This window comes from Drosophila hydei, unplaced genomic scaffold (genome assembly GCF_003285905.1).
Source record: "Drosophila hydei strain 15085-1641.00,03,60 unplaced genomic scaffold, DhydRS2 tig00000172-arrow-pilon, whole genome shotgun sequence".
In the NCBI taxonomy this organism is placed as follows: Eukaryota; Metazoa; Arthropoda; class Insecta; order Diptera; family Drosophilidae; genus Drosophila; species Drosophila hydei.
This window is the reverse complement of record NW_022045682.1, coordinates 4,096,818-4,353,783: the sequence shown is the minus strand read 5'-3', so window position 1 is coordinate 4,353,783 and position 256,966 is coordinate 4,096,818. Positions and strand designations below refer to the sequence as shown.

Sequence of the window (256,966 nt, the reverse complement as noted above, 5' to 3'; positions counted from 1 at the left end):
GACATTGTAATGGCTCCAAGAAGGTGGCAAAGACTGCACTCACTGTGAAACAAGTTTGGTTAGTGGAAGTCATTACGCTTAGTGCTGGCTAGAAAATTTAAGAACTTTGCCACAAGCAGGAAGTCACACATATGCCCGCCCACCACTCAGTGCTTCAGTCTCTCAGTTCATCAGTTTATCAGTTCGTCATTGGATGAAGTTTGGTCAACTGACGTTGCCTTTGTCAATTTTTGTGGCAGCTAAGCCTACCTAACTTGCAGCTTGGGCAGCAGTAGGCAGGCCTTTAAGTTGCTCTCTCTCTATGGCAACGCCCCTCTGTGTAGGCGTGGCTAGCAGAGTTTGTTGCCGCCAGAGTTTAGTTGAACATCAAAGTCGGTGGCAGTCACGTAGGTGGCAGCCAGCAAATAAATGCCAGCTCTATGGGGCAGTAAAGGCAGAGCGAAACATAAGGAAACTGTGGCATTCAAATGGGCGCCCAGATCTACCCCAGAGATTACCTCCATGGGCAACATCTCGCAATCGTTCTCATCGGAGTGGGTGCAAGCTTTTAAAGGAATATTAAAACAGAGGCACACAACTACCTCTACCTACCTACTACCTGATGGCATCGCTCTGTACTATGGGAATATATATACATACATATGTATCTCTGCTGGATTGGGCCTCTTCACATAGCTCAAGGTCAAAATAAATACAAACACACACGCACAACAGACTGAAAACAACTGGCAAAGCCAAATCCGAATCTGAATCCAAATGTGTTGTTGCCAACCCTGTCCGGACAGCTGTGTGTGTGAGTGTGTGTCTGTCTGTGTGTGTGCATGCAAATAAATATACAATTTTTATGAATGAACACGTATGTTGAAAGAGCAATGTGCCAGCACAGCTCCGACTGCAATGGGCCTCAAATATCACAAAAAGAAAAGCGCTTTGGAAATATTTCTTTGAATGAAGAAAAATGTTTTTATGCCAAAAATAGAAACAGAATAAAATTGATTCAGAAACAATTTAAAGAGCAATGAAAAGACAGCTTTGAATTGTCTTTTCGAAAACTCAACAATGTTGTGTCAAGGTGGTTCTCTACAAATCACTCTCTCTCTCTCTTTCCCTCTCATGGTTATTTATGTCTTTTTTAGGTCTCTTCGTCTAACTCTTGCTTCATTTTAATATAGTTATTCCCGTCTCACAGAGTCTTTCGCTATTTGTGTTTCGATCTAACTCATTTTCTTTGATCTCCCTCTCTCTCTCTCTCTCTCTCTCTCTGTCACTGTGCCTCTAATTATCTCTCTCTTGCTGCCACTCACTCTGTCTCTCTTGTTTTCTAGCAGTCTCTCTCTCTCTCTCTCCAGCCTCTCTGTCTCTCCAGCACTCTCTGTCTCCGCCCCTCTCTCTCTTTCCTACTCTTTCTCACTCTTTGTCTCTCACTCTCTCTCTTTCTTTATCTCTCTCATTCTCTCCATCTGACAATCTATCTGTCTCTCCTTTTCTCTCTCATACACTCTCATACGATACCATATCAATTTCAATGTAGCCTTTGAATCTGTCTCTCCATCGCTTACTCTGTCTCCTTTTTACATACTTCTTGCTTTCCTCTGTCTATCTCTCTGGCTCTCTCTCATTCTGTCTCTCTCTCCTTCTCTCTCTTTCTCTCTATGCCTATTTGTTCACTTACTCGCTCAATAAACTAAGTCAGATTTGAAAACATTTACTAAATTCCCCTATCTTTTAAACCATATATATATGGTGTCCCATATATTTATGTTATCTGATATGCCAATTGTGCCCACTGTATTCTACCTGTTACCTGCTGCTGCTTGTTAGCCGCTGTTCTCTGTTGCTGTTGCTGTTGCTGTTGCTTTTGCTGTTGCTGTTGTCCTTGTTGTTATCTTGTTGTTATCGGCCCTCGCCTGACATGGTTTCGTTTAAGTGGCGCAGAGTGAAAAAAAAAATCAGTTAAGGCATTTCTAGTGCTCCTCGCTAACTTGCCACGGTCTGTGGCTGCCACAGCCGCAACGCATTCGAGACTTTTGTGCTGTAAAATGTTGCCATTTTTATCAACATTACGTAGTTGGAGCTGCGCCGCATTTGCATGTGAAACAAGCAGATAAATTCAGACATGCAAACGCCATAAATTTCTGTGTGGGGCAGCATCAGCTGAGCGCCAAAACGCAGCAGCAACTACAGCAGCAACGGCAGTTTAAAATCGAAAATTTCACATATTTTTGCATCAAATTTGCATGCGAATGGCACTGCATGGCTTGCGTGGGGGCGTGGCAGTGTTGGCGTAGTCGAAAGGGTCTACATAGCCGTGTCCACATTGCAATACATTGCCACAGATACATTTCATATGAAGTACCCACATTCCACAGGGAACGAGTCTAATGTGAATGGCTGCATGAATCACACGCGAGGGTCTAATGAGAATTCATACTTTCACTTCAAGTTGCATCGAAATTCTTAAAGAAGCCGGCAACAGCTGACTAAGCACTTGGTACTTGTGCCTAACTAACTAACTACTAACTGCCAAACTAGTTGCCGGAGGATATTTAAATGCAATAAAAAACTCATTTTATTTTATATATTTCTATTTACTTACTTACTTCTCTCTCTTTCTATTTTTCTTTCTCTCATCTTTCATCTTTGGTCTTTCTATTTTATTTTTATGCTTTTCTCCTTTGCTCGTTCTGTCTCATATTCGCACTCCCTATGCTTTCCTCTTTTGATTTCTATCTCTCTCTCGCCTGTCTCTGTCTTACTGTCTTACTCTCACTTCATCTTTCTCAATTTCTGACTCTCTTCTGCTTCTCTCTCTCTCTTTCTATTTCTCTGCTTCTTTATATCTCTATCGCTTTCTATTCATCTCTGTATCTATCTTTCTCTCTTTCTACTTCTCTTTCCACTTCTCTCTCTCTCTCTTCTATTTCTGTTTCTGTCTCTCTCTCTTTCCTTCTGCTTCTCTCTCTATCTCACTCTGTATGTTTTTCTTTCTCTCTGTCTCTGTCTCTATCTCTCTCTCTCTCTCTCTCTCTCTCTCTCTCTCTCTCTCCCTCACTCTCTAATTTTCCTTCTGTTTACATCTTCTTTTGATTGCTATCTGTCTCTGCCTCTCTCGCTATAACTCACTCTCTCACGTTATCTTCCTCAGCTTCTGTCTATCCTTTTCATGCACTCTCTCATTGTCTTCCTCTAGAGAATATCTATCCTCCCATTGTATATTTGTGCTTCCTTATTTCTCTCTTTTTATAGCTTAATATTTTTTTATTGCTTTGCAGTTATAAGTCTCAAGCAGAGCGTAGCTCACGCCCCCAGTAATTTATCTTGATAATAGAAACAGTAAAGGATCAGCTGCTGGCATATGAATAACCATTGCCCACTTTACTCTATGATATAAATTTTCTATTTTAGAAATGTTTTTTACAATTAACCAATAGTTGACCTTGAGTTGCATTAGCTATAAATAAAAGAATGTCAATTTGCTTAAAAAACCCAGGCTCAGTGCTACCTTTTGCCTTATGGCAATGCGGAAGCTGGTCGAGGGAAGTGGCAACTGCTGTGTGTTGTGTGGCAGCCTGTGAGGGGCAGTTGATGCCGGTGATTAGATGGCAGACACGTTTTGCGTTTTGCGTTTTGAGTTTTGCGTTTTGGGCCCGCCAACGTTGACAGCCGGTAACTGGCAACCGGCAACTAGAAACTGATTTATGAGCGCCTCCCGAGTCCAGTTATTAGAAATGGAGCATCGAATATGCAGTTGCAGTTGCAGTTTGTAGTTTGCAGTTGCTGCAGCTTGCAGTTAGCAATTTGCAGTTTGTGCAGTTGCATAAATCAAAATCAAACACATTTGCTGGCAAATTTCGCTTGGGGCCAGCTGCAGCAGCCTTCGCTTCACTTGCACCGCTCACACCGCTGAGCAATGTCAACAGCTGCTTCCCAAATGGAGCAGTCAAGTGATTAGCAATGAAGACATCAGACTCCATCAGTGAAATGGCCAATAGCCAGTTGTCAGTTGTCAGCTGCCTGGCGTCTGTCGTCTGTCGTCTGTCGTCTGTCGTCTGGTTTGGCAAAAGGCGCTTTCGTTTTAGGCCACGTTAAGGCAGCTAGAAATCAGTCAACAGCTGTACGGCTAACACACTGCGCAAACGAGGCCGCAATTAACCATTTGACAGTGTTTGACAATTGCCAAAGTGAAATTACCATAGGTAACTGAATGTGCAAAGAGGAACTCCGTACGAACCTCCTTAGTCAGACGGCATGGCAGTTAGTTACTGTGAAAATGCGTAACGAAGCTAGCTTTTGAAAATCACAAAAAATGAATAAGTTATAGTAATGATAATAATAATGATAATGATAATGATAATGATAATGATAATGATAATGATAATAATAATGATAATGATAATGATAATGATAATGATAATGATAATGATAATGATAATGATAATGATAATGATAATAATAATGATAATGATAATGATAATGATAATGATAATGATAATGATAATGATAATGATAATGATAATGATAATGATAATGATAATGATAATGATAATGATAATGATAATGATAATGATAATGATAATGATAATGATAATGATAATGATAATGATAATGATAATGATAATGATAATGATAATGCTAATGCTAATGCTAATGCTAATGCTAATGCTAATGCTAATGCTAATGCTAATGCTAATGCTAATGCTAATTTTAATGCTACTGATTTCTACTATCAGTAAAAATAACAATGATATAAATAATAATAATGAAAGGAATAATGATATTAATAAAAAGGAATAATAAAATAACAAAGGCAGACTGCCTCATTAAACCAAATGAAATGTAACATTATCAACTTGTTCCAGTGATGGAAGTATGTAAGAATATAAAACACTAAGTAATTCTAAAATTCTATTCTATTGAAGTTTACGTTTCATAAAATAATGTTGATCCTGCTGGAAATGTTCGACAACTGAATGAGTAGCTCTCACAAAGGCTAAAGTTCCCTAACAGATTGAATATTTAACCCCATACTCTTTGAAGCAGTTGCCGCTGTCCATTAACAGCTATTAGAGTGGCGTCTTGTGTTACCAGCCAAGAGCTAAAAGCCATGAGAAATGCTTAGAAAGAATCACAGAAATCATTCAAGAAAAAGCTGAACAAATGCAAAACACAAAACCGAATGTGGTTTGGCACGGCTAAAAGCTGGGGTAAGCTGAACTGTGGCTGGACCGCAACAGACTAGCTCGAGGCATTTGAATAATTGAAGCGTAGGCACAGATAGAGAGTCAGATACAGATACGGCCACGGATACAGATACAGATACAATTGGTGCCTCGTGGGCAACAAATTTCCTTGTTTTTTTTTGCTTTGACAATGCGACGACTTTTCTTCGATTGAGAAAAGCGTGACAAATCGAATCGAATCGAATCGAATCGAATGGAAACGAAACGTTTGGTCAGCTCATAAATCTGGTCTTGAATTTGTTGGGCTTTGGCCAATGCCAATTGAATTAGCCCAAAGCCCAAAACAAATGTCAAATTGAATTCCAGTGGGTAACAAAAAGTGCAGAAGGAGAACTTACGTAACTGCAAAGCCGTAAAAGTTTTAGGGCCCCGTCCCTAAACGGGCTAAGTAAACAACCTGCAGCAACAATCTCAAGACAAGCAAGTGCCAAAGATGCAGCTGCACGTGCTCGCGTATCTTTCAGATACAATTCGGCACTTGAACGTTTCACTTCCTCATTGCAGCGCACTTCATTCAGTTGTTTGCTTGTTTGCTTTTCCAACAGGTAACTTTAAATACCTGCCTGCCCAACAATTAGGTGAGAATTTCTATGACCACAAACACAGTTGGATCGAATTTGTTGCCTCTTGCTTTGTATCTGTCAGTTGCATTTCAGAACTTGTGCGAACTCTGTCGCACTTCAGTCTTTTTTTATTTCTCTCATTTCTGGAACAAATGCAACAGATGAGAATGAATAAAGAGAAAGTGGCTGGGGAGTCAACGAAGTCTTTATACTCTACCAAAATTTGAGTGACATATAAAATGAATAAAAACTAAATATAGAGAATGACTGATTTATTTAATCATAGATGTATTTATGCTCTACAGCCTGAATAACTACAGACAAGAACGGCAACGGATACAAATGCTACATTAAGAAATGTTGTGAAATCCACGTGGATCAGTGAAACATAAGTGGTATATGGAAATTATTTACGACAATAGTCCACTTTAAATCTCATATAATTTATTCATAGTACCCTTGGGACTAGACCCTTAGACGCTATGCCTTTTAACCCCGCATTCGTCACTATAAATATATAATGTAGAAAAAATTCCTTAACTTAATACATACAAATACTTAAAGTTAGTCCGAATACCCAAATATCTGTGCACATATCAACAGCTTGTTCCATGGCACATAAAAAAGCCAGCTAATAAATCAAACAAATATTTGGGTCACGCTTCCGTGGCTCTATTGAATGGTGGGTGGGGGTGGTATTTGGACAAGCGGGGGTGCAACATGGACATCAACAATGCATAGTAAAAAAATATTTGCTCGAAAATTGCCTGTAAATAAGACACGCACACACACACACACACACATAAGACACTCTCGAGGAATTTGGAGTTGATTTATGCCCGCCCAGCGGTCAGCCACACTTGAACCCCACAGAAATGCTCTGAGGAAAACCTGTGAAACATGTTCCAGGCACGATTATGTGTTAAGGCACACACATATTTCATATCAAAACATAATTCAATGAAAGTGTCAATAAAAACAGCCCAACCAACTGACCAACTGACCAGCTCAGACGCAGCGGCAGCTGCTCAACTAACTCAATCAATTCCAGCAGCCTGCACGAGTCCCGGCTCTGACGATAAAAATAATAATAAACAATTTCCCACAAGCAAAACAAGGCGCCGTTGATTCAAATAGCACGACTCAAGCGTATCCAGTAATCAGCTAAGATAAACAAGTAAGAGTCACAGTTAGATACACGAAACGTTTCGTCAAGTTGATTTCTCTGCTTTCCAGCTGCCTTTCTTGACCTTCACTTAATCTGTTCATAGCTATGTTAGCTTTTAATTTGTGCATCATTTTTATTCTAAATAAAATACATCAATTATAGAATTATATATTATTTAAAATAGAATAGAATTGTTGTTTCAAAAGGTTTGTTGATAACATGTCCAAATTTCTAATAAAAATTGTAATTTGACAGTTTAAACTGATGTCAAAGTAAGTAAAATACTTAAATAATAAAATTTTTTCATACATATTTATTTCTTTTTTAATTTCTTAAAAAAGTAGTTTGATATATTTTTTCTTTTTTTTGTGAATACTTCGAATATTTAATTAATTTAATAATTTTATTATATATATTTAAAAATAATTACGTCCATTGAAATTTTTTAAATATTTTGAATAGAAATTTTTTATTTATTTTTTTTATCGAATATTCGTGTCGATTAAGTGTTCATTTTTTTATTAAAATTCACTTTAAAAAAAAAACTTTTTTTAATAAACAAAATTTGTTTAATTATAAAAAGTAATGAATTTTATTTAAATAAATCATGAAACTCCCATTATATATAAGTGAAAATTAAAAAAAAAAAATTTGACCAGAATTATAAAAATGTTTATTTATATACCCTTTTAGCTTACCCTTTTACCTATTCAAATATTAACACATTTGGTCTTTCCACCTGTCGACGTTGATTAATACGTGACCAGCACCGAAGACGGATTGATTGGCCTTCAAGCTTTAAGCTTAGGCTTTAAGGTGGTGTCAATGGCGTCGCTGTGGCGGTTAGTTGCCAGCTGCGTGTGGTATGCTACATGCGGCAAGCTGCATGTTGCATAAGTTGCCATTGGCCATGGAAACGTCAGCTGGAAAGTGCACTTCCTGTCAGCCATTTGTCGAAATGAGCTGCCAGGATTGCGGCAATGTCACGGCGTGGACAACTACAACAACAACGAACGCACAAACAACACGTGCAACACTAGCAGACAAACAACTGTGAAATGCATTTGGACATGTCCAAAAGCCAAGGCACAGTCCACTTGCCAACGGAATGCAATGCCATAAAAGTAAATGGAACTCGCACTCTATCTATATCTCTATCTCACTCGCTCTCCCATGCACTCTCTATCTCTTTCATTTACTGCCAGCTCTGCTGCAGTGGCAACAACTGTCAGCTGCTAACTTTAAAAGCAAAATGTTTATAGAAAACTCGTTACACAAATCGAATTGAAATTTGCCAACGTTTGACATCGCTCCTGCAGGGTAAAACTTCTCACTGGAGGCGTGGCAGCGGCCCACATGCTGTAGCAAAAATCTCATTGACCTAACAACCCTGACAAGTCTGAAACCGACCCTGGCCACTGGCCATTGACCGAAATGGCGCAAACAACAATTTAGAGCTGCCAACAGACGTGCCAAGTGCCTGCAAAACAGCGAACATTAAAATTACTCGACAAAATTTATTATGTTTTTGAAAAAATATATTAATACGTGCGGCTTCGTAATGCTTAGTAAAATTAATAAAATAAAATGTTAAAAAAATTAAGATGTTTTTCACGAATTCGGACATATTTCATAATTTAAATTTAATTTAAATAATTCTAATAAATTAGATATAAGTAAAATATATATTTTTTAATATTTAATTATATAAGCTATTTATAAGCTATTTTATAAAAAAGAACTTTTAAAAGAATAAATTTTTAATTTAAAAAAATTTTTTTGTACTAAAATTTATTTAGATTTTCTTAATTTTTTGTGCTAAATTAAGCTAAATTTTTAGCCCTCAGTGCAAATCTGTTTTTATTTTTCTTTTTAATTTTTTAATTTGCATTATTAACATAATAAATATATGTGTATACATACAGTATACATACATGAAGTATTTTAATAAATAAATGAATTTTTAATGAAATTTCCTTTTCTGTAGCGCAATTTAAAATAACGTACAATTATTGTAAGCATAATCATTTATAAGATAATAACATTAAAAAAAGAAAAAAATAACAATTATTTAGCAATAACAATTCTTTAATTGAATTTTATTATACTATAAGACTGCGCCACATAATTATTTAATTTTCCTTTGTTGTATAAGTTTCCAATAAAAGCTTTCAAAATTCCTTAAAAAAATATTACAAATATAGTTTTACAGTATATATGGCCTTGTGTTAAAAATGTCGCAAATTATTAAATATTCAAATCAACTACTGCCAAAATTTTAATCAATATTAAAATGTCGAGAAAATTTTGCAAATAATAACACGCATACGCAGCGTGAACCGCAAAGTGGAAACCAACTAAAACAATACTTTGTTTCTGAAAATTGTTTTTAAAGCCCCAACTTTGGCCATAACTACAAATGATTAGTTTTTCTATTTTGAGCATTCGCTGCAACAAAAAATAGAACTAAACGCAAAAAACTCTGCTAAAATCAACTAAATGGGTAAAAACTAAAAAAAATTTTTTATAGGGCAACCAGAAAGTTGTTTCCCACACACACACAAAAAGTTGAGGGCCAACGCGGCGTATGCGAAATGTGCTGCCAATTAGAAGTTTATGTAGAGAGCGCACCCGAAATTAATTTGAAGCCAAAAGTTGAGCTTGAATTTGTGTGCGAATGTTAATCAAATAGACAGCATAGCAGTGTGGGCGTGCTACTAAGGCTGTGTGCGTGGGCGTGGTTAATTTAATGGAGTCTATTTGAGGCAACTTAGGCTTGGGTTTTGGTCGTTGCCTTTTGGCTGCCTGGTGATAAGAGCCGCAAAGATTTGTCAGCTTATGATAATTAGCAGGGCAGGCACCATGCCCAAGCATCTCTCTGCTTCGCTTTCTCTCTCTCTCTCTCTCTCTGCCTTCCTTTCTCACACTCTCTAACAATCTTGGGTATGAAAGGATAAACTGTAACACTTATAATAGAATTTTTTTATTTCTTTTAGAGCTGTGTCATATTGTTACGAACAAGTTCATTCTGATGAACATTTTTGTGAAATGAACAAGATTACTTATAATACATACATGTTATACTATATAACTATATAACTGACAATTATAATTCGGTCTTAAACACATACTAAAGTATGTTCCATTCGTCAGCAATCTGAACTGGATCATGAACACCTAAACTAATTGAACTATTTTAATTTGATTTAATTAAATACATTTTGTGGCTAATTCAGCAAGTCTTGTATATTGTTTCTATTTATTCAGAGAATTGAACTAGACTTCGCAACTCTAATGTACATGCTTAACTGTATTAACATTTGTTTATCTGTGCTGCTTGACCACGCCCACAAGCTGTTGCAACAAAGTTGACAGTGAAATATGTGGCCAAACCCGTTGCCAGCCCATTAAATGCCACTTACTAGCCCTAATAGTTGTGCCTGTGCAACAATATGAATGTTCTTGACTAGGAAAGCGCCCCGCACTCAACCCTATTCGCACAGCCTTCGCATGCGCCACCCACAGATAGCGCTCGCTCTCCAGGGCAACAGCAGTCTCGACAGCGTTTACCACATTAACCTCGTGTTTTACGACATGGCAGGCCGCATAAGAAATTTATATACATTTCATGGCACAGGCAACATGTTGCACTGAACGATGCCAAGCTAACATGCCCCACCAATACAATATACAAACATATACATATGTATGTATGTATGTATGTGTGTGCGTGTGCATGGTCTTTTGACACAAGTCCAAGTGGAAAAGCCGCCATAAGGCTGCGATTACTCAAAGTGCAGGCTAACAGCTGCCAGCTGAAGGCTAAAGCTAACGGGCAAGGGGTAATATAAGGGGACGGGCTTTAGGGTTTGGGGTGGAGCAGAAGCAGGCACATCCTGACAGCAGCAGCTGACAATGGCGACAATCGCAGCACAGCGAGAGGAATTCAAATAGTTATCATAATTTAATAGAAAATTTGTAGTTAAAAATCTTAAAGTAAAGCTATCAAAAGACTATTTACTTGAAGGACAATCAAAATATAATGGCACGCTGAAATGAAACGACAAAATTTGATTAAATTCTATATTATATTTATATTCAAATGTTAACTACAATACAGATTTGGCTTTAGCCAAACACATTAATAATTACATATGACATCAGCTTGATAGCTCAAAATTATAATCTACTTTCTCGGAACTTTCGTCAATAACATAATGAAACACTGGAATGAAACATGCTCAAAATAGATTAAATAGAAATAATAATGAATTCAAAATTAAATCTAAGTACCATAAAATTAAGTGTAGATTGTTCAAAAAAATAGTAGCAAGGAATTCATATAGGATAAATTTTAAGTACTCCCCAGTCAAACCCTAAACAAAATAATCCAAGATTAAGATTGCAGCTTCAGCTAACAAGGCAGACTCACTAAAAACAGTCTTAGACTTGGCATTGTCTTGAATTTTCTATTTAATATATATATATAGAGTAACTTCTTGAGCGCCCCTCGCTCAGTTCACATAATCCTTGCACTAAAAAACTTGCACTTTAACGAGTGCCTTTTTGGCATATTGCATCGAAACGAGATTCTGAATCTCTGGGAGGTCACCCCTCTGTCTCACTGCGACTCTCTCTCTCTCTCTCTCTCCCTCTCTCTCTCGCTCTTTCACTCACAGCTTGCCATTTGTCGCTGCGAGCGGAAACGCCATTTAAATTTTCTCACGCCGCTTGGCAATAAATGCGCTGCCATAAATTTTGCATCGATGCGCGAGAGATCGTGTGAGCGCTGCCACGCCCTCAACTGAGGTACGTAGGCGGTAGGGGCGGGTCGCAAATTTTTAATTGCGCCATAAATCAAATCTAGGATAAATGGCCAGCAGTTAAAGGGCTGCTAACCAAATGGCAGCCATAAGCTGATAACAGACTCTGCCCGGTCGAGAGACGTGCAGGCGATAAGGCTCGCCTCGACTCGAGGCCAGGACGCTCAGCTTTAAAAATGTCAAAGTCCTGGCAATGTGCTCTCATCCCACTCATCTTAGTTCTGTCCACAATCTGTGGCCCAGCTAACGTTTAATTTTAATGGCCGGCATTCAGGACGTTAGAGATGAGCGCCATCTAACGTAATCAAGCCTCTAATTAAGTTGATAAACTTTCTCTGACACGCCCACGCTCCGAGTTTGGCAGCCAAGTGGAATGGGATTTCATTTGGCAGACAAAGTCGCCGTCGCCGTCGCCGTCGTCGTCGTCGTCCTCGTTGGCCATTTTACGCCACAGTAAACACTCCAAGCACACTCAACCTCATTCTATCATCGCTAACAGTCACGCACGCCCCCTGACTTACACGACCACCGAAGCAGCTGTCACGCCTCTCGCCTCCACACCGACTGCAAAAGTTTTGGCATTAGTTTTGCTGATTTCCGGCGACATTGACTTCGAGCTCTGCTTTTCAGTATACCCTTTTCAGGCCGGATACAACTAATTATGCAGCTTGTTTGGAGGTAAATATTTATATCTGTAAATATAACTTGAAATTCCAAGAATCACATAGAAAGGGAAATCAGCTTAGAAGAGAGAGCGTCCCATTCCAAGAGAAACTTCAAACTGCATCTTCAGCTGAAATGACCTTTTGAATTAACATGATGGCACTGAGCATGTGCAAGCATAATATAAAATCATGAGAATCACATAGAACGGCAATAGAAAGGCCATTGAAATTGTGCATAAGCAACACATAAAGTAAGAGCATCGGAGAGAGCATTCAAACCGCAACTTAAGCTGCGTTAAACTTATCGCACGGCTTATTATAAGCTTGGTTGACTTTTTTACATTCAGCAGCGACGTTGCCCCACTGTGCACACTGTCCGCTTTCTAATTTAATTAAGTGCGGCGACGCGACGCCTGTTTGTTTGCTTGTACAAAAAACTTTGTAGGAAAAAAAATTTGGGCAAAAAAAAAGAAAATGAAATTGCTAGGAAAAACAAAAAACTTTCTCAACAGTTGGCGCATTTAATTTGCTGGTTTTATACTTTTTTAATTACTAGACAAATAGACAAAAGCTGCGCTCAATGGGCGTCCATACGGGAATGGGGGTATCCGAAGTATAGCACTTAGTCCAAAATTGTATTAATTTGTTTGTTGTTGCTGCCAAATATTTGCGAACGGGCACAAAGCTGCTCAGCTCAGCGGGACGGCAGCTGTCGAGAGCTTGGAAAAATTCTGGAACTTTGTGCGGAAAATTTTTGTGTGAAACTTCCGCAAGCGACGGACTATAAATGGAAAGCAATTGATGAGATTATTTTAATAACATCATTTGAGTTGTAGTTGATGTACAGAAAGTAGGGTTGATGTATGTCAAAACATATCAAATCAGCATGAAATTCACAGTTTTTGCATTTTTTTTTTGTTCTTGGAATCATTTTTGAATACATTTTTAAACATTTACTTCCACAATGACTCTTGTCCCAACTTAGTCTAATTTTCATCCCCCATTTCAGACTTATACATACTCCTATATCTAACCCTTTATCTACCTCAATGTCATATATATGGGCCTATGTCTAGCTCTAAGTCTAGCACCATAGCTGTCATAACTTTTTATATCTCTAGAGATATATCTAGCGATATATTCAGCTCTATAGCTAACCCTACATCAAGTCATATATCTAGCTCTATAACAAATATCTAGCCTCATATCTAACCCTATATCTAGGTGTATGTCTAGTCCAATATCAATATCTATATACACCTCTATAAATTCCTATATGTAATTCTATATCTAGAAGCATATCTAGCTCTGTATCTAGCCTAATTTTTTCATAAATTTCTATATAAATTTATAATATAAATTATAAATTTCTATAAATTCAATATTATAAATATTTTTAATTTTGTTAAATTTCTTTAATATTTTAAATTTATTTTCATCATTTAATTTCAATCTAAAATAAATCCTTCTCGCTTCCTTTCACATTTAGCCCAAAGATTAATTTCCTCATTCAAACCAGCTTAAATAATATTTACTTAAGCTTGATTAATGTGGCAAATATAATTTTCATATTTTAGTCGAAACAGATAAATTGTCCATCTTCAAAGTTGTAAGTACATACATATACCTATGTATATATTGCTTTTTCATCCACTCACTTAGTTTAATCTTTTTGTTTAATGTATTCCACTTTCGTGGAAATTTATTTGAGTACCAAAAGAAAGTCATATTTATGCACCGAGTCGACTTATCGGGCAGGACCAAAAAGCGTTTGCTTAAAAGCTTTTTCCACGCACACAAACAACAAATTTATACGTAATACATATACTTATGTATATATATATACCGAGAGAGAGCAGCAGCATATCCTGTGTGAAAGAAGCAAACTTCTTCTGTCTAGGCCAAAACTTTTTTGGCGTCACGCTGGCTTCTGTTGTGCGTTTATGGTCAGCATTTGGTTCATATATCTTTAATTTTTATGCGACTCCTCTTCCCCTCTCTCCATCTGCTGTCAGCATATTTGCCATAGCATACTTTTCAGCGGCTTTTCCTTCGTCCTTTCAAGCAGCTGCGTAGCTGTCATTAGCGAGCATTTCTCAACATTTCTTCGCATTCCCAGGCGTTTTATTTGTTTTGAGGACTGTTTTGTGGCTCATAACTGGGTCAACAATGGGAGTTGTGCCAGTCTTTGTTGCTATCCTTGTTGGCCCGTGTGCGTGTGTGTGAGCAGCCCATTGCCCATTTACAAGTCAAGTGGCGCGCATAACACCAAAAAATTGTGTAGCGAAAACAATTTATTTTAGCTGTGGAACTTGTTACAGCACGAATGCCCCAACTCCCGACATATCCTGGCTACTCTCCCTCTCTTTCCCGCTATTTCTCACTCTGCTGGCTGTCATTGTCAGTTGGCCAGATTTGACAGCGTCTGCCAATGGTTTTTGGCTTGTGCCTGGACTGGGATTTCCTTGTTGTTGTTCCCCCTGTCAAAGTTTTTGTTTTTGTTTCAGTTGTTACTGTTTTTATGCTAGTTTTATTTACGCATTTAAACATTTCTCTCACAGTTACAATCCGCCCCGCTCCGGCTCCAGCGCCAACTCTCTGTCTGCCTTTCTGATTGTCTGCCTGTTCACTTTTCATGTCTGCCTGCCTGTTTATTCATTTTAGACATTTTTCATTTAATATTTACTCGTTGTTTTATACCCTGTCAGAGTAGTTGATGAAAGGGTATAGCTATTCTAACTATAGTATGTAACAAGCCAGAGAGATTGATTAACTGGACAAGCTAATTGAGTGCGTAAGACTCAACACACACTTGAAAGCTATTTACTCTTTTACATTTGATATATATTTGGAATGCCAGCTCTGCATATGGTTCCGGGTATGTGCTAGTCGGACACTCCCTGCTAAAACATATTTATACAATCACATATCTATAAAAGATCTACCTCCCTTATAGAGTATCCACTTGCCTGGCAACCACAACTATTTTAGTTCTCCCATGTTAACTGTCAGTTACTGTCCAAACCTTTTGACCAGAAGGAACAATTCACTGAACGAATGCCAATTGACATTTATTTTAATCCCATTTATTTACTTTAAAATGTGACGCGAAGCATTTTGTTTTTTTTTTTTTTTTTGTTTTTTATTTTTATTTTGCATGGAATAAAATTTAATTTCTATTTAAAATGCATTTTAATGCAAATTGAAATTTGAATTTATGCGCCACATTTCAACTGCCATTCCGGTTGATTACAATTTTAATGACCATATTTGCATACATAATGTAAAACGCAGAATTATATTTCGCGTGGCATGTGACACGCAATGCGAATGTTGCATGCCACAACAACGAAATATTTTCAAATTTGATATGTACAAAAATATCTGCGAGCTAATGAAAATTGCGCAGCAAGTCGATTAAGTGGGAGAGGTAGGGAGAGTGAGAGAGAGAAAGAGATTAAAATGCAATGCAAATGCTAAAATGACGAGTCCATAGAGGCCTTTCGTAATGCCTTTATATTATGAAAATCTCAGAGAGAAACAAACATTTTGAAGCATAAAGGCAATTGAATGAGAGGATAACAGGTGAGCTGACAAGGGAGAGTGCCAATTTTGCTTAAAATAATTTAAATAATTTATTATATATATATTATTAGATAATTATAATTTAATTTAATTTAAACTTTTAATTTAAAAAATTTTTTTTTGATAAATTATTTATTTTATACTATTTTAAATTTAATATTATTAATAATAATAATAATATTTATTTTTATTATTTAGTCACTTATTAATAATTTATTTAATTTATTTATAATTCATATTTTTTCTTATTATTTATAATTTATTCATTTTTTATTTATTTATTAACTATTTATTATTCATTTATTATTTATCTATTTATTATTTTTGAATTATTTATTTATTTTATATTTGTTTATATTATAATATAATATTTATTGGAACTTAAGTTTAACTTTTGTGTCACTTTTTATTATTTACTTATTATTTATTTAAGTTATTTTTTCATTTCTTTGTATTTTTTATGACATTCTGCTGAATTTACATTCAACTTGTTTGTTGTCACTTAAGCACCTGACCACAGTTGCAACAGCTTCTGCCTATTGGCGATGCACAAAACAAAAAATGTTTCAATTGGGCAAAACAAACGCTAAGGCAGCCAAAGCAAACATTTTGAGTCGCATTCGAGCACTTTGCACATGGTAAGCAGCTGCTCATTTTTTGCCTTTTTTTGCCAGCCGAGGGCTCAGACAGAGTTCGCTTTGCAGCCACTGCAGCGGGAGGGGCAGTCAAGTGGCCCACGAGCATTGGGGCAAATATGCAAAGCAAATAGCAAAAAAAAACGTAGCCGCAAAATCGAAAGACAAGTCAAATACAGTTAACAAAAAAAAGCAGGCGCTGTTCAAACTAAACTGACTAACGATGACATCAGCCACATGCTGCAAGTAGTTGATAAACTGAAGTGCAGGGGGCAGCGGCAAAGTGTGCAGCGGTGAGTGGCAGCTGCAAGTGTCAAGTGGAGCCCACTACAGCTGGCACTGTCCACACTACTTCAATTGTCACATTACATAATCCTCAACAATTGCCAATTGCCAATTGCAATTAAAATCAAATTAACACATTTAATGGAGAGTTGCTCGTGAAGGCGATACCCTAGACTAGACATTGAGCAGTCAAGCATCACAAACAATAATGATAGGGATGCTATAGATAATGAGAAAGACAATAAGAAAAGACCTCTTCATCAATTAGATAAGTTTGCCTATTCATTTAGCTCTATTAAGTCGATAGCCCCTAATGGAGCTCTTTAATGTTTACAGGGTATATTAATCAACAGCGGAAGTGACCGAAAAATGTTAAGGCCTGGTCAAATCTAGCCCGAGGTCTAACCAATGCCAGCTATGCAAAGCAATCGCTGCTGCTGGCGGCCAATATGAAAGGCTGCAAAACGCAAATGCAGTAGATAAAAGCAATGAAGATTGCAATTCCTAATTGTTGTGATTAAAGTTTCTGCACTCGCTGTCAAATGAAAGCAGAGCGAAATTGGCAACAATTAAAGTTTAAATTTGCCAGCCCATGCGATAAGCAGAATTGATAAAAAGCTTTTGAAGTTATTGACCAAATGCAAAGATGCTTAGACAAAATTAAAGCCGTAATTGCTTCAGTGGTTCGAAGCAGCGACCACAAAGTGCACACACAAATTCCTATTGTAAATAGATCGAAAATTGAGCCAATTTAAGGCTTTTAAATAGGCGAAAACTTTCAAAGAATCTGTGAGAGCTTAGAGAAGGATTCCACACGAAAGTTGAGCTCATTAAGAGAATAACTTAATCGCCTGACCTAGATGCCATTGAGAACGTTTGGGTACAGTAAGCTGCATGCTTCCAGAAGAGAAGTTTTTAAATATTTTATTTAATTTTATATAAATTTCTGATGAGCCTTAAAAAATTCTTTATTCATATATACTAATATAAATTTTATATACAACTTTTTTTATGTATATATTGGTTATTTTTTAATTTTTTATATATATTTTAATATTTAATTTAAAATTAAATTAAATTATTTTTAATATATGAACACTTATTCTCTACTAAATATTTTTCAAGTATTTTTTCTAATTTTATAAATATTCTTAAATTTTTCTTTGCTTTAAAATACTTCAAATAGTAATTAATTATATATATAAAAAAAATTATTTGTATATATTTATAAGAGCTCAAAGTTCCCTTAGTTCGACTTCCAAGGGTACATGACTTGAGCCTTGAGTGCACAGCTGAACATTTATCCCATGACTGTACTTATTTTATTATAGTGAGCTAATTTTGTACTCTTTCTCTTCAATCATTAGCAACTGGAAGATAATATTTTGACAACAGCTGACAAAACAGCAAAACTTTAAAACAAAAGACTCAAAATAACAAGACAAAAAGAAGCAGAAGAAGACAAAGACGAATCCGAAGCTGAAGAAGAAGAACTTTAATGACATGCATAAACAAGCAATGCGTAAGGCCCGCATCTTGATAAATTGATAAATTGATAAAGCTTACAAATTACTGAGCGACAGCGACAACACGAGAGCTACCCAATTAAATTTATCGTCATCTTAAGAAAACTTGTTGTGCATCTCATGAATGGGACTCGAGATGGGGCCATGGAACAATCATTTTCAATGTCAACAGAAAAGCGAACAAGAGAAACTGGTTTCGATGGGAATCTGAGAGAGTAGCGGGGGCATAGGTAGGTGTCAATAGGTATCGTAGGACCAATGACTCAGAGACGCGAGCCAGCTGAAGGTCAATTTGCATTTGACAAATTGAGTTAATTTGAATATCTAGAGCAGACTTCGGGCAATCGCTGTAAGCGTGGGTTCATCTGCGAATGCGGAAATAGAGCATAAAAATTATTTGATTGGCAATTGAAATCTACGCATGATTGACCCTTGAGATGGGGCATTGAGGCGGCCCAAAATGGTAATAGAGTCGTCAAGCAAGCGAAGAAGTTTTCGATAAAGTTTAGCTCTTCATATCTGAGGATCTCTTTGAGTTAGTTTGGTAAAACTTGTTGCATGTTTCATTTGATTATAGTCGATAGTAAAAATGCGTAAAATGAGTCTCGGTTCGTAAAATATTTCGAAATAATATAATGATGCCTTCTAGCTTATCCGAATATTTTAAAATAGTAGAAGTGAAGTTCAGCAATTATTTGAACTGGGTAATTAAAGCATATCTTGAGATAACAACATTTTAATGAAGGCATCAATGAGATAATCTATTGAAACTGGATAAACTTATTGTGCATATACTTCCATAAAAGTAGCTAAGGTGCAAATTTGATTGAGTCTGTATTGACTCTCGATTGATATTTGATTGACGGTCGATTGACTTTTGATTGATTCTTGAATGAGTGCAGACTGACTATTGATTGATACTTGATTGACTCTCGATTGACTCCTGCTTGACTATCGATTGACACTTGTTATACTCTCGATTGACTATTGAATAATTCTTGACTAACTCTAGATCGACTCTCGATTGACTCTCGTTTGACTCTTGAGTGAGTGCAGATTGACTATCGGTTGACTCCCGATTGACTATTGATTGACTCTCGATTGATACTTGAATGACTGTCGATTGACTTCTGGTTGACTATCGATTGACACTTGATATACTCTCGATTGACTATTGAATGACTGTTGATTGACTATCGATTGACGCTCGATTGACTCTCGTTTGACTCTTGAATGAGTGCAGATTGACTATCGATTGACTCTCGATTGATACTTGATTGACTGTCAATTGACTCCTGGTTGACTATCGATTGACACTCTCTCTCGATTGACTATCGACTGACTCTCGATCGACTATCGATTGAATCTTGAATGAGTGCAGATTGACTGTTGATTGACTCTCTATTGACTCTATTGACTCTCTTATTGACTCTCTTATTGACTCTCGATTGACTCTTGATTAATGCTCGCTTAACTCTCGATTGGCTCTCGAGATCTGTTTGACGTAAGCAGTTATACGTATAGTTATACAATAAAAGCTATAGTTACATTTATATATACATATATAGCAATAGCTTACTGGGCTTATAATATATGCATATGCATTCTTCCAAAGCGCATAGCTATAATAATACAAATTATCTAATTAAAGGCACTTCAAGTAAATTTTTATCTTTCTATCTGTGCCATTTGAAATTTGATTGTTTTTTATATGCCCATCTATCGACTGCTGCTAAACTAGACATCTGCAGCTATTCACTCAGCTGTACTAACGATCATTGATCTATCTAACCATTTCCGCTGACATAAACTCAACGACTCAGCGACTCAACTCGACTCAGTGTCATTGACAATAGTTAGTTTTTTTATGGCATCAACAATTAAATAAAAACATTAACAATTCACATGACAATGCAAATTATGCACAGCAACAACAACAACAACAAATTTTTTGCAAATATTGACGTAACTTGCTTTGCATTTGCGGCGAAAGGCCAAACAAATTGACGGTTTTGTGTTTTATGCTTCTCACCTGGGACTTTCAAAAACGAAACCGAAACTGAAAGCCGTCATGTGAGTGGACAGATTAAAAGGAGACTCGACTGCAGTGACATTATGTAACCAAAGCCAAGCATATCAATTTGTATTACTACAAGAATTTCACAAAAATATCTATCTATAAATTTCTCTATATATATTCCATGATTTATTCAATCAATGGATTCTGCGACACTAAAAGAAAGTCAAATTTTTTTGGCACTGTCAAGGAAAGTCAACCAGCATATCCTGTAAGATCGAGCAGTTGTGCCGAGGGAGCTTCAAAACGTGAATGAAGGCCACAATTCATTACAGTCAAGTGCCTCAATAACCCATGTTTCGTTGCTTCATGGTCCGGTTTGGTAGCTTTTGCAGCTTATCGCTCCATCAATATAAATCACAACAAAAGGCTTTTGGCCAACTGCCTTTTGACAATGTTGGCTTTCATTATGGCCAGCGGCAACAGCCAAGGCCCAAACGCATCCTTTGTGCCATCCATTGTTCCGCAGGGACTGTTAGCTTTTGATGGATGCGTTCCAACAACAGAAGCAGCAGCAGCAACAGCAGCAGCAGCTGTTTGAGTTTACAAAAAGGAGCTAGAGCCAACGTCTGGTCATGATGCATTCATCATTCATTCTCTTATTTTTAACGGCGTCAACACATGGACACAGAGCCGAGGACCTCTTTGTGGCAGCTGTTTAAACTTTAAAATTTATGCTACTAAGTGTTAATTGTGTAATGTTGGCCAAGTCATAACAAGAAGTTGCCTAAATGAGAGCGAGCGAAAAGTATTTCATAGGGAATTACTAGAAATAAATATCTAAAAGCTCAGCACAAGGATCAAATCTATTTAGTAAATTTAAAGTCTCTTCTTCAAGCATGTACGTGAAACGATATCAAATTATCGATAATTATCGATCATAATAATAATGAGCTGCTGACAAAAAGTATGGCATCTGGCCTCTGCTCGCCATCCTGATCAAGACTATATATAGTTTCTGATTCCTGCCACGCCTTCTTCTGCCTGTTACATACATTTTCCCTAAACCATTATTCCTCCGATTCCCCCTTCACAGTGGCAATGGAATCTTTAGTTATAGCGCTGTCTACCTGAGTCAAATTCCACTTCAGAGCCAATAGCTGAATAAATCATTGTCATAACACAAGAAATCTGTGCTCTTAATATCTATATATCTGCTATGGCTCACATGTGTGCCATTTGGCATAACAACAATTGGTTGCTATGTTGACATTAAACGCTATTCTGATCGCTTATCACAGCTGTCAGATCTCGGCCCGCATATCTCTCACGCGTTTGCATCGCGATAAGCGCGAATTCATTTGGCCACTAATTTGCATTGCAAAACAGCCATTACACGGCTTATCCATGTCCAAATCGACGCTGCAGCACAGTAGCTGGCCAGCTGTTAATAAATCGACTAAGCTCCATTCCATTCGATTCCATTCTCTTTGCCACAGGCGAAGTGCAGCATTTGCCTCGCTTAAAGTGTTGCGAATTACATGCAAATTACTTAATAAATTCTGTTAATTGTTTTAAATGCCAAAACTGACGAGCCACAGATACCATCTAAGCTCATGTTACACAACATTCGAAATTGATACGGCAAAAAGTTGAGCCATGAAGTGTAATGGAGCCTGAACCCTTGTTAACATTAATATTTAATAAGTTAAGTCTTATCTCTAATAAACCCTTACAATGCTCGACTAACTGAAATACCTGCACATATGAGCTTGACACAATATCAAATTCCACAACTCTTTAAAATGTTGCTTATAAAATTAGTATATCAATTTTTCACACAAAAAACCCCAACAAAAAAAATATAAAAGTTTAACTCAAGCGAGCAGGAACAAAAAGTGGTTTAAAAAGTTTGCCAAAAAAAGAAAACTCTGACAGGGCGAAATTTCCACGACTTGCGTACAGCATACATATATACATAAGAGCCCACTTGTTATACCCAGTACTTGAGTGTAAGGTATGAGGTGTAATGAAAGGGAGACATTGGTGGGACTATGAGAAACGATTGCATATATTATCAGCGATATTCCGAATCAGATACTTACATATATTCATAATAATCGATAACTCTTATATCTTCTTCACAGTATCGATAATTATCGATTGCTCACATTATGACTTCAGCTCTTCCATTTGTCCTACAAATTTCTTGCCCATTCAATGTAGTTCACTTCATTTAAATTGTGAAATTACTGTTTCCAGGGCATTTGCTAGTTGAGTACTCTCTAAGAAAATCACTTTTTCCTGTTTTAATTTGAATTTACATGACACAGGAACACCAAATCGCTAAAGAGTTTAAAATTAAACAAAAAAGGGCAAAAATGCAGCAAAATCTCGGCAATGGAAAAGGGTAAAAAACGGGCGTGGCAAGGAAAGCCGGCCTGAAGGTAATGGAAAGGAACAAGCTGAAACGGGTCACATGCGGCATGTGTAAATATTTAGAGTTAATTAGTTCAAGTGACTACAAGAGTGGAAAAGGACTCGAAATGTGCTTAAAAACGCGTAAAAAGCATTTTGGTAAATAAACAAATTAATTTTATTAAAATTGCACGCGTCGAACGAGCCCAGAAAGAAGTTGTAAAGTGTGCCGAACTATTGAAATACCCTGCAAATAAAAATTGAAGAGCATGAAATATAAAACAAAATGAAAACAATTATTATAAAATGTAGAACTAAAAATAATAGATAAAAAATAAATTAATTAATAAATTAATTTTGTATAATATTTAAATTGTAAAAAAAATTAAAATAAATAATTTTTTATTTTCACTATTTGTCACATAATTTAATATAATTTTGCAAAAACACTCACTCCTTATTCTGCGCTCTAATTATTGGCTTTATTGGCTTTAATAGTTTCCTTCAGCCCCTAATCCTTAGGCAATCTAATCTATAACAACTAATTTTTTTTTCCATTTCCCTTATTTTCTTATATTCATACCCATATTCACACAGACACAGTCACCCACATACCACAAAAGCCACAATTTAATTTCTATTTAACCAAACATTCCGCTATGCAGTTTTAACAGAGCAAAATCAATCGCAAATTGAATTTCATTTGAATCGTTATCTTTAATTTTATTTGACTGGTTATGCTTTTAACTGGAATCGATTTGTTTCGTCCTGAATAGCTGAAGGCGCACGGACTACTCCCCTTTTAATGGCCAAACACACAAAAGCAAGAAATCAAAATAGAGAAATGCAATCATGTTGAAAATATTTGCATATGCCGCGCCGCGCTGCGCACCGCCCTCGAACCGGAAGCGGAAGTAAACAATGGACGGCAACAGCTCGACTCGCAGTCAGAGCTGTCGACAAAAGCCCAAAATTCGCATGAAAAGAATCCGCAAAGCGAAAAAGCAAGAAAAAGCGGAAATTTCGATGATGCTGACGATGAAAAATCGAAAATAAATTCGTTATAAAAAAAACTTTAGAGAGCATTGTAGTCAAAGGCAAAGAGTTGCTTATATAAATGGTAAACAGGAAAAATAATAATATAGAATTACACTTTAGAATTTAAATTATGGCATTTTACTTCAAATATACTTTGCCTTTATATGTTGTTATTTAATTTTAATAACAATATATTTAAATGCCAACACAAAAACAATATACATTATTAAATCAATATACCGTTTGTCAGAGAATAAATATACACAGAGCCAAATTTACCTTTTTTGTATTTTCTTCATTATTTCCCACTCACAAAGGCGCTTTCTTTCTCTCCACCTCTCTTTATCACTCAATACGCATGCCATTATTTGGAGCGTCATTTTTTGTTGGCATGAAAATTCAGAAGCCCATCCTTTTCTTCACATCTCTCTAACGGAAGATCAACAGAAGAAGCGCGCACAAACTAAAAATAACTCATTTTGTGCAATTCTCTAATTCTCTGTAATACAACAGCAACTAAGTGCAGTCGGCAACAAAGACACTCAACTATCACAGTTCCTGCACTACACACACCATTCGCAATGTGCTAGCTTTCATACTTAAATACTCAATGGGACCGTCATTCTCTCTTAAGTTAACGGGATCAGCAGCATTTCAACCAATGGCATGCACGCTGTGGACATATTCAATTACCCCACCCGCTTAGCGCATCAGCAAAGCCGAATTATGTAGTGAGATTGGCAGAGATAGAGATAAGGCGAAATATGCAGCTGTTTGTACGGTGTGTGTATTGGTGCGAGCTTAGCGATTTATGTGAAAACAAAAGTATTTTGGCACAAATGTAAAGCTTTAGTACTTTTTTCATCAGAAGTGACTAGAACAAAGGAGAGCTTTAATCAATAAAGGCAGCTCACATTACCCGCATAAGTTCGAAATTTGAAAAAGTGAAAACAACCTTACCAAATCAGTATTTACTGCAGTCAAAAGGCAGCACTAGACAAAGCGCTCAAAAGAAACGAAATAAAGCAAAAAGTATAAAGCAAAACTAAACTGCAAGTGTGTAAAAGGCAACTAGAGAACTGTGTGGAAATTGAGCTGGAATTAGGAGGTGCGGGCAGGAGAAATAGTGAGGGAGACAGAGAGTTAAAGGCTTTGATGGAAAATGAAGGGAGATGCGTAAGGGGCTGGGGGTACGGCTCTCATTGGCAGATGGCATTGGCATATTGAGTGAAGTTTTCAAACGTCAAAGTCGATTGCAGCCTGATTAATTAAAAGTGGTTAGAGTGTGAGGGTCGCTGCAAGGCAAGCTACAAATGGGCAATGCATTCAATGAGCAAGCAAAACAAGCAAAGCCCAAAAGTCCTTTAAGCGAAAGGCCATCGGTGTTTGTATGTGTGGCTTGTGTGAATATGTGTGTCTATATGCATGCTCCACTGATCCTGGTCGAAAAGGCAGTTCAGGCATGCCTCCAGCTAGCAGCAACTGCTGCTGAACTGCTGTTTTGCCTGCAGGAAAAGTGAAATTCGCATAGCTAGGCCACTAAAGGACTACAGTTCAAGGACTCGACATAAGGACAACTGCCAAAAGGCATCGTGCCCACCTGCCCATCTGCTGCTCACCTGGCAATTACATTGTTTTGCACGCAGAAATCGCTGCAAAGCCCATTCCGAGGCCAAATCCCATTAAATGCCCAATTAAAATCCAAATGAGCCAGAGAATACAACAAACAAAAGCGAGAACAACTGAGGGTAAAGCTCGAAATATATACCAGATGGTATTACGATGGATGCGACAGGGAAGGCAAAACATGAATGGCGCTTGGAGATGTTTATGACAACCTATTTAAAACAGCAAATGAACTAGTTCATCTTCTGTAAGTCGAATATGAAATACTCTTAAAGGGCTTTGAAGAACTTAAACTTTTGATAAAGATCTTTGGATAACAACACGACTTCCCAATACCCTTTAACACTATGATTCAAAATGCAAAAGTTACTCCGAAAAGTGTGATTCCGAAATTGGTTACTTCATAACTTCTCTTGAAAATTTCAACTCCGAGGCTTTAACACAAAAACTTCGATTGCCAATAGGTCTATCGATAATTTGTGACTGCTTAGCTTCGACGTCCACCAAGGCTTAAGCAGAAACCCAGTGACTTCGACAACCATTCCGAAACTATGACTCCTAAATCTCAGAGCTCACTAATCCTCGACTTCTTCTTTATGACTCCAAAGCTTTTACTTCTTAATTTTGTCTTCTTAATCTTGACTCCCAAACATCCAGTCTTCATTTTTAACTCCTAATATTGGACTCCTACACTATAATTCCTAAGCTTTGACACTCGACCTGTCATTTATGACTGCTAACCTCTAATGCCTAACTCGACTCCTAAGCATTACGAATAATTTTGCATAATTGAAAAATGTTACAACGGGTGCTTCAGTTAACAGTCTGTCGGAGTTTGTTGAACAGGTTCCACTGATGCTCGGATGGCACAGAAGAAGGAGCCGAGTTGGGAGTGAGGACGGAGCACACTTCCATCTGAGCTGCTTTTATCAGTTGTCGTCGAATTGCCTGCCTGCCTGCCTGCCTCTTGTCTGGCTAGCCGCTTGTCCGTCTGCCAGGCTGTTCAGCCTACAGGGCCTGGTAAATCAATGCAATTAGTGTCACATCCTCTGCATTTAATGTCTATGTTTTGTAATCGACTCTGGCGCCAATGTCATGTCTAAAGCTCACGGGAACCAGTTCGCGTAAATAGAACAAATGAGAGTTGAGCTCACGCATATTAATTTCTTATATCTAAAAAATAAAGACTATATTATATATACATATATAATTCACAATTTTAATATGAGATTTAAAATCCGTAGCCAAGATACAAACCCTACATATTAGGCTATTATATTCTTACCAAAGATACACACCAAACATGTATTTACACCTCTTTAGTAGTCAACCAGCACTTACTAAGCACAGCACAAGCAAAGACACAACACCACAGTGGTGAGCTTAGCAATATTCAACACAAAATGCATAGGTGCTTGTCTTTGACAAGTCTGTTTAGCAAGGCACACAACCAACTGTCGAATAGCAATTGCACAATAAACTTATCTATACCCCGTAAATATACAAAATGCTTAAAGAAATATTAAACAATATATTACAACTAATTAATATATACATATAAACAATAATATTTACAATAAGCAATATTAGGTTTGGAATATATTATTTCAAACGTAATAAAATAGTATATGTAAAATGCATAACAAATGAATTAGTATCTATTTAAGTTAATTTATTACTTTAAGTACAATCATTGTTAATATTGTTTAATTTATTCGTATTTTTATGTATTATGAGACATTTAATTTATTATAATTTTTAATTACATTGCTTATCGATTTTAAATTATTTGTATTAACTTATTTAATATTTTATTTTAGAGTACTAATTTATAATTTATTATTATTATTAGTTTTCCTATTATTTATTTTTTTGTTATGGATAAGAAAAAAATGTTCAAAATTTGAATTTAACTCTGAAGTGTGCTATTCACTTTACGAGTGTCTACTGTACGCTGTCAGCGCAATTCTAACAATTAAATTCTTTAGCTGACGGCAGCACGTTTCGCTCTGCCAGTAATTTCCATATGCAGAGCCAAGCTTCAAATTGCATTTGTCACACATGTCGTATGCGCAATTTCGCAAAGTTATGAATTAATTATGAATTATTTAATTGCAAGTGAGCAGTTGACACGTCGCCGTAAGACTAGTGGTTCAGTGGTTTTAGTGGTTCAACAAAAGGAAACTTGTTGACAAAAAGCGAACAGCGAGCAAAACACGGAAATGTGAATGAGCCGATGAATGAGAGATTAAACGCGTGCGCAGGTGCCAGCTTCCATCCTGGAAGTAAGCCAAGAGTGTGGCAGTGGGGCAGAGTGGTTCGTTCAATATTGAAAGCGTTTGCTGGAAGCCGAAACCACAAAAATGTTTCGACACGACTCGAGTCACGATTCAGTCGCAACGCGAGCCGTGGCCTGACAGCATGTGTACGGTTAACAGTTCAACAAAAGGGTGTCCAGCAGTATAACAGCGCCGTATAACAGTATAACAGCGTGTCGTGTAGTATATTCTAATCATGGGCCTGCTCGGCACGCTGCGTCGACTTAGCCCAAGTCCACGCAGCCCCTCGCGCGGCATCGAGCTGCAGCATCGCAGCAAAACGCAAGTGGATCTGCAGGTTCCAGTTCCGCCGCCAGTTCCGACTACGGTTCAGTCCTCACCTCAGCTCACGGAGCAAACGTTGCAGGTGTGGCGTGCACTGCCAGCGGAGGTACGACATGATCCCAGCATGGCGAGCTTTCAAATGGAAAACGAACGCATTCACGGTGAGTCGAGCAGACCCAACAGCACTGCCACAGCTGCAGGGTATATGTACATACTGAAAATGTATATTAAATATAAATATATTATAAATATGCCAAAAGCTGATAGAACTTAAGGGCTTACCAAATGTGGCTGTCAACTGCGTTGCAACTGACCATGAAATACCCTGTACTCATTATAATTCCCATCGTTTATAACATTCTTTTTTTTTTCTTTTTCTTTTGACTTTTTAGTTCTAAAATAAAATTTAGCTTAGAAGATGTAGAGTTACAGGGTATCTTTCAGTGTTAATATGAAAATTTCATTAACCCTATTAAGATCCCAATTTCAAACACAAAAATAGATCAGCTTCAAAAAAAACAACGGTAAATTAAATATAGGGTATTTTATAGTCGAGCAGAATTATAATTATATTGTTTTTTATAATTTACTCTTAAACTATAAAGTAATATTATGAAAGTTTTTTATGCGATTATAATCCTAAAAGTAACTTATTAGCAAAAAGTTCAGCTACAGGGTATCTTCAAGTCGAGCACTTGTATATTTTACCTTTTCACTATTAAGGAGCTAATAAAATTTCAATGATTGTTCTAAGAGTAGCTTTGTATAAAAGAAATCAAATAACAGGGTATCTTATAGTCGTGCGCCAGTTACTTGACTTTTTACTCTGTTCAGTCCGAAGCTGTATGAAAAAGCAGCCAAAACATTTATCTTCTGTTCTATCGATTATTAAATAACGTCAAACCGATAAATTGAATAGCATTTAACAAGCACTTGACAGGCTCTTGACATGTACTTGACAGGCACTTGAAAAGCACTTGACAGGCAGTTGAGACTTGTCGTAATAAATTTGTTATATTTTATTGACAGGCTCCATGGTCGGAGACAGCGAGGCGGAGGAGCCCGATGTGGAGGTCGAGTTAGATGTGGAGGAGGATAAGCAGGATGAGCGTAAGTCTAGCTATGCAGGCTCCGATTTTCTGGATATCAAAATGAAGCCGAATTATGAGGGTGACAAGAGTACAGATGATGAGGCAACGACAATTCACTCGGACCACGAGTCACATGCAAATGGACCCGGCAGTGCGAAGGCTGTGGCTCGGCGTCTTCATCACAAGTCGAAGCGCTCCAAGGAGCAACAGCAGCGCGACAAACTATTCAAGAGATGCGGCCTACTCGTCATCTGGGTCCTAGCAGCCGGAGTCTTGATCAGCGTGGGCGAGAAGCAGCTGCTGGAGAAGATCGTGCAGGTGCCAAGAGGAGAGCTAGGCAAATGTAGGTCGGCGGTCTGCTCTCGTTTTGCAGTCTAATCGCCTGCTTAGTTTTTCAGCTGGAACAGAAGCCCATGGGCGACTTCTATTTACGGCTGCAGGGAGCCTTCGAGCAGTCCTTCAAGCAGTTGCAGACAGAGCTGGAGGAGAACGAGACAGACAGTCGCAGCTATCTATTCGTACAGCCGCAGTTGTCCTATAATCGCAGTCAGGACTACGAGGTAGAGCTTAAGAGTTGATCACTTCGGCTAGCTAAACACTCGACTCTTTGCAGGACATTTTATCGCCCTGGCAGCTGCCTTTGGTGTCCGATGATCAGCTTTTCCAGTCGCCCGCTGTGCACCGGAATCACACCTTTCACATAACTCCCGAGCTGAGCGACTTGCTCGCCCGTAGGGAAAGCCAGATGCGTTTGCACATCTACAGCAATGCCCAGCAGGATTTGGCTGTGGATCTTAGCTACAATCCGTTGATTGTGAACAATCGCACAGGCAGCATTCTGGCGGGACTTATACTGCTCCTCTTCTATGGCCTGCTCATCTCGGAGCAACTCGATCGTCCCTTTGTAGCTATTATCTGCTCTGTGCTCTCTGTGACGGCCTTGGCCGCGTTTCAAGATCGACCCAACATGGAGGAGATCAAGCAGTGGATGGACATGGAGCTGCTGACTCTACTCTTCTGCATGATGCTGCTCATTCTCATACTCACCGAGACGGGTGTCTTCGACTATCTGGCTGTCGTTTGCTTTGAAGTATCTGGCGGCAAAATCTGGCCCATGATCTATAGCCTCTGCGTGATCACCTGCTTGGTGTCCAGTGTATTGGACAACATGACCACAGTGCTGCTGCTCACACCAGTTGCGATTCGTCTGTGCGAGGTCATGCAGCTAGATCCCATACCCGTTGTCATGGGCATCATTGTCCACGCGAACATCGGCGGTGCTCTGTCGCCCATCGGAGATCCGATTAGCATCATTGTGGGCACTAATCGCTTCATCGTCGAGAATGTGAGTTAACTATTTGACTTTCTATTTTTGGATTTCATTCTCAATGATTCAAGACGTAGTAGAGAGCTGCATATTGTAGAGGAGCTTATAGATAGATGAATATATTAATGCAGACTTAAATTGAAGACTTGAAAGATGAAGCTGGAAGAGCGGATGAATGAATAGATAGATCCATAGACTGATGTATAAATAAGTATATATGTATAAAGTATATATATATATCTAGACAACAATGGATACTTCCATCACTGGATAGACAGAGCTATAGATAGATAAATAGTTTTATCGATATACATATATATCGATAGATTGATTACTTCACCATCTTCCATTGCAGGACATCAACTTTCTGACATTTATCGCGCACATGCTGCCCGGCGTACTCTTGGCCGTGCTGCAGAGCTGCGCCTATTTGCGCCTTTACTATCGCAACATGGATGAGCTGCGTCTCAATGAGCCCAAGGAGCTGGGCGAGTTGCGGCGCGAGATTAAGGTTTGGCAACGCGCTTTAAATGCGATTGGAGCCTGCTCGAAGGATGCGCAGCTGGTGCGCGGCACTCTGCAGGGCAAGGTTAAACAGCTCAAGCGAACGTTGCGGCGCAAAGAACGTGGCGTCGGCTCCACTGAGATCTATACCAGCACGCTAGATGAATTGAAGCAGAAGGTATGACTATGACAGATAAACAAAGGGTGGACTGTGCTTTAAAAAGTTTTCCATTCATTTTCCGCCTTTAAAATGTTTCTCTACCTGTTGCCTGAATAGAATTAGATAGCATCTGTGAATAGTGCATCTTTATAGTTCTCAAAGTTTGCTCTGTGTATTGACCATCAATCAGGCAAGCAGTCAATCCATCAGTTTTATTCTCTAATATTATCAATCACTCTTTCAGTCAAAGAACTATAGCCAGACAACTCTGAAGGATAGGATAGGGAACATCACAGCTTTCTGGCTATAAGCATTAGGCCTCTGAATATATCATCAATCAATCAGACAATCAATCAATAGGTTTAGTACGCAAATGTATTCAGCTTATCAATTGTTCATTGTGACATAAATCCTAGAATACCTTTCAGCAAAATTTCAACTTCCTAGCTCTAACTATTACGCCTCTGCTTAGATCATCAATCAATCAGACCGTCAATCAATAAGTTTAGTGCACATATGTATCAAATTCATCAGCTACTACGGCATATCTAGGCCTGGGCCAGCTACTAGGAACAAATAAACTTTCTAGCGCCAACTGTTTGGATTATATATACATCTTCAATCAATCAATCAATCAATCAATGCATTTTACTTTAAGATACATATACTCACTGGCTAGCACACTTTTAATTTTAGTTGTGTAGTGTTGTCCACTTAGTCAATCATTTCATATATAACAGATCTTCAATCAACCAATCAGTCAATCATGCAGTTCTGCTTACAAATGTATTTAATATACATTTATGCACTGCACAGATTCCCTAGTCAATCGTTTCATATATAACACATTCATATATAACAGATCATCAATCAATCAGTCAATCAATTTTTTCCTCCCTCGCAGTACCCCATCAAGAACAAGAAGCTGCTGCTGCAATCGACTGGTGTCCTGATCTTCGTCATCGTCTGCTTTCTGGTGCAGTCAGTGCCCCGTTGGCGCACCCTACCTCTGGGATGGGTCTCGCTGCTGGGGGTTATCCTGCTGCTGATCGTGGTGAATCGCGAGGATATGGAGCACATGATACAGCGCATCGAGTGGACAACGTTGCTCTTCTTCGGCGCCATGTTCGTGATGATGGAGTGCGTGGAGCGCCTTGGGCTGCTCGTCAGCATTGCCGAGCTCACGGAGCACGTGATTCTCGCTGTGAATATGCAGCATCGACTAACCATGGCTATTTTTATGATATTATGGACGACAGCGCTGGCTTCCTCCATTTTGGATAGCATACCCGTGGCTGCGATGATGGTCAAGTTGGTCACCTCGCTGGTAGCCAAGCAATCGCTGGGTCTGCCGCTGCAGCCACTCGTTTGGGCTCTGACCCTGGGCGCCTCCTTCGGCGGCAATGGCAGCCTCTACGGCGCCTCAGCGAACGTCATTGCAGCCGGGATAGCCGAGCAGCACGGCTACAAGCTGTCCTTCACGCGCTATCTGAAGACCATGCTGCCCCTGATGCTGTGCCAGATTATCCTGATGACCATCTATCTGCTGCTGGCCCACATCGTCTTCGATTGGAACTAAAACCCAGACGCAGGCATATATCAAACATCAATTGGCAATTTTATATTTTTTACTACTTTTAAGAAGATTATTCTATGCTTGACTTATTGGAAATCGTTCTGCATATTATCTATAAATTTAAAATAAAATATATATTATTTAAGTTAGATTTTCTTCTTATTATTCTTATTCTAGTGTTTTCTTAAAAATAAAGTTCATTTTAAATCAATTTCAAAATAAGTTCGAAATTAAAATCAATAAACATCTTTTAAGTGTGAGTATATAACAAATTTTGTACATCACAAATTGACAATTAATGCAAGATATTATCTTTCTTAGATACCCTACGCTTAGGCCATTTATAGATCATCAATCAGTCAATCAATGAGCAAGCCAATCAGACATAGAAATAAATTACATAAAAATATGCTTATATAGGTAAAGCTGTGCATTGAGAAATAATCAAGCAATCTGTAAATCAAGCAATCAATCACTCAATAAATAGGTCAATCAATCAGTGACTTAATCAAACAAACAACTCATAATACATAAAAGTCTTGTATTTTATCTGTCATGCTTAATCATTAAACGATCAATCAATCAATCAGAGCAAACTGCTTGAGATATACAAGCGAAAAACATGTGTATCACAGATTAATTTAATATCCATTGAGGTCTGAGCTTTTTACTGAATAGCAATACTTCAATCAATCAGTCAATGCAAATCAATCAATAACAGTCAGCTAATTAAATTATTTGTCAGCTCAATAGCTTTTAAGGTATAAGCTAAAGACTGAGCATCAGTTAAAAACTGAGCATCAGTCTGTCAAGCAATCCATCAATCAGAAGGTCAGTCAGTCAACACAAACCTCTCTATATATAAGATCGAGTATTAAATGAATGTTAACGAACTATAGACTACAAATTTAAAGCTTGAGCTGAACATGCATCATCAATCACATATCAATCAAACAAGATATACACTTTAATGTGTAAAAGTAAAAGCTCACTCTCTCGTCATATCTGGACTGTCATGCGTTCGGCATGAAATGCAAAGCTAAAACCGATTGGGAATTATAATGCATAGCGCAAGCATCAGGTAATTACTTAAAGAGCGCAGCTCTACAATGTATTTTGCCTGAAATCTATTCACTGCTGACATATTTATTACAATTAATGTGACCGTGGAGGACACTTTGCATAAGACTGTCAAGCGGTTCGTGAAATGCTCGAACTTGTGAGCAATTTGTTACGTCTGGGAAATGGGAAAACAATCAATTTGGCTGTCAAGTGAAAGCAAATAAGGGCACAGATTAACAGAAGCAAAACTGGGCAAGCAAAGCGAAAGGAAAAAACAAAACCAACATTTGTTCCGCTTTCCATGACTTTCCACAACAAATGTCACTTTTCAGTTTTTTTCCAACGAAATCAATTTTCAGTGGACGCAAAACAGAGCTCGCCCGCGGTTCGATGTCAGCCAAAAGGCAAGCCGAGTGCCAACGCATTTTAATTAGCCAAAACGTGAAGAAAATTCAGAAAATTCGGAAAATTCAATAAAAGAATGTATGGAAAATACTAGACAAACAAAATGCTGCACAAGTGAAGCGAGAGAGACGGAGAGGGATAAATAAAGTTATACAAAAAAGATTATAAAATAGAATTTTCCAAGTGAGGCGAAATGTCTTCGTCCTACACCTATACAAAGCCCACCTTTATGATCACAGATCATTCGTATGATCCCTTCCATCTGCAGCCACTGGAAACGGCGGCTGCCAATGAGGAGGACGATGAGAACGATCGTGACGAGGATGCCGATCGCAATACCAAGCTGCAGGATCTCGTACGCTGGCTGCACTTCAATGCCCGACGTCGTCGCAGCTGGTAAGTCCTTGGTGCTTTATCCAAATTAAGTATACGCCGCGTGCGCCCACTTTTATTTTGTCTAAGAGAAAGTTTTTCAATTAAGCAACTCGAGCATTTAATTGGCCCTAATGGCATTAGAAACGTTTCTCCGTCTGTTGATTTGGCCTTAAGTACGTTTTATTGGCCATTCGTGCTTTGGGCCCCTTTACAAGTTTTTTCGCTCTTTTCAGGACCTTAGCGTTGCCTTTCCAGGAAATCAAATTTGTTCCGTTTGAATGCAATTTCAACAAATCGACCAATTATTCATTTGCTTTAGTTTTCCAAGCTCCAGGGTCTTTTTTGCTAGAAGACAAAAGTTTTTATTTACTCCGACCACAAAATTGTACAAAATATGACCCAAATAGCCATTTATATATTTATGATGAGGGCAGACAGTTGGGATAATATATATAAAACAAATAAATAAATAAACAAATAAAATTGTTGCACTAAAAATGTTTGAAAATAAAAAATACTTTAAATATTAAAAACGAGTCTTAAATTTAATTCTAACAAAATTAAATAAATGAATATAAATTATATAATAAAAAATTAATTAATTATATAATAAAAATATAATTAAATAAAAACTGAAAATTGATATAAAACAAATAAAATAAAAATATTTTAAATAAAATATATAAATAAATTCGTAAATAAAAATTCATATACCAAAAAATTATAAAATAAATTCATAACAATTCACTTTAATTTATGAGTTCCACAAAAATAATAAAGATATGCGTTTGCTGTCAATGGCAGTTTGAATAGTGATTGATGACGGCCTATTTAGCATTCACAGTTACAATTCAGCGAACAGTTAATGAGTGCAGCTACCAAAAATGTCAACGCTTGAGCGACGTGCCTAACATCTGAATGCATTGGATTACTTCAAGTGAAATATATTACTGTGCGGGAATATCCGTAAACATAAATCGTAGAATCGTGCTTTTTTGCTGCCCACTCACGAAAATTAATAAACCTATAAATATAGCTCATATTCATAGAATATATGCCGCTGGCAATTTAAATGCCGACTCTTGAGCCACATAAATGCCAATTTAGGCACAAGAGTGCGTTATCTATAGTCCGATTTCAATTAAAAGTTCCGCCAGCAACAAAAACTAACAGCTAGATCTAATTGAACGAGATAATAAAGCTGTCTAAAGCTGAGCTTATAAATGGGACTTAAACGAGAAGAAATATTACAGCTTAAGTATTTTTGGAATGGAATTAAGTTATTTATGAAAAAGTTTTCATATTTTTATTTTGAATAAAATTTGAAATTTTCAAAAATCAATCTACGGATACTATCTTTTCTATTTATTAGAATAAAACTTTCTATGTTACATATATTAAGAACTCGGAAATGTTATAATATGTGAACTAGGCTTAAGTTAATCAATCATCCTAGCAAACAATCCATCACTCAAACATTCACTTATTTACTGTGTAATAAATTAAGTAATTATTATATTAGCTATTAGACTAAAGCTTTAGAAAATGTGTGCTTATTAGTCAATCAGTCAATCAATCAATCAGCACAAACATTTACTATGTAAGCGCATTGATTACAAAACTCTCTAAGTATAAGTATAGGTATTTACCAGTTAATCAATTTATTTCTAAAACAATTAATCAATCAATCAATCGATCAATCAATCAATCAATCTACATATCCTTTGTAGAGTTAAATATTCTAAAAACTAAGAGCAAATCAGTTTCGTACAGCAACTATATATACCTATTGGTGTAGGTCTTTTTAATCAATCAGTTATAGTCATATCAATCAATATATAAAAAGAAACGTTTGGCCCCTATAGGGCTATAAATAAGGCCCTTGAGTAAATCAATTATTGATTCTAATAAAAAAACTGTTTTCTCATTATTAATACATTAAACCAAATTGCTTAGGCTTTATTTAAGCTGCTTGAATGTCATTAGATTCCAAGATATAAGCAGAAGGTTTTTCTTTATTCAATTTGTAGGTCACTATTGTTAGCCTTGGCACTGACAGAGGCTATCTATTTCATACCAGCAAAGTTGTCTAGCAAAAAGAAGAAAACAAACACAGCGAGTGACTAAAAGGGGCAGAGGAAGAGAAAGAGAAGGTTAGAGAAATCTAGCGAGAGGGAAGGCGAAAGAGGGGTATGGAAAAGTGGCAAAAGCAATTACCACGTGATCAATTTTTAATAGAACCAAACAAAAGTAAAGAAAACAAGTCGGTTAGCAAGGTGGCCTGATATGATGTACCAGGTGCCATTACATTGGGTCGAGGGGAGGCTAGAAGGCGTGCCTAGTAGGTGTGGCACATTGACCACATGTGTGTGCGGAAACACGGCTAACACAGTTTCTGTTTCAGCGCCCTTTTCCGGCTGTACATTGTGGGTTTTCCGCAAAGAATTTTCTCTGAAGCGCATTGTTTGCCAGCCTGACGAGGTGTGAATAGGTGTTGGATTACAATACAGGTGTATGCAGACTTCCGTGCAAGTTCCAGGCGTATTGTGTTTTGGAAGCGATTAAAAAGAGATTTAATTAAGTTGGAATACACAAAAAAAGGGAAGTCTGGCATTTACATGACGTGCAGCTATGTAATTTGGGAAATCGACAAAGACTACAATTGTTTACACTTGAGCCTAAATTTGTAAGCCCTCAAGAAGCGTCAAGGTGGATCCCACTCTTCAGCTTGAACAACAGCTGGTTAAAGTAGGCATACGTGGCGAGACCTGTGAGTTTTTCATAAGGCACTCAGTTTTACTTAACTTAAATCTGAAATATGAAGACTCTAAAGATAAGCTCAGATTAATACAGTTTCTAAAAAGCATCAAACACAATCTTGAAGCATTTCAATAAATTCTTTAACTATTTAAATATCGATCCACAGAGCTTATTTCTCAATGACCGCATCCTGCTGCTCTAGCTCTCTCTACAGGTTCTAATTCACATTCGTAGTTCGTTCAGCTACCTGTTGCTAAATGCATTTTCTATTACTTTTCAATATCAAAACACTCAAAGTCAAGTAGGCAGCAGCTGCACCCATTAGGCGTATCACATGTCACATTCGAGACACTAGGTCACAGTGAGAGTGCCTGTTCACAGTGACTGTTCACCTACTGCGCCTTTCATCTTCATTAAATGATTCTGGGTGGGGTGAAAATTGCAAAATAAAGGAGAGTAAATTTCAATTGAATGCGGTTTAAGTGCTAAGCAGCGCGTGGCTCAAGCGACGTATCAAATAAGAGAATAACAAAGACTGAAGGTCACGACTAACTATTACCCTAGAAAGTGAAAGTCGAAAACTTTAGAGTTTTGAGTTTTAAAATCAATAGAAATTATACGAATATTTTTAAAATTATTATTTTAAGCTTTTGAATTTAAAAAAAAGGAAAAGCTGCTACACACTATGGAAAACTATGCAGAAATTATTATTATTATTTCAATAAAATATATATGATGAAATATAATAAATATATACACATTATTATACATCTATGCTAAGTTGTACATGCTCATTTGAAAACTTTATTATTTACAGGGTATATAGGCAACGCAATAATGCGTTATTATAATACGCATACGCCAGGGATGCCAGGAATTGTCTGCTACTCCCTGCTCTGCTAGCTTGCTTTCAGCTCTGTTTATCTATCTAAATATACATATAACATATATAATAGATATAGATATATGTATGTGTGCATGTGTGTCTGCTGCTCATATCTATATAAATCTATGTTTACTTCATTGTCACTGATTTTTTGCGCTTTTTTTTTTGTATTCAATAACACTTGAGCTGAATTGAGTTGCAAATGCGAAGAAATCGAGAGAATTTAGACAAGCACAACAAAAGTCAACACACACACACACACACACACACACACACACACACACACACACACACACACACACACACACACACACACACACACACACACACACATATATACACACATACATACATACACACATATGCACACGCATACTATGATGTAAATTTGTACAAATTTATCTTTTGTCAGTGCAGAGAATTAGAGCATTCGAGATTTAAGGCTTGAGCTTTCGGTTTTGCTTCTGCTTCTGCTTCTCCTTCTGCTTTTGATTGTACTTTTCTGCGTTTTGTCAGTCTATAAATAAATGCGAGAATATATTTCGCTGTCAATTTGAGAACATTTTGGTTGAATATTGCGAATTTTCTACGTAGTTAGGCTGATTTTCTTACGCCTCCCATTGAAGAGTGATGTGTGATTGGCATCGGACTTGAAACTATGTAGACACGAGACTCACGAAAAAGCCTTCAGATTTAATTTATAAACGATTCTCTAAAAATAAACAAATTAGTTTTCCATAATGCATTCCAGTTCCGTGGTCCTTTCATCTGTCCATTTCTTAAAGCTCTTTTTATTCTATGGGCATTTTGTAGTCATCATTTCTAACTAAAAGTGAAGTAAAAATGATATTAAAAAAATAAATGATATCTAATTTATATGAAATTGATATGAAATAAATGTATTGTGATATAAAATGCTTGAAAATTCAATAACAATTTTGTTTATTATTAAATTAAAAAAAAAAATTAATAAACTTAATAAAAACAATTTTTATACAACTTTTATTGCTATGAATTAAGCTAAAAAAATAACTCACACACACAAAAGTTGCTCAGCCTTTGTAGTTTCATCAAAAATAGAAAAAGCGTGTTCATAATTTGTTTATAAATTTTGCGAAATTGTTTTGTCAATTGATAAACTAATAAAGACTTATCCAAAAATTCTATTCTTAGAACTAAATACTTCGAGAAGAATCGTGAATGTGAATATCAATATGAATTTCAATATGAGTATGAATAAGAATAGGCATATGAATATGAATATGAATATGAATATGAATATGAATATGAATATGAATATGCATATGAATATGAATATGAATATGAATATGAGTATGTATATGAATATGAATATGAATATGAATATGAATATGAATATGAATATGAATATGAATATGAATATGAATATGAATATGAATATGAATATGAATATGAATATGAATATGAGTATGAATATGAATATGAATATGAATATGAAGATGAAGATGAAGATGAATATGAATATGAATATGAATATGAATATGAATATGAATATGAATATGAATATGAATATGAATATGAATATGAATATGAATATGAATATGAATATGAATATGAATATGAATATGAATATGAACATGAATATCAATATGAATATGAATATGAATATGAATATGAATACGAATACGAATACGAATACAAATATATATTTAAATATGATTATGATTATGAATATAAATATGAATATGAATATGAATATGAATGTGAATATGAATATGAATATGAATGTGAATATAAATTTGAGTGTGAATGTTCGTATTCATAGGAAGATTAAATAAAAAAGAATCCAATAAATACAAGGCATTACTCACAGCTCAATAGCCAAAGCTAGGGCTATTAACATATATAGGAAAGCGGATAGAAAGAGGGCCATGGAGAGTCCTCCAAGGCGTTCAAGTTCAAGTTGAACACAGGGAAAGAGAGAGAGGGGATAAGAGAGAGTGTAATAGGGAGAGAGCGAACTGGAAAATGAGAGCGCAGCGAGAACATTCAACAGCTTACATTGAAAGCAGAAATTGAAAGCTCTAATGCTTGATTCAACTTGGCAAACTTGTTTCAATGCGACTTTCAATCAATCAGAGAGGCAAAACAGCTGCGTAGGCAGACTTGAAGCGTTATATTGAGCGAGAAGGGGGAGACCACGGAACAGCGCGTAGCATCCGAGATTTATTCGGTGCCCAACTTTTGGCTGAAACGGACGTGCCGCTCCCGTTGTCGTTGTCTGTGCCTCGCTCTCTGCGTCGGTCTTCGGTATTCGTTTTGCGGGTTTGCGAGCTCCGACAATAAGAAAAAAAGCAAAAAAAAAAAGAATTAAATACAAAATAAAAATAAATTAAAAAGTAAAACGAGAACGCGCACAATGAAACATTTATAAAAAACTTATCAAATAAAATAAATTGAAATAATAAAACTTAATTCAGTGAACAGCCAAAAGCTTGGCTAAGTGCGTAAAATAGTTGCCTCTTGGGACAGGTATCTGATTTTTGATAAGCTGCCGGCTTATTATACAGTATATAGTATATCCTGCGCACTTCACGAGTTTATGAGTCTAAGTCCAAGTAGTCTAGACATGCGAATACTAGACTAGTGCGTCGGTGTAGTGATGTCTGGTCTGCTATTCAGTGCTATTTTTAAAAGAGTTCAGCTGTTAGTTCGAATCAATATATAAAAGTCTATATACCATAAAGCTTGGGAACAGCACATAAAATACACTATTTAATTACTGGTTTTATATATATATATATATATATATATATATATATATATGTATATGTATACACAACTGGAAAGATAAACTATTTGCATTACCTCATAAAACTAGAAATTAAATAGCTTCTCCCAAGCTTATATATATATATATATATATATAAATATATATATATATATATATATATATATTTATATATATGTATATATATATATATATCTTTATGTATATATTTATATATTATTGAAAGCTATATCTAGATGCAAATTGCATACATAAAAGTTATGTCAGACCAGTATATAAATATTTAAATGTTAGATCAGAGACTTATCCATATGCAGCTGCGCCTGATTGTATATATAATAACAACTAGAGGAATTTATACATTTTTAATTTTTATACACATAAAAAAGTGTAATTTAATTTGCATATATATGAAAACGTACATATAATTTATGTATACGTTGCTGATCTGATATCTACTCGACCCAATAAAAAATACTATATATGAATAAATTCTTAATATTACATTTTACTATTGTCTAATATTGAGTTGAAATTTTTTTAGACCAATTATATACATAAAAATAATTTTTTTTATAATTTTCCTTTGCATTTTTCACATCAATTTAACAAATTTCATTAATTAGTCTAATTTTGCCACTATCTTAAAGTTAGTTTAACTCATATCAAGTGTTGTCAAGCCGTTTGTGAACAGATATACTTACAAGCCTTTTACTATTATCATAGCAATAAATTAATTTCACAAGAATTATTTAATAGTCTAAAAATAGAATCAACTTGATGCTTATCTAAATATATTTTATGTAAAACAGAGAACTCTAAGCAATGTTAATAAGTGCTAATCACTTGATTGCCTGCTATATACCCTCAGAAAATTTTAAGAATCTAGTAATATTTAGTATGTATATTCATTTGCTTGCATGCAAGAGCATAAAGCAAACTAACTCATATAGAAACGTTATATTCAAGGTATCAGCTAGTCGTGTTCCCCGCAGCTAATTAGATTTCAGTCGTCAAATAATATTTATATATAAGCTGTCTGTCTGCACAGCAACAAATTATCCAGCTACTAAGGCACTTCAGTTATTTCCTTGAAGCTTGTGAAATTTAAAAGTCAAGCGCACCTGCCATACACCTGCCCAAAAGTTACAAAAGCCACAAAAAACTAGGCCACCCAAATTCTTCAACATTCAATTAAGCTCATTGGAAATTTAGCAGAGGCCAAAGTGTGACAGAATCTCACATAAATATTAATCATATTAATCATATATTCGATTGGCCAAAACACACCTTTAATAATTAACTGTATATACAAGGATATATATATATATAAAGTTAACTTTGACCACGCAAATAAGCAATATATCGAAGCAGATAGAAACATTAAGAAATGACGAAAGTAGACAGCCAAATAGAAGAAAATTTCCTAGAGCCAGCTGAACCTGAAAGTAGGCTACACAAAAATTATCACACAAACACATACACACACACTCCATTACACACACACACACACACACCCACTATGACTTAGCATAAACCTATTACAACACATGCAATTTCAATAAAGTTTCGACAAAACTTTTTGGGTAAGAGTATTAAATAGACAAAAAGAATTTTGGGGCCTTTGTAGAAAATATATACTTGACGAAACTACACTTAAAGAAAAAGTCAAGTAGTTATATTTTATAGTAAGAGTTAATTGGAGATACAATTGTATTTTAAATTTAATTTTATGCTGTTTTGTTGACCAAAAACTTCTGTTTTCTAAATATATTTTTGTTATATATATTTTAGGACAGTCTGAATCATTTCTTAATGGGATGATAAGAGTTGTTGAAATGAAAAATTAGCTTATTCACTTAATTGAATATATAATATATATATTGTGCAGTGACAATATTTTCCAGACTTCCTCCTTTTCATGTACTCTCTCTGTGCTAATCTCTCTCTTTCTCTCTCTTTCTCTCTCTCTCTCTCTCTCTCTCTCTATGACTCTCTTTTTTTATTTCTCCTGTTTATCCTCTCTTTCTCTCAAGTTTGGCAACTCTTATCACTCTGTGTGGCACTTTTCCAGTTTCTTATGCGCTCTCCGGCAATTTTTGTCTCTCCTCAACTCTCTCTTTCTCCCCTCTTTCGGTCCTTCTCGCTTTGACACCTTTCTGCCCTCACTCTGTCGTCTATCTTTCATTTTTCTGTCCTCTCTCCTGTCATATATATCTCTCTCTCTATCCTCTCTCTCTCTCTCTTTCTTTTCTTCACGTCGCCCGTCGCCTGTGTCTTCTTCTTTCTCCAACTTTTTCTGTCCATTTTTTTCTCTCTATTTCTCCCTCTCGCTCTTTCTCTGTCTTTCATCCTCACTATGTTCTCTCATATGTCTAATCTCCACTGCCCTCTCTCTCTCTCGATCTTTTCTCTTCACTTTTCTATTTAAAATACCAACAAAATAACCAGGGTATCTCATAGTCAGCACTGTTAGCTTAACTTAACACCAACTTGTTGTTTGTTGTGCGTGGGTTTATGTCTTACTGCCATTCTGTGAGTGTGTCTCTGTGTTGCTTGTTATTGGACTTGCTGACAAAACACATACTTTCATTTCGTTTTCATTTCATTTTCATTTTATTTTCCCAACTTGGCACGAAAACAACACGAAAACTTTTCCCGTCCCTTCTCAGGGTATACTTTTGAGGTTTATTTTTTGTGTTCATTTCGAATTGCATAAATTTTTAACTGATTGCCGAAAGCGGTTACAACAAAAGTATTAATTTGTTACCTATTTTGTGTATCTTTCTATGCAGACTTTTAAATATTCATATCTAATGCTCAGCATTAACAGTTGCGTTGATAAGGGAATGATATTTTGTACTTGCATTTTCCCTTTTATGAAGTTGTTACGAGGAAGATAAGTTGATCAATATATATTCCTCTTTCAATCGAAATCGTGTTAATATATCATAGATAATTATGTTGGAAAGTTCTAACTATATCTCAGTATTTCTTTCAACAAATATATAGGACATATCTTATAGACATTATATTATTTTAATATTGAAAATATATTTGAAAACCTTTACAAAATGCTCTTTAACTATGCTGACAATATCTTCAGAATATCTTATAAAGACTCGTATTCCCATAGCTTATTTATGATTAAAAAATAATCAAAAAAATTATTTCTCATAGGTTACAGGGTACTCGAACTTCGACATAGACTAAATAAATGATTCTTCTTTTTTTGCGGCTAACGTTTTGTCCAAACATCTCTTTTTTTTGGGTAAATGTCAAAACTTTTTTCAAATCGCAAAGTCATTAAAGCTGTTACATAATTAATATGAAAGGAATTCAGGGAAGATTAATTTGCATATGAGGCGCGCACACACGAACACATATATTTATATTTCAATAAACACACATGGGAGTTGGCTTTATATATAGAAATTTATCCCGGGTGTCCTAATTCTGTGTGTGTGCTGGTTATTGGGTCATTCGCTTGCATAAGCGTCCAACCGGAACCCCTTTTAATATTCCTAACACAGTCCAAGCAGGCACCTAATCCCAGGTGAGTGTGTGTATGTGTCTGTGTGTGCAGTCAGTCAGTTATTTTGCATAATTTATTGAGCAACCCCTTTGGCAAATTCCAGCCAAGCCATGCCACATTTTTAATTACTTCATTTATTTCTGGTTCGGCCAGCTGCTAATTAATCGATTAATCGATTAGTTGTTGGTGCACGATTGCATCAGGATTAGTTTTTGGCAAACAACATAATCAAATGTAAATTAATACGCATTACACAAATTGAGTACCAAACAGCAGCCAAAGCTGAGGTGCTACGTGACCGACAACAAGCCCCAATACAAATATCGAGTCGCGCCGTTTGTAACACTAGTCAACAGGGTGCGGAATTTCGGAACATGAAAATATGAAAAAACATTATTATAGATGATAAATGAATGAATGGACAGATTAATGGATAAATAAACGAATAAAAGGATAGATGGATAAATAAATTAATGGATAAATGGATAGTTGGATAGATAGATGGATGAATAGATGTATAGATGGATAGATGGATAGATGGATAGATGGATAGATGGATAGATGGATAGATGTATAGATGGATAGATGTATAGATGGATAGATGTATAGATGGATAGATGGATAAATGGATAGATGTATAGATGGATAGATGTATAGATGGATAAATGGATAAATGCATAAATGGATAAATGGATAGATGGATAGATGGATACATGGATGGATGGATAGATGGATAGATGAATAGTGAATGGATGGATAGACGGATAGATGGATAGATGGATAGATGGATAAATGGATAGATGGATAGATAAATATGGATAGGATAAATGGATAGATGTATAGATAGATAGATTTAAAGATGGATAGATCGATAAAATGCTAGATGGATAGATATATGGATTTATTTATTTATAGATAGATAGCTGGATAGAAGAATAGATGCATATATTAATAGATGGATAGTTGGATATATTTATAAATGGATTGTTGGCTGGAATAGGGAATATATAATAGATGAATACATAGAAATAAATAGGCGGATAAATAAAAAAGTGAACAAATGAGTAGATGAATAAATGGATAAATTAAAAGATATATGATAGATAGCGCATCTGATGAACTGTTTTAAAACTAAAATTTGTTGGCTAGTTTAATACAGCTTAAGTGGGTGGGCTGCTTTAATAAAAACTTTCAGATCAACTGAGACGTGCTTACACCAAGACAGCAGCCCATATTAAAGTGTATGTGTGTGTGTGTGTGTATGAGTGTGGGTGTTTAGCTTGTAAGTATTTGTATGTGTATGATGTGTCTACTGATTTGTCGATTGAAGCTGCAAGTCTGCCCGAGGCGTAAATGAACATTGATTCATTGATTTCTAATCAGTTGAGCAACACGGGTGGTTCATCCATCACAAAGGAATGACACGCTGCGTGCACAGCACCACCTGCTGTGCCAACCACGCCCCCTGACACTAGCCCACTTCTAATTGCTGCTGACCATTTTGTTAATTTGTCAACTGATTATTAAGCCAGGTCTTTTTCTAGCATTTCCCCAAATGGGCTATAATGATTTATTACATAGATACGAAATATCAGATGAAAGATGGAAAGAAAGTATGATATATTATAATTGATTTATTTATTATATATATTTAAAGTTAGGAAATTAATTATTGCAAATTCAGTTTAAGACTTTAATTTTTAGACAAAACTCAAAAACTTTGAGAGCTAAAAATATCATATTTGGTATGTTGCCTCTTGAAAGACGTATTCAAACCTCGAATTTTTGACTTCATAAATAGCAACGAAAAGCAAAATTATAAACTTGAACTTTGTTGGAAAAGTTTTGGGGTATCTCGTAGTCAGCCACTCCACGCTAGCTAGGGTCTATTTATTTTTGGAGTCGATTCATGGAACTGTTTTGTGCGTGCCAACGGATGAACTTCAAGTGACGTACGACAGCATATTTCATTCACTTCAGCAGCTGCAAAGTGAAAGCAACGTGGCGTATGCGTAATGCGCAATGCGAGTGACATTTGAAGTGAGCGAAACGAACGTGCACAAGAGATAAAATATATATAAAAGAGCATAAAAATAAAACAGAACTAAACAAATAAACCTACAGCAAGATGTACAAGAGAAAGGCATAGGGCAAAGCGCAAATTCGATTTGCAGCATATCAAGGCATAAATTGAAAAAATAAAAACAAAATAAATAAATGTGATTTGCGATAATAATTAATAAACAACAACAATTAATAAATAGCTACAACAAATGCCAAGCAACATTTGTGGTTTTAGTTAATTTAAGCAGAGGCGCAAATTAAATTCAATTTCGTGAACAAAAACCGCGCGGCTAATTTAATTAAAGTCAGCAACGACTGTCGAGGCCAGCTACAGTAAATACAATAACTTGAGCAAGCGTCTGGACAACGGCTTCAGCGTGGGTCACAGCCAGCGAGCAATTGGAAGCACATCGGAACGCCGAAGTCAGCGTTTCAGGATGCGCATGAAAGTGGGCAAGTTTTGCCTGCAGCGCCAGGCATCAGGCCTAAGCGAAAAGTTTCCACAGCCCAGGTGAGTTGAAACACCTACATAAGTGAGACAGCCACGACGCAGTTAGCACTTCTATGGCGCTGACAAAGAAGTTTGCTAATATAAAGCAAAGTTCCTGTAATAAAAAGTTAAGCTGTATTTAGTGACAGCTGTCGTCGACATTTCTCCTCAATTATCGATAAACACTCAGAAGAACTACGCAAACTTATCTTAAGTCTTATAACAGTCACAGCTATATCAATCTAAGCAAAAGTATGTATCAGGTATGGTATGATATTCTCTGTCACATTGTTATCAAAAATGTCCAATTGTCAGCATCGATAGCTCTTAATTTATCGATATATCGATAAACCAAGTATCATAATTTCAACTGTAGTTCAATCATAACTTTGAGTCCAATTTCAACTATATGCGAGGTATGTGCTAGTCGTGCAAGCTCCAGCAAACAGCGCACTTATTTGCTATAAATTATTATATCTTCACACACATAAACAAGCATATACTTAGATATATGTATATAGGTATATATATCCGCACAGGCAGGAGGAACGCACGTGCCTTTGACCCAAGTGGAAAGCGTCGCAAAGCTGATTCCCAACACGACAAATAAGAAGAAAAAAGAAAGCATAAGCAGCAGAGGGGCGGGAACGCTAGCGAACAACTAATTTACCTCAAGTAAATGGCAAAGGGACATGTGTCACCCGATGGAAAAGGCACTCAGCTCTACAAATAATGTCAAACATTTAATTTCCGTTCGGCTGACAAATGCTCTCTGCTATATTTAATGGAAAATTATTTAAATAATCATTGAATTTCAAAGAAGAAGGATATTAGAGTGGAATATCAGTGTGCCAGGTGGCCCCGATCCCAACATCCATCAATCAAACACACGACTCAAGCGCGCAATCTGCTGGAGATTTAGCCCCCAGTCACGTTGTCTGGGCAACTCCCTAGGACAAAAAAAAACCAAAAACGTGTTAAGCAAGAAAATCAAGCCAGAGTCAAATTCTAATTAATTTCGTTGCTATTCGGGTTGCCAGACCAACCAAACTACCCACTCCCTGTCTGTCACTTCCATCCTCTCTCTCCCTCTCTCTCTTTCTCTTTATTTCTTGCTCTATCTTTATTTCGTGCTATTTAGCAATTATTTTTCAATTTACTTTTGTGTGCTTAAGCAGCGCAATATTAATACACAAATGGTCGAGGGGCAATGCCCGCAGGCCGCTGTACTCGGCGTATGCGTAATATCTAGCTAGGACTCATCACTCATACGCCCCGCTGCGACTACATAAAGTACAGCTGGCGACTCTTTGTCCATTTCATTTTAAATAAGCCATCAACGTTTGGGCCATCAAAAAACCTAACCGAAATGTGGGTCAGCATCACTAAACGCATCACTAAAACTGACAGCACAACAAAACGAAACCGATTAGTGAGCGTAACTGACTAAGCGATGCTCTGTGAATTAATTTATTAAAGCTTAAGGAAGACTATTTAATTTGAATATTTTTATAATTATATCAATGTTAGTCAGGGCAAAAAAAATGGATTCAAACTATTTTTACGCCAGTTGATAATCGGAAATTAAAGTATACATAAAATATATATAATCGAAAATTAAAGTATGCATAAAATAATATAACTACCATAATGATATAATTTTGTGACTTCTCAAATTATCGATACTACTATCAATATGGCAGTTATCGGTATATGAAACAATAACTGCAATAGGTATATTTTTATGCTCATTATAGGTAAATATATATATTATAGGTAAATATATTATAGGTAAAGATATGATTAAATACATATCAATCCTATCGATATTTTTATCGATAATTTTACCAATCGAAAATGAAGCTTGTATCTAATATATATACCTGCAACTACCTTTGCCCGTATCACACATTTTGAAAACTTCATAATACCCTGTCAACGCATTTGGTGGACTATAGGGTATAACAAAGCTGATGACGACCTCGTCTATGCAACAAGGTCAACAACTAAGTGAGGCAGCAGGCAAACAATTTTACATTGTCGCCCGGCAGCTCGTTGTGAACACATTAAAAATGCGATTATGAATGTGCCAAAGGTTGGCTCTATACGTAAGAGTGTGTAAGTGAGAGAGGGTGTATGTATGTGTGTATTTATCTACGTGTATATGACTGCGCTGCTTTGTGCGTTGCGTGTGAAATGCGTAATGGCAAGTGTCATAAACGTTATGCATAATTAAAACATTTAATGCCAAAATTGGGAATTAGAGAATCGCGCCTGACACATCCAACACAAAGGAAAGGCCAAAGGGCACACAGCAAAGAGCAAAAACCAGAGCTCTTTGCTGGAAGCTGTACATAACGTAAATGTAGCTGACAGCATCTCGTATAGGTAACATTTTGCCAGCAATTTAAATTCTATTTATAAATAATGCATGGATAAAATTATGCAAAAGCACTTAAATTAGTATTTACTGGTTAGGCTAGCCTTCAAGGTCATCAACCCCAAAAGTATGCTATTCAATTTGGTTTACTTAAGCATGTTTTAAACTTGAAATGGGACAATGTGTCTTAAAGCTAGACAACAATATTTATAGCCACTATAATAAATTAATAAATTAAATTATATATAAATTAAATGTTAAGCTTCAAATAGAAATATAATATAATATAATATAATCAAATATAAATATGTTTGATAACTTCTATTATGAAATTTGTTAAACTATAGATATATATATATTTGCTTAAATAAAATTTCCTATTTGTAAGCTATTTTATTTTTAAAAAAATATATTTAATAATTAGCTTACATCGTTAGCAAAATCATTATTGTATAAAATTATTTTATTCAAACAAATTTTTTCTTATTATATTAAATATTATTAATTATGTATTTTTATTATTAATTATTTATATTTTTAATCTCAATTTTATATATGCCTTCAAATGCTTTTCTCTAGCATATTCTTTCTTTCTCTTAGCCCTATGTCCAAATATTTGCAGTTATTTAATTTTATAGTTACACTTTATTACTCGTACATCATCAAATAAAATACAAATTAATTTAAGGCAATTGAGAAATATACAAAAATAATGAGATAATAAAAAATGAATTAAGCTCTGCTCTGCTCTCAACTATAACAACTAATTTAATTTTCATTTTAATTTCTTTTAAATTAATCATAAATTGCTTATATATGAAATTGTATAATTTTATTTACTTAGAATAGAATTGTGTGAATATGCCATTCTCTTTATTAGCTAGAACAACAACATTTCACTTGAGCTCGCCATAATGAGTGGGTATTATACAAATTCCAGATGAGACTTGCAAAGCTCTTCTTTTTTTTAATTATGCCAAGCATTTCAGGCTAACAGAGAAAAATACCCACTCGGTATTTCAATATGAGAGAAGCAATAAAAAATAATGCATTTACATACAATTCCTAGCATAGCATATATATATATATTTATATATAGATAGGTCGATACGTGGGTGTATGAAGTCGTTAGGAACACGTAGATGGAAAGGCAAAAGAGGAACTTTTTGATTGAATTGTTTGTAGAGCGTGCGCGTATTTCAATTAATTAACCAAGCTTCTCTCTCGCTCTCTCATTTCCTCTCTAGCCCACTCTGTCGCTCTCTTTATCTTATTTTTTTTTTTTTTTTGCACTGGAAATTTACGTCTGTCAAGCAATTTAACATGCTTATCAGGTCTCGACCATTGCTACCGGCAGCTAATATAAAAATAACTTTATACGCCTTCACACCTCCTCACCAAACCTGTCCCTACTCGCCCCGCCCTTAAGCTCTCAATGTTTTATTGAATGCACATACACCCACTCATATTTAAACCTCAAAACTCAATTTTCTTTCACACACACAAAAAACGGTAAAAAGTTAATGAAGCGTACCTCAGATTGAAGGCGACCCCAAAAGATGTTCTCGCACCGTAACACCTTGCTAAGAGCCGTTAAAAATCGCTCAAACATCTTTCCCATCTTCTTTTTAATCAAACTTGCGGCACACTAAACCACATTAATTCATTTTTACTGTATATTATATGGATGTATGTCTGACCAGAATTAGGTTCGTTTAGCTAAATATAGGAATTAAGTGTCTCACAGAAGAGACAGAAGAAGTTCTGTCGCCGCCTGAAACAAAAGTCAATTTACTTCAGCGTGAGCGCGATTATTCAATTTGGGAAAGTACTCAAAATTGGGGAACTAAAGAAAGAAATATATTTAAAGAGATATATAAGTGTGTAAAGTTGTTTATAAATTGGGATTGCTGAGAAAAAATGTTTATATTATATGCGAGGTTTGCTCAAAAAGCAGCCCGAACTTTAAATTAAATTTTCGATGTTTTTTTGATATTATGTTGGCTCACATATTCCTCACTTACGCCGACAACTACGGCCATTTTGAATGCTCAATTAACTTCTGACAGCTGTTTTGGATGAACTTGTTTTGGCCCGTCTTCGATTTTTGTTTATTACGGAAAGTGTAGCAACGAATCTGTAACGAATTATTGGCGAAACACCACATCCTAATGATGGCGCAGTCAACATGTTCCCCAGATCTGCTCCCTATGCTAAAATTGAGTAAATAAAGACGAACTCGAAAGACGTGCTGAACAAAATAACACTTTGCATCTGATATTTGAATGTGGATTACTTTGAACGAGACCAAAAAGATATGCTTGAATATATTTAAAACTATAGTTTAAAAAAAAAAACTTATTTATAAATAAATAAATAAAAAATATTATGCATAGTAAAAATAAATATATAATTATTTTAAATATCTTAAAATGTCTATCATAATTGTACAATTATATAATTATTTATTGTGTGACCACATCAAATATTTTATACTAAACTTTTTATGATGTTGACTAAGCTACATCATCGATATGCGCTAATATGTTGATAATCTCATGAGTAGCCCTATTATTCAGCGACATGCGATCAGTTTATGATATATGAGCTTACTATTTATAGACTAATTCATCTATAAATACGTAACTGAACTGAACTGAACTTTTAATTGAAATGGAAGAGCGACAATAGTCGAAAAATTAACGACATTTAATTGGTTTGCATGATAAAGCTGCTGATCTATAGATCTCTCTGTTTATCTCTTCACTGTCTCTCTCTCTCTCTCTTTCTGCTTAGTAAAGCATGCGATCAGCTGTAACAAGTGGAATAATACCAATTCCGTAGCTGAGCAAAAAAACTTTTCCATTTCAAGCTCATGCACTTTGCTTCTGTTATGCAGTGTAATACGAGATTCTCTTTTATATATAGCTATAATATATATTATATAATATATATATATATGTAAATATCTTGACTACGCAGTAGTTGTTTATAGAGCCATGGTCAACCGCAAGGGCTGCACTTGGCTTTTATTAAAATTGTGCTCAGAGTTTATATGAGTATAATCAAAATCTCAGGTGTCTGCTGTCACCCGGTACTTCTTTATTGTTTGGCACGATTTTCAAATAGGGTTTTCAATTACCCATTCAAAGCGTTTATGACGTCACGTAGCGGAACTTAAATTTCAACTGAATTGCAAAAACTTTTTGGCAAGCGAAAAATTGAGTTTGCTTTGCTTGAGTTTGCTACGACACAGAAAATTACTTTGATATGATTTCGAATGTATGCATATACAATTATTTATGCAAATTGTATGAATAATTAAATTAAAATCATATTACATGCAAACAAGCATATAAAAAATAAATATTAATGAACTGAAAATTGATTGAGAACATATTATTAACATTAATCATAGAACTAATTACAACTATATTATATCATTTCTAGATGTTCTGTAACTGAACAATGAGTATCCGGGTTTTTATCTTACATATATATTAACTGAACAAAGAAAATTCGAAATCCAACTTTAGAGAAAATTAACAATCTATACATTACTAATATAACAAACAATATGTTTATTTCATTTTTCTTTTACATTTGAAGTAAAAGAAAAATAGTAAGACAAGAGTAAAATAAAGTATTTAAAAAAAATGTTAATTTAATCTAACTAATACACTCGATTGGTTGAAATGCTAGGGCATGGACAGATCACATGCGTTATCAAAGGCAGCGCAGAATAACTGTCAAATATGATAAATCAAGTGTAATTGAAAGAAGTGCGAATAAGCCAACGCCAGCTATGAAAACGGAGGCGCATGACAGAAGCACAAAAGAAAACCGAAACACAGAGAGAGAGGGAGATAGAGAGAGCCACAAACAATAAAGTAAACACGCAAAGGCAAAATTAAAAGAACAAAAAAATAGTTGGGCTTTTTTGGGCTTGTATTAAGAGAGGCAGAGAGCGCGAGCGAGAGGGCGACAGGGAGTGATAGTGTATGTGTGAACGAGCAACAATCAAGTTTGAGTGACAGTTATGTTGAGCAGATCTCGGATCGGTTAAGCTCAGCTCGTTGAGCTGCATGTGCATCGAGCGGGGAGGGGTGGGAACGCACAAATGCGAATAATGAGCAAAGCGCAGATGTCAAAAACAAGAACAAAACTACAGTAAAATTCAGTTTTTTTCATTTCTTTTTTTACTTTTGTTGGTGTAGCTATTTATTCGACTGGCGATGCCAACAAAATAGGGTAAAAAATTGTGCATGCTAGTTAGTAACGCGAGGGCGACCCATCGATGCAGTGGGGCAGTCGCATTTCGAGCGCAGCCGAAAGTGAATGTGAACTAACCAGAACAGTGAAAAACAATAAATATTAATAATAATAAAAACTATAAAAATTTTTTCAAAACCAAATACTCTTTGCAGAGTAGTAAATATATATAAATATATATATATCATATAATACTTATTAATTTAGTGTCTCATATTTTGGGTGCCCCTAGTGCAAGTCAAACTACGCTTTAAGCATGTCTTACAATTACAGCAATCGCTGTGAGGATAACCCATACGAGGATGAGTATGAGCAACCACTTTCCATCACTCCCGCCAACTTCCTCTCTCACTTTTTCTGCCTCTCTTCTTAACTCTCCTTCGACCCACTCAAGCAGCAAATTCGTTTAGGCCCATTGACCATGTTAACCTGACCAAACGAAAAAATTAAGTGCGTCCTCTTAACAACAAAATCAATGGCTAACAATTTGCTGTGGGTTCCATTTGACGACTAAACAATCAACGTGCCACGATTATTCCGAGAAATGTGACAAGATAGCAAAAAATAAGAGAGAAATATGTGAAAGAATTTTTATTTTATTTCCATCTTTATATCGTTTTAGTCAGAATTGATAAATTATTCATGATAATATGATTACTTATAACTTATCTTGGAATATCCTGAAGTATTCTTTCGCTAGAAACTTTTTACTGAAGTCTAAAAGTCAATGATGCCAGACTCAGCAACTAGTGATACCCTGTACAACGTTTTTAAGATGATAAAATAGTTTTATTTATTTATTTATAAAAAAAATATATTTAAATTTTGTATTATTTTTGAATATTTTTTTCTATCATAGAAGAAATTTTTTATGCAGATATAGCTCTATATATACTATGTATATACATATACTATATATAACAATCAGATTCAAGCAATTCCAGGTATATTATAATTTAACTAGATTTACGACACTCAAAATCAAGCAAATAGGCACGATAATATATAGCTATAGCTATATATATATTTATATATATAATATATATACATATATACACCTATTTGCAGCTATATAACAATTTATTTAGGAAAGTCGGAAAGATCATCTACAGACTTTTTCATACACGAGCAAAGCGAAATTTAGCTGGAATTGACCCATTATACAAGTGGATATATATATTATATAGATCGGACGAAACTTTTGATGGCTTTTGTTTTATCTTTATTCTTGCGTGCAAAGTCATCAGCTAAATTTAACTAAATATAATTTATGACATTTATGTAGATGGCATTTGAGTAGATGAGTATGAAGGTCTTGGTAGGCTTATTCATCCAGCCGATTCTCATTTTTGCAAATTTCAAACATTTGACTCGGAAGTGCCTGACTGGGAGATACGCTGAAGAGGTAATCCATATATATAAATATATATATATATATATATATATATATATATATATATATATATATATATATATATGTATAATATGAGAGATAAGCGAGAGGGATATCGATTTCATTGGATGAAATAAGTTATCGATTATTTAAAACAAACTTAAGTTGAGCATGTTTAGGAAGTTGGTCATGCATACTCATAGACAGGTGGTAGGGCAAGCAGTTGAATGGATAGAGACAGACAGATGAGCAGACAAGTGGGTAGTCAGGCATAAGGATAGACATTCGTACAGACAGACAAGTAAGCATAGATATAGATATAAGACGGATTGACGCACAGATAAGACTCCATTGAATCGTCGTTTGAACCTGAACACGAATGGACTCAACTCCATATGCTTGTTACACAAAACAAAATCCATATACCCGAATTGAGCATTGCCAATGGGTTCAGAACATAAAAACATTTCCAATGATTTATATATTCTTTTCAGAGTCCCAGCTGTGTGTGTTGACAATCTAATTGCTGGGAAAATGTCATTAAACTCGCATTTCAGTTGTAATTGAATACAAAGACGCATTTGCCAGATAGACCAGATAGACGACTTATTAGCTCCACTTCTTGCCTGGTCTTGTCTTCTCGTGGCTTGCCTTGTGCAGCTGCTATTCACAATAAATCCAAAGTCGACCTTAAAGCTTGCCTAATTAAGTCCATTTCAAATTAGTGACTCTCTCGCTCTCTCTCTCTCTCTCTCTCTCTCTTTCTCGTTTTCTCTCCTCTGTGTCTCTTGCTGCCTTTGACTTTGATTGAGCCTCGGCCAACAATTTGCATAAGAATTGAAATATTTTGCAAGACCTTCAATTAGCCATCTTGCTCATTTACATATAAAAACTGTAATTAGCCAAATGCAAATGCAAATCGATTACAAATTTTAATTGCTAAAATTTTACAGCTAATTAAATTTACTAGCAAGGTATTTTTTAAAATTTCATGCAACATTTTTTTCTAAATATATTTAATTTTTCATTTTTGTTATTAATATGTGTAATTTTTTAATTATTCGTATATGAATGTTGCTAAACGACGCAAAACTCAAGAAATATTTCCTAGTTTTTGCTTTAAACAGCTTTAGTTACATTAATTAACATTAACATGCGAGACAAGTTTATCAATTAGATTAATTTAACCTAAAGCCAAGGCCTGGTTCTAAGCACTAAACCATATTTAACATTTTGAATTTTAGTTAGATTGTTGGTAAGAAAATTAAAATAATATAAGGGAATATAACAAAAAGAAAAATGAGATAAACTAACAAAATAAATAATAAAAATCAAAAAAATAAATAAAAATAATATTAAAGAAAAATAATAACAAATAAAACAATAATAATTAAAAAAAATATTAGCCCAATAAATATTAACAATTAATCAAAAAATTCAGCTTGTGACAAAGCTAAAAAGCTTACTTTTTATACTATTTAATTTTAGAAAACAGAAACAAAATAATAAAAATAAAGTGCAAATGATAAAATAAAAAGAATAAATATTTATGTCATATGAAAAATATTTTTCATAATCTTTTTCTTGGCTATAAATTACAATGATTCAGCTGGCATTTGAGATCCTTGTTGCTTGATTACTAAACTCACTTAAGCTGAAATAAGTTCCATTTATGATATGCAATCTGTGATATCTCCAATGTGTAACTTAAGACGTTTCAAATAATAAAAGCACTTCCAACACTTTCGGTTTTCATTTCCATTTTTATTGGATATCATAAGATTTTTTATGTCTGTGTACATTTTCTTGGCAATCACTGAAATCGCATAAATCAAGCTTTTCTATCTTTCTTAGTGACTCGCCTAGCTATAGATTTTATTCCCTACAGTTTTTACATCCTTTAAGCTGCTTACATGAGCTACCCCATTCGATTTCTGCTTTGATTCGAAAACAGTTTTAAGAGATTTTGCTGGAATCGCATCTTTTTAGCCTAATTCCCATTTGGGTCTCTCTATGTCAATCACGTTGACAATCACGCATGCCGAAACCACAATTGAATTGAACAATTTCCCACAGCAAAAAAAATTAAAAGCCCCTTTAAGAACGCATTTTAAGGCAGTTTTGCAAATTGTTGCCCCAAAAAATAAAAAACTGAGAAAAAAATCAATATCAAAGCTCCAGTTTATTGAGCCCACTAGATGAGGCTGAAGGGTAAGGGCACATTTGGCCACGCCCATATACCTGAACAAACAAATTTTTGTATTTATACGCGCGTATTTGTATTAAAGTAATCCTATAACATCTTAACGTCTGTTCCTTTTCTCCTCTTCGTGCTCTTTCTTTTCATGGCTCCCCAACGTGATGCAAACGCACAACTTATGGTCATGACCGCACTCGCCCGGCCGCCCTCTGCCACACCCCCAATTCGCCACACATGCAGCGAAGTAACGGAAGGTGCCTTACAAGTATGGCGCACACTGCCGGAGCGTATACGCCAGGATCCCAGCCTCGCCTCCTTTCAGCAGGAGCATGAGCGTTTACATGGCGGTAAGTCCATCTCTTTTTCTCCCCATTTGAACAAAAGCCATCAGCTTTTTATTTTCTTCTTCTTCTCCTTCTCCATCTACTACTTTTTTATATTTAATGCTAGAAAACATTTATTTCGGCTGTCCCAAATCATATGCTCTATATATTATTCGTGTGCCTAAGTTGAGAGTATTAGGAAAGTATCCCTTAATAAGAGTCTTAGCGGAAATCATATTCAATTTTATACAAATCTCTTGCAGCGATTAGTTATCGATAAATGTTGTGCAGACAAATAATATAGGAAAGATGTGTTCAAGACTGTATTGCATTTTTTATGAAATATATTCACTTAGCTGCAAAATACTTACAAAATACAAAATATATATATTCAACTTATACTGTATTATCGATTATTAATCGAAACGCAATACTTAGTATAAGACAAGCATTATAGCAATCATATATACATACAATTTTATGCTAGCTTCATAAACTACTTAAGACTGTTTTAACCCATATATAATTCGATAAATTATCGATATGAATAAATATAACTTAGCTGGTAGAATAATGTTAGTATATGGGACATCATTAGAAAAGCATTGTATTTGAATAGGTGATTGAATTAAACCCGTAAAAGGCATAAAATAATTTTTATCGATAAATTATCGACAAAAACACAGTTTTCAGCAAAAAGGCAAACTGAATACGTTTCAACTGCTCAAACAAGCGTATTGCAACTTCGACTAGTGAAATAAGTTGTATATACTATTGGGCTTTTATTTTATTTTTATATAGGTACTTGTTTTATTGCTGTAATTATTGTAAAAAATTTTATTACCCACCCGATTCGGCATTGACATTGGCCACAGGCTCAAGTGGTTTTATTTCGTTCATCTTCTTCTTTATCATTTTTTTTGTCGCTGGGTCTCAATTGCGACAATGTTTATCACTTTAAATTGTTTGATGGGCTCTACTATTTTTGGACTTAGCATAATATGCAAATGCCACGGCCTTTATAACTTCCGCGATGCGAAACGACGCGATGCTAATGGAAGCCAAGAATCCAATTGAAACATATTTTCGTGGCGAATTATATTGACGTCGCATATCCTTGTGGTCAATCGGCAAATGGCTTCAGTTCAAGGTCTACTATTACTAAGGACTATTTTTAGACAATTTGTCCATAAACTAATATAATGAAAAAGCCAAAGTCTACTGCTGTCAGTCATCAAAGTCCTGCCGACACGAGCGTAGCCAATGAGCCAAGCGGACCACAAATATTTGCCAATTTCCCTCATGGGTAGATAGAAATTAGATTAGCTAAATTTTGTTGTTAGTCATATTATCAAGTTCATTGCAATTGTCAATGTTATTAAACTTTTGTCATTGTCATTATCATTATCATTATCATTATCATTATCATTATCATTATCATTATCATTATCATTATCATTATCATTATCATTATCATTATCATTATCATTATCATTATCATTATCATTATCTTATCATTATCATTATCATTATCATTATCATTATCATTATCATTATCATTATCATTATCATTATCATTATCATTATCATTATCATTATCATTATCATTATCATTATCATTATCATTATCATTATCATTATCATTATCATTATCATTATCATTATCATTATCATTATCATTATCATTATCATTATCATTATCATTATCATTATCATTATCATTATCATTATCATTATCATTATCATTATCATTATCATTAATCATTATCATTATCATTATCATTATCATTATCATTATCATTATCATTATCATTATCATTATCATTATCATTATCATTATCATTATCATTATCATTATCATTATCATTATCATTATCATTATCATTATCATTATCATTATCATTATCATTATCATTATCATTATCATTATCATTATCATTATCATATCATTATCATTATCATTATCATTATCATTATCATTATCATTATCATTATCATTATCATTATCATTATCATTATCATTATCATTATCATTATCATTATCATTATCATTATCATTATCATTATCATTATCATTATCATTATCATTATCATTATCATTATCATTATCATTATCATTATCATTATCATTATCATTATCATTATCATTATCATTATCATTATCATTATCATTATCATTATCATTATCATTATCATTATCATTATCATTATCATTATCATTATCATTATCATTATCATTATCATTATCATTATCATTATCATTATCATTATCATTATCATTACCATTATCATTATCATTATCATTATCATTATCATTATCCGTGTTATTAGTATTATTATTGTTATTAGTATTATTATTGTTATTAATACAATCGATTTTATTTCTTTATCTTTCGTTACAGATGTGGAGCCTATACCCTCAGAGGACGTCGGACAAGATGAACAGCAGCTACAGCATCGCAATGGCCATGCGGAAGATGCACGTGCGTTCACACAGATCGGCATCAATGTGACCAACGAGGCTGGACAGGTGCAACACGTGCTCGATGGCAGGTTCGTAGTTCTGTTCGACTCGATTGTCAGTTACGTAATTAGTGCAACCAGTTTTCTGTGATACCCCCGCACCTCTAGGGACCTGGAGAACAACAACGAGGATCATCACGATGACAACGAGGCCTACTGCAAGAATAACGTAAGTAGTATTTTCATTGATCGATAAATCGATTGAAATGACATCGATTCATGTTTTATGTTATTAAAAGTAACTGCTTCACTTCTGATAATCCACATAATGCCTTAACACTTGTCCTGTCCTTTGTCTCTTCACAGCTTAAAAAGTATCTAATTTGGTTTAAGATCACGATATTACTTGTGGTCTGGTGCGTCTTTACGGCCTTTCTCATGTCAAACAACGAGCATGTGGATCAGCTAAGTCTGATAAGTGTGCCCAGCAATGGATCAACAAGAGGTGAGCATCAACTTTATTTTAGCATAGTTTTATGAAATGTTCATCGTCTTCAAAATTTGAGCTGATCAAATCTTGGACAGCTTAAGAGTAAGATCCGCTCTCTCCATTGCTCTCTCAGTTACATTATCTCTTGCTCGTCTCTTTCCTTTCCAGTCTTTCCCATCACCACAGCCAGTCTAGAGCGCATTGGCCTAGGTCTACGTGGGCCCTTCCGCTTGCAGGAGAACGAACTGCTGCTGAATGAGAGTGTGCCGCTGCCCGTGCTACGGGTGCAGGTGACACGCAGCTACCTGGATGGCTTGGGCCAAGAGATATACGCTGAGAATGCCAGTCAGACATGGCAACTGGACATTGTGTACTTCGAGATGATCGATGCCACCAAGGATACGAAGAAGTCGCGCACCTTCGAGCTGAAGCCCAGTGACTCAACCTGGCTGGCTCAGTCGAATGGCACGCGACTCAGCTTCGAGTTCAGCAGCAGCATCGAGGGCGAGCTGCCACTGCAGCTAAACGTGGACGAGTCGCCCATCTATAAGGCACACGGCGTGCTCTATGCAGCTGCCGTGCTCTGTGGGCTCTATGTGATGATCATTTGGGAGATCGTGAATCGCACCTTTGCGGCGATCATTGCTTCCACTTTGTCGGTGGGCATTTTGGCGGCCTTGAACTCGCGCCCCTCGATGTCCACAATTATGGGCTGGATTGATGTGGAGACGTTGCTGCTGCTCTTCGGCATGATGATACTCGTTGCCATACTCTCCGAGACGGGTGTCTTCGACTACCTGGCTGTATATGCCTATAAGATTACCAACGGGCACGTTTGGCCATTGATCAACTGCCTGTGTCTCTTTACGGCTGTGCTCTCTTCCTTTCTGGACAATGTGACCACGGTCTTGCTCATGACTCCCGTTACGATACGCCTCTGCGAGGTCATGTCCCTCAATCCGGTGCCGATTCTCATGTGCATGGTCATCTACTCGAATATTGGCGGCGCCTTGACACCTGTGGGCGATCCACCCAATGTTATCATTGCCTCCAATAACTACATATCCAAGAATGTAAGCATACCCAACTATATTTGCAATTCCACTTGTATACCCTGTAAATTGCTTCGGCTTGCAGGGCGTCAACTTTGCTGTCTTCACGCTGCACATGCTGCCAGGCGTTCTGCTGGTCATGGTCCAGACATATTTGCAGCTGCGCTTCAAGTTCCGCAACATCAGCGATCTGCAGTTCAAAGATTCGCCAGAGGTGGAGGAGCTGCGACACGAGATTCATGTGTGGAAACGCGCAGCGGCCAGTTTGTCAGCCTACTCCAAAGACGAGGAGCTGGTGCGTCAGACACTGATGAAGAAGGTGAATCGCTTGAAGCGCAGCCTGAAGAAACGCATGACCGCTGTCATCGAGCCAGCGCCCAACTATCAACAGACTCTGGCCAATCTGCAAGCGAAGGTTAGTTAGTTATACAATATAGTCAGCCCTATCATAATCAACTTATCTTTCTCAATCTATAGTATCCCATTCGCAACAAACAGCTGCTGATCAAATGCACCGCCGCATTGATCTTTGTGATCAGTTTATTCTTCTTGCACTCGGTGCCGGAACTGCAACGGCTGTCCCTCGGCTGGACAGCTCTATTGGGTGCTATATTTTTGATTATACTGGCAGACATTGAGGATCTGGAGGCGATACTAGCACGTGTCGAGTGGTCCACACTACTGTTCTTTGCTGCACTATTCATACTAATGGAAGCTCTGACAGAGCTGGGCCTGATCGAATGGATAGGCAATATGACGGAGGGCATTATTCTGGGCGTGGGCGAGGATCAGCGTCTGATGGTAGCCATATTGATTATACTTTGGGTGAGTAGTATAACTATATGAAAATATATATATATAGTCGTATCTATGTATGTCAAATTATAGGTATCTGCTATTGCCTCCGCCTTCGTGGACAACATTCCGCTGACCACGATGATGGTCAAGATCACAATATCCCTGGCTCAAAATAGCACTCTCAACTTGCCTCTGCAACCTTTGGTCTGGGCTCTAGCTTTGGGCGCCTGCTTGGGCGGTGAGTTTGCGATCTATACAAATATATATAATATGTACTATTGGAACTCTAAACATGAACTTTTTTCCTAGGCAATGGCACTTTGATTGGTGCCTCGGCGAATGTCGTTTGTGCTGGCGTCGCCGAACAACATGGCTATAAATTTACATTCCTTGAGTTTTTCAAGTGAGTTCAACAAATTACTTTAACTTACTATCAAAAATCAAAAAATACAACTATAAGGCTTAAGAATTATATGCATATGAATATATCTGTAGCTTAAATGACTTCTTTAAAGAGAGAGCGATTTAGAGAAACAATGAGAGAAAAAGGGGAAAATATTGACAGAGTGGAAGAAACTATAAGGGAGAGAGAGGGAGAGAAAAAGAGATAGACGGAAAGAAAGAGAGAGAGTAAGAGAGAGAGAGAGAGATAAAGAGAGAGAGAGAGAAAAAGAGAGAGAGAGAGGCAGAGAGTAGACCAGAAAAGACAAGAAGAAACAGTGAGACAAAAGAAAAAAAAAGAGACAAAAAGAAAGAGAAAAAGAGAGAATGAGACAACAAAGACAAAGAAAGAGAGAGAAAGAGAAAGAAAGAATCACTAGTGTGCGAGAAAAGCTGAGCAAAAGGAAAACATATGAGAAGCGCTGAGAGAGCCTGAAAGAGAAAAAAATATATTAATTAATGTCAAAATACCTCATAGCACAACTAAATTTTATTTTTTATAAATATATATTCCACATACATTTTAAAACTTGATATAAATAAAACTCTTACTAAATGTTTTTATATTACACTCTTTTCATCTGCAGAGTTGGTTTCCCCATTATGATTGGCAGCATAATTGTGACAACGGGCTATCTTCTCGTCTCGCATTCGCTATTCGCGTGGCATTGATAAAAGGCCCTCAGCTCCCAGGCCCCCAACCCACCCAACTAAATCAACAACAACATCAAAAAAATCGACAACGATTTCTGAACAAGGCGCACTTTACCTCGTTACCTACTGCAAAATAAACAAATGCAAAATGTTAAACATTTGCGACACTAATGAACAGAAAAACGAGCGAAACAAAAACAAAAAAATGAATTTCTATATAAAAGCATACTCTGAGTATGCTAAAAACTAAAAAAAAAACCAATAACTTTATGAGACAAGAAATAAAATATAAATTTAAATTTAAATCTAAAAAAATCACATTTATTTTTACACATCATTGTTAGTGTAGTGCGTAGTCTAAAAACTAAACGAAAGATCAATTTAATTATAAATGTAATTGTAAAAATCAAAGAAAACAAATACAATTAATAATAATAATAATTATACAAATGTCGCTGAACTGTGAAACAATTGTTAAATGTCTTATGTACGAATAATAATAATAATAATGAAATAATAAGAAATATTTTGCTGCTCGTCTTAATTTAATAACAATTTGAAATTGGTTTCCGACAAAACTGCTATAAATGTTGATTGTAAAATTTAGTTATTTAATTTGTTATACATTTAGCTGTAAACAAAAAAAACCAAAACAAAAAAACACAAAAAACAAAGTCAGAAGAACAATAAAAATTTAAATCAATTATTTTAAATGTTGCAAAATACAATTTTGCTGTTGATTTAATAAAATCGGGATTTTAATTAATAAATAATGCCTTGGCCGTTATGTGTCTGTTTATTTTTAAACAAATCTGCAATTTGTTAATCATTTTTGTTTATTTATTATTTGCGCCTGCTGGTATGCAACGCTTTTTAGCGAGCAAACGCAGCGCTAAGTAATGCTGCCCAGTTTCTTTCATAAACATCACTCACAACAGCTTATACTGTCTGCACACCATGCAGAGTGGGACGCTTGTATTAATAGTGGCGTTGAGCTAAGTTTACCTAACAACAGCTTTTCGCCACTTAACAATGCTGAAGAGCTGTGATAGCTGCTTAAGCCCTGTAAGTAATATATGCAGCTGACTAAAAGTATGCAACACTTTTTATTAAAATTTGAAGAAAAACGTTAGGTTGAAAATTAAGCAAAATTAAAAACAAATACTTATGTAAAATATAAAAATATACATATTAATAAATTTTAAATGTATATATTTTTTAAATATTAATAAGCTCTAAATATATAAAAAAAAAATATATATATATATATATATATTAATGACCAAGCATCGTTCAGTTTCCCACACTTATTTATTGGCTGAGCCTAAATGCACGCAATACTTTTTGGGCTCACTTAGCTTACTTAATATATTAATATACGCCGCAAAGCAAGAAGCATTTTTTGTTCATTTGAAATTTGAAAAAAAGATTTTTTTTTAAATTTCAGACATCTACAAATTCAATTTAGCTACCTAACACTGTCGTACTCAAGTCAAAACTTTCTTCATTTTTAACTGAAGTTTATCATTTGCAGGTGCAGTAAAATTGTCAACGTTTAAGTATCTTCGATGGGCGAGGTGCAAATAAACACCAGCCGGTCATGCGTTGTCAGTTATGGCCCAAAGCTGTTGGCCAATTGTTTGCAATTCATGCATTGACCGCAACGACTGCGTCTGGCTTTGCACTTCACTCCACTTGCTGCGCTTCAATAGGCAAAGCAATATGCTAGCTAAATAGTTGCGAGTATCCATAAATGCATATGTGTGTGTGTACATTACATAACACTTTGTTGAGGGTAATTAAACATTTAGCTATAGCTCTCAAGCATAGTTCAGCTGCGTTAGTACATAGGTGGGCGTCAAAGGTTTCACTGTCTGTCTTTTAGTTCAACTAATTAGTTGGTTATGCAAATTTCTGTGTGTATATCTTGAGCAGCAGTGCGTAGCACAGCGAGCTTCACTGTACTGTAAAGCAATTTTCGTATTGAATGTATATATATATATAGTGTGTGCAAGGGAAACTGCGATCAATGAACTTGAAAAGCGTGATGATAGATAGATATATATCTATACTATATATAGATACTATGATATCTATATATCTATATACCATATCAGACTATTTAATATACATGCATAGATCTCGTTCAGTTTGAAGTATGTAAAGTTAACTTCAGACAAAGATTTCTTTGCTCCTTCCACACAACTTCATTGATTTTTGAAGGATAATTTTCACTTATACCATTTTCTGCATCAGTTTTTGCCTCACATTTTGACAAAAATATTATTTATATAAATTAATTTTAGTGGACTTAACATCACATTTATTTTGCCATTAAGCAACACTCAGCTCAAATTTCAATTAAAAAAAAAACTTTCATCAAAAAACGTTTTTCGGTTACCACTTGATCAATGCCAACCTTAACTCGAATGAATCATTATTGTCCATATAATTGGGCCAACAGTTTTTTTTTTATTTTCAAAATAAATAATTCAAGCTTGAAAATGCGGTCAAATAACAGGCGAAGACAGCGCAGGACAGGCCCAACGAAACCTTTCACAGATGAGAGACAAATGTGTGTATATAAAATATATATATATATATTTATATATATCATATATATTACCATTCACATGAGCCACGCCCCAACGAAGCAGTTCACAGTGTCGGAGTCGCAAGTGCGCCAAATTTTTCGAACCAAGAGCCGGTCTCTGCTCTCTCTCATGAAACCGAAATTGAGCCCGCGGCCTGATGACTTGTGAGAGTGCGCGACTTAAAGACATCCTGTATGAAGCATAGACTTGTGAGATCAGCAAGAAGCTCTCTCTAATCAATGAAACTTGTTTTCTCTTAATCACAGCTCGCCGAAATCTGATCTCTGTCCATTGATATGTGATTACTTATTATTAATCATTGATCTCTGATCATTGTTCTCTGATCTCTGATCATTGATCTTTGATGTCTGATAACTGATCACAGATCTCTGATCATTGATCTCTGTTCACTGATCATTAATCAGTGATTTCTATTCATTGATCCTTCATTACCGAACTCTAATCACTGATCTGCAATCTTTGATCACTGATCTCTGATCTTTGATCCCTTATATCAGATCCATGATCACTGATCGCATATCTCTTGTGTGTGTATGATCATTAGTCTCTGATAGCTAATCTGTGAGCTCTGTGATCTTCTGTGTTCGCTGATCTTCCTTCAGTGAACTCCAATCTCTATTGTATTTGAATTGTATGTACTCTATACAAAACTAATCTACCCACTCTCTCGATCCTCCCCATTTCTACGCTAAGTACGGGGTATAGACGGTTACGTGATGTTTTGCGAGCTTAAGAGATTGAGATTGAGCTCGAGCTGGAACTGGAACTGGAGCTCAGCTTCAAGTCGAGCTTCAGTTTCAGTTTTAGCTTTTGGCGCGTGTTGCAAGTGCGAGCCGCTGTCTCTCCACTCTCCATTTCAGTTGAAACGCAGACGCGCAGCGCGCAGGTTGTCCGACAGCCAAGCCAATCGCATTGCATCCCATCGAAACGAATTGAATACAAAAACAAACATTAAAAATAGAGAAATGTACGAAACATAACGGTAAAACCGAATCCGGCATTAAGAGGCCCATTTGTATGGGCCTAGTGTAAACGGCAATTTATTTAACTTTTTGGCAAACCCAAATCTGAATTGAAGTCCAAATTGAAATCGAAATTGAAATCGAAATTGAAATTGAAATTGGAAACCAATTGAAATTAGAAAAAAACAAAAATTAAATTGAGAAACGCGCGCGCTTTCATTTTTTTACCAAAAATTTGTATTTGCTCTTTCGATTAGCAACAATTTTGAAATAAGTGTAAATCAAATTTACAGCCATAAACATAACAAACAATAATTATGTAGTCAAGTGTAGTGTGTGAATGCCTTTAAGTTTTCTAAATAAGAATTACAAAATTCCAAAACAAAAGCAAGCAGAAATAAACAATGACAACAGAAGAAGAAAAGAAAGAAAAATAAAACAACGTTTCAGACAAGGCCGCATAAAATAGTTAAAATTCAAAATAAGTAACATGACAGACGTCGTGACTTCGAAATACCCTAGACAAAGTAGCTCATAGAAAGAATAATTTTAAAAAATGTTTTGCAACTAAATTCTCTTTTTTTTTTGTATTCTGAGCATAAATAGAAAAATGAGAAAACGAGAAAATTAATAATAAATTTGAATATTATATATATAAATATATATAATATATAATATATATATATATAATATAGGCTATTATAGATATCTAAATATATACATATTTAAAACTAAAAAATATAAAATTAAATTTTGATTTTCTTATAAACTTCAAACTCAATATCTTTGAATTTATGATCTATATAATCTTAGGTAGACAGATAGATATATAGGTATATGATAGCTAAATAATAGAGAAACTAATTACATTATATCACAAGAGAATTCAGATTCCTTTAGGAGTAACTTAATTAACATAGTAAAGCACCTATCTTGAGATAAAAAATAAACCAAGTTTAAAATAAAGCAAATTTAGTAAAGCACCTGTCTTGAGATAAAAAATAAACCAAATTTAAAATAGCTAAGCAGCTTTTGAGCAAATCAAATGGCAATTACAAAAATTGACATATTATTCTAGAATAATTTTCAATTATTATTTTAAATTAATAATAATTAGATAACTGCCAAAAAAATATCTGTTCTTGAAATCTTCAATATTCTACAAAATTTGTTTATAGACAATGCCAGCTCATAACAATCCTTAGTTATAAGCCACATCTCGAGTTACATAGTTGATCTATTGCTATGGAGCTGCAGCTGATTTTTAAATTGCTGGAAAGTAGGAAAACTGCCAGAGATAAAAAAAAAATAAAGTTGATGTCAACACATACTCATAGATTTCTGATAGAAGAAGAACGAATGGGTTTCCGACTATAATTGCAATCTGTGATTTAGGATCATAAAATTCTATTATCTGATCTTCAATATCCGATATTTGCGCATTAAACTCTGACCTCTGATGCTAGAATAGAAATTCTAGAGACAAAATATAAAACTATTTAGCAAACTCATATAATATATATATTAAATAGCGTATTTATAGTATACATAGATTATATATATACAATGCCACAAGAGTCAGCTCCAATGCCCAATACTCTCCGCTAGGGTATCTCGCGTCGCTGGTAAAACCTTTAAAAAACAAGACAACAACAAAAGCCGCATTGAACAAAAGTGAGAGTGATTTCCAAACACATTTTTCGCCGTCGTTTTTTATATTTTCTGTGTGTTTGTTTTTTGTCCTCTTCTTTTGCTTTGGCTTCGTTTTTTGTTGACGCTTTTTATTAAAGCCAAAATAAAAAAAATATATGCAGCTCGAGACATAGTTGAAATACTTTTTCGTATGACGCATGCGAACAGACTCAAAAAGCCAAAAATGATTATTTGCCAAATGTTGTAATCTGTTTCTGTATCTGGCTATCTCTGTGTGTGTGTGTGCGTGTATTTGTATTGTTATTGTATTTTTACAGTTTCTTAACTGAACGCCGCGTTTCTACCACTTGGCTAAATGCAAGCCACAAATTGCTCGATTGTTGATCATGTTTTGGCCAAAACAACTGCCGCTCACTGTTAGCCAACAGCTGCTGCTGCTTCTACTGCTGCTTGGCCTGCTGCAATGTGAGTACACTGCCACAAATTATAAGCTGACTTCTAATTTTATTAAAAAAATTATTATAAACTGAAAGTTGAAGTACAAATTTGTATGCTAAATAATAAAATGTTTTTAAATAGAAAACAAATTTTTAAGCTTTAAAAAGTGTCTAAGAATTTGGATTTTAGAATTTGTTTAGATAAGAAAAAGACTTATAAATTTAATTATCATAGTAAAGCTAAGATACTTTGAGGCAAGTGCACCCATTAAATGCTTCTAGGAAAACCAAATAAATTTGAAAATTTGAACGAATTATTCACATTTTACATAGCTCAGCAATCAGTGAAAAATTTTTGCAGTTTATTCCGATAAAACTGAATTTGTGCCTCCGCAACAACCGGTTTGACTGCCCAAACGAAGCCAAGCGCAGCCAAAACTCTAGACTTTGCTCTGGCCCGCTTCGATTCGATCCGAAACGACGACCTAGCCTGGCCAGAGCCGCGTAAGCCAAAGACCGGGCCACCAAAGCAAAAATTTTCAGTCTAAAGCTGAAGCTGTTGCCGGTCTTTGTGTCAAGGTCGCGCGTCTCTTGTGTTCATTATTTCTCTTCTTCTTGTTGCCCGTCGCTTGTCGAACTACTTGAATCTGTTAACTTGATTTCATTATCTCCATCTGTTTTATAGTCCCTGAGTGCCATTTGAGCATTTGATACTTAAGAACAGATCAAAGTACACTCCTTAATTATGTGTGCGGCACTCAAGCTGTTGGGTGCAAAGCTATCATCAGTGAGGGAGGTCAGTTCGCTGGAAGAGATAAACGAACAATCGTCGACCCTGAGACAGCACTAAGTTTATAAGTTGAGTTTTGTATGAAATTTAGAAAATTATTTAAAAAACTTGCCTAAAAGCCAAGCTTCACAGATCGTTAAGGGACTACAAAATTGAAGAATTTTTAAGATAAAAAAATCGAATCACATTTTTATACATTCTGCAGAGGTTTTAGAACTTTTGATCGAATTAGAATTTAGCATATTGGAGGAAATGGTAATGGACGAAATTTCTGAATATATATAAGCCATAATGAGTAGTTCGTTAGCTAAACGACATTTATTTCAAACGAATCATATATCATAAAGCCAAATTGCTTGGCAAGTTTTGTGTCAAATTTCATATTAAAGCTTTGAATTGAGAGAGCTTAACTCATGGCTAATGCAGTAATAAAATAGTAACAAAATAATTTGAATTATTTATAACAAGTTTTCTTAAGGCGTAAGTAAAAATAGTTTTTCTTTTACTAATACTACTCTGCGCATAAATATGTCAAAGACAAAGCAACTTTAATATATATGCAAGACTTATATATATTTATATATATATATATATATATATATATATATTATTATGTGTCCAAATATAATTGTCTCTATATGCATCAGTCATAGAGTTTGTGACCTTCGTTGGCATAAACTTAAGAGTTAAAAGCCAGCGAGCTGCCAATTTTAATTGTTGTATAACTGCTTAGCCGCAAACCAGGCCTCACTCAAACAGCATACCAAGCCCTAAAACAAAAGCTCAGCCCATAAAAACGTTTTGTTGCGCAACACAAAAGGCGAGCTTCGGACTTCAAAACGTATTGCAAGCTGTCCGATAGAGCTAAGACTAAGAGTTAAGCGTCGATTAATTGGTATTGAAATTAGTTAACAAGATTTAGTGTATAATATATTATTAAATATATTATTCAAATTAAAATTATTATTTTTGAATAAAGACTAAAAACTATAAATTTTTAAAAATTATTTTTTTTTTATAATGAAGCTGACCAAATAAGAGTGATATGAAAAGAAAGTGTAATAAAATAAAGACAGTAAAATAATATTAAATATTCTTAACTGTATTTTACAGCTATTACCATGACATTATATTTAAAATAGCATTTCTTTCTTATAAATATCTTAGTCCTGCTAGCAGTGCTTTGGGCATAAGGCAGTGCAACAAAAGAAATGCAACGTAATTTTGGTTAGATTTTTAAAGAAATTTTTATTCATTGAGATACGAAATAATTTATAATTAAATGGCAAATAGTATTGAATTTTTCAGGTACTATATGTTGTCAATATTTGAAGCCAGTGCTAGGATATAATTATCGAAAGTACTATCACTCTTATTTGGTCAGCCTCAAAAATTCAAATTTGTTAGCAAATATGTATGTATTATGTATATATACATACATATACATATACATACATATACACTAGTTTAATTCATATATAAAAATTAAACATTTGTTTTTGCAGCTGAAAACGTGAATGGATTTATCGTGCCCCAAGAGCTGCAGTCGGCGCTCTCGCTAGTTTACTCCAATATACCGCCCATTAAAAAAGGTGAGTAAGGACCAGCACAAATCAGATATGACTTATTTTCACGATATACATCTGTTTCTATCTCTCTCTTTCTTCATGCAGGCACTGATTCGCGTCTTGGTTTCGGCTTTCGTCTTGGCGAGCATGCGGATTTCCAGGTGCTGCTCGAGCTGGGGCCACAGAAGAACACGCGTCCCTTAGGTGATTCCAGCAAGGATGATCAGTCGTTCAATAAGCGACAGGTGAGCGCCAGCGATCAACGAGCACATCTACGCCAGCAGCAGCTAATGACCAGCACGGAGCGCAATGCAGCCAGCTGGCTGGAGAGTTGGTCGAATGGCATGAAGCCTCAGCAGCAGCCAAAATCCAAGTCGAAGCCCAGTCACAAGCAGGCCACAAAGCAGACACTGCCCACTCGCGCACCTTTACCAGCTGATGCAGTGCAGCAGCTGCAACAGCTCTACAAAATGGCCACAGAAGCAACACTCAGCTCAACTACCACAACGGTAGAGCCCCCAACAAGTGGATCATTAAAGGTCCAAGCTCCAAGTGGTTTCAAATTGCCACCGCCTGCGCTCGAACAAGACACCAACTCCTTGGGCTACAGCATCAAACACACAAAGAGCAGAGACGAAGTCACCAAGGAGCTCATGAATGTCAGTCTAGAGGCTTAGCTTGTATATATATAATAGACATATAAATAAAGGTTTTATATATATTTTTAAAATGTGTAAATATGTGGTTTAACAAGCATTTTTGTTGTAAATATATCCAAATACAATATAATGTATTCTAAATCGAATAAAGGATTACATTAAAATGCCTAATAAAGAAATTAACATTAAAATGTTACTGCAGCTAGAACTGTTACTTGTGCTGTATGTTAACAGGTCGCTTAACACCAACTGCTGTTTCATATTTCTGCATTCTATTTATATCTAAATGCCGTTGCTTCTTTCAGCTCTCCCTTCCGTTTTCATATCTTCACTTTTGATTGTGTCGTGTAAGGGCCCCTTAACATAAAGACATCAATTACCCTCCAACCTTTCGTTTCATACTTCGGCGCTCTGTATCACTCCCATATGTCGTTGCTTATTTCAGTACTCTCTTTGCAAATACTTGCAAGCAGCGGCTCAACATATTGTTAACATCGTGTGTGGGCCCCTTAACAGCGCAGCTGTTAACAGAGTGTGAGGAGAAACCGTTATCAGATGGAACAACAACAAGGCGCCAAACGTATTGCAGTTTCCAGTGCAAAGAAGATCGTTGCAGTTGTCGAACGTTTGTTTTTTGCGCACGAAAAAAACAAGTTAGATTAACCTATATGTAAAAGGGTGTGCGTAAGATCTGATGTGAAGTACATACATATAAGTATTTGTCTGTGTATATATGTATATATATGTCTATTTGTGAACTAAGTAATATAACAATTTAAATACAATGTTGGATGCGGCTGCTGTGTTTTTTACAATAACAATTCCCACGGCCCAAGAGGAGCAGCGCCTGAAGGATGCCTACAGGCGGCAGATCCACATGAATGGCTCCATCGGAGTCATGGGAATCAACAATGCTGGCAGTAGTCCGGGCACAGAAACGGCAATCGATACTGGAACGGGAACGTTGAGCATGTCATTGTCTGCCTTTGACGAGCAGAGCCTCCGTTTGTTTGAGTCACCTAGCGTGGCCGCGACAGGGGGCGGGGCAATGGGTGATTGCAGACGTCGCTTGCCAACGCAGCTGACAAATGTCTCTGAGCGCGCCGAGCTGTTAGACTTACCTCTAGATTCAGCCATGGAGCACGTGCTGCAGCAGCTATTGCGCAAATTTCAAATAACGAATGCGCTTTGGCTGCGCAGCATGGATGGCGCCAGCTATCAGATCACATTTACTCTAGAGCTTAATGAAATCTACGAGAATCTCTACGACGCACTGCAGCTTTGGGGCATCGGAGATCGTGAGGGCTCCGCTGTGTCTGTCATGAATTGCATTGCCTCAAAAACTTATCAAACGAATTCGACAAAAACGGACAAGCAGCCGACGGCGCACAGCGAGTGAGTACAGTGAAGGCAAAATAGTTGCACTGAAAACTCGCACATACAAACTTTTTTATTGCAGTGGCAACAACAATCAAAATGCCCAGAAGCAGGGCACCTGGAATCGATTTATGAACTCTGTGCGTTCCAGACTGAACGTGGCCCAAATTGTACGAGATGTTCGCCTGGATGCGGCCATCACTTTTGACTTTTGCATACTCCTTGTCTCGGCAGCGTAAGTTGATCAAAAGGGAGAGGAGATCCTGAGAAACGATCACTGGACAAATGAATAAAAATTCTCAAATATCGAATCATGTCAAGTTGCACCTCAATTAGCTTGTCTAATCCTCTCAAGAGTCGAGCTTCTACCTGACTCAGATCAGTTTCCTGCATTATATCATTGAATAGAGCAATATTACATTGTATATATAACAGACTCTGTATATATATATATATATATACATATATATGTATAGCTGATCTGATTTGCAATAAGCGAGCAGAAGACATCCAATAGGATCTTATCTTATCTTATTGACTGACTAATCCTCTCAAGGTTTTACCTTGTGCCAATGCAATGTTAGATTAGCTATATGTAAATTTTGGATACTCTCATTGTCTCTACATTGCTCCGCTAGAACATATGCAATCTTGACTTCAACCCCCGCTTCATCTATAAATATCGACCAGTAGTTGTCATCCATATGCCAATCCCCTCGAGCTTTTACTTATTATAAACTCCATACATTCACTTGACACTCCACCAGCAAATCATCTTCAAACATTTCTCTAACCACATCTTTGTCCTCCTCTCTTTCTGCAGCATCTTGGCGTCTTTCGGACTAATAGAGGACAGTACCATATTTTTGGCGTCCAGCATGCTAATCTCTCCTTTGATGGGACCCATTATCGCCGCCATTTTTGGCACTGTGATCAAGGAGCGTTCACTGTGGCGACTGGGCATGCGCAATGAGCTAATTGGCATACTGTTGGCCACCTTAGTGGGATTTCTCTTTGGCCTCGTTGTCTGCACCACGGATAAGAAGTATGGTATAGGCGAGGGATTAACGGAGGAGATGCTCTCCCGCTGTGATCTACATTCGCTGATTGTGGGCCTCTTCACGGCCATACCTTCTGGAGCAGCGGCTGCTATTGGCATACTGGGCGGTAATATTGGTTCGCTGGTGGGCGTGGCCATATCGGCCTCGCTGCTGCCGCCAGCTGTCAATTCTGGTCTCCTCTGGGCTTTGGCCTGCATTTACAAGCTGTATGAAAAGGACGATACGCTCTATGTAGATGTGGTCAAGTCACGCACCTATTCTCAGAACCAGGCCACAGAGCTGGCTATCCTTGGCGGCATTAGCATGTGCTTAACTCTTTCTAATATCCTGTGCATCTACCTTATGGGCATTCTGGTGTTGAAGGTTAAGCAGATTGCTCCAGTGATTGGGCGCAGCAATCGTCAATTCTGGATGCACGACATTAAGGTGTCTAGGGGAGATGCTGCTATTATTGATGAGCTGCTGGCAGATCTGGCTAAAGAGGATAATCACGGCGATATCCTACGGCATCTGGATGAGGCTGCATATCAGCATACCTGGTCGCCGCGTAGCATACGACACAGTTTCTCCATGCAACCGGGCGTAGCCACCATACATCGACTCGAGCAGCTCTATACGCAATCTTTGACAAAGCCGCCTGAGAGGAGGCCACCGACACATCAATCAACAATAGAGAGGCGTCACACGCTGCGCTTGACAACTGATGAAACTCCTGTAAGAAGACGACTCCTCTGCCTAGCATCAAATCATATTCGAAACCTTCTCTTGTCTATTTTCAGCGTGCTCGCATTTCCAGCATGCCCTCATATAGAGCAGCGCAGCCGGAGAGAATTGATACCAGTACTCGCATTACGGTACCTTCTGTTCCACGTTTTACAGTCACACCCGCTTCAGAGGAGCTGCTGAAGCATTAGTTTTAAATATTTAATGTTTAATGTTTAACAAAAGTTGTTGTTTGGCAAATTAGAAACTGAAAATGTGTCTATGTCTGACGATCTTGTTTGGTCTGGCTTCGTGAACGTTTCAGCTGCAGCCGCTGCCTGACCGCCTTCTCCTGACGGCGACGCAGCTTCTCCAGAGTTTCCTCACTGGGTGCCACTGGCTCATCGAGCTCCTGGGCGCGTATTAGCGAGCGCAGCTTCTCCAGCGCATCTGCTAGATTCATTTGCTGGGAGCGAGTCAAATCGCTTTTAATAAAATAGTAGCCTTCTTTGTTGAGCTTGTTCGCCAGCGACTTGAGTAACTTTTCGCGAGTCTTCTCTGGTATCCATTGCGCCTCCGAGAGCTTGAAGCGCACATCGACTTTTGTATTGGAGGTATTCACGTGCTGGCCACCGGGACCGGAGCTGCGACTGTAGCTGATCTCTAGCTTATCCATGGGTATATAGCCATTGAATTTGTCGCCACTACCAGGCTGTAAATATACAGAGATTACCAACTTTTCACAGATTTCCAAAGTAAATAAAAATATTTACAGGTGGAGGCGGCGGAGTGTAAAGCTGTAGACGCGCATTTGGATAGATTTTATCTAGAGACAAATCACTTTTGTAGGACAACTGACGACCAAGCAGGGCAGCACTTCCATATGATTTGTGGCTGTGATGCAGCACGCTTATAAAAGCACAGGTTATTTTATTCATGTTTTCAATCTATATTAAACTAAATGCAGACCGCCTGTTACGACAGAAACAAGCCAGTGTTGCCAACTAAACCAATTAAAACAGTGCTAACGATAAGAAATAGCTGTTTATGGCTAAAATAAAATATGGCTAGAAGTCAGAGCTGCCAACTATTGCACTTGTTAATAGCAACAAATGGTTAAGATACATAGAAGCGTTAATTATTTACAAAAAGTTGAAATTAATTTTTTATTTAATCTTACTTAAAAAGGAGTTTAATAAGTTTAGTGCATAATATGTGATATAAATAAATAGTGAATTTCCCGAAAATCTGACGGAAAATTGCTACGGTAATGTCAGCACTAGGCAAACAGCTGTGTGGCTTGCATTGCCAATTGTCTTACATAAAATCGTTTTCTTTATCGATTGGCCGCCACAAGCTATTGTCGATTGCTCATCGCTATTATAAAAACGTGTTGACAACGCAAGCAATGGAAGTAGAAGAGGTGCAGCAGGAGCCGCCACTTGCGAATCCCAACGCAAATATCGTTACGGAACGTAATGCGAACATTATATCCGGCGGCAATGTCTTCTATAATCCCGTGCAAGAGTTCAATCGTGATCTAAGCATTGCCGCCCTCAACGTTTATTTTCAGCGCTTGGTCAAAGAGCGCGCTGAGAAGGCGAAAAAGCAGCAGCAGCGCAAACAGAAGCAACAAGTGGACGACAATGGGCAGCAGGAGACGCCTGTGACGCCTAGCTACACCGCAGGCACAAAGTATGAGGATGGTATGCGTATACTGGAGGCCTTGGCGGCCACTGGATTACGTAGCATTCGCTATGCCCAGGAAATTGCTGGAGTACGTCAAATTGTGGCAAATGATTTGTCCAAACAGGCAGTGGAATCCATTAAGACCAATGTAAAACACAACGGCGTGGAGCATCTCATAGAGACCAGCCATGCAGATGCCATGTAAGATGCCCTATCCCAATCAACATTTAATTTATATGTAATATATGTAAACCCTTGCAGGACACTCATGTATTTGTCAACTGCTCCACAGCAACGTTTCGACGCCGTCGATCTAGATCCATATGGCTGTCCAAATCGTTTTCTAGATGGCGCTCTACAGTGCATAGTAGATGGCGGCCTGCTCTTGGTAACCGCCACGGACATGGCTGTCCTTGCTGGCAATGCACCCGAATCCTGCTATGTGAAATATGGGTCTGTGCCATTGCGGATGAAATGCTGCCACGAGATGGCTCTGCGCATTCTGCTTCACTGCATCGAAACGCATGCAAATCGACATGGCAAATACATTGAACCTCTACTCAGCATCTCCGCTGATTTCTACGTACGGATCTTTGTGCGAGTCTACTCCAGCCAGGCTCTGTGTAAGTATAGCATGAGCAAGCAATCCTGGTTATTCCAATGCACCGGCTGTGAAACGTTCACGCTGCAGCCGTTGGGCACAGTGCGAAGTAAATCCGCCGAGCAGCCGCAACTAGTTAAATTTGGCATTCCCACCGGACCTGCTGTAAATAGTCAATGCGAGCATTGCAGCCATCGGCATCACCTGGGCGGTCCCATCTGGTCGGCACCCATACATAATATGGAGTTCGTTGAAGATCTGCTGCAGGCGGTGCAGACGACGCCTCTCTCTGAATTGGGCACGCAGCGTCGCATCGTGGGTGTCCTGTCCATGGTCAAGGAGGAACTGCCAGATGTACCACTTTACTACACGCCCGACAAGCTCTGCTGCGTGCTAAAGCTGGAGATTGTGCCCATGTTGAAGATGCGCTCTGCCCTGCTGCATGCCGGCTATCGTGTCTCCTATTCGCATGCCAGCAAGAATTCCTTAAAGACAGACGCACCTCCCTCGGTGCTGTGGGATCTTTTACGCTGCTGGAGCAAGCGGCATCCGGTGCGAGAGAATCGCTTGATACCAGGCACTGCCCTGCAAGCTATACTCTCGCAGCCTTGTCTACGAGATTATGAATTCGATGAGCTGCATCCTTTGGCGAATCCCAGCAGTCGCAAGCAGGCGCTCTCGCGCTTCCAGGAGAATCCGGCACCTCACTGGGGGCCAGGCACAAGAGCCACGATCATGTAAGTTGGCACCTGCCTTTGTTTAATTATATTTAATGTGCCCCAATCACCTCTAGGATTGGCGACAATAAACTGCCCAAGAGTTATCGCAACCAAAACAAAAAACAACGTCACAAAGCGATCCAGCAGACGACGAAGAATGAGGAGCAGGAAGATGCGCACCCGCTACACGAGGAACAAGAAAAGGAGGAGGAACAGCCGTTTCACGACGATGAGGAGCAACAGCCAGCAAAACAGTTGAAACTCTCGCCGACTGCATAAGCCGCTTTAATGATTGGTTGCTCTGTCAATTTTTATTGTATTTTCGTTGTTTTGCCAATTGCTTAAAAACAGAATTTAAAAACTAGCAAACTTTTGACTACGCCGAAAAGTCTGAAAACGTCTTTCTGTTTTCTCTACCTCTGTCTAATAGCGGAAGAAGTTACCATCGGAAGTCTGTCGCGAGAATCCATTGTTGACCAACTGCGTATGCACACCACTGCATATAAGCTTAACACTCGATGGATGCACCTTTTCCTTAATGCCGCCTGTGAAAAAAGGACGAAAGAAAAGCATTTTTATGGTTAAAATAATGAAAATGAAAGCAAGCTTCCAGCCGAATTTTCGTTAAATTTGACGCAAGAGCTCAGTCGTTCGCGTTCCAATCGAGGAATCTAGCTAGTTCATTTTAACGAATGCTTTATGATTCACTTTTCCGAAATTAATTGGCTCGACGTTGCGAGCTATTCAATTACTGAACTAGTGACCGATACATTTCATGACTCCAAAGTGAGAATCGTTTGCTTGATCACTGCAAAAGCTCACGACTAATCGAACGACATTTCTTTAATGAACAACCGGTGCTCATTCAAACTGGAACTGCCTTACCTATGACCAATGGATGGCCGAGTGCGTCTTCCATTTTCTGTGCCACAACACGCGTATTACGCAACACGCGAAACACATTGACTCGGGATATTGAGCCCACCTCTTTCTGGCCATGGTGAGCAGCCCAGCTGGTCAGTGCTGGACACGTATCACGTTGTAACACAACGTCAATATTCTCTGGGAACGTTTCACGGCCATGGTCGTAGCGTGATTGCAGTTGAAAGTCCAGCGAATCTTTTGGAACATTGGGATTAGCGCGAAAGCGTTTGCTATAGCGCACCGAGCTCATCGTCTGGTGATAGAAGAGACGCTCGTACGGCGCTAGATGGCTGTGCCATTCGTCGAAGACACTTGACGTTGCCGGTGGCCGAGGAAAAGGGCAAATGTATGTCCCCTCCTTTCGCAGATCCGGCTCGTACGAGTTGTTCTTTACCATTTTGTCCATATACATTGTGAATAATTTTTGTTAACCGGTTTGCAGCAGATAGGAAAACTCTTTCCTCTCGGATTAGAGCGAATTTTTTTTTTTTTTGAAAAATATAAATCAAATATTTTTTTAAAATTAAATTCGTAGCCGTGCTTAAAACGTGTTGTCAACAAACATGCCTTCCAACTAAAACTGAAACAGTACAAAAGCTAGCTTTGTGCCTCGTTGCTTATTCGAATCCAATTGGCATTTGCTTCGTTGTGCTGGAAACGCTTTGTCAATAAGCGCATGGGTGTTCGTGTAGAGAAAAATGTTTACAAAACTAGCTTGAAATATGCATTACTTCATTCACATTTTAACAATTTTTGCATCTCTATTGAAGATTACTTGCAATTTATCTCCAAATTTTAAATAAACATTCTCAGGCTTTAATAATAAACAGAAGTTTTTGTTTAGAATTATATCAATTAATTTTTATTTGTAATATATTCTTTCAATTTACTTAATTTTTGTCATCTATAAGTTAGTTTAATTTTCGCTGTAATAGAATCCGAAATGTTAGCTGCATATGTTAATGTGTTACTTACCTGTTGAATTCCAATTGGATCAATCAAAGTGTGCTCACACGTATTGTAGGACGCTCAGTGGTAGGAGTGGGTGGGGATGTCATACGGTGGAGTCCGCTACAAATTTCGCTAAAGTCAAAAGTAGGCCCCACCAATCGCTAGACAGAGCAGGAAACAGCAGGAAACAACGCCAACAACGCCGGCAACAGCAACAGCAGCAACAAGTGCGAATAAGAAGTGAAGCAGCGAAACGCCAACGGCAAACTAAACAGCGAAACAGTTGAGGGCAGACAAGGACGCCGGCATCTGCAGCAGAACAGCAGCAACAGCACCATTTCGGCAGACGCAACGGCAACGGCAACGGCAACAATGTGAGTATGTGTGTGTGCGCGTGTATGTGGGTGTGTGGGGAAGATCGAAGTAACAGCAGCAGCGGCATCAGCAGCGCAGCGAAGTTTTGCAGACAACAGCAACAGCAATAGTAGCAGCAGCAGCAGCAGCACCAGTAGCAGCGACGCGACGTTTTCCGCTCTCCGCTCTCGTTGTGTGTCTGCTGCTCAGTTTATAATGTATATAAAAAGAAATAAACACACGCTGCTTTGCTTCCGCGCTCTCTTTCGCTTTACCTCTCTCGCTCACCGACTGACCGACTCTCTCCCTTGCCCACGCACGACTCGCCCGCCAGCCAGCCATAACATAACATATACATTAACAGCAACGTCTGCAACAAACGCCGCGCACACTTGCCTGCGTATATATAAATGTGTAAAATGGTTGGAAAGCTTGTTAATAAATTTTTGTTTATCGTAATCGTAATTGGGTTACAGTTAGAAACGAAAAGAAACGAGCAACACAAAAGGTAACTTCAAAAATGTAACGGACAATAATCAATATCAGCTAGTTGACTGTGTTGTTTCCCGCATTAGTTGTTATTGATATACATGTTATTTAATTTCGTTTTTTTTTTGTTTTTTGTTTTTTTTTTAGTTTATTTTGTAGTGTGTGCTACAGAAATCATCGGTAATGGCGCCCAAGTTAAAAGCTACATACATCCCTAGATGCCCTAGCAAGCACTATTAGCTGCTGACCCTTTTGAGCAGACAATTAAATTATATTAAAAAAAAGGAAAAGAACAACAAACCAAAATAACTGAAACCAAAGTAAAAACTAGATCTCAAAACCTTAGTGGGGGCTGGACTATGCTCTGTTTTATGTAATCTTTTTAGTTTGCTCTCTTTTGTTGATTTCTTGTTTGTTTTCTTCAACTTAAAATAGTGTACTATAAATATTCTGTATATGTGTGTATAACTGTTTTCATTTTTGTTTTTGTATACCTGCTGTTCTGGTACACAGCATGAGAAGTTGTTACAGTAGCCCAGTTAAGCAGTTCGCTGGATACACCGTTGTCTACGATTCAATTAAGGCTGAAATTCGAGCATAAAATCTCAAATTAGCATATTCATAAAAAAATGTATGTTGTTTCGTTTACCTTTATCGTACATAAAAGTATGGAACGTCTGAAGCGAGCCGGCACTTAGGAACGACTGCGACTGCGTGAGCCGCTGGCTAAGCCGGCGCTGCTGATGCCATTGCGACTATCGCCGCGTACGGGACTACGTGAGAATTTGCTGCGACGACCGGGCGAACGGCTGCCCGCCGAACGCGAGCGTGAACGCGGCGAATACGAGGAACGACGTCGCGGACTGCGCGAACGACGACGCATCGGCGAACGTGAACGCGAGCGACGACGTCCCCCAGCACCGCCGCCAGCGCCGGCGCCTAGGCCAGCGCCACGACGACTACTACTGCTGTTGCGGCGCGTAGGCGACGAAGGACGGCCATAGCGTGCCATTTGAACGCGCAGCTCCCTTCCATCCAACATACGTCCATCCATGGCCTCCAGTGCATCCTCAGCGTCGCGCTTATCATAGAACCTAAGGTGAGAAAAAGGATGTTATTTGAATTTGTCACATAACTGAATATACTTTCGATCGGTTTAAAAAGAGAAAACTGGGAACAGTCTAGATGAATATCAAATAGAGATGCAGACCCAATAGATGCCCTCACTTAACAAGATAAGTGATTTTTTAATTTATAATTTATTACATAAGCTTTGGCGTCTTTGTTCATATACTTATAGCAATTCTATCCTTGCATACTCAAACTTAGCTTAGCTTAAATTAGAATGGGTTTGAATTTGTAGTAGTCGCAGTATGTTGGCTAGCAAAGGGTTGGGTAGGCAACAGTTGCAATTGAACACATTTTATCTGGCATCTTTGCTTTGAGCATGATCAATCGACACTTTATCATGCTTAAACAGAGCAATAATGCAGGGTATTTATAATAGGTATACGCATTGATTAATATTAATGGATTCATCTGTAGTATTCGCAGTATGTTGGCTAGCAAGGATTTGGGTAGGCAACAGTTGCAATTGAACACATTTTATCTGGCATTTCTGCTTAGATCATGTTTAATTATAAATCTAAACATGTTAGGCTAGTGAAAAAATGCAAACAATTTCAATTGAACAATGGAAAAATTTAATAATAAATAAACATTAATATTCATCGTATTTCTTGACACTGCTAATACGAAAATATGGGAATTTGTAGCCATAAAGCACGTCGTGCCTAACCTCAAAATAAAAAAGTATACCCTGAAATTATATATAAGCTAACAGTCAAATTCCATTCATTATGCACCCAACTTATTTGCAAACTAAACAAATTTTCCCATAATTATTTACTTACCGCACAAAGGCAAATCCTCGACTTTCACGTGTGTAGCGATCGCGTGGTATGTAAATGTCGCCTACTTCGCCACAGCGCTCGAAGACACGACGCAAATCCTCGGGTGTGGTGCGATATGTGAGATTGTCGACCTGCATCCGAAAATACATGTAAATTAAGTGTCGAATGAAAAAAGGTTATCTAACCCACACAGACAGTAAATCAATTGCCGGCCGCCATTTTGTCTGGGTGCTTGCCTGCGTTGCTGTACTTTCTATTTAATTTAGGTACTTGCCTTTAGCGAAACCATGCCATCGATTCTGGGTGGTGGGCGTGCACCGCCTCCAACACCGCCTCCGGTGCCGCCAGTACTCATTTGACTTTTTATGCACTGTTTTAAAAATTATAATTTTTTTATTTGCAAAATTTACTGCTTTTGCCGCCGCTGTTTAGCTGTGCCTGCTCTGCTTTGCTCTATCGATGGCTGAAATATGAATATTGTGATTCGATATTTTTAATGTTGACTTCTACGAAATATCGATATTTTGCTAAAACAAGATGACAACTCTATTATGAGGCCTATCGTTTCATATAACGATGTCATATATAAATATCATTCTGTTTTAAAGTTTTATCAATCAATTATTGTTCACCTATTTTACACATACAATTACAATAATAGAAAATTCCTGAGTTTTTTTGTATAATTTGTTAAATATATTTAATTATTGCTAACGATATTGAAAACCTATCGATACTTTCCATCCCTGGCTTTGCAACGCGTGGCGGTGAAACGTGTAAAATTTTGTTACAAATTTTGCAACAAATTCGCTAAATTAACCGCAAAAAGAAGTTGTTTTTGTTAGAAGGTCAGTTGACAGCTGTATATGTGCTGGCACAGGTGTTGAACAGGACTGGAAAAGGTGTCAAAGCGAGTGAGAAGAGATTGTTCACACAAAACTCTCACACAAACACACACACGCACGCACATACACGTAGAATTCTGTGTTGTGCTGCCAGACAGTAGTAAAGTGCAGGAGAAAAGCAAAAGCAGCAACGACGTCTAAGTTGGCTTAGACGTTGAAACAACAACAGCAAATTAATCACAAATTGAAAGACTGGGTTATCTCCTATACCCCTATCTATTCCTTTCATATTCCGCCTATTGTACTACTCAGTGGCAAACGACGACGAAAGTCAAACGCGTGTTTGTGTGAGTGCAACAGAAGCAGGGCGAAAGTGTGTCGTCGTCGTCGTCGACGTCGCAGTTAGTGTGTGTGATTGTGTGTGCTTAGCAGCACAGCGCAGCGCAGAGGCGAAAAGTGAAAATTTCCACTCGAAAAGCGATTTGTACGAAACACCTCGAAAAGCAGCAACAATGGCCGCGCAGGAAAACACGGAAATTTCAACGAAATTCTCAACACTCAATGTGAATGCCGTGGAATTTGTGCCCAGCTTTAATTACAGCAGCGCTGCCAGCGCAGCGGCTGTTGCAGCGGCTGCAGCGCAAGCGCCGCCGACTACACAACAACAACAGCAGACAACGCCAGTGGATAATGCTGTTGCGCCTGGAACTGGTTCAGTGCCGGCATCTGGTAGTGCCACACCTGCAACAACGCCGGATTCCACAGGCAGTGCTGGTTCCACAAATGCACTAAACGCCGGTGGAGGCGGAGCAGGAACGGGTACGGCAGCGCCGTCCTCGGCTGCCGCCTCAAATTCGGCATCGCCAGCGCAAGGCTCGCCCGTTACCACGCCTTCGACAGCGGCAGCAGCACCAATTGAGCATATAAATGAGGTGGACAAAATAACGGCAAACAATGGTAAATATAAAAAGCTCATGTATATAAACATGTTTAGTTAGTGTGCGTGTGTCTGTGTGCTTGTGTCTGTGAGTGTGTGGGCGCCCTGGGGTAGTTTAGAGTAAATGTCGGGCGCATTGAACTTTTACATTGTGACGTCACGTGTGCCGCTCATTGTATATTAGCAGCCCTACAAACACTACCTGCTTGCTAACTGTTATTGTTGTTGATAAGCTGTTATATATAAAAAACAAAAGAAAAACATAAAAGTGCAAATATGCTTAGGTTATCGGTATATCGCATAACATAACCTCAATTGTTGTTGCGGTAACGAGCGCCCCGTGTGAATATTGTATGGGTGGCTGTGTGTATGTGTCGGCAGGTGTTTGTGCGTGTCTTTTGTGCTGTTGTTAATTGTATTTTTATAAAAGCTGCATTGCACTTTGCATGCTGCTTAATGCTGCTAACTCACTCACACGCACACACATGCAATTGCATTAGATGCAGCAGCTGTTCATGTTGTGGACTGCTATTTATCGTGTGTTCGTTTTAGTGATGCGCAACATTTCTTTAGTTCTTGTACACAATAATTTACTGCTTCAAATACTTGTATTTATTTTTGCCCTCACTTCAGCTATGGTAATAGGGAAAAATATTTAAATAGAAAAATATTTATGAATTTATTTTATTGCGTTAGTTTAAAATTTTAAAAATTACTTATGTTTTGTTTTTGTGGTTTTCTATTGTATTGTAATTCGCTTTCGTTAATATTGAGTATCCGTGTGTGTTTATATCGTCATATATCACCTTTTAAACTCGGTAATCTCTCTGTTGCTCATCTCCGTTGCAGCATGCTGTTGTGTTTTGACACGTTTACGTTTTTCACTTGTCTTTATTGCCGCCTGCTGCTTTCGTATCGATGTTCGCTCGTTGTTGAATGACTCAAAGCAGTTCTTGCTGGATTTACAAGTGGTAAACCATTCGTTGGCGAATGTTTGCTCACTCGTCACATGGCTCCAGCATTTGCTAAATGCAGCCCTGGTTGGGGCTTTTGTGTCGTTGCCAAGCACAAGCCTGTTGTAGTAGTTGTTGTTGCTATCGTTATAAGCAGCTGCGCGCGCTGTTGGCCCTAATAGCAGTTGGCACTGCTGTGTGCGTGCGTGCCATTTGCTCTGCAGCTCGCTTGCGGTTTGAACCGCTTTCAACTTGATTCTGAATTTCAGTCGTCTGCTTGCAGCAGCGCCGACCAAACTTGGCAAGCGAACTCGCCGTCCAGTAATGAATTTTGTTGTGTGCTTGGCGCTCGCTTTGCTTTTAGCTACTTTTACATTTCCGCGCTGAACGGCCGCGTCAACGTGTGCGCATGTTCGCTTAACTGATTAAATTCGAATTTCTTAAAATTAATTCTTCTGAAATGTTTCGAAAAGGCGGTGGCGGCACTCGATATATTTATTCGAAGAAATTGCCAATGAAAAAAAGTTAGTAACGGTTAATGGGCTGCGCGCGCATTGGCTTCTGTAAGCGGGGCCATAACCTAGGGCTACCAGATTTCACCAGTTTCAACTAAAAGCGTCGAGTTGTGTTCACAAAACAACCAAAAAAAAAAAAAAAACAAATGCTGTTTGCTTGTGACCTGCCGCTCTCCTCTCCGCTATTTCGTGGTGGCCCGGCAAGTTGTACCCTGGAATAGAAATTGGGCGCGTGGCGTATTTGTCAACCGTGACACGAACGCAAAATGAATTGTAAATTATGAAATGAAACAATATGTTTGAATGCCTATTGTTTATTATATTGTGAAATGCAACCACGCGCCCATCTCTAAGCCTGGAAATGCATTAGGCTTTCAATATACGCACGTTTATGCACGTTTAAACAAGCACTGCAACCAACAAATATGACTCATTCTGTCAAACGAGGGTGTTAACTCTGCAGGCCCCTGCCATGCCCGTCATATGTCAATTTCACAACAACAAAATCACAATAACCGAAGATAACATTAAACCAGGGCTGCAGTAATTTCAAAAAATGAATATTTTGTCTCTTGGCATACGAATACGTTGCTTCGACAGCTTTTAAAAGATTAAAAAGCAGCTTTATCAAGTTTAGTCAAGTTTATTTTTCGCAATTTTACGACTATATATATATATATATATATATATATATATATATATATATATATATATATAAATATATATATATATATATATTTGTGCGTACATATGCTTAAAAGCTTTGTTCAGGTACATATATATATAAATGTGCGTAATCGCTTGTTCATTTGAACTTTTGAAAATAGAAAAACAATCGAAGTTTTATATTCAGTTAGTATAAACTTTCTGAAACCGTTTGCTGCTTTTTCGTTTGTTTATTGGAATGCTCTACGATTCCATAACAAAAAAAAAAAAAAAAAAAAAACATTGTTATTTACATTCTACAATTGTGAATAATTGTTACTTCTATAAATATATAAAATTAGATATGAATTTTGCTGCACACTTATCTGATAAATATTCTTGCATGCCTTATTATATAGCTTGCGCATAGAAATTTAATAAAAATGGATATATCTTTGGATGTTATAATAATCTTCTATATATTATAGAAACGGATCCCGCTGATAGCTGGGATGTGGAGGATGATGCTGTCATAACGCCTGAGGATGAGGAAGCCGATGATGTTGAATTCGTTGAGGGCGAAGCCACGCCGAAGGTGTCAAAGAAAAAGATTGTCAAAGTGGAGGAGAACAGAAGCAAACGCGAACATGTAAATGTGGTGTTTATTGGTCATGTTGGTAAGTATTGAAGTAGCCACAAATTATGGGGATACCTTAAACGATCATTCTCTACTTCCCATGCAGATGCTGGTAAATCAACCATTGGTGGTCAGATCATGTCGCTGACGGGCATGGTGGACAAGCGCACACTGGAGAAATATGAAAGAGAGGCACGGGAAAAATCTCGTGAGAGTTGGTATTTGTCCTGGGCGTTGGACACAAATCAGGAAGAGCGCGATAAGGGCAAGACTGTAGAAGTGGGTCGAGCCTATTTTGAAACGGATCGCAAGCATTTCACCATCTTGGATGCACCTGGTCATAAGAGTTTCGTTCCAAACATGATTGGTGGAGCGGCGCAAGCAGATTTGGCTGTGCTTGTTATTTCTGCGCGAAAAGGTGAATTTGAGACGGGCTTCGATCGTGGTGGGCAGACGAGAGAGCATGCCATGTTGGCTAAAACCGCGGGCGTTAAGCATTTGGTTGTGCTTGTGAATAAGATGGACGACCCGACTGTTAATTGGGATCAAGGACGTTACAACGAATGCAAAGACAAGATACTACCATACCTCAAGAAGCTCGGCTTCAATCCAGCAAAGGATTTAACCTTTATGCCTTGTTCTGGACTCAGCGGCTATGGCCTAAAGGATCAAGTACCAGAAACAATGTGCCCTTGGTATAGAGGGCCTGCCTTTATACCCTTTATCGACGAGCTGCCTTCGCTAAATCGCAATCAAGATGGCCCTTTCATTATGCCTATTGTGGATAAGTATAAGGATATGGGCACCGTTGTCATGGGCAAAGTTGAATCCGGTTGCGCGCGAAAAGGACAAAATCTGCTTGTTATGCCGAATAGGGTAAGGAATATAATGAATCAATTAAAAATTCTTACTAATTGTGTTTTCGTTGCAGACGCAAGTAGCTGTTGATCAACTATTTTCAGATGACTACGAGGTGACCTCTGTGGGTCCCGGCGAGAATGTTAAAATCAAGCTGAAAGTAGGTTTTCATATAATTTAAGTAATTCTGTAACTAATCAAATTACTTCCAACTCTTGCAGGGCATCGAGGAAGAAGATGTTTCGCCAGGTTTTGTGCTCTGTGATGCCGCCAATCCAATCAAGACAGGCAAAATCTTTGATGCTCAGGTCGTTATATTGGAACACAAATCAATTATCTGTGCGGGCTATTCAGCTGTCATGCACATACACTGCGCTGCCGAGGAAGTAACGGTCAAGGTGCGATCTCGTTCTATATGTTTTATAATCAGATTGCTTTCTATTATCATAATATATCTATCTATTACCATAACTATTAAATCTTTATAATTATTTATAATAATATAATTCTGATATATTATCTATATCTCGGTTATAGGCACTCATCTGTTTGGTAGACAAAAAGACTGGTGAGAAATCAAAAACACGTCCACGATTTGTTAAACAGGATCAGGTCGCAATAATGCGCATCGAATGCTACGGCATGATTTGCCTTGAACAGTTTAAGCTATTCCCACAAATGGGACGCTTTACGTTGCGAGATGAAAGTAAGTACAAATTTGATGCTTCAAAGAAATATTTACTAATTGATTTATCTTATTAAATAGATAAAACCATCGCCATTGGCAAGGTACTCAAGGTGATCGAATAAATTGAGCCAAGCTAAGTTTCGAACGCCCGCCTTTTTTCACTGCGGCTTTACAGCAAAACACCTTTTTATGTATGCCAGACGAATGAGATGAGATGTCAATGCCAACGCCTACGCCACGCTTTCTACAAACAGTTTTAATTTCATACACAATTATGTAACCTAACAACAATAGCAATTGATATAATGGTTGGAGCAAAGATTTATATAACAAGTATCTAAAGCAAATAGTTTGGCACACGCAGCTATCAGCTATCAACAGAGAGAGAGACACACAGATGAGCAACAGAGCAACACAAATGCATTATATAAATATATATTTATATATATTAATATAAACTATGTTATGTATAACTAAAAGTAAAACATGCGAATGTACTATTTATATATATGTACAGATATTTGTCGGATTTACGTTTGTTTCGACTTGACTTGGCTAAAAAAGAACTCAAAACTCAAGGAAATTGAGCAGCAGACATCGCTTTATTAACTTGTAAACTTTTAAGCAAGCATTCGTGAATTTTTTAAAACAAAAAAAAAAAACAAAACAAAAACTAAAAAAAGCTGCAAGCAAAACAATTTTTATATTTATACAAACAAAAAGAAACAGAAACAATATATAAGCATGAAATAGTTGCCATTCCTCAGCTCCCACTTAAAAAAAAGAGAAGTAAAAAATGTCTTCTTGCTGCTCTTGCTTTGAAATTATGTTTATGGCTTTTTTTGTTACATTACAAATTACACTTTCTTAATTAATTTTTTTTGAATTTAAGTTTTTAAGCTCAAAATGAAACTGCTAAAAAAGAATAGAAAGAAAATACCATTTTAATTACTTAACTATTTGTTAATTTTAAATGCTAAACTGTTGTCTAGAAACTAATTTCAAAATCTTTTGATTTTTGATTTTATAAATTTAGTTAATTGGAAGCAAACGCAAAGCAAAAATCCCAAACACGAAAACGAAATAAAAAATTGCCTTTTTGCTCGTAATATGCAAATAAATTTTCAATTGTAATTTTATTATTTGATTTATATATACATGAATATGCTCCATAATTTTGGATTTAATCAGGACCAAGAGAAGGTTTCAGCTCTCATCGATTATGTATTTTTGGTTGTTTTCCCGATTATCTTCTAATTCTCTAGTTTTTTTCAAACCAGTTATGAAATAATTTGTATGGCGTATTTCATTTAAGAGTTGAATTGAAAAGTTGTTACCATTTACACATTAATTATATAACGCAAATAAAACGTAACTAAGTTGAGCAATCGCCCGTATTTAAGTTAATTCAATTAACTTGAAAGAATACATATAAATATTTGAAACCTGCTTTTCAACGCTTACCGCGCTTTCTATTAAAACACAAAGGCGAACAAATGAAATGAAATGAAATAAAAATGAAAATACAATTGTTAAAAATCTCTCCGACAGTTATACATGATGATATTTAAAATGTTTCTCAAAAAAAACTCGTAACTAAAAAATAAATGAATATATAATGAAAACGAAAAGAACTATGCAACTGATAAATAAATATATATAAAATTGTATGAAATATAGATACAAAAAAGAATAAAAACAAAACAAAAACGAAATAATAGAAATTATATAGACAAAACGGGAATATTTATACAACATTAAATGTATTATTATTATACATGTATGTATACATATTTAAAGACAAAAAATAAGATCCGAATAAATTTGAACATTTTTTATCAATAAAAAGCGAAACAAGAAATAAAAAAGATGACAAAAACGAACCAACATTTAACGACTTTTAGTATTTATAATACTGTTAAAAATAGTTTATGAAATATTAATTTAAATTTTGTATTAATTTCATCATAGCTGAATTTTAAATTGTTCTGTTTAATCTTGTTAAAAAAAAATGAAACTATCGATAAATTAACAAAATCGAACTGACTATGAATCAGTTCAAAAGGCTATGATCAAGTAACGGTTATTGAGGCTGTCATTTTGTCACTTGAGGAAAAAAGCAGAATAGAAGTTGGTCGTTATTCTTTTTACATTTTCACTGTCCCAAGTTATTCTTATTTTGTAATTTAGAATTCTAATTTATTTTGATTGCGTTTAACAATAAGTCATTTGATGCATGGCTCATAAAATTACAAGGTAACTAAAAAATCGATTCGATTTATTTATTTTCATTGCTTTTAGGGTATTAAAACATATAAATTCATATTATTATTTATGAACAAATAACAGTATTAACAACATACAGGATTACTGGATGTCTCCATGGTATGCCTGTTTCTTCTGCATCTGCGAGATGTTTGTACAAATGGCTGTGAAAATCGCACCAATAACTGGAGAATTGGAAGCTGCTTAGCAATCCGCTTGCAGCGCCTTTTTCGCCAATAGCGGTGTAATGGGCTGATCGCGCCTGTTGGCCGGCTCCTGTCGCTTCGTCTCCTTATCGCCATAAAGATCCAGGTCGCGGCCATAGTACCAAACAAGCCAATCAAACACCACGCCAATAGACGTGAAGACTACGAGGATGAGCAGAGAACTTATGTTATATGCAGCAAAAAGGAGAAATATGAGGCTCACTTACAGCAGGACAAAAAGTTGATTGAATAACGGAATTTCGTTTGGTCGTACAACTGGCAATTGCCATTGCCATGACAGGTTTTTGTCCATATCAGGCAGGTGGAGTCGATGATGCGCCCAAATATAATGGGACCAGGTATCAAGGCAAATAAGCTGATCATCATCAAAGCCAAGCCCTGGGCAAACGATTTATCCTCTGGCGCGACAGTGCGATAATTGACCAGCACATTGCCAATGCGGCCCGAGCTGCCAAACCAATTGACAATAATAGACGTTATGGAGAATATCCAAAAGACTGTATCACATCCTTTCATGCAAACACCTGGACGCAAAACCAGATCAGCAACTGCTCGCCTGCTCAATCTTAATAGATCGTCGACAAGTTCCACAGAATTATCATCGCTAAGCAGTGGCACATTATCCATTATTATATCTAGTTCCATGTTATCTATGAACGTCACATCCGTGGTCCCATCCTCCATTAGCAAGCGCTCTGAGGCTCCTCCATATAGTTCCATAGGATCAGATGTGAGCTCATCGTTGAGGCAGGCACATTTATCGTACAGCTTGTTGTCTGCATTCCAGCTGGTGCAACCGGCATGGCAGGGCGAGAAGTAAGTGGTGTCACTAGCTACATGGCAGACCGGCGAATAATTAACGCCTTCACAAGAACAGTTTGCATTGCAATTGCTGGTCAAATTGAGACTGCGTAAAGAAATAAACAGATTGTGCACTAAATGTGAGTTTTAAGTTGTACTGGGCAAAATGACGTCACAAGTGCAGGAAAATCTTATTAGGTGGCAACGTTTGGACCAACTAAGCTCGAGCAACTCAATAAGTAGGAGAATGAAAGAAAGCTGCATGTAGTAGTAGTATCTGTGAAGCTTTGAGAATTTTTATGAAAAAGGCTAGGTGGCAACGCTTGCTAAGGCTGAGCTTATAAACCGACGAGAATGGCAAATTAAAGTATACAAAAAATGGCGGATTGTGAAAAGTGCGGCAAATGTGTGAAAAGTTTACAAGTGAGCAATAAATATGAACATATCAAATTTAAAACTAATAAATGTGGTAAAAAATAGAACTTACTTGCCCAAATAATCTTTTGAAATGGAATCGGGACAATACAAAAAGGCATAGGATATCTGACCTGAAAAACAGCAATTGAGGAGAAATGGAATTAGGTAAAAATAAAATATGTATAAATATATAAGCGTTGCTTTTAACTAACCGCATATGTAAATAATGCCCACAATGACATTCCACATTAGAACCTTGCTAATTGATGGCTTTTTCTTCGATATGACTAGGCCAGAGGCAAAGAGGCCAATGATCATGCCCAGAATGGAGACTGGACCAACGATAATTGTGGCACTCTGTGCCGCTTTATGGAACACAACCTCCATGTACTTGGTTAAGAAAGTCATGAAGCCCGTAGCACCCAGTATATAAAATACGCCCGACGAGATATTAAATATGAGCAACTTATTACGCAGGAGGCGCATTAAAGCACGTGGAAAATCCTTCAGTTTGGGAAGATCAGCATTGGCACCAGCTCCAATGCTATCCAGGGCAACGTTCGAGGACACGCGGCTACTTAAAGAAAATCCCTCCTCTCGCTTAAGCTCCTCGTGTCGAAGGGCATGGGGCAAATGTGAATTGCGATTTCCTTCATTATTTTTCTTTGGCAGCTGCTTGGGAAAGAGTCCAATCAAACCAGAAAACACGCACATCAAGGTACCCAGGATAACCCAACCAAGCCACCAGGCGCCCAGCCAGCGTGGATCCTTACTATCAATCAAAGGCGTCTTGCTTGGGTCAATGAAGGTGTTCAACGAAATGAAACCTAACATAAAACAAAGATTAAGCATCAATTTGAAGATAATTGAAATGTGTAAGACCCACCAAAGAAGAAACCAAAGACGGGTCCAATCATACGCAGCGACATGGCCACCGCCAACATCAATGGTGTATTGGTTCGCTTGGTATTATCATCCAGGTACGTTTGGCCTAGAGCATAGTACAGGGTATTACCCACGCCCAGCACAAACTGTGAGAAGAAAATGAGCACAAGGGGCACATACGTAAACAGACTATCGCAATTCTCAGCCGGCTTTCCTGCACCACAAAGCTGCTCCGGCTTGCTTTTCGCCGAGCTGCCATTCTATAAACGAGAGAATTATTTATTTACAAACACAAAGTCTATAACATTTGGGCTTACCACCGCTGCAAAGCTCGCATTGAGCGAACTATTTAATAGACCATCCTGATACTCCTGAGTCAGCTGCAGTACCTCATCGCCAGCTCCGTAGATGAAGTGAGGCAGCACCAATATGAAACAGGATATACCACAGAGCACAATGCCCCAGGCAATCCAACGTGGACGATTGCGCTGACCACCGATATAGGATAGGATCAGTGATAGCATTATCTGTGATATCTCATTGCCGCTTAGCACAATGCCTGGAGAAATGAAAGAGCATCACACAGTTCAGTTAAGTAAACAATAATTATATGCTATTAGTAAATGTTGAAGCTAGTTGATTGACTGATCATAACGACCCTATTCATTTACGTCCTTTTATTTTGACCAATGAAATTATACCCTATATATTTTCAAGGACGAAAAATAAGTGGCAAGCAAATTTGTTGTTTATATTTTATATTTTATATCATATATATTTATATTTGAGGAACATGATTAATTCTTTTTCATTGATTCATATTTCGAGTCCCAGACGTGTCAATCAATCAAAGTGTTAGACTCACCGGTCGTTTGGCTGGGTATTTTAAAGCGCTTCTCCAGTGTGGTCAACGTGACAATGAAATACATGTAGGACATGGCCTGAATCGTGCCTAGTAGACCATAGACGCCCATGAACCACTTGGTTGTGGCGTATTTCTGCAGCCAGGCGGGATGCCATTTGCCCAAGCCACATAAATAGTGTCCCGGGGGCAAATGTTGTTTCCTTAGCTCCGACATGGCTCCGGCTTCAAGTTTTTATTGTTGTAATCGAGTGTCTTTTGTGTTCAGTGGTCGCACATGAGCATGTCTCGCTGATAAAGCTAATATGAGTGCGAATGTATACTTCGTAGCTGGAAGTCTATTAAGGAGAGAATGAAAGTGAAAAAGCGAGCAAAAGCAATAGAAGAGACAGAGTGAGAGCAACAGAGAAAGAGAGAGAGAGAGAGAGCGATGCACGGCGTGAGAGAAAGTAAGAGAATAAGAGCGAAAGGAAGAGAGAGAGAGGTAGAGTGAGTGGAAGAAAGAAAGAGAGATAGTAAGTGAAGGAAGACAGACAGAGAGGGAGCTTAAGATTGAAGTGGAAGAAGGAGAATGAAGGTCAACGCGTTACGCCCGATGTGTGTGCTCCAACCCTATGAAAATTGTTTTATTTCTTACAAAAAAATAAATAATTAAAAAATATAAATTTTTATTTAAATATTTATAGAAGTATAAAAATGTTTTCTAAGTATTTTCTTTCTAAAAAAAATGTAATGCCCCGAAGTTTTTATCGGTAAAAACTGAGATTATAGGCAAAAAAATGTTTATGGCTTGACCCCAGAATAGCTTTGTTTTGCCTAAAATGTTGAACTAATCGTGACTAGCCCTAATTCTGAGCTTCGACATCTGAAATGCGGCACATAAAATGCGAAATCGCACGATATAAAAATTTTAAGTACAATTATTGATTAGGCTAGGTATTTCTACCTAACCACATTCAAGATCATTTTGTGCCCGCCAACCTCAATTGATTAGATAAGCCCTACCATAATAGTTGGTCAGTTTCCTCTTGTCCCGACCTATAAAATGATCTTCAAATTCTCTTCATTTGCTTCATGCTCCGATAATTTGCGAGCTAATGCTGAGAGAGTAAACTAGCATGGCATTACGGAGCCCTATTCGATATTGCCCGATCTGGGTTTTATGAGTGTCTAGAGTTATATAGAGTCTGGCCTGCTGTGGCATTATCTTATCGTTGTTTTCAAAAGTTACTGATGGCCTGCCTAGTCGATTGCATAATACCCTGTAAAAAGCGTGGAGTAGACTTATTATATTGCTTTCTGATTGTTTTATAAGTGGTATATGTTCATTAATATTTCAATAATACTTTAGGCTATTATATAACTCAAATCTGAGCATTCTTCTATTGCTTATACAAGCAACAATCGGTTCTCGGAAGTAACTTTTCTCTTATCTGTAGCTGTTCAGCTATATACCCTTCGGCAAGAATCTTAACTGGAGAGTATGTAAACAATAATAATTCCTGGTATTGAGTGGTAACTTACCAACAATTGGCCCAAAAGATTAACTTGGAGTGTTTTGAGCAATAAATTTCAGAAACAAGCAAATAAATTACGTTTCTAAATCGAATATTTATACTTTATCTATAAACAAAAGGGACGCATATAAAATACAAAATATAGCATAATTATAGCTACTCTACACACTACTCTCGATCGAACTGTAGAGCTTTACAAACAAGAGTCTTCACACGAAGCTGAGCTAATCACTGTTTAATCCAGAAATATAGATAAAGCCCCCCTTGGCTGCCTCTAATTGTCTGTTGGGCAAATATACGAATGTCAATTGCAGCCATAAAGGCAACTAAACCCGTATAGATAGACACAGTTCTATATCAGATAATGCCAGACGTTCAGACAACAAATCAATTGAAAACCAACAGGTGCATCGGTCGAACGGTCGAGCGGTCGAGCGGTCGAACTAGCTATCGGTCAGCGTCATTTTTTCGAATGACAAAGGAAATTTTCGACATCTTTACGAACTCTGCTTTATGTGATGCACATGATAAGAAAAGTTGAATAAGATTTGTAGTTTTCTTTACATCAGTTTAGCGAATAAATGTATATTTATGTTTCCATATATATGTAGATAAAATATTACAAAAAAACAAATTTAACTTTTTTAATATAGTCGGAGTAAGTCATTCAGATATCGTTTTTCTTTAATTAAAAAATTGTATTCCATTTCGGAACAATTACGGCAATTACGGTTTAACAAGGATTAACTACATTTTTTTTTAATAAAATTTTGAAATAGATGAAAAACATTTTCACACAAAAATTTCAAGACTTCTTAGTTTGATGATTGACTTTGGATATTCAAAGATTGCAAGAAACAAAGGAAGGAGTAAAATATTATAATGTTAATGAGTTGCCAGCAAATAAGAAACCTTTCAAATTTTATATGAAACAAAAAAAATGTCTTACATAAAGACGTTTTATTACAAAAGTAAAAAGAAGCACACTTAATGTTTAGTTTACTTTAATGTCACCAGCTACATTGAGAAACGTAATGTCACTTTAGTAAATTGTCTGTGGCGGGTTTTTCTTTTCTTTTCCACAATTTATATATTTACATTTTATCAGGAGCCTTTTGAAATTATGATTAAACTTATCGGCACTCGAAAAGCAATAATTGTATGCCTAATTAAATTCAGTTCAGTTAAGCTCCTCGAAGAAAGACACTTGTAATCAGATGCGAGGATCTTGGATTGTTATCATGGCGAGAGAAGGAGAGACAGAGAGAGAGCGCGAGAGACGGAGCGAATAAAGACGTCGAGAACCTTGCCGCCGTGTGTCGCGTATCAAACTGACAGCTGGACAAATTTGAAATAAATTTGTTGGCGAAGGCAACCTCCGATAACTGCGGCTCGATAATGCGGATAATAAAATATCATTATCAGCTGTATAGAGTGGACTGCAAATATATTATCAGGCCAATTTTACGTTGCGTTTTGTACTTTACGTTGCCTTACTCATACGCCACGTGAAATTCTAATCCGTATGAGTATTTCGATTATTCTCCCTCTCTCTCCTTCAATGTGAGAGCGGCAATAACAATAATACAATAAACTATAACAAATGCGACAATGACACTATTACTATTAATATATTTTACAACCCCCGCTTCAACCCCAAGTCCAAATCAAATTGTAAGCCTAAAGCCAGCCATATATCTGCCTCTCTCTGTCTATATCTGTATTGCAGTCTTTCTCCCTCGCCCCATTGTGATTAGATTCGTAAGTGAATTAGCATAGCGTGTAGAGTATGGAATCTAGAATTACGAGGTTCTGTTCTCCAAGAATCGAGCGAGATACGACAGTTCAGTTTTCGTAACTCTCTATTTTATATTGAGTTATTTTCAAAATCATTAGAAAAAATTAATTTATTATTATTGTAAAATATAGATATTAATTTTCATTTTATGATTTATGTATTTCAACTGTCTATAAAAAATGTATATATATATTTTTTTTTAATAATTTATTTTAATAATTTCAAGCACTTTTTATCCATGCAGTATTTTAAATTTCTAACTCTAAAAATAAATATTAGTATCAATAATTTTATTAAAATTTATTTTCATAAATTAAAATGTTTGGTTATGTTCAATGGAACTTTATAAATGGATCCGGCTCGTTACCGTGCGGCAATCGATAATTGAGTCCCATATTGAAGAACAAGGATATGCCCACGCCAAAAATTATTACCAATATAGTCACCGTGAAGATGGCTTGCGTAAGGCCAGGTGTTAGATATGACTCGCAAGACCAGCAGGGCTTGGTTATATAGTCGGGATCCAGCGCCGAAATGTTGTCTAAACAGAAAGACCAAATGGCATATGAGTGTACGGGCGAGAAGCATTTCGATCCTTTTGTATACATATGTGTGCATAGTTATGTATGTATCACTGACAGATTGATCTATTATATAAGTTATTTATGATAATAACTAAACGAACCTCTAATTAGATATTTTTTAATATTAACATCGGGTTTGTTTAGAAGCAAACAAATGATTAATCTAAGGTAGTCTGTCACTTTTACGATCTTTGAACTTATTCTGACCTTATATTTATATTCACTGGATTCATTCTAATATACCCCTAAAATCTAATAAATTTCGAAGAGTCTTCTTTTTAAGTCTCGATAATAATCTATCTGTACAGCTCGAAAACTATATTAAATTTAGAACCATGCGATTTGATGAACACATACTAAACTTATCACTCTAGGAATACAACTTAGGTCTTTTTTAAAAATTCTATGGCACAAAACCTATGTAGAGTCTAGCACAATATCTATTTGTTTACTCACCAGCTAATATGACATCCATGCTGAATGAATGCATGCTGATGCGTCCTCCCATTTTCGAATAGGCGTTGAGGGACTGGCAACAGAAGCTAAATTGTGTGCTATAGAATATAAGATCTCTGGGCCTATACGTTACATTCATGAAGTCCAGCTTTTTTAGGCGCCAGTTGCCGACAACGTTCGAGAGTATTATGTGAAGATTTTCTTTTGGAGTGCTAATGATTAGGGCGACGCCTTTTTTTATATCCGAATCATCATTCATTTTAACTTCGAGCGAAGAGTCCTGCTCACTCATGTAAATGTATTCCCGTTCGTAGTAGACGGAAAGGCCGACGCGTATCTCCAGGGCATTAACGATCATACTCAAGCCAACGATGGCCTGAGGATGCCGAAGTATGACTACACTTTGATTCCGGTTCTCAGGATTCGCGTTTCGTCCACTGAAGCTGAAGCCCGATCTCATTTGCAGGTTTTCAGCTGCCTCCTCGGCTAGTTGTCTTCTCATCGCTAAGCGATCTATTCGACGCAAACGTCGTGCTAACTCCTCCGTCTGCTCCCCATGTGCTGTATAGAGCTGGACAAGCTGACAGGCCGTTAGATCAGACACCACTGACTCCATAAACTTATCTGTGGAGCAGCAATTTCAGCAATAATTTTGTGTATTTAGATTTTGTTCGAGCTCCAATAGTTCGTCAATTAAGTCGTTCTTTTACTCAACATTTCAGTTAGTTAAGCAATAGAGGCCTACTCAATACAAAGAAGAATTTGTCGTTCACTCATAGTATGGAGTTGACTAGTTCAATAGAACGAATCGTTCATGAGCAGCTGAAGAGCTCAATGGAATGAATCTTAACAGAACGATTCGTTCACGAACTATTGAGTAAACTCATAATTCACTGATAACAACGAACTAGTTCCGTAATAAACCGTTCAAGCTTAATGACTTGGCTTACCATGTTCGCTTAGATTTTGGGAGTTGAAATTGTAGGCATATATGTGACCCTTCTTGCAAGGCAGCTGCAACATTTTGTCTCTTCGACTCCAAACCAGTGGCTGCTTGTGTAAGGCCAAGAGAGTTTCTAACGCCAGGAGAGGATCGTGCACCTTGTTGTAGTAGGTACGTGGCTCTTCTTTACGCAAATAGGCAAAAGAATCCGATTCCAGGCAGCTCAGATCCTTTGCGGTCAACTATATATATATATATATATATAGAGAGAGAAGGATATGGAATGTAAACTAATTCATTGTGACCTACCAACGGTGCAAAGTAAGCAATCAACATGTGATCCTGAAGCAACGGGCGCAGACGATCAGCGAGCAACTTCGACTTGATTGTTTTGAAGATGCTGCTAGGCTCCGGTCTGCGTGTGGCAAAGAATGGATACAGAATAGTTAGTATGCAGCGTTTCTAGACTTACAACTTAGCGCCCCAGATAACGACGGGCGGGGTCGAGGATAACTGACCGCTCGCCTCCATGGCAGCCATCAAAACTATTATTTTTACAATCAGCAATATTTTCATATTGAATTATTGAAATACAAACAGAAAGTTTTTAATATTTGAAGCACGAACTATTTTTTGTTTTTCAAAGTGTTTTTCTTTATTCAAAACTATAGCAACGCTTGCTTTGAACTTGAGCTTCCTCAAAACCGGTAAATTGCAAATTTTTAGTTTTTGTTGCCAACATAAAGTTAGGGATATGTGTAGCATATCAATTCGAAATGTCGCTACAAGTCAAATGTTGCTGTTATCAATAACTGGTTCGCAACATGTATCATTTCGAATATTGTAGGAAAGCGCGACATGTCGAATATAGCTCAGATCAATTCGTATGGCTGGCTACATGTTGCCAGTGCGTAAGCGAGTCAGAAAAAACATTGAGTTCCACCCTAATTGAAATTAGAATTGAAATGATATCAAGTGGCGATAAGATAAAACCGAATCAAACTAAAATAGCTCGCAACATGCTTGAGATAGTGTTGCCAGCAACATGAATGTTATGTCGAATGTTGTTCGAAAGTGCAGCATGTCGAATTCGTATGCTTGGACACATGTTGCCAGTGCGTAAGCGAGTCAGCAATAAAGTTGAGTTCTGCCCGAATTGGAATTGAAATTGAAATGGAATCAAGTGGCGGGCGATAAGATAAAAACCGAATGCTTATCAGACTAAACAGGGGCGGGGGTAATATAGTTATGACACCTGTATTTAGCTGCTCTCACCTGCGCAGTTAGTCGCCCATTGACAATTGCTTCGAATAGTCGCGCGAATATGAAACGAATTAACTGAAAAGCCAAAAGCAATTTTAAGCGAAAACGAATCATTCAATCATTGAATCATCGAACTTCGAATAGTCTAAAAAAATGGTACAGAACACTCGCAGCTCCGACCTATCGCAGATCGCAGTCAACGCCAATAACATACCCGATGGTGCGTGAACAATAACGAATTTATATATTTATATATAATATTATATATGTATGTTTCTTCTGCAGACAGCGTGGACTGTGGCATCGAGGGCTTGGGCTGGTGTCGCGGCCCCGCCTGCCAGAAGTACGCTCGCCTGCGCACCTTCACGATTGTCCTGCTCTGCTCGGGGCTGCTGCAAGGCGCCTGCGAGCTCTACTTCCGTGTCTCAGCCAAGCAGGCTGCCTTCCAGTACGGCTACAATCCTCTAATAATCGGTGAGTAAGCCAAACGTATCGCGAAATATATATGGAACACACACACGCACACACACTTACCTATGACGGTTGGCAAAGAGTCAGGCGCAGCTGCCCGTTGGCCTCAATGCACGTTTGTTCGAATGTTGCTAAGCTTTTGCCAGTCACAAGAGCGAACGTGCGAGCGAGAGAGCAAGCATGAGAGCGCAAACTTATCAGAATTTGCGATATTGTTTATGATTTTGGCCATGTGTGTGTGTGTGTGTGCGAGTGTGTCATCAGAGATACAAGTGGCCAACTCGTTGCCTAGATTTCATACTCTGTAATCACAACAATTGGACAGCTTTTTACACAATTTATAGGACAATGTTATCAAACTAGCAGCTCCATTTCTGACTCTAGTTGACTTTATGTACTCGAAATATGCCTAAAGCTTTAGCTAAGTTCAGTTTAGTTTTTGGTACAGTTTGACATTCATTAAGGAACCATTTTGATTCATTTATTACATATATTTTTAGGGCCAGCATCGAAAATAGGCTGGCAATAACTGTGACGTAATCTGAGCTATAAAGTTGTTAACATTTCTTAATATAAGCCTTGTGTGGCCCATTGATAGTAGCGTTGTCTTATGAGTCAAATGAAGCTAATTCACAGTCATTGACAATGTGGAGAGGCTTCTTCTTTATCATAAAAGTCATTAAGTTATTTATATATTTGGATAAGGCTAAGTTACTCCCGAGCTGACAGAATTAAAGTCATTCAAAGTTTTATACAACTTTTGCAGACTCACATTTAATGTCATTTACTGTTTCCAGTTTAAGCTCCAATAAGAATTCGATGTTTGAATTGGAAGCTAACAGGAGAGTGAAAATATAATTACAATTGGACTTGTTAGATATTCGAATTACGAAAAATATAATATTGTCTAGTTAGATCTTATTAGTTAGGCGCTTAGTTGGGCTCACTGGAGATGCAATATGTTTAATTCTGATTAGAAACTTGTTATTTGCTATATAGAAAAACTTACCAATTTCTTGTATTTTATGTTAACTTGGTCTGCAGATTGGCTTCTGGTCAGCAGCGGCCTATTCCAGGCGGTGTTCGCCTTGGCCTTCGCCTATTGGGCGGACGTCTATCATCCGATCAAGTGGCTGGTGGGCACTCTGATGCTGCAGTCGGTGGCCTGTGTGGTTTCAGTGATACCCTCCATAATGAACTTGTGAGTAGTCGAGCAGCTTGCACCCTGTGGCTAGCCATTCAAACGTTTCTCTTTGGGGTTTTTCAGTGCTGACGGAGTCCAGTCGCAGGACGCCTTGGTGGATGCCAATCTGTGCTCCACCTCGCTGGCTCAGTTCCAGAAGCTGACGCTGACCGAGGCGCAGAGCAGCACCTTGACGCTGGTGATGCTGTTCGTGCTGCAGCTGGCCTTGGGCCTGGGCTCGCTGGCCTTCTACACGCTGGGCATCAGCTACATCGATGACAACTCGCTCTCGCAGGACAGTCCGGCTGTGATTGCCGTCGTGCTGGCTGCCCGGGCCATCGGCCAGCAGGTGGGCTCGTTCCTGGTGCTGGGCGTGGGGCTGACCAGTGTGGGCTGGTGGCTCGGCTGGGTGGTGCTTGCGCCTTTCATCTTTGTGGGCGCCGTGCTGCTCGGACTCTTTCCCAAACGGCTGCCCAAGACGGTGATCCACCAGGCCGCGCAGCGCATCATCGAGCAGTCGAACCTGAGAGCCTTCGGCAGCCAGTTCTCGACCTACCTGGACGACTCGGACTTTTGGCCCTCGCTGAAGCGGCTGTTCAACAATCGCCTGCTCATGGTCAACCTGCTGAGCGTCATGTGCCTGCAGAGCGGCGTGCTCAACTACGGCCTGCAGGAGGAGAACTATCTGCAGAGCCGCTTCTTCCTGCCCTACAACGAGCAGGACGGCCTCACGCAGGAGTGGCGCGCGGCCTTTGTCTCCTACTTCCTGCGGCCGCCGGTTATGGCTGTGGGCATGCTCATCGCCGGGCTGCTCATCTCGAAGGCGAAGCTCTCCGCGCGCACCATAACGGGCATCAACATCTCGCTGGCGCTGCACCTGGTCGTCATCTATGTGAGCTACGTCTTCATTAGCTGCGATGTCGGCGCCATTGCGGGCGTCGTTGGCGGCAAGCTCACGCAGCCGTATTGCGCCAGCCAGTGCCTCTGCACGCCGACGGCCTTCATGCCCGTCTGCCCGGAGAACAGCAGCGTCACCTACTTCTCGCCCTGCTATGCCGGCTGCACCAAGCGCAGCAGCATCAACAGCTTCGAGCTGTACGAGGGCTGCTCCTGCCAGGGCGATCAGTCGCTCAACTCGGGCGGCACTTCGCGCGCCACACCTGGCGCCTGCAGCGCCGACACCTGCCAGAAGACCATCATCGTGTTCCAAATATTGAGCATATCGTCCGCCTTCCTGGTGGGCATGTCTATCATCGGCAAGACCTTGATCACCCTGCGAGCTGTGCTGCCACAGGACAAGGCGCTCGCCCTCGCCTTCGAGCTGATGATTGTGGGGCTCTTCGCCTATGTGCCCGTGCATCTCAGCTACGACCTGGTCACACGTAAGTGCTGGTATCAATGGCATCAATCGATTCCTCTGCAGCAATCAATCGAATACTTTCGTCAGCTTCAATCAATCATCTATCAGTGATTTACTTCACTGCTTACTAATCTTTTCATGTCTCACTCTTTATGAGTCGCTGTTTCAATCAGACTGATTGATTGATCAAGGAGAGTTTGCCTTTCACAGAATGATTGATTGACTGCTTGATTGACTCGACTCACTGACTGACTCAACTGTTCTGCAACAATTTTGGCTTGTCTTTCCAACTTCTTGGTTGATTGATTGTTAGACTGATAGAGTAACTGATTGACTGATAGCGTGATTGATCGACTGATAGAGTGATTGATCGACGTATAGAGAGATTGATTGACTGAGTGACTGATTGACTGATAGAGTGATTGATCGACTGATAGAGTGACTGATAGAATGATTGATTGACTGATAGAGTGACTGATTGACTGATAGCGTGATTGATCGACGTATAGAGAGATTGATTGACTGAGTGACTGATTGACTGATTGACTGATAGAGTGATTGACCAGCTGAAGTATTGATTTCCCAATTGAGTGCTTGCTTGATTGATTGATTGACTGACAAACTTACAGCCTTAGCGTGAGGACTCCTGTTCGAATATCTACTTCTCTTAATCAATTTCTATACACAGTTTAGCCCTGATTGACTGACCGAAGTTTGCTTTGCATTTCAGGCACCACCTGCGTCTACTGGGCACCCAACTACGAGCGCTGTCTGCTGCGCGAGACCCCCAAGCACGGCAATATTTTGGACATTTTGACTGCCTCATTGATTTTTGCCAGCGTGCTCTTCGACGTATTGGTCTATATCTTTGCGAAGGGCCTGAATCTGTACAACTGCAAGGTGACGGACAACAACTATACGCCTTCGCTGTATGCGCCAGTGCCGCACGAGGATTCGGCTGCGGGGCGTGGCGGCAGTCCGACAATGACGACGACAACCGTTGCCTCTGGCTCGCCCATGCAACGACGCGATGCACCACAGGAGGAGGCAGCTGTAGAACCACGTCGCTTGGAAGCCAGCGTCTACAGGCAACCCAGTTCGCTGACCGACTCATCGGGCACCCAGAGCATTGTTGAGCCGAATGGCAACGGCGTGACCTACGCCCAGGTCGTCTTTCCGCCGGATAAGCGCAAGCGAGAGGACGGCACCACGAGTCCCAAGCGCCTGGCTGTGCCAGCAAACGTGCCACTCCATCATCTCTCCGAGACGGATGTGCGCACGCAGCTGGGCACACTCAAATCCTTCAATCCAGCCCAGTCAGCGGCGCACGATACGGACGTGATTGAAGAGCAGCCGTTGCCGGGCTACCAAGAAACAGTTGCTCCAACTGCCAGACCCCAGAGCCCAGAGACCGACTTCTAAGCTGGACGATCAAATATTTACCTTTTCGATTTCTAGCAACTAGTATTTTTCATGAGTTCTTCTCGCTTTTACTGTGTTTTTATCATTTACATTTAATTATTTATAGCATTAATCTATATATATATATGATTTTATTGTACCCAGTTACAATCATTCAAAGTTTTTCTCTTTTCATGAAACCTGCTCTACTTTGACTTCTAACAGCGATTTATGCGTGAGCCATTCACGCTCATTGGTTAATAGATGCCGTTGTATATCCTTGGTTAAGCTATACCAAAGATATAGTCCTAGTTAACCTAAAGGACCACTCCTTGCACACTTTGCATTGTAATGGTTCCAAAATATGCATAATTTCCCTTTCAGCAAACTTCTTGTACGCTCTGCAGGTTAGTATCAGCATCAACAGCTGCTTTACAGCTGCACAACAGCTGCTTTACAGCTGATTTACAGTGGCCATTTAACATAGCGATCAGCTGTTACTGTAAATTCGACTGCAGCCGGCGAGTATGCAACGAATTAGACGATTGCCCCTGGTGGGTATGCAACGAAATAATTTTGATGTGCAAATTTGTCCACCTGCTGCTCAGTTCTGTTCGCCTGGTATTTCATCCATGTTTTAGCTAAATTTTATAGCGCAATCGCGCGTCTCAGAGGTTATGCGAGGATTTTTTCTCTGTCTTTTCTATTCTTCTATTAGCTTTTCCTCATCCTCTTTTAGCTGCACTTATATATATATATGTCTCAGTCCCAATAAAAAGATTTGAGTTGGATATTTTTCTTTGTATTTTTTGTTGTTTTATTATAATTGTATTTCCATTAGTTTTATTTAAATATAGTTGGTATTTGCATTTGATTTACTTGTTTTAATCTTTTGTTGTTGTATTTATCACTTACAAACTAATTAATAAATTAATAGTTAGACTTAGAAATGAGGACTTAAGCGCGTAGAAATTAATCATGGGTAGCATAAAAATAAGAAAATTATTAAAAAAACATGAAACATCCAGAAATAATAAAAAAAAGGAAAATAAAAATACTTTTTCTATAGTGTGGATGGCCGATCTGCAAGCCGATATAGTCTACTATAACAGCTGATGTATGCGAGTATGCAGCGCAACGCAAACGCACAAGTTTTATGCTTTAGTTTGGGTATATATATAGTGTTATATATATATTATATATTTGTATAGCTTGGCTTGATTAATTTACTTCTTGAATTGAGCTGGCAGCCGACCTTAGACGATTCAAGTCTCCGCAGGTGGCCAGTGTTGCTAGTGTTGCAAAATGCCAGACAGACAAAACTTGTGCGTTGTACGTTGCGCTATTTATCTCTCTCTCCCTCTCTCTCTCTCCATAACTTCTCTTTTCATTTTTTTGATTGCATTTTCAGATTTTAGCTAGTTGAATGCGCTTTCTGTTTACTTTTATATATATATATATAATGTGCGTAAGAGAGAGACAGAGATAGTGTGTATGCGTTTGCTTGTGTGTGAGAGAGGCAGAGATAGTGTGTATGTGTGTGTGTGTGTTTGCTTGTGTTGGTTTAACAGAAATCTTACAACAGATTTGATTTATACAAAAATTCGAAAATTAATATTAATTATTAAACTAAATATTTGCATAACAATTAAAATAGGACGACTTTTGCTTAATATTTAATACATTCTCTTTAAATCTTTTTTCAGTGTTTTACTTTTTTAACTCTTCCTCTTTCAATTTTGCTGAGTAGGGTGTGTATTAATTTAGTAGGGTTGTTCACTTTTGAAGTGAATTTTATTTTGTTTGAATTTCTATTTGTTTTTTTTTTTCTTGTATTTAGCATTTAGTTAATTTTTTCGCTCCCTTCGAAAGTTGCACACATTTTATATATTTAAATATATTTACAATAATTTTGTTGCTGTTTTGTTTTTTAATTTTCGTGAGCAAAAATGAAGAATTTGACAAAAGTATTCTAATAGATATAACTACAACGATTTCTCTACGTGTGTTTTTTGGGCGTGTATTTGTTTTTACCTTTAATAATTTGAAACATGCACATTTATGATTTTGTTTTTCTTTAGATAATAATTTGCTTTTCGTTTGTTAATTAAATAATTAAAAATTATAAAAATAGCAGATTGTTGTTTCACATATACATATACATATACAAATATATATATATATATATATATATATATACAGAATCAGTGTGAATAAAAATGTTGATCTCATCTTCTTATTCTTCATCATCATCTGCTGCTGCTGCTACCGCTGACTTTCAAGTAAATTTCTTTAAGTGTATTTTTTTGCTTAGGCGCTTGCTTCGGATATTTTCTTGCTTGCTTTTTACAATTTACAATGCACAATGCAAATTATCACATATTTTGTTTTCTTTATTATTCTCCCTTCACGCTTTCCTTTCATCATTATCTTTCTCTACCCATGCACATTGCGCGGCTCAAATTCTACTTTATACAATATTTAAGTATTTCTTTGAAGCCAATTTAAAATTTTTTAAAATTTTTTTCTTAGCTGAGAGTGTTTTGCATTTCATTGATTTGTTTTTCTTTTTTTTTTTGCTTTTGCTTTTGCACAACTTCTTTCGAGCGTTAGATATCATAAAACAGCGTATTCAATAAACAAAAAGAAAAGACGTTGAAAAAAATTGGAAAACAAATAAATTACATTTTCATCTTTCGTTTTTCTCTCTGTGTATTGCATAGAAATCTTATGTTAATTGGCGCAGCAGCGCTCTGTTGAAAAGAGATTGAAAACACTCTGTTAAAGCCGACGTTTACAGTTGGCCAGCCGCAGCCAAGAGCTGCTAACGCGCAGTCTATCCATCTAACTATGTCTGTCTATGTGTGTGTATGTGTTCATATGTTTTTTGTGTATGTGTGAAGGTATGTGTGTTAAACAAATATCACAATCGAGAAATTAACAAAATGGCGGCTGCAGCAGCGCTACCAGCAGCCGCAGCCGCAGTCGCAGCAAACAGCCCGAAACGTTAACAGCAGAGCTCTTTCCTCCTCCTCCTGCTCTCAACCACACTCTCTCTTTTTACTCACTTGCACTTGCTCTCTCTGCGCTCTTTGTTTGTAATACTTTTTGTTTTTGGTCTGCTTTTGTTGTTGTTAATGTTGTTGTTGTTGTTGCTGCTGCTGCTGTTGCTGCTGGAAGGGGGCGGGGGCTGCTAACGCTTAACTCTGTCGCGGGCGACAAAGTGTTTTTTGTATTATTATTTCGACATTCCAGTGCCCATGGACAGTGGGCCACATTAATAACATTACGATTAAAACAAACTAACAAACAGCTTAGGACATAGGTCCGTTTGTGCTGATGGCTGCGACGCCGCTGCCTCCGTTTGCCGCTGGCTGTGCTGTATCAACTGCTGCAATGACTGTGTCGACGCCGCTGCCATTGTTGCTGTTGCTGCCATTCTCTGTTCCGCTGCCATTTGCGATGATTGTGGACGGCGCTGTTGCCGCCGCTGGGCTAGTGGCCGCTGCCGATGCCGGCGTCGCAGTCACTGCTACGGCTGCTGTTGCTGCCGGCGGCGCTGCCTGTATGGCGGGCGTTGCTGGCGGCGCTGCGACCGCTGCCGGCTGCTGACTGCCAGCGATTTGCAACTGCATCTGCAACTGTTGCAATGTCTCCGGTGACATGTTCGACTTGAGTATGTTATTCTCCAGCTCCAAATTGGAGATCTTGTCCATCAGCTCGGAGATGCGCTCTTTCAATACCTCCACTTCCTCGCGCACCGCTATCATGAGGTGCGACTTGACCAGGTCCTGCAATACGAAAAAAAATTTAATCAGTAAAGAAACTAAATTACAAAAATTCAACTTATGTTAAGTTTACAGACATAATAACATAAAATGTTAACTAGCGGATCATTTATGTTGAATAAGAGTGCCAGCTACTTTGCTTGCTTTCTCTCTCTTGTTATGTTAATCGCTGCAGTAGCTCTGCTAGCCGCGCGTTAACATAACCGCTTTCTGTTATTCGCCTATGCGCTTATCGATAATAAAGAAGGCTTTGGCGCTGAGTTTAAAGTTCCAATGAATGGCTACAAAATCAATATAACACCCATTCATGAAACAATTTTCAATGTATGTAGCGTGTTTTGCCACATATATGTATATATGTATATATAGTCATATATTTTATGACAAATGTCAATGCCAACATGCCACGCGTGTTGCCAATGCTCATGAAAATTTAATATTCCCATTAAGTGGTAGAGTGGGCGTGGTTGGAGGCCATTTCAATACAACGACAGATTTTTAACGAAACAAATGATTGTCTTTGCCTGTTGCCATCTCGCTCGCACATTGCATGTGTTTGTGGCACGTGCAACACGCCAAGCAGTCAGGTGAGTACGTTTTCTTTTTCATTTTAAATGCTTTTTCATTTTTGCTAAAAATTACGATTACATATTCTATTTAGTTTATTGCTCAGTGGCAACAAAACATCATATATAAAATAAATTTATATTTACATGTATATACATTGTAAATTATTAGCTTTAAATATTTTTGTTCAACTAATTTTGCTGCCACGCTGGCAAAAACGCACACGAAACGCGCACGAAACGCGCTTGAAACGCTCGCGATTTTGCTTAGTCATAAAAGTTGAAACAAATGAAGCTCATGATTTATAGCTGGGTGACCTATGCGAAGGTGGGCGGCTTGCTGAGAGGCATGGTCAATGCGCTGTCGTCTCGCATGTTCTACAGTGATTTTCTTTTCTTTTATTCTTTTTTTTTTGACTGGGCTTTTTGCCAAGCGTTCGAATCACAAAAAACGCGTCGAGTCTATAAATATTTGCACGTTTTTTCCTTTGCTCATAAAATGTTTACTAAATTTATTTAAATAAATATAAAAATTGATTGTTTGAATACCTCCGATTTTTTAAGAAATATATAGGCAAGAATTATTGATAAATTAAAAAAAAAATGTATTTAGAATATTTTAAAGTTTGGTTTTACAATAATAAAATGATAATTTTTATAAAATTTACTATGTGAATCCCTGCATATAAAAAAAAGAGTTGATAAATCCATAAAAACATGTCTAAAAGTCAATAACAAAAACTGGTTTAAACTGAATTGAATAAGAGCAAAAGAAAAATAAAAATAAAAATGCAAATACTGTAAACATTTGTATAAATAAATATATATATGCAAGAAAAGCTTAAATGTGCTTGAAATTCGTAATGCAAACCAATTAATTAATGCATTAATTATAGACAAATTATATACATAAAATCTTTTTTTTTCAGAATTAGAAATTTTTAAATAAATGTTAAAGTAACAATTATTAATTTTCATATTTTTTGGACAATTTATATACGTTTAATTTTTTCCTATGTATATGCAGAGTTTAATATATGGTATATATTCAAATCTGCAGGTAGGGATTTAGCCACAAGAATGCAAATGCATTTACCACACTAACACTAACACACATACACATACAGGCAAAGACAGACAAATAGAAATTGGTAGTCGGGTCGAGGTTCGTTTTTGGGGTTCACGCGTGTCGCTTTCTGAGGTAGACACCAAACGTTTCTGCTGCTGCTTCTTCTACTACTTCAGCTTGTTTTTTTTTGTTTTTTGAGTCTTTCGTTTATTTTCTTTTTTGCCTGCACTCAACGAAACTCACAAAAAAAATCACCAAATATGGCGTCGCTTCACTTGTTCCATGTGCTCTTTGTTTTTGCTTTTTAACATATTTTCATTTTTAATTCTTTTTCAACTAAATACACATATACATACAAACATACATATACAAAAGTATACATATAAGTATATTTATATATATTTTTTTTACATGTTTGCCTTGAATGCGCGCAGCCTCAATTGAAATATATATATAAAAATCTATGCACAAAAAATCAATAGAAAATGCAAGGTGACATTTTAGCTAATGCAACTAACTATATACTATATATATATATATTTTTTTATTTATTTTTCTTCTTATACATACTTTGGCATTTGGCACCATCACATAGCAGGGGCTGTCGTAGCCCTTTTGCCAAATTTCGTAGAGCCAATTTTCAGGCTGACGTAGAGACATGGTGCCCATCATTTTATATATATGTTTTATTACACTTGAGTATTGAATTCAGTAAAAGTATTTTTTCCCAAGTTTCTCTTCTGCGAGTATCTAAGTTCTTTTTCTTTTTGTTTTATTGCACTTTTCACGCACTTATATAATACAAAATTTGTTGTAGTGGTGTATCACAGTTATAATTTGCTTTTTTGCTTTGTGCCTTGGTTTTGCGTTTTTGCTTTTATTTTTTGTTAAATTTTTGGCTTTGGTTTCTTTTGCGTTGTTCGCACAGCAAAAGTTCAGCAATAACTGAATACGCAGCACAGCTTTTAGAAATTATGAGACCGGCGCAGAGCTTTTGCATTTGCATTCGACACTGAAAGCTCTTTTTTTTGTAAAATTTTTCTCGACTGCTGATACTTTTACAGTTCTTGTTTGTTCTTTGCTTTGGCTGAGTGAATGTAATTCACAATTGAAAAGTCTCTTTTTGGCTGCTCGCACAAAATATTTATACTTTAAAAATGTATTTAGTAATATCTTATTTTCAATAATTTTTATTTTTGTAGTATTTTTGCGTTTGGCGTGCGGCGCGTTGCGAGTTGAACTGGCGACTGAACGTCTGCTTGCAATTAGCGACGCATTTTATATAAAATGGCAGCGACAGCGACGAGAGAGCGTCAGAGAGCGCAAGAGCATAGCAAACCAAAAGAGCGCGAGCGCGCTGGGAGCGTGAGTGTGCATGTGACTGTAGCGTGTGAGAGAGAAAAAGAGAGCGGTCTGCTGTGTATCTGCTGGCAGATACTTTATTTGGGAGTGCGCGCCATGTTGCGACAGCTATACTGTTGTATGTACATATACATATATGTCGTTGTGTATGTGTGTGTAGCTCATTGACGGGTATGTATCTCTATCTATCAGCATTTCTACCAAAAGCTCCGCTACTGCGGCTGCCGCCGCTGCTGCTGCTGTTGTTGTTGTTTTTATTCTCTCTGTTTGTTTTGACGCGATTTGCCTCAATAATTTACACACTATATCTTTTTTTTAATAATCATTTGGAAAAAAAAGACAGCAACCAGCGCCCCAAAAATTTGTTAACAAATTTAAGAAACCAGCCGGCATAAATATTTAGCTGTACGTATATACATAAATACATACATGCACATATCCACAAAGTATTTCAAACAACAACAAATTTTGCCACTCGTTTTCGGCATGACAAATTTGCTGGCTGCTTTTATTGTTGTTTTTTTTTTTGCTGCTTCTTTTGACACTTTTGCGCTGCGACGCAAAAACTTTACGACAGTTTTTTATCATAAAAAAAGACAACAAACAAAAAAAGGAATGCTCAGTGAGCGAATGGGCGTTCTTATAGATACTTTTTGAGCAAACATGCGAGATTTTTTTCTTTTTTCGTATTTCAGCAAAACAAAACAAAAAACGTGGTTGGCTTTTCACCTTTTTGCGCATTGCGTTTTATCTTACAGAGCAGAGCTTCTTACATAGCTTTGATTTGAAATGCCATTCTTTATACACACGCATATATACATATATATAATATATGTATATATAAGCGTGGCTATTTGTTTCCGGATGGGCAAAAGAAAACAACCGCAAATCAAGCCGACAGCTTTTTCAAGGGCTTGCAAATTTGCAAAACAAATTGTCAACAACAACAGCAGAAGCAGCACCAGCAAACGAATGAAACATTAACAATAATAACAACTGTGTTCAAAAATTTAACATTCAACACACAGCGCGAGAACATGAAACGTATCGATTTCATGCGCATGTCGCAGATGCAGCCCCGCCCCCGCCAACGACACCAAAGCTACCGCCTCTCTCTTGTCACCCTCTCTCCATACACCCCATATACAAAACAAAGCTCAACAACAAACACAGATACACTCACAGTTACAGATACAGATACCGACATAAACACAGACACACATACACACATACATATACACTACATCTTTATATGTAGAAGCTTAAATCTGATTTTCCCATAGCTTCAAATGCCGGCAACAAATTGCAAATTGTAAAAAAACATCCGCGTTGCAGGCGGTAAATAAAAAATATTAAAAAATGAAAAGAAAAAATAAAACATGAATGTGTAAAAACAAAAAAAAGTAGAAAACAAAACGTACATAAACAAAAAACAATTAATGCCACATTTGTATAAACAAATTGCAATGGGTCGGAACAATTTGCTGTTCAGGAGGAAAGAGCTGCGCGAGAATCAGGGGCATGGAAGTTGAAAGTAAGTATTTAGGAGTCAGCATTACCATTATCGTTATCATTAGCATTGCCATTAGCATTAACATTACCATTATATTTATTGTGATTCATTCTCATTTACAGTTTCAATAATATTTTTACTTTATTAAGACTCTAATAGAGTAAATGTGCATTAACAAAGATGCTTGGAAAGAGTTTGAATATGAGATTTGATATTGCAACGGAAAAGTGGCTGACACTAAGTACTCAGTACTCAATAAGAGTACAGAGAAGAGCTTGAAGGTCAATGCGGTATAACGCCCAGTTGCAAGATTGAAGAAAGTCCAAGAATGAGAAGGTTTTTTTCAGGCAGTAAGCAGCAATAGCAACTGCAGTGCGACTTGAATTTTATGTTGAGAAGGGATAATGTCGTTTTCATTATATATATTATATAAAAACTGTTCAACAAAATATGAATGAAAAATATTAATAATAATTCAAATAATAAATGCAATTACAATATATTTTTGGTGCTTAGCAAGCAGTTGCCATACGCCTATCATACGCGTCTGCTTGGCAAACTGCCAATATTCAAATATGAATCTCAATTCATTGTTCACAATTCATTATTCATTATTTTGCTCATCAAAAGGAAAACATATGCAGCGAGTGAGGCGCGGGCGAAAAGGGTAGAGAGGCAGGGGGCACTCGAGGGGGTAAGCACAGCAATTACAGCTGTGAGTATTACAAAGCACGACTTAAGTATCCCGGAGGGAGGGAGAGGAAGAGAGAGAGAGGCAGATAGCGACTCCCCCGCACATACAAACAATGTGTATATTATATAGATTTCTAAAGTGAATGCAAATACAAAATAATTGTTATAAAATTCTCTGCGTGTGGAAATTTTTATTTGTTGCTTACGAAAAGGCAAAAGCAACAAATTGTTGCAATAAAAGTCAACTTTTTATTTTTATATTTACTTTGATTTATTTTTTTTTGTATTTGAATTCTATTTTTTTGATTTTCTATTAATTTCTAGTCGGAAAGTTTGGCACGCGTTCAGCGCGTGTATCGAAATGCTAGAGGAAAACTACGGAAAAGTGAACAAAGGGGCACGTTTGAAAAACAATTTTCATTCAATGCACTGGGAGAAAAGGGTGAATACATTTGCAGAAGTCAGAAAAACTTGTTTGAATAGCATTAAAAAACAGCTCAAAATGTATTTTAAGAAAATTGCGAGTTTTAAAAAAAATTTTCCAATTTTTTGTGAAAGTACTCAATACTTTTATTTGAATTGTACTTAAAAGAAAATACAGTTTGAAAAAAAAAACAGTTTTTTTTTAAAGTAACAACATGTTTTTTGTTGTTTTTTTTTTTCTTAAATTTAATGTTCGAACTTTTCGACTTTTTCTCTGAGTGTACGCGCTACAGCTGTGGCAATTAAAAACAAATTCCGGCTGATTCCAATTCTGAATCATATTCGGCGCGTGTTGTGCGGTGCACAAATTAACGGGATTGCAGTTGACTGTGGACTTTGAGCGCTGTTCAACACTGCGCCGCAGTAAACCGAATCGCACTGCACTGACCAAACGAGCAAACGAACGAACGATAAGATAATTGAGCAACGTTTTTCGCGCTTATCACTGGAAAGCATCGCTAAATGTTTACGAGAACTGCGAAAAATGATCACAAATCTGGATCTTGTTATAAAAGATAGAGAGGGGGGAAAGAGAGAGGGAGAGACGTAAGATCAAGTAGACATACAGTCTCCCAAGTTGAAGAGCTGACAGAGACGAGCGAGTCACGGGGTTATATAACGACGAGAGCTGTCCGATTATAAAGTCTGACTCGTCTTTGGGCAAATAAACAACGGAGTTAACAGATGAGTTACGAATAGGCTAACCGAATAGTAAATAAATAACATGGCTAATGTGTTAAGTACACTTACACATCCAACAGAACAGATCAGCGAGGAAAATAAAACAATTGAAATAGGCGAGTTAACATAAAAACAGAAGTAAAGAAATTGTGCATGGAGGACGATTGTTGGTTAATCAATGATAATGCAATGATTGCAGATTAGCTGCCAATGACGAGCTGTAGAATAGCCATTGGCATTGCGTAACATTGAAGTGTCCATGGAGCATAGCAAGAAGAAGGTAATATTTGCGTTTGCCTATCAAACCGACTATGGAGGACAGTGTAAGGCAGATTCAGTACAATTGATAAGCTCAAGAGCACCCATATCAAATGACCATGGATAATGGCTTATAAATTAACATAAAAGTGACAATGGAGGACAAAGGCAAACGGCAAAAAGACAAAGAATAATCATTAAAACGATAAGCCAAGAGTTAAAGTGAATCTAAACTAGATCAAGTAAACTGACAATGGAGGACGTAAATGAAGAAAACATTAGAAGCCTCAGAGAACAAGCATTGGCAATGAAGAACGAAATCAATATGCGGCAGATCAAGAGAACTTTTTGAAGGCAACAGCAAAACCTGACAATGGCGGATCAAAACATATATAAGTAAGTAGAGTAGCCTAAGAGTAAATACTAATTAGTTAGTCTAGGCTAAGGCACTCACAGTGATTAGTCGTATAAAGTGAACGCTTTCAGGCCTATATGAAACTGAGAAGAACAGAGCTAGCGAGTTAGAGGAAGACAGAGCCAAAGAGAGCTAGAGATCACGCCACCTGTCAGCACCTTTTCAAGTAGACGTTCAGTTTCCCAGCATCTTTGCTGCTGTCAAATGTTTGCCAAGAGCAACAGGAAGGACGCATCATTTGCTGATGTTTTGACAGCTGTGCCAAATTGCAAATTTGAATTTGGCCAAAAAACTGTGTACCGTTACTAGACAAACTGGAGCCATGCGGACATGTGAAAGCTGGCAGCAGCCTTGAGGCTTATCAGCGCATTCGAACTGAAACTGGAAAACGACAACAAACAGCTGCTTATCAATTGAGCAACGGCTCATTCCCTCATCCCCACTCTCGCTCTCTCCACTCCTTCTGTTTGCCTAATCAGCAAACGAAAAGTGCCTGAGAATTTTTGGCTCGAACTTGTTTGGGGCAGCCGACTGCACTGAGAGAAAAAATGGTATATTTTCGCAGATTTGTTTGTTTTTGAAAAGTTGCAAGAAGAAAAGTAAATATCTTATTTATTATATTATATTAATATTTATTTAGCTCAATAATATTTTCATAAGAATTTTATATTTAACATCTTAAACCTTTTTATCAGTATTCTAATCATATCTGAATCATTTCTTTGCCTGCTCGTCTCTATACATAGTATCATTAGAGATATGTATCTGAGTTTTTGTTTTGATTTCGAATGAGAGCTGCCTTCTTTTTGATTGGGTTCTATGGAACAGCTGCTGCTGACGTTGCGAGCAGACGCTAAGTGGGCAACAATTGAAATTCATTAAAAACAAATCAAAAAACCCAACGACAATACAACAAAAATCGGTCATAAATTTATGAAATATATACTATACATATATATAACACACACATATGTATATATATATATATTAATATATTTTTATTCGATTTGAAATGGGTTTCGATTGGGTGGTCTACCACCTAGCTGGCAATCGTCTCATCTTGATTCGCTTATCGCAGCTGCCAAGCTGCCAAGCTGTTGCTTATCAGTTGTGTTCCACACCAGGCACGCGTGATTAACTCAAAGGCAAATAGAACATTAGAAAGCACCAACAAAAACAATAACAAAAGGCCAAGTCCGTTTGGTTCGCATAATCAACAAACTATTAGCACATTTGTTTACCACGAAAAAACTCTGGGCATAAAAAAGTAGACTGACTGACTGCGAGTGTAAACAGGCAAATATATCACAAAGCACGATGAGGCAGACAGACGTTGCTTGATACTCTGCCAAGTGCTGCTTTAGAGTATATTGGTTGCGACTTTCTATGCAATGAACTCAATTGGATGTAGAAAGGTTGCAACCTGTGGCATTGGCTTGAAGACTGCCCAATCGTCCAATCTATAAGGTAAACTTTAACTGTTTAACAACACTGGAAATCAAAAGATTTCACACTTTGCTTTATTTGAACTCTTTCCATAAATAAAATATTAGTTTAGTGCTAAGTCAGTTCAAGCTTTCGCCAAATTTTTAGCTGTTAACTACTACAAATGTCTACTGAACACAGCTAGAACTGTTTTTCAACACTTTAAATTAATAAATTTAATTTTTACTTTTAGTTTAAGTTCCTTGCTTAGTAATGAAATGCCTTAAGCTGACTCATTTGATTATTTAACTACTAAAATATTTAAATATGAACTCAGAAAACAAATACCCAAAATCAAGCTCAAGCGTTTCTCAACACTGGCAGCGTCCAAGCCAGTCAGCTTGTTCTTATCTCTTGCCAACAGCATTCAAGTTTATATATAACTTCCATTCAGGCATGATTCTCATGATAATTCGTTTGCTCATCGCAGTTGAGTGTTTTCTTCTTATTGTTGAGTTGTTTTGCTGGCACAATATTTGGCCAAAATAAACAGAGCTTCCAAATTGCCACAGCAGACTGTTTGCATAGAAATTAGTATGCTGCTACGCAAATAGATCAATGCCAAACAATTGAGCCAGCAGCCAGCAGGCAGTAGCCACTAGGCAGTAGGCAGTAGTCAGTAAGCAGTAGCTTTATCTATTAGAAAACTGTTTCAACTAGAGCCTCTATAGATGCTCTTTGCTGGGCACACGTGTAGCTCTAGCTCAAATAAAGCGCCAGCTCGCCAGCCTTATCAAGCAGTTCCCACACATATTGACATTTATATGTAAATACCGAATACATATTGTCCATATAGATAGATGTAGCTGCAAATGGGCAATTTGTTTCGGTTGCCAATCAGAGGAAATACCAATAAAATGCTAAACGAGCTAAATGAAAGACTGTTTGGTTCGAACAGCCACGAAGCAGCAATATAAATATTGAAGAGCAACTATTATTAAAAAAACTTGACTAAAAATTGAATGCAATGCATATCGGATATAACTACTGCCTATATAGTATCTATAACTAGGCATAACTATCCATTACTGCTGCCTATATCCGTCGTGTAAGCAATTCCTATATAATATATATAACTACCTACTCATAGCTACTGCTTGTATTCAATCTATATCCATAACTATTACCTATATACGTCGCATTCCTAATGCCTATATGCCTCAATGACGCATGAGCTTTAGCTATGGTGTTATATTCATAATAACCTGATGATAAAATAAAAAATAACCTAAAAGAAAGAATTGTAAATAAACAAATTTTGTAGTATTTTATATCACTAATATTTGTTTATGGCAAATATTTAAATATGCTCTCAAGATATCTTGTTATCTAGAATTTAGAAGTATTTTCTTATTTTTTTTTATTTATTTTCTCTTTAAAGTTTATTAAATGATTCATTTTAAGAATAAATATCATTTACGTTTTATTATATTATATTATATATATGACATATATTCCTAGAATTGTAGATTTGCCTCGATTTGTAGAGACTCAAAGAGACTCAGATGTCATGTCTAGATCTGCGACATTTCCCATTAAGTTCTAATCAAAATACATCCAATTCTGTGCCTATGCCTCGCAGAGACTCTTCTAGATATGCTCTTAATTATATTGACACATATTCTGACGAATTTCACGTCAATTAGGGAACTTTGAATCCAATATGATTAATTACTGTACACATGTTCATTTAGCCAAAGGCAAGTGCCTAATTAATTTCTATGATTTGGCGACTATTCAACGGAATTAAGCAATTCAAATCGCATGTTGCACACGTAAATGACATATAATATAATAATAATAATAATAATAATCTGATGCAACGCCCACCCAGCCAACAACGATAACTTTTGCTTTCGCATCGAATCGAATGTGAATCGAAAGCGTGCCAACAGATGAAAATTGCTTTTAAAACTATTTTCGGTGCGATATATTAGAGAAATATCTATGTGAGATATATGTGTGTATATATAGGGCGTAAGATTTGACAGCTTAACATGTGCTGTCCACATCTACATATACATCTAAAGATCTATACTATATAGTTTATAAAGATATTCGCTAAACACATTGACAGTTCCTAAATTAGGTTGATCCGCGTACGGAATAAGAAACATTACTCATCCGCTTCTAGCTCTGAGGCGGCATATTTGAAAGAATAATTGAAAATTGAGAATTGAACATGACACGTTCATCGGCTGCTGTTTCAGAGAAGATATATAAATAACTAGTATATTCGGTTCGACCTTAACCCAAAACCTGCCAAATTCCGCAAATCAACAACTAATTAAGCGACACTCGCAGAAATGGTTACAAGGATAATAATGCGAACAGAAACGAGCTGAAATGCAATCGCAAAATAAACAAAGACAACTATTTAATACAGCGTCAACATTTGCATTTGCTTTTGCTTCTTTCTTTTTCAGATTAGTTGTGTTCGCATTTTTAATTATTTTTCTAAATTTCACACGAATTGAGGTCAATGGGAAAAAGTTTATTCAACCTGAATCGAGGCAACATAAATGAGATTAGGCAACAACAATTATTAGAAGACGAAATTTGATTTTCCACGAAAGGATGCGCAGTAAATGTGTGTGAAAATCTTATGTGAGTAAATAAAAAAAGCGAGCTGTTTGTAACGAATGGCAAATGCCCTTTCCGGCTAAAGGCATGCTTAGAAAATATTAAAGTTGCCTTTAAGTCTACTTTGCCATTTGTCTCAAGCCAAGAAATTGAGACGAAATAGGAAGAGACAGTCAAATTATTTATCTATTAAAATAGATTGATAGAAAACTAGAAAGATATTTGTAGGAAGATAGCTTGATATTTAAATAGATATTGATTGATTATTATTGCTGGAAAGATGGATTGACAGAAATGGGCACAGAGATTGTAAGGTAGATAGATTGATTGAGTGATAGTTAGACAAAAGAGAGTTAGATGAGTAGCTAGATACGGTAGGAGAGAGACTGATGAACAGATGGATTGACAAAATATGTCTATAAGTTATTTGGTCGTGGTTGATAGAGGCAAATATATATAGAGCTATAAGAGCTATACGGATGTAGGCATAGATATATAAAAAGATAGTCTGATACTTATATTACTATATGTAGAGATAGTTAGAATTTATTAACCCAGATATATTGATTGACAGAAATATATCTATCGTCCACTTGGTTGATTGACCGATAACAATATGCATAGATCGCTATATAGAGCTGTATAAATAGCTATAGAAAAAGATAGTCTGATGGATTACTGAGTATATTAAAATAGAGATATGCATTGATTAACGTCTATTTAGACATCTGCCTATGTATCTATCACTATCTATCTATGCATTTGCCATATGCTGTTAGGCTTTTATTTCTCATTCCTTCATCTGGCATCTCCCCCGCTAAGCACTTCTGACACACTTTGTCACATATGCACATTACTCGCTGCGTAGGGTATTTAAAAATTTTAGGTGTTGCTATTAATAGGACTTTTATGATGCTTGTGGCCTCGCTCCCAAAGGGTAGTTCGTGTCTGCGTGTGCGTCAACAAATTGTCGGCAGACAGACACACGCACACTTGAAGATGAGAAAAAGTTAATTGCCACACGTGGCTAACGAATTTGGCTGGCATCTTCGGCTTTAGCCAGCTAATTTGCGCATTCAAATGCAATTAGCGCAGGTCGCGCGTCTGCCCAGGAGTCTGACGCTTACCTGGCCGAAATGCTAATCCGCATCGTAAAACTCTTTGTGTGTGGCCAAGCAACATTTGCTGCAACCGCCACAGACTTTAATTGCAGTTTGCGTTTTTTTTTTTCTTTTTCTGTAATTATTTTTGGTGCGCTGCAGTTGCAGCAATTGCCTGTGTTTGAGGAAAACAGGCCAAGCAGCAGCAGCTAGTTTTATGAGCCTTACATGGCCTGGATTTTTATGAGCTGTCTGCTTAAATGTAGAACTGGGTGTGAATTGCATACGGAATATACGTTTGGCTGCTCAAATTGAATGAAGAAATTGTGGCTGAAGGAAATTACATTAAATTTTCATTGAATTTTTAATTTTACGTTTACATTGTAATTTAACATTTAAATTTAAAAATTAATTAAAATATTAAAAATTTCAATTAAAAAAAATTTGTAACAATTTTTAAATTTTTTTTTTTTTAAATATATTTTATATTTGAATCTATTAATATTTATATTTAAATTTTAAATATTCATTTTTCGACACTAATTTTTAATTTAATTCAATATTTATTAATACGAGCGCATCAATTTACTATCAAATATAATTCGTATATCATTTGGATTTTGAAACTACTTTTTCTCATAATCTCGTAATAGTATATAAAACAAATATTTTAAGCTCCACTCATTATCTCTCCTAGCGCTCTTCATAAAGTGCTGTAAGTACACTAAAACTGTGACACATTTAACAACCAACTCGTTGCCCAAACAACCCTATCTGTTTATCATATTACAACACACACCAAATACCTGGTTAGTGTTCTCCACTTCTCTCTCTCTCACACTAATTAACGTCGACTATGCATATCACAAATAGTTCGTAAACAAATGAACAGCGAAAGGAGAACTGAAGAGAACAACGCAGAAAATTAATGAAAATTCAAACGAAGAACGGACGAGCACTACAAATAAAAGCAAAAACAAAATGAAATACGAAAAACAAAACAAAATAACAAAAATACGAAAAGCAAAACTAAATTATTTTATCATGAATTATTCAAGGCCAATCATGAAAGGCCTAAGAACGAACACACAACAACAGATCGGCTATGATACAATATATTGTTATTGTTCTTTTTTGGACCCTATGCCACAGAGGCAAGTTCCGATGATATATCATATCACATACACACATATATAAATCAACATGTTCTTAATGTGAATTATTTTTTTTTTCTATCTTTCTTTTTTTTTTGTGGCATATTACATTCGTTTTTGATTGAAATTCATTGAACGGAAAAATTTCCAATACAATGTAGACATCACAGACATCATCGCTGGCAGCTCCATGATAAACTAATTGACTTACGTTAACCGAGCAGCAAATAATTTATTATTATTTGTTTAAATTTTGTTTACCAACGTATGCCTTATGTCATAGTCATAAATGTTGTGCTTACCTGTAAAGAGAAGAGCGTAGGTGGGGAAATGTTAAATAGCAACAAACATATACTTAATATACATAGATATTTCTAAGAAACAGACATAAATTTCTATATATTATATATATATGGATTATACTCTGCCTGGTTTATAATTAATTGCCGCATAGCACTTAATTATAAAATGGCTCATCTAGCAAATTGAGTGTGTCGCGAAAATGATTTTTCCATTTTTCTTGGCTAAACTATTAAATGCGGAAGCAAATGCATAAAACGACGCGTTGTTCGCTTTGTAGATGCCCACACACACACTCGCACACACTCACACACCTCGCACACCTCGTTGTTATTTATTGTTGTTGTTCTGTACACAAAGACAAAACTTTCCACTATCTTTATAGGCGACAGACGTGGCGCGTAGTACAACGTTGTCTGGCCACAATTTTCCGAATATTTCAATTGGCATATTGGTGCCAGATTTGTGAGAAAAGAAGGCCTAAAGGCAATAGCAGCAGCTTATTGACTTTGATGGACTATGAGATACGCTGTATGCCATATTTAATGCAGGCGGACTTTCTAGGTCTAGAGGTCTTAAAGTTAGCGAATTATGTCTGCAAATTTCGTTAATGATCCGGGCAAATTTATCATTCAAATATATATGCTTAATATTAAACTAAACAACTCTCAAAATGTTAGTCAGCTCAGATTCTACATATTAAATTTCATGTTCTTAGCTCTTTTAGTTCTCGAGTTATACACAAAGAAAGCGACTCAAAAAGATTTTTAGTGATATTAGGTAAAAAGAAGCGGAAATCATTAATAAATGAGAAAGTATTTTTATATGCTATAAAATTAAGCTCATATATGTAATTAATTGCAAGTCCTTAGCTCTTGAGGTTCTGGAGTTATGCTTCAAAATTCGACAATTCAAAAGGTTAACAGCTATAGTAAAGAAATGAGAAAGTCGTTGGGATGGCAATATACTAAAACTTATACAGAAAACATTCAAGTCTCCAGCCGAACGACTATAACATATAGCTGATAAAACCTCAGCTGCTTTCGTCACTTCAAGTCATAACTCTGCAGCCAACTGAGCTACACCGCATACCCCTACTTCAAATGGCCAAGCACGTGAATATAAAATTAGCTTGCTTAAAAAAAAACAAACTCTCAACAAAAAATTAATCATTGTATTGCAAAATCATCTAAATTTAAACGATCGCTCACTGATTGTGCGATCGATTTAAATCGCATGCAAAAAGAAGAGAGAAGAAGAAGATGAAGAAAAAACGTAAACGCGTTTTCGTGTTGGCGGCGGCGTCTGCGATCATGGCCAAATTTAAACGAAAATATGGCCCGAAACTTTGCGACTTTATGACGAGGTTAACGCAGGCAGGTAGGTGTGTCTCTGTCCCGCGTCGCGAGTCGAGCGTCGCGCGTCGCCCGTTGCCAGTTGCCAGTTGCCTGTCGCGAGACACATGCCACGCACACGCAGCACCAACTCGCATTAACTTGTTCAACTGGTTCGCAAATCAATAAAAAAAAATGAATTAAAGTCGACTCGATGAACGCATTTCGAATCGCGAGACCCGAGCAAAACGCACTTGAGCTTTGTCTTTCGACTGTAATATGTCTGGGTCTGGGCATTATGAGCAATGCTCTATAGCTAATTGGTTTTAGGTGGGAGTCTATCGATAATGCCGATCACAGTTCAAGGCAGTCTCGAGCAAGCACATGGGCGCAATCTCAAGTGTTTGCTATATGGACACAGTCTAGCTAATGAGAGCTCGTCAATAGTTTATAAAGCGAGTCTAGGCAAACATTTAAATGCCAACTAGTTTGCTTTATAGATCGACAGCCAGTCAACAATATGACTGCAGTTCTTCAATCTATAAAAACTTGAGCAAACATTACTAAATAGTTCAGTTATAGAGTTGACTAGCTGCTTGCTTTTATCAAGCGCCTTAGGTAATCTAATCAATAATACTTTTATAGCTAATGGGTATTGTTAAACACTAGAGCTTAGAGTTGCTGGTTGGTATATTATATATATATATATGATCATTGCTGATAAAAATACATATTCCTTAATGCATGATGAGCTGCTTAAGCTAGTTATATAGTTGTCTTGTTCACTCATTATCAAGTCTTAGTTTTAATCAATGTGGCAAGTGAAGGTTACAGAACAGTAAAGTTAATAGTTGTTTGAACAGTGTTTGCAAATCGACCAAACCATTTAACTAGTAACGTAATGAGTACTAATTAACACTGGATTTAATAGTGTTGGTAAACAGCGTTGAATTCACTGCTTTTAGCATTTATAATAGTTAGAAGTATAAATCAATAATGCTTACCAGCTGCTAAAAAGTAGTGTTGGTAAACATATTAGAAAGCACACTTAATATCAACTATTATTTATATTTCTTTCACACTTATTCAACGTTTTTTTTTAAATTTTCCTATCTTAATCTAAAATATACTTTAAGGTTCTGTCTCGATTCTTAGATTCCTTTTAAGCACATTTATCTGAATCAATGAACAAATAGCTTTTCTATTTATAAACCGTGCTAATAATATACAAATATATTTTTAAACACTTTTTTCAACAAAAAGTATATATGTTTTACGCTTTTTTCTTTCAATTATAAATCACATTTTGTTGAAATATTTTTTAGGCAATTTGGTTTGAGCTGATTTATTTGTTGCTTCTTATTGTTGTTGTTCCCTTTTTTTTTGCTCATTTTGTTTATGCGACGAATGCCAAAAAGTTAATTAGGTCAGCAACTGTTTTTGTCAGTTTTCAATATTATATAAACCTATATAGGCATGATATATCATATATGCATATATATACTGCAAAATTTGCTGTCGCGCGCTTGGCAACCAACGAAACTGCGAACAATAACATATGACAATAAGACAACTCAGAATGGGGCTAAGATAACTTGTGCTCGACTGGCAGATATCCTGTAAGTGTTTTCAAAGGAGATTCAAGTCGAATTACGACGGATCAGATTCGATTTTAATTATATATCTCAAAGTACAAATTGAACATATATACTACATAGATTCATACATCATATATGGATATGCGAAGCTAAGCTTCCAACCTTAAACAACAGCAAAACATTATTTTCCTATCCATTCATCTATCTTTCTTTATATGCACCTTAAGTTTAAATATTCTTCGATCATTAACTTGATAGATTTATTCAAATTGATTTATCATATATCGCATCATGGCCTTTACAGCACTTGTAATATTTACAGGGTGTATAAAAATAAATAAAATATTTTGCCAACTGTGGAAACTCTTTGCTTGTAAATCCATTGTAGTTGCTATTGTTGTTGGTGTTGTTGCTGCTGTTGCTCATTGTTGTTCATGTTTTTTTTTTTTTTTTGGGGTATATCAAGTGCAGGTTGACAGTTTGGCAGCTGATTGACATTTCTAGTTGTTGTTAAGTGGCACACCGAGTCGGGTGTGTGTTAAGGTGTAAGAGTTTTGTTTGCTGTGATTGCAAACGCACAAAAACGCAGAGAAATTTATTGTCAACTCTTGACACTTCGCAGCTGCTGCCACGCCCCTCGCTCGTGTAAGGTTAAATAGAAACAGGCCGAGGCAATCTGAACTCAGATAGACTCTAATTTGCTTCAAATTCAAGTTGAAAATACTTTAAAAGGTCAGCAACATCCAATTATTCAGTTGAGCAATGGATATTAATCTGCGATTATTTCCTGATTGCTAAATGGAAAGCAATTTAAGCATTACGGAAGATAGACGAAGCAAAAGTTCAGCGCATAACAGATCGTATATAGCGCAAAGGTCATTATGTCAATATATCAACATTAATAATACAGTTCGTTCTTTGCGCCTTGGCTCAGCGACGAACATCTTTTCACGCTATGCAAATGCGACAGGGTCACAGTGATTTATTTAATAGACACTGTGATGTCTTGGAATGAAAATTATGATATATTAAGGGTTGTGCAAGGGCAGAGCTAAAAATCTATTTAGAGTTTAGGAATTTATGTTGATGCAAAAGAATGCGACAGTCAAAAATATGAAATTCACAAATAAAAACGATTTATGAATGGTGCGAAAGAAAAATTTGACAACAAGAAATCTATAAATTATTTGTGGGAATTTAGAAATTAAAAATAGTTGGAAATACCTGCATCGATATATACGATATATACATATCAGTGGCGTTGTCTTCTATCTAAACTTCTTTTTCTAATTTGATAATTTATGGGAATTGTGTATAAAGAGAGGCAAATAGTTTCAAATTCTGTGGGCAAGTCGAATATAGTTTTGTTAGCTTTAATTGCATTCTTTTCTTTAGTACTATTTGCTAGCTTATGCTAAAGTGTATTCAGAATTCGTTTCAACCTCTAGCTACAACCAGTTTGTCTGTTTAACATTAATTTGTATGCAGGCGCCATATCGGTGAAAATTCATTCACATATGCCAAAATTTGTGTTTGTTATAATGTTTAATTTGCATAAATCTGTTGATTGTTTGCGCCGCAGCCAGACAAATAAACAATGAGCAGAAAGCATAAATTATAATCAATATGATATTTTGGTTATTTCTGTAGCCGGTTTTTTCTCGTTTGTTTGTTTACGCCTCTATTAAACATATAGGCAAATTATTTGCTCAAAAATTGGCACAAATTGCTATTTTTATGACTAACTGAATAAATCAAATTTGATTTATTTACTAGGTCTAGTTCCGCGTCTGTCAAGATTTAGGCAGCAGGAAGCTGACCAATCGAAATGAAAGATAAAAGCAGTTGCCTTGTTCTGTCGTAGACAAAGCTGTCTAATTAATTTTTGTAGTTGGCATAAAAAGGCAACGGCAGCTGCCTGAAATTGAGTACAATTATAAGTGTGTGTGCTGCGTGTTACATACAAATGAAACTTATTTTCTAGTAGGCCAGTATATCGATAATCGTGCACAATAGAATCCGCATAGAATTGATTAGTTCTCAGTCAGAATTGCTCCCAAGGGCTTTGAGTGTTGATAAACGACAGCTAGATAAGCCAGAAAATGCGGTCTGCCCATGTATATGTATGTGCTATAAACTGTAGGGCGTTGTTTTAACTAATCAAGGTCTTTTCATTTTTTTGTAGCGAGTATTGTAAACAGCACACTTTAGCAGATACGAACGCATTTTGTTGAAATAGTGAAGGACATCTGAGACAGTCACACTTTGGCACATACGAGCGTAGCTAACTTTGGCTACTTAATATAGAGCGATAGTGATACTTTTCTTAGACGACCGTAGTAAGTGCCACACTTTGACGCATACGAGCTTATCTTACTTTGGCTATAATACTTTTCTTATACAGCCGTAGTGAGCGCCAGACACAGCGCACTTAGCAAACACAAAAGGACATACAGTGAGTGTCGCACACAACACACTTTTGCTGAAACAGCCTCATACAGTCGCCGCATAATGAGAATTGAGTACGCCTAGCAACCAAATGCGAATTGTTGATCAATTTGAATGCTATCGAGTGCAAGTTTCGAATGCATACGCAAACAGCGAACGATAAAACTGACCCACTTTAAGAGCGGCGACTGCAGTCTAAGGCTATCGCCAGACGCTTGCCTCTAGGCCAGTTACTATTTCCATACTATATAGTAAGTACAACAAAGTCTAGCCAAGTGTGTTGTCTAACACGTTTAACGAGTGTGCTTTGTAAATGCTTGAGCGTGTGTGTGTGTGTTTGTTTGTGTTTGTGTGGTCTGTTTTTTTTTTTTTGGCAACAAACATGGCAAACAGAAGCACAACTTGACCTTGGATGTGAAATGAAATTTCAAGAGAAAACGAAACGAAACGAAACAAACTAACTTAAGAAATAACAAGTAGAACATTTAGTATAGTTCGCTGTCGTAATGCCCTGTTCAGATAGATACCCTGTTCAGGGTTGTCATGTTTTGCTTGAGTAACTGATTGAAAAAGGTTTTTTTTATGATAATTTGTATCTCTTGTAGAACTTTTTCTCGCTAAAGACAGCTTTAGGAGTTCTTACAGTAAACTAAACAAACTCTACCCAATATCTTTCTGCTGCATGCTTCTTATGTCTTTTCCCTACAGGGTATACTTTAGTCTTATATTCTGATCTGTTTTGGCAGTTGGTTTTTCCTTTCGTTCTTGGCAAGTGCACAGACAAAAAACATTTATTGGCATGTCGTCACCTTCGGCACAACGTGCCACACTTTGATGCATGCAAATGCATGCAGCCCAAAGCTAATTGCAACAAAATTCACATCACTTTTTTCTGGGAAAAATTGTTGCATGACTGAGTCACTGTTGTTGCTGGGCAGGTGAGCTCATCCGGCTTGAAGTTGTTGTGAAATTGTAATCCCAACACATTCACATTCACAATTTTTGCATTGCTTTTGGTTTAGATTTCATGCGAATTGAAAGTCGGCGACCTTAACACAACAACAACAACAACAACAACAATGCATACAACAGCATCATATAACCGATTTCTATAGAACTTATGCTAGAACGTGGAGTTTTTGTCCAGTATTATGCGGTATTATATCATTATTACAAGCAGCATCTGCGAACACAATATTGCATTTTCTTCCCTCAGTTTTTGTGACGCAATCTCTGACGTCAGCGGCCTTTGACAGAGTGCGCCGCTCTCGTTGTGAACTTAATAGAAAAACAATTAATTTGAGATTTTAGTGCTAGCTTTCAATTGTTGCTGTCTTGGTGAATACAGAGTGGAAAAATTGAGGAAACTTTTTAACAATATTTGTCAGATGCTGACTTTACGCCAACGCTTAGTGGACAGACAGTGTTGGGTAATGCAACAAGGGGCTTTGTGAAGACAGTGTTGGGTAATTTACATGTTTATATTGTAAAACATGTGAAGGCTTTATTAATCTTTCTTTCTCTTTCTCTGTTATGATTTTTCTCTTACCAGTTAGTCTCTCTAACTCTTTCTCTTTCAGTTGTCTTTTCTCCATCATTATCGTTGTCTAATATTACCTTTGTCTGAAGATAATCTTCCCTTTCTTTCAGTTTGATTCTCTTTCTTTTTATTATGCCTTCTATCTTTCTTCTTCAATAGTTTCTGTCTTTTACTTTCTGTAATTGACTCTCAGTAACTGAAAATTGTAGTAAAATATAAGCCATTTGACATTCAAAGCTTAAAGCGTGAAGTGATTATAAGCTCACGTTGTCATCTCTAATGAGAGACTCATTTTTCTTGTTTGTTGACTACATTTGTCCGATCGAGCGATAAACACGCAGTGGGAACGCTCGTGCCACAACTAATTAGCACTGTTCAGACTATGGTCTGAGCCACAAGCCCAGCACGAAACATTTACATCTGACGTCAGCCCATTCAAACTGCAATTAGAGCAAAATGACAGACAGACAGCGATACAACTAAAGCTACAGATACTTGCCATTAGATATGGCTAGATAAATGACAGCAGATTAAACTTTGATTCGGCCGCTAAAGAAATGCAAAACACAGAAAAGCTGCCAGTGGAGACAACAACTCATTGGGCTTTTCCCATTTGGGAAAATATTGAAATCTTATCGCCAGATGTTAAGAACTGTTTCAGTGTGTCTGGCTCAATTGTTATGTAAGCACCTAATTCTTATCTATTATCGTCTTTTATGCGAGGCATAAAAAGCATTTAGCAATAATCATTTCGGCGCTGTTCGCTTCTTGTTGTTTTTCACTTTCGAACTTCGAAGCACTTGGACAAACAGAGTGTGGTTAAAACAAAAAAAAAAAAAAAAAAAAAAAAAAAAAAAAAAAAATAAATAAATAAAATGTGGCCAACGCGTCTTTTATTTCTTCTTTTTTTATCTTATCTGTTTTTTTTCTTCTCTTACTTATTATGTTGCTCTGTTTCTGCCGCTTCTTTTATGGCTTTCGTCTTGTTGTTTTGTCACTCGAGCTGCAAATAATACCCACATAACCCTAGCCGAGTCAAAATAGGCTTACGAGCGTTGAAAAATTAACACCATAAATGTCATTAAGTCATTAAGTTGCATTATCGTTCGCTTCTCGTTCGCTTACTCTTATCTTGTTGTTGTTGTTGTTTCTTCAACTTGTTTCCTTATGTCTTAAACATGTTTTCTTGTTTTCTTGTCTTGTTTTTTTGCTGTCAAACTATTGAGGAAATTTGTTAATTATCATTGGTGTAAAGCTTAGGCAAATTGATAAGATTGAAAAGCGTACAGCTATAACTAGTCGTATAAAGAGGTTTGTCGAGTGATATATAAAATCTGATATGCAATCTTTATGGGCGCAACATTGTTTTTCAATCGATTCAAAGGTTGCCAAAACGGAAAGCAAATGGATGTTGTTGCTTGAGGTTTAGCTTAAAGGTTACGTAAGCTTTGTAACTAAAGATATTTTTTCATATATCTGAATCTGGCATACTTGTACCTTAAAGGAATAGTTTCAAAACTAAAAGTTTTGAAAGATTTTGAAAGTTTTAATTTTTGAAGATATTTTTGCATCTTCTATGATCTTAAAGAAAGTTTCTTATAAAATATATGCAACTGACTACAAAAATATATATTAAACAAACTTTCGTATACAGTTATACAAAAGTGTCATATGTATATACAAATGAGGGAAGTTTGAATAATTGCAAATATATTTCAATAATTTATCATGCAATCTATTTATATTTGACCATTATTTTTCAATGAAGTCCACATATATATTTTTCTGCCTAGCATTCCAGCCATTAATTTATTAAAATCTTTTCATTTAAACAATTTTAAATAGTTTTCTTTATAGTTTATAGTATGAGAAACACAGCTGGAACAGCACAAAAGTATGCAGCACAATTTTCGTATGTTCGATATAGATTCTATATAGATATAGTAAATTCATCGTATGGAATATTAGAAAAATATAATTAATTATTCTCTTTGAAGTAGCTTAACAATTTTCCGCCTTTCACTCGAAAATCTTATCAGGTTTCAACTTTTGTACAAACATTTGAAACGCTTTGAGCAGTGTTGTTAAATCAATTATTAAATATTAGTTTAACCTAAAAAGCTTATCAAATGCGTGTCCATAAATATATATATATGAAAGAATATGCATTTGTATTAAAAAACTGATAGTCCAGCAATGAGTGGCGCCTAGACTTTGTTTTGCTTTGATTGTTTCATGTTTTTATTTGTTTCGCAAGATTATTCTACTATTATTATTTACGCGCAATGTTCACGAGATTAGCCTATGAAACTGGAACGTGTGAGTTGCTGGCTCTTTGAGTAGACAACATAAGAAAGATCGTGATAATCGTGCCTCGGCCAGTGGCTATACTTAACATAATTATCATTGTCTGTGACAGAGCCTGTTGTCTGCTCTTATCACTAAATATATATAAATTATATATATATATATATATATATATATATGTTTATATATATGTGTACCTTTTACTAATGATAGTCAAGCATCGTGTGCCTTTGCTTGCCGAAATATTAAAAGCGAAAATAAAACTCTAAATGCGCAAAAGAGTGACGTCATGAACAGCTTCGCCTTGCTGATTGATAAGTGTAAAAAATTAAACAAAATAAACAGTATATATATATAAATATACATGTACATTAAGTACATACAAATTTGCGAATAAAGAAAGCATTGTTTAAGAAAACCAACGCCAGACTTCCGCCCACATGAAGGGCGTGTGCGTTTGTATGATTGTTTTTTTAATACTTTTTTTTTTGCTGTTCCTGAATTTGTAAAACAGGAAAAATGTGATATTTCATATATTTCTTGTCAGCTGTAAATAAATTATGCAAAAAAAAGACAAGAAAAGAATAATAAATAAGCGAATTTTTGTAGATAACAAATTGAAAATATTTATGAAGAAATATTTAAATATTTAAAGAAAGAAATTTCCACACTTCAATTACTCATTCCAAGAAATTCTTGAGGGATTATAAGCTTTAGGTGAAGACTGTTAACAGATATGATAAGAGCTGAGATAAGAAAAACTAATTTATAAATTGCAAGCAAATGTGCTGATCGAAATTTGTACGCCAATCGAATAATCGTAATTAGATTAGTCGATAAAAAGTTAAAAATGGAAATTGTTCAAGAGTTTTCTATGCAAAAGCTACTCGATTCACTATATTGTTACTATATATATCCATATGGAATGATATATTTATATCTTATTTCTTATCGTACTTATTTATCCGCTTTTAATATAGCTATAAACAGATATTATTTGATATACTATTGAGTTAATATATATCTTATCTGCATATATTTTAAGCAGTTCCTGTCGGAAGTTAAGAACTGCTCAAAATATTCCATTTTTGATATAAATATTTACCCTTCATAATTATAATTAGATAGTTGACTAAGTCAATAGATTTATCTAAGCTGCTAGGCCTTACAAACAATTCGACGGCAGCTTAAGATATTATATAAGTTTGTCTTCTTTTAGAAATGTGATTTAATGCTTGATATTTTTCAATTCTATCGCATATCTTTAATGGAATGTTAAGATCGATAGATAAGTTAAGAGCTACCTCAATTAGTTTTAGTTTTTGCTTGTTCTATGAGTTCTATATAAACGATACGGCTAATCAGTTATATAAATATTGAATAGTCGCTAGATGTTTTATGAAATGTTTCTTTCATCAGTTTGGGGCTTTCTCCACAAAATTAGTCTATAAATAAATATACACCTGCTCTATATACTCACACCTAATCTATATACCATACATACATATATATTGCATACACATTAGATCAACTTTTATAAGCATTTCATAGCACTTGAATGCTTCGATTATCTAATCAGAATACCTTATCTAAAAAGGTCTTTAAATATCTTTGCCTGCGTTTACATTTACTTTCATATTTTTATATTTTTACGCCTATCTCTATATTGAAGCGTAATTTTACGTTTCCTTTTTGTTGGCACCTATATCACATCTATTTTTAAAGTGACTTTTCAAGCCCACGAATCGCCTATCCAACATAAAATAATATCACATTACTCTGAAGTCGAAGTATTCGATGACTTTCACTTTTGCTTTGATCGAAAATATATAATTATAATAATTTATAATGAAATGAAATGAACAAAATTAATATTGTTTTCGCCATATCATGGACAAAACAAAATGTACTTGAAGCGATTATGAAGTCTCTGTATGTGTGCGGGTGTATGGCTGTGTGCTTTATGATGTTGTTCATTATTATTATTATTATATTTTTGCTTTGGCAAACAATTTATGGCATTTGTTCGAAAACCGCCGCCGCACACAGACAGCCACACGCACTTAAGCAAAGGTCTGCCATTTTGTAAACAACAAAATTTGCTGATAAGCCAAGTGAGCGCTCGTAAAAAAAAATAAAACAAAAGCCGAGCATGAAAATAAAATGCTTTAAAAATTGTATTTTTTTTATATTTTTTTTTTGCCAAGGTCAAAAGTAATCGCAGCAATAATAATAAGAAGTAGCAGCAGCAGTCTTAGCATGCATAAATCCTGTTTCAGTTTACTTTGTTAAAGAAAAGTGAAATATAAATGGAAAATTTACTTTCACATGTGCGAGAAAGAAGAAACTTCTCGGGCAAATAGAAAGGCGCAGACAGAATCGGCTTTGGGCTTTTTATCTCAGTTTGCTGGCCCGAAAGAAAGTGCAGACGGCAATTGAATTGACCCAATTGTCCAACAATGGTCAACGACAGCGTCGTCTTCTGCTTCTGCTGATTCCTCTTCTTTGACGGCTCTCCGGAGAGTTATAGATTTGATTTCAAAAGGAAAAGTTGATTGACTGTCGCCGCTGCAGTTGCATGCCACATGTTGGTAGAACCAAATACGTTGCCAAGCCAAAATTAGGCAGATCCGTTATGAATGAGGAAAATAAGTTCGAAGGCTAAAAATGTGCGCTCAATTTATGATTGATTGATTGATGATCTTTATACAAAAGCAATATTCGAAAGACTTTGAATGTTCTTTGTATGAAAAAAACATTCAGCAACAAGTCGCGCTCAACTCAAGCTTGACTGAAGGATTTTTTAATTGATGATCCCTGCAGAGCTCTAAATCTAATGCAATGAACTGAAAATTCATATGATAACTCACTATGTTTAACTTTAGTTAAGATTGGCTGTGAGCTTTCGATGGATTTATTACCACTCATAAAACATTGCCCTAGAATATCATAAAAATTCCACAAATACCAATTGATAGCATTTGATATTATGAATGAGTTTATGCGTATATTGGCTATCGATAGCAGGAATTCAAGTGGAACTCAGTCGTGCACAATAGGAAGCCCTAATTTGGATATAATATGTAAGCCAGCAACATACAAAGTAATCCAATTATAGAAGTAAACTCAATTTAGTTACACAACATCTTATGCAACAATACAAGATACAAAGGTTTTATATAACGGCTCAACTAGTGCAGTTGTCAAGGGAAAGAGCGACTAAGAATAACAGCTAAACAATCAAGGCTATATATATATATATACATATATAAATCATATGTACAGAAACACATTCGAGTGGGAGTAAGGGAAGTTCAGCTCAATCAAAAGCCGCCCACAACAGCTGCTGGCGCGCAGTTCAATTGTTGCCTGGGATACATATTTTGAACAAAGAGTTCGCAAACAAAAATATATAAAAAAAATACATAATAATCAATTGTTATCTTCTGCTTCTTCTCGACTTTTTATATTTGCTTTGAGCTGCTGTTTTAATTGGGTCTAAAAATAGCTGCGTACTTGTCCATTGATATGTACACAAGAAATTCACAAGAGCGCGTAGCATCCAATTCAATTGAACTAAATTTGCAGACAATGAGAAGCGCCGAGTGGAGCGCTGTGCGTTAGTGTGCAAGTGTGTGTGTGTGTGAGGTCTTTGGCCACACTCAAGTGTTGTACAATCATTTTTTGTTAGCGTCTCAATTGGCGTTTGAAGTGTTTGCCGTATCGATAAGTGCACAAAATATATAATTTTAAAGATCTGCGATCTGGGCTTAAGTAAATCTTTAATTTCGCTTCAGCATAAAAGTAATTTTGATGTCATTTTTCACGGTCGCGTCAACAAAACATTTTGATAAGCCGCATAAAAACAACCTCAAAGATTGTGTGTGCTTATCAACAGGGACATTGCCTACGTAAACAAATTATAATTAAAGACAAGGATTGGCGACGCTCTATAAATAGGAGGGACTCATTTATAACACTTACCATAGCCTGTTCGATTTTGTTGTCAATCGCAACTGCGCTTGTTCCAGATGCACTGAAAGAAATTACAAAACATAATTGATTATTATTAAAATACATATGTATTTTTAAAATGTTCTTTAAAATTCTGTATAACACATTTAAAAAGTGTTATATACAATACTGTTATACTGTGTTTTATGGCTCAATTTTGGGACTACAATTATAATATCTGTGCTATCTTTTACAATACTGTATAACACATTTAAAAACTGTTATATACAATACTGTTATAAACCAACATGTCAAAAACATATAAATATCTTCTCGCTTTGTCTTTACAGACACATTTTAAACTGTTATACACACTGCTTTATAAGCCAGTTAAGAATTGTTAATAACTTAAAAAGTTCTTATAATTATATCTTTACAACTTTGTATAACACATTTTATTCAAAGATTAAAATATTTTTTTATTAATTAAAATATTTTGAATATTTTATCAAATGAAAACTGTTGGTGTATAAAGCTTATTTTAAATGTTAACCTTGCAATTTTTTTTATAATTTATTATATTTAATTTCCTCTTTTATCTTAAAATCAAACGCCAACAATTAAAATCAAATCACGCGATTTGGGATGCGGTTTGTGTTTTGTTTTTGTGTCAAAAATGTCCGTTCCATCCGCGGGCTAAATTGCGGTACATTTCATGTGACCTTGTGCGAATTGAGGTCAATATAAGAGATAATAAAACTTCCTACTGAAACGACTTTTGGCTTCGTCGGAAAAATAAAAGAGACGCCGTGCCAAAGCGCAATGTCAAATGCACAATTAAATTGTCAGTTTTTCGCAAAAAGTGAAGAAAAAACTGCCAAAATGTTTTTTGAAAGATAAAAATGAGATCTATCAAAAAGTAAAAAAGTCGCCCCATCAACTGTTGCCACAGCCAACAAGTCTGTTAATGCGTTTGGCTCATTAAAATGATTGAATGAATGTACTCTATTCAAAATCCCCTCGCCGTCGCTGCCCTCTTAACGGTCTGTCAATTCCAATTTCAAATGGTTTAACATGTCAGTGGAGCAGCTGGAAATAAATACATATAAGTAGATATTTCCTTAATTATTGAGTGACCAAACAAATTGCATATGTAGGCATTGTCCGAGTCGCTTTTTAATTATGCAACAACTAGAAAACAAGAAATAAGCAACTCTGCAATTTATATTATTACATAAAGCTTAGCCTCAAAATCAAGTTGAATGATTAAGAGAGAGGGAGAGAGAGAGAGAGAGATAGAAAATAACTAACTTTGTTGTTCAAGTCTTAAATTTAGGAGCACTGCAAGACGCTAAATGAAACGTTCTCAACACTCGCTTTGATTCGCGTTCACCTTGAGCAAATGCTTTGGGCCAACTGGTTTTTCACACAGCTCAGACAAAACGAAGCAGCTTTCAAGGACTTTTAACAATTGGCAAACGCGTTAATAATAATATATTCTTGATTTGAATTTGATTAACATATTTAGCAATGAGTCCGTTGAACCAAAGCAGGCGAGTTTTATGAGCTATAGATCAGGGTCTAGCTGTGAATAGTGATAGAGCTCTAGAAATCGCAAACAATTGATAACAAAATCATACATATGGACGAGGGTTTATTTTATTTATTGTTTATATTATTATATTATTAATTTAAATCTATATTTTGCTATTCACTTTTCAGACCACCCTCGTTAGAGCTAAATGTCTTAACGTTTAATGTGTTGCACTCTTTCACACGCCATCGCCAATTATCGAAATTGGCAGCAGTTAAATGTGTCATCATAAAGATGGCTCCATTTGATATGAGGGTAGAAAATCGACGATGAGTCAAAGTCTATAAATGGAAAATTCTCGCTTGCATGGCAACTTTTTGCAACTATTTCAAGTCAAAGGTAAACTCGCATTCCACATTTGATGATATAATTTGGTATGGGCCAATGAGTCAATGGAAAGTAATTTTGTGAATGAACTGCTTAGGGGGAAGACCAAAAAAGCTTTGATTGAACTTGGTGAAGTTTTTGCTAACACAAGACCTAATGTAAAACTGTGTTATAAATTTAATGTTTTACCAAAAAAATGTAATTTGGTAAGAGAGAAAACTTTAAATTTATATAACAAGCTGAATCGATATAGTCAAGATAACTCATGGCATTTTCTAACTATCGATTAAAATTGATAGTTTCATTGAAACTTGGAATTCCTTTACATACATTTCTTTACATATATATGCAACATTTTCTTGTTAATAAAAAGGGTTTTAATATTTTGTATTTTATGTTGGTCAGGGTTGAATTTATCTTTTAAATTTCATAATTTAAATCAAAAAACATATATATATATATATATAAATATATATATATATCAATAAATATATAAAATTGTATACTTTTCATACTTTCAGCGTCACTTTTCCATTAAGATTAAATTATCATATCCATTTATAGAATTAAAGTGCCCACAATTTTCGCTGACAACTGAAACTGACTTATATAAATGCAATTTCCACAAATTTTCCAAGCTTTGTGCATTGTTGATGAAGTGAAAATTCCCAGGCAATAACTTTAAAATTAACTTGATTATTTTTTTTCTTATTTATGTGCAGAGCCGTTGAGGCGTAAATTATATCAGTGAAATAATAAAGAATGCGCCTTTATGCTGCTGTAGCATGCAAAATAATTAAAGACGAACGAGCAATAAAATGCGAACAGATTAATGATATTTCATATATATTTTTCGTCATTTGTTTTTTGCCTGTTCTTAATGGCTTGCTCAAGCCGGGCCGAGCTGAGCCGCGACAGAGTTCCACGACATCGACAAGGACGAAAGGCGAGAGTCTCTCAACCGTCCCAGGGTTCTGCCCTTGTAGGACTCATTCAGCTGCACTCAAGACGTCACAAAAACACAAAAAAAAAATAAGCGAAACAGTCATAAACGACAGCCAAGTAAAAGTAAAAGTCTCAGCCTGGACGACTCCTCACGTCGAGTGCAATGACTCACGTGCACGGCGTGACTTTTGTTCTCTTTCTTTCAGTAAGCGCCAATAAAATATATGAACATATATATAAGCATATACATATATAGTATATAATATTTACTTCTGTGTGCGTGCATTCCCAATGTCAATGCGGACAACGGTCAATGGCTTTGTTAATCGCATTTGATATAAACGAAAAGCAGAAAAAAATCTAAACTTTTTGCTCAATAACTAAAACAAATATTACATTACAATCTCCACAAAGAACATATATGAATTTATATAGCATGTATATTTACTTTACTTATAATAGCTGACCTATTATAAGTGGGATTTTCCAGCTCACTGTATAAATTATTTAGGTTTATCCATAGTGACCTGTCTTCGTACAACAATCCACATTGACATTGATTGAAATAATATTTTGTTAAAACATAAAAAAACCATAATTAAATTAGCAGTTGTGCCCCTAATTATATACTGCGTTTTCCTTGCACACAAATAAATATTTAATTTGGGCAGCAGTGGCATACCTCATAAAATTTATAAATAAGTCATATCCTTATACCCACAATGTAAAGATAAACACCTAATATGTTTGAGAGAATTTTTTTTGATTAGGGTTATGATCTATAATCGGTAATGAGAAATTTTCTCATGACCTAAGCCTTGTTTATTGAATGTTTATTGAATATTCGGCAAATGTGTAATACCAATTATAAATGAATTGCTTTAGTCGATGATGATTAAAGGCATAGTGATCGATAATTATCAAATCACTGTTAACAAAAAATTCAGCAAGACTTATTCTATAGAATTTCTATAGAGATTTAACAGTCTACTTCTAGACATTTCATTTCAAATTAGACAAAATGAAATGTCTATTAGAAAATCGATATTTATCGATTATTCAAACGATCTACCAAGTTTGAGACATACGTAAAACCTTATTTATGGCTTTTGACCTATGTTTATAATATTTTCATAAATTTGTACAAATTTAGAAATCTTGTATATCAGCTGTAGTCTAATATATACTATACACATCAGCTATTTTGAAATTGAAATCAAAATCTTATCAATTAGAACCCTCTAGCCGCTAATCAGTCTATCAATCGGACGGAGATACAGCTAAATGAAACGTCAACTCGGATCATTAACACCGAAACATTAGGGGTATCACAGCTATTAAGTTAACGTGCTATCAACACGCTTACGTATAATTAAAACCTGAAGCTGACGTCACAAGCAAATCCGGCAGACAGCAGAGCGCAGCGTGATGAATGAGCAAGAGGGCAAACACAGACACAGACAGAAAGAGAAGACAAATACAAACGCAAAGAAAAGAAAAGAAGTGCAAAGTTTATTAAAGTTCAAGCGCTGCCCATTTCGACGCATTAACAAACAAACAAATGATGTCATTCACAATTTGTTTTTTCTTTTTTTCTTGTTTGCATTTTGGGTTTTCAATTTTAATTTAAATGTGATTTTATACGCAAACATATCATCGACTACTTTTTTTTGCTGTTGTGGCACGTTTGCTATGTAGTTGAGCGTTCAAATCACGTGATAAACAATGTTTTGTATCGTTTTTCAACAAATTAAATGTGTCAAAGACAATGAGTAAGTTCGATTGAAGTCGAAGCTTAGATACTCTAAGGGAGAAACTGATAAATTAAATTTTCTTTTATTTCTTTTAGAATTCTGCAATACTGTAGATAAATATAGAAGATCTATAACGTTATTTCAGCATATATAAAATAAAAAACGAACTTAATTTCCATTTAAAATTGAAGCTAAAGTTTACATAAGTTGAGTTACTTATTTCTATTGTAATGCTTCCAGTTAAAGTCAAGTTACAAAAGAACACACTCAAGATTTGTTGATATAACAAGAGTGTTATATAAGCCTCTATGCAAATGCTATTGTTACAGAGCTCAATAAACAGTTACAATGCTCTCTTACTTAATTTGTACCGTCTGGTTATTCAAGAGTCTCTGTACGTAATGTATGTGGAGCCCCTCTGCGCGGCGCCAAAACGCAAAACAGAAAAAAAAATAGTTGACGTGCCAATTTCTGAATTCAGTTTTCAGTTTTCAGTTTTTCCTATTTTGTTGAGTGCAACAAATACAGCAATGGGCACATCAAATTACACGCCAATTGCTAGACAAATTAATCGAATCGTTCGTTTGTTCTGGCCCATTGCCAACTTGCAGTGTGACCAGATCTAAATAGCTTAGCGGCTTATGCGCCTGCCTCTCGCCTGCGTGTCGCTGCACTTTGGCATTTCGTTTAGACTTTGCTATTTCAGGCGAAATTCCAATTAAAATATCAAAGATAAACAAATCACGCAGCTCTTGGTGATTTCACAATTTACCAAAAATCTTGCATCTGTATATTATGCATGCGTCTGCTCAATGCGATTTGGATTCGGGATTCTATTTCCGATTTCATTTACAGCTTATGCTGCACTTTTAGCATTTGGCTTTCAGCTGACTGTGCATAAACACAAACAATGGAAATCATTTGTTGTTGAATAATTGAAGTGGCAACAATTTGGCTGATGACAGCAAAAAAACAAGAGGCAAAATAAATGCAGAGCTGAGCGCAAATTTGTGCAGTAGAAATTTTTGGCAGATATAAACAACTTGCAGTGTTGTAAAACAGCTAAAAAATGTTTTTTTTTTTTTTTAATTCTTTAATTTTAAAATAATTATTAGAATTTGTCAGTTGGAGAAGTCATAAGGAGAGCAGTAGAATACAGTAAAGTTCAAAGTGAAACATATAATAGAAAATATAGAAATTACAAAAAAATTGTTTGTATTTTATCATAGAAACTAATATGCCACTTATATCTTTAGTAAACAGTGCAATGAATGGGAAAACTAAAAGCCCTTAGAGGTGCTGTGCTAGCTTCTACTACATATTGTTCCCCTGTTCTGTATGTTTGCCATAGCTTCTCTTTCTTGGTCAACTCTTGAGTGTATTTCCCGTTGCGACAACTTCTATAGATCTCCATTTCTCTGAAGTGTTTATTTGCATTGTAGCGCCATCGGGCTCTAAACATATATATATATATATATATATATATATATATATATATATATATATATATATATATATATATATATATATATATATATATATATATATATATATATATACATATATATATATATATGAGGATGATTGTTTACGAGTTCAGGAAGTGAACAAAATTGTCATAAAAACGTTTGTTTATAGGGCGAAACAACAAACCAAAATATAAGCAGAGACGAAGAGAACTGTTTGTGAAAACGAGGAAGTCGTCAAGAGACTAAGTAGTGGGAAATAATAATAAAAATAAACGTGCATCGCTTTTTGAATGAGTTAGTTGATGGCGGTTCCCTCTTTGAGTCTATAGTTGATAAGAAATAAACAAGTGGATTGAAAATAAGCTCCAATTTGCTAAGGCAAGACAAGGTAAGCTGCTATAAGAATTGAAGTGGAGAATAATTTAGAACAATACATTTGAAAATTTTTGTGATATAAAAAGTATTTGAAAAAGATTTAAAACAATTAATTAAAAATTAAAAAAAAACTTATTTAGATACTTTGAAATAATTCTAAATTTAAACCTTATTCATTATATTTTTCAAATTTCGCTTCAAAGTTGATTTTAAATTCTTTTCATAACATTTTTACAAATAAAATTTTTGGCATATTTTTTCTCTATCAGAAGTTTAGATTTGAACCCGTTTGGTATTATATGCAAATAAAATCTAAACAATTAATAAACAACTATTGTTCAGCGCATATAAAAACCCGCATTACGTTCGTTGTTTTTATTTTACAACTTATATAGTTTTCTCATGCTTAACAAAAGGAAAAAGAAAAAGCAAAATAAAAGTCGACACGGCTGATAAAAATGCGAATCTCGCACTTTGATTTGAGCGCCAAGAAAATATAAATTAAAAATAAAATAAATCAAAAAAATAAAAACAAAAACAGAAAATGCCATAAAAATGGAATTTCATGCGCCTTGTCCCTGACCCAATTAAAAAGTCAATCATTTAACGATATAAAAAAAAAACTTAATAAAAAGGCGAACAAAAAGATAAAAAATGATCACAAAAGGGCAACAGAAAATGCCAATTGTGTGGGCCCTGTGCAAAGAGACAAAAAACAGTTAAAAGCCGCAGCTAAGAAACCGGTTCGAGTGGCGAGGCAAGCGGTGCAAAAGCTGGCAGATGTAGGCAAAAAGTTGTAGGAAGCCTTAAAGTGTCTGAAATGTCGCCAACTTGGCAGGCTTCGGCTACAGCTTCAACTAGTCAACTACAACTTCAGTTGGCAACGCGTGGCAATTGGCAACTTGCAACATTGCAACTTTGCAACTTTGCAACTTTGCAACTTTGCAACTCATCTCCTGCAACAAGTTGCTCAACTGGACTCGGTAACGGGCCCAAATGCAATGGGGTCAGACGTGAAGCGAAAACACGGCGAAAATCGGCGCAACAACAGGTTGATTTTAAAATACCCTAACAAACACATCTGCAGGGTATAAAAGTTCATCAGAAATTAGTGCCTGATATTGATATCGATAAATAATTCCTATTGAAACATAGGCATTTCAATAGATTGTTGCTTTGGTATAATATTATATAGATAGAGTAAATAGATTTCGCTGAATCAGTTAAATTTATCATCTAAAGTGAAAAGATGAAAAATATACAAAGTTTTATACAGATAGCTCTACAGCAGACACAGTTCACATAGTTAAGTACTTAGATGAATAGACAAACAATCTCTTGAAACTGATAAGAATATATATTTTGGACATTTATGAATCATATTTCGTTGGAATATGAACAGCTTTAACTATAATTATTCTGAATCAGCTCTCTACATACTATACTCTACCTAATCTTAAGTCTAAGATTCACATAACTAATGTTTAATTATTTAAATAGGTCAATAGTCCATATAATCTTATAATGGCAAATCTATATTACGCTCTACAAAATAATTGATCAACTGCAAACTGATGCGTTTGGTGCTGATGTAATGCGGAACGGCGCAGCGCCATTGCACAGGAAGCTGTATGTGCATAACCTGTATCTGTAAGTTACAAAGATACAATCACACAGGCAGACAGCTGGGACAAGCGGACAGAGTTATCTACAGCAACATAATGGCATATGACAGACGATTGCAATTGCAATTGAAAACGTCAATTTTTGGCGCCTGCTGCGCCAACTGGCTCTACGACCTATATATATACACTGACGAGCAAAACTGTAACACATGTTCAATGTTCTTACTTCAACGGTCTGTATTATTTTTTCTACTTTATGCATGATCATGATCATAGTCTTGTTTTGTTAGTGAAATATTTGGCTCTTTTATTTATAAATTTGAAGACATTTGGTTAGCGATAAGAGAAATACAATAGCAAAGAGTAAAAAAAGTCAAATGTTACAGTTTTGCACTGCAAATATTTTTAAACAAATATTTTTATTAAATTTTTTTTAATAACGGGTCCACAGCCCTTTTGATTTTTTGAGGTTGTTTATACGGTTTGGCATACTTTGCGTGTAGCGTCGCACCATTTCAGGTGGAATCGAGTACCAAACGTCCTTTGTTCTCTCTCATAACTCCATCCTGCCATTTGGAGGGGCCGCATATTTCGCAAGCTGCGATTTCAGATGGCTCCATACATTTTCTATGGGATTCATGTCTGGAGATTGCGGTGGCCACTTCATAGTTTGAAACTTTTGGTTCAATAACCAATTTTTCGTCAAATGGGATGTGTGCTTTAGGTCATTGTCTTGCAGAAATATGCAATTTTCAACAGCCAGACCCATGTTGCCAATGACTCCTCCCAAATTTTCTTGCAGAATTTTTAGGTATTGGTCCTTACGCATTATCCCATCGATTAACACTAAGGGCCCAACTCCATTTGTACAAATACAGCCCCAAACCATTATGGACCCGCCACCGTGCACCGCACTGTATTTGCCGATTGGACTGTGGGATTCCTAGTCCAATACCACGATCGTCCGTCTGACTTAAAACGATTAATATTAGTTTCGTCTGACCAAATAACCTTGAAAAATTTTTTTTAGCATTGTTTAAGCTTTTTATTTGTAACTTACGGCATCCCAATCAGCTAGACCCCAATTTTCATGCATTATAGCACAGTTTCTAACGCAAACTAATGTGCCTTTTAGCTAGAAATGGTTTTTTTTTTCTTTCATTGGCCTTAAGCCCCAATCTGCCGAGACTGCGACGGACTGTCCACTCACTGGCATTTAAATTTAACACATTAGCCGCTTTTATTGGCGTAAAGTCGCGATTGTTTGTAACTAAGTTAGTCAAGTGGCGCGTGTCACGTTGGCTTAAAAGTCGCGGTCGGCCTCCTTTATTGATTTTAATGTTTTCTGAACTGTTTTTGTTTTTAACACTGCACAGTCATGTGGCTAACACCGAATTTATTAGCCACTTTCCTAACGGATTCGCCCCCTATCAATAATTCGATTATTTCCTTTTTCTTCTCATCAGCCATCATAATTATTTTGCAAAATGACTTAAAATGATCAAGGCTTGGCGATTTAAACGAAAACAAATAAGCTTTAATGGTAAAAAAAGCTTTGAAACAAAAGTAAATAGGTTTTGCTCTGTGAGTGCAAAACTGTAACATTTGACTTTTTTTACTCTTTGCCATTGTATTTCTCTTATCGCTAATCAAATGTCTTCAAATTTATAGATAAAAGAGACAAATATTTCACTAACAAAATAAAACTATAATCATAATCATGCATAAAGTAGAAAAGATTATACAGACCGTTGAAGTGAGAACATTGAACATGTGTTACAGTTTTGCTCGTCAGTGTACATACATACATGTTTTTATGGATATGTAACCAATAAATAGCTTTGGCTAATTTTAGCTATAAATTAGCAAGTTTTGTCGCTAAAATGTAATTGAAAGTTGACTAAACAATTGCAAAAGTTGTTATAAATAGAAGCAAGCAAATCAATAGCAACAGCTTCCACAGCTATTCAAAGTTGATTTGAAAAACTAATTAGCAACAAGAGACGCTCAGCTGATGAAGCAGATATATAGATATATACATATACTAAAAACTTTTGAGTTTTGTATATGCAGTCTGCAGTTGGCAACAAGACACAAAGAAATGCTAACTTGAATAATATATATAAAATATTTCGCGTATATCGTATATAGGATTTTTTAACAATAGATCAAAATTGGACATCTTTAGGTTTCTCGTTAAGTGTCTGCATCACTAAAGCCTAAGTATAACTGGCTATATAATTTGATTTTTAGCATTATAGTTGTTATTTATAATAGCCTTAGACAAAGGTTTATATTTATTTGCATATTGTAACATTTTGTTGGCTTAAACAGATAAGCTTTTATATGAGTCTTCCACGAGCTAAACAAGATACACAAACCGATAAACAAGAGACTTTAGCTCGTATCAGTTAAAGCTATATTTAGCTTATCTCTACAGCCTTCCAATTACATGATACTCAAATACTCACTCAGACTCTGGTAGAAAGTAATCAATGTATTTCATAACCACTTCCCTAACGGGATCTTGTTGTTTGCCCGAAATACTTGGATACATATCGAAATCCATTTTGCTTGAGCTATTATTATTATTATTGGTGCCGGCTTCAGTTTTCATTATAGAATTGGACTAATGCGGGTTAAATGTTACACACTGTGCACTGTCTTTCTTTCGCTTTATAAGTACCGTAATGTTCTCTCAGTCTAGTCGTATGTTATGTACACATACAAATGCAAGTATTCTTTTATCTTTTTCCTCTCTTTCTCGTATGTCATGCACACTGAGCAAACGCTGGCAAAATATGTGCGGATCAATGCCTTTGCAATTGTTGTTTTTGCCTTTGTGACCTTTGTTTTACACAAAACTCCCAACTATTTTATTTTAATGCGTTCACTTTTGTGGTTTTTTTGTTATTTTTTTTAAAGCCCTCAGAGAGCTTTTATGCTTCTATTTGCACTTCTTTTATTTCGAATTGCCTCATATGACAACAGCAGCAAAGCGTGAAGAGAGAAGCTCTATTATTTTTATGCTGGTTGAGTGAGACGCGTTCTCTGTGACGCTCTCTCAGCTGGGCTATTCAGCAGAGCGACGCTTTCAATACAGTTAAATGTGTATTCAGCAAGTAAGCTCTCTCTTTCTCTCTTTATCGCTCTCAATCACTCTCTCGTTCTCTTTTCTCAGTGAAAATGTAAAAAATGCGCGCGAGACGTTTTTTGTTAAAAACTTTTTAACTTTTAACAGCAGCTGCAATTGCAGCGGCGTGCGTTTACGTATAAATTGTGTAGCTCCTTTGAGATCATTTACTGTGTGCTACAGTTGTTCAACTTTTTTCTTTATTTCTCACGCACAATTTTAACAATAGAAATGTAGGCAACAGAAATAAAACACAATTATTTTTAGCTTAAACAAACATAGAATAATGAACAAGAAAAAAACAAACGCGACGCAACCAAAAACAATGCCAAGCAACACAACAAAAATTTTAATGTTTTTTTATCGTATCTGTAATTTTTTTCGTGTTTGCTGCGCCAGAGCTCCTCAGCATAACTGAACGCTCGCTTTTGGTGGGCTGCGTTGCTGTTGCTGTTGCTTTTGCTGTTGTGTTCCGTGAGAGCGCTCACTGCGCTGCGCTGACAACAGACAGACAACAACAACAAAGACATCCAGGTTACAGCAAAGAAGAACAACAACAATACAACGGCTACAACGGCGGCAGCAGCAGCAGCAGCAGCAGCGACAGCGACGGCAGCGGTAGCTTTTTGGTGGTTGCTTTTTGAAGTTGCGGCGAAGCTGAAAGTTTGCTGCTAGGCGGGGCAAAAGGGCAGTGCGGCAGAGATAGACGCCGCGGCAGAGACACAGGCAGAGGTTGCTTAAGCGAAGCTTGAAGTTTAGTTCACAGCTGCAGCATGAAACTGAACGAAAGCTATGTGCCACATACAAACACATGCACATACACAGAATCATACGCACACGCACATGCACGGGGCCACACCACATTTGTGGCTCGTGCTCAAAACAAACAACAAGGAAAAAGGAGGCGCGTGTAAACAAACAAACAAATCAACCTCAAACAACAGCAAAAAATGCCCAAAAATAAATCTCTTATTTTTTCTGTAAGACAATTTATGTTAATGCCAGAACAGCGCAGCTCTCTCGCACACACACACACATACAAGCAAAGCACGAAAAGCAACATGGCTGCTTGAAAAGCTTTTGCAGCTGAATAATGCAAGTGACAAGAGCGTAAACAAAACTTTGTCAGCAACAAGCACGAGAGAGAGCAAAAAGAGAGCGGCAGCGGCGCACGCACATTTAACGGCAAAGAACTTTTTGAAATTCAGTGAAGCGTCGCAGCATCAACAATAGCAAATAAAACAACAATAACCACACGCGATGCCACTTCAGGCTGACAGGTTGCCACGTTGTTAAAAAGTGAGGGAGGAAAATATAAACTGAAACTAGGCGGACAAAGTTAACATAGAAGAGACAGAGAAGGGCAATGACAGAGACAGGGGCAGATGCAGAGGGTGAGTGCAGCCAGCTACTGCCTGCCTGTACACACAGATCAGCTGATTTGCTTTATCTGGGACGCTTTGTTCAAGCTAGATGCGAAAGCTTTTTATGCTTGGCACAGGGAATAGGCACTACTTGCACCGTGGTTCAAATATACTAGAAACAGGGAACTTATTTAGGTGTTCTTTTTTTTAATTAAATGGGATTTGAGAATTATAATAATTAGTTCTCCTTCTCTAGAGTCCGCACTATATCCAAACTGTTTTAAAGCTTACCATACATTTTGCATACAAATGAGATTAACATTTAATTGGTTAGCAAAACTCACCTGTAAATAGAAAGAAAGAGAGGTGGAAAATTGCATTTAATAAGCGTATCTAATACAATTAATAAATATTTTCAACATACGTAAACATAATTACAGATACACACATACATATGCCCTATCTTCCGTAAAGCTTTTAGGCCTAACAATTTATTTAATTTTTCTTTTTTGTTTTATTTTTTTTTTCGCAATTTTGCTTTTTACGAGTTTGGGGCAACGCCAACAACAATTTCGAAAGCCCATTAAATGTTGAAAATTGCTGCCGGACACGCAGGCAATAAAATGCTTAAGAGTGAAAATGTGCGTAACGCTTGCAATTCAGCTGGAAAACAAATATACATAGATATATATACATATATAAATATATATTTATATTTACGTTTTAGAGATCAGAAATGCCGGAATTGAGGGCGCCCCATAAATGGGTTATATAAAAAAAGTACATTGTGAGAGAAACAAAATAAGAAAGTTTTTTTAGTTAAGCCTTTTAAAATAATAACAAATATATACCATTCTAATCATCATCATATAAAAATATAATTATACATAATTTTTTCATATTTTTTTTTGTGTCATGTTTTGCTACTTCTTCAATGTAATCAAATTTTTTTGTGTGTGAATGGAAGTGGGTCAGGGAGCCCGCCCGACTATGTTAATTCGAAAAGCAAATAAAACAGGTGTTTATTTTAACACGCTCTTTGCAAGGATCTATAGCACATGCAGTGATGATTCAGTTGTCTGTTGTATGCAAAAACTAGATTTGAAAAAAAAAAAAAAATAAAAACTTTTTCTTGAAATATATTTATATTTTTAATAAAATATATTTCGTTGTATTTATTAAAATAGTAGTGTTGCACTGCATAAAACACAAACCAAATGAAATAAAAATAAAAAAAAAATTTTTTTTGTGCTCAGAAGATTGGAAAACATTTTTGGCACAAACGTTTAATATTTAATATTGATTACTTTGAAAGGGGACAAAATAGATATTCATGAAGAAATAAAAAAAATATCTGAACGACATTTAAAAAAAATCATTTATATATAAACTAATAATTTATATTACTTATATTTTTCTGTTATATATTTTTAATTTTTAATATATGTAGTTTATCCATAACATAGTGTATTAAAGTATTCAAAATTCAATTTATTTTTATATATATATTATAATTCCTTATAATTTGGTTTAAAGCACAACTTTTAAATTCATATATTGAATGTTCACTGTAGACGCATAAAATATTTTTTTTGTGATATTTGTTGACAACGCGTGCGAATTAGCGTTGTTCTTGTTGTTGTTGTGGGTAAGCCCAAGTTGTAGTTGTTTACCGCTAATGAGTGTTGTTTGCTGGTTGGTGTCTGTTATTTGTTGTTGCCTTTTATTGGCCGTTAACAGCTGTTAAAAGCGTTGTTTATTGTCGATTGTTGAGGTTTATTTGCGGCTTTTTGCGCGAAAAAAAAAACAACTTTTTTCTTTCTGATGGGCACGCCCAATTAGCGTACACCCACATATATATTTGTTTACATACATATATATAAAAAGATGTATATATGTAACTAACAAAATTCATTGGCAACCGCTTTTCATTGTGCAACATAGTTGCAGCAGCAGCAACAGCAGCAGCAGCAGCTGCTGAAAAGTTGTTGCATGCTGCTGACAGCCATTTCCAGGCATTGTTTCGTTGTTGTTATGAAACATTAGCAGCAGCAACAACAACAACAACGTCGACAACAAACAGACAACAACTAACCAACATCTCTTAAACGGCAAATTAATCGCTGCCCGCAGCTGTAGCAACAACAGCAGAAATCGTGAGGCACTTTTCTTCTTTTTACTTTCGTTTTTTTTTTACTTCTATTAAATGCAACGTGCCACAAAGTTGAATGCAATTTAATGTTGCAAGCAGCAGGCGGCTGTATAGGAAGGGGCGTGCCTGACCTCTGGCATGATTCGAAAAGCGAAAGGCAAAGTCTTTGCTGAGTCTTTGCCTCAAGTTCAAAAAACAAAATGATGATTAAACATAATATGAAATATTAGAGGAAGAGCTGAGTGAGCGAGAGGGAGATGGAAGATGGGAGAGATGAAATGGGGCGTCGTCTTTCGAATGCGTCAAATTAATTTTTTAAAGAGAGTTGCCCAAGGTGCATGATGAAGTTAATGCCACATTTTACTATTCATATCTTAACCCATTTCCTTTATATAACTACAAATCAAAAAATACATAAGATATATATATTGTTCATAACTCGAAAGCTTCAAAAGTCATAAGCTTGATCCATGGTATTTAGGCTCTCTTTGAGCGCATAATGCTAACTATATTTTTCTTTATAGACATCATCCTAGCCCCATTTATAGTATTCACTTTTAGTCCGAGTTTTTACTTCTCTGATCTTTAGGATTCTCACCATATACCCCACACATAAATCGGTCGTCATCCAAGTTAATGACGCTACAAAAAACGCTTTGCTCTTTCATCTTTTGAAGATCCATGCAATCAAATCTTTTAATAACTTGCAACACTGGCGTCACTCGGCGGCACTTGGAAGAGAAAGACTTCACAAATAAACCGGAAAAAAGCGGAATAAATATTATTATGTTTATGCTGATGCGTATTTGTTTGCTTTTAATTGAGTCATAAAGTGAACAAACGCACTGCACAGATAAAAGACCAATATTTGCACAGAAAAATCCACAAATATCATGCGACATGACGTCACACCGAGGCAGAGTGAGAGAGAGGGAGACAGCGATACGGCCCTGAAACATGCTCCAATGCCAAAGAGATTGACTCAATGCAAGCGTGCGACACCCACACACAACGATAACTAGACCCCCTTGTTACCCAGCCTCTCTCTCTCTCTCTGAGCTGTCATTTTGCTTGGAGGTTGAGTCAGTTTTCAGCAACATCAATTATGAATATTGTATATGAAATATAATTTGCACAGCAACAGTAGAAATTATGCGCATTAGCTTCATACAATTTATGATTAGCTAAAACTAAATTGAAGTTAAAACAATTAAAAATGCTCGACTAGGAGTTAACCTGAATGCATGCAGTTTACGCATCGACTGCGCTTGGGCTTCAGTATAGGCAGAAGTTAATTGTGGAATAACCTTTGGAATGGACCTGCTTGATCAGAGCGTTATATAGGTATAAATATGTGTGTATTTGCCAAAGCATAAGTCTCTACTATATGCAAATTTTTTAAATTTAAATTTTTATTTATCACAGAAACCCCCAAAATAAATTTCCATGTGCCAACTTCTGTGGTATTCAAGTTGTGCTTGAGAAGGCAAATCAATTATCGAATTATATTGATACTAAGCAAATTCGATGTGTTATCGCTTGGTATGTTAAGCACGTCCTGCATATGCTACACAGTAATATTTATTTAAAATTTCAGGTATACAGTTCAAGCGGCTGGACGAACGGACGTGGCTATATAGACTCAGCTCATTGTCCTTATCAAGCATGTCGCATGTCCTTCTGACTTCTCTTATCTTAAACCCTCAATTCACGTTTTCAATGTGTATAAATATTATTATGTTCCTAAATATATTTAGTTTGCTTATTTTGCAGCTTAATGATCATATGAGATATCAAAATTCTACTACATTCAAAATCTTAATAACCAGATAATTTGTTGATTTTCTAATGCTTCTTTAACCTCTAGTTAAATTTCAAGCAATTGCCATATAATTTTTTGCAATTTTCTCCACTCAAGGCCAAGAAGATGCGCCTTTCCATTGAGAGACCGCCTGGCGGCTGTCTTCAGCCAATCAACAACAACAACAACAAACGTCGTTGTTTATTGTTATCAAACATCAATCGTTATCAGCACTGACCAGCTGCGTTGCGAAACGTTTTTGTAATATTAATGTTAACAGCAGTTGCTGTTGCGTTTAGCCAGCTGCGTCGTAAATTGAAATGCACAAATTGTGCTGCTGGGCACGTATTGACCCGCTATAGTCGAGCTACCCTCTTGACGCCACCTATGCCCCCGCTTTAGGCATAGCGTTCCCCTTTATACCTGTTCGCTTGACTGCTATCATCGGCGTTTCACGTGCCGGACGAGCCGGTCAGCCGCCCCTCTTTGCAAGTGCCACGCCCTAGGCATAGGCAAACGTGTTTGTGCGCCGTCAAATCAATTAAAGCTAAGTGTGAGTATTACCAATCAAGCTATACTATATACCTTTAGATATGATATGATAGTACAGCTGGGTTAGGAGTGAGTCGGGAAGCTCAGCTGTTTGTTAAAAGTATTTTATATATACGCAATAGCTGAAGGAACCGAAGGTTACTATCTACTATCTGATATACTATATTCTATATTTGCATAAAGAGTATAGTATGTCAGATAGTAGCCATTTCTATTGTAAGGTATGTGTTATAGACATAACTAGAGACGTATATATAAAGATTGTAAACAAAGGCTTGTTTCATTATATAAAATACACGATATTTATTGTATATATATATCCTTACAAATATTAATTTATATATGTGAAGAATTCCATCTTAATCAATCTTAATCTTTATGAAATTTTAAAGAATCAGACTTATAGTTCCTATCACAATTCTCTTCAAGTCCTAGCTGTAATGTATATATATCTCATCCTATATACAGTATATATATTATATTATGCAACATTTGTAGCTATATTATTTTAAGACTCATTTACAAATATAGAGCTGACTCTGTGTTTAATCAACAGTTGCAAATTGAAGATTGTATTTCATTCGAATTTTTTAAATATATTTTTTACTAAGCTGATAAGCTCGTTTTCTGCAGCAATCATCATTCTAATTTTATAGATGATTTAATTAGGCATTTATAATATTTTTGCACAGTTTGATTAATGCATTTTCTATATTCATTTAATTGGTTTTTATTTTTAGATTTATTTATAACAGCCTGTTGTATTTTAAATACCCTGCAGTTCAGATACGCAGAACATGAGGTATTTTATAGTAGAGTCTATGTTCGTCATGTAAAGTTAAATTAGTCATAATTTTTATTATTTTATTATCTTTTATTTGACATTTATATTTCTATTACATAATTACAGGGTATTTTTAGCTGGCTAAGCAAAAATTCTCGCAGCTTCTTACTTGCTATTCGCGGCTTTTGTAATCTTTAGAATACTACGTTTTTTGTATTATTTTCTGTGCTGAAATTGTGAACAAAAGATTTCAATTATTGCTAAGATAATTTTCGTTTTTGTTGTTGCTTTCAGCAAGCAAATAAAACAAAGTTAAATCTTTTGTTCGCAAAACACTTTTCGTCGCGGTGGGTGGCTACAACAACAACGAAAGGCGGCAACAACCTTAACCTTGACATTTGCTCAATGTCAAAATGTGATTAATTAAGCAAAAAGAAAATTGGTGAAAAATATATTTGAAATTCTCTTTAATTTTTTATCCTATTCTGTTAACAGAAATTCATAATAAATTTTGTGCGCAATCGAAGAAATCAATAAGTTTACCTTTGCAATTGTAAACAATTTGTTTTCCTTTTCTTTTTCCATTCTTGACCAAATCAATAAACAAAAGCAAAATAAACAGAATCAAAAGCCAAAGCAGAACCAGATCGAGTACCAGGAGGTAGCCACGGCATATATCATAAATCGAACAGAATAACAATTTGCTGCCGGGGCATGAAAATGTGGCGCCAGCTGTAATTGTTGAGTGGGTGGAGAGGCGAGGACAGGCTGTGGATCGGGCCATGTGGTCGCTTAATGCGAGCAGCACACAAAAAGCAACATATGGGAGTAAATTAACAAGGTCAAAAAGGTGGAAGGAATAAAGGGTAAAGTGGAAGGTACGATGGAGCAATACCCTGTATAGTTAGATGAGCGAGTGGGGTAAGTAAAGAAAGGTAAAGATTGAGCAAAGGAAAAAATATAGGTAGAGAAAGAGACCCAAAGAGAGAGAGAGGGAGAGAGAGAGAGATTGAAATTTAGATAGAGATAGAGATTGAAATTTAGATAGAGATAGAGATAGAAATAGAGATAGAGATAGAGATAGAGATAGGGATCGAGATAGACATAGATCTACCTGTCTCTAGCGCTCTTCGCCACCAAAACTCCCCACTACTCTTAATTTCAACAGGTATTTCAGTTGTCTGGTAAATAAACTTTTGACTTCGCTGAATGAAAATAATAAATTTCATCCGCTCGATCGTAATTAATTGCGAAATCGTCTTTGTGCTTGTGCTGCTGCTATGGCTGCTCTGGTCCCTTTTTGGTCAGAGTTAATTTCGACATAAATAAACAAATAAAATTGTTAAATACTTTTTCTGCTTCTTCGTGGCAAAATGTTGCGCTTTAATTTGTTTGCTGCTAAAATACAACAACAGAAAAACAAACATTTTGCAGGCCTATGGAAAACACAAACATCTGTGCTCGTTATGGGGCTTTGCATATCGGACTTATATAGACAACTATATTTATATACAGGTCTATATCATATGTGTGTGTGTGTGTGTAGCGCACACATGCCAATCGAATTGACCATGAAAACTGTTTTTGCCAGCTGCCCAGGTGAGTGTGTGTTGTTTTTCAGGTGTGCTGCAATAAAAACAGCGCATTTTACATTTTTCGTCTAGACGAAAAATCATATAATATCTTTGAATGGAATTAAATTGTAAATTCTTGCGTATTACATCTTTAATTACTTTGGCTTTGTTTTCTGCTCTATTTATTTACGAGGCATAAATCTGTCTTAAATATGATTTATTTTATGGTACATTTAAAAGAATTCAAACAGAAGTCTGAATGCATATGCATAGCATGTACCTATACCATGTAGCTGTACAATTATGTACCTACAAGTTATGTAATTATATATTAAGTATCTAAGCACATATGTCTCATGTATCCATATGTTATGTACCATGTACCTATTTATTAAGTACCATGTACCTATATATTTATAAAGCAATTGCTTATAATTTATGTACTATCCATCATACGCAAAGGTACTTATTATATAGGTACATGGCAGTACTATCTATCATACAAGACATATGTTATATTGGTACATAGGTACGCACAGGTACTTCTTATATAGGTACATGGCAGTACAAGTATGTATAATATATAACTTCTTATAATCATAAGTATAAGATTAATTGCTATACCATATGCCATGTACCTTTAAGTACCTATGTACCAATATATCATTTATTTATATTTCATATACTATGTAACTGTATATTATAAGAAATATATATATACCTTTATACCATTTACATATGTACCTATTTACCTATATGTCCCTATATACCACAAATTCGAGCTATCCTGTACCTAATATGAGCTGCAAATTTCTAGATTTGACAATCTTATGAACGTATAAAATTATATCAATTTAATATTATCATAAATTTAAAACTTTTCAGATATCGCAATTAATATATAAATTAAATCAATATTTATATATTTTGATATTTGGTATTTTCTATTTTTCTCTCTATATATATATATATATAAATAATAAATACTTACAACCCAAGAACTTCACATTAAAAATCTCTTTAATTTCTTTAATTTAATTTAAGAATTTTTCATACATCCAGCTGCTATCTCAACCCATCTCCGATATGATTTCGATTAAAAATAAAAGTAATCGATAACATATTTATAAGCCGCAGCGCAGAAGCTTCCACATGGAACATGTGTTTGGGTTTTCACGCTGCTTTTCCAACTGACTGCACACTAATCAAGCGAGTAAGCGAGAGAAAGAGAGAGAGAGAGAGAGACGGCGAGCGAACAGGCTAAAAGCCTGCGGCACGAAAAGGTCAAAGGTCGTTAAGGGGGCGGGCACGCGCGTGCATTTACCTTTTGGGCCGTTGACACAAAATGCACAAGAAACAAATTTGAAAAAAAAAAACCAAACAAAAACAAAAGCAACTATGAACGCCCACTTTTGGTTGTTGGCTGGGCGTGGCTGGTGTTATTTGCTGTAGTCGAGTTCCACTTTAGATTGGAACGGCAATCAGAGAGAGATAGATACAGAAAGAGAGCGAGAGAGCGAGAGGGAGAGGGTTTAGACGCAGTTCAAGGCGGTTCACTGATAAATAAAAAAACTCAAATAAAAAACATTCTGTAGACAAGTTGGCAACGCCTTGTGCAAAGCTTGTCTAATTAGTTCGCATTGTTGCGACTGAGTAGGCCAAAGGGGAGGCGCAGTAGTTGAGCTGTAATAAGTAGTTAAGTAGCTAAGTCTCTCAAAATATTCAAGTATCTCTATGCCTCTCAGCTTAATTTCCAGTTGCGTGGCATCTAATGCAAATGCTAATAGCGTTGCCACAGTGCGTGGAATTAGGGGATCGAAAATTTGCGGCACGTGCGAGTCGATCCGAAGGAGTATTAAATGACTTAGATAAAGAGCGGGCGAGTTACAATGGCATGGCTTGAGAAATATATTGTGAATAAATTGAGACGAATGACTTGAAGATACCCAGCAAAATCTGAAATATATTTTTGTGTATATATTTTAGTACAGAGCTTACTTTATTATAGTCAACTGCGCTGCTTCTATCTAAGCGAATAATATATTCGCTATTTATGAACAGCTTGATAAGGACTTTACGACATTAAATAAGATTGTGCCACTTGTATGGCATACATCTGCTCTGTCTGCCAAAAAGACAATTTCCCTTTGCCGTTACGTACACCCTTTCATAGTCAAACTATCCAATAATAATTCTCAATTGCAAAAACAGTCACTTATCGTTTACAGTGCTCGGCGAATATGCTATTCCAATGCGATAAGCTAGCGACCCCAATGTAATCGCAGAGGGGCTGCGAGAGGGCTAAACTTGTTCGCTCGTGGCTGCTAAAACAAACACAAGCCACCCACAAAGCGGGCAAAGAGAGAGGGAGTGAGGGAGAAAGAGGGAAAGTGTGCGGTCAGCTTGTTGCATTGTTGCTATTAAGTCGCAAAAAGCTATAATTTTAATTTGTTGATATATGATATACCCTGGTATAAGTTGGGTTAAATACGAAGGCAAGAACTGTAACCAAATCCAAACATTTAATTTAGTCTCTAGCAAACCTCGCTTTCAGCTACTCTCAGCTCTAGAGTATTTGACTTTAGCTAAACAAGAAAAATGACTTTTTAGTTCATCTCCCAGGGTATTGCCTAGTCTACGCAATCAACTCTGGCTGTTTGATAATTGATTTTTCAGCGAGTTTTCTTGTGCGCTCTTCGCTGTCAGAAAATTTGCATTTAATGCACATTTCGTCAGACGTTTTTATAATTTATTAACTTTTATATATTTTCTTGTATAATACTCGCATTAATTACGCAAAATGCTTGCAAATTGATTTGTTAATCAAAAATATATAAATAAATAATGATAATAATAAATTTTAGTTGGTCAATCGCAGTGAGATCGATTTCAAGAGATTTCTTTTGCGCTTCCCAACACTTCGCAAACAAACAGAGCTATACAACACTAGAAAATCTCGCAAGCATATGCTAAATTAATTGTTTAGACATTGAAAATTCACATAAACATATCAAAATTCTCATTTGCATACATTCATCAGTTATATTTCAAGGTGTTGAAAAAAAACTGTGAAACTAATTAGCCTAGCAACGAGGATTTTGTGGGTAAAAATAAAGCCGCAACGCGACACCCACAACAGCGACACAAAAAAAAAAACATTTTGGAATTTAGATTTTAGATAGTTTTTGCTTGAGTTTTCCTCAGCGAACAACTGTGAAAGTTGTTTTAAAATCTCAGCTGGGCTCTAATATTTGTTTAAAGTAAAACAAATGTTTCTGTAGATCAACAATTTGAATAGATTCTAGAGCTTGACATATAAAACAGCTTTTTCTCTTGTCGATTATCAAATTTGATATTGCTTATCGCAGTTTATCAATTTTGTAATCGATACTGAAAGATAAAAAAGTAATGGAGTAACTACCTATAGCTTATGCATTGTTCCAGTCCACTATAAAGTTAATAAAAATATTTCGAATATTTTATTGCTTTATTTTCGACACTCTAGGACAACAAGAACTGGTTTTGTTGGCTAAGTCAACTAGTTTTTGTTTTAGTGTAATTATTAACTTTATTTAAAAGCCAAAGGTTAACAAGCTAAACTCAACAAGTCGAGTATTGAACAAGTTGCAGAGCTGGATGAGATAAATTAATGCACTAAACGTTTTACAACACTGTTTTCTACGTTGTTTTCGTTATATCGATGGCATTGAAATATAACGGTCTAGCTCTAACGCAATTTAATGGTCTATGCAATACAATGAATATATTAGTTTGAAAAGTCTGCTTGCAACGTTGTACAACACTGCTTTCAACTTACTCTTCAGTGCTGAACATGCGCACTATATGCCGCTGCAAATACTGTGGCACACATTGCGGCGATGGCGGCGGGGTTTGATACGGATTCATCAGCGTCTCATCGTCATCGAAGTAGCCCGACGAGGTGGAAGAAGAAGTGCGCGGATATTTGAGCATGATGAACGAATTTGACCAATGCGCAAAGACGAACAATTGCAAACAGCTACAACAATTACTTTATTGTGGTTTATATTGCTTGTCTAAGCGCTTTTGCGTCTATTTTTGGCACACTTTTGACAATTGACAATCAATTTGATTATTTTATATTTTTTCTTGAATATTTCTGTCTGGCTTTTTATTTGTTTATGATGTTTTCTGTTTTCTGCTTTGTGTTTTTTTTTCGCCCACTCACTGGCACAAATTTTGATTGTATTTAGCTGGCCACGCCCCACTTTAACTGTTATATAAAGAAATTTTGTTTTAATTATTATTCAATCAGCACAAAAAGCGTGAAACCAAATCAAAACAGAGCAACGTTGTTGCTGCTGTTGTTGTTGTTATTTACTTATTTATTTTGCACTTTTGCTGATCTGAAATATCTGCGAAAATGAACGAATCGACACGAATCGCGTTCAGCAATTGCAAATTGTTTTAAATTCAATTTCAATTTGTGTTTTTCGATTCTGTTTATTTATATATTTACTGGCGCGCGCGTCTCTGGAACTTGTTTAGCATCGTGCCAAATGGCAACAACTAATATTTTATAAAAATTTAACATTATTTTTATAGCAAATATCCAGCTGGGAAAGAGCGAGAGAACGGCTGCCTCGCTCTCTCTCTCTCTGTGTGGTCAGCAATTTACAATTAATCAAGCGCTAAGAAGCGTTGACTAAAAATAAATATTAACAAATTAATTAAAAATAAAAAGCAACAAGATTCTAATTGCTTGCAACTGGCATATTTAGACATTGCATTTCAGACTAGAAAATTATTTGAAGAGCATATTAAAAGACCATTTTCATGAGGTTTTTTTTTTGCAACTTTGGCTGATATTTGAACAATTGTGGCATTTATTAACACTGGTTAAGTCTTATCTTATTTCATTTATAATATTCTCATATTTAGTAGGATTTTCTAGTATTTTTGCTATTCAGATTTGATTTTTGTGCACAATTCTGACCGCTCTTAAAATCTTCAATCAACACTTGCTTTTCGTATTTTCAACGTTTCTCAACACTGTTAACTACAATAAACAAAGAGCCGTTGCTGCGCTGCCCACTTATTTACGTGCCGAATGCAAAACAAATTGTGGAAGTACCAGCCAAAAAGGCAAAATTGATAGACCCAAAAGGCCGAGGCAAACTTTAAAATTTATACCACAATTCGTTGCGTTTACGTTAGGTTTTTTTTTTTGGTTTTTCTCTTTTTTCTTTCTTTCTATTTTTAGCCAATATTTAAATATGCGTAGACACAGATAGAAATGGTGTATCTGTGTGTTTGTTTAGCGGCAAAGGCGCAACGTGGCGCTGTCTGAAAGAAACTCAGCCTAAGCGCAAGTATCTCGCAGATACACAGATAAAGAAACGCGCTGGCTGCGTGTGTGTGCTGCGAGACGGCAGTAACAAGGTCAGGGCGTCGCACAGCAGCAATACGAACAACCACAATTAACACACGTCATCGATCGTTCGGCTGCTGTGCGAGCTACTTGAGCTGCTATTTGTCGCTGTATTAGCATTTGTATCTGTGTCTGTCTAGCTATTTGTAGCTGCTTCTGTTTGGCGCGTACGTTCAACTTGAATTATAGCAAATTGTTTAAACAAATACTCGAACAACAGCAACAGCAACAACAAGCACAACTTTTTTTCAACAATTTTTATTTCTGTACTTTTTTTTTTTTTTGTATTCTCTTTGCCGTGTCTCGCGCCGGCGACAAGTTTTTGTTTACTGAATTCGAACCGAAAACTGATTTTTACAAAATGCGGCGCACAAAATCCAAAAACGGCTGCGGCGTCTACGCCGGCTATACGCTCGCCGCGCTGCCGACGTCAGCAGCAGCTGTGACGTTGCCGCCAATAAAAAAAATATTTTTTTGAAAAATACACAAATATTTTTACTCTCCCGTTTTTTCGTTTTCTGTCGGACTTTTCGTTGGTGCTAAACGAAAAATTCACATTTTTCTGGGCGCCAATTTTGACGATAAGAACGCCGACTGCAACGTCGACTGAGGCAGCAACAGTGGCAGCGACGTCGTCGTACGATAACCACTAAGAGTGCCTAACATCTATGATTAGCAGAAAACAAGTATGAAGTGTGCTGCACTTGCGGGAATGCACGACTATCGAATACCCTAAAACGAGCATTTTTCTGAGAGTTGTACTCTATAGGAACATATTAAAATGGATAAAACTAGGGAAATGTGCTAGGCATAAGAAAATTTAAATATTTCTATGCTGTTCATACTTTTCTGCCTAAAGATTTTCTGCCAAGTCTGAGGTCTGCAGCTCTTTAAGTTTTCTAGCTAAAGCAAAAAAATCGAATTTTAAAATCAATTTTAATTGATATTTTATTATATTTTTATTATAGAGTATATGTATAGGACCAAATGGAAATATAGTATAAAATTTGCTGCAAATCTTTAGTTTTTAAAAATCTTATTAGAATTACAAATATTTGAGTTTAACTTTTCTTAAAACTTCTTACTCCTTGAATCTTAGCTTTCTTCTAGCTGTCGCATACTCTATTGCCTAATCAATATACTCAGTCTTTATACAGTTGGTTTCATGCTATCAAGAGCACATTTCTGTGCTATTGACTGAGGTAGGCGTTGGTTTAGTTGCTTGCGACAGAAACCTCTTATCAAAACGTGATCTAATCACCGCGATATAATAATTAGCATTTATATGGATATTATTATCTGCTCTTTGTGGGTGTGGATGTGGGCCTGTGTATGTGTGTGTGACTGGGTATTGATAGTGCGTTTCCTGTGGTTTAGCAAGCCCACAAAATATGCTACTGTGGCTGATTGAACCGCAATCATCATCAATTATCAAGTGTTTAAATAGAGGAAATTGTAAACTCAATGGAGAATTTATGAGCTGTACTAAAAAGAATTTTGTCATTCTTTTGGCATGCAAATAATAATGTATATATTATATAAATTATGCAAACAAAATATTTAAATCAAAATACTAAATCAAAGAGGAACCTGTTACGCATCCAACTGATTTACGTTAAGTATGATATATGATGTGATATATTTTATCATTCAATTTCTGAAGAGGAGCACAGGAATAGAATGTGAAATATGGCGGAATGACAATTTGAAAGCAAAAGAAAAAAAAAGGCAAAAATAAATTGTATTTCTAATAGTCTTTGTTTGAAAGCAAAAACATTTTGAATTGAACAAGTCAATAATAAGAATTATGGGCCCAATGGATGGAAATAGTTGAACGGATTCGAATGAGTTCAAGTTTTGTGATATAAAATATATATACCTATATATGTATAGACAAGCACATAAATATTTTTGATTTAATGTATAAGGGATGCTTAAAGGAAATTTATGCTTTTCTGCTCGGAGTAAACTAAAAATTATTTTTAAAAAATTTAATTTCATAATTTTCAATATAAGACCAAATTAATGCCTAAACAAGTTGCGAATTATAAAAAAAACGATTTTAGCTCATTCGTTCTAAATAATCAACAAACGCACTTCCTGTGAGCACAAACTGTATTTAATAGCACTCAAACGTAAGGCAACAACTACAAACAATTCGCTATATATTTGAATACATATATAGACCTTCTCTATAAGCACTATTAAGTCAATCAATATATCAGCTAGAACAGCTGAATAGCAGCATTTGATAAGCGTGTGCCTGATTACAAAGCACTTACAAAAATAAAAGAAAATAACAACAATAAAACTAACGGCAGACGTCATTTGCAAATAGTTGAAATCGAAGCAAAAATCTATTGTATATATCGTAAACACATCGTATCCTATCGTATATATACATCGTAACGACTTACAGCTGCTGCGCTGCTGATTATCATTAATTTAACCTGTTGATGAAAGCAGTTTTCCGTTCACGATAGTCGCGCACTATCGTCGACATTTTATTATGTGCCAAAAAAAAGCTAAATATGCTGTGGACTACAGCGAGAGGAGTACGAAAAGTCGGCATTAAGAGGGGGTTAGCGCTAATTGCGAACAGCGCCAAGTGTTGAGTTAGCGTGAAATTTATCGCTGTGAATACGTCGAAAACTTGGGCAAAGCAAAGCGCAACAAATGAGATAGATTTCAACTATATTGATTGACTTGCCAAATATCCTGTAAAACTAAGGTCTGCGAGTCTGCGAGTCGCTAGAGAATTTTTGTAGAGCATAGCTTAGAGATCATATGATAATAATTTGATCTCCTATGTGTATATACCCTCTATCAACTTGATTTGCTACAGGGTATATAATGAGAATGTGCAGCATGCATGCCATGCCATGCCATGCGGAGACTCTGTGTGCCTCTGCCTTTTGATTTAAGAAAATTGCTGTAGCGGGCCACCTGCGCGTATACGTAATCTAAATTTATTGGCTCATTAGAGAATTGTGTAAATTTCGCACGTAAGCAAACTAAAACCACAAATAATTTGTATATATTGGCAACACTTTTTTCTAATTGGCATTTAATTGCAATATGCGTATGCTAAAAATACACAACGAGTTTTTTTCAAAACAAAAGAGTAGAAAGTTCCAAAAGAAATGGGAAATGTTGACAAGCTGCCTGAATCATTATTCATTGCCTCGTCTACTTTCCCTCTCTACCTACTCCTGCTAGCTCACTTGGCTTTACGCTTTTGTTTTTACAGCACTCATACAGCAGCTGAAAGTCAACATTTGTGAGGCGTTTTTAATTGCAAGTCAATATATATATATATATATATATATATAAATATATATATGCATAAATATTAGCAGAGTTTGTGCAAAAGACTTACGGAACCATATCAGACAGCCAGTGTGTACACACTGTTCTCCAGTTCGAAATACAAGAATAATCTTTCAACTTAACTCACTTGAAGTGAACTCGAACTCAATGGAAGAGCTTCGTTTGTGTAAAGCGTATTTGCAATGGGGGCTTAGTTGGTGTTGGTAAACACATTCGATCAGACGACATAACGGTAAGTAAGCAAATATTGTAAAAAGCTAAAGCAAGAGTTGAGCTGAGATAGCGCAGACACGCCGAAGAGCAAGGTTTCCATGGAAATATTCAGTGCGTAAACTCTTTCCAAATAATATCAAGTAAATAGGGCAACATTGCAGACGCTTTTAGTTCGTTGTGCAACACTGTAAAGTGCTTTGTTGAAGGTTACATACAAAGAATGTTTAGAAAAACATAACACAACATACGATGGATGTTGCTTGAAAGTAATAGTCGAAATACTTTCTATATTTCTCTTATCGGACATGTGTTATATGGCAATGCCCTGCAAATACCCATCAATTTGTGTATAAGCACAGTATACTTACTGCTTGCCGGCAGCCTACCCTAGAGGCTTTATACATAACCCTAGTCAAGCTATTTAATCGAATGTTATCGCTCACCTGCAAAGAGATACAAAAGTAAAGAATAATTAATAAATTTTATTCGAATTTGAATAAAAATGCAAAATAATTTTGAGCAGTGCTCGACTATAAAATACTCTATATAATGTATTAGTTATAGATTTTCTTTGGGATTTGCCTGCTTTATGTCTTCTCTTTTGCGGTTTACAAACTGCTGAAAAATGTTGTCAAATTTCAATTTGAAGACGCAAAAAGGCGCAACTAAGCGAATGTATAGGAGATGCCTGTAATTAATTGGCGTGTTTAGCGTGTGGCAACAGCGCAAAACCAATTGAAAATTTATATAAATAAACTCAAAATCGCAGACGTCAAGAATCGAATGCATTTTTGGCCAACGGCCATGCGAGCCAAAAATCTTGTCAATGAAATGTAAATGTAAATGTGAATATAAAAATAAGTAAAATGAATGCATAATGAATCGGAAATAGTTTTCGAGCCAAGTGCGAAGTCAGCTGTGAAATGAAAACGAAAATGAAACTTGCATCTAGTTTGGGGCAGGTGTCGGCTAGCTATTATATAAGTCCATATATAGGGATGCTTCTAGCAGCTTCTTGGCATTCGGCAGTCTAAAATATTTACAACAATATTTCAGCGGTCATCTGACAGGCGTTGAGTTCTCGCCGTTGAATGAGTCATGTGTTTGCCCTGTTCTTGTTCATAATTGCGAATTCTTTCTCTACTCTTCACATTTGGCATTCAAAATGTCAAAAAGTGGGCGGACAGTCAATTGATGTCTAGAACATTTTTTTGCTCGCAATTAGTGGCCATGGCCTTTGTAGCATGAAATTTTCTTTTGCATAATTTTAAGATCTATCATGGGCGAAGTTAAAATTCCCAAGAATTTTCTTACAGAAGATTTAAAGTTTCTTTAAAAAAAAGATCAAGTTAAACTCTGATATATATATTTACAGAGATATATAGCTACGTAGGCCTGCATCTATAATTTGTTAGACATAGTTAAGATGCAGCTAAAGTTGAGCTTTTGCTTCTCTATAATTAAAGCTAAACAGCAAGTAAGAGTGCTCTATGGAAGACTGCACGACTAGGAGATACCCGAACTCCTGAGAAAAACTTATATTCCACAACAAACATAGAATTTTTCAATGTATTCAGGGTGTTAGTATCGAAATGCAGGCTAGCATTATCTGAACATAATCTACCTTGAGCTAAAGATACTTTTCCAGCATTAAGATAAGTTGCGAACATGTTGCTTTGGCTTTGCTTGCCTAGCAAATGTCATCTAAAATTGATCAATGTCATTTTAAATGAAATTTTCTTCAGTTTCTCTACATAAACCCGCAATGACCCATCTCTTTTCAGAACAGTCCCGTAATATACGTGTCTCATAGAATTTAATTATGGGCATTTGTGTATATACGAATACATTGCCGAATAAAATACGCTGCAATAAGACTCACTCGCTTTACAACCCTTAGCAACGCCCAGTTTATTAACTCAAGGAAACAATAAGGAACGCAACACAAACATTAAAATAGAATAACATTTAACAAGATTTTTCTGAAATGGCCGCGTTGAGTGGCGTCTCAGGTGTATCCTGTATCTTGGCCTCGGCAGGCACATCCTCCACTTGCATTTTGCCGACCTTAATATCAATTACTGAATTGCTAGCATCGTCATCTTCAAAAGTGGATTCGATCAATTGCACATCGGAGCTATCGAGGAATGTATCATCCATATGACCATGGTCATTACCATTACCAATGATATCATTGTCATTGACATTGTCATCATCATCATCATCATTATCATTATTGTTATTATCATTAGCACCTTTATCAACATCCTCCAGATGCTGCTGCATGACGTCCTGCTCAGATTTAACCACCTTTTCTTGTACGTCCTCCTCCTCGACTAGTATCCCAACCAATGGATAATTTTTATCGAGCAGCGAGTCCCAGCGAGTTATATAATCGACGATCGTCTCGCGCGGCTGTAGAGTCCGCTCCAGGTACTCGGAGAAATTCTTGCCGGCCACACAGCCCAACACGCCCTGCGGACTGAACTCTTCCAAGCCCGTCGAGACATCATAAATCTTGCCCTTGAACGCAATTAGAATTCGTCCATCTCGACGGGTGCCATCGTAATCGAGCAATTGATTGGCTGTCATCCGGCTAAACGGAAACGGTGGCAACTCTGGCGGCGGAGCCTGCTCCTGTTTGGGTTTTTTCTCCCCGCCGCACACAGCTTGCCTCAACTTCTGATAGCAGTGACAAAATATATAGCCAACCACAATTAGGCCAAATATCAAAAAGGCACCAAACACTCCACTCTCCTCGGCCATGTTAGACGAATTTCATCTATGGATTCACCTTTTCGGAAAAGTAGAAAAACTTATTTACGAGAACTGATATGTTGTTCTATATGTAGTTTGCGTGTGACTGGATTTTCGAAATACGACGACACTAGAGTAAACGATTTATAATGGAGTTTCAAGGCCAACCTGGAGCTGGAGCTGGATATGAATTGAAAACTAATTTTGGGATCGGCAAGTGGCAAAGGTAATTGAACCATTTATTGAAACATTTATTTTTAAATGTTTCTATATACTAAATATGAAATGTTTTCCATGAAGAGTAGAACGAGCCTTTAGCTGACTTATTTTCTATTAACGAAACTGTAGCGGACCATAAAAGGACGGCATCAAATGAGAAGCTGAACAGGATCACAATATATTTTTAAAATGTTTTGAGAATTGGAGAAATGCTAAACAAAAGTTTTAATATATGATTTCTTTGAAGAGTGCACAAAATAGATATTTAAGAATAAATAAAAAAAATTTTAAGAAACGAAAACACAAAAATTGCGTTATTTTTTGAACCGACTCTTTATATGTTGTAAATCTCAATCAAATCAAAGAAATACTAAAAGTATTTCGAAAAGAAAAAGAAGCAGAAATCCTTTTTCTTTATTAAATAAAATTATTATTTGCGCTCATCTCTCTGCTTGTGATAAGTAAAGTGCTTAATATAATATATATATATATAAAGACAGTTCCTTTCGACTTATTTACAACAAGATTATCATCTACTACAGAATCTATAATCATATTGGATCAATCACTTCTTCCTATCATCACATTTCAACATTTTTCAATAACATTTTTATTCTGAATCGTCCCCACTTTATAAAGAATTCTAAATTATTTACTTTTGAACGACAAAATACTGGATCAAGCTGACCAAAAACAACAAAAATCCCGATGCTAATTGCTTAATTTAAATGCTCTTTTATTAAACTTATTTTTACATTTTTTTTTGTCTTCACAGTTGACAGCTGCGCAGTGCGTAGTAAACAAATATTTGCGTTGATAACAGCCAGCGGCGCCGTATCAAAATGATATCAGGCCAGACAAGTGCCACACTACCAGACCCACTTGTAGCAGGTGATAATGGCAGCGGGAATAACAGGAGTTCAGCAATGCGAGCAGTCAGCCAGCTGCCTGACAATGTTTTCAAAGAGAGTGAAAACGCGAGAGACGTTGACACAAAGTGTACACAAATATTTTTATTATGCAGTTATCAGTTGATTAAATATGAATTACACATACAAACACACACAGAGAGAGAGAGAGAGAGAAACACAAACACAAGTGTCATATGATAAGCGCCAGCACAGGCAAAAACATATTTCAAATACAGGGTGCTGCGTTCATTAGGACAAAACAGAGGTTGGACTTAAGGCAATGCCAACAATGAGAAAAGAACAAATAAACAAAAAAACAGAGCAGAATGTGTTTAGTTTCGGGCTTAAACATGTGTGCAGCAGTAGCAGCTACTGTGTGTGGTTAAGATATAAATATTTAGAGTAGCTTAGAGTTCTATAAAGACTTTTTTCAAATAGTTGTTATAGCTCTTCACTAGTATAGAATGCATCTATTTTTTTTTAAATTTTTTTATAATTTAATTCATAATTTTTTGCTTCTAACTATTAGGCACATACTCTCTATATATCAACTTTAATCTTAGAGATATTATTACGTTTTATGTTTTATTAATTTTAATTTTATTATTATACAAATTCATAATACTTTGGCATTAATTTTACTATCAAATCTTTCCATGCCAATAAAAGTCTTTATGTGATATAAAAAGTGAAGTCTTCAAGCTCACATTACTGGCATATTCTTCATATTCTTCGACAAACTTAATTATTAATATAAAATTAATGTATTTTATTAAAATTGTAAATATATTGCTTAACAAGTAAAAGTGCTCTAGTCGGAAATAGCCGACAAGCAGATACACTGAACCCTGTGAAAAGCCGCTGTATAATATTTCACGTCTCTAGCTCAAGAATATATATCATTTATGCGCTCTGTCAAGCATTTTTCTGCCCCCCAAAATCATTCTACACTGAATTTCCATTATTAATAGGTTGTAATGTAATGGGAGCTAGCATTTCAATAAAGATAATACTGTACTCGATGCCTAACTCATTGCAAGCTCCTTTTCGCATAAATGTTTAACAGAAATATATCAGATATGATACCTCGGTAAATTCAGCAAACTTAATATTTAGAATAAATTTTCTCTATCATTCCCAGTTGTAACAGCATTTGTATGGCTAGCTTTAATTCTTTATGAATTACCATATCTTAAAGTCTGCATAGCATAGATTCAAGAAACAATCTTCGTATACTTAATATTTCATAGAGCATATCGAATGTTATTCTATGATTACTTCACTTCATCTACCAATAGTGCAGTGTTATTGGTTATACTTTCTATATATGTTTAATAAATTATATCAAGACTCAATGCTTGCGCAATTTTCTTTAGCCAATTTCAATTTCCATGAACTTTACGATTGAACTCTATAAATATACATATAATCTATATATATGTACACATATGCCTATATATATATTTGCTATATATCAACAATATTGTTTATTCCGAGTGTAAACTGTAGCTACACGTTGTTATGAGTTTTACTTACCCAATAAAATCTTTGATAAAACAATAAACCTTAAATAAACCGCGATCATTATTCAGTAAATAGTCGGGCTGTATGACGGAAGCGGTCATAAGGCCAATGTTCGATTGTTGTTGCTGTTGCTGCTGTTGTTGCTGCAGCATTGTTGCTGAACTGCTGCTGCTGCTGCTGCTGCTACTGCAACTGTTGCTGCTAGCCGCCATTTTGTGGGCTAACGACGCAGCCATTTTGTAAATTTAACATGCATGTTAGCAGTTGCTGTCATTTATTCTGTTGTTGTTTTTAGCTGTTGTTTATTGTTATTGTTGTTATTGTATTTGTTGTTGTTGTTGTGTTAGCCGTGCACTTTACATATTGCAACTGTTAACCGTAAGGGAAGAAATTGTTTACGTTTCAAATGAAAACACGAAAACAAAAACCAAAAACAGAAGCGAAAATTCAATTACAAAGCAATTGCCAACAGTTTCAATCAATGGAAAATTGTACCAAAAAATTTGCCAATTTCATATCGAGCAGGTGGGCGTGTGTGTGTGTGTCTGTGTGTGTATATGTGTGTGTGTTGATAGGCATTGCATGCTTCATAATCAGAGACATTTATTCATATGAGCCAAGCAGTTAATTAACATTCCGTTTGCCTCGTTGCGCGGCTATCATAAATTACACAGATAGAGAAAGAGAAAGAGAGAGAGGGAGAAAGAACGAGTGTAAGCGCAGTAGATAGTAGCGTGTAAGCACTGTCTGCGACACCACTGTAATACACTCGCATCCTTCAAAATTGCATAAGCTTGAGCTCAATGCCTAGAACACACGCAGCTGAATCGTCGCGCTGAGCTTTTAAGCTTAAGTTTACGTCTGCTGTAGAGCTTTTTAAGCAAAAAGTACGCAACTGCAAATGCATTAATTTCTCTCGCTATAGAATATATAATCATCATCGTGGAAACTTGATAGAAATATATTAAAATGATATAAAAATTATATTTATATTATATCAGAAATCAATGCATATCTACATAAAGTGCGTCAAATTTTGTCAGTATGGAACGTAAGCTTATAAAAAGACTAGATAAGATAGAAACTATATGTTTAATGACGTGGGCTTCACTGTATAGCAACATATAAGAAATAAGCAAATGAAGCTTAAAATTGAAAATAGACAGATCAACGCTCAGTAGACTTTCAAACTAATTAAAAAAAAAATATATACAGTTTCTCTTGAAGCATCCTACTATAGCCACTACACACACTGACAAGCAGACAGACAGAAATATGTTGATTATTTTCTAAAAACTTGGTCGTTAGTCAGGCAGGCAGTGAGAGTGAGGCAGTTGGCAACAAATGGCGCACACGTTGACAGTTTGGTTTTGGAATTATGACAGCTGGGCTGTCAAGTGCCACGCCCCCTCATCTCTGTGCGACTTTTACAAGTGTAAAACACAACAAGCAACAAGCACGAGCTAAATGAAAACGATGTTGCCGCCATGATAAGGCGAGCGGCCAACACCAAAAATATAAAAAAAAAACACTAAAGAAAACATTGAAAAAGAAAAATTGTGTTTACAACGAAATTAATTAACATATTTAATTAAGGCAGCAACAAGCCGAAGCACACGTGCTTTAGATGCAAAATTAAATCAACGAGAGAATGTAAAACCAAAAAAATATATATATAAAAATATAATAAAATAAATATATATATAAAAGAGCGCGTGAAAGGTCGAAGTTTTGATACCCTTAGAGAAATTGTGGCTTAGTAGAAATTTTATTTGAAATTTTATTAACAAGTGATTGTTGCAAGAGTTCTTTTTATCTATTGCTAGATATATAAATGTATTTAAATGAGTTTTAGTCTCTTTGAATTAGTTAAGGAATTTTTTGTTATGAGTCATTTCCCAAGTAAAGCTTTCTGCTATTTAGAAGGATAACGATTATATTTTTATAGAAAATAGGGAACTGAACTATGTATCAACTTTTGAGAAGATATACATAACATAGTTTAAAGATCTAGCTTTATAGAATTATAGTTTATAAAAGATCTTGAGAATAAGGAATATCTATGTTTACTAATTCTTATATGATGTATACATATCTAAGTATAAAGAATGGGTATTCTAATAAAATATTTTAATACGGATATAGTGCAACGATCTGAGACGTTGTGTGACATATTTGATGAATTATTTGAAATGCCCTAAAGAGTGTACAAAATCATTTACATACACAGATTATTATGGGGTGGGAGTATAGAACTGAAGGCAAGGCCAAAGTTGGCCCACTTGATGTGTATAGAGGAGCGGCAGGCAGGTGCTTTGTGGTCACTTATTAGACAGTCGAGATTTTCAAATTTTAGGGCCCTTTTTAATGAACGTTGAACGTTGAACGACGACCCTGACTTTGACTTTGACCAAAAACAAGTCACGTTCTGAGTGTGTGGGCACTTGACGTAGCATTTGAGTGTGCGAGTGCGAGTGTGTATGTGTGTGTGTGTGTTAGGGTAGGGTTGTCAAGTGCACGACAAGCACCAGAGTTGTTAAGGCAAGAGACCTTGGACAACAGCGCGCACAAACACAGCCTTACAGCCTCACTCGGCACTCAATTGAAAATGAAAATGAAAATGAGCTTTGGCGCCCAACGTGGGACGAAGATCCTGCCATGTAAATGTATTCATATAAAGCAAATCTCTATTCAAATGGAATGCACAATACAAAATACAAAATACAAAATGTGTATGTGTATATATGTGAAATGCTGCTGCTGCCAAGGCTGCTCGCCCACACAAGGCTTTGGGCCAAAGGCAGCTCAAATTAAGAATTTCATATATACTCTATGTACATAAGAAGGAAATGTCAGTTTTGACAAGGATAACCGTACTTAGCATAAGAATCGTGGCTGACTTAGATGTGTATATTTATACATGCTGAAGAAGCAGCAGTAGCTGAAAGACTCAATGGAAAGTTTGCTTGGATTTATGCAACAGTTAGTAAGCACAGCAGACAAACTAACTATATAAATTCATTTATTAATAAAAGCTGTTAAATTTAATGGAGTAGTTCAGGCTTAGAAATATTTCTTTTATTTATTTTCGAGCTTTAATATATTTTTAAAACTTGAATATTTTTGAGAATATCATGTTTAGTATGAATACTTTTTGATTTGGAAATTAGATTGCTTTAGAGTTTTTATAATACCGGAATTTGCACTTTTAAAGAAATGTTTTTTTGAAAATGTATGCAACAGGCAGCAGAAGGCTTGGAAGACCAAATCAAGTATATATTTATATATATATTGAAATATATTTATATTATATTTTTATTGAAATATTTGTATAAAATAGACATGGAACAGTAGTTCTGCGCAGGGTTCAGGCATCTCTAAGTCGAACACTCCCTATTAGAATCGTCTGACTTGCTCTATGCGATTTTTCTTCTTATAAGCAATTAGTCAAGGCATAAAATAGAAATAACTCTGGTAGCATTTTGTTATAACTTAGCTAAGTAAAATTTCAACTCTGAATTTCAAGACTTGTGCACAAAGGCCCAATCCATTTAACAAAAACGTTTTGATAACTTAGATAACTAAGAGTTTATCTTAAGACATTTAAATTTGCATTAGTTTAATTGATTGTTAGAAATCTAAAAGCTTTTCTTGAACATGAAAGCTCCTCACACAACGATAAAGCACATGAAAGCTTTTAATTTGATTGCTACTTTTAATTCTTAATACTTTTCCTTAACGCACAGCTAGCGTCTGCTGGCTTAACTACCCCAATAAGAGATGAATGAATGGCAAAAGTAGTTTTCCCCCTCGCAAAAGACATTATTGCTCAAGTTATATTTCTATTCAGAAGCTACGCATAATTTTCGCATAATAGACAAAAATAGCGCAAATTGTCAAAGGACTGGCAAATATACAAAACGTATATGTGTAGATGAGAGCAATAAACGCATTGAAGCGTAAAATTTATGCACATCATAAAGGAGCCCAAAAGCACGAAGCAAAAATCAAGGCGTTGAAAGCGCGCATTAAATGTGAATAACGAAATTATGCAAACTACAAGCAGCAGCAGCAGCGGCAGTAGTAGTAGAGTATCTATGTGAACAGTATTCGTATCTGTGTGTGTGCGTGTATATGTGCTACGCGTCATTGCGCTGTGCCACAATATAGCAGCAAGGGCGCTGCCAAAGGACTCGTCAACGTTCTAAAAGCGCATTGCTGCAACAACACAAAAGAGAGCAAAGCGCAAAAAAAAGATTCCAAGAAAATAGGAAAAAATTTCGCAGCAGCAAGCGCAACCTTGACCTGAATATGTTGCATGTGGCATGTAGCATGTGGCAAGTGGGCGGCAGCTGCAAGTTGGCTGCCACAAAGGAAATGTGAGACAACCAAAACGGCGCACATGTTGGCATTTGAGTTAAGTTCTTTGTTGCAACAAGAAGAGGCAGCCACAGACGCAGTGGCAGCTCCAAATTTACATCTTTTTTTCTTTTTGCTCTAGCCCAGCAGCGGCACGTACATTTCGTTTTTATGGAACATTATTAGAGTTTATTGCTACCAATAGCAGCAGCGGCAGCTGCCACAACCCCACATGGGGCATGCTCGCTAAAGATCTCTTATCAAATTTCACTTTTCAATGCGAGTGCTAAGCTACAAGAAATTTAATACATTTTTTCTTTTAGCTTTGTGGCACGTTGCGTATGAGCAATAAATAACTGCACAGCATATAAAAGATTTTAATGTGACCCAAATAGTTCGAGGCCAACTCGATATTTTCAACGTTTGCAGCCATGTGCAGTGCAACAAGCATATGTAGTTTTCGTTAAATTGGTTTATAGACCGGAAGATTGGAACACAAAAGTTATATATTTTGAAACACTTTACAAATGACAGCAAATGAGGCCATTATTACTAGGAGTATGTGTGAGTTGGTATAATATTAAACAGGGTTTAGATATCAGCTGAATAATGCTCATTAGGGTTTCAATCAGTTTTAATTTATTGGTATTTTTGAAAGCTAAATACAATGTGAGAATAGCCTAAAGTTAAGCTTAAATGAAAGCTTGCACTGTAAGCTTCTGAAAGCAGCATAAACGTTGTTAGAATAACTTTAAGTGAAACTTCATTAAAAGCTTGAACTTAAAACTTAACTGAAGTTATTCAAATTTAGTTTTTTCATCAACTTATTTCAATCTGGAAGCTGCAATTTTTTTAATTTACTACAACTTCAAAAGTCACTAAATAAACTACATTGAAAAAAGCTCTTCTTTTACTAGAATTCTTAAATTCCATTAATAACAATGGTTAAAAGTCTAAGAAAGTCATGAAGCAGTTGCCTAATTGCTATATTGCTTAGGTTATACATCTCTACTCTATATATATCTACTCTATATATAATAAACATATGTTTATATAATACTTTTATAATATTTTTATATAATATATTATACATAATAATCTAACTTTCTTCTTTACTGCATAAGCTTGCCTAAGATATAAGTTTAAGACCATAAAGCGCACACAACTAACACACCCAACGTTTAATTAACTCTAACCTATAATGTAAACTCTAGAATTCTTTCCAGAAATCTTTAAGGCAGCCAATCGATACGATTTGCAAGTCAATAAATATCAATTGATGCCTTTCTAACCGCTGTCCACGGCCCCCTCCCATAGCCAAATTTATCGCTTAATCCACTCAAAAGAAACCGCTGCGAGTCGATTAATTTCATAAAGTTCCACACAACTGACGCAAATGCGAACAGATATATACTCGTCTACAGATATATGTATATATGCAGGCAAAAAGTCGTGTCTTCTTAATGGGCCGCTGGGCCATTAGTTAAATTAACGTGTGGCGCAATCTTATGGCAGATGTTAGAGATCTACCTCAAGGGACGTGGCCGGCCAATAGCCTATCATCAAAGTGGGTAGCTCAATAGCAACAACAAATATCGACAACAACAATTGAAAAATGTCTATAATAAATGCCGAAATTATCAGCATAGCAAAATCTCAAATTCATTTTCCAAAATGCCAAAACAGGCAAACAGCAAAACCCGCAACAATAAAATTGCATTCAAGCGAAAAGCAATAACTAAGTGAACAACTACAAAATACCCTGTGTATGTATATACAAACGTGTTAAATAGAGAAGCAGGCTTTAGATATATAAAGAAAATTTTGATCATAACTCATTTTTCCATATGGCAGCTATAAGATATATTTCATAGTCATGGAATAGTTAGAAATTGTAAGTAATGAAATAGTATGTTTATAGCTGTTGTATATGGGTAATTGTTGATAGTATGTTTATAGCTGTTGTATATGGGTAATTGTTGAGGTAGCTAAGAGCCACTGCATACTCAGTTTCATAGCTCCAGCTTTTGTGTTTGCCTATTCGATTAACTTGAAGGTAAATTTCTATTACCCCGAATACATACTTAATCTCAGTTTAAATTAGCCTATCTTAAAGAGTTTCATTTTAGTTTACAGGGCATTAAGAATTAGCAACATTTTTGCTTTTGGCCAAATCATCATAATGATCATAATGATCATGAAAAGCTAATGTTTAAATTGACATTTGAGTTATTCTCTATGGCTGTTATTCCAGCTGGCAATTTTTATATTTTTTTTCTGTGTAGGGGTGTGTTGACTTAGGTTGAGGTCACCCTGCCTGAATGCTACGAAATGTGGTCAGAGTTATAAAAATATTGCGTATACGCAGCGTCAAACAAAGGAAGCCCAAAAAGGGGTTGCTCGCAATCTGTTGTTGTTGTTGTTGTCGTCGTTGTTGTTTTTGGCAACGAAAATCCACAATGTGGAACTGAATGAAATAAACTTCAACAATCAAGTGAGCATTGCGTAATCGAAAACGAAGCCATGAAAGATGACAATGTCGACGTCGACGACGACGATGACAACGACTACGACCGTACTGCAAGACAATGTATTTCAATATATACCCTGTATGGGGTATATAAAGGGAGAAAAGTTATATATGTCTGTATGTATGTATACACAATATTCTCTCTAATAGACTCATGTAGAAGACATACCTATCAACAGTTGGTTGATTAACTCTGCCTGTATAGATAGTAGCAACAAATTTTTATATTATATAAATTATGCAATAAAACAATTTTCAATTTCAACTTATTCGATAAACTAAGACATATTATAGATATATTTTGCAGGGTATTTCATAGTCGAGAAGCGCAAGCACACATGTTTAACTTATGCAAAACAAAAATAGAATAAGAAAGCCTAGCTGAATGAATGAACAGCAACACAGAGAGTAGAAAGAGAGAGAGAGCGAGAGAGAGGGAGAGAGACACAATCAATAGAATTGAGCAAAATCAATGGACAATTCAGGTAATACGAGTAAGAATTGTTGATTTAAATGCTGCTTCGAGAGGCATGTTGCACAGTTCAATTGATGCAACGACCCTGACGTACCTGTATCGTACTATATATATATACTATGTATCTGCATATATATATATATATGCAGATCCAAATCCAAACAAGTTCAAGCGAAATTATTGGAAAAGCAATTTGATGAGGCGACTCAGAGTGGGGTTTATCGCGAGCTATGCAAAAGGCCATTTGATTGACGAAGGCTATTTCGGACGTTAAGGACACCCACACAACATGACATTGGACTATTGTTTCTCTTCTTTGCTGCTCTACTAGTGACTTTTGACTGGCTTTATCTAGCAGGAAGACGTTGCCAAAGCATCGACCTTGGGCGCGTGTTTATAGATAAACCTCGCATGCTCTACCAGAGTTTATCTATATGAATTAATTTCGGGGGTAGTTTGTGTGGGGGCGTGCTCATATGTTGACTTTTATGGGTTCTGCCAAACATGTTAATGATAGCACTTACAACTAGGGGAACTGAACTAGTTTGCTTTTGGGTATACAAAGGAATTGTAGTAGGAATCATCGATTTTTGGGAGTAAAAACTGCTAAACGCACAGTTATACAGCTGTTTCAGTAATTGGTTTGGGAACTTGTTCAATATGACAAAATAATTCAGTTTAATAAGGGAAAAATTAATAAATAATTGTGCTGAATACGTCTATCTATGTAGAGCAGAAGTTTTGACTTTAGTACATTAGTACAAATTAAATTTTATTTATTTTTATTTTTAATTTTTGTTTATTTATTTTTTTTATACCTTTTTTTATAAATTTTATTTCAATTATTTGTATTCTTCTTTTATTCAATCATAATAATTTTTATCTCTTTTTTCCTGTTTTTGAAATGTATTTTTTCCAAATTGTTTTTGTTGAATATATTATATATTATATTTAATTATAGTTCCAAGAAGTTAACTGATTTCGAAGTTTTATATTTTGATGTACAAATATATATAAATTCGATTTAAAACTTTCCATTAACTAGTTATGCTTAAATCAATTAATTCCCAGCTAAATATCAGCAAATACCTATGGTAATACTATTTCTAACTTGATATGTTATAAAGTTGCATTGAGTATCACTTAACAAGCATTTAACAACTTTGTTTGAACCTTGAACAAAGTCGATGTCAATTTAAAAAATACCAGAATAAGTAGCTCGCAAATGAGCTGCAATTAAAATTCCTAGCTAGACCTTCAGCTAAATCACTTTCACTTTGACCTTACAAACTGTTATATAACACTAAAAAGTCTCCCTGAAAATAAAACTATTAAAATAGAGCGCATGCGTAGCCTTGAATAGTCCTTTTTTTTATATACAAATTGCATATGAATGTAGAGAGATTAAGGATTAAAGATAGGAATGTTATGTCGAGGTTCAATGTTCATAAATATGTTTCAGAATTTTGTCAAACAAACAATTCAAAATCGAAACAAAAACTTTAATTTCGAACAATAAAAATGAATTTTCGTTACCTTTTAATAAATATATTTCCGTTATTAAAGGCAATTTCTAGATTGTTTTTGTTTTCCATGAATGAAATTTTTGTTGCTTGTTCCACACGACGAACGGAAATAGAAACGAATAGGCGAAATAGGCGCGAAACAGTTAGAGAACTGCTAAAATAACTGTAATGTGAGGGGTGGGGGAGCGGAGTTGTATGTGTGTTTGAAAGATTATATGGAGCAAAAGGGAAGCACAAGAGGGAGCTGGCTGTGCACGCACGTTTAATTACTGCAACACACACAAACACACACGCACACTGAGCAAGAATGTGTGTGTATGAGAGCGAGAGTGAGAGCGAGAGCGCGCGAAGAGCGAACGCGTGAGAGTAGAAACGGACGCCTGGTCGAGTTTTAGGGCTGAGACGTTTGCTAATGAATTTTGATTACGCTTTGTACGTTTAATAATATTAACAAAAAATTGCACAGCTCTAATTAATTTAATCTTATTTAATTTAAATTTTTTGTTGTAATTTTATGTAACACAAATTACTTTGCACTTTGCTTTTTATATTTATTTTATTTTTATTTTTTGATTTGATGTAAGCAACTGCGTTGCACACTTGCGAAGTCCGACGAAGACTGACGATGGCAGCGACGACAACTTCCGCATTTGCCACCAATACCAATGAAAAAACGCTCACACACACACGGGCGAGCTGCTACTGCTGCTTGCTGCAGGGGCGCGAGATAAGACGCGGCAGCGTTAACTAGCGAATTTTTTGTTATTCACGCTATTTTAAATACAAATATATATTTATCTATAATTTATTTTTCACTTATTCGCATAGAATTGCTTTGCCTCTGTTTTGTGCTTATGTGTGTGTTGTTTGTTGGTTAGAAAGAAGCCAAAGTGTAGATTGACAGCCGCAGCAGCACTCTGAGGGTAGCTTTTTTGTGTTTTACCCGTTTGGCGCGTTCATCGGTCATGCAGATGAGCGCAAGCAGCAGCAACACACACACAAACAAACACAGTCATTCTCTCGCTCTCTCTGGCTGCAAGTTCATTTCTGCCACGTGAGCGTGAACGTGAGAGCGGGAGCGTGAGCGCGCGCAAAAGTTTATGTTGCAATTGCTTTTGATTAGGCAAAAGCGCCCAGGCAATGTGCGTGTGCATGTCTCTGTGTATGTGTTTGTGTCTGTGTGGGTGGTTGCCCGTACCCAAGCAGCGCCGCACACACACACTAATTAGCCCATGCTACTGGGCCGCGCTATCCCGCGCGTATACATACATAAATACAGAGAGCACATTAAATGGTTTATAATACATACACACATGATATGTGCTACTGCTGCAAAAGGCGCCTGCGCATATGTTTAGCATAAATACAAATACAAGCAAATGGCTGGGTCATCGCTGCTAAACAAGTGGTGAGCTCTGGTAAGGTGAAGTGTGTTGTATTTGTGGTGAACTCGCAGCAATCACAACAATAGACAGACAACTAGCGAACGAGCCAGAGAGTGAGAGACTGTTTATGTGTGCGTGTGGTAACTGCTGCCTTGCAGAAATGAACGCTGCACACGCTTTGAATTGAGAGAGAGTGAGAGCAGCGGATTATTACTCTCTCGCGCTCATTGTCCTAATTTTGATTGGGTCGTTGTCGATGGTTCGCTGACTGTCTAACTAATTACGCCAATTTATAAATAATCAACGAGGCGTACAATTTTAAGGTCCTTGTGCGAGGACCACTAACAAAAAGAAATGACAAAACAAATAATAAATGTAAATATTTAATCACAGCCACTGCGCTCTGAGGCTCTGTCTAATCAATGTCGCAAGCCAGCCATGAGTTAAATTATTGTTGCGAAGGACAACACGAAATAACGGCACAGCCAGGCTAAGGACACTTGTACACTTGTCTGCTTCTTCATCTTTTTACTTGAGGGAACTATGTTAATTGCATGTGTTTCCTTGCATCTGCTGCTCTCCCTTCTTTACCCCTCTCTCAGTATCTCTGTGTTTCTCTTTCCCCTGTCTCTCTCTTTCTCTCTCTCTCTCTCTGTCTCTGTCTCTCGCTGTTGGCAGAACTGGCACATGACCTACATAGGTCGCAAAACATAAACAAAAGAAAGTGTACAGAATGTTCGGACAGTTGGACAATTGGTTGAGCACTTTAATCAGTTATATTTGCATATGGTAAGAATATATGGGAGTTTTTATTTGATATAAATGAATGCCAAAACATTTCAATTAAGGGAAAGATAGACAAGCAAAAGATACTTTAAAAAAGGTTCGAACTTAGATCGACAAATAAGGCTATTTCCTATCATAAATATAAGTATATATATTATTTTATATACACTTTGACACATAAGTGCTAAGTCTCCCCATTCTTGTCTATATAATCAAAACTTGTTACTTACAGTACATATATATATAAATATATTTATTTATAACCACATGAATCACAAACATACCTGCAATGAAAAGAGTATAGAAATAGATTTAATAACCACACCAATTAAAAAGTTTTTTAATTAAGCCTATTAATTTATTATTGTTGTACAAAAAAACCTCTCAATATACCACTGACTTGATATGATCATATATTTAATATATTTATTTATTTTGTATTATGGCTCATACAATATTTTTAGCACAATTAACCAATTTCTGAAGTAGCTGCAGACATATAACAAATTTTTTATAACTCAAGAGCTATGATAAGATTAGTTATGGATCGTTGGTGTTTGGGGTCTTTCTTAATGGCAGGCATATTGAACAAAGAGAGGGAGAGAAAGAGAGAGAGGGAAAATCAAACACAAAAACAGGTTGACTGTAATTTTCCATATGGCCCTCATAGTGTATTACAATCGAACCAGTTCTGTAAAAGGTCGAACAGATAAGCGTTTCATCAATGGAAAAATTTCCATGAAGTTTTACAAAATATATATTTATATATAGAAGTGTACTTTGGGTGCATATTATGTATATATAGATACTACATCTGAAAACACTTTTGAATAACCTTAACCTTTTCAAAACTACATGAATTTCTGACATATACAAAAACCTCCAGTTTAATTTTGGAATTTTAGGCTATTGTACATTCTAGGAAAATCTTTCTATTAAATTTGTTGTATTTAAATGATCATTTTTGGAACATCTTTTCTGGGCGATTTAGATGAATTCTCCAATACCCATTCAAAATTTCCAAGTCTTTGAAAAATCTGCCATATAGACTGATTCAAATCAGTGTTAGCTGTTTTTTATTTTCTGTTAGGGGATTACCAACAAAAAACTTTATTATCGTTAGCTACCATTTTTGAAGCGCCTCTCTCCGCGATTCACTGGCAGCTTTTACATTTGTGTTGGGTGGTAAGTCAAAGCTCAGCTTCTCACTGATAAGTGCTGTTCTTAAAGCTTCGATTAGTTCTGTTAGAATTGTGCTTGCTCATGCGAAATGCAACAAAGTGCAAAAAACAACAATTGCCCTGGGGTCAATGAAATAAAACGCAATTGCTGTACCCTCCTCCAGCTACAGCTATAGCTCCAGATTCAGTTGCAAAGGTAAGCGGAATTATAAGCACTGCCGGCAGAGAGCGAAAGAGCGTGTAACGAGAGAGCAGTAATAGCACTGATCGGAGCGCAAAGCGCAGAAAAGACAACGCTGAGTGCTGAACGAGAGAGGCTGATTGACGATTACCAACAAGCTCACAAACACACACATACACACACACAAGAAGGCAAACAAACCGGCGATGCGAAGCAAAGCAAAGCAAAAGCAGTGAAGGCAGCAGACACGCGAAACGGTTAGCCATTCAGTGTGACAGTGAACGTCGTACGGTCGTTGTGTTATGGCAGCAGACGCAACAGAAGCAAAAAATAAGCAACAGCAGCAGCAACAACAAGCGACAGTAATAGTTGTGTAGAAAAACAACAAACTGCATTTAAACTGTGTGACAATAGCAACAACATCAGCGTAAACAACAACTACCACTACGAATACAAGCGGCAACAAGTTGTCCACCACCTGAGATCTATATTCAACACATCAAAAAAGATAGAATAAAGAGCAAAGAGGAAGCAGCAACTACAGCGCAAATATGTTTGAGGTGGCCTGCCTAATGTTCATTTGCCCTTGGCTCATCATCGTCTTGCTCATGTTCATCGCCATGACCGTTCTATAAACAACAACTGCAGCTGAAGAGAATTTGAGTGGTGAGCGCTTAATATAGAGAAAAAAAAATAGGGCACACTTGCCAAAAGCAGCAGCAAATGAATGTTTCAACACTTTTGGCAGTGTGCCCGTTCGTTGCTTCACTTGGTTCATTGATGCTTGATTCCTATGCAAAGGCAAAACAAAAATGTAAAACATAAAAAAAAAAGAAAAAACAACCTCTTTGATTTAGCCAAAGTGGTTTGAATTGTGATTTTAATTGTAAACGTAATTATAAGTGTAATTATATGTAAAAACATTTTTACCTACATATATATGGAGCTACACATACATACATAATCGACATATGTATCTAATGTATATTATAATTACTTAAGCTATTTTATACGCAAAATAAATGTTGTGAACAAATATAAACAAAGAGTTTAACTTTTTAAAGGAATTATATATGATCATTTTTTAAAAAGAGTGTTGAATAGTGATAAGTGATTCAATGAGATTAACAACCAATCAATTAAAGCACAAAACCCAATTTTAATTATCAAGAAAATAATAAAAATTTACTTTGTTTAAAAAAAATCAAAAAATACATCAATTATTTTAAAATAATTTTTGTTTTATTCGGCGACTTTTTAGACGATAACAAAACACGTTTTGCAACTGACAAAAATAAAAAATAAAATGTTTTCTTGTTTCAGTTTTTTTTTTTTTTACTTTAACAATTTCAGCTTGAGGCCAGGCCTCAAAAATACCATTAATTATTTATAATATATTTATAAAATGGCAGAAACAATAATATATTCTGATATCGCTTTAATAAAAAGCTTCTTTTTTATTCGAAACGAATACTTTCGTTAAAAGTAATCTGACTAACAAGGCGCAAAGTCCACATTCGAGTTACATTTACCAATCTATAAACAAGTTCTTCAATCAAACAAACGACAAAAAGTCTACGGGCTTATCTCTAATTGCTCTATCTATACAAATGATAAGTATAATTATCAATGGTGAATGTCGAAATTGTTGATAAAAGAACAAGTAAAAGAAATGTTCATGGTAAACCTTTAGGCAAGCCTCACTGTAGCAACAAATTGCATGCGTTTGCTTTTTAGTGAAACATTTTTAATTTCCAAGAATTAAACACGAACAAAACAAAACGAAAAAAGCTGTGAAAAGAAACATCTTAAGCATAAATCCAAATAACGCCCACGCTAATATTTATTTAGGATGCTTTATAAGGAGGAGGGAGGCGTGGGAAGCTAGGGTGGGTGAGTGCGTTGAGGCCTACGCGATTTCCAAAAAGAATAAATCATCTTTAAAGAACACAGATTGAAAATTATTTCAGAATTATATATATATATATATATATATATATATATATATATATATATATATATATATATATATTCTGAATATGTGTACAGATACATACACATTTATCTATATGAATAGAAAATAATTATATTTGTATTTAAATATATATATCTACACATGTCTTTCATCCAGCCAAAGCAAACTTCGGAATTGTTGCACCGATTGGGAATTATATATATGAATAATTAATTCTCTATCATATATCATATACTATATACCATATATCTATTTTCAATAAACATATTTATATATATAGAGCATTTTGAACCATATATTTTATATACATATACCAAATATCCCTTTGATACATTTTCTTATTAATATCTATTTTTTAACGACATGTTTAAAGACTAAAAAGTTTAGATACTGCTCAGATACCATTGCAAATTTTAGTTTAATTTGGTGCATTAGTTCAGTCATTTGCTAATTTTTTGCACTAGTTCATTGAGTTCAACAGTTCATGAACAATACAATTTAGTAGCTTAGAGACAGTTGAATGGCTCGAAAGAACACTTCGTTCAGCTGAACCGCTTTCAATGTCTGCAAAATATCACGAAAATATTGAAAGTTGAGTTAACTAGTCGCATAACTAGTATTAGTCTTTGAGTAACGTAGTTGAAGCGCATTTTGATTAGGGTATTCCCTATAGCATATCCAATAAACAGTTGAAGAGCTCAAAAGAACGAATCCATTTGGTCAGGGCATATATATATATATATATATGTAATATACTCCTATCAAATAGTATATTTTTTTTGGGCGTTGCCACCTGTTGATAATTGCAATTGTCATTTGGCTGTGTTTCTGTGTCTCGCAGGCATTGTTAATCAACCTCAATCACAATTTTTGCAGCTTTAGCTGACGAAAGTGAAAGTTGTGGACAAAATATGATTACAGATATGCATATATACACACATATATATATATATATATATATATATATATATATATATATATATATATATATATATATATATATATATATATAAAGTGTGTATATTTTGCATGCAGCATGGTAATTTTTATTTTTTTTCTGCCCAGGTCTGCGTTGCGACGTGTCAATGACAAAGTTAAACCGAATTGAAATTAATTATGTAAAACAACCAAAAAAAAAAAAAATAAAAGCAAAAGAAATAAAAACATAAAAATCAACAACAAAACAAGTTTTTTATGCATGTAAAGCGTTGCCAGACCATTAAAAACCAACAGATTAATTAAAGTCGTTAAAGCAAAAGCAAAAACAAGAAACAAAATTAAAATCAAAATAAATGCAACTTGGTTTTATTTTTACTCGCGCTTTGTAAATCAAGAAATTGTATACATTTATCATTATTGAAAATAAACAAAGCGAATTTTAAGTTATATTTTAGGGGCGTGGCAATTGGTTTTTATGCGCCTTTGTTGACTTTGCCATATTGACTTTGTTTGGGGCATGTTAATTATGCTAATTGGTAAGCGGCGCAGCGAAGGACAGCTGGAAAAGTTACTAAAAATATACGATTTTAAAATTGAAATTACAATAAAAAGGTTTTTAACTGGGATTGTATTTGAAGGCATATTTAGTTGAGCTTATGTAAAAGTTTCGATCTTAAGTTGATTTTGAACTGAATCTAGACTGCAGAGGACCTATATAATAGATTATCTAATTTAGCTTATCTTTTTTTGAGAAACGTATTATAAATATTTGCTTAACTTGTACGGCACAATAGTTGATCTGCATTGCAGAACACGCTTGATGACACGTTTTGTATAATAAGTCTCAAAAATTTCAGTTTAATTACATTTAATGTGCTCTTTGTAATTGTTGCCTCATTAATTTTCAACTATCTTCAAGTGTTCCATATTTATTAAACAAATATTATGCACAGATTTGACTTTTATTTATTATGCACAGATTGACTAAATAATTAAATATGCGCTGATTAAATTATGTGTCGTATATGTGTTTGCATTTACAGCTTTCTATAGGTCTAATTCTTCTTCTTCTTCAACTTAACAGTACAGAGCCAAAACCAAATGCAGTTACAAAATGTTGATGCATTAAAAGACAACAAGAAAAACCCTGCGAGCAATGCTCTAAAATGCATTTTCATTAAAATGCAGTCACGCAACAGCAGTAACAAGAACAACAGCAACAACAACAATAACAACAAATAGATGCCTGTAAATGCATTCCGAGAAATTGTTGACCCCAAGGCGAGTCGCAAAATCGCGTGTCTCAACTATTTAGCGAGGTATTATGCGAAAGGGGAGTTTTGGCTGCACAGTAGATACACGACTAGGCTGGCAGTGCAATCACCTTCAGGTTTTTTAGTAGGTTAGCAGGACCTTTCATTGTTGCCATTGTTGTTGTTACAAATTTGGAATGTTTACATTTTTCATGAGGTTTGTTCGCTTTGCTTACTTTTTCTTTTGTGCAATTGTCGTAATGGGCACTACGAACTTATAGTTCCGGTCGAATAACAACAACTCGCAAATGCAAATGCGCATTTGACTGCAAGATGCAGAGAGTGAGAGAGGGAGAGGGAGACACGGACAGAGACTGGGCGGAAGAGACCTACTAAGAGCAGTTCATTGCTCCAGTTGCGCCGAAAAAAAAAACTAAGGCAATATTTTCAAATGAACCGTCATAACAAAATGTGGAATATAAAGGCGTAGTATAGACTTAAATATACCCTAACTTATTTGCATACAAAAGAGTTCTATGAAAAGCCAGCTTTTCTCTTGTAGAAACTTTTAAAAAAAAGTCGAAAAATTATTTGGGAGCATTATATAGTCAGGTAGAACCTTAGCCATTTTTTTTATAAATTTGTACTAACTGTATAGTGTACATTCTAGTTTTTATCACAATATATATATGGGCAACAATTGATTAAGTTCCAAATGATAAAATTAATTTTTGTATATTGAATAAGCACGAAGCTTTTATTGTAAATAGAACTCTTAGCATACTTTAAGGCTGAACTGTGCTATAAATTATTCGACATTCTGTCTATATAGCTTAAATCATATATTTATGATCGCAAATATCTCACTGGCACAGTCGTTAGCTTTTCTGCCACATGCCACATAAAGTTGCAGCCACTTTGTTTGCATTCAAGTTGGAAATCATTTCATTTACGTTTGTGCACAGAAAGCCGCAGGCTGACAGGCAGGCAGCTAGGCACAGGCACAGGCACAGGCCTTGCTCGCTACAGTGGCTGCTGCTGTTTAGCAATTCGCACATAATTAAATTGAAACGGGCAAAGCGGGAAGAAGAAGCAGCGACAAAACAATCATAAAATCTAATTGCAACTAATAAAGTTTTTGCTGTTGCGGCATTTGGCTTTGAAGTTGCAACCATTTGCCTGACGCTTGTTGCACAGTCACACAGTTGCACTTGCAACGGAACTCGAGTCAACTGCAACTTGGCTATGTAATTAGGCCAAAATGGGCGGTGCATGCTTTTTCTCTATCCAAATGCAGCATGTTTTTCAGGCTATACTGAATAAGTTATGCAGCAAACAAAAGAGAAGCTTTACCTATTTGGAAATACAAAATTATTTGTGGTAAATACTTTTTTTTTTGCTATTGTGCAACACTGTAAAAATGCCATTGAAAAATGTCTGGCAAAAGTTGTAATTTAACATATATTTTTAAGCGTTTTTTTCTCTTTCCTTTTCAACAGGAATTTCTCAGCGAGTGCATTCAATATTCGGCTTTCCTGATTCCACTATAATTGATATAAATTACGCTGAATTTAGCATTATTTTTGTTCGCTTCACTTTTGCTGGTTTTCGTTTTGTTTTTGATTTCGCAAGCAGAAATTGCATGTCTCAACCCCCGATCTGCAACTGCGACTGCATTTGTGTTTCATAAGAATTATGCAAAGCGGCAAAGAAAAGCGTAGAAATGTGAGCAAAATCGTTTCGATATCCTGTAAATAAATGGGTAACAGTGATAGTTTACTCAACAATTTGTATATTGAGAAGAGGGAAGAGATTCAATTCCAAAAATCATTTTAGTTATTTTTTGCAAAATCGATAAATATCGAAAAGGTTTCAGAGCATATATCATAGATTATTAGACTATAGGTGTGAGTACTTTCTGTGGCACAAAAGAATAGTTTCCGTTGATGCACAAGAACTCTTTGAGTTTTGAGTTTTCACTAAAATCGATATGTATCGAAAATATTTCTTGATTATATTACGCAGAGTTTAAGAGCTTCAGACATTAGTTTTGGTAAATTTTAGTACAAAATATATTGACTTCCATTTTAATCTGCTTATTAATTAAAATAATCTGTGCTCTACGTATACTTTATTGATTATTGGTCTATCGAAAACTGCAACAATAAGTTAGTAAACAGCAATGTGCATGTGAATTAGTGGAACGGCAATCAAAGATTTTCATTACAGGGTATTCCCTAGTCAGTCACTCTCAGCTAGACTTGTCTAATTTGCTTTCTTTTGCGTTTTTAGCCGAGTCGCCAAACTGTCTACGCCTCTATTCGACATATTAGCCACGTCTGCAGACGTCAATGGACAGAGAGGGGGCCCTAGGGCAGCCCTAGAGGTCTCTATGGGGTCTGTAGACTCCCCGAGTTGCGTCCTGGTCACAAGCTAAAAAGCGAACCACCTGAAACCCGATGCCATAATGAACTTAAGCGCTCTGCAAATGTTTTCTGTTTTCTATATATCGTTTTTCAACTTATTTTTGGCCTCTCTGCTTGAATTTGGCTTTGTTTGTAGCAGCTAATGAAGCGCACGCCATGTGCTAAGAGCTTTGGTTTATTTTTACTGCCCAGCCAACATAAAACAAAGCAACAAACACCCCGCCCACTGCTGTTCTAGGGGGTGTAAAGAGAGACCCAGTCATGGGGTCGTTTTCTTGTTTTCTTTTTTGGCCAGGCTCATTAGCTTGGCCAAATAAACGTCCAACCAGAATGTGCTGCAAATTGTTTTTGCACATCATATACAACAACGAGTATATAGGTATATGTATGTCCATGTATGTATATATGCATCTGACTCTAGGTAAACATTCGCCACGTGGATAGCAAAACGTAATTAAATGTTGGACTCAGTGTGAACAAAGGGTCAACAAAAGAGTTGGCCTCAAAAATAAAATCGTTTTGCCAGACTCGTGACTCTTGACTTTGGGGCGCAAAGTTTAATTTACATGGCTTTATATATTGACTCTGTGGCTATATAAGAACATTAATTAGTATAACTGTAAATGTATGTGTGAATTGGGTAGCTAGAGCAGGCGTGTGATAAACTGATCTATTTGGTATGCCAATTAAGTTATTGGCAGAATTTTTATATATTTTTCATTTTTAATAGTTTAATATTATTTCAATTTTAGTAATTTTTTATATTATATAATTATTATTCAAGTTTATTTTTTATTTATATATTTGGCTTGAAATTGTTATATTTAAAATATATGTTTTTATTTTATAATTTTTTTAAAATTATTTTTCTATTTATATAATTTTTTAATTTTTTTTTATATTTTTATTTTTTAATAGATTATTTTTATATACATTTTGTATACTATATGGCAAATAGTTATACATATATATATACTCTAAAAGCTCTCCACCTCATCTTATATATAGCCATTAAAATTCTAATCAAAATTCACTAGAGAATACTTTACTCAAGCTATTAAAAAAATAATTTAATAAATGTATTCCAACTACAAGCTAAGCAATTAAATATGACCTTTGAGCGTGTTTCATTATTAAATCAGACATTAAAAACCTAAGCCAGAAACAAAGACAAGAAACAAAGTTCAGTTTCGATTAATAAAAGTTTATATAATATATACATAACTATATATATAAGAAATATATGACTAATACAAATTACAGCAATTAATAAAATTAATTGGCCTTAGAAACTCAGCTTTATCAACATGCATATGGTCACGCCCACATGCATCAAACAGAAGCTTAAATTGCGAGGAATGCTGCAATAACTGTTTTGCCTAGCAAAGCTCAGGGCAGTGAAAGTTGACAGCTGAAAGTTGAAAGGTTTAACTAAAAGCCACATACTAAAGAAGTGAATATTCAAAGGGTTAGATACAGTATGACTCAATGGCATTGAATTTCAAGCCTTTCCGCTATTCCAACTGCCAGTAAAACGTTTACGAATATGCCAGTATAACATAGATAAAATTTTGATTTTTAGCAGCCAGTAAAATGTTAACAAACGAGATAAAATAGTATATATAAAAATAGTTTATAAAAGATATACATTAATATAAATCTACAAGTTTAGTTATTTAAAAATATTCTATTGGATGAACTCATGAAGGTCCGATATATCTACAACTTTCCTTGCTCCACTCGCTCAATTGCTAAATAATGGAATTGCAATGCAATAATAATAATAAAATTGCTTTGCACCCGCACTGCTCGAAGCCGAGTCGCACGTGTCGCTAGTTAGTGAAAACTCAGATGATGAAAATTGCCCCGCAGGCTGCGAACTATATCCACTAAGTGTGGGCATCTACTAGGGGCAGAGTTTGCTACATTTATTGGCAGTTTAACTGGCAGCCATTAAAATGCAATTTACAACGCCAGCCAGTGTAAGCTGTATCTTTATCTGTAAGCTGTGTATCTGTATCTGTAAGCGTGTATCTGTTCACGCTGTGGAAATTAACAATTCCCCCTCTTTCTGCTGTCGTTGTGTCCCTTCGTAAACAACGATTCGTGCCAGACAATGTGGCGTCGCAGTTGACTTTTCTTGTCGTTACATTGTGGTTGTTGTACCCTGTAACTATTGACAATCGATAAGTGAAGGGTATGCAACTGATGTTCAATTGTAGGTAACAGGTGGAACGAGGTTTAATCCCTTGACAGATGTGTAAGACAGAATTAGTTTTACTTGTTAACAATAAAAATAGATTTGTAGATAAATCGATAAATATCGATTGCAAATCTCGCTCTTTTATATCTTTTGAAATATAGAAAAATAGTTTTGTTGTAATAACTTCCGAGTTTATAGCTAATCTCTTATATTTTGGCGATAAATTCAGCTTTTGGCAAAAATCGATAAATATGTTTTTTAAAATATGCGTTGTAGAAAATATTATAGATAAAATTTTTATACTTCTGGTTTGATAGTTTTTTCATTTTCTTATTTTTTGGTCTAAATCGATATATATCGATTAATGGATTTTTTAATTTCTACAGCCCAGCTAGTTCTGATAAACTATATAACTATATAAGTTGAAGATGTCTTCCAGCTGTATGCTCTTTCTCTTACTCTATCTCTCTCTCTCTCTCTCTCTTTCCTACTTAGTTCCTCTCGCTTTGAATCTCTTTCTTCATATTCATGCCTCAGTTTGTTCATATTTCATGTCATTTGCTGATAATACAGGATATCAATCAGTCTCACTTCACTCTTAACTTCTCTCGCTTTTCTCCCTCGCTTCGTCTTTCCTTGTCTTAATACCTAATGTAATCACATCGATTTGCTAGTTTCACATCTTGTTCTTTTGTCTTGGCTTCACCCATTTCCTGGTCGTGGTTCCTTGTTTATGCTATATTATAGTTCATTAACTGTCTGACTGTATGACAATTGTAAAGAGCGCCAAATGTGGGTGTGTATTTAATGCTATGCAATGCTGTCAGGGGCTAGTCAACTAACGCTGCCAACTCCTAATTATACAAATTACAGCGATACGACATGGTTTTTTTTTTGCTTTATAAAAAGTCGTTTTACAAGCTTCGTCACGTTTGAGAAATCTGAACGTTGATTTTGACATTGATTGATAGCCAGATGATTATAATTTTGATATATACTTTGATTATTATTATTATAGGCTTTGTGACCGGACTGATAACTCGTATTGCAAAAGTTTACATTTACAAATTAGTTATGAAACAACAAAATAATAGGTTGCCTTGGAAGTGATTAAGTGTAAAGTTTTGTTGTTTTAGATCAACTTGATTCTAGAACAGATGGAATCTGTTTCAACTTTCTAACAGCTCAAATAGTTTCTTTTAAATAATTAGACTTCACTTACCAAAATCCTAGTCTTAGCATAAATCAAATTCATTTAAAAAGTTCACATACCTGCAACGAAAGAGAATATTTAAAAAATTACTAAAATATTTTTCAAGTGCTTGAAAAAGTATTTGAAATATGACAAAAAGCTTTCAAAAATGTGCAAAAACAATCAAAATAGTTCAATAGAGAGTCGAGTACTATATATGTGTCTATTTATTAATATGTATGCATGCAAAGTGCTCAAAGGTAAATGTTAGAACAATGACGAATATCGATAGGCATTAATTTGTCACGAACTCATGACAGCAGACGCCGACAAAAAGCTGATGACTCGACTCTGAGCGAACTGGATAAAAGTGGTTCGAGGCGAGTGGGCGAGCAAACGGAGGCAAAGACACAGAGAGAGAGAGCACGAAAAAGCAAAGGCAAACACAAACCACAAATGAAAAAATAATAATAAAAAAAAACTTTAGCAAATTCTTCAAGCTGTTTTGGCGGCCTACAAGAGTCTCAGCCTCTTAGCCTCTCAGCTGGCAACAATGGGAAAGCGAGTCAAAAATAACCTCAAGATACGAAACGAGTGCAGACCTCAGACCTCAGACTCCGGTCGCCAGTCACCAGATCGCTGAGACCACAGACTCAGACGCAGATAAATCGCTTGGCCAAGGTAAACAAATTCTCATGTTTTTTCTTTTGTTTTGTTTAGTGTTTCAGGTATTTACCCTTGCTGTGGGCTTAAATGATTTGTTACAGCGTTTGCCAGTTGATTGAAAATGACAAGTGGTAAGAGAGAGAGAGAGAGAGAATGAGAGAGAGAGAGAGTAAGAGAGAGAGAGAGAGAAACATATAGATAGAGAGAGAGAGAAAGAAAGAGAAAGAGAGAGAGAGAGAGAGAGAGAGAGAGAGAGAGAGAGAGAGAGAGAGAGAGAGAGAAAGAGAGAGAGGGAAAGAGAGAAAGAGAGAGAAAGAGAGAGAGAGAGACAGAGAAACAGAGAGAGAAAGAGAGGAGAGATAGAGGAGACAAATGTAGAAATAGACAGCGAGAGATAGAGAATGAGAGAAAGGAATGCAGAAGGAGAGAGAGAGAGAACGAGAAAGCGGTAGGGATTGAGAGATAGAACGAAAGAGAGAGAGAGAGAGAGAGATAGAAAGATAGACAAAGATAAATAGAGGGAGAGGGGGATAGAGAGAAAGAAAACCAGACAAATAGGCAGAGAGCGAATGAGAAGGAGATCAAATAGATCAAAAAACGAGAGGGGACGAAACAGAAAGAGAGAGAGAATTTGCGAGAGAGAGAGACAAATTGATGAAGGGAGATGGAGGATGGAGAGACAGAGAGAGAAAGGCATGAAGACAGTGAGAGGGACAAAATGTAAAATACAGTGAGAGAAAGACAAATACATCAAGCGAGAGAGAGAGAAAAAAACAGAGGGAGGGGGAGAAGCAGAGCCAGCGGCAGACAAGGAGAGATAAATTGTGTATGAGAATGGCAAACTAGATGTTTTTCCGTCATTCTACTGTATGCTTAAAAATAAAGAGTTAAAATAAGAGAAGTCAGAGTTTAAAGTGCGAAAGAGAATTGCAGCTAGAGGAAAGAGTTTTATAAGTCACATTTACGTGTGTTCAGCCTAAATACTCCCATCTCAAGATAAAGTGAAGAACACATAATTATTGTTGTTTATAAGAACCAGATAAAGAGAACAACAATAACAAATGCTTGCAGGAAAACACAAGTTAAATATTTACATTCGAATGTTAAATAGAATCTGAACTGTAAATGTTTTTTGTTTTTATTCTTTTTTTTTTATCATTTGCGAGTAAAGTTTTCACTTAGAGTATTGCCCACTTCGCCTTATTAACAACATTTATGCTTTGCTCTTGTTTTTGTCTGTCTTTCAGTTTTTACCTCGTGTTGTTTTTTTTTTTTTTTTGGTAATTTTTGTCAGTGAAGAAGTTTACGACGTTTTGTTCGACAGTCAAACAAGTTCAAGAATCGTGGAGAGAGGGAGATACAGAGAGAGAGTCAAGTGTAGAGAGAGAGAGAGGCGCCTCCCCTCTCATTACGAGCCAACCAAGTCGCGGGCAGATGCTCGTAATTGTTATTTGTTATACTTGAGTGGGTATTTTTTGCCTGCTTTTTTTTTAGTATTTTTTGCTTTGTGGTTTTCTTTTGTTGTTGTTGCGTTGCGCTCTCATTGAATATTATTTTTGGCATGTTTTTAAGGCTTGCGACTTTATTTTTTGTGTATGTTTCGCTGTGTGTTGTGCTTTGGTGGGCTCCAAAAATAAACGCTGACATCATCGAAACAGCCAAAATGTCGACAATGAAACGCAGCTCACTTATGGGCAGCCACTCGACTACCCCCGTCCGGGGGTAGCTAATGGAAAGGGGAGGCAGTCAGGCTGCACGAAACAAACAAACAAACATGTTTCGTCTTTGTGCTTGCCCACACACTTACCTCTGCCTGCACAGCGCAACCTTTTCGCCCAAGGTTTCCCCCCAATTCCAGAATTCTTCCTTCTCTGGCTGGCTCTTTCCCCCAAAATGCAGTCGAAAATTCTTGTGCTTTTTAACCTTGAACTTGGCCAGCGACTCGCAACTGCATTTGGCTGCTTGTTGCTGCTGCAGTGAGGACAAACCTCAAAAAAAAAAGCAAATTATATGCAGATTCATTTTTGGGGGGGAACTTTGAAGTTACTTTTTTATTACCCACTGGCCGCAGTTGCCTGAGCAGAAACCAAATTTATGTTTTGATTTTGTGTAGGTAGACTGTACCTTGAATAAGGAATTTAATTTGTGTAAACGGGGGTTAAGTCTGCTAATTAATTAGAGAAGATACAAAGTATTAAAGTTAACTGTTCAAATTTCATTCAAATGAGTTTTTCTTCACAGACGAAGCAATGCTTCATTAATTATAGGTTTTGAGACTTAAAGAGGAGCAAGAGTTAGCTGTCTGTTCTGAACTGAGAGAATATATATGATATAGTATTTACTCTTACAGCTATCTATCAATATATCCTTATATAAACCATTCTATCTATATGTCTATATATCTATTTGTATTTAACTAGTAGATAGATATATGGATTGCTGTGTGAATGGGTACATCAATCATCAATCTATATATATTAATACATCAATATATACTTCGATCAATCTGTCCATCGATCAATTTATCTATTTATTTATGTTTCTCAGTGCGCCTCTATCTCTATGTACATCATCTTCCAGATTCTAGCATGCCCAATTCTATCTATCAATCAATCAATCTATTAATATCTCCTTCTATCGATCCATCTATCTATCTGTCTATCGATCTCTCTATTTATTTATCTTTATATCTTTCTGCTTTCAATCTATCTGTCCATACAACAATCTGTATGCATTTAACTTGCCACTTTCTATCACTCGATCAATCTTTTTCAACCTTAATCTATTTCTATTTTCTATGCATGCCTTAGTTCAGGTATTTATTGATTATTACTAATCCATAGGAATCCACAAGGAATATCCCTGATGCCAGTAGACTTCGTCATCGACTATGCGTTTCTGTTGCTCTTACTTTAAAGCTGTAACCAGTTGCGAATTATAAGGGAGCAAATAACGAGTGAATGCTTTTTGTATGTTTACTCCATAACATACAATATAGATACATAATTCTCTATCTATATAACTTTTTATTGATCTTTCTATCTTGGCTGCTTTCATTTTTATCGATCTATCTGCTTTTGCATCTCTCTTTCATCGATCTAGCCGCTTCGTTTCTTTCTACTAATTTAGAAGTCTAGCTTAATATGAAAACTCTACTTCAAACATGCATTCAATTTGGTTCTATAAATCTTATATAATATTTCTCTAATGAATTAGAATAAGATGTATATATTATTTAGCTTCAATACTGTTTAACTATTAAAAGTATGTGCTATATAATATCTTTTGATCTCTAAGATTTCAAGATTTACATTGTCCAGCAAGTACTTTACTTTGAAGCATAAATCAAATCTCTTTAGATATCACTTAGATATCAAATCGTTTACACCATTTCATGTTTCCAGCCATTGTCCTCACAAATTTTCCCACTTTTCCACAAGATAAAACTCAAAGACCATTTGCCAATTGCGACATATTTTTTTTAATTTGTTGCGCATTCCAGAGCCCTAAAGGAAGCCCACCTCCTCCTCCACCAGATAAACCAACCGAAACCAAATAGCTAATAAAAATTAGCACAATGCAGGGGAGCTCAGTGGCGAATGAATGGGAAGTGGAAAGCTTTATGGGCTCCCCCATTCAGTTTATCAAGGGGAATTGTTGTTCCTTCACTCTGATTGGGGATGTTGTCTTTGGGGGGAGACGGCCCTTGAATAGCGCCTGGGGGACTCATTTGCCCAACTAACGCGCAGTTCCATGGTCAAAAAGAAGAAGAATGAACTGCGTAATATTTATTATACCTACATGCATGAGCATATACATATATAAAAATTGCTTTTTTATTACGAATCATCATCAAATGCCATCATCAGCGCCAAGGCGTTATACAATTCCACAGCTGAGCAAGCTTCAAGTGAGACTGAACGACTGCAAGATACCCTATAATATAGTATAGATCACTATGAAAGCAGCAAACTTTCAAATGTGCTATAAGTGCAGGTTAAAATATCGATAATTATCGAAAATTGTACGTATTAGAGAGTAGTCATATTTAGTTTGAATAAGAGTTGCTGTGTAGCCTTCATGCTGCAATTATTTAAAAAAAAAACACTTTAACCGGTAAGCCAGGGTTAAAAAATCTACTTTGACTAAAATCGATATTTATCGGAAGTCTAAAAATCAACAGAAATCTATTGAGCTTATATAAAACTGGGTTTATTTATATATTTGTGAATACATAAGCCATATTTGTAGTATAAATATCTGAGCTCTAAGATCGCTACATATCGATAAGCTACCGATTTATGTGATTGATCAACTGTATATATGCTGCCTGTTACATAACTTTGCAGAATTGCAGTCTTGCCCGTTTTTTTCTGTAAGCCTTTGCAATGGGTATAGAGAGCAGCCAAAAGAAATGAGAAACGCAAAAAATAAAACCCAAAGAAAAGTCCAAGTTTAGAAATGACATCATTCCTTGGCCAGCAGCAGGTCGTGGCGTTTAAACGCACTATACACAGACGCACGCACACTCTTGTAACTCTTTGGGCTGTTGCAAAACAAAAAAAAAACAACATTGAAAGGCAGAACCCAAAAGAACTCGCAGCTGAAGGCCCCAAGTTGAAGGCAGGTCCTAAGCTAAAATTTATTATAATGGACATGACATGAGTTTTAAATGCGCAAAGGTTGATTGAATAGAGTTTCGGGGCAAATGTTTTTGAAAGCCACTCAGCGCGCTCTCCTGTTTTGTAATTAAAAATGCGAAATGGAAATGAAAATGAAAAGGGCTTCGTTTCGTGCAAATAAATTGCGTTTTGTGCCTGGGCAAGAATTGCGATCTTGAATCATGACAAATGACGCATCATCAGTTTGCGCTCCAGAGCGGAAATTTTGTATGCGAAGACAGCTTCGGAAAAAAGAAGATGAATACAGTGAAATCCATTTCCTAAAGCTGCACAAAAAATGCAGTTGCAACTGCGGAAGGAAGCTGCAAATTTGTTTGTAATTTCTCGCAACTGACCAAAGCAGTTAAGATAGATATGACTAAGCACTTTAGTTGCTTAAGCAAATTAGATAATGGAGAGTTATTTAATGAATATATATGTGTACATATATATATATATATATATATATATATATATATATATATATATAAAGTAAATGTATATTTAATAAAAACTATGCTTGCTTTTTATAGATATCTAAGTAACTTTATAATCCATTTTGTGTGCTTGAACACATAAAATAATTGATTCTATATAAATATATTTATTATATATAATTATTATATAACATTTTGTTATAAATAAAATCTCAGCATTAATTACTTACTTTCCTTATTAGAAAATAAATTTCTTTAACTATTCTTTTATATGGACGCTTAGTCAGTCTAACTTTATTATAATTCTGTTATGATGCTTAATGACTGACTGCATCACAATCTTTAAATCCAGCTAGAATTTTTTTACTTTGACTTTGACTTTTACTCTCATTTATTATGAATTGCTTGACTCACTCAGTTACTCCATCTTATATAACTGAACTTTGATTCATCAATCCAGTTGTTTAGTTGCCTGACAATGAGTCAAGGACTAACATCTGTCTCATCAATCATTGAATGGAGCTGATTTAACAAAATGAGTGTAAGCAAATCGTATCGAATTTCATGCCACACTAAAGACACATAGAAAGTGGAATAATTTAATATATTTTAATAAAATATACAAAAAGATGAAGGTTTTATGTGTTTTAATCGTATCTAATGTCTTCAGAGATTCCCATTCAGCTATATGATATCAAGAAACTGTTAACGGTGATGATGCAGCATGCAACAATTCAATCGACAATCGATAACAGACTGTAAACCATAAACACCCTGTGCATATGTGATTATATAAATATGTGATACATCAAACAGCTAAATCCATGAAGTTCGTTTCGAATGCAACGTGCAACACTCTCACAAACAGTCGATAAACATTTAAAGAGCCAACTTAAATGCAAAACATATGTAGATAACCATTAATACCCTACGTTTGCGATATGTATGTACATGATGAAGCATCCACAACCCAAATGAGCTCAAGTTTGATAGTAAAATGTAATAAATTGGTGAAGTTCGTTTCGTGCAACACTCAATCGACAATCGATAAATGGTTAAAACAGCAAGACCCAATAAGGTAAACCATAAACACGTTGTTAGGCTTTTTTTTTTGTTTGTTAACCAACACCGACCTGTTGACAGCCATCACAGTGGCGCCATCCAGCGGCGAGCGGGGACGTCTTTGAGCTGAGTCCCTCGGCACCTGCAACCGATGAATGCCCGGCCCGTAGGCTGAATCGTAGCTGCCGCCGCCGCCGCCTAGCGTATCCGGCGAGCTGCTATAGAGGGGCGAGTAGGCGTGGCCTGCACTGAAAGCCATATAGCCTACGGCAGCGGCAGCAGCGGCGGCAGCAGCGGCTGCGGCAGAGGCAGCGACCGCAGGCGGAGCCGAGCCGCTGCTCAGCGAACGCTGCGGCAGCTGCGCCTGTTGCAGCGTGTGGTGCAGTTGATGCGGATGCGAGTGATGCAGCGGATAATGCTGCAACGGATGCTGGTGCTGTGGACTATTGCCGGCGCTACTGCTGGTGCTGGGTATGGGTATCGCACGGCTGATCGGCTGGGCAGCGGCGAGTCGGCCGTAGAGCGTCGGGGAGAACTGATCGATGGCCTCCTCGGGATCCTCGTCGGCGCCTGTTGTGTACAGGTCGCTGTCGCTGGCAGCGCCCGCAACGGGCCACAGCGACTCGTCCACACAGAACGAACTGCGGCCCGAATGCGACTGATTGTAGTAATAGAGATGCGGCTGCAGGCGACGCCCATCGAGGCCATTGAGCGGAACGAAGGGTATGTGCGGATTGCTAAAGGCGCGTTTGCGACTGCCTGTTGTGGGCGTGGCAGCGGGGTGGTGGTGGGCGTGGACAAAGCTGTGTATGCACGCACATTCGATATATGACAGTTGCAGAAAACAGTGTTGGAAAACGCGCGGGCGCGCACAAGATATGTTTGAAATAAAAAAAGAGAAAAAATAAAAAGGAAAAAAAGAGAAAGAGAGAGAGAGAGGAAGAGAGAGCAGTAGATATATGTTGAGATATTTCCATATCACGAATATCAAATTTGAAATTGGCCAATTTTTGGGAGGGAGTGAAGGAAGGTTCGGGTAGAGTGGGGGATATACAATTGGTGGGCGTGGCGATTGATGATCTGAATTGTGTCGAGGCAGGCAAATGGAAAGTGTGTGTACGAATCTGAAAAACAACAAATTATCGATCTACAAAAATCGATTAATCGACCTGTCAAATTGCAGAACCAACAGCTTATATATTGATTGATCGCTCTAATACATGCGCCATATATCGACAACATACAAAATTATCGATCAGTCAATATATCGATTCATCTATTAAGCAGAATATCGATTTGATAAGAACAAAATCTAGAGATAAGCAACGATAACAAATGGTCTTTAAGTAAATTTACCATCTGATAAATTATCGATTTATCGACAGCGACATCGATCTTACCATCAATTGAAATATCAATAACAATCAAAATGTTTAGATAACCATGCAAAGCAAATATAATTATCAAACAAAATATCGATACGTCTAAAATCGATTTATTTCAGTTCTAATAAAATTTTAAGCAAATGTTTATTTTATAAAGCAGAATATAGAAAATACAGAACACGAAAAAAGTTTTCAATAGGGGTATACAAAGCTTCAATGGCTGATTCGTAATCGATGATATCGATGAGTCTTAATTGATTGACTAAATTTGACTTCATCAAAATTTTCAATAATAAAAATTAAGTGAAGAAATATATGAGAAATACGATTAAGTTTTTATCGATAGTATGACTTTCACATATCGTTCGTTTTCATCATTCTGTTTTCATTATACAGAATTAATTTAATTTGCACCAAATTATCGGTTAGAACTATCGAACATTCTCTAGAAATCAAATCATAATCTATATGAAGTCTGTCGATACTCAATATCATATTTATCGATTGTTAATATCGAAAATGTTGAGCATTTGGAAAACAGCTTAATCGATTTATTTTATCGATTATCGTTTCACAGTTGACAGCTAGAACTATCGTTTGTTTAATTTGATTCATCATATTATGCATACGCCCCGCAGGCCATTTGGCGAAACTTATGCAACATTTGCGGCAACATCTCGATGCGCTCCAGTTCTCAGAGTAAGCAGAAGCAGAGAGAGAGAGAGGGGAGATCGGATATGTGTGGCATGAAGGCAGATGGAGCTGATGATAGTTGTGGCAAATGGGCAAACGGCAGCATGAAAATCCAATCTATGCGCAAATGAAACGAATTGAAAATATTGTCAAATTGCTTTGTTGCATGCAACACAGAGTGAAAGACGAAGAAAACAAAACAAAAGTGCTGCCAATTAATTCTGAGCAACATTTCACTTCCGCCAGGCGTCGTTTGAAGTGGGCAAAAAGTGAAGAAAATTTAGAAAATACGAATAGAAGAAAAGAAAAACATCTTCACTTGAATCTGATCACTCTCTCTCTCTCTCTCTCTACAGCTCCAGCAATAAATAAAGTGGCTAAGCAGCCACCAAAGATCATGTGACAGCAGCAATAGCAGCAACAACAACGACGACTGCAACAAAGTGTAGCTGCCACAGCAGCCAAAAAGCCTAGAAAAAATTACGTTTTCCCCCATTTGCTGCCAACAGCTGCAACAAAATTAACAACAACAGCAGCAACAAAGTTGCACTTGCATCCGGGATAAACATAATGCAAATATATATATATATATATATAAAATTTTAAATCTATATAAAGATATATTCCATCAACTTTTGATTTTTTAACTAGGCTCTACAAGTTTTTTGCTTACTTTAGCTAGGCCCACAGACTCGCTGGCATTCAAATTGTTATCGATAACTGTCTTAGTTGACTCTGTTAAATTTATCTATTCATTTTACTTTTATGTACAAACCCAAGCTCTAACTTTACAATATTATTACAAATTTTAGCATTAAAAAATATGGCTCTACTTTCAGTACAAAAATAATGTTAAATAAATAAAATATAAATTTAAAAAAATATTTATAAGTATTTAAAAAAATAATAATAAATTAATTAAGTCTCTCTTTTTATTTAATTTTTTCTATATTTGTAATTTTTATTTTATTTTTATTAATTTTTTTTATATATAGCTATAGCTCTATTCTTATTTTATATATATTTATAATTAACTTAATATTTATATTTCTTATTTAATAATTTTAATTTCCACGTTCCTTGCTCAATTTGCTTTCGGATCAGAAAATAATTATTAATCTAGTTCTATTCCTATAAATATTTATCTCCTTTTTTATCTTTTAATTCTTCATATGGATTTCTGACAAAATCTATATCTAGAAAAATATTTCTTCGTTTTTACGTCCCATTTTCTTCTTCTATTTATGCCTTATTTTCATTTTTTGTTTTGTTGCATAATCAGCAACAAGAAAACAAATTTTTTTAACAAGCGAGGCAAAAACAAAATTTGCATTCAAATTGTTGTTGTTGTGGCATTGTTTGTGCCATTTGTTGTTGTTGTTAGATGCACGAATTACAATGTGAATTTAACATACTCTGCACCGCCATCTGCCCGTCTCCCTCTTTCTTTCTCTCTGTGTACCTATTCGCCTCTCTTTCTGTAACTATTCGGCCAAAACAATGCAAAATTTACGCAGCGCATTGTTGTTGTTGTTGTTGTTCAGTGTGTCGCAGAAAAACAAAAGAAAAAATAAAACAAAACAAGGAAATAAAAGTTTTTTTCCCAAAACAAGAAAACTGAAGAAAATTAGGTGAATGGAGCTGCTGCTGCTGCTGCAGTTGTTGTTGCAGTTGCTTTCCACATTTGTTGCTGTTGTTGTTCGAGGAAAAACAAGAAAAATGCTTTCATGAAAAGTGAAAAAGCAAAAGAAGTGCACATGAGGCAGTCGCCTCTTAACTACAAATCAGAGATTAGCCAATGGAAAATAGAAACACAGAAACGAAGAGTTCGAATGCAACGAATATTCAATACACTAACAACCATAGTGTTGACTCTATACTAAATATTCACTGCAAATACTATAAATGATAAAGATAATTAGCTCAAAAAAAAATTATAAAAAAAAAAAATAAAAGAAAACTTTGAAAATTAAGAAAACGTGAAAAATTAAGAAATTATAAAAAAAACGTATTTAATAATTTTATATAAAATCTATTTTATTAATAAAACTTAAAATAGATTTCATATAAAAAAATATAATATTTATATTGATAAAAAAATTTATATACGTCATATTTCATTTTTTTTATTTTTTTTTTTGTATATAAGAAATTAAATACATTTCTTTTTATATTCAAAAGTAAGTATTTAAGTATTTGTTTTTTTTATTTTATTTTTTTCTAATTGGCTGCAAAAATGCCTCAATAATCAAGGTAAGTTTTGTTAGGGTATCAACGAAATGCAATTCGGTTTGTTATTGTTATTGCATTTTATCTATTGAATTTCATCGCTGGCAACCGCTTTTACCAAAAAAAAAAGAAGAAAAAGAAGTTTTCCAATGTGAATTTTATTTTTCGCTCAACGAAACATTTATATAAGATTTTCTTTTCTTTCTTTTGTCTGGTAGCATTTTGTGTGTCATTTATTTAAATTGACAGCACAATTAGCGCAGCAGGACGCAGCTTAAAAAGAGATGAACAAATCGAAAGAGGGAGAGAGAGAGAGAGAGAGAGCAAGCAAGCAATTACATAAGATAGAGTTGGAAAGCGAAGGAAACAACTATTCAACACGCAATCAAAATATATCAACAAGTGTTGAAATCATATGAAATAAGTATAATTTCAATTTACAACGGTTTCTTGTGCATGATTTTGTTTTGTTTTTGTTCTTAAAATGTGAAAATGTGAAAAAATGAAAAATTTCGTTTTTGCATTTTTGTTGCAGGTGGGATAAGAATTTTTAGGTTGCGTTACGTACTTACTCAGACAAAAAAGATTTATTCAAATTGCTCTTACCTGAAATGAAAAGAAATTAAAAATTTTAATTAGTTTATTTAGATATAAGTTAATAAATATAAAAATATATATATACTTTATTCAAAAAGGCACTACAACTGCTTGCTCACTGCATTCCTATAAATCTTACACTGCTTGTTCTATGGTGAGTGTCTATACTAAAATACCCAAATATCCGCCAAGCAGTTCTCCGGACTTTAGCAAAGACGCGCGATAGGTTGTGGCCCAAAATATGTGGGAAATTTTGTGCTAACGCACACTTAGCAATCAGCAGTGACTCCACAACTGTTGGCGGTTGAAAATAAACAAACTCAACGAGCTATGGCTCTAAAACTGTGTAGCTGGTTTAGCTAAGACATTAACCTGAAATACTGAATGGGAAATTTTTTTGGCAAAATATTTGAAAATAAGAAAAACTTTAAAGCAAATTGAAATAATTAGCAAATAATTATAAAATATGTAAAGTACTTGAAATTTTGCAGCTCAAGCCAAATTCTCATATTAGAACCGAATAACATATTTTTGCATTTTGCTCAACCAAATTCGCTTTTGCTCAAAAATACTGTCTACTTGTTAAATTATTTCATATACTAAAATTTAGTGTCTTGCTTTAAATTTTGGTAGAGTGACGAAAAATAAGCACAAATAGTCCGCAACGCAATAAAAAATGTGTTTACAGATATTTTCTGTCTGGCTCTCTCTACTTGATTCTCTCTATATCGTTTTGTTGTTTATTTTGTTTTGTTGTTTTTTTTAGCCTTTTAAGCGCAACGAAAAATGGCAATACAAACATGGCGATAATGTGCAATGCGCGCAGTCGATCAATAAAAAAAACAACAACAAAGCAGCAGAAGGCACAGAGGGGAAGCTTGGCAGCGACGAAGGCAAAACAAAAACAAAGCTAAATGCAATTAGCTTAAAGCGAGTGAGTAAGCGAGAGAGAGTGAGTAAGAGCGAGTGTACGATTCATTCACGTGTGTAACAGCTTGTAAGCGCGCTGCTGATAACAAACAGAGCGAGCGAGCAAGCGAGCGAGTGCGAGAGAATTCTAACTGTTGATCTGTGTGCAAAGAGAAAGAGAGGGAGAGTCACAGCGCGCTCGAGAGCGCGCGAGAGTTATCAATATTGGCATTTGTTATTGTTTTTTGTTGTTGTCTTCTATAACGTAAATATAGCAATTTGCGCACTATTTTTAAATGTTTTGAAAAATGTTTGATTTTTTCTCTGTGTCGCCGTTCGCTTTGCTTTGGCTTATCGTTTTTTTTTTTTTTTTTGCAAATTTTTTTGTGTCTGTTTTTACGTTTCGGGTTTGTGTTTTCTGTTTTCGCTTCCTCTTGACCGTCGCCTTGTCTCAATTTGTTGTTATTATAGTTGTTGCTGTCAATCAATGAAACAAATTAACAAACAACAAAAAAGAAATAAAAACAAAATGTAAAAATGCAAAACGAAATGTCGCAAAACCCATTCAACACACACAAAGGGTGCGACAGAGACGGAGAAGAGACGGCTTTTATAAGAGCTGAATGCCTATGTGTATATGAAATGTACCTAGGCATAGACTATGTGTGTCTGCGCCTGTGTGTGTCTGTGTGCACGCCCACGCCCTGTGTTATCGTAACGGCAATTTAAGCGCCCTGGCGCCAACCGTTCAACTGACAACGACAAAATTCTCAGGAAAAAAAGGAGAATACCCTACCCAAAGCGAAGTATGTATGCTGGAATGAAAGCTCGATGAATATGAATATATAATATATTGAATGTTAGATACATTTTAATGTACTGGCATGTCGACAAGTTTTAATATATTGTTATCTAGATAAATTTTAATATTTCGGGTTATCGATACCTCTTTATACTTATGTGTATATTAATACCCCTTCACACATCGATATATCGAAACTATATCATATTTTTGACGTTTGACTTAACATCTTCCAAGCAAAAGAATAGATCGGTTAACTAAAATATTACAGGGTATCCAGCAGTCAACCCAATTCTCTTCGAAATGCAGCTGACTTAGTTGTCTTATGTTATCAAGCGTGCATTGCAGAGGCCTTCAAAATTCAAGTACACTTGAAACAGTCTAAGACTAAAAACATATGTAGGGTATAGCTGGCTCTATAAGTATATGTATATAAATAAATATATATATATGTATATATATATATAAATAAAATATATTTGTATGTATGCATATATATGAGTGGTGGCACAGTGGGCATTCAAGTTAAGACACGACATAATCGATGGGTTTTGATAAGAGCCCAAATGCCCGAAAGGTGCATATCAACTTAATCACAAAAAAAAAAACAATAGTAAATTCCAGAAAATTTTGAAAATAGCAAACAAGTGACAAACGATTTGTTAGTAGCAACTTCTAGTTAATCATCCAAGTTTTAAAAAAAACTACAATTACGACAGCTGAAATGTTGCTTTAATGATCGGCCCGATTAGCAACTGGCTGCTCTATGAACATTTTTATGACTATAAAAATAAATCATTTGAAATCATGTTTTCCCATAATATAAATTCTACAAAATTGTTTTACGATCGCGCGGAACCAGAATCGCAGAATTTAGCTTCCCTCTGCGTCGCCATTCGACAAAATTGCATTCGACAATTTTTTCTGTTTTTTTTTCATGTGGTTACGAAGTTGATTTATTATAGTTTGCCTTAGTTTTGCTTTCCATTGGCTCACCCTGTGCGGAAGCCGCTGCAGCGCCCCCTGGCGTTGGCTACGGGTAGCAGCATTCGCGTTTTTGGCAATGAAAGCTCAAACAAAACGATCAAAACAAATATGTTGGGAAGGCTATGAATAGAGCATAGCAATTGGCTAGACGAATGTGGAATGTCTTCTCGCAAGGCTATCGATAAATATCGATTTTTGTCTTATTCTTTAGCTTCTACAGATTGTTTTTATCAGTGCTTGCGAATATAGAATATATTGGAATTAAAAATATTTTTAGTTATCGACAATTTTTTTTCTAATTATCGATGTATATTGTATCGTTTCGATAGTATTCGATAATTGTGTTACATAAATAGTCGAGTAATATTGAAAGATGTAGAATCTATTGATCGATCTAATATCGATCGTTTGAATGCCTATGCATAGGCAGTTTATGTTTTCTTTATCGATAACAGTGTGATGGTTATTGTTGTCGTAGCTTTTAAATTATAACTATCGATAAATCACTAATCGATAACAATGATATGTTTAAGTAATCAATATCTTTTGATTAGCATCAAAGGCTTCACATAGCTAATATATCCCGTCAGCATTTTTAGGGCATATGCAAAAACAAATAAACCGAAGATCAGTGCAGATACAATTTTTGCTTAATTTACATTTTTTTTTCTATTTTTTCTTACTTATTGCTTGCCTGTTGCTTGCGTCTTTTTCATTTTCCGCGGCGCTTGACGTGCAACAAAATTTGTTTTTATTTCAATTTTAATATTTTGCAATGCTGTTTTTTCTTCGTCGACTCTTCTTCTTAATCTGCTGATTGTATGTGTGGGCGTGACGACAACAAACGGCAAAATCGCTAGGCAAAGTAAATAAAACTAATTGCAGATTTTGGCGCGTGAAGAAAATTAATGCGAAATTAATGGAGCGTCAAGGCGCCGCCGTCGTCGTCGTCGTCGCCGTCACATTTCAATTAGCAATTAATTAATTAGCTGCACTGAGTTGACCATTAAAAAACAAACAAGTCAAAAAAACTAATTCAATTAAAATTTGAAAATAAGAAGCAAACGCAAGCGTCACACCTAAAAGCTGCCTGCTATGTAACGCAACTTCAATTACATTTGCTGCAGTCCGCCCACAAATGTTGATTAAGTCTCCAGTACTCGCTTGTGTTGGTGTGTGTGTGGATGCCATGTGGGCGTTGTCAGCCAACGCCGGCAACAACCAAAAACCCATCGGCTGCAAAAACAACAACAGCAGCAAAAACAGCTGTTGGCGCTTAGCTCGCACAGCTGCGCTCCGCTGCTGGCGTCAGCGTCAGCTGAGTCTTCACAATCCACACACACACACTCATACGCATACGCAACTGCCAAACAATGGCTGCTAAGAGGTGCGAGCGAGAAGCAAGACTTTCAGTTGGAGTTTTTTCATTTCTTTTTTATATAAATGGCGGTTTTTCGGGGATGGGGAAGGTGTTGGGTGAGGTTAGGTTTGCGACTCATGTGGATGACTAATAAGACGGCAACAAATACGAAAAACAAAAAAAAAAACGAGCCGAAACAAACAAAAACAACAACAAACACCGAACCATAATAAAAACCGGCAAAATAGCTTCAAATGGCAGACAAAGGAAAAAACCGGCTTCAACTATATTTGTATTAAGTACGTATACAAATGCATACACATCGGTATGCATTCATGTGTGTGAGTGTGTGTGCGTGTGTAGACAAAGGCATGCAGTATAAAAGTTTTGAGTTGCAGAAGAAAAGAGAAGGAATGAGCAAAAGAGCAGAAAAACAATACTTAAGTCAAATAAAACTCCTTTTCTGACGAAAACAATAAATATATATATATATATATATATATATATATATGTATAATTTATTGAAATTTTACAATTTATGGTGAAAATTTGTGCTTTTAAATGCAAATATAAATAGCAACAGCAAAATAGATAGATTTTCAATATAAAATATACACATATATATACTGTACTACATTTGCCTTTATGCAATGAGAATCGCATTGAAAGGCGCTGTATTCGAATTCATTTAGAAATAAGATGGTTCAATTTGATATTAAGTAATTCATTTATAATCATTCAATTATACATAAATTTAATTTTTCTTTTGAACCTATACAATATAACAAGCATATTCCCAAATTTGTATTATTTGCTATAAAAATATACAAAAATCATTTATATATAGTACACATAATATCTTGTCTGCACTATGATTGTTGCTTCCTTATCGGTCGAGATACTTTCCACAATTCAACCTGCTCATCCGATTACTTATAAAAATTCAGTCAAATATAAAATTTCATTGCAATCTTCTTTAAATTACTCTTTAAGCTCGCTTTCTTAAACGTTTGCATAGCTCTCATTAAATGCTTCGCTACAAAAACCAAACTCAATTATCATGTAAACAAGTTATTTCCATTTAGTCACACAGTCTTTGACAAACATTTCCGACAACATTTCCGGAAGTATACGAAAAAATGATGATACATTTCGCGACTGACAGTTGCTCCCGCTCTGCCATTCCCCATTCCCCAGTCTTTTTGTATCACTCTCAGAGAAATGAATAGATATTTGCAGTTATCTATGTGGGCAGCAGCTAGAATGGCATCAAATAAACGCCTCCATAAAGAAATTCCTAAATTTTATTTTCTTTTTGACAGGCGAAAAATTAGCTATTAATTATTTATGTCGAAAATTTATGACGTTGACGGTCAGATTCTTCTTGTTTCTCTCCTTCTTGCTTCTTCATTTCAATTAAATCATGTTCGAGAATTCATTTAAATATTATAATATTGTCGAAATATTTGTTAATTGGATTGGATGGGAAGCATGATAAAATGTAGAAAAATGTAAATAGGAGTACTCTTTATATTTGCAAGATTTCAAAATAAAACGATTTTGTTTTTAATATTCTGCACTGTTTATTTGTTGTAAATGTGGACGCTTTCATTTAGTTATAATATGAGGAACGTAACCCCTTTCTTGGTTAGGAAACTCTTCATGTTTTTATGAGCAGGGTGGGGTTGTCTTAACAGGAGCACAGGCTGTTGTTGTTGGAGGTGGAGCGCAAGTGGTTGTTTTAGGTGTAGTACAGGTAGTTGTTTTTGGTGTGGTTGTTGTGGTGGTTTTCGGTGTGGTTGTTGTAGTGGTTTTTGGTGTGGTTGTTGTGGTGGTTTTCGGTGTGGTTGTTGTAGTGGTTTTTGGTGTGGTTGTTGTTGTTGTGGTTGTTGTAGGTGTAGTGCAAGTGGTTGTTTTAGGTGTGGTTGTTGTCGTTGTGGTTGTTGTTGTAGTTGTTGTTGTGGTTGTTGTTGTGGTTGTTGTTGTGGTTGTTGTTGTGGTTGTTGTTGTGGTTGTTGTGGTTTTTGGTGTGGTTGTTGTTGTTGTGGTTGTTGTAGGTGTAGTGCAAGTGGTTGTTTTAGGTGTGGTTGTTGTCGTTGTTGTTGTGGTTGTTGTTGTAGTTGTTGTTGTGGTTGTTGTTGTGGTTGTTGTTGTGGTTGTTGTGGTTGTTGTTGTGGTTGTTGTGGTTGTTGGTGTAGTACAAGTGGTTGTTGTTGTGGTTGTTGTAGTTGTTGTTGTGGTTGTTGTAGTTGTTGTTGTGGTTGTTGTAGTAGTTGTTGTTGTTGTCGTTGTTGTCGTAGTTGTTGTCGTAGTTGTTGTGGTTGTTGTAGTTGTTGTGGTTGTTGTAGTTGTTGTGGTGGTTGTTGTTGGTGTAGTACAAGTGGTTGTTGTAGTTGTTGAGGTTGTTGTTGTGGTTGTTGTGGTTGTTGTGGTGGTTGTTGTGGTGGTTGTTGTGGTGGTTGTTGTGGTGGTTGTTGTTGGTGTAGTACAAGTGGTTGTTGTAGTTGTGGTTGTTGTGGTTGTTGTAGTTGTTGTTGTGGTGGTTGTTGTGGTGGTTGTTGTGGTGGTTGTTGTGGTGGTTGTTGTGGTGGTTGTTGTGGTGGTTGTTGTGGTGGTTGTTGTGGTGGTTGTTGTTGGTGTAGTACAAGTGGTTGTAGTTGTTGTTGTGGTGGTTGTTGTGGTGGTTGTTGTGGTTGTTGTTGTGGTTGTTGTTGTAGTTGTTGTGGTGGTTGTTGTTGGTGTAGTACAAGTGGTTGTTGTTGTGGTTGTAGTTGTTGTTGTAGTTGTTGTTGTAGTTGTTGTGGTTGTTGTTGTGGTTGTAGTCGTTGTTGTAGTTGTTGTGGTTGTTGTTGGTGTAGTGCAAGTGGTTGTTTTGGGTGTGGTTGTAGTTGTGGTTGTTTTTGTTGTCGTTGTTGTTGTTGTTGGAGTAGTGCAAGTGGTTGTTTTAGGTGTGGTTATAATTTCGACACAAGGAGGTGTTGTCGTTTCACATGGTGCTGCTGCTGCTGCTACCACATTGCCAGCGGTAGGTTGAATATTGGCCAGTTGCTTCTCCTCGGTGCAGCCGGTGTTGTAGTTGACACAACGCTGAACATTGGGGTCAAAGAAACGAGTACAAGATTTCTGTACAGCAACACCAGCCAAACACTCGAAATACTGGGAGCAACTACCAGGTTGAAGAGAGCGGAAACCATTCGGCTTATTTACGCAGACAACACGACGATATAGATCGTTGCTAGCCGAAGATTTAATAGTGGCAGCTTCAATAGCGACAGCCAGGACGGCAAGGCAAGCCAAAAGAACTGCAAGTTTAATATATAATAATGAAGGACCTTTTCAATAGGTATGTCTCAGTATAGCTACCGTATTGTGCTCTCATCTTGAATGGAGTTCAGACAATTGATAGCCCAAACAGTGGTAGACGCACTTTTATATGGTCTAGACTCTATCCTGTTTTGATCTTATCGCAACTTATTGATCAGATAGTGTTTTTCAATATCAGTAGGAGGAATTGGATGCTGAGCGGTACTTTGCTTTGATCCTTTTCATGTCTACCATATCTTATCAGAGAACAACTTAAGTTTCCTCTTTTTGATATTATGAATAATTCAAATTATTATAATGGCTTCAACTGCCAAATTTTAAAGTGAACTACTCAATTGCCAAATATTCAAGGCAAACATTTTAAATTAAGCTGACTACTTTTTTAAATGAAGGAAAGTTCTGGTATATTTCGTTTTATTTACCTCTTAAATATATATGTATTTCTTCTCCTGCATTTAAACTCAATTGTGGTATGAAAATTCATGATTTTTTCTTTATAGAGCGGACATCGACCTCCGGAAACGCGCGGAAATCCAATAAGGCAAAACCAAAATGTGCGTCAGTAAAAATAAAAAGAAATGTTCGAATTGATTATGGGTTTGAGGCAATCAATAGCTAGTTTAACTGCAAGTCACACGAATGCCCACTTAAGTTCGCATAAAAGTCAAACATTCTGCTCGGCCTGGCCCTATCTGATGTGGGACAGTGGGAGAGGAAGATTCTTTCCCTTCCTCAGCTAGGCAAGCAAATATGCTTAATGAATTAACAAACAGTGGACGTGGGGGCGTAATTAGGTGCGAAAATACAATGCATTATGAAAAGCCAACCCATTCTTTTCTCCTCCTCCCATCCCCAACCAGCTCCAGCTACAATTCAGGCTATGCAAAGCGAAGCGACGCGACAACCAGAGTGCAGTTTGTCACGCACATTTCATACCACCCGCCCGCACCATCGTAGAAACAGAAACTGATACTCCGTGGATATATAAGTATTGACGAAAGTAGTCTACAAAATACTCTACTTAAGAGTGCACAAGAATAAATATATATATTTGTCAGCCTGCCCTCTTTTAATATACATAAATTTGCCTACGCCACGAAGCAGTCGCTATTACGCTTATTAACTTTTTTGCACACTTGTGCATTTTTCACTAACGCCCACAAACGGACGCTAATGAGCGAAAAGATTTCAGTTTAAAATCTAATAAAACTTTATTCCTTGAGTTGTTAAAAGTTAATAATGAACTAGTTACAACTAGTTTTTAATATCACCAGGCTTTTAGATCATATTCTGACTCCACAAAGCACTCGAATAAGAAACCATATTAAATATTGCTTGGATTTCGTAGCTAATGGATAACAAACTTAAATAAAAATCAGGTCAAAAGAATTGATTCATTTAGCTTAGCTTCTCACAACTTGTGTGATAACAGCTCATATTCTGTCTGAGTAGAAAAGTTTTAAAGATCAAATTTGTCTTTAATTTAAAATATATAAAATTTTCTTCACTGATCATTAAACCAGTCGAGTTCAATTGAACTTATTGCCAACTCTAGTACCAGCCAGCCAATACTTTAATTTTAAACTGCATCAAAGTGAACAAGATGTAGATGTAGATGCAGCTTGCTCAGCCTCGGGATAAATCTGCTCTTAAATCTTCGTTTAAGCCTACGCTAAATTTTTATGGCAACTCGAAACATTTATTGCAGACAACGCCCCCGTCCACACACACCCACACCCACACACACACACCCACTTAGCCCCTTTGGCCGAGGCGCTAATGAAAGAAAGGCGTTTCCCGTTGCTCCTGCCTCCACAACTCCATCTCTTTTTCCTTATCTTTGACTCATTTCTCTTCGTAACTTTCACGTTCGCCCAGCTTTTGCTTTTCGGTTTTCACTCAGTTTTTAGCGCTTGTAGCGCCATTTGACATTCTCCCATTTTCCCATTTTTCATTTGGCCGTCTGCTGCACTTTTATTGATTTTCATTTCACGTCGACAACGACTGCAAATTGCGTTTCCCAGCCCAAAATGCAAATCCATAATCAAGTTTTTCCCCCACTTGTTTATTTGTTTATTTTTTTTCCATTTTCATTCACATCCGATAATAAGTTTTTCGCTGTCAAGGTCGTTCGTTATGGCAGCGAACCTCATATCCGGGTGAACAGGGTAAACAACACAACTCACAACAACTCGGTTGCCCTTTAAACCCTTTCAGCTGCTACTCAGATATCTAAAGATAACTTTTTCCAAGCTGACATTTGACTTGAAATATTTATGGATAGGTGGAAACAGGTAGAAACTAAAGCTATCTAGCTCTTATAATTTTAAATTTATGTTCGATAAACAAGTTCGGTATTTATCGATTCCATGAAATGTTCCACAAAATATCAGCAATAGTGATTGGCTTCTATTTGACTAAAGAAATAATAATATAAATGCAAATATTCTCATCTCTTTTATAAATATCAAACGATAAACAAATCGATATTTATCGATATAGCTTAAATAGCAATCTTTTCGATGAACTTTCAATTTAAACAAAAAAGAAAACATGAGAATTGTTTGTTAAACTGCTTTGAGTTAAGTCCACAGCTAAGGGAGAAGGAAATTTTGGTGGTAGATAGTTGGTATCATGCCACAAGTAGTTCCGTTTGTTGGTTCGATTTTTGTTGGCGTTTGTTTACTATCTATTTAAGTACGTGGAATTTATTTTACCTTCCCCAAAGCGTTGTCGTCGAAATAAATAACAAATTAAGTTTGACATGCATAAAGGAAAGTTTTTCTCAGTAAAAATCGTGCCAGATATACATATGTATATATAAATGAAATATGGTATTACATATAAAGTAGATTAATAATATAATTGAGTTTGTTTGATATGAGCAAAATTTATAGCCACATAATATGCTAGATTGTACCTTTTATGGAATTGAATAAGCAGGAGCTCTGTCTCATGGGAGGTCTCTTTGTTGTCGCATTCAATTTCCATAATAGAACATTCAAGGTTGTGGTCAAGTAGGAAAGGCAATCTAGCCAAATACCGCTTCCCTTTCCTTTTTACTCTATAGACGGCGCCTGTACTCCGGAAATGACAAAAGCCCAAACGACTTGACGAAAGGAAATGCCGCTCAATGGCTGCCAAATTAGCATATCGAGTGGACAATATGAGAATATTGGTAAAAAGACAAAGACAAAGAAAAGCAAAGGTAACAAATGGTGGAGTTAAAAGAGAAAGCAAGAGGTAAGGGATATTCCCTACAGAATTACGAACGAGTAGGAATTGATGGCATATATTGATATCAAAACATATCATTTTGAATGGCTAAACAAATATGAAATTCAGTAACAATCACAAAATATCATTATCCATAAAGGAAACTCAGCTTCAGCCATAATTTCATTGGGATTTTATTGATAATTGACACACTGTGGTGACATTAGATACAATTGAAGAGGAGTGCGAGCGAGCTAGGGATAGACTATGGCAACTAGGGAGCAACCATTTTGGGTACATCTTATGTCGTTCGTCTGGCATTAAATTTATGAGCTAAAATAAATGAATACATATGTATTCCTTTTATTTTGTTTTGTTGTTTTTTTGTTTTCCTTTTTGTTGGGATTCTTTTGTGCTATACATTTTATTTCAATCATGTGCTCGCTTCTGCCGTCCAACTGTCCTCGTCGCCATTCGCCTCCTCTCTTCCCCTGCTTCCCTTCGTTTAGTGTAGATCAGCAGCCAACTGACGTCTATCAATAATTTCCTTCTTTGCTTTCGTTTAATTTGGCTCTCCCTCTCTTTCTCTCTCTCACAGAGCTTTCTTTGCGTCTGACTGTTTGTGTATGTGCGTGCTCTCTTTCTCACTTTTGCTCTTTTTCTTGTATTTTGGTTGAATTTGAATTGCAAATATCACAATACAGCCGAAAGTCAAAGCCAATCATCAATCAATCATTCCACTCGCCCATAAATCAATAAAACGCCGTTTGGCGCCTGTCACAATTTTACAGCAGCAACAACTACAACAACAACAACATACAAGACAGACGGTGTCAATTTGAAGGCAACAACCACAACGAGCAAATTTCAAACGTAATCTGAGGTATTCCCTTTTTCGCTCTTGGAAACACCTGTTCAACAACAATTTCTATTTTATATATTTGATTTTCGTTCACTTCTAATACCATTGAGCTTGTCAGACAGTGGGGCAGGTTGTGTGCAAAATGATTAGAAGCGACTGCTTAGCAACACAGAACACAGAATGAATTCCTCTTTATGTGTTTAGCATAGTAAACAAGACTGAGTGCAAAGGAAATTCCATTTCCATGTGGCAATTGAATCATTTTTAAAATATTTGATTAGATAGAAGATAATTTAAGATTGCTTTGTTTACATATAACTAACAACAAATGACATGATAAGTTGCAACTATATTACGAGAGATGCAGAGATTTGATAAGCTATCTTGCCGTCTGTTCCACTGTATAGAGCACAAAGGGAAATTAAAATATCCTAATAATAACCCAAGCAACTCTTCTGTCTTCCATTGCTTCCATTGAAAAGTGCATTTAACATTTTTCAAGTAGGCGTCGACTGCGAAAGACTAACAGTGCAGACATGCAACGCCCCCTAATGCATAGAGCAGGGGCCCGTTAAATGGCAGCACAAACAAAAAGCAACAACTACAAAAATTCGCAAAGATGCTAAAAATGTGCGCGTGAGAAACACAACTGAAGAAAATAAAAAACCATTAACAAAAAACATTAACTTTTTTTGCAGTGAAATTTGCCAATTTTTTTTTTAAAAGTTGCAAAATTGAAAAGTTAACAGCACAGCGAGCATGTGCGAGCGAGAGCGACAGCATGAATAAACATTTTATCACATGCTTGGCTAAAGAGCGAGAGAGTGCGCCTACGCTCTCTCTCAGAGAGTGAGAGGCAAATATGTAGAGCTTCTAAAAAAAAAATTGCCACGCGCAGCAGAGTTTATTTTTAAGCAACAACAATAAGCATAACACTCTGCGCATTATAATAAAAGCAACAACAAACAGTCGCACATTGATAGGTGATGGTTGATAGCAACAGCAGCAGCAACAACAACAAAAACCAACGTCGACGTCCGTATAAAAATCAACAGCAATATTTGTGGCTATTTTTAGACACACACAAAACGAACGCATGACTGCTTGTCTGTATCTGTGCGTGTGCGTATGCGTGTGCTTGTGTGCGAGAGTGGGAGAGTGCCGCCCAAGTGGGCAACTGAGCTAGTGAGCGGCAAACGAGGGGTGCGAGCAAACGTTGTAATGCGCCGGCTCAACGATCGTTGCAGCTACTAACACAAACAAACCACAAATGCAAAAACCCTCTCGTAAGTGTGCAGAGCACAGAGGTGCTTGGTGACGAGACGACTCACAGACGACGCGACGTCAAAGGCGTGTGCTGTAATCATCGTCGTCTTATGAGAGAATATTGTTGTTGTTGCTGCATTACAGGCTAGGCAGAAGAGCAGCTTTTGCATGGCTCATAGAGAAACAACAAAGAGTGAGTTACCCAATGCTGCACTCTAAATACTCTACAAATTATGTGATATGTATATTATTTATAAATTACTAAGTCATATGTATTGTAAAATGAAAATATATTAATGAAAATTTTAATTTTACTAATTAAAGTCGTGTCTTATTGCTATTTATTTGAGTTTTATTTCTGTGGTTTGTGCTACACTAAAATTTTCCTTTGTTAGTGTACCCAGATTTCATTTAAGACTTGTTTTATGTGATTTTTCACTATTTGTTTTTCTCTAATTACTTTTGGTGCCGTATTTCGTTCAGATCTTGTTATTGTAAAATATCGCATGCCCAGTGAATAGACGAATTAACTGTCTACGTCATCAATTAGAAAGTTGTTTCCATTTATCGAGTGGCGCTTAGGCTTAACACACAGCCCCCACTGGGCAAGCAGCCCGCCTTCTATTTAACCCCTTTGTAGGGCGTAATTTAAGCCGCGTTTTGGTTTGGAGCCATGTATCAAATTTCATTGAAGGTCAAACTGCGTTTTATTTTATTTTTTTTTTTACATTTTGGTTTGCGTACAAAAAAAAAGCAAACGACGTATTTCGCATTGGGTTTCGGACAGCTATATAATATATAGAGTACATAGTATGCATATAGTATAATATGTACATATAGTATAGAAACGTATGCAAGTGCGCATAAGACGCAATTCATTTCTTACACAACTATTTAAGTGTTTTAAGGGGGGCGTGAGAGAGAAGCTTGGCGACTCGCTGAGCTGTAAAAACTAGGGAAAAAACAACTAGAAATAATAGGTTTAAGGAAATAAATGTGAATAGGCGTTTTTTGTGACAAATGAAAATATATGTACATGGAAATATAAAGAGCTAAGCACATGAAAAAGTAGAACAAAATATACATTTGTTTGTATATAAAATAGGTATAAACATATATTTTAATTTATATTTAATATTTTTTAGAATTTCTGTTTTTGTCTTCCCACTTTGATAAAGCCATAATCAGAATTTGCCATTTTAAACTTAATTTTTCGTTGCATGCGCTCCACTGTGCAAACACATTGGCCACACGCTTCATTTATTTTGGCTAAAAAAATGCTGATGTAACTGTTCGTGACGTTTTCCAACTCTGGAAGGCAACAATTTAACTGTTGAAGGCGTTGATAACGTGATAATAGCAGCCCCCATTATCAGATTATTTTTTTTTCATAACCAACAAAAAAAGTGAATAAAAAAATTCTGCTGATTGCAGAACATTTTGAGCCAATAAATTTGCAAGTGAAAGTGAATTTTTCAGTATATATAGTATATATGTTTTGCTGCTTATCAAGCATCTGTCTCATCTATAAATTAATTTGAAAACGTGGCAAAGAAACAAAAATTTCAAAGAATTTTGCTTAGTTTATGTGGCACTTGATATGGAGATAATAATCCTTACATATTTTACGTTAGATATAGTTGTTCATAATTTTGTAATCAAAAATTACTTTAAGATAACTTTAAGCATAGTGTTTGAAAAGAAAATGATTACAAACAATATGGATGTTGGAAGTTGTTGTTATGCTAAAATAGATTTTAACATTTATAAATATGTTAGATTTTATTTGTTTTAATATTTATACTTTGTTTCATAGTAAAAATATATGCAACTATATTTTTAACATTTATCTTAGGCTTTACCAATGTTAACGTGTATTTATCATGAACTGCTGTTATGATTTTATTTCTTTATTATTTGACATTTCTGCATCTGTATTTCTATCATCATAAAAACTGATGCGCATAAACTTCTCTAATATTTATCTTTGCTTTTACCATTCAACAGCAATTGACACATGTTTTCCTCGACTTAGGTGACTTCTTCCAAATTATTCTCTGACGTTAATTTGCTCAGCCAACCAGCTTTCCTCCCTCCTTTCCAGCCTGTCTATTGCCACAGCTGTTTTTTATATGTTATATATATGTATATATATTTAAATTGTTTTCTGATTTCAATTTGTTTTCATTTTCAAGCAGTTTTTTTTTTTTCAAATTTTCAATTTGGTTCAAGCAAATAGATATACAGTATATGCCAGATAATTTAGATAAACAAGTGGTTTGTTCGGGAGCTCTCTGCACACGCCGCCTTCGATAAGAACTGAAAACCCCAACGATAAAGCCACCACAAGAAATGAAAACGGAAGTGAACTCTTTTTAATATTTTTCTTTAGCCATTTCGTTCTTGTTTTTCACATCGAATTTTCGGGAGCAGCTTTTAGTAGGTCAAAACCGCAAACAGAAATCAAAATAAATGAGTCGCCTTCTTGACAGCTCGTCCAAAAAAAAACCAAATAATAGCAGAAGGAAGTCAAGGCACTATTTTGGCAAATGAATTATTTACGACCTTGCGGCAGATAATACCAATATAGCATATATATATATACATTATTTGTCTGCTAATGAGCTTCCAAAAAAAAAAACCTTAATCAGCATCATCTGTCTTTGAAATAGATTCTAAGAAATTCTGATGCACACAATGTTTAATAGGATTATATAGTTTAGCATGAATTGTTATTTGTTTGTTATTGCAAATAATAAATATATAATAAATATTATAAAGCTTGAGGTTTGCGACTTTTAAACTTTATATTTAGCTGGATTGAAATATATATATATTTTAAGGTCAACATTTATTTCTAAATTCTAGATAAACTTGAGAATGCTTTTTTTGCTTTAAGCTAATCTGGGACAATTCAAATATGTATCATGTATATTTAAAGGTTTACCTAGTATTTTTTATGGATTTCAAATTAAATATTTATAACATCAATAAAAAAATTAATATTTAGATTTTATTTTTTAGTTATTACTCAAAGATTAAGAGTTGGAGGCCATAAATTGAGCATGCAGGTTTTTCTTTATTGAATATTTTAGTTTTTATTTTGCAACACTTTTACGTCTTTCTTCTTTATGTACTACCTTTGTATTCTACCTGCATTTGCTTTTTTCATTCCGAAACACATTTCAAATCATCGTCAGCTGATGACTATTTATTAAAATGGAGCTGCTTGGCTCGATGCTCGTGCCATTGGTAATGCGAGCGTAACGGACAGGTGTCAAGAATTTCGTCGACTGCTCCTACCTGTTCCCCACACGTCTGCCCTCTACTCTCCGCCCCTTTACCGTTCTGGTTTCGCTGTTTAAGGCAAAAGTAACATCTGCTCGACAGCCATATGACTTTGACATAAATATATATGTGCATACATATAAATATATACAAAAAACGCGAATTTGTTTCGCTTTGGATTTCACTTGATTTCAATAAAACATTCTTTGTTTTTGGCGCCTAAATTCGTGAGTAATAGAGCTTCCCTTTGCTGTCCGGAAGTATGAGAAGCTTTGCTTCTTCTGTCTTCTCTGTTCTTGTTCTTTAATTAATAAAGTCGGTCAATGCCACGCGCCTAACCTAACCCACACTTGACACATGACTACCAACTTTTGTTTTATTGTTATTATTTTTTTTTTTTTTGGTGACCTCGCCTTGAATATTTATATATATATAAATATATATATGCTCCTCTATACATAATTCCCTGCCCTTCTCTCAAATGGTCTTCATTACGCTGAGGTAATCAATTTCCATGCCCAGGGATTAGTAATCGCTGCCTTATCACATGACGCAAGTGAAGTTCTGCCCTCTCTTACACTCTCTCTCTCGCTCTTCCTCCCTTCCTTCCCCGCTCTTACTCACTTTTCAAGTTCTTTTCTCTCTGTTCGCTTCGTTTGGGTCGTTGACTTTGGGAGCTGCTGTTCGGATCGCTGCGTTCCAATGCAGTAAATCTGTCGATAGTCCCATATATATATACTATATATAATGCGTATATATTTACCATATGCGTATATCACTCATTGGAACGATCTCTCAATATATATAAATTACTAATGTGTGTATGAAATATGAAATGTGTGTTGGGTTTTACGTTTCGTGTTGCAAAATAAATTAAAAATGCGGAAAAGGTCGCAAAAAACTCATATATGAAGCAGAGAAAGAAGAAAGCTAAAGACAGAGACAGAGACAAAGGCAGAGAGAGGGTGAGAGCAAGCGCGTTGAGCTTTTTATTAAAGACGCGTGTTAGACATTCCAAAATGTTATTGCGTATACGCAGCGTCTGCGACAATTCCACAACTGTTTTTGCCATAAAAAAAATAACTTTGGTCTGACTTTATTCCTATTGCATATCTGTAGAAAATGGGTATACTGTTTGTGGGAAATCGTATGTAACAGTTAAACAATATAAAGTGAATATGACTTTTAGATATATATACAGCTGATCAGGCGTTCAAGCTCAGTTTATCAATTTAATAAACTTCTTATTATCGATAAGAAATCAAAAATTTACAAAGTTTGCCAATATATTTATGGCTCTTTCCTCTTTTACTTTCTATAGATAACGATATTTATAAACCTCCTCTTCGAACTCTCAATTATAAAATGTTTTTAATATACAGATTATGCTCTCTCTCACTGTCTCTTCCTCTTACGTGTTAAATATGTTTATGAAAGCTTTTGCTTTATTCCAACTATCGATAACACAGAGGCCATATATCAATAAACGATATATTTTTTGCTCCATAGATCTCTGGGATTCTACATTGCTTTTTTGCTGCAGGAATAACGAACACGCATGAACCCAGGGTATCTTAAGAGTTTAGCTTCTCTCAAGCTTCTTCTGGTTTCTTCTCTGTTTGTCTGCTTTCTTCATATTAATCGTCAAATTATGTGTAGTTCTTATATATATACATATATATACATATATATATATATATATATATATATATATATATATATATATATATATTGTTGCTTTTATATTTGTTTCGCTATTCGCTAATTTAAATGACAGCTCAATGAGCTCAGCCACAAGGGCGATGACAACAGAGCCCAGTTGTTCGATGGTTGGATGACCATTGCCCACTGCATAATGAAAATGATGGCGATGATGTTGAGGATGGTGATAATGATGGACGATGAAATGTGCTTGCTCGTATATATATATAAATATATATATATATATTTTCGTAATTATTACAAAAGGGGCACAGCAAGGGAATGCAATTAATCCATGGATTTCCAAATTAACTTCAACTCTGGCAAATTAATCAATTCAACGGCAGAATCATTATTAACTACACTTGACCGTATACTAGCTCCACTTGGAATATATATATATATATTTTGTATATCTATCAAATATATATTATGCCTTTCTTTTCTCTAGCTCAGAGTATAATTTGATTTTTTCTTCAGCTAAATCATATAATTCATTTTCACATTCTTTTCTACAGAGAACCAGTTCCAATTTCGTTAGCTTCGTAACTTTCCACTCGCATATTATAATAAATGCAAATACCACAACAATTAATTAAGTCGAATCAAGAAATCAGCGAGACATTTGCAATTGTAGTTCCGAATAAAAGACCTCTCTCTATATTCCTCTCCTCTTCCTTTCTTTCTTTCTTTCTTTCCCTGTCTCACTCTTTGGCCTCCCACACGGCTATCAATTTACCCATTTTGTTATCCAATTGTTCGCTTGAATTATTCAACCAGCTTCAACTGAATCTGGCTAGTGGCTTAGCTATTATATAAAGAAACATATAAATATATATATAAACGTTTGCTTCCTTTCTATTCCCTCACGTCCGCTGCTCTCTTACTCTCTAACTATTGATATACTTTCATTTTCATTCGATTGAGTGGGGCTACGGTTCAGTCTAAGATCTTAACCACATAAAACCCGTCAATCAGTCAGCAGCTTCCACTTAATTTTTCGCCTCTGCATTTGATACAACACACGATTTCCCTAGCTTCCATCGTTTCTCTGTCCCTTACTGCGATCTCGCTCCCTCTCCGACACTCTGCGCACACATGCCGCAAGTGCACTTGCAACAACTTTTGCCCTTGCCACATTGCATCAATCAGAGTCGAGCCGGCACTTCAATAACCACCAACTGGACAACTTCTGGGCCAAAAGGAAAAGCAAGAAAATTTGTCTTATGTAAAATACATAACAGCCAAGCCAGCTGTCAAGTGCAGTCCATTTGTGTATCCCTTGTAAATGGTAATGCTTGAATGGGGTATATCAGACTTGAGAGTCTGAATGTGTCGGGACATAAAGTTATAACTCGATTTTCTATTGAAGAACTAAAGATCTGCATCCAAATAGAAGAAAACTATAGATTTTCGAATTGAATATAAATTCTTGAAACATAATATTGTTATCCAAATAGAAGATAACTATAGATTTTCGAATTGAATATAAATTTTTGAAACATAATATTGGTACTATATAAAAATACTTTTATATTTAATTTGGAAACACATAAACCAAAAGAATTTCAATATACAAGGAACTTTTATATATCTTTATAAAAAGTCCAATCATATATCAAAAATCCAATCATAATAATCTTAAATTCTGTTTACAGGATATCGAGACAGTCGACCATATACAATATAATTTTCCACATGTTTTGCCTCTGTTTGTTTTACAGGCATTACAAGGCAAAAGCTGTTGCTAAGCCGGCAAAGTCGGACAAAGCAGATGAGACAGACAGACAATGTGCGAGCGAGAGGGAGAAGGATATTGGCTGCATTACTCATACGACGCGTTGTCGAGTTGGGCGTCTGCTTCTGCTGTGTCTTTGCTGTGGTTATTTTTAATGCCAAGCCACATAATTCATTGTAATTTGCCAGCCGCTTTACATTTTCCAGTTGCAGTTGTCTTCATGCCAGCCCATACATACACATACATATACATATATATGCAGATATATAACATAAGTGGCCATAATCTGCTTCTGCTGTATGTGTGCTCGGGAGGGGCCTTGACTTTGTCTTTGGCACTAAACTTGGCAACTGCTCTACCCCATTTGCAGTTGATCAATCAATTTATCAGACTAACACACAGAGCAGTGAGTCACACACAGACTCATACCCACATACACGACAAATTAGTCATCACATAACTGTTTGACCAAGCGAGCCAAATGACACAACTCTCGCCAACAACAGCAACAATATACCTAATCCATAAACAGAATACTTTAAATGATATTCACAATATTTAAGCACTGGAAATACCCTATAAAAATGATATACAATTCCAGTTAAGCAACAAAAAATAATATACAATTTTTTTTATTAATAAATTTAACTCATTTTGGAACTAGTTATTCGAGCATTTTTGATGCGTCGCGAATCAAAGGAGAAAGCGAATTTTATCAAGACTAATAAACTTATAAAGTGGTTCATTTTATTAAAAATTAACTAGTTCATCATGTTATTAGCAAACTGGTTCACCATTTAGTAATGAACTGGTTCCTAATAGACAGAGAGACAATCTTATATGACAAACTTTTTTGAACGCAATAATTTTTATTGACTGGTTCACATTTGATATGTTTCAATATTGAACCAGCTCATATTAGCCCTTATATACATTTATAGAAAGAGTTGTAAATTAATTATTATTCAATATTATACCAATTGCTTTGAACCAATCAACGGATACGATTTTGAACCAGAAATTGAACTAGTTCATAATTTGTAGATTTGGTTTTTGATCCAGTTGATATACCAGTAATGCCTAGCTCTGTTAAGCCATTTCTTCTAGTTAATATATTTATATAGCACATTTTTATTTTCCATCTGAACTAGTTCCCAGTTCACAGTACACAAAAAACATGTAGGTATATGTAGTTAGCTCTCTTTACAATTTGTGCGCTTTAAAGTGCGCTTAATTGAAGCGACCTTTTGTGTCACGCCCCTGTTATTGTTGTTGATGGGCAACTATTGAAGTCCCTCCCATCCCCCTTTTGTCCAACAATCTTTAGAAGCCTCCCCCAACTAGCTAGCTAACTTGCTGGGTCGCCCACACACGAGCACTTTCTCAGCTAATTTCATTGATGAATTTTTATTAAATAAATTATTATAATGAGCCAACCTCTGGAGGGCCCCCTTTGGGGCATGTTGCAAGTCAATGAACGCGTCAATAAAAGATGGCAGAAATAAAAGCAGAAAGCGACGAAGAGAGGTAGAGAGAAAAAAGTGGCACACAACAAAGCGCAAAAATTTTTGGCACACAAATGTGGCGCGTGTTCGCACTTTACCGCAGACCCCAAATTCCCCAACTCCGCCGGAACGTACCGCACCCGAAAAAAATCTGGATGGGAATGGGTGCTACGATATCAATACGAGACTTGTTCAAATAACTGTGTCTAAATTTAGTACACAGCATTAGAAATGTCCACAAATCGCAGCTCAGGGTCTCTTGGCTCTATAAATAGCTCGCAGCTAGCCTAATTGATTATAAGAACAAAAACTTGGACAGTCGGAGCAAATGTTTGGACAGCACAAACAGACGACGATAAGGAGCGCTATGATTCTAAACAAAGCTGGAAAGTTCGACTGGCAAATGAATGAAAAAGAATTTTTGTGAATGGACCGAAGCTAAATGAATGAGAGACGCCGAACAGATGCTGAGATGATCAACATCATAATCACTAACTGTAAATGAATATATAATGAGCAGAAAAAGAATTGACGGTCTGTATATGAAGATGTAAATATGACTATGTATAGGTTTACTAGTACAGAAATTATAGTAGAATTACTATAAGCAAATAAATACACTACATTATCATAAGATCACTGAAGTAATTGATCTGTGAAAAGCGAAGCGTTAATTTATTATATTGCGATAGGGAATTCATTTGTAAAGGCATTAGATCTATTAATAACGAGAAATCGTTATCATTCATATTCCTCTTAATACTATCAAGATCAGTCATATATTGCATCTCTAAGTAACCATTAGAAAAATGTTCGTCTAAAGCTTTTTATAACCAATCTAATCTGTCTCATTTCCTTCGACATCACCTTTAGATGTCGATTATATTTTAGATCAATTAAAATTATAATAATCGATTTAAAATTCTTTAAAATTTTTAGTAATATTGAGCAGTATGAAGAGCTTAATACGATATCAATTTTGATAAGCTATCGATAATAACGACAAAACAAATCTGATCGATAGTTGTTCATAAGTGTTATCTTGTTCATTCATTCATCATTCATCATTCTTGTACTATGCTGTCGATACTTTCAACATCATTTGAATATATCGTCTTTCTCGATCGATAGTCATCGAATCTCAACTACCATTTCACATTCGCATGCTGCCTTAGTTATCGTTTCGCATGTTACGCATATCATAGATGACTCATAAAAATTTTGGGCACATTTCTCGATCTATCATGCAGTTTATTTAAAGCACATGATTTCACATCTGGGCAGCAACAATTAATGCATTTCTCTCGCTCAGCTAGAACGTGCGAATGATTTATGCTAAAACTGTGGAATTAAATCAATCTCAATTGAAAGGAAATGAATGTAGATACTTCAAAAGAATTTTGATTTGACTACAGATTTTAAATGAATATATTGCGAATTCTATATATATAGATTCCGAATTCATATTGTTATATATGTATCATCTATCATGGATGATACTTATATTTCCCAGCAGTTTTTGTTTACTTCCTTTGATTTTTTAATACTAACTATGAAAGTATTTAAGGCAATATGAAATTTTCCATTCATAGATAAGACACTAAGAAAATTATCAATAAACTTTCTAATAGCTTTAATATTATATAACTCAGAAATAGTTAGAATTCAATATCTTTTATTAAATAACTGCACTGAACTGCTGTCCACTGATAGTTGAAATGTATCTTTAAATTCTTCATCTGATCTAAGTATGAATATTTAGGTTAAACGACTTTTGTAGCTTAAAAGACAAGACATTGTTTGGCTTTTTTGATATACCCTAGAATATTTTGATTTACATTTCTTAATACAAGATAAACTATATATCTGATAAATACATTAAGTAATATATTTTCAAGACAATCTTAACTGAAGTAACCCAAGCATTTTCTTATATATCATATATCTACTATATAATTTATATACTATTTTCATATTTCGACTCACCTTTCAGTCTCCGATTCTGCATTTGGTTGCTGCTGTAGCTGTTGTATTTGTTGTTGTGTAGTTGTTGATGATGTTGCTGCTGCTGCTGCTGTTGTTGATGCGGCTGTTGCAGTGGCTGCTGATGTTGCTGCTGCTGCTGTTGCCGCTGATGTCGATTGTTGCTGTTCATCGCTCAATGCGAGCGATGTTGTCGTTGCTTCCGCTGCTGTTGCAGTTGCATTTGCTAAATTCACATTGCTGTTGGCACTGACACTCGCGATATTTGTTGGCGGTAATTGTTGTTGAGTCTGTGTTGATGTGGCGGCTGCTGCTTGCTGCTGCTGTTCGTCTAACACCAATTGCTGCACATCGGCAATTGTTGCTGGCGCGCTTTGTAGTTGCATTGCAGGTATTGCTGCTGCTGCTGCTGCTGCAACAGCTGTTGGCTCGTAGCTGTTCATGTGCGACAGCAATGGCAACGTTTGACCAGCAGCAACTGTTACTGCTGTATTAACTACAGCTGCTGCTGCTACTGCTGCTGCTGTGCCGGCAACTGTTGCTGCTGTGCTAGTGGAAGTGTTTGAAGTCTGGTTTGCTGCTGCTGCTGCAGCTGCAGCTGCTGCTGTTGCAGCTGGGAATGCTGCAGTGGATGGTGCAATGCCATCGATTTGCGATGTTGCCGGTTGCTGCGGCTCCAACTGGAAGTTCGGCGGTGGCTGTTGCTGCCCGGCAGCAACTGCTGCGAATGTGGGCGGCGGTGCCTGTGGCGTTTGCGTGGCCGGCGACAGAGGTTGCGGCTGCTCCACATAGCTGTTGCTCATGGTTTCCCCGACAACAACTGTTGATCCTGTGGCAACAACATTTGTGTTGTTGTTGTTATTGCTGCTGCTGTTGCTGCTGGTCGTGGCTGGCAAATAGCCTGCAGTTGTATTGCCTGTCACATCCATTGCTGCCGCTGCGGCTGCAGCTGCTGCTGCTGCCAGCTCCTGTTGCTTCAGCTGTTGCAGCGACTGTTGCAACTGCTGTGCCGCTGCTGTGGCATAGTCCATCGGCAATGTTTGCCCATGTTGCGAGCCCTCTGCATTGGCATTGGGCGTGCCTGCATTAGCATTGACACTGTCATAGAGCTGTTGCTGTTGTTGTTGCTGCTGCTGCTGCTGCTGTTGCTGAGCTTCGCTGTTGGCCGCATTTACAAACTGCTGCATGCCATGCACCACAGTGGCAGGGGCGGTCATGACACCGCTGGGCGTGGCTGTTAGATGTATGCCAGCACCGGCAGTACCAATTGTTGCTCCTGCATTGCCAGCGCCCGCCTGCAACTGTTGCTGCTGTGTCTGCTGCGGCTGCTGGTCGGCATAATTCCAATTGGCATCCGCCGAGGCTGCTTCCAAATGATTCTCATGCAGCATACTTGGAGGCAAAATCATGCTCTGCGTTGTCTTTGGTAGATCGCAGCCGCCCTCCAGCATGTTGCTGCCGGGCACAACACCACCAACACTAGCAGCCGATCCATCCGTGTTACCAGTCTTTTCATTGTTATTGGCCGCACCCACACTCGAGTGGTCCAGATAATCCATGCACATCCAGCGGCCGCGCTTGAACGGCTCCGTCGATTCAATTTTAACAACTTTAAATCGTTCGCTACGATGCTGCGTCTCCTTCATATCGTCCTTCTTCTTTGTGCCACCGGGCGTTACCGCTGCACTCACCACATTGATTATATTATCCGAGACGTTCACCTGAACATTCTGTATGGTTTGTCCAAGTGACGGCCCAATTGGATCCACCACGACCAGGCCGTACTGTGAACTGGTGGGTATAACAGGGGCTGTGGTACTTAATGCATTGTTGGCAAAGAAAACTTCCTCTTTGGAGAACGTGTCCTCCGACATGGATGGCGTTTCATTTTCTAAATCTGTAATCCGACTATTGTCATCTGTATGAGATTCATCTAGATCATCGGCAGACTCATCGCCCGTATCGCCGGCAGCATTTAGCTTGGCATGACCCACTGTCACGGAGGTGATTTGAAATGAGGAAGTCGTCTTTGGTTTGCGATTATTGCCACCGACTGAAGCAGTTGCTGCTGCATTAGTTGCGGCTGCTGCTGCTGCTGTTGACTGATGTCCCTGGCTGTGGCTGGTGTGGTGGTGATGATGATGCTGGTGATGATGATGGTGCGTATGATGTGCCGGCTGCTGCTGTTGTTGCTGCTGCTGCTGCTGCTGTTGTTGTGGCAGTTGCACATGTGGCCATGGCGATGTTGGCTGTATAATATTACGTAGTGCAGCGCCATTGTTGTTCGGCGAGCTAGGCTTGTTGTTGCCACCAGCATTATTGCTGGCCACATTGCTAGTGTTGCTGCTGGTGCTGCTGCTGCTAGTTGCTGCTGTCGCCGTTGAGTGATTGCTGCTGCTCGATTTGGGCGCCACCGAGAGACTGCTGTTGCTGCTGGCACGCGACACACTCATGCTACCATCAGCAACTGTTGCTGCCGCATTACCGCGAGTCAACGCATTCAAACGCAAACTTTCGCTGGTAGTGCGCTGTATGTTATTGCTGCCGCTGTTGCTGTTGTTAGTGTTGTTGCTGTTGCTGTTGGTGTTATTGGTGTTGTTGCTGTTGTTCTGATGCGCATGCGCTTGATGATGATGCAAGTGCGAGGCATGATGATGATGATGATGCTGCCCGCTGCCGCCCAGCGAATTGACCTTAGTCAACGGTGGCTTCTTAATGCTGGTGGTGCTGACCACGCCCACAACGCCACGCCCCGGCGTCTGTATGGAATTGCGACGAGCGGGCGCATTGCCGCCACCAGCAGCTGCCCCACCTGTGGGCTTAAACTTAGCATTGAGATGACGATCAAACATGTTGCTGCTGGCGCGCTGCTGCTGTTGCTGCTGCTGCTGTTGCTGTTGCTGTGGTATATTGATCGACTGTTGCCGGCGTATGGCGGCTGCCGTTGCTGCAGTTGTTGCCGATGCTGTTGTATTAGCTACGATGCTGTGCGTCTCCTGTGAACTTTCGGGCGATGAGGCGGCCGAGTTGCTGCCGCTGGCCTGACCGCTGTTAGCAATTGTTGCTGCTGTGCTGATCTGTTGTTGCTGCTGCTGCTGCTGCTGTTGTTGTTGTTGTTGTTGCTGACCGGAATCTTCGTTGGCAGCGCTTTGATTCTCGGCCATAATCGAATTGGATTTCAGCGTGCGCAAAGTTTTCAGCAAATAATCCAGTTTTGCTGACAATTATTTTTGGATTATTTGTGGACGAAAAAATTATATGTTCTAGTATTTGTTTGGTATTTTACTTTATTGTTTATATTTTTCTTGTTTAGTTAAAGTTGCTGCTGCTGCTTATTGGCAATTGTTGCTGCGATTTGCCCACTTCGAAGATGAAACTAGAGGCTGGCAAACGACGACGACGATACATAGCGAACCGTTGCGACCGTTACAGGTGCAACTCAAATGACGAACTGCGACGACGACGGCGACGGCGACGACGACAACCGACAAACCGTAATCCGAAAAGCGCGAAACAGTTGTAGCAATTGTTGCTGCAGCGATTTTTATTATTATTGTTGGTGTTGCGGCTATTGTTGTTGCTGTTGCTGATTTTGTTATGCTAATATAATAAATTGAAATTTATTTTTGTTGTTGCTTAGCTATATAATTTGGCTTTGCGCGTTTTATTAGCAACAATCAGAGGAGCGCAGCGCGCAATAACTGAATAAGCCGCCAGCTCGCAGAGCAGCGCCATCTAGCGGGCACACACACAGACACACACACGCGCGCACATACAGCACAGCTGTTGTAAATATTATTTACTTAAATGTAACACAAATATTTATTTGAAATTAATTTTCTTTATCATATAATTTTCTTTTTGAAGAAATTTTTAACTACTATTGAGTTTATTTTGTTATTTTAATATTTGTTTAACTAAGAATTTTAATTTAACTTTAGCATGAAATTAAAAACTTTGTTATTGTTGCACTTTTCCAAAAACCAACAAAAACATACACAAAAATGATTTTTGCATTTGTTTTGTTTACATTTGTTTTGTTTTGCTTTCTATTATTATTTCAATTTCTTGCTGCCCCGTTTACTAGCAATGCAGTAAGCTGTAGAAATTTAATCCCTGTGAAAGAGATAGAGAGAGAGAAACAGAGAGAGAGAGAGTATAAATATAAATAATTTATATAAGTTTTTGCTTATTAATTTCTAGCCAGAACTGAGTCTAATATGTCATACGAGTTATTTGAGTAGTTTACTTAATTGATTGCCAGTCACACGTTGCACGCCATAATTAAAGTGAAGTTCTGTAACGACTCTCGGAATAAAACAATGAGAATATGATATGAGCCCTGTGTGTAAGTCTGGAGAAAACTATAGATAGTATTCATTCCATTCTGAACTTTAGACAAATGAGGAGAAATTCTTTGATGACTGTTGGCATAAGAACATAGGTTAGTCATGTGACTAGTATTATCTATAAGGCTATAAGACTATAAGACTAATATAAATTATTTCAGTTCCCTGATGTCTCGCGGAGTCTAGAAGAAAGTCTCTCTAGATAATATAAACATTATTTGCATTTGAGGTATTTTTATACAGATTTTTGAACTTGACAAAAATTAAGAGAATTTGTTTTATGATACCACGAGTCGAAGCTTTTGGTTATATGACTAGCATTATCTATAAGACAACTATGTATTATTTCAAAAGATAATACTATCTGTACACTTATTCAATGTGATAGAGATTCTAACTGATTGATAATCTCAAGCATAGCAAAATTCCAATCGAATTATAAGAAGTTATAATATATGAATTATTTATTTGTATACAGAAAACTATTAGCCATTGAAGAACACTCAAATACATTCTTAACCTCTAGCTATATATCGTATCCGCATCTTTTATATTACAAACATCTGATGAAAAAAGAAATGTCAAAATAGTTTATGATCTTAAGTCCGTTTTTAACTACTCAAAGCTAGCTCAAAGCTGAAATAGAAGCTTGGCAATGTGCTAATAACTTAAAATCACTAAAATTGCCAAGCTCCCAAAGAGAACAGTCCTAAGAAACGCAAGATTTATAAAATGCTCTAATTGAAACATAAGATAAGAAGAGTTTTTGTCTTATGCATTAACAAATAGTTCAGAATATTAACTGATATCATTTATTTATGATGCACATAAAATATATTATATATATATAGTCTAACGTTTAGATTTATTTGGGACAAATTGGAATTACATATAGCATACTCTGACGTTTTCAAAATGAAGTTGAATAATATTTATTTATAGATTAAATTTGATTTTGAAAAGTTTTTAGAACTATTGCTGACTCAAGGGTGGATCTAAAATATTTAGAAAAACTACTGAATCATTGTTTAGAGTACTGAATCATGCATGAAAAAGTTTAGTCAATTAATTCCCTTAAATTATGATTGAATGAAATATTATCTAAATATAAATATTAAAAAAATTTCTTGAAGCTTTCTCTTCTAATAAATCTTTTCTACCAGGAAAAATTCTTTAAAATTCTCTTTAATCTTTTTAAGAAATTATTTTCTTTTCTGTGTTTTCCATATAAATCTTGCTTTAGCCTCTACTGCTATATCTTTACTCGCTTTAAGATCACTTTCTCTCAAAGTTCTATCTAAATCAGACAATCTCTTAAGCCTTAGCCATATCTATAGCGCTGGGTTTTACTGCTCATAGTGGCTCTTCGTAGTATCATCTGAGAGCAGTTGATTTCATAACTGCGTAGTATTTTGTTTACGATTATGATATTCCGCTGATGATCATCAACATGTGGTTTCAGTTGACGCTGATGATGATGAAGATGATTTTGAGTTTTTCTTTGCTTATGTTTTTCTTTGTTTTTATTTTAATATTTTTTTTCGCTTTTTTATATATATTGATTTCATTATTTCCGTTTTACGGCGTAGTTTGTTGAATTAGTTAAGTGGCACACATTAGACGTGGTTCCTTGCCTTTCTTTTAGCTTTTTGTCCAAAGTTTGAAATTATTTTTAAATATTTACTTTTTTTTGGCAGTTTTATCTTCCATTCATCTGTATTTCTTTATTGTTTGTTTTTTTTTTTTTTTGTACATTATTTAATTGATCTCGTTTACGGAAATAAACGCGCAATTGACGCTGCCAAATTCAATAACAAAAGACTGTCAAAAATAAGTTACCGCCTGATGCGTAGACACGTAAATGCCCTGACTAAAGTAAAATTAACTATTATGAATAAAATTAATTAATTAAATTAACTAATATTTTTTGTAGATTCGAGATATCAAATTAAAAGTGTAAACATAGTTTTCTATGATAAATCAACTTCGCATAGATAATTCTCTGTATACGAAAATATTTCAATTAGAAAACTTCTACTCCAAAACCTTTTAGATTTGTTACAAACTTAATAACTTAGTCAATAATGCCAACTACAAGAAAAGTTCATCAGCGCAAAACAAAAAGTTCGCAAAAAGTAAATGCGTAAATGAACGGATGTGAGTGTTTGTATTTGTTAATAGCAGTAAGCTTTGGCGATCATTCATAAATTTCGTGAACTGTTTAACTTTCATTTACATGTGTGTGTGTGTGTGTGTGTGTGCGTGTGTGTGCGGGCGCGTGTATTTGACGTTTCGAACTTTTGCGTGTGCCCCCGGACCGAAGGCGAAGCCAAGACCTTGAAACCAAGACTATTTGACATGAAAGCAACACGACAAACAAAAACTGTTTGGCAAATGAGAAAATAATCAATTAAGAAAAAAACTTTGTAAAAAATCTAGAAGACTAAGGCTTTGAGTAGATCAGTTATAGGTCAACTCTGGTCAGTGTAGTCAGCCACACAGGCAGGTGGTAGGTCCATTGGCCTTGTGTTGACTTAATTCGAAGGTTGAGATCAGAATTAATCGGCAATTAGTGTGCAAAACACGTTGAACAACGCATTAAAAAATCTGGAATGTCTAGAATGTGTGTGGGGGGCCTCAAAAATTGTTGAGATTTTTTTAATATCGTGTATTTAACAAAAAATCTATAAAAATATTATGCAAAGGATATTCTGTCTAGCAAAATATTTCATTATATTTATTAATGCATAGTTAATTCTAATTAGATTATTCTATACAATTAACTGTTATAATTTATTGTGTTCCACATCTAAATAAAAGATTGCTAAAAGAATCTCTATCGAGCAAGTTTTATTGGATTCTCTCAGTAATTACCTTTGAGACCCATTTCGAATTCTATTACACGCAGTTAGCTTAGATAACTGTTATTTATGCCTCTATGCCTGCCACACAATGGCAATCAAAGTAGCTGATGGTTGGAGGTGCAAGAATTGAACTCGCTTCCAAGTGTATCCAACAGATACAATTTGCCTTAAAGGGGGGCGCCACTGCCTGCCTCAACAGAGGCGACAAACAATAAACGGAACAACAACAATAACAAGCGCAAAGCAAAGCGCAGCAGAAGAAGAATATGAAAAGGAAGAGAGAGAGAAAGAAAGAGAAGAACTAATTGCAACGACATAGTATAAAATCGATGAAGCAAAAAATATAATGAAGAACAACTACAACAGATAGCGCAGCGAAAAAAAGAAGACTGACAGAGGCCTGAGAGATGAAGGGAGGCAGAGCGAGATAGGGAAGCAAGCGAGAGAGAGAAAGAGTGCACAAAGAGAGCGAATGCGCGTTAAACAAATTGCAACAATTTTGCCATAGAGCAGAGAACTTACGCTAGAGAGCGAGAGAGGGGCAGCCTGTTGGCCGCCTGCTACACTTACACACACGCAACTCACATACGGGAGTATACAAGCAGGCACACTCACAAGCACACACAGGCAGACACGCGTAAGACGGCGAGCAACGTGGGCGCCTACAAGTGCGAAGGCGAGGGCTGCTGTGGGGAACCAACATACCAAACAAACAGTGCAAATTGCCAAAGCGAGTGAGTGAAAGAGCGATGTGCAGCAGAGAGCAAAGCAAAGCTGCTGAGAGCAAATGCCAGCGCATTGTCGGCGCGCGCTCTCTATCGCTCTCTTTGTGGAAGACAGCTGCCGGTAATCAATATTGATGATGATAGCAGAAGCAGCGACTGCGACAGCAACGGCGACAGCGACTGCGACAGCAGCCGCAACGAAGATAAAGACCAAAAGGGAAAAGGTCAAAGTGAAATGCAAAATCAAAGCGCAACAAAGCAAAATTAATTGCAATTTAATTAAACGAAATCAATGTGATGAGAGTGCAGCATAAAGAGAAGAGAGCGAGTGCCTGAGAGTCGAAGAGAGATGAGGATAGTGATGCAAAAGCAGAAAAAAATTAATGAAGAGCCGCAAAAAACGGACGAGAAGATATTGCATATCCATGAGATACGCGACATAAAAATAAGCGAAGAAAAAAAAAATTCAATTATTAAAGCAAATCAAATCAAGGAAAATCGAAATTATCAGATGGACTAAAAATAGTGATAGACCTAAATATACCCTTTCATGAAATTGCGCTGATATCAAGGCAAACGATTTGATATATATATATCACGATTGCTTTATAAATATATTAGTATATATACATATGCCGAGCTAATTCATTCATTATATAATTTTATTATAATATATAAATTCAAAGTCTATTTCCTATATTTACCATTCTATTCGAAACGATGTTTGTTTGTATATGATCCATCAATCATCCTATATAGACTCTGCACCTAATGTAAACCTTCTTTCACCTTCCAGGGTATATCACATTTGAGTTTATCAACAACAAAAAAACTTTTTGGACAGCTCCACACAGACGTGCCTCGTTGCACGCCTTATTCACATCTCCCCTAGCTCTACCCTTCTCAATCCAATTGTTAAGAATCAGAGATATATTCCATAGAGTTTTTGTCGTCTTTTGTTGCAATCGCTTGCAAAATTACAAATTGTTAAAACAAACAGTTAATCCATATATATATATATATATATATATATATATATATATATATATATATATATATATATATATATATATATATCGTATTTCTAAACAGAATTCAAACTTGAGACAGATTACAAAATAAAATAAAAAATACTTGACTTCAGCTGATGACACAGCAGAAGTCGAACAGAAGAAGCAGCAGCAGCAGGACTGTAATATGAGACTATATCGAGAGGAAATCAAGACGAGCTTGCAACTGTGCCTCATGTGGCAAGTACAATAAAAAAGTTTCATTTTGTCTGCTCCAAGGTGTATAGAAATGAAATCTAAATTATTTCTCTTTAAGAAAGTATCAAAGATGTTGAATATTATAATTGGATGGCTAATTGGAAATTCATAGAGATTCTTTTAAAGAGGAAACAATTAAAGAATATATATTTGAATTCTGAGATATACGAGTACATTAATAAATACTTGGGTTAGGAACCAGAATTTTGAATTTTTTTGTTACTAAGAGATGTTTTTGATAAGAATTTAAATATACTGAGCAACTTTAAGTTTATTTAAAAACGTGTTGCATCTAAAGATAATATTTTAGTTTTCATATATTTGATTCCCTATCGGAATAGTTTCTTGAACAAGTTGGTTTTTGCCTTTAAAATTGATTGATTATATAATATGTGATAACTATATGTGGTCTTGAAATTTAACTTTAATTTAAGATTTTAACGTATATAACAATAGCTGAATTGATTCAGAAATGAAAGCTGTACCATTACCCTGCCATATTATATTATGAGTTTCCGGTTAAAACATATCAGTGTACATACAAACATATGTATGTATGTAAATCTATGCATAAATAGTTGTGTTTGCACTCACACAGCACCCGATAATAGGGGTAGCAGGTATGGGGGAATTAATATTCCGTAATAGGCTTATCCAACTGGATATTTAGTCATCATCGACGTCTCGTATTACCTTAATTGGAATTAGACTCACTAAAGGGGTAGGGGATATATGGGAGGTTTTTTACATTGAAATTCTTTGCTCGCACAAATTTCCTTTATATTTTATTTACGGAAAATGAAGTTGAGTTCGCTGAGTGTAAACAAAGTGCAAACAGCTGATTTATTTATAAACAAAATGACTAAATTGCTTTGCCAGCTGTTTTCCAATAAGACCAATCAGAAAAAATCTATACGCATGTATGTGTGTGCGTGTGAGGAACAAAGATAGCAATAATAATGCGAAAAGGTACAAAGTGCAAAATGCTGCGAGCAACAACAACAAACGCAGCGAAAACGAAGCGAAAGTGAACGAAAACTACAACAACGCATTTAATTCTCAACACCACCAACAACAACAACAGCTGCAAGGATGGGCGGACATAGGCTGCGACGTCAACGTCGACTTCCAAACGGCGTAGCGACTCCCGCACAATCATACACACACACACACACACTAAAATCACTGGAAATTTATGTTTCATTCTTTATTATTTGTTACTTCACTTCGTTTTTGTTTTTATATTTATTTTGTACACTCAGTTGTTTATTTGTTTTTATTTTACATGTTTTTCATCTCATTTTTTGGATCTTTTCACATCGATTTGTTGCACTGTGCAGCTGGCGACTGCGCCGCTACGTCGCTGCTTGCGACGACTTTTGCAAAACTAAATGAACTTACAAATTCGTATTTAGTTTAATTTAAGCCCGTTTCATTTATTTTATTTTGTATGCACTTCAATTCAACGAAATTTTAACACAAACTGAACGCGACAAAAAGAAATATGTTGAATTTTCTTCGTTTTGCAACTAAAATATAAAGCAACAAAAAAATCGGACAAAAGGAATAAACTTTGACGTGAGCGAGACTATGAGAGACCGCCGCTGAGAGAGCGCCACACACCAGCGCGTGTGAGAGAGGGGCAGAAAAAAGAGAGGGCGAGAGCATTAAGTAAACGAATCTTGGCATGGCAGATTTGCAAAAAAAATTATTTTTTTTTTGCAAAAAAGAAGAGTCGAAAAGGCCAAGCCACTTTAAACAGCAACAACGACAACAACAATCAGGGGTATTAAACGTCGGTAAATGGCTACCAAAAAAACTTTTGAGTTTTTTTCTCTCCACTACACACACACATGGATATGCATGTGTGTACATGCACACACATTCGTCGGCGTCCACACACACGCATATATATAGATTTATATATTTGTTAACTGCTTAACACTTGTATTTGTTGTTGTTTCTTTTTTGGGTAAATTATTCACATTTTCAGCGCAAATGTTGCATTGCTGACTATTTGTGCCCGTTTCTTATTCAATTTGCACGCACACACACACAGACACGAAATGTAGAGAGACACGCACACACACACTCATGCACTCACTTTACACATTTTTTTTGTTATACGTTTCGGCGCTGCGTTGTTTTGTGTGCGAATTGATATTGCATTTTGTGCTTAGCTTTTGGCTTGACATTTACTTATTTATGCTTGCGCTTGCGGTATTTGTTGCTATTTTCAATTACAAACTTTTCACCTTGAAATTTTTACAGCAGGCTCCGAACGGTCGACAGATTGTGGCGGTCGGGCGATAGGCGCTCGGTACGTTGCAACACTGACTCGTGCAGTGTGACCTGCAAGGCGATACTACCAAATTGCCGAGTTGTATGCAAAATCAAATGTCCGAAAATACCGCAGCACAGTGAATATTGCAAGTTTTGCAACACTACTAGTTGGTATTTACTTAATATTGTTATTTATTTATCTATTGAAATTTGTGAAAGTAATTATTATCTAATTTATTGTTATAGTGATATTTTAGTATTTAAATATTTTTAAGTCTCGTATAAGTAGAATTTTAGTTTAATGTGTTCATCGGGCGTTCGAGAGATTAGATATATATCAAGATAATTTTGCTTAACGAATTGACAAACAAATTTAATCTCACTGTATAACTATTTTGGGTCCCATTAATGCTGGATTGTATATATTTTCATTTATGAGCATAAAGTTCTTATACTACAAAAATTTGAAATTGGTAATAGTTGTGCGGCCTATCGATATGTATTACACCACGAACTTTCGTTAAAAAAAAACACTAGCGTTCTTTTAACAGAACCGTTTTTCAGCTGTTCTCGTGCGTTCGGCACGCTCAACAGTTGAGCATCACGCTGGCTATGAAGGCGGTAATGATCTAAATTTGTAGTTGATTGAAAGACTTGCCATTCAGCAAGATTCAATGTATAATGCTTTTTTTATTTCATTGTAAGAAATAAGTTAAGTTACTTGCAATACAATACTTTATCGAATCGCATTTAAGTACCTATTTGCAAATAAATCACGCTAATGATCGACTATGTTCAACCCCAGTTGAGCGTCTACGTTGGAACGTGTTTTGGATTAGAATTAAGCCCATATAATAACAATTCCTTTGAACTATTGCAGCAGCCGCTGCTCCCCCTCCCACGTGCATTTCAACTGCAACGCAAAAAGCTGACCAAAAACCTGCCTCGGGGTCGAGTCTCGTGTCGGACATGTTTTTCTGCGTAATTAGTGCTGCACCCTTCCCCCAAACACTGCTGCTCTGGCTACTTCTCCCTCTTCCCTTCTCACTAACGTAATTCGCATCCCTGCTCGAACTCAGCGAAGCGTTTGCTTCGGCGATTCCCGTTACTTATTTCTTGTTTCGCATTTTTGCTTTCTTTAACAATTTCCATTTGATTGCATTTCGACGCCGGTACGCAAACACACACAGCATTCATTAGGGTGACCAGCGTCCAGTTTGGGCCTGAGCTTAACTGTCATTTCCATAAAATCGCACTGCCTGGCAATCATACACATACACGCACTTCCATTCTCACTCTTGCACACACACATACACAATACCCCTCACACTCTTTGAGCGACGTATGCAAAACTTTCTCTTTGCATTTGAATTCCTCCACTTTTTTGTTTGCTCTATTTCCCTCTCTCTTGCTTACGGTCTCTCTCTGCTTGCCCATAATTATGAAGATGAATGTTCTTATTGCTTTTATATCCCTTGTATGCGTGTATGTGGATTTGTAAGCCTGTGTGTGTGTCTCGTTGCCCACATTCTCTATTAATAATGCCTTCGGTCACACTCTGCATACATGCGCTGAAATTTGTTGCTCCTTCCTCCCATTTGGAGCACTAAAACTTTGCCAACCCACAGTGAGGCAACATTGATTGAAAAGATAATGAAAATAAGAATAGTAATATTGATAATCATTTGTATAACAATAAAAATATGAACGAAAATAATTATTATAATGTTAATATAAAACATTTCCAATAATTGCATTTTTACAAGAAATATTTTATGTTAAAAGAAATAAGTGTTAACTAAATATTTAAAACTGAAAATAATGAATTAATGATGTGATAAATAATTTAAAGAAATAATTGGTGAATAATATAATAGTTACTATAATTAACTAAGTATAAACTCTTGGAAATGATAAAAAATACAACTATTATATTAGATGTGGAATACAAGTAATTTTGTTCTACTTTTTTTTTTATTTATTTCTCTCTATTTGACTAGACTTAAGACTTTAAGATTAATCAACATTTTCAACACTTTAGTCCCACTGTGCAATGGTTAAGTTCTGCTTTGCGCGTGCAACTAGCGCGTTCTACAGCTTCTTTTTCTTCTTCGTCTTAGCACGCGTCGTTGGGCCGTCGCCGCAGCAGCAATAATAAAGGAAAATCCGACAGGATGCTAATGCGTATTTAGTTATTTAGTTTATGTGTGTGTGTGGAAGTGTGTGTGAGTGTGTGTGTGTGTGAATGTGTGCAAGGGAGGACTCGATTGAGGATTCGAAGCGTTTGTTTGTTTTATGCGCTGCTTCAGATACATTTGAATGTGTGTAGTGTGTGTGTGTGCGTGGGTGTCTGTGTAGATGTGTGAGGTATTAGCTCTCCCTTTGAATATTTGCATATTATCGATTTTTGTTTGGAAAAGCCATTAAATTTACACATCTTAGTTCGAGTTCGTTCCAATAAGAAGAAACAAGATAATGTGGATAGTCGAACTAGAACAGTAAAATTTGCCTAAGGCAGACCCTTACTTATGTAGGCTGTAAAACAAACATTACTAAAAAATTAAATTTCGAAAATTTTCTCTAAACTCTTACCGAAGAGTCCAGGAGACTTTTAAATTTTTTTAAACTTTTCCAAATTTTAAAATTTGTTTAGCTAAAATATTACAAAATTGTATTATTTTAATTTTTTTATTGGAAATATTTTCTGGACCGAAAAAAAAAATTATAAAAAAAATTTCTTAGATCCTTTTGTCTTTTCTTATTGTCACATACAGCTCAAATAAATTTTACAGGGCATCTCTGTCACTTAAGTTGAGCTCTCCGGCGACCTTCTAAGTTTTCCATATAATAAATACTTAGTATAAACGATTGCCACGATTTAAGTAGCTTTTAAGCTTAACAAGCGAACGAAATGAAAAACTGAACTAAACAATTCGATTTGTGAGCTGCTCGAAATTCGACACGAAACGTGGCCAAAAGCGCCTGAGAGCCAAATTGAGTTCAAGCACATAGAAATGGCCCAGGCGCAGTCGACAGGACCTAAGCGGATTTCAACAATTTAAATAGAATTTTGTATTTTTATTTCTTCTCTTTTCTTGTTTTTTTTTTGTTGTTAGAGGGCAAAATGTCAAAGATGAAACGACACGGGTCCAATTAGATTTGGCCAGGCACGCGAACCACCCTACAACCACCGCCCACCCATCCGTTTGCCTTCATAAAGTGCGTGGGATTTTTGAACAGTTGGCAAAAGCAAAAACATGCTCAAAGCATGGGCCACAGGAATTATGAAACATAATGAACTGAAAATCGAATTGGAATCGAACTTGGCCTCAACTGCGCCTGGGGGAACAATTACGCAGGAGCAAGACCAGGCGAACTGCAAGAAATACAGCCTAAGTCGTCGATATGTGGCACAATTTTCACAAGTTCAATACTGCAGGAGAGCGTAGAAGAGTCGTAACTATAACTGAAGAGTTTGCGTTTATTATAATAATGACTTTTTGAAAGAATTGAAATACTAGCACTGCATATGTCTATATATATCTACAGTCTTCTTAAGTATAATAAGTTATATAAGTAAGTATAAGTTAATTTATATATATAAGTATAATAAGTTATATATATATACTTTAGTAATAGTATAACTACAGCTACATTTGATGCTTCATTACCGTGCTATATAAGACCAAAATTTACTATATGTAGCATATAATATATCCCTATATACTTTATACTATATAATAGTATATACTTCTGTGAATTTCTATATATATAATTCTAATATATAATAATATATAATTCTATGAATTTTTTATACCACCTGCTATACTATATATATACTATACTATGTTACTATTTAATATATGGGTAAGAATTATATTGTGAGTCTAACACTCTATACATATCATACTAAACTCTACTGTTATACAGTTTACAATACTTATTTGTGCATAGAATAGATTTCTTTAGTATATCATATTGTTGACATAGGAACTATCAATCAAAACTAAATAATTGCCTGAGAAACCTTAAGAAACATTGTTAAGAATGAATGATGGAAGGATATGTATATATAGTATATTCTTTACATTTAAGCCAGAGATTAACAGATAGAAGAAGCTTAACAGCTTTTAAAATATCTTAATAAAAAAACTATATTTATATATATATAAACTCAATCACTTTATAAAGCATAGTTCGAAAATTGATCTATATTTTCTATGTTTTGCCATTCTCAAAACTCTAAGGCAGATCCCATCTTAAGGCCATCGCTGTAAAGTTGATATTGCAACAATTTATGACAGTCAAACTATGTATATAAAACTTATGCGCAACCAGAAAATATATCTAAATATTATTGTATATACAGTATAATCAAATATTGACATAGGAATCTTTGTAGGAAATTCTTGTAAATTTAAATTTTTTTTTAAATTTACGTCGTAGAAAAAGAAGGGGAAATTTGTGCAAAATTGACTTAAAGCTACAGATTTAGATATAGATAGAGAAAATGCATCGCTGGTTCTTTGCCAATGAACGAGAGTACTGCCAAGTGCGTGGCATTGATGATGCATCGGCTTTTGATGCGAATAGCGATAAAGCTGAGCCAGAAATCGTCTATACGGATTGGCCGTTCTGCGTGACAACGGCGAAGCCGCTGCAGGGCAATGAATATCTGGCGATAACGGGAAATTGCGATGTGTTGGGCAATTGGCAGCCCAAGAGCGTACACATAATGCAAGCTTCCGACTGCAAGTGTCAATGCGCCTGCCAATGCATCAAGTTCGAGGCGACGGTGCGAATTCCGCGCAACAAGGACATCGAATATCGCTACTGCATCGTTGGCTACGACCCGTTGGCGGACAATGTGATCATACGCTTCTGGGAAGTGATGGAACACCCGCGAATAATACGAATGTGTCACAATATGTTAAGGCACTGCGAAGTCTTTGGCAAGATCGATAGGAACGCCACCGATATCAATGTGGATCGTGGCTGGGCCACAACGGAGACTATCGTCCAGTTCAGGATCTTCAATGCGCCATTCTTGTGGCTGAAGCAAGCGCCTCGACTGCTCTATATCTATATACAGCCGATGTTTGAGACGCCGCCAGAGCGCTGTCTGGGTCGGACCATGGACCCAGTGCGATTGACCATGCCCATCACGTGTCGACGCTCGACAATAAATCAACAAAATTTGCAAATGGCCTTCACGGAGGTTGCCAATCTCAATTTCTCCGAAAGCCTGCACATGCAGCCGAAGCAAGGGGTTCGCTGTGGACCGCATGATCTGCAGATGTATCATTTCTCGCTGGCCCATCCGCTGGAGACGCTCTACCGACTCGATCTATACACGTATGCCCACAAGGCAGCCCCCGATGAGCCCTCCTATCACTATGGCTATGGCTTCGTACAGCCAACGGACCTGCACGGTTCGGAGGGCTGGCTGCGCATCAATATCAATTGTGCGTCCACGCATCGACCTTTGATCGAAATGAGTTTGACGTATTTGATCATCAGGCCGTTGGAGAGCATCAGGTGTGATCTTAGCGTCACCTACGAACGTTTCTGGAGCGAAAAGCATTTGCCCATGGAGATCGGGCATCGCGGCACTGGCAATACGTATCGCTTGGGCGATGATGTTTATCGCGAAAACACTATGTTTGCCTTCAATCGTGCTGCTGTACATAATGCCGATATGATTGAGGTGGATGTGATGCTAACGAAGGACGCTCAGGTTGTGATCTATCATGACTTTGTACTGAAATTTGCCCTCTGCTCGGCGTGGTGTGTGGAAAAGCTGCTGACCGAATACGATGTGATGATCTGTCCGTTTGAGCACTTCAGTCGGAATCGCCTTTTGGCTATGGGCGGCCGGAAGCGAGGCGATTCGATTTTAGTGCCCGTCGAATCCTTTTGCTACGACGAACTGCAATTGGTTCAGCCCTTACGTTACGTCTCGGCCAGCGGCTGCTCCACCGTTTGCGAGCGACATCTGTTGAATCAGAAGCCCTTTCCGCTGCTCCGCGACGTCTTCAATAAGGATATGTTGTCGCTGCCCCCGAACGTGGGCATCAATATCGAAGTGAAGTGGCCGCAACAGGATACCAAAGGTTGCTGGCAGCGGCACAGCTCGAAGCCGAAGTTCGATCGCAATTTCTATGTGGACAAAGTGATCGAAGTGGTATTTCGCTACGCGGGCAATCGTCGCGTCATGTTCTCCAGCTTCGATGCGGACATTTGCATTATGCTGCGCTATAAACAGAACTTCTATCCTGTTCTGCTGATGGTGCAGGCTGCGGAGTTACCCGTGCAGTTCGCCGATCAGCGTGTCAATAACATGGAGAACGCCGCCTTTCTGGCCAGCATTATGGAATTCTTCGGTATGAATTTCTATACGAGCACCTTGTTCAAGCAGCCGCTTATATTGGGCCACATTAAGGAGTTGCACATGCAGGGCATTGTCTGGGGCTCAGAGACGACCGATGCCAAGATCAGGGATAAGCTAAAGAGATATGGGGCAGTTGGTGTTACTTACGATCGCATCGATCAGCAAAATCAGGTTGGCGAGGAGCTGCGAGGCTATGTCTACTGCATCGATTCGATAGCGACGCGGAATCATGTGAAAAATTTGCTCGAATCCGAAAAGCTGATCAAGTGTGCAAAGGGCTAGAAAGACATAGAGAGAGAGCGAGAAAGTGCAAGAGAGTGTGCGAAAGAGAGAGGCAGAAATCGTTTCTATTTTTATCAATCGAGTTTTTTTAACAAAGGCAACAGCGTATGTATGTTTTATGAGAATCAAATTATTTTAAGTTAAATATATATTTGATATTTCTAAGGTAGTTAAAGCCTTTGCTGAAAAATATATCTGATATGAACTGGCTTTTGAGGAATTCTACTGTCAAATATTAATCAACTTAAACTTTCAAATTATAAACTAAATAAGATTTGAGCAGAACTTAGCTAAAAATGTGGCTGATTAAGCTATACTATTTTCGATAGCCATATTTCAACAGCTGTTTGAGTTATCGATAACTTTTAACTGTTGCTTAAATCAATAAATCCAACCACTTGGTATCGATACTTGGTGTCGATACTTCGTATCGATATTTGGTAACGAAACTTGGTATCGATATTTGGTATCGATACTTGGTATTAATACTTGGTATCGATACTTAGTATCGATGCTTTGTATATATACTTGGTAACGATACCTTGTATCGATACGTGGTATCGAAACTTTGTATCGATACGTGGTATCGAAACTTTGTATCGATACGTTGTATCGAAACTTTTTATCGATACATGGCATCGAAACTTGGTATCGATACTTGGTATCGATACATGGTATCGCAACTTGGTATCGATACTTGGTATCGAAACTTGGTATCAACACTTGGCAATATTTCAACAGCTGTTTGAGTTATCGATAACTTTTAACTGTTGCTTAAATCAATAAATCCAACCATTTGATAATGCAGCAAAAGACGAAAAGATTTCAAAGTTTTTACTGAAATTTTGGTTAAAATATGTAGACATAATGTGCATTATGATAGAACAGATTTATTTTTTATTACGCCTAACATGATTTTAAGTACTTGAACTAAAGTGTTTTGTATCTGACACCACACATTCAGCTGAAGATTTGTTTGAAGTGATGGAAGAACAATGAATAAGCAAAGTTTGCAGTTGTAATCTTTACTGAAGACGCTCTAGAAAATCTTTAAATGTCGAAATATCGAAATGACTGACATGAACCTTATACTTGAAGCTCTTATAGTAAAGTCAACTATTTCCATGATCTGATATAGTAATGCCTAATGGCGTGATTGTAGCTTCAAAGTAAAACCTGAAATAATTTAAGCACTGAACTTCTTTCTTGTTTTATTTTAATTTCTTTTCCTGTGGCTCTTAGTTTATCAACGATACGATTTAGCTGATTTCACATTTCTGATTATTATTGATAGCATTATTAATTATTCTATATATTAGCCAAGATTTTGTGCTTCATCACAAAGTTCTTAGTGTTGTTAAAATAAATTTTATACTAAATAAAATTTCTTGAGCTAAAAGTTGTAAATTTCCCTTGCTCAATTCCAATTAATTACAATTAAGTACTTCAGCTCGAGCCACGCCCATTGCATTTAACAGTATATCAAAGCAGAGGCTTTTCACGTAACCACCCCGTTTGATATCATAAGTGTCATCATCACACACACACACACACACACACACACACACAGTCGTACAGTGGAACGTGTTAAAGTCATAAAACACATTAAATCCAATCGAATAATCGAAATGTCACATTAGTTTCTAAAATATGGCCGGACAGCACGTAAGAAAGTATGTGTTACCCCCGTCTTCACCAACTCCACCTAAGCCTCCCCCAGCCCCCTTTAACGAGCACACAAATGTGCCCAAAAAACAAGCCAAAAAACAGGCGAAAAAAACTCTTTGGTAACAGCTTTTGGCCTGCGATTTGTTCCCATTTCTTTCCTGCTTTCTATTGGCTTGCATTTTCCATTCCGTTTTCCAGCTCTCAAGCAACAGCCTTTGCCTCATTCTCTTTTCCTTTGGCGTCCTGTGGGTATAATTTTAATGGTCAAATCGCTTTTGGGGATTGGCTTCGTTGTTTTTTGTCTGTCCATTTCTGGTTTTTTTTTTGCTCTCTCGAAATGGAAATTGCTTTGCACGTCTCGACGACCTGCGCCATGGAAATTGGCATTGAAAACGCATAAAAATAAACATTTCGCTTTTACAAATTCCGATTTTCTGTCTGTCTCTGCGCCAAGATTTATGCTCAGCGCACAGCTCCTGAGGGCTAAGATCTTATGTTTTTGCCAACATTCTTATTTTTTTGTATAGTCAGAGCGCAAGACAATTGCCAACTTGGGAATATTGTAATATTTTTATATGTTTTGTATTAAGCACATAAATCTGGCATAATTTTAATGTTAAAGATTGCTTAACTTTTTAATAAACACGCGCTGAGGACTATTTTGAGATCTGTTCTGATAGAAAATAATTTTGAAATATTTCTTATCTATCAAATTTCTATGCACTAATTTTTGCAGCTTACAAATTTGAAGAGCAGGCAAAAACACTAATTGAAATAAGTTTTTTAAAAGTTTCTGGAGAGCATTAAGAAAGGTCTTCGAATTTCATTATCATTATTAACTGAGCGCATTATTCATCATATAAATATAAATCATATAAATCATAGTAAGTCAGAGATCAAAGTAAATTGGAGCTTTTGTAGAGTTCATGGAGGACTATTTCTAATGATCGATTTTTATCGATAAACTTTAATGACACAAGTATAGATATTTAAGATTTATATAATATTTAGTTTTTTAGTTTTAGATTTAGTTGCGCTTAGACAAACGGCTAGATCGATTAAGCTCATAGTCTTCATCAAGAATATATATAACACCTAAGCCTGCTTCGGGTTTAATCAGAAGAGAGTTCTACCAAAGTACAAATTTTAAATAATATATACTATGTGTATCTATGTATCTATGTGTAGTCTATGGATCTACGTGACGTTTTAATTTAAATTTTGAAATATATTTATTTTCCTATTACTCAGATGTTTATCTTCCACTTTTTCTTTTGCCTTTCTTCTTATCTAAAAATACCAAATATTTTAGTTAATTACATATACTGTCTAAGCATTCTATAAATGTTTTTCCGACACCAAAATACATATTTAAACTATATATAATAAATTTAATTGATCTACCTTAAAGCACACGAGTTACAGCTATATACAAAGCAAATATCTGAAAGAAATTTGCCTAAAGCTCTTCAAAATCGCGTAACTTTAACATGGAGCAGCTCCCCAGCTACTGCAAGCTTCCCCATAAACATTCATTTTCACTTCACTTTAGTTGGCAACTCTGGCAGGAGAAGCGAGCTGGAGTGAGGAGGCTTGGCAACACTGTAGCTGTAACTGTAGCTGTAACTTTAACTCATTTGTATGCCAAACAGCAACTGAACTAAAAGTTCCTTTTTTCTCTTGGATTTCTCTTGCACTTATTACTTATTACTGGACACACACGCAGAGCAGCGCGAGCAGGAGCAGAGGGGGAAAAACCCTAGACATGTGAGACATGGAAATTCATCATCAAAAATGAATAATGTCTACACTTAATGCGACTATGGCCAAGCCACCCCCAAAAAGATTGGACTCTGAATACTCTGGACATTCAGGATAAGCGGCAACAGCAACAGCATCGAATCGCACCCCGAACCCAATTTGCACCCCATCAAAAAGGCGGGCGTGAAGCCAACTGGGTAGGGGGCCAGCTGCCTGAAAGACAGCTGAGTTTGGAAGGGGCTTTCGCTTCTACTTTCGACACTGCGCAGAAAGGTTGCTTGAATATTAATTGTAAATATCTAGACTCCGTAGAGTGTGTGGCGAGAGCAACGAAACAAATGTGCAAACTTAGAAATGCAGGCGACGTGCAAGGACATGTCCACAAGCCCAGCCAAGCAGCCACAGGACATGCAGTGTGAGCTGGGGCAACTTGTCGGGCTCTAATAGATTTCTGTGCTAGCTGAAGATAAAGCTGAAGAGAGGAAGCTGTCAAAAAAGCAAGCCGAACCCCAAATGCAAAGGTAAAGGGATTATTGAGTGCGCTACTCGAGGGCTATGGCAAAATAATGTTAGAATAAAAACTATTCACATATATCAATATATATATATATATATATATATATATATATATATATATGTATAAGAGTGTCTACTTTTAAATTAGTTAGTAAATGGGTTATAATTGAAAGTTACTTAGAAGTGTTCCATTTGCAGCTGTGCAAAATGTGTGCAAAACGAATTGATTGAAACTTTTCTTGCTTAAATTCGATCAGACTTGAACTAAATTTGAAAGATCTGGAGTGTTGAGTACCTGTTGGAAAATGAGTTTCTAAAATGTTCTGAACATAGTTTGACGAGATTTTACTTTATAATATTTTTGATAACGTCATAAAGATTGCTTAAAAAATAATTTTAAAATTAAAACTCTTTTTTAATGTGGATATAATTACAATTAAGATTACCTGTCTTAAAGTTCAAGCAGAAACAGTTTTCAAAAGTAAAGAAAACTCTTATGTATATCTTTTACTTTCGATAATTTCTTAAATTCAATAAATGTGGAGTTATTTACGTCTTTCTTTCTATCTCTCTCTAGATAGATAATAGATAATTAATAATTATAATGCAAATATATTTTATAGATAATTAATAATATATAGATAATTAATAATTATAATGCAAATATATTTTATTCCGTTTTTATATTTTATATAAGTAATATCATAGGCAGACAGTAGCATGTGTGTCATACTCAATACATATACACTATACAGTATTTAAATTCAAGATCAAGACTATGAGCTGAGTCAATTTAGCCATGTTCGCATGCCCGTTTGTGTGTCTGCCCAACTAACAGTCCGTCTGTTCGCAGTGATCTCGTAGATTACATCTATATACAGCAAAAATTTGTAATTTTCAATGCATATTCCTTCATACCATGCAGGCTTGTCCTTTTTTTCCATAGTTCATCTCATTTTTTTTCATCCAGACATTGATTTAGTTTGTTAAGCTGAGATTCAAAGCCACAAAACCTAGAGACTTGAAATGTTTGGCATATCTTCTAGACGTACGCTCTCGTCTAGAGCACTCTTACTACTGTTACTTCAAGTCAACTAAAAACTGAAATATTATATATTTTTATGAAACGTATATAAAAATAGATAATTTTCCAGTTTTTAGTTGATTTGATTTACATAGCAACTGCAGCTGATCTTCTCTGATTCATGATTCATGACTTATATCTTTCTATTCATATTTCCTAGTCAAACGTGTTCAGTTACTACCAAAGCAAACACATATGCTCAATAATTCTTGTAGCGCATCTGCTGTCTGGAAGTCAGCCCAAAAGGCAGCAAAAGATTTTGTTCACTTATGACCATTGCCACGACCTTAACCCACGCATATCAATAGAATGTGTGTGCGAGGGGTTCATCAATTGAAGCCCCGCTAAAAACCACATCTCCGGCTGGATTTAGAAGTTATCTATTTACTAAATAGTTGCCCTTCTGTTAGCCAATCACAAATTTAATGAGCTTTGAAATTGTTTTTTGTGGCTAATTTAGTTTGAAATCGAAGAACGAAATCGAAATCGAAATCGAAAACGAATAGCGGCCCCAATTGCGCTGTTCTTACTCGGCTGTTATTTTTTTTCTCTTGTCGTAATGCCTACAATAAATAATGTGCAATTAATATGTAACACGTTAGTCGGTTCAACTCTAGTTAATGGCCTCCACTGGCTGGCCATTTGTCAATTTTGATGGGCGTGTGAATGCCATAAAAAAGCGCAATGTCTACCAAAAAATAGGCTGAGTAGGACAGAGCTAAGACGACGGGTAGCTACACTATAATTAGAGTTAGGGACTTTTGAAGTTTTCCCAGAAAACATTTAAAAATCTTTGAATATATATTTTTGGTAATTATATATACCAAAATTATGTATGGTTTATATGAACTTTTATGAGAAGGGAAAAGCAGTTTGTTAGAGTAAAGTTTGCTTATACAGAATTAGCTTCTTCAATAAGAAAATAGTCTTGAGTCTTGAGACATCAAAAGTCTTGATAAAACCTGAATTAATTCTTTATTTTTTTATTATTATAATAGATGTTATAAAAGGCGTACGGAAGTTTGCTGTGTGAAGAAAACTTTTAAGATTAAAAAAGGTGAGAAAGTTAAGCTGCTTGCCCTTGCAGATCTAGCATCAAAGCATCAGAAAGTAAACCGGATTTTTATATATATATTTGCATGTTCTCTTATATATATATTCAAAGTTTCACTTTAAAGATTCTTCATTAACTTTCAACTCACTCTTACGGCATGCCTGGAAAACATTTCAAATTTATGCCTAGATTTGCCTATAATTTTGCCAAATCTCTATGACTCTGGCACTTACAGGGTATAGAAAAAAGGGCTTACATCTAAAAATAAACCTCTGTATAAATCACCATTAAAAAAACGAAACTCGTTTCGGCCAATTCCATTCCACTTGCCTCGCTCCGGCCGTGTCACATAAAATAAAATTAACTTAAAAAGCAAATTCACGAGAGATATTTTATGTGTCCGCTGCGCAGCTCATAATTCAGGGCGTTAATCCTTTAAATAGGACATTCATGTTATCCTCGTCGCAATGCTGACCATTAAAATAAAATTTATATCAATAAAATTTAATGCCAACAACAACAAAAAACCAGAAACTGCCTCGAATTGTCCTTCATATTGATATTTATGATATTTGCAAGGCATTATAACTCTTATTGGATTTATAGACGCTCAAATGTCACTACAGCAGCTGCTCCCGCTGCTTCTTTTACTTGTTATTATTGTAATCTATGTGGGCTCAAGGAATGTGTGTGTGTGTGCGTGGAGGCAGCTTGTGTGGGTTAGCTGGGGGCAGCTATCAATAGGCATTTGTAAGTTATTCTAGAGAAGTTCTTCTTCTGTTCAATAATTGTGGCATATATATATATATATATATATATATATATATATATAGTCTCTTATATTGTATAAAGTCTCTGTTAAGACTATCGATGGCACAATCGAAAAACTGTCGAGTTGAGGTCTTTCCAACTCTATATTTTGCTGTCATCCATCTATTCCATTCACTATATTTCATCACACTAATCCCAGCTCTCTATTAGCTCTGATCCATTCTGCAGTTGCCTACCCAGTTTTTCTTTAATCCTGACTTTCTCAGCATATCATTTAGCTAATATATGAGCAGCCTAACATTGGCACATTGCCCATCTTAAACTATTATTCAGGTTAGCTTAGCAACTTTATTTAACTAGATTTATATTTGCATCTACATACAAAAAGTATCTAAATTTTATATATATTTATTTTTTAATTTTTATTTATTTATCTTTGAATATCAATTTCGTTTCGTTCAACGTCATGCACTTGCGCCCAAATGTTTTTCAATTTAGTTTTGTACAATTCTTCTTTGCCAAACGACTTCTATTTATATATATATTTATTTATTTATTTATTTATAAATTTATATATTTATATATTTATATATTTATATATTTATATATTTATATATTTATATATTTATATATTTATATATTTATATATTTATATATTTATATATTTATATATTTATATAAAAATCTCCCAAGTTGCTAAGCAACTTTTCCTTATCAAGCCTTTGTCTTCATGGCTTAATCTATTTTAAGAATTAACGCCCACGCAGCTTAGCTCATATATCTCTATTTTTGTCTCTATGAGATTTGCACAGTCTGTTCAGCGGAGTTGGCCTGGTTAACCCCTTTTCTAGCTACATCTGGCAGGCCATATATCATTTTAGCTAACCGCACATTTAACGACTGCCTCGACGGCGCTGTCAGTGACTGAAACATTCATAATTTCATAGAAATTAATATGAAATCAATCAAGTATTATTCGCATTTACCACTATGCTGAATCATGTCCGAATGGTTTGGGGTTTTAATGAAAAAGTTGTGCAGGCAGCGGGCAGCGGGCAGCTTCAAAGAGTTAAGAGACTGCATGAATTTTTGTCATGCTCATCGCTGAAATATTGGCAAGAAAGTTTCTTGGTAATTTGAGCGCGCACACAATGGCACATTAACCCCTTATCGCCGATATCGCAGCCAGGCAGCATCGAACCATCGAACCACCCACTCACGCGTCCCTGTTCCGCATTCATTAACTGCGCAGCTCGTAATTAATCCTTGGCAGGCGTCGCCTTACGTGCAAAAACCAACCCCCAATCACAATTGCATGTTGTAAATTAGATTTTCGTTTGTCATGACAACCCTTAGCCTTAGGGTTGCAGCCCGCCAGCTCGTTTGAATGCAAAACTGTTTTTGGTCATTAACCTGTCTGAAGCACTTTGCAAAACTTCGATTTTCTACATCGAAATGCTTTCAGCCCAACTTGCAACCCCATTTGAAAAACACACGTTCCACAGTTACCCGAGCCGCGTTTCCACCATGTCATCGACGCCATCTTTTTGGCTTAGCGAAAAACTTCTTAATGAACTTTAAGCAAGAGCCACAGGGACAGGGGGTGGAGTGAAAGGGGTGCGCTGTGTCTGCACAAAGGGTTTAAGCAAGTGTTAAGCAATGCCGAACAGAAAATGACTTCATCAATCATATTTGCAGTCGAAGCGTAGAGCATAAATTGGATCTACATAGTTTTTGGCTAATGTGCTGCGAATGGAGTGGGCAGTGAGCGGGCTAACGATATAAGGGGAAATGTTAAACACGCCAAGATATTGGCAATATATTGAATATAGTCTATGTTTCATGGCTGAATAAAAACAGTCTCTATAAATGTTAATTTTCAAGCTCTGCTTCGAGTTAAAAGTTAAGCCAAGTAAAACTAAATATTTCACAAATTTTATGATTAGAAAATTTTATTTTAATTCATTTAAGTAAAAAGCATAGCCGAACATGTTTCAACAGCTGTCTGACTAATTTAATTGTTCGAGCTATGAATCTAAGCAGCATTAAGAACTAAAACTTGGGCAAAGTAAAGTCAACGCATTTATGAAATGGGATCATATATGATATAGGCACTTGAGGTTCTATACTCAAACTTGTATAGTAAAACTTTGATTGACAAATCGCTTCAGACTTTACTTTTTTATAGACAAGGGAACCTTGGCTGAAAAGGGAATTAGAATGAAAATAATAAAGAAGAATAAAATGGGATAAACGATTTTAGTGTCAGAAACCATTTAAGCTAGATATTCACAATTTTCTTAAGATTTTGCTGCTTGTGTCAGCAAATGATGGCATAATAAGGACAGGCTTAACTGACTGCAAAGATCTAGCTGTGTGAATGATATGCTCAGGTTTATGTTTTTTCTGATTTAACACGTCTACAGTAGAAAGGGCAAGTTCTTGGTCAGTCCACACTATCTATCAAATATATAGTAAAATTTCAAGTCTTTTATAGCAGGTAAAATATTTTGCCACGTTCCTGTAAACATATGTGTGGAAAAAGCCTTAAGTTCTAAAAGATTTGAGTGCCCATTAGCGTCAAAATGGTATGCGTTCATAGAAGATCTAATGAACGAGTATTAAAATTGGGTTATCTTGCTTCATTGATTAAATAAGTTACATTGAACTGAGTAGCAATATGAATTTTTATGGCTCTATGAGTGATACAGTATATTCATTCATATAGAATACACTAAGCTTAATTTTTCAATAGGTAATGAAAGACGCTTTGTTCTATGGATCTCTTAAGCTACTTGGCTTTCGATCACAAGTAAGTAACTTTACTAAATGATAACGGTTTATCACAGTTTGTAGAATCAACTGAGGAGCTGCTGACTTAAATCAATATGAACTAGAATTACAAATTCCTTTCTCAAAATGTTCTTTATTTAAACCTTATTTGCGTCCTGCTTCTTCCATCTTCCTCTCACTCAGCCTTGTTTTGTAGCAACTGTACCTATTTCTTAGCTGACCAGCCTCATTCGAGCTGTGTCCACACCTTCTTCAGCATTCGTCATGGACATTCTGCAAATATTTATCTAGCCCATTTGGAATTGTATAAATTTTGAACGCTAGATAAACATGAAAAGAAAAATACGAACTTTGCCACACTAAAAGAAGAAGAAATCTTCATCAGCATTGAAATTGAACTTTTGTGAGTTGATTTTCTGTTGCTGTTGTTGCTGTTGCTCCTTTATATGCAGGGGGCATGTTGACAGAGGACAAATAAGAGCATGCAATGCCATATAGCATACCCCCACTCCAGCTGTGTATCTATTCTGCTTCATCTTCTGCTTTTCTTGTGTCCCTCTAGTGTAAATAAAATGTTACAAATTTTGCAAAATCGAATGGGGCAGGAGCAGGAGAAGGAGGAGGTTTTTGGTGTCTTGCTTGGCTGCACGTTTCCCACTGATTGGACACATGTCGGCTGTGAAAAATCTGGCAAAAAACAGGTACACAAAATGGACAGCTAAAAAAAAACTCCTGCAGCGGACACGTGTGTGCGTGGGAGTATGGGCGTGGCAGTTACATTTTGCGCTAATAATGAGACGTTTATTTAAAGAAATTTGAAGGGCATTGTCTCGACGCGAAGGGAGCATTGATAGCTGACAGCAGAGACAGCAACGTGTTGTGCTTGATTGAGTTGATGCTGGGGCAGGATGTAATGCGGCGTGGCGGCAGCTCGATTAGGGCTTTAGTTGATAAAAGCTTAAACAAAAATGGAACCAATATTGAGCTGAAAGTATTGAGTATATGCTTTAAAAATAGAACTAATATAATTAAAATAAGCTTTGTTTAGGAAAAGGGATTTGTAAGAAAAACTTAAATATATATTAATATATATACTTAATTATGCATCTAAACCTTATACAAATTACTCTCATAATTTTTAAACAATTTTTCAAAAATATTAAGCCATACTTTATAACTTCAACTGATCATCTTATGTATGTTAAGCCTATAAAAATGAATTTCCAATCAGCTCTCTCTGTTTTTAAAGCTCATTTAAGCCAAGCCCTCAATGAACTATGGAGTTGGCTCTAAGTAGCTTAATCAAAAGTTCAAAAAAGGCAAACGGCAAATGAAAGAAATAAATAGAAAATGGCTGCCACATGCTACATGCCACGCGCCACTTTGCGACTAATCAAAATGCCTTTTTAAATGCACAAGAAATCAACTTGGATTTCATTTGTGCGCCCCACAGCCCCCAAGCTCTAGCCCTGTCGCTAGAGTTACAAATATGCCTTCTGGATAGAAAATGCGTAGAAATTAGCACAGAGATGAATACACACACGAGTGCCTTGGACATGTGTGTGTGTGTGTGGCTTTGCAGATAAGACAGCTCACACACACACACACACGCGCACAAGTCAATTTCATTACATTGTTGCAGGCAGCTCCTCAATTTGAACGCTCTGAATTTTTTCCTTTCCTTTCTTTTTATTTTATTTTTTTTTTTGAAAAGTTGAAAATGAAATGCGCCAACATCAAATATTTGACTTTGTTTGTTGTGCGTGTGTGAGTGTGTGTATGTGCCATGTGCGTGCCAATCAGGCGTGTGTCCTGCTTCTTTTTTTCTTTCATTGCTCTTTGGCTACTGCTGCTCCTTTTGGATTTACGAGCTTCGCATTTTTTTGTTCCTTACGCCAAAAAAATTTTAAATTACGTTTCGTTTTCTTCTGATTTTCTTTTCTATTGACTTTCGTGTGTGTGGGGTTGGGCTCAGGAGCTGCTTTTCCTAATT

General features: G+C 36.2%; 16 protein-coding genes and 1 long non-coding RNA gene across 23 annotated transcripts; 9 read left to right on the top strand and 8 right to left on the bottom strand.

Moving 5' to 3' along the window:
• The first annotated feature begins 27,949 nt into the window (after positions 1 to 27,949).
• Positions 27,950 to 32,884, top strand: LOC111591952 (P protein). Its single transcript, XM_023303886.2, has 6 exons — positions 27,950 to 28,353; positions 29,222 to 29,626; positions 29,674 to 29,843; positions 29,897 to 30,628; positions 30,966 to 31,292; positions 32,179 to 32,884. The coding sequence occupies exons 1-6, from the start codon at positions 28,104 to 28,106 to the stop codon at positions 32,851 to 32,853; spliced, it is 2,559 nt and encodes an 852-aa protein (XP_023159654.1). The 5' UTR covers positions 27,950 to 28,103; the 3' UTR covers positions 32,854 to 32,884.
• A 1,560-nt stretch (positions 32,885 to 34,444) lies between these two features.
• Positions 34,445 to 63,878, top strand: LOC111591954 (P protein). 4 transcript variants are annotated; one of them, XM_030223334.1, is made up of 12 exons: positions 40,736 to 40,849; positions 46,624 to 47,218; positions 57,683 to 57,789; positions 60,168 to 60,318; positions 60,397 to 60,457; positions 60,595 to 60,733; positions 60,887 to 61,791; positions 61,856 to 62,185; positions 62,248 to 62,595; positions 62,659 to 62,806; positions 62,878 to 62,971; positions 63,597 to 63,878. In XM_030223334.1, the coding sequence occupies exons 2-12, from the start codon at positions 47,145 to 47,147 to the stop codon at positions 63,679 to 63,681; spliced, it is 2,442 nt and encodes an 813-aa protein (XP_030079194.1). In that variant the 5' UTR covers positions 40,736 to 40,849; positions 46,624 to 47,144; the 3' UTR covers positions 63,682 to 63,878. The 4 variants fall into 4 exon arrangements, with proteins under 4 accessions (XP_023159656.2, XP_030079194.1, XP_023159657.2 ...); XM_023303888.2 differs by lacking the exons at positions 40,736 to 40,849; positions 46,624 to 47,218 and adding an exon at positions 34,445 to 34,713; XM_023303889.2 differs by lacking the exon at positions 40,736 to 40,849 and having other exon boundaries at positions 46,556 to 47,218.
• A 3,276-nt stretch (positions 63,879 to 67,154) lies between these two features.
• On the top strand, positions 67,155 to 72,379 carry LOC111591961. Its single transcript, XM_023303904.2, has 4 exons — positions 67,155 to 67,245; positions 69,211 to 69,358; positions 71,626 to 71,712; positions 71,794 to 72,379. Exons 2-4 carry the CDS (start codon positions 69,280 to 69,282, stop codon positions 72,363 to 72,365), a joined length of 738 nt encoding a protein of 245 aa, XP_023159672.1. The 5' UTR covers positions 67,155 to 67,245; positions 69,211 to 69,279; the 3' UTR covers positions 72,366 to 72,379.
• A 294-nt stretch (positions 72,380 to 72,673) lies between these two features.
• LOC111591948 lies at positions 72,674 to 75,741 on the top strand. Its single transcript, XM_023303881.2, has 4 exons — positions 72,674 to 73,742; positions 73,807 to 73,959; positions 74,548 to 75,499; positions 75,565 to 75,741. The coding sequence occupies exons 1-4, from the start codon at positions 73,132 to 73,134 to the stop codon at positions 75,697 to 75,699; spliced, it is 1,851 nt and encodes a 616-aa protein (XP_023159649.2). The 5' UTR covers positions 72,674 to 73,131; the 3' UTR covers positions 75,700 to 75,741.
• On the bottom strand, positions 75,717 to 76,508 carry LOC111591950 (peptidyl-tRNA hydrolase ICT1, mitochondrial). The gene is made up of 2 exons (XM_023303884.2): positions 76,261 to 76,508; positions 75,717 to 76,199 (listed from the first exon to the last, which is right to left on the bottom strand). Exons 1-2 carry the CDS (start codon positions 76,423 to 76,425, stop codon positions 75,768 to 75,770), a joined length of 597 nt encoding a protein of 198 aa, XP_023159652.1. The 5' UTR covers positions 76,426 to 76,508; the 3' UTR covers positions 75,717 to 75,767.
• A 345-nt stretch (positions 76,509 to 76,853) lies between these two features.
• On the top strand, positions 76,854 to 78,795 carry LOC111591949 (probable tRNA (guanine(26)-N(2))-dimethyltransferase). Its single transcript, XM_023303882.2, has 3 exons — positions 76,854 to 77,377; positions 77,438 to 78,514; positions 78,571 to 78,795. The coding sequence occupies exons 1-3, from the start codon at positions 76,896 to 76,898 to the stop codon at positions 78,773 to 78,775; spliced, it is 1,764 nt and encodes a 587-aa protein (XP_023159650.2). The 5' UTR covers positions 76,854 to 76,895; the 3' UTR covers positions 78,776 to 78,795.
• Positions 78,786 to 80,002, bottom strand: LOC111591951. Its single transcript, XM_023303885.2, has 2 exons — positions 79,382 to 80,002; positions 78,786 to 79,041 (listed from the first exon to the last, which is right to left on the bottom strand). The coding sequence occupies exons 1-2, from the start codon at positions 79,830 to 79,832 to the stop codon at positions 78,920 to 78,922; spliced, it is 573 nt and encodes a 190-aa protein (XP_023159653.1). The 5' UTR covers positions 79,833 to 80,002; the 3' UTR covers positions 78,786 to 78,919.
• A 904-nt stretch (positions 80,003 to 80,906) lies between these two features.
• LOC111591955 (serine/arginine-rich splicing factor 2) lies at positions 80,907 to 83,591 on the bottom strand. The gene is made up of 4 exons (XM_023303892.2): positions 83,402 to 83,591; positions 83,128 to 83,258; positions 81,864 to 82,308; positions 80,907 to 81,798 (listed from the first exon to the last, which is right to left on the bottom strand). The coding sequence occupies exons 1-3, from the start codon at positions 83,480 to 83,482 to the stop codon at positions 81,909 to 81,911; spliced, it is 612 nt and encodes a 203-aa protein (XP_023159660.1). The 5' UTR covers positions 83,483 to 83,591; the 3' UTR covers positions 80,907 to 81,798; positions 81,864 to 81,908.
• A 254-nt stretch (positions 83,592 to 83,845) lies between these two features.
• On the top strand, positions 83,846 to 90,007 carry LOC111591956 (eukaryotic peptide chain release factor GTP-binding subunit ERF3A). Of its 2 annotated transcripts, none has more exons than XM_023303893.2 (7): positions 83,846 to 84,929; positions 87,511 to 87,699; positions 87,766 to 88,535; positions 88,591 to 88,677; positions 88,739 to 88,915; positions 89,055 to 89,223; positions 89,284 to 90,007. In XM_023303893.2, exons 1-7 carry the CDS (start codon positions 84,485 to 84,487, stop codon positions 89,325 to 89,327), a joined length of 1,881 nt encoding a protein of 626 aa, XP_023159661.1. In that variant the 5' UTR covers positions 83,846 to 84,484; the 3' UTR covers positions 89,328 to 90,007. The 2 variants fall into 2 exon arrangements, with proteins under 2 accessions (XP_023159661.1, XP_023159662.1); XM_023303894.2 differs by lacking the exon at positions 83,846 to 84,929 and adding an exon at positions 86,362 to 86,386.
• Positions 90,008 to 91,483: 1,476 nt separating this feature from the next.
• Positions 91,484 to 97,943, bottom strand: LOC111591959 (solute carrier organic anion transporter family member 74D). Of its 3 annotated transcripts, none has more exons than XM_023303895.2 (8): positions 97,278 to 97,943; positions 94,666 to 95,000; positions 94,118 to 94,359; positions 93,802 to 94,060; positions 93,128 to 93,742; positions 92,986 to 93,046; positions 91,904 to 92,604; positions 91,484 to 91,838 (listed from the first exon to the last, which is right to left on the bottom strand). In XM_023303895.2, exons 2-8 carry the CDS (start codon positions 94,877 to 94,879, stop codon positions 91,675 to 91,677), a joined length of 2,256 nt encoding a protein of 751 aa, XP_023159663.2. In that variant the 5' UTR covers positions 94,880 to 95,000; positions 97,278 to 97,943; the 3' UTR covers positions 91,484 to 91,674. The 3 variants fall into 3 exon arrangements, with proteins under 3 accessions (XP_023159663.2, XP_023159666.2, XP_030079217.1); XM_023303898.2 differs by lacking the exon at positions 97,278 to 97,943 and adding an exon at positions 96,187 to 96,285; XM_030223357.1 differs by lacking the exon at positions 97,278 to 97,943 and having other exon boundaries at positions 94,666 to 95,122.
• A 331-nt stretch (positions 97,944 to 98,274) lies between these two features.
• LOC111591963 lies at positions 98,275 to 100,564 on the bottom strand. The gene is made up of 5 exons (XM_023303906.2): positions 100,433 to 100,564; positions 100,270 to 100,375; positions 99,968 to 100,202; positions 99,018 to 99,641; positions 98,275 to 98,518 (listed from the first exon to the last, which is right to left on the bottom strand). Exons 1-5 carry the CDS (start codon positions 100,534 to 100,536, stop codon positions 98,310 to 98,312), a joined length of 1,278 nt encoding a protein of 425 aa, XP_023159674.2. The 5' UTR covers positions 100,537 to 100,564; the 3' UTR covers positions 98,275 to 98,309.
• Positions 100,565 to 100,963: 399 nt separating this feature from the next.
• LOC111591962 (solute carrier organic anion transporter family member 1A1) lies at positions 100,964 to 105,781 on the top strand. The gene is made up of 5 exons (XM_023303905.2): positions 100,964 to 101,443; positions 101,509 to 101,697; positions 102,739 to 102,895; positions 102,962 to 104,259; positions 104,968 to 105,781. The coding sequence occupies exons 1-5, from the start codon at positions 101,377 to 101,379 to the stop codon at positions 105,657 to 105,659; spliced, it is 2,403 nt and encodes an 800-aa protein (XP_023159673.2). The 5' UTR covers positions 100,964 to 101,376; the 3' UTR covers positions 105,660 to 105,781.
• Positions 105,782 to 108,233: 2,452 nt separating this feature from the next.
• LOC111591966 (protein bunched, class 2/F/G isoform) lies at positions 108,234 to 230,944 on the bottom strand. The gene is made up of 3 exons (XM_030223368.1): positions 227,168 to 230,944; positions 136,300 to 136,351; positions 108,234 to 109,429 (listed from the first exon to the last, which is right to left on the bottom strand). Exons 1-3 carry the CDS (start codon positions 230,326 to 230,328, stop codon positions 108,953 to 108,955), a joined length of 3,690 nt encoding a protein of 1,229 aa, XP_030079228.1. The 5' UTR covers positions 230,329 to 230,944; the 3' UTR covers positions 108,234 to 108,952.
• On the bottom strand, positions 166,554 to 167,555 carry LOC111591965 (membrane steroid-binding protein 2). The gene has a single exon (XM_023303909.2). It carries the CDS (start codon positions 167,435 to 167,437, stop codon positions 166,640 to 166,642), a length of 798 nt encoding a protein of 265 aa, XP_023159677.2. The 5' UTR covers positions 167,438 to 167,555; the 3' UTR covers positions 166,554 to 166,639.
• Positions 182,035 to 182,836, top strand: LOC111591957. The gene is made up of 2 exons (XR_002750912.2): positions 182,035 to 182,328; positions 182,384 to 182,836. It is a non-coding gene; the product is annotated as an uncharacterized LOC111591957 (long non-coding RNA).
• LOC111595872 (mucin-2-like) lies at positions 209,950 to 211,660 on the bottom strand. Its single transcript, XM_030223371.1, has 2 exons — positions 211,645 to 211,660; positions 209,950 to 211,583 (listed from the first exon to the last, which is right to left on the bottom strand). Exons 1-2 carry the CDS (start codon positions 211,658 to 211,660, stop codon positions 209,950 to 209,952), a joined length of 1,650 nt encoding a protein of 549 aa, XP_030079231.1.
• Positions 230,945 to 243,136: 12,192 nt separating the features above from the next.
• LOC111595869 (glycerophosphocholine phosphodiesterase GPCPD1) lies at positions 243,137 to 245,531 on the top strand. The gene has a single exon (XM_023309786.2). It carries the CDS (start codon positions 243,164 to 243,166, stop codon positions 245,324 to 245,326), a length of 2,163 nt encoding a protein of 720 aa, XP_023165554.2. The 5' UTR covers positions 243,137 to 243,163; the 3' UTR covers positions 245,327 to 245,531.
• Positions 245,532 to 256,966: the final 11,435 nt, after the last annotated feature.

Coding starts and splice junctions, on each gene's coding strand:
- LOC111591952 (XM_023303886.2), top strand. CDS start 28,104: ATGGGCCTGCTCGGCACGCTGCGTCGACTTAGCCCAAGTCCACGCAGC. Junction 29,844..29,896: donor ATCGCAGTCAGGACTACGAG/GTAGAGCTTAAG, acceptor GACTCTTTGCAG/GACATTTTATCGCCCTGGCA. Junction 31,293..32,178: donor TAGATGAATTGAAGCAGAAG/GTATGACTATGA, acceptor CCTCCCTCGCAG/TACCCCATCAAGAACAAGAA.
- LOC111591954 (XM_023303888.2), top strand. CDS start 34,511: ATGTCTTCGTCCTACACCTATACAAAGCCCACCTTTATGATCACAGAT. Junction 57,790..60,167: donor GCATGAGCGTTTACATGGCG/GTAAGTCCATCT, acceptor CTTTCGTTACAG/ATGTGGAGCCTATACCCTCA. Junction 62,186..62,247: donor TGGCCAATCTGCAAGCGAAG/GTTAGTTAGTTA, acceptor CTCAATCTATAG/TATCCCATTCGCAACAAACA.
- LOC111591961 (XM_023303904.2), top strand. CDS start 69,280: ATGTTTTGGCCAAAACAACTGCCGCTCACTGTTAGCCAACAGCTGCTG. Junction 69,359..71,625: donor GCTGCTTGGCCTGCTGCAAT/GTGAGTACACTG, acceptor TTGTTTTTGCAG/CTGAAAACGTGAATGGATTT. Junction 71,713..71,793: donor TATACCGCCCATTAAAAAAG/GTGAGTAAGGAC, acceptor TTCTTCATGCAG/GCACTGATTCGCGTCTTGGT.
- LOC111591948 (XM_023303881.2), top strand. CDS start 73,132: ATGTTGGATGCGGCTGCTGTGTTTTTTACAATAACAATTCCCACGGCC. Junction 73,960..74,547: donor ATACTCCTTGTCTCGGCAGC/GTAAGTTGATCA, acceptor CTCTTTCTGCAG/CATCTTGGCGTCTTTCGGAC. Junction 75,500..75,564: donor TGACAACTGATGAAACTCCT/GTAAGAAGACGA, acceptor GTCTATTTTCAG/CGTGCTCGCATTTCCAGCAT.
- LOC111591950 (XM_023303884.2), bottom strand. CDS start 76,425: ATGAATAAAATAACCTGTGCTTTTATAAGCGTGCTGCATCACAGCCAC. Junction 76,200..76,260: donor ACACTCCGCCGCCTCCACCT/GTAAATATTTTT, acceptor GTATATTTACAG/CCTGGTAGTGGCGACAAATT.
- LOC111591949 (XM_023303882.2), top strand. CDS start 76,896: ATGGAAGTAGAAGAGGTGCAGCAGGAGCCGCCACTTGCGAATCCCAAC. Junction 77,378..77,437: donor ACCAGCCATGCAGATGCCAT/GTAAGATGCCCT, acceptor AAACCCTTGCAG/GACACTCATGTATTTGTCAA. Junction 78,515..78,570: donor GGCACAAGAGCCACGATCAT/GTAAGTTGGCAC, acceptor AATCACCTCTAG/GATTGGCGACAATAAACTGC.
- LOC111591951 (XM_023303885.2), bottom strand. CDS start 79,832: ATGTATATGGACAAAATGGTAAAGAACAACTCGTACGAGCCGGATCTG. Junction 79,042..79,381: donor CGGCCATCCATTGGTCATAG/GTAAGGCAGTTC, acceptor CTTTTTTCACAG/GCGGCATTAAGGAAAAGGTG.
- LOC111591955 (XM_023303892.2), bottom strand. CDS start 83,482: ATGAGTACTGGCGGCACCGGAGGCGGTGTTGGAGGCGGTGCACGCCCA. Junction 83,259..83,401: donor ATGGCATGGTTTCGCTAAAG/GCAAGTACCTAA, acceptor TTTCGGATGCAG/GTCGACAATCTCACATATCG. Junction 82,309..83,127: donor CGAGGATTTGCCTTTGTGCG/GTAAGTAAATAA, acceptor TTCTCACCTTAG/GTTCTATGATAAGCGCGACG.
- LOC111591956 (XM_023303893.2), top strand. CDS start 84,485: ATGGCCGCGCAGGAAAACACGGAAATTTCAACGAAATTCTCAACACTC. Junction 87,700..87,765: donor GGTGTTTATTGGTCATGTTG/GTAAGTATTGAA, acceptor CTTCCCATGCAG/ATGCTGGTAAATCAACCATT. Junction 88,916..89,054: donor CCGAGGAAGTAACGGTCAAG/GTGCGATCTCGT, acceptor TCTCGGTTATAG/GCACTCATCTGTTTGGTAGA.
- LOC111591959 (XM_023303895.2), bottom strand. CDS start 94,879: ATGTCGGAGCTAAGGAAACAACATTTGCCCCCGGGACACTATTTATGT. Junction 93,047..93,127: donor GGGCATTATTTACATATGCG/GTTAGTTAAAAG, acceptor GCTGTTTTTCAG/GTCAGATATCCTATGCCTTT. Junction 91,839..91,903: donor AATCAACTTTTTGTCCTGCT/GTAAGTGAGCCT, acceptor TCATCCTCGTAG/TCTTCACGTCTATTGGCGTG.
- LOC111591963 (XM_023303906.2), bottom strand. CDS start 100,536: ATGAAAATATTGCTGATTGTAAAAATAATAGTTTTGATGGCTGCCATG. Junction 100,376..100,432: donor GTTATCTGGGGCGCTAAGTT/GTAAGTCTAGAA, acceptor TGCCACACGCAG/ACCGGAGCCTAGCAGCATCT. Junction 99,642..99,967: donor CCAAAATCTAAGCGAACATG/GTAAGCCAAGTC, acceptor GCTGCTCCACAG/ATAAGTTTATGGAGTCAGTG.
- LOC111591962 (XM_023303905.2), top strand. CDS start 101,377: ATGGTACAGAACACTCGCAGCTCCGACCTATCGCAGATCGCAGTCAAC. Junction 101,698..102,738: donor CTACAATCCTCTAATAATCG/GTGAGTAAGCCA, acceptor CTTGGTCTGCAG/ATTGGCTTCTGGTCAGCAGC. Junction 104,260..104,967: donor CAGCTACGACCTGGTCACAC/GTAAGTGCTGGT, acceptor TTTGCATTTCAG/GCACCACCTGCGTCTACTGG.
- LOC111591965 (XM_023303909.2), bottom strand. CDS start 167,437: ATGGCCGAGGAGAGTGGAGTGTTTGGTGCCTTTTTGATATTTGGCCTA.
- LOC111591966 (XM_030223368.1), bottom strand. CDS start 230,328: ATGGCCGAGAATCAAAGCGCTGCCAACGAAGATTCCGGTCAGCAACAA. Junction 136,352..227,167: donor GCAGAATCGGAGACTGAAAG/GTGAGTCGAAAT, acceptor AATTTCTTTCAG/TGCATCTGGAACAAGCGCAG. Junction 109,430..136,299: donor ACAAAATCGAACAGGCTATG/GTAAGTGTTATA, acceptor TTCGTATTGCAG/GACCTGGTCAAGTCGCACCT.
- LOC111595869 (XM_023309786.2), top strand. CDS start 243,164: ATGCATCGCTGGTTCTTTGCCAATGAACGAGAGTACTGCCAAGTGCGT.